The 250,007-nt window shown below is 37.0% G+C and overlaps 3 protein-coding genes and 1 long non-coding RNA gene across 7 annotated transcripts; 2 read left to right on the top strand and 2 right to left on the bottom strand.

The window, feature by feature from the left end:
* Positions 1-21,729: 21,729 nt before the first annotated feature.
* On the bottom strand, positions 21,730-59,355 carry LOC5571101 (protein FAM117B). The gene is made up of 5 exons (XM_001659489.2): positions 58,771-59,355; positions 34,604-34,948; positions 34,390-34,541; positions 24,887-25,129; positions 21,730-24,813 (listed from the first exon to the last, which is right to left on the bottom strand). The coding sequence occupies exons 1-5, from the start codon at positions 58,991-58,993 to the stop codon at positions 24,607-24,609; spliced, it is 1,170 nt and encodes a 389-aa protein (XP_001659539.2). The 5' UTR covers positions 58,994-59,355; the 3' UTR covers positions 21,730-24,606.
* A 9,271-nt stretch (positions 59,356-68,626) lies between these two features.
* Positions 68,627-82,358, top strand: LOC5571095. Of its 3 annotated transcripts, XM_021854295.1 has the most exons (5): positions 68,627-68,779; positions 68,845-69,367; positions 69,534-69,924; positions 79,171-79,727; positions 79,998-81,209. In XM_021854295.1, exons 2-5 carry the CDS (start codon positions 68,857-68,859, stop codon positions 80,003-80,005), a joined length of 1,467 nt encoding a protein of 488 aa, XP_021709987.1. In that variant the 5' UTR covers positions 68,627-68,779; positions 68,845-68,856; the 3' UTR covers positions 80,006-81,209. The 3 variants fall into 3 exon arrangements, with proteins under 3 accessions (XP_021709987.1, XP_021709986.1, XP_021709984.1); XM_021854294.1 differs by having other exon boundaries at positions 68,628-68,779; positions 68,848-69,367; positions 79,171-82,358; XM_021854292.1 differs by having other exon boundaries at positions 68,628-68,779; positions 79,171-82,358.
* Positions 82,359-90,548: 8,190 nt separating this feature from the next.
* On the bottom strand, positions 90,549-129,269 carry LOC5571102 (venom carboxylesterase-6). 2 transcript variants are annotated; one of them, XM_021854290.1, is made up of 4 exons: positions 128,675-129,269; positions 105,553-105,804; positions 101,943-102,937; positions 90,549-90,791 (listed from the first exon to the last, which is right to left on the bottom strand). In XM_021854290.1, exons 1-4 carry the CDS (start codon positions 128,876-128,878, stop codon positions 90,575-90,577), a joined length of 1,668 nt encoding a protein of 555 aa, XP_021709982.1. In that variant the 5' UTR covers positions 128,879-129,269; the 3' UTR covers positions 90,549-90,574. The 2 variants fall into 2 exon arrangements, with proteins under 2 accessions (XP_021709982.1, XP_021709983.1); XM_021854291.1 differs by lacking the exon at positions 105,553-105,804.
* Positions 111,917-112,988, top strand: LOC110679500. Its single transcript, XR_002502532.1, has 2 exons — positions 111,917-112,683; positions 112,745-112,988. It is a non-coding gene; the product is annotated as an uncharacterized LOC110679500 (long non-coding RNA).
* Positions 129,270-250,007: the final 120,738 nt, after the last annotated feature.

Genomic DNA, 250,007 nt, shown 5'->3' with positions numbered 1-250,007 from the left:
ACATGGATTCTTGAACTAGAAGAGTTTTTTGAGATCATGTGCAAAAATGGTGCAAAAATACCAAGAAACAAAAAAGTAATGGCGATTTGAATAATTTTTTTACGGTAAAAAATGAAGCTACCGGTTAAACCAGCAACTGTTTTTCGTGCCCAACAACATCGTAAAATTTTATCAAATGTATTTTTTTTAATTATTTTTTTTTTGATAGTTTGACGTTAACTACGTCTTACGGCAATATACTGGGCTGCCCATAACTGCATATTTGTAACATTCGACAAAAATAGGCATTGAGTAAATGGAATACCAAGTGTGCATTTTATGGCAGTATGGGAGGAAACTAAAATTCATGCCAGGAACTCAAAAGTGCTTATTTGAGGCTGATATTCTGTACAACTCATATCGCATACTAGGTGAATTGTCAGAAAATAATTCTGATAGAAATTTCATTGCTATCACATTACGAGGCTCATTTATAATCTCAATGTGACTGTTATGCGGTTATAATTACCGATGTGACAAAACAACTTGGTATTTTTTTCGAATTTTCTAGAACAATCTCATAGATTTCAGTAAGTTGATCGAAAGTATTTAATATTTGATGACTCTCCATGGTATTAACTCCATTTTGGCAAAAATGTCGAATGTGACATTTCAATTGAAAATCCAAAATGCTGCGACCGTCATGATATGATGTTAGTTCGAACTATAGGAAGGCTGCAATTATGACAATCGACTAAAATTCAAATACAGAAAATCACTTGGCGTAGTTAACGTCATGCGGTCGTGTCTTGTACACATTTCCCTCTGATTTTTTTCATATTATCGAAACATCTCACAGAAGTACAAATGAGTTTGATCGCTGAAATTATGGATTATGACGTCAACATCTGCCTAAAATGTATTGATCGTGGAATTGCGCACCGAAATTAAACTATTTGCGAAGATTTGAAATAATCACTGTTTTAGTAAACCTTTGGAGAAATTGAATAGGCTTTATGGCAATAGAAATGAGACTTTAAAGACAATTTGAGAAAATAAATGTAAACCTGACAATAAATGCTGGGTTTACATATTTTTTTCTCATATATCTTCAATTTTTCGCTATAATCGTTCTTTTAAGTGGGTTTATCATACTTGTGCAATATCTTAGATGTCTTTTCGTCTTGTTTGCATCGTATTTCATTAATATTTCTCAGTTGTGAATGGTTTTGCGATCATATTCTCAAAAACAAGTTATTTCAATTACAGTGACCCAATGTCACCCCCTCTATGGGGTGAGATTGGGTCATTTTCCATTCACTTGTAGTGCCGCAGATAATAAATATTTCTCTTTAATTTTTTTGGACAGTTGTTAATGAACCATCAAAGTACATAAACACCAAATTTTAAGTTTATTGGAGTTAAATTGCGATTGTTATTCAAAAAATAAATCGTACATATCCTTTTTTGACCCATTCTCACCCCCAATGACGGTATTATGTTTGATCTCTAACTTTCGAGGATTGAAACGGTTTAGTATACATCAAATCTATTGCCAGTTCTTCAGGACATTAAGTCCGAGTGGCCTCATACGGTATATTCTTAGCAGTCTAAAACTCTTCATATATAATGTTGATCAAGGATTTATACAAATTAAAATGATTTTCTTTGCAAATAAATACAGATAATAATTTGGCATGCCCCAAAAAATAGATCATATACCCGACCTGACCCTGTGACCCACCGGAATAACTCCGGCCGCATTGATATCTCCGAGGTCCAATGGCCACTTTTAAAAACTATCTCGGAGCCGGATCCCTTTCTTGGCACTTCTGATTCACTTCGGCAGTGGTTTTTTTTTAAAGCTATAAAGCTAATATTTGGCCACAACATGCGTCGTACTAACGTGCTTCTTATTGAAAAGTTCCAGACAATTCGTCCGAGAAAAACCCCCCATGCCAAAGTGTATTATGGAAGTGCCCAAGTGGTTCTGCACCCTATGTGTACGAGTATACTGACAAACAATTATTTGAATCCATTAAGTATTCGCTGAGATGGTGAGGGTTTTAGTATTTTTGCTTTCTCTCAGGCCTATACGGGTTAATTGAAGTACACGTAAAACATTTAGCTAACAAAGAAGTGCGGTTTTTTCATTTATCCCATCCTTTTTCTGAACAGCAAGGGTTCAAAATTCTTGGAGATTTAATGTTGTAGACAACAAAAAAGTAAACCAAAATATTCTTTTATTATTATAAATAAAACACAGTCGAAGCTCCCTTACTTGCAATTGAAATTCAATTTTCACTATATGCTTTAGTTTACACTACAGTGAAATTTCAATATTTTTATCTGTGTAGTTTTACCTAATAAGTGGTGTTCTGCAAACATTACAGCAATAACGGGTTATTTTTTTTTAATTTCAACATTAATTAAAAGTTTTTAAAATGTAATTCATAATAAGCATATTTTTATTTTATTTTTATCTTACCCATTTTATACATTTTTGAACGCTTTTCATACAGAATTTTTCATAATATCTTAAGTAGGGAGCCGGATCCTATTCTTGGCACTTCTGATTCACTTCGGTTTTTTGAAAGCTACTGGGATCATATTTGGCCACAATATGCGTCAAAGTTGAAGTGCTTCTTATTGCAAAGTTTCAGATAATTTGGCTGAGAAAATCCGTTCATGTTAAAATTAATTAAGGAAATGCCCAAATAGCTCTGCGGCATATAAGGTAATATTGCATCGAATTTAGATTTTTATCTTAAAGCGTTATTATTTTATGGTTGATACAATCGATATTTTTTACAATGGATTAACAAATGGTTTTGGATGTGTCCCACTTGCCCAGCCGAGCGGGTAACTGCATTGTACAGCCTATTTTTTCAAACTTCATTCTTAAGTTTTCAATATTTCACTACTAACACTTCCCATACGTGGAAACAGCAAGAAATATACCGTTTTGATTCATATTACGGAGACCTCAGTGAAGTATAACCCAGCTTGAAACATACAAAATAAATCATTCTGTATGATTTTTTAGCGTTATCGAGCATAGGAAGCCCTTAACTTTCGGATGGTGGGTAAAGAATACGCGTCCGCAACTTGAATAATTTTAAATAAATTAAAACGTGTGGCCTTTTCATGATTCTTATTCCGGACGCTCCATCACTTTTGCCTCATATTCCGGACGCATTGATTCGAATTACGGACAGCTCATGATAATCATTAATGGAACAGTCAAATCATCAATTGAAATCGTTTAACCACTTAAGAGACGTCTAAGGTAGTTGGGCATTATAAATTTGCAATGATATTTATGGAAAAAACCTAATAAAACAAGTCTCGAAAATGAGAACTTTTAGACGGCGAATATTGAAACATTTCGTGTGAAACGTTTCCCATACAAACGAGAGTGTCCGGAATATGCAGCTGTCCGTAATATGAATCAAAACGGTACTGCCGTAAGGTGACTGAAAAATGTTTGTGTTTGGAACTTATGTAGAACAGTATGTTGAACTGCCATATTTTTAGGTCCCAGTTAATTACTTTTGAAAATGTACGATTACTTAACCTTATGATAATCCGGCACACTATACTGTGTGTTATAGAATGTTCTGCCTAATTGAGAAACTTATAAATTTCCTTACCAAAATAATGTTTATGCTTAAAATTAATGCATTTTAACTAACAGGAGTTTGTGAGCAAGAAAAAAATCATTTATTGCTGAAGCTTTCAGTTAAAGCTTCAAAATTAACTAGCAGAATGTTCACAAGAGTCACTTACCCTTTTGGATTGCCGAAAATACAATTAGATTTACAGTTCCGAAAAAAAAAACTGTAATGAAAATGTTGACGATAAATGCAAAACAGAGCCTAATCCGGCTTGGCTGGCGGTGTACTAACTATCGGTTTCACACAGTGTACGAACTCAATGTTTCGAGCGCCGCTGCAAGCGCCGCTGTGAACGCCGCTTCGAGCCCCGCTGTGAACATGAACAAACAGCGTACGCTCGGGTTCATGTTCATTTTGTTGAGCGCATGTGTGAACTCAAAAACGAATGTTCATTTTCGGTTTTGCGCTTTGCTGCGCATTCGCGCCGGGCTACACTTTGAAGACTGCCTCCAGCCAGTCTTACCATGAACAGAACCGATGTGCAACTTTGGTTTGAACCTTGCAACTTGTGTTGAACCGCAAATACGCTTCGTCTCTGTACCAGTGTATCGAACCGAACCCGGTACATGTGTACTTCGGTTCAAAATTAGATTCAAATAATGGCACAAAGCAGGCAGACTCCGTCTTCGCTACATTGCACGGGAAAACATTCTGTGGTAAAAATTACTATTGTAGCTGACTACGCCCATTCTTGAAACTACCATGGAATTTCAGACCAATTTACTATGTTTACGGTACATCCCACCACATTCCTGGTACATTTGACAGAAAAAAATTTCCAACAATCACATTTCGACAACAGTCATGGTAAAATCAAGCGCATTTCTGGTCTGCTGAAAATTGCCGGTGCGAGCGCTTAAGTTAACCCCCTAAAATAGTAGCTTTTACCGCACAATTTTTTTGTGTGTGATGTTTAGTCCGTTGCACCTACTTCCAACACAGTTATACACAAAAACGCCAACAGCATACTTGCCTTTTTTGAAAAGAAAAGCACTGTCTGCAGGATGCGAAGTGCGCGAAGATTGAGCAGCTGTGACAGTCTCAAGAAACGCGGAATATACCTTAAGCTCAACGCATCCCGCGGCTTCGTATCGCGAGCCAAGACGTGTAGGGATAAGAATAAAAGCATCTTGACGGACGAACGAAAGATGGAAGCAGCAATTCGATAAACACGCAGGCGAGAGCGCAGGCAATGAGGGTCAAGACAACGGATGAAATGTCTACGTCAATACTGTGGACGGTGGTAATCAAAAACTCAATTCAAAGCCTCCACTTTGAAGGAGGTTAAGGATGCCAAGATAATGACCTGGGAGTCTTTGGCTTGTCATGTGACCATGACCATGCTTAACCAAGTACGTACGTTCATTTACAAAGAATAATCGATTTACCTCCAAAAACAAAAAAATCACTTGAAACGTTGCCTACTTTTAGCTAATTGTTGTTTGCTTTTCGCTATAACTGCTCCAATTAGCTAACAGCCGCGTGAACAGAAGACGACTCTCTGTCTCCCTAGCTGTTCCGTCGCAGGGTGACGATGTGATGCATCGTACGATACCAAGCGTGTACGACAATCTAACCAAGATTCAATTTGTCATACGTTCTAGTTAGAGAATTGTCCGAATACACGATCTGCGATATGCAGGTCAAACCGGACAAGTTCGTGGGAGAGCCCAGATCGGTTGATGTTTGCCTAATTGGCGTGTGCATGGAAGCGCTGCAGTTGACTTAATTTGCAGTTAAGATCATTTCGATGCTCATTTCGCAACCAGCAGGTTTGTAGATAGTAATCAATCAATGATGTAATCATTTGACCGACGAAATTGGCTGTGATATTAGGGTTGATAGAATTGTACTGTGAGTTCACCTTTAATGCTTTATTAGTCCATCAAAATGGATTCGCGTTTCAGAATCTCTACAAGATTTTAGCATACTTTCAGTCATATTTTCGGTCGTTTCGCTTCAGTTCTGGCTCGCTTTAATATTGTGCCTTACTTGACAAGTGAACCTTGTTACCTGTCCTAATATTTGTATTATGTTTTTTTTTTTGTATTAGTTGCGACTCTCATTGACACTCTATTTTGTGCATTCTCACCTGTTCAGTTCCATGAATCGCTACAGTATAGATATGTCAGTACCATAAGTACAGTCTATTTTCAAATTACTAAAAATATATACTTGCGTGTTTTCAGGATCTGATCGATCCTTATTTGTATCATATCGCTTAATCTTTAAATGGTTGCAGAAACAATTGGAAAGCTGGAATTTTAGTACATAATGTATTTGTCGATTTGGTTTTTCAGTTTCCACCGTAGTTACATGGTATGAAATGAATTCGGGAAACACAATACATAAATTATAATCTATTATCATGATCTGGGATAAATCTTTTTACGATAAAAATTAAATTATTTTTCAGGCAAAGCAACTTTTTCCTCATTCCAGGTTCTACCAACGTTCGAAAATGTAGTGTATTAAACTAAGTTGAGAGATATCCGATATTTAGTTACCCCCACTCGCTCATCAGTTTGACCGTTTGTGCACTTCTGTTCTTTTCATAATAATAATTTTAAGTCATTAAAGCTCCAAAAATGTTTCCGTTTTTATGGATTTTAAATATTTCTTTTTTCTAACATGACGTTAAAACTAATTTTACTTTTTTTACAAAATAGCCAAAGGCGAGGCACATATTTTTCTCAGTTTCATATCTCTATATTTTTCTTAAGTATCCAAAAAATATATCGTTTTAATTTGTTTCCTCTCTAAATATAAATTTTGAGACTTAATAATTGTTATCTTTCATTTCACGTTGGAATAAGTTCAGCTCAGACATTTCAACTGTGATGACACGGGGTAAGTGTCGTTCGGTTTCGTTCGCACACGTTTTCTGATGAGCGAGTAGGATTTTGCGGTAAGTGCCCTAAAGTGGAGCTTGCGCCTTTTGATAGTCTATTCTCGCGACACACACACTGCAATGCTGAGCGACACTAAACGTGCATCGATAAGCGGAGGGGAGGTTTGTGTATTTTGACTAAGGTAGTACGAACTAAAAAAAATAACTCCTTGGTCGTTATCTTGGGTTATTACGTGTCCGTGTTTTTTTTTTCAAATCCTGTCCAGCATTCATAGGTATTTATCGAAAATTGCGTCCTATTAAAAATCAGGCAACTGCCAAACATTCACCCTTATTCTCATTTACGGCGGATCCAACTTTCGATCAAGACCTATTCATTCGAATCCATGGCCCACTTGATTTTACTGGTGTAAACGGGAATGCAAAACGGTTTTCGATCGAAAGAGCATTCGAACGCAAACAAGAATAGGTGTGATTATTCTTATGAAATTCAACAGAAATCTGCCAAAGATCGTGACGTCAGAACCAATACTTATTTCTATATAAATCAATTCAGGAAAAAGGAACGACGAAAGTATCAAGGAATCTCTTAATGAGTACCTTTTTACAGTTTTTTTACAATTTTTTTCTAATTTTTATTTCGAATTCCTTCACGGCGATTCCTCCTAGTTTTTATAGGAAGGTCCAGAATCTCCTTCCTGAATTTCCCAGATTTTTTTGTGAAATTTATCTTCAAGAAAGAAATTCCAGAGTATGTTTATTTTTCAATACAGAAAATTATTTCATGAATCTTGCAAAGATTCCTGTAGAACACATCAATATTTCTAAGTACCTATTTTCGCACAGTGGAATTGGCATCTCTAGATTAGATCTCTAGATGTTTCTCAAGGGATTAATAAATTTGGTTTCAACAATCCCCTCAAGAAAAATTTCACTAATTCGTGAATAGGGTGGCTGATTCAGTGGTAGTGTGTGGCAATTTTTATTTTATGTGTATTTTTCTTACATGGTCCTTGTTCAAATGATATGAGTGTATTTAAAAAATCTTGGTCATCAGTCAGGAAATAGTAAAACCTAAAAATCTTAACGATTTTGCTCCTTTGCACCAGTAATAGTGGGGCGTTCCTATTATAGTGAGTCTCAATGGGAAATCAATGTAAACCAGTATCATTAGAACAGAAGTTAACAAATACCACTCTAGAACATGTTCCAGTAATGGTGAAAATGATTTTTTGAAATATTCAATGATTTTATCATTCTAAGATTTTTTTTACGTGAAATAGAATAAAAAAAGCTTTTGAATGACGTATGGAATTCGAGCTTCCGTTATTTTTTTGACGTTTATTCCTCAACCCGTTACTATTGCCTCTATCACTGGTACAGACGCCCTAATACATTTTTTTATTCTTTCTACAGTTGATTCGATTTTGAAGTTTTTATTTTTTTGGGTTTCTGATTTGAATGACTTCATATTTTTCCCTTAGAATCTTTCCAAAGATTCCACAAACCATCTAAAAATCGTTTCATTTTTTATTTTTACTCTATCAGCGAGATTTTTAGCCCTTGGCTATTCCATCTCGGGACCGATGGCTTTACTTCCCTTCCGAATGAAATCATCATTACAACGCTAATGTCATAAATGACTATCTCTGGAATGGAATTCGATCCCCCCAGGTCCTCGGCGTGAGTTCTAATCACTACACCAGGTCTGCCCTCCCCACAATCTTTTCTCGCAGGACATCTATTGGATTTTTAATAAGCCATTTTGCAAGAAAATCCTATGGAAATTCCGGCAATTGGAAACCAGGAATCTCACGAAGATTTTTCACAAGAATCTTCGAAGAACTGAACCAGGAATTTTACCTAAGACAACTCCAAGCGTTTCTCTAGGCATTAGCCGTATGACGTTTAGCCGAAAGTACGTTTGGTCGAACGGACATTTCGTCGAATGGACTTTTGTCATAATAAGCTTTTATTGGCTTTTATCGGTGAAAGCGATTCAACTATTTCTTGCTGCTCGCATAGTAACCATTTAAAGCTTCCATTGCAAACTTTGTTATTCACCTGAAAACATGAACACCGTCAGCAAACCAATATAATTTACTTAAGAAATGATATTATGCTGAATGTCTGAATAAGCCAATTGGTCATAAATGGAGAAACGTATCCTGTTACCGATACTTAAGATTCACTTCGGCAAACGTTTTTTTGTTTGTTTTTCAACATTTCAAAATCGTACCCACGTGCGTAAGCTTCAAGACACTCTTCGAATGCTATCATCAGATGATCAGCAGTTCATTAGAAAAAACGATGACATTTCTAAAAATTAAAAAAAAATCAAAATAAATCAATTATTGAAAGAATTATGATATTTTGAATGAATAATAAATTTACATGAAGTTCGTAGACACAAAAGTCAATTTGGACAAAATGAGATGTAAAATTGTGAAAAATAATGGAATCGTTCTGGTGTTATTTTTCACAATTTTACATCTCAATTTGTCCAAATTGACTTTTGTGTCTATGAATTTGAGGCCTTTTTCAAAACACCGTCGACTGGTTTAAGTCGTAATAGACATGGCAACCCTAGTTAAATAAATTCACACTAAGACATATTGAAGGTAATGTGCAAAATAATATTTTTAAGATGTTCTTTTAAATAATCATCTAAACCCTAGGTATTTGTATATGTTTAGAGGTACGTTCTTCGCCAATTGGGAAATCTTTGCCAGTTCACATAACTTTTGATCATATATTATAACGTTCAATCCGAGATGAGCCAGCCTCGGGCTGCAAAGCTCGTTAATAAATAATAAAGAGAATAATAATAATATAAAGTTCAAACCATGAATTCTATTGTACAGAAGTTGCATTTCAACATCAAATGATCTAAAAAAAAAGTATCAATAAAAGCTCTCGACCAAATTTCCTTCCGGTCAAACGTCATTCGACCAAATGTCATCCGATGAAATGTTCGATGATATTCGACCAAATGTCTCTTCGACTAGATGTACTTTCGACCAAATGTCCTAAAGCCCTTTTGAAGATGTTTTGTGAATCCCACTTTGTATTTTGCTTCCGGCGTACGTTCAAATTTTTATCAGCAATATTATTAGAACGATTTCTGATCGTAATCAAAGAGCAAAGCTAATAACAATCTAACAATCGTTTTTCGCAGAACAGCTCTTGTTTTTTTTTTCAAATCCATTTTGCAAGAAAATCTTAGAAATTCCGGCAATTAAAAACCAAGAATCTCTCGAAGATTTTTCTACAAGAATTTTTGAAGAATTGAACCAGGAATTTCACCAAGGACCAGGAAATTTGTCTAGAACATGTTTAGATATTTCTGTAGAAATTTCTAAAGCATTCTTTTTGGTATTCTCTTGTGGAAGTTTATAGGAATTCCTAAAGAAGAGTGTCACGAACTCCTAATTTTTTATTTTTTTTTTTTAATGTACTGTTGATAGAATTGATTTAAGTTTGTTCAAAGGAATTAAAAACAGCTTCTGAGTAAATTACTGTAAGTACTATTTTGGAAGAGTTTCTATCCTTGAAAAAATGATTGAATTAATATTTGACAGAATTATAGTGAACAGTATCTAGTTTACTACAATAATTGCCGATGTTGATTCTGAGAGAACTCTTGAATGTGTTCTCATAGGGAACTCTGTACTATTCTTTGGACAAATCATTGGATGCATTTCATTGAGAATCTCTTGAAAAGAATACCAAAATAAATATTGAAACTAAGTAGCTAAAGAAATATTCTGAGAATATTTTGAATTGAAATGATACTTAGAAGACTTCCAGGTGTAATTCCCTAATGAATTCAAGGAAAAGTTGAAAATTTATGTAGGGGTCATTTGTGGGATTCTTAGACAAATATCTCGATAAATCTAAAATAAATAAATTCCCGGAGTTCAAGCATTTTATAAGAGAAATTTGCTGAAATTAGCATAACATATCATAGAGTTACTGTACATGTCAATGGTTGCTGCACCGTGATTGATCGGTACTGGTAAGAATTGCACTTGATAATTTGCACATCCAAATGATTTAGGGATGGTACTTTTTCTTATACTCACAGTACACATTTTAGCACAGGGTTTCCACAGAGGCCAACCGGTGGTCCGTGGATCCCTAGGAGCCATGACGACTTCCCAAGAGGTTCGCGAAGCCATTTATAATTATGTTTCCTTTTATTGATTGATGAATAAAAGTAAGGAATCTTTTGCTTCGCTTGTTTTACAAGAATGCATTAGTAACAAGGCTCAAATTTTTGATATAGCAAATAGCTTAAATACATAATTTATTTTGTCAATAATAGATTGCAAGTTTTATTCTACCTCACAGGCTTTGCTTGAAATTTTCTCATCTCGAATTTGTAAATAAAGCAAATTTTGTTTCTAGAATTTTAGGAAATTCCTGACATATTTTGAGCTTGATTTCACCTTCTTTCCCTTAAAAAACCTTAGAAATTCCTTGATGCGATTAAAGCAGTTCGAACTTTGCTAAAACTCACTTCTGGAAGAATCTTATCAGACCTTATCGGAATTTTAGAGAGATGTTTTAGTCGATTATGGGGCTACATAGGATAATAGCATAATTCTTGCATTATGTGCGGTGGATTACATACAGTTGTGTGCAGAATGATAGTAGTGAAAGTCGATTTTCATACCAAATGCTCAACTTTGGCACTTTGTGGGCTTCGTGGCCGAGCGGTTAGCGCCGGCAGTCGTTTAGGCGTATTGTGTCACGAACTATTACTTTGAGCAATTTCACCTGGTGCTTAACTTTTCAACCAGTACTGTTAAAAGTTTCAAGTTTTGGGATAATAAAATTGAAGATATTTGTATTTTTCTGCCAAAATTGAGCGAATGGCATCATAGTTACACACACAGAGTTACAGCATGCCAAAGTTGATCATTTTGTATGAAAATCGACTTTCACTACTATTATTATGAACACAACTTTATGTAAATTTTGGGTGTTTCTGCAAGAATCTGTTGATTCAAAATGAGATCATTTCATAAACTTCGATTCTGGGAATTGGGGGTCCGCGGGATGTTTGTTAATCTCTAAGATAGTCGCAACTTCAAAAAGGTTCGGAATCACTGTTTTAGCATATCTCATATTATTGATCAATTAAGGCGCCGGCCAGATTTTTACAGTTGAAATGTGAAAGGAAAACCGAGAATACCTCTGCATCTACACAATCACCACGAAGAGGGTTTTATTAGTGAGGGAGGAAACAGATCTGGGAGACACCTTTGGTCGTACCTCGCAGTGAAAAAATATTGGTTGAAGATTAAAACCGAAGCTGAAACTCTAATCAATCTTCTTGATTTACGTCGACATTCGTAATGGTTTTAGTAATAAGCATGAGCATGAGCATTGATTACCGTACAATTCGTAGTTGCTGCTGCAAGAATAACCGAAATTGAACAAGGAACCAACAGAAGGAATTTGGGAGTAGCTTACCGTTTTCAGTGTATAATTTTGAGAATTCAAAATATTATTAAGTCAATAACGGCGCCGGCCACGTCCTTACGGTCATCGGGGAAGGAAGGAATGTTAGTGTTACATCCATTGTTACTAAAGACCGAGTATACCTCTGCATCTTCATGGTTGGCACGGGAAGGAGTTTTTGTTAGTGGGAAGGCTTCAGAAGCTATACAATTTGGATGCACCTTGATTAGTGATGCGATTCGTGTAACCTCAATTGAAAAAAATATCTATTTACATAGTCTTCAAAAGTATGTCGACATCTCTAGTGACAAACCATTCAAAGAGTTTGTTGCGTTTGATAAGTGATTCGATTTATGAAACATGAACCGATATAATCTTCTATCAGTGTATGAAAAAAAAGTCGTCACTTCTTGTGTTGAAACATTCAAAGTGACATGTATTACTTACTTTACTTTTGCTGGCGCTACGTCCTTCAAGACATGACCTGCGCCACAATGTTACGCCAACTAACTCGGTCCATGGCTGCTAACCTCCAATTCCTCGATCGCCCCACACTTCCAAGATCCTGCTCCACTTGGTCAAACCACCTAGCTCGTTGCGCTCCCCTTCGTCTTGTACCGGCCGGATTTGAGTTGAACACCATTTTTGCGGGATTGTTGTCCGGCATTCTCACAACGTGTCCCGCCCATCGTACCCTTCCAGCTTTGGCGACTTTCGTGATACTGGGTTCACCGTAGAGTTGCGCAAGCTCGTGGTTCATTCTTCTCCTCCATACGCCGTTCTCACATACTCCGCCGAAGATCGTCCTAAGCACACGTCGTTCAAAAACTCCTAGCGCTTGCAGGTCCTCTTCGAGCATTGTCCACGTCTCATGCCCGTAGAGGACTACCGGTCTTATTAGCGTCTTGTACATGGTACACTTAGTACGGAAGTGAAGTTTACCAGACCGCAAGGTCTTGTGGAGTCCATAGTAAGCACGACTTCCGGCGATGATACGTCTTCGAATTTCTCTGCTGCAGTTGTTATCCGACGTTATCAATGATCCGAGGTAGACGAATTCGTCCACCACCTCGAACTCATCCCCGTCGATCGTCACGCGTCTGCCTATGCGAGCTCTATCGCGCTCGGTTCCTCCAGCCAGCAGATATTTCGTCTTCGACGTATTTACCTTCAATCCAACCCGATCTGCTTCACGTTTCAGCCTGGTATACTGTTCAGCAACCACCTGGAACGTTCTTCCGACAATGTCCACGTCGTCAGCGAAACAAATGAACTGGCTGGATTTATTGAAGATCGTGCCCCGCATGTTGAAGCCCGCCCGTTTCATAACACCTTCTAGCGCAATATTGAACAGGAGGCAGGAAAGACCATCGCCTTGTCGAAGTCCTTTGCGTGTTTCAAACGGGTCCGATAAAGCACCCGATATCTTCACACAGCACTGTACACTATCCATCGTAGCTTTGATCAGTCTAGTCAGTTTCCCGGGAAAACCGTTCTCGTCCATAATCTTCCATAGCTCTTCGCGGTCGATGGTATCATAGGCCGCTTTGAAATCGATGAATAGGTGGTGCGTAGGGACTTGATATTCGCGACACTTTTGGAGGATCTGCCGCAACATAAAGATTTGGTCTGTCGTCGATCGACCGTCCACAAATCCGGCTTGATAACTTCCAACAAATCTGCTTGCCAGTGGCGATAGACGGCGGAAGATGATCTGGGAAAGCACTTTATAGGCTGCATTAAGAATGGTGATCGCTCGATAGTTCTCACATTCTAACTTGTCACCCTTCTTGTATATTGGGTATATTATTCCCTCCTTCCACTCCTCCGGTAGCTGTTCTGTATCCCAGATCCTGGCTATCAATCGGTGCAGACAAGTGGCCAACCTGTCCGGGCCCATTTTAATAAGTTCCGCTCCAATACCATCCTTTCCAGCTGCTTTGTTGTTCTTGAGCTGTTTGATAGCATCCTTAACTTCACCTATTGTGGGAGTTGGCACGTCTCCCTCATCCGCCGTACTGATGAAGCCATTCCTCCTGCTGTCTTGATCTTCCTCCTCTGCGCCGTTTAGGTGTTCATCGTAGTGCTGCTTCCACCTTTCAATCACCTCACGTTCGTCCGTCAAGACAGTGACATGTATATGTCCTTCAATATCTATTATGTCAAATATGACTTAAAGTATGCCGACAATTGGAGTGTCGTACCAATCATCCCAACTAACAATTTTAGCGCTATAAGCCAAGATTATTTGCTTTGTGCTGTATAACAGTTGAATTGAAGCAGCGAATGCAGCAAAAAATGAAAGCTGTCAAAAATAGAACGATTAGCGTTAATACAGCTTTAACGCAAACGTTTTGCAGCTACAAATCTTAGCTGAATAAGGGGTCTATTGTATAAGTCGAGTCGACCAAAGTGGCTCGACTGGAGTCACTGTCGACCAAAAATTTCACTCGATACGGCCTTGTCACTCGAGTTTTTCGACAGTTGTCACTTTAAGTGACTGGATTACTGTGGGAGTCGACGGGTGACATCTGAAATATGCATGCTTACTTTGATCGACAGTGACCACAGATGAGTCACTTGGATCTGCTCGATTTACAAAATAGACCCCTAAATTTCGTCAGTTATCGCTTTTACTGCTTTCACTAAGCTGTAACTCAACGCCGTAAAAGTTAGCAACCTACTGATGTGGAATAAAACTCGCCATCATCAATCCGCCTGCTTCTATACAGTATGATTTGTTATGCTGCTCAATATATATTTGAGAAGCGCTTTGTCGTTAGTTATACAGCGAGCATACAGCAGTATGCTGTAAAACAACAACTTGTGGCGCATATACTCAGCTTGTTGGATGTAAACATTGCGTTTGACGTTTCGCACCCTTTTACAGCCTGATGAAGTGGTGTAAGCGCGGCTATGGCATCTTTTACGATCATTATAAAATATTGTGTGAACCGTTTTCGATGTAGAACAAAACGGTGTGTTTTCTTTGCCTTTCGATATAGACTGTAGTGGCAACAAGGACAGCGTCGAGACTTGTGGATGCAGAGATCGTGAGTTCGATTCCAAGCGGTGGCAGGTAACGTTGGGAACATGAAATTCAGATACTTATGATATCAATTCCGGAAGCTGTGAAACAGCTTGAAAATAATATTTAATCGATAATACAGCGAAGCTGTATAATAATTATTCAACAGTTGCGAAATGGTTGAGAAAGCGCCTTCCGAAGATGTTACACAGCTACTTGTCGTATAACTGTCGAGATAGAACAATGATCGGTATGAATAAGAGCTGCCAACACAGCTTAAAAGTAGCTGAGTAGATTCGCCAGATTTGTTGGTAAAAGGATCACATAGAAGCTTTCGTTCGTATGTACTCAGCATAAAGTCGTATAAAGAGGACCTAGAGAATGTTTACATTTGCACTAAATGTTAGTTGGGATTTTTTTTTAATAAATGCATGAATGCAACATTCAAACAATTTTCGCGATAAAGATGTGTCTACACATATTTTTATTAGGATAGAAGTATGAAACGAGCTCACCAATAGATGATCCATCGTTGACAAGGGAGCTCCGAATCACTTCATTTGCGGCACCAGTACGCCTGGATCATACGTGTTAAATGAATAACGAAAAATAACTTCTCCGGCGACGCAAACACGAACCGTCCTGCTGGGGCTTTACGAAGCTCTGCCCAGAAGACGCGCGAAAACCGAAAAAAATACTCCGACGACGCTAACACGAATCGAATTCCTTGGGCTTTACGTAGCACTGACCAGAAGACACGCGAAAACTGAAAAAAACACCGGCGGTGCAAAAACGAACCGTTCTGCATGGGATCTACAAAGCACTACTGCCAGAAAACGCGCGAAAAACGAAAAAAAAAGCTCCGGCGACGCTAACACGAAACGTCTTGCTTGGGCTTTACGAAGCACTCACTAATCAATGGTTTTAGTAATGACGATAAAAAAGAAAGGTATCGAAATCCGGAGTTAAATTGATCACCTAGGCGAATTTAGCCAATTCGGTACCAATTCCTTACAAGTATGCTGAATGTTTCGTTTGCATCACAGACATTCTATGTTTTCTAGTTAATAGATGTCAAATGCTGAAAAACAATATAATTTTTTTAAAAACCTAATTTTGTACATACATATTTATAGTATTTTTTTAATCTTCGGGCTGTCGCGCTGTTGTACTTTGTACAACAGTTGTGATTTATATGCAATCTTTTTGCAACAAATATATCTATCGACACAACCAAAATGTATTCCTCAAGAATCTACTTAAGAACAATAATCGACAGTTTTTGTTTACAATATGGCCCTTTCTAATGCGGTAAAATCAACAAAAATACATGGAAGTCGCATAATTATGAGCGCACTATATACGGTACGAGTTAACCACAGTTTGAAATTGGTATATCTCAAAATTCAGATAATTTAGAAACTTGGAGTCTTTGGTAAAGTTGTTCTGGAAGTGAAGCGCTACCTGATGGTACCTTATTTATTTCGCAATTTGACCGCTAGGTGGCACTAGTGGACATGGAAATTTTACTTTTGTTTTGCAGATATTTCAGGATCCTGACCATTTAGAAGGATGACGTCTTCGGCAAAGTTGTTTAGTAAGTTAAGAACTATCATTGTTTGAGCTAGTTGATTTAAAATTTTGCCACTAGGTGAAGCTAGTGAGCATGAAGCTTTTGTTTGCAGATATCTCAGGAGCCTGACCACTTAGAAATATGACGTCCTTGGCAAAATTGTTCAGTAGCTCAAGTGCTATCATTATTTGAGCCAAGAAATAGGATATTTTGTCACCAGGCGGCGCAATTGAGCATGAAATTATTGTTTTGTGGATACTGCACGATCTTGTCTTTTTAGACAGGCATCTTCGGCTAAGTTGTTCAGAAGCTCAGGGACTATCATTATTTTACAAAATCTCGAACTTTGAGGATTAAACAACGAAAGAATTTGAGCTACTGAACAAGTCTGTCAAAAACGCCATCTTTCTAAGTGGTCAGATTCCTGAGCTATTTGCGAAACAAATGTTTTATGCTCACTAGCGCTACTGGTGGCAAAATTTTGAATCAACTAGCTCGAACAATGATAGGGGAAGGCGGGGCAGTATGGTCATACGGGGTGAAATGGGTCACCTTCCATTTGAGCTTAAAAAACAGTTTTTCACCTCGATAACCTTAGGACCTCATAAAGTATGCTTCAATTAGCCACCAACGTGAAAACCACGCGAAAATATGATTTTGTACTTCATATATCGATAAAAATCTGAAACGTTGATGCTACTACGAAAATCTTATAAGATTTTGGATGTAAAAATAAGCTTTGCATAAAGTTTTGTTTATTGTTTTCAATTTTTTTCACAGCAGTTCGTTCTTTCATTATTTAATGGCATTATGTGCACGAAATTGTATAGATTCTAAAATAAATTTTCAATAAAACATAATTTATATGAAACATCTGGGAACGGGGCAATATGGTCATAGCCGGTCAAAGCTATCTTATCACAAAAATAAATAATCAAAAATGGCATGTAATTTTTGCAGTTTCATTGCAATATTGTCGTTGCACGTGATTTTAATTAAAACTAGAATTTTTAATTGGTTCAACTTATTTGAATGATAATGTTTGAAAACTGAAGCTCTTAAAACCATGATTTTTTGAACGGTCAGCAAAACATACCTTTTCATGATTCAAAACAGACTTCAACCCAGTTTTGTACTTAACTCTATCATGTATACTGCCTTTCTTCTAAATTAAGCCTTACGAACGGTTTTCCATTTAAAATAATAGGACTTAGTATGGTGGCTCATATTGCCCCGTAGGGGGGACCATTTCGCCCCGTATAGTGTAGAGTCACACACAAAATAGTGTTTTTCAAAAATGTTCCCAACAAAATTCTAAGTAATTTTTTTTACCAAAATACAATTGTGGTATGAAAGGAAATACTTCAAACTACAAATTAAGCTTATGAATCGATTAAATTGTATTTTGTTTCTATGCATTTCAAGAACTTTTGCTTAGGTGGACCATACTGCCCCTATTGACCCTAGTCCTTGAGTTACTGAAAATCTTTGCCGAAGACGCCATCAGGATCCTGAGATCAGCAAAACAAAAGTTTCATGGTCACTAGCGCCGCTAGTGGCAAAATCCCGAATTTCTTGGCTAACATAATGATAGCCCTTGCGCTACTGAACAATTTTGCCGAAGACGTCATATTTCTAAGTGGTCAGACTCCTGGGATATTCACATAACCAAGGGTGTTGTACAAAATACAACGTGCGACTACTCGCGTTACAAAAATTCGTGCGACGACCGAAAGGTTAACGTGTAAGCAATACTGTTGGAAAAGTCAGTACCTGGGAGGGAGAAACCAATACAAAATTTCTGTACGTCATAGTGAGCCGAGATTCCGCTGTCACGAACTGTCACTGTGAGCCCAGATCTCAAACATTGGACTAACATGAAAAAAGCGCGTAACTGATTAAAACACATTTTCGTATTCCTTCAAAAGTGATAAAAATCGAATGAAAATCAATTCATGCACATAACGCAAGTAATATCACGTGAGCACCATTTAATCTGATTGAACATAAAGCATTGAAAAACGCATCGTTCTACTTTTTCCAATGAAAATTAATATTTAGTGCATAGAAAACTGTGGCCCTTTTTTCATGTTTGTCAGGAAAGATCGAAGGTGCACAACAAAAGGAAACTACCGATTTTCTCGAAGCCTGCCTTGATTGTTGTTGGCAAGCTGGAGTTATCTTGCAGTTCAAAATAACGTTGTCTTATATTTCGTGTGTAGTATCGGTGCCTCCCTCCCAGGTCAGTACTAATCAATCCGCTGCTGATAATTGAATTATCTTGTGAGTTTAAGTGTGAACTACTGTAGCCGATTTTAAAATTACATAGCATAACAAACATAATTTTTCAATCATAAAACCGTTTATTTTTGGAAAACGTGCTTATTTCAAGGAAAATGGTCCACATTTAGGCGTATTATTTAACAGATAAGCATTTTTGTTATTCTCAAACTTTCTTTTTGATATTTGGTTTCGCCCAGTGGGTCATTGTCAATTTTTATTATTCAAACTTGTTTTATGCGATTTTGTTATTTCATAAAAATAATGTTTTGGTAGGTATACTGAAAGAGATCAACAAAGTACTGGTTTTGCCGAAATTAAGTGGACAATGTTGAGAATGATGGAGCATGCTGAAGTATTACAATAGTCTGAACATAGAAGGCCTTGCTTATTCATTAACGTCAAGACAAAGTGAAAGAAAATCAGTCTTTCAACGAAAGTTAAAGAGTGAAGACGCAAAATTCAGATAATAATGGCTCACCAGGAGAAGCTCCGGTCACAACAGACAATATCTCAATTCCTAATGACAGTAGTAAAATAGTGGTCAATTTGCCCACGAATTACGGTATGTGTATATTAATATTGAATAAAACATGAATAAGGGCTCATGACTACACTTTTAGTGAAGCCACATCCATAGCTTGTTTGGAAATTACATAAACGAAACGTTGCCACGATAAAAATGTATTATCATAAGCATGACACGAGCTCACCAGTTGGTAATAAATCCTCCACTGCATACGAATACTCGCACAACGAGATCTGGACACGATTGATCTTGATTCCTTCGCTTGCCCTAAAAAAGCATGCTACATAATCAAACGACATACAGTACCTACTTTTTATAAAGGAACTTTGCTGAAATTGTAAAAAAAAACTCATGAAATAATTCTATATTCTGCTTCCTTGCGGTTCCTCACCGAATTGGCTTCAGCACCTCCTCAAGGGCGTCCCTAGACCCGTAGCACAGCATAACAAAAATGTCATTTTCACGTGTCTCAAGGATCAAAATATGTGTCTCTATTATTGCGGTTGCTGAATCTGATGCAGTTCTCAGAAATATTTCAGCACGTCACATTTTTTAGTAACAGCTCCCCAATGTTGTAAAAACCTCTAGTTTTATAAATGTTTACATGAAATTTATAGTATTTTTTATAAAACTTTTTTCGTAATCCAATGTACCAAGCATATCCTATTTTGTATGCTTAACTTTCATTTCAGGTATAATTTGATTAAAATTGCACGATTAAATTTAAATTTAATCGTTTTTTTTTCAACATGCTTGCACTGCCCATAACTGCATATTTGTAACATTCGACAAAAGTAGGCATTGAGTAAATGGGGTACCAAGTTTGTATTTTACTGCAGTATGGGAGGAAACTAAAATTTCAAAAAATCATTAAGAATTCAAAAGAGCTTAATTGAGGCTGAAATTTTGCACAACTCATACCGCATATTGGGTGAATAGACAGAAAATTATTCTGATATAAATTTCGTTGCTACTACATTATGAGGCTCATGTATAATCTCAATGTGACTGTTATGCGGTTACATTTGCCAATGTGACAAAACAACTTGGTATTTTTTTCGAATTTTCTACAACAAACTCACAGATTTTAGTAAGTTGATCGAAAGTATTTATCATTTGATGACTCTCCCCGGTATTAACTCCAATTTGTCAAAAATGTCGAATGTGACTGTTATGCAGTTATGGGCAGTGCAGTCTCAATACAAAATTTCTCGTTTCTCTTATATGACAAAATACAATACTTTTCTAAACCAAAAAAATAACCTTTGGGTCTCACAATTATTATGAAATTGTTGATCAGTATTGTTATACCTACACATAAAGTTTGAATCCTTGACAAAATAAGCAATAAATTGTCATACAAGCTGTCATGCAACTTGCATGCTAGTTCGTTGGTATTTTTGAATTTCAACAGTCAAAAGCTAGACGAGCTATGATAATTAAAACGGCAATGGATTCAGCAACCCATAATTAAATATATAGCGGTATTTTGATGCTTGAGACAAAAACAAATAGGAAAAAGAGGACTGCCGTGAGCTGGAGTCCGCTGAGAAGGATGATTTCGGAACTTAACTTCACAAGATCATGGAAGGATTGTCGCTTGTGTGCAACGACTGGTAGTTGAAATCCGGACTCCGGAGCTACCTAAAGCTAGAGATGGCTGAATATACTTTTCGATGATAATTTACATACACACTCAATTTGTGTTAAGTCAAAAAATTCTGTTGAAGGATAGTTTTTACCAAAATCATCTAACATATAGTATCTTAAATTTGAAAAAAAACAACGGAAAGTAACATTAAAACAGCACTAAAACAATAAAAAACAACAGATTTTACGAAAAACAATTTAATTGAAATATTTATTTCGAATACATAACAAAATGCATATGAAAAGAATATAAATGAATGAACATAAAATGCTTAAAAGGATATGACTTACTCAAACGAATCATCATCTCAATTGTAACAATCGTACTAAGTAATAATAGATACACAAGCTGGTCAATTATAGCACAGTTGCATTGTACTTCTCAGAAAATAAACTATCAAGTAAAAAAGGCGCATCGAAATACAGGCTCGGCAATTCACATTGGAATCGTTGACGCAGATTGCTACACATATGGCGTTGAATGGTGTACCATGTTTTTTGTTCGTTTTTTTCTTCACTAAAAGATCGAGCGTTGGTAACGTAAAGTTGGCTGTCCTAATTCGTTTGAATATTGTACCGAACAGATCTTTCCACAAGCCTTTCGTCGCAAAGCGTCTCGTTTTGCTGACTGTGCCTTTTGTTTGTTATACATTATTCGTTTTTAATTGATTTGTTGGATTATTTGCTGTTGGCAAACAACATACTTATCGTTTACTATGTGATTATTATTACTAATAACTAATTGATTTACATATAAAGAAAGTTATTATCAACATTTTTTCGTCAATGTTTTACGTTTTTTGAGAACCAAAATCTTAAAGTAATAAATTTGTACATTTAGTATTTGGGAATAATTATCGGCGAATTATTGGGTAGGTATTATTTCTCAGCTGCATTTAATTTTAGTCAAAATAAAACATTACTAGAGTAATATTTTCGAATATTTGATGTTACACTGATTCAGGAATTATAGAACTTTTTTTAATCTATTTTGTTTAGCAATTTTGAACCATTTCGACCCAAACAATTTTTGACTTTTATTACGCATAACAATATTTTTTTCAACATGCTTTGAGCATAAAATGCATCCCATTTTTAATACTGGGTTGTATATTGGAATAATTCAACGGTTTTATTTAATTTCCCATCCTACATTCAGTAGTTGCTTTCAAAATTATCACGAATATCTCTCATGTTATTCTGGGAGATCTAGTTTGTAATCAGGGGAATGTTACATCCGGGGCAAAACGAATAAAAAATAGAGAAAGAATATTCAGTGGAAACTCATCGAATCCAAAAGCTCCTTGGTCCTGTCATTGGCTGCTTCGAGAAATTGGCTACGCTCGTTAACCCTAACCAACAAAAAAGATTGCCAAGTTGTATTCATATGCTTTTGGTACCGACATCACATAACTTCCAAGCCTCAGCAGCCTATTAGTCCCTACTCTCTGGACAAAAGCTAAAACCGTTTCACTTCTAGAACAAGTTACTCATCTTACTGGTATCATTCATCGTGTGCAGATCTTATCCCGCCATCTTGTACATTGCCTTCTATAGTGAGATTTGTGTTGTTTTGTCAAATGGTATTCCTGTCACGCTGTATTTTATATGAAAATGTAATGTATGCAGTTTTGATTCTATTATTATTTTCCGTTCGATATTTTTGCTTACTATTGATGGAAATGCTTGATGAGTTATTTTGTGGTTGATTGGACTATGATTTGGTTTTGTGCGCTGCCAGTGGAATCATCATTGCGTCATGATATAAAACAAAAAAATGTTAAAATAGCTTCTGATGCCTTATTAGCAGAAAGTCGTAAATTATTTATTTTATTTTGAGATTAATGGTTCAATATAAAAGTAATAAAAAGTCGTACAACTGCAGAATAATGATTTTGTCACGAACGTTTTATACGAAAACAACGATATTAAAGCCTCATATTTTGGGGAGAAAAAAAAACGCTGTATGGAAGAGGCGGAGTCAAGAAACGTGAAAGTTCTATCAGTAGCGTAACGCATCCCGCGTTCCGAGATGTGCAATGATAAGAATGGGAGCATCTTGACGCATCTTTAACGTTAGGTAATTGGGGGCAGCACTTCTGTGAACAATTGAATAGTGCTGAAACTGAGAGCACAGGAACTTCTTGAGGAATTCCTGGAAGATTTGTTAATAGATTGTCTGGAATAAGCCCTGGAAGAATTTTTGGGGCAATTTCTGGATAATAGGTGGAAGAATAGGTGGAAAGTCTGCGTAGGAACTCCTGAAGGAATTAGTGTAGGGTTTCATGGAAAAATGCCTAAACGAATCTCCTAATAAATCTGGAATATACCTTTGGCGATTTTTTTGGAAGAACTCCTGTAGGAATCTTTGGAAGATCTGCTGGAGTAACTGGCAAAATCTGGGGAAGAATTATGGAAAAAAAACTCTGCAGGAAATCCGGGATAAACTCTGAGAAAATGTTTAAAGTAACTGAAGATATCAGCGTTGGAGTGCTGAAGAATTCCCTAGATCAAGACTTGCTGCCAGCCCTGCGTAACATGTATGGAATCGGCCAAGGTCTCGCTAAGAATAAGCCAAACTACTGTCCAAGAATTGACTAGCTATAAGGACATAGCTGGAAATTCGCCAATGATTACTCTACGGTAAGAAGTCATCACGGTAGGCAATCATCATGGCATCCTAGTATCGATATTATCTTCATAGTTTATCACTGGTGGATGTAACGCTTAAGCTGCCAGCACTACCAAAAAGTTAAGCCCCATATTACTTAATGTAACTTATAGAGATGAATGAATACTTGAAGGAACAAAAATAATTAATGGTGTATCTGTTTTTAGAAATACTATCTATATGAAATAAAAATTATAGTGTAATTGATTGATGTCATGATTCCTACTAGCTTTTGATGAAACATGCATAAGCTGAATGTTATTTCTCAGTTCTTCATTGATATCTGTCATTTATTGTTATCTTGTCGTCAGTACAAAACCGGCCATCAAGAACATGGCATTCAAAAGTATGCCTTTCACTTCGGTTCACTCGTGTCTATTCTCTCTCTCTCTTTTTCTGTAATATGAAATATTTACACACATTAACGCTCCACAATTACCAGCCGATGACAAAAACACTTTCAAATCAAATTAAACAAACTTTCATATCATTTCACTAGAAATGAATAATTCTGTTTACGATGCAAATCAAAATAATTGTACAACTCAAGCCCCTATTCAAAGCACATTTTTGTATTGTTCTAGTGTTACGTAGCGCTCTACTATGGTTAATCCAGAAAAATGTCAAAAACCTTTAGGTCTTCATTACCTATCCATTTCTTAATCACTGTTAATCGACAGATTAATAATTCTCTCATTGGTTTGACCGTACAAAATGATATTGAATCGACATTTTACTTGTACCTACCGATTTGATTGGGCAAAATGCGTGCCAACAGTTCGCGAACGAATGCGTGTATATTTTTTGTGGGAGAAATACACACTAGGTCTAAGGGGATAAAAGAGAAGCGGCTAGCTAGGCCTACAAAAGGGCCACAAGCCTGCAGCAGCAGTTTAGTTTTAACCGCCGGTTCCCGACGACGACGGTTCCTGAATGTCGGCTTCCCCTTCATTGTTACCGTCGTCTTCTGGGGTGGTTTTCAACGTCGGAATCGGCTGCAACGGTTGAAATGCAGACCCGAGAGAAGGTCTAAGCTGGAAAGCAACGCACGGTTTGAAGTGCGTCGTATTTGTACTGGTATCGGCTTCGGTTAGTTTGAGGTTCACCTGAAGAGATAAAGGCATAGTGTTATAGAGACGATTGTTAATTTATCCGATCGAAAAACCAAAATGCACTTACCTTTTCACAACCATCGGGCGGCTCCCGAGCCAAGAACTTGTTGATCCTTGGTGATGCACTTGAAACAGCAGCTCCCTCGTCGGGGGAAGTGCTTTGACTGCCGTCGTCCGATGACAACGTGTCTCCAAGCGGCGTTTGAGTGTTGACCGATCGAGTATCGCTCGGTATAATCACTCCTCCACCTGCAGCATGAAACAGCTCTGCCAGCGGTGCACGATGTCCTTCCGGAGTTCCGCGGGAATACTGCAATGACACGATATCAGATGAACATTATATTGATCATAGGAAATGGGGCAAAACTACTTGGAATTATATGATACGGTTCATGTCTATATAGGTACATACTTCCTGAGACACTGTTTCTAAAACTTATTGAAATAGAATAACTATCTTCTCAGATAACGCCAAGAATTTCAAAGGATCCAATCACGAGCTGCTAGAGTTCTATCACCTAACACCTAAATTTCTAAAAAATGATCTCGATTATTATCTGCAGAAATTTCTTTAAGAATTTTTGGACAAAATCTTCGAGAACTTTTTTGAAAAATTCTGGGAAAATCTTTTGAGGAATTCCTGGAGGAAACTTTGGAGTAATTCCTGAAGGTATGCTGAGATATATTTCTAGTCGAAATCTTAAAATAACCTGAACAACATTTTTTGAGGAAGTGCTAAAGAGAACGCGTAGGAACTTCCGAATATAAAAGATATCATCAAAAAAAATACTAGTAGAAGTACTAAACGAAAACCTTAGAGGAAATCCAGGATAAATTCCAAGTTGGATTGCTTGAGAAATTTATGGAAAAATCATTATTTCTATTCCTGAAGAATTTCTTTTCCTACCAGAGGCGTCTGGTCAGTCTGTTCAACCTGCTCATTGAACAGGTAGACTATTTGAATAAAAATTGTACAACTAATTTAAAAAACCAAATCAAATTCAACAAATCTTAAAATAGTAGGGGCAATGGGAGCAATATGAACATACGGGGCAATATGAGCCACCCCGGTTTTGACCTCAAAAACAGTGTTTTAATGTCTAGTGTCCAGTGCTGGGAATGGTAATAGTAGTAGGCTTGAATTTTCGCGAAAATCACGTGGCTCTCCTAGTACAGTAGTTCAAAAACGTGAATCTCATCAAGTAGCCTATGTTGGGTGCACGAATTTTCTGAACCATGAGTGTCATTGAAGGCTCTAAATGCGGGAAATGCAGCGGGAAACAGAACATTTTTCTACAGTAACTCTGGGTTGCCCTTAGCAACGGGTGTTTTGCTATTTTCAAGGCTTTTGCCTACAGCAGCGATGGGCGTGAGTTTCACTGGCTTCGCTGACTGTGATTGGCTTTGCTTGGCTACTGTAGAGCGAATTTCAAGATTTTTCCCAACCCTGCTAGTGTCATTATGATCTGCTAAAGGACGCCGCAAATAGCCACCACAATAAAAACCGTAAGAATATTCGTTTGAACACTAAAGATATTTACGAAAATGTACAAATTTGTCCTTCGTCATGAAAAGCTTATAATTTTAGCCGTTTTTAATTAAGCCTATAAGACAATTATATATATAATTCTGATAAATTTTACCATTCCATTGAAACTTCAGATCATTATGAACAGTTCGTGAGCAAAATTAGATTTGTTCGTAAACAAAATTATTGATAAACAATACATTATTTTCTAGATGGAGGGGCGGGGCAAAACGAACCTCCTAGATTTAAGCAAAACAAACGATATTTTAAGCATAAAAATGCATTGCCTAAATATACCAGATTATTTTTTTACTGCATAGTCATCTTTAGGCACCACTACAAGTGGAACACCTTGCTAGAAAATACGTTGAACCAAGTATCGCAATATAGTACTAGTATAACATGGTCTGTTTACTATGTATTATGTATCTTTAAAAAATAAGCCGCTAGAATCAATCATTTCAAGCAAAGCTAATACAATTTCCTTTCCAATAATGTACTCTTCACCACTAACTCTTTTCTATACTGTTTTAAATAAAAATCATTCGATTGAATGAGGTGGCTCATACTGCCCCGTAGGGGGGCTCATAATGCCCCATTTGGTTAGTGACCACGTAGAAAAACATGGTTTTCCAAAAAGTTCCTGAAATAATTTGCAAGTTGATGTTAACATTAATTATCTACGTAACATGGAAGATAACATTTTATAGTACAAGTCACTTGCATTTAAATCATAATTTTTACTGTTTTTCTATGCATTCCATGACGTTTTCCTTAGGCGGCCCATATTGCCCCGATCACCCCTATGAAGGTTTTCAATATAGTGTGGTTTCATAAGCACTATATAGAAAGTAGTATAGCAATTGTCCCAATGTGCCAAGAACGATCGCGTAGTGTGCTGAGTTCTCGCACCATGTAAAAAGCTCGCTTGGTGCGTTCAACCTGTTCAACTGCCACTGTAGAACCAAATCTCATATAATCAAGGTCCCACATACATTCACAGTTCAGTAATCTGTTCGCGCTCAAAAGTGGACAAGCGGCTTGGCTTTGATTCGTGCTGTCGTGTATTCGACAGTTCTTTGTTTACCATTGATTTATTCCACAAACTCGTCGTTAAAATTAGTTGTTGTATGTTACTTCAATTTCAAGTTCAGTGTGGAATCAATTGCACTAATGAAAATCAGTTTGAAACTCCAATATAATTGGAATAAAACGAAAAACTAATCCTGAATAGCTATCCTGTAAAGTTTGCGCCACACCGACCTCAACAAAATGTCTTGTCGAAAATGTTTGCTTTCTGTGGACTGTAAAACCGATTTGTTTGTTGTGTGTGAAGGAAAGTGTTATAGAACATTTCACGCTGATTGTGCTGGCCTTACAGAGGCTAGTGTTTGTTGCTTGAGTAAGAACATTGTATGGTTGTGCGACGATAGCCAACGCCATGAACAGCCCAACAGTAATGACTCAACCGAAAACGCATTACGATCAATCGCTGTAAAATTGATGGACATCTCGACCAAAATCGCCAACATGATGAAATCGATTTCCGATGATACTCATGCCGAAACATCGATTGGGTGCGGAAATGAGCAACCGCCAATTCATTCAACTCCGACTGGATCTCTAACGCTGCTTTCTGGATCCCGCAACAATATAATCAATACATCTGAGCACTCATCCCAAGCACATTCGTCGAGAACAAATTCTTCTCATCACCGTGGGGGAACGTTTTCTTTATTCCTGACAAATATCGATGGACAAGTGACCGAAAAGGAGATAGCTGTATCAAAATCGCTAGGAACGGATGCAAGTTGTTTGATTGAAATTCGTAAGCTAGTACCGAAATGGACAGTTAATGAGATGAACCAGCCTAGGGCTGAAAGTCTCAATAATAAAGAAAGAAAAAATAAGTTAATAATTTTGTCGATTACGCGTCTTTCAAAGTCGTGTTGCATGAAAAATACAAGGAACCCGCCTTGTAAGGTTATACATGGCCTGTTGAAGTAATTTATCGCGAATTTTTTGAACGACCCAGGATAACATGGAGGCCAGTGTAAAGTTATAAACTATGTGTGATGATTGTTGAATGTAACTTTTAATTTGAATGTAATAATGATACTTGTATTCACATCTAGTTGCCGTCACGATGATGTACCTCTTATAAATTATGTTATTCTTACGTCGACATGTTTTGTACCTGTTCTGTTGTATTGTAATTGTAATTGATTTGAAAATAGTGTGCTGTTTTGTTATACAGTCAACTTTCGTTCGTTGCACTAAACCTGTAGCTAGGTGGGCCAAAGACTAATTGGGCTGAGTTTTACGCTGTCAAAATATTGAATACAGTTGAAATTCAGGGCCACCAACATTAATAAATCGAGCTTGAAAAGTGAGGTTTGTCTTCGTTTTAAGTATAGCCCACTTAAAACGAAGACAAACGTCACTTTTCAAGCCCACCTAACGGGAGCCCAATTAAAACGAAGCCCACCTAAAGATAGTGCAATGAACGAAATTCGACTGTAGTATATTAGCTTGTAAGTATCAGTCTGTACAGTTTCTAAATTTAAGATGAAGAATAAATAAATAAAAGCGTGTGGAAACAACCCGTTCAACGAAATGAATCAAACATTGAACAGGTTTTACTGTTCCTCTCCGAATGATTCGTGCACGTTAAGAAGTTTCCTAATAGAATGTATTTTGTTCGGATTAGATCGAATGTCCATCTAGACCTATTTACATCAACTTAGAAGTATATCCACATTATCAAAAATCAAATTGATAACAATCAAATGCATACCAAGCATATGTAAATTTGATTCATCCATTGTTAAACTAACAAATTCTGGTCTTTGGTGAAGTTAGCGCAGTCAATATCGAAATGGAGTGTTCTTAGAGTGTAAAGCATGCAAGTATGATGCTAAATTTCATGCAATACGAAGTCGGTTTCTCTAGACACGTTAAACCAGCCGATTGAACAGGATGAGCAAGATGAAAAAACTCAGGAAGAATGTATACCTATATTCCCAACAAACATTTTTGTTGAATAAGAGCCTAATAAATCACTCTTAAGCTCATTTCAATTTAATAAACTATTGTTCAGCTACTAATGTTACTTGGGTTATCAATGAAATCATCGCATTTTTTCTTCGTAGATTGCTCCAATTTACATGTATTAATAAATGATTATTACTTATCTGTTTTCTTTATAGTCTATTGTGGGATTTATGTTGTTTTTTTTTAAGAATAATTAACCTTTCTAACGGAATTGTCGGATCGCCACCGATGCGGACGGCGTATCCGTATTGGTATTTACGCTGCATTCATACAATTTTCAAGCATTGTGACACTTATTTTAGATCCACATCCAGCCTCGGTGTTAAATTCTAGTAGGTTTAACTTCCTTTTCCCGATCAGCCTAGATAGCCGCGTAGTGTCGGTAGTGGTTGTTTCAATTAGCTAAGAATTGACACTACGGACTGCCTGTTGCAGTGGTAAAAGTCCACCTCACAGGTGACCTCTAATGCATACGGCTTTAAGCTTACCGTGCCTAAGAATAAATGGTTAGGGGTGTCTAAATAAAACCTAACCGCCAACAGATCCGGTGGAATTACAGGGCGCCATCTACAGTATTGTGCCCTTCTTGTGCTACCCGGAGCAATGGTGCAGGTGGCCTTGTGTTTCTCCGAGATAATCAGCTGCCCTTCTTCAGTCTCAAGCTAAATAAGGTTGGGATTATTAATACGTTGTAATTTAGATTAAATATTCACTTTTATGGTTTCGCATTATGCGTTTTACACAGTGTATTCTGGGGATTGGGGGCCATGGGCTTATGGGATGGTGCGGGAAGAGTACAGCGAGTACAGCGCCGTATGCATGGCAGAAGTCGTGAAATCATACGCGTCAAACAAGGCACCGGGACCCGATGGTATCCCGAATGTTGCCTTAAAAGCGGATCCGGACATGTTCAGAACCACGATGCAACGCTGGATTAATCAAGGAATCATCCCGGATGTATGGAAGCGACAGAAATTGGAGCTAGTACCAAAGGCGAGGAAACCACCAGGTAACACGTCGGCGTATAGACCTATCTGTCTACTAGATACGACGGGCAAGTTATTGGAGAGGTTGATTCTCAACAGGCTAGTACCGTATAAGGAGAGTGTGGACGGCCTGTCCAGCAACCAGTTTGGATTCAGAAAAGGTAAATCTACTCTGGACGCCATCCAGTCGGTCGTTCAGACAGCTGAGATGGCAATCGAGGATGAAAGGAGCGGCATCAGTTACTGCGCGGTTGTCACTCTGCATGTGAAGAATGCGTCCAACAGCGCAAGCTGGGAAGCAATAGCACACGCGCTTCATCGCCTCAAGGTACCGGTGTAGTTGCTTAAGCTTCTAGAAAGCTATTTTGATGGTAGGATTCTACTGTATGACACAGAGGAGGGGCATTAAAGCGTTCGAACTACCGCGGGAGTACCTCAAGGTTCAATACTGGGCCCGCTGTTATGGAATGTGATGTACGATGACGTACTGAGGCTGCCCCTTCCGACGGGTGTTAAGATTGTTGGCTTCGCCGACGATATCACCCTAGTGGTCTAAGGTGAATCGATGGAGGAAGTAGAATTGACAGCAGCGCACTCTATTTCCATAGTTGAGGAATGGATGAAGTCTAGGAAACTACCCGTCACAAGACTAAGGGTGGTGGTGGTCAACAACCGCAAGCCTGAGCAACGGGCGCCTATCTCGGTAGGTGATTGCACCATAGAGTCCAAGCGATTAGGCATCTTGGGGTAATGATCAATGACAATCTCAGCTTCGCTAGTCACGTTGAATATGCCTGTAAAAGGGCATCTACGGCTATAGCGGCGCTTTCGAGGATGATGTCTAACAGCTCTGCTGTAATTGCAAGCAAACGCAAGCTACTGGCAAGCGGGGCGCTATCCATACTAAGGGATGGTACACAAATTATGTCACGCTAAATTTCAACTTTTTCGACCCCCCCCCCCTTTGTCACACTTTTTGTATGAGTCTTCCGAAAATTTTGTAAGACTTGTCACGCTTGGCTCGACCCCCTTCCCCCCCTTGGAGCGTGACGTAATTTGTGCATGACCCCTAAGGTATGGAAGACCATGATCAAAAGCGCTTAGGACGCAGAAACCTAAAGCGGTTGGAAAGCTCGTACAGGATAATGTGCTTAGGTATCTAAAGAGGCCGTGTGCATCATAGCCGGGATGACGCCTATCGGGCTCATCATCAAGGAAGATGTTCAATGCTTCAACCAAAGGGATACCAGAGGAGCCCACGACACGTGTAAAGAGGAAACGCTCAGAAGCTGGCAGCAGGAATAGGATAACTCCACTAAGGGTAGATGGACCTATCGGCTAATACCAAATGTGTCAGATTGGTATAGTAGGAACCATGGGGAAGTGAACTTCCACCTGACGCAGATTTTGTCAGGACATGGTTGCTTTAGACATTACTTGCATAGGTTCGGGCACTTAGAATCTCCTGCGTGCCCCAATTGTGGTGTGGAGGAAACAGCGGAGCATGTCGTGTTCGATTGCCCCCGTTTCATTGTTGTGAGAGGTCGCATGCTCACTACATTCGGAGGGGAAACGTCCCCCGACAATATAATAGAGAGAATGTGTGCGGATGCCGAGTGCTGGAATGCAGTAACTACGGCTGTCACTCACATTATGTTAGATTTGCAGCGCCTATGGCGCGCCGACCAAGAATTGGCTGCAGACGATTAGCCCTGCCGAGGCTGGTCCCTTGTAACATTGTTTAAGTCGGCTAGGATAAGCAGTTTGCCTAGGTTACTTCTGCTTCACGTGTTGGGCTGCACAGGCCCCTCCCCGAAGAAATACCGTAAGGTGGTTCCGGGGAGATAAGGGTCTGAGGCCAAGGGTAATGTCGATGCACTGTTCACCACTTTTTTTAGAATTGCTCAAGCACAGTACTTAGGCTGGTTTTAGCGGGTCGTCGTTGGTGCGTCATCCTTGCATTCCCTGAGTTACCTTCTCAGGGATCTGTTGGTAGATTTCCCCTTTGTAAAAAACAAAAAAAAAAAAAAACAAAAAACAGTGTATTCTGTGCTTTCTGTCATTGGCGACTTTTAAGAGATACCGATCTGTTTTTTCGCTGCTGGTCTTTTTCGTGCTGAGATAGCGAAAGGCTTAATTTTACGTAGTTTGGGTAGTGGCTACGGTTAGGATAGCTTAGATCAATCTTCAGCATAAAATATCAGCAGCGTTCCATCTTTGTAGACTCATGCAAAATGTTACTGCTCAAGTGGCGCTAGTTCTAAAACCTTACTTTCGTAAGGGGAACTTTTATCTAGGTAACCTTGTGGACCAAGTTTTTGCTACTTTCATAAACATGAAATGGCAAACTCGCGTGCCAGGCCTCGTGCATGCGTGCTCATAAATAGCGCTATCGTTGCTACACTCGAGTTGACAATCAGAGATGTAAGGGCTGTCACATTTGATATTTCTGTTGCTGACCTCCATAGGACGTTTTTACGTTTTGTGGTGTATTTACCAGGGGGGGGGGGGGGTATACGCAACGAGGGGCGCCTACCGTTCATGTTTTGAGGGTGTATTCGTTTGACTCACAACGCTGTTAGGCATCCCGCTACTTGAGTTTTGAAATGCATCAGCATTTGCTGCCTGGCATGGCCCGCGTTTCGACCTGTGCTGTTTGGGTCGGCCCGCGTGAGAGATGATGCTGTTTGGGCCAGCCCGCCCGAGAGATGATTGTTAGGCGAGCTTTGTTTGTAGTTGACAGCCGTACACCCACTATGGTATTTACCACATGATTAACCATCCCCTACTTTACATTTTTATACTCCAAAAACTGGGAATTGGTTGTGATCAAATTCCTTTGATTCTATCCGTCCATTGGAAATCCTATTGATTAGGTTGTTCCCACTTCTGGTGAATTGGGACACAATTGTCCTCCAAGTGATCTCACAATTGTTTGTCCCATTACACTCTGCACGGGAAGAGTGGGCGTCTGGCTATTTGTAAAGGAATGTGTCAGATAATCTGGCTGATTTAAAATCTCATGCTTCGGCCAACTCAGAGTTTAAGCTGGTTATCGCATGTCGAACTCAATTTAATTCAGTGAACCTTGTATGGGTCCTGGCTATTCTTCCATTGCTGGAAATGAATTGGATAATTAATTAGCTCGCTATGGATGACTTCATTAGCCCTCGGGCAGCTATTCCAATTTCGAAGTGTTGGGTGAAGCTTCAGGAATTCTTTGGCGGCCACCCAGCACAAGCAATATTGGAATAATTTAGAATCATGTTGTCAAACAAAATTGTACATTACTGAGCCATCCAAAAAGGTGGCTAAGTATTTAACAAATCTGTCAAAGCAGAATTGCAGTCTCTTGGTTACAACCTTGACCGGCCACTACCGACTCAACTATCACATGGCACATATTCAGCGTGCTGATTCATTTATGTGTAATAGTTGTGATTCCGATTATGGAACTTCTTATCATCTGATAGTTTCGCGTAATTGCGATTCCAATTTCTTGATAAACACTTATTGTATACTGATTTCAGAAACCTGAATCTTCAGGACCTTCTGTTATTCTTAGCCCGCTGTGGTAATGAGCTATAGGCTCTATTTACGCTCATGCGTTTTGCAGTGCCCTTTTCAATGGCGCTGTTGTGGTATGGAACTATATGCTCTCATTTCGCTTATGCGATCTCCCCTCTTCAAGGGACCCCACTCCTATTTCCTCCCATCTTTCCCTTCCCTTTCTTCTCCCATCGGGTAGATGATGAAATAGGCTCAAATATGGTGACGGCACAAATCTCCCAAATGGCGGGAAACGTGCCTCTGGAGCCGGCCTTCTGATACCTGATACCCTTAATGTTCAAAACATCAAACCCAGCAAATGCAATCTGAATTTCTAAAGAAAGCAACGCAGGAATACATGTTATTCGATTCAACTCATTTTTATCCAGTCGAAAGATATTTATCTCCTCTAGCATGATAACATCTCAATTGAACGGTAAGCTGTATACTCACCATTTCCAGATCCGATCGACAGGTGTGCGCCTGACCGGTGTACAAAACCAACTTTTCTATTTCCTGATTTAAACCTTCTACCGAGTTACGCATCGGTCGCATGTGAACAGGTGGACAGGTACGTGGAGGTATCGAAACTGGGCTTGCCTTAGCTAGTGTTGAAACATGAAAAGAATTAGTATGGTTATTTGTAAAGTAAGCCACTTTTACGCACCATGGTTAGGACTAAGTGTCTGGGAACTAACTGAGTGTTCACCGCGATGTGTGCGTTGCAGTCTTTGTCTTATCACCTTCTCCATTTTCAAATCAGTCGGGGTGGTTACCTCGGTGCGTGTTATGACGGGCGAGGAATCCGCTGAAGGCCCGGAACCCGCACCGGCACTAGGTGTCCATGTACTACCTCGTGTGCGTTCCAGGTATGACTCCTCTGTTTGAGTGGCTTTATCGAGCTGGAGCAGGGTGGAGGTTAGTAGACTCCAAGCCGGAGCCGGACGCAAATACAGTGCATCGAGAGATGCTGTTCTCCGCATTGAGCCTTCATTCAACGTTAGCACTTTTCCTGTAAATGAAAAATAATTCAAAATCAGTCTTTTGCATATGATATTGTACAGATAACTAAGAATATTGAGATCTTTAACAATATTGATTGAACGGTTGGCATCGTACTGACATGGTGAGAAATTGCATTAACATCCTATCAAAAATATTTATTAGTATGCAGTCATGTGGATAGCACAGCTTTAAACGAGGAAATAGCTGACGAACGTAACACAGTTGGAAAACCGTAGCAGTCCAGAGGGTAGGCGCATAGTACAGTAGAGGGGTGTGCCTTTCAATCGATTACCGCTATGATTTTCTCGCCTGTCCTTCGAATGTCAGCGCAACAGTGATGGGTGGTGGGAGAGATTGGTTTTATATACACCATGGTAGAGCTACTACAAGAGTTCAAAAGCTGCTGAGAGGTTGGGCTGATGCATATTTCAGTGGGGTTGAGTGGTCACAAAAACGTAAAGGGCACCGCGGGGGACGCTGCGGAGAGAAGCCGCCGTACACACAGAAAGAGAAGAGTATAGCAAGCGAGTAAGAGTTTGCGCGCATTCCGCTTCATACCTAACCAGCTGAGGAGCATAGAACAAGTGGTTAAAAATAGAGAACCGGAGCGCCGATGTCATGATTGCATTCATTTGAAGATCAAGGACACTATTCACGGGAAAAGTTGAATGGATGTGTGTATTTCGAAGCCACTCAAGGGCTTTGTTCGTATCTTCTTACACACGATAATCATGCTAAGCATTCTGGATAGCACTTACATGCTTAGAAGCGTACATTGTCAATAATTTAGAGAAATTCAGTATATTATCCGCTTTCATATTGAAATGGGAGGTGTAAGAAGATCGATGAGAGTGTTATTTTCCCCAGGTTCTAAGGTCCAGATACTCCCACGCAATGTATCCTCGTATGTATATATGCATATTCGCTTGCATCGACACATACAACTGCAAATAGTAAGACTGGACAAAACTACGTTCATTGATAAACAACGCTACGGCGGGTAGAATTTCGGTAAGTATGTACACGGCACAGACTCCGGTAATATATATAAATTGAATTGCATCTGCGCCACCAGGTTGAAGCAAGGGTTGAAGCAAGAATTATTCGTTAAATAATATGTTGTGTATTGGGGATACGATTGAAAATCAAGTTTCTTGTCCAAAAACCATTGGTGTTGAAAAACGTGATATAGAGTGTAACACGAGGATAATTGTCGACTAAATTTTTCAACTTCCTATTGATGCACAAAATTGAAACCGGTTCCGATAATAGTCAATATCCGGTTAGACATTAATATATCATCGATAAGCAGTCACTTTTGGTAGATCCTTTCCTTATCCCACTAACCCAATATACATTCTATTGCAAGAGATGTACAGGTATACTCGGTCTTAGCAACAAACTCGAATTATGCACATTAGGAATGGATTAGCTTTCCATAGCCCTATCCTTTGAGTTTCTATGTAATTTCAATTGTTCAGGCCAGAGGCGCGTCCACATTTAAAACCATGGGTAGAACAAACGTTGACAAGGTCTTATGTCCACCGAAGTCCAGAAAATTTTCAAATTTATGGAATTCTAAAGAGCTATTGACTGTTTTCGTGCTGGTCATAAACACAAGATTAGATCATGGCTGTCCAACGTACGGCCCACGGCTTCTTTTTTTTACCTTTTTTTGTATAAGTTTGGCTGAAAAACTCAAAACTTTTGAATTGCTTGACTCTTAGCACACTTTTTTGGAGTCAATAATCCATTCGTATTGTAATATACATATTAATCATGAGATATAGGTAAATATTTCAATAACACCATGAATTTATAGATATACAACTATAATTTATTGCCTATGACTATTTTGAATATTTTAGAGAAATCTGAGTTTCTATCGAACTTGAAGAAAAGTTTTTGCAGAAAGGCTAAGTTGATAAAACTCAAATTCACTGAATCCTAATACCAGATTTTTGGTTATGAAATTCACACAATCTAGTGCAGCAAAGTAGAATATTTCTACAAGAAATTAAATTATTAATGTTTGAATGTTATTTGTTTACGAATACAGATGCTTTAATGGCAATATCATCAACCACAACACTAATTTTTGATGGTTTGTAGATTTAGAGCTTGAAGATGTTCGTTCAAAATGATTTTCCCAGTGATCATTTCAAATTCCGGGTTTTCCCGTCTTTTTCCCGCTTTTCCCGTTTTTTCCGGATCGGTGGCCACCTGTAATAATTTCTGGACTGTCATGAATCGCAAGTTCGTGTTGAATCTTGGGTTGTACAATCCTTTTCACGAGATCCGGACAATTTGTTTGCTTCGCGGACGACATGGATATTATTGGGAGAAAATTTGAAACGGTGGTAGATTTGTTCACCCGCGTAAAACGTGAAGCAACAAGAGTCGGGCTAATGGTGAATGCGTCGAAAACAAAGTACCTTCGAGGTGGCTGACGAGTTCGTCTACCTCGGATCCTTGTTGACGGCTGACAACAATGTTAGTCGGGAAATACGAAGGCGCATCATCAGCGAAAGTCGTGCCTACGATGGGCTCCAGAAGAAACTGCGGTTAAGAAAGATTCACCCTCGCACCATATGCACGATGTACAAAACGCTCATAAGACCGGTAGTCATTTATGGGCATGAGACGTGGACTATGCTCGAGGAGAACTTGCAAGCTCTTGGGGTTTTCGAACGCCGAGTGCTAAGGACGAACTTCGGCGGCGTGCAGGAGAACGGCGTGTGGCGGCGAAGGATGAATCACGAGCTCGCTCAACTCTACGGCGAACCCAGTATCGTGAAGGTAGCTAAAGCTGGAAGGATACGCTGGGCAGGGCATGTTGCAAGAATGCCGGACATCAACCCTGTAAAGATGGTGTTCGCTACAAATCCGGTCGGAACAAGAAGGCGTGGGGCGCAGCCAGCTAGGTGGATTGACCAGGTGCACCAGGACCTGGAGAGCGTGGGTCACAGTCGAGGATGGAGAGAAGCGGCCATGAACCGAGTGAATTGGCGAAATATTGTTGGCGAGGCTTTATCAAGATAATTGATGTAAAGCCAAATAAGTATAAGTACTATGCTCAGTCATTTTCATTGCTTTCTACCTCTCACTAAAGTTATTTTAACTCATTTATATGTGTTGATGAACCAAGGTTTTTCGATATACACATGTAAAAACCTTGGTTCACTTAGAACAGATAAAAAACTGTGAGCTTGATCTTGAGCTTGACTGGCAGCCCGTGGTTGCTACTCCAGTATCGCCAGATCAGCTGCACTTACACAAGGAACCAACCGAATGACTGTTTGGGACTAACAGATACCCTCAGTGTATAAGTGCTGGTGATCTTCTATTTTTAGGCAACAATGGCGCCTGCCACGTCAGAATGCAGACCAATGAGGGAAAGGAGGATGAATTGATGATGCATTAAACTGGTTCCCACGTAAACCGTATATACCACTGCGTTCACGCCAGTTCATTCGTGGGTGTATGGGTTAAGGGGAAAAGCATGGCAGATAGATTTGCTCTTTGGTTAGCAGACTGCCTATGTGTCAGGCGTAGGAAAACGGTTTCTTGTCTGACTCTGGTTCTATGAACCAGTAGGGCGTGAGTGTGCTAGATAGAGAGTGGAAGATAGAAGCAAAAGAAAGATACAAGTACAAAGTACGAGGAAAGAGACGGGCCTGGGATTGAACCCATGACCTGCTGCATATGAAGCAGAAGCGGTAGCCATTAGACCACCGTCATAGATAAATAAGATCAAAAACTAAATATATAAGTATAAAGTATATAAATAAGATCAAAAACTGTGATAGAAAAACTAATGGAAATGTTATCATCATGATTCAATCTTATTCCTAAGCAATGAAGATATAAAAGTGAATTTGCAGACATCACGAAAATTGTGGTCTTTTGTGTTTTTTTTTTCGTTTCAAGAGACGAAGCTATTCTTAAGAGACAAAGCACAGCTGGCTAGCTAGTATCTTTTGCAGAAGGAGTCTAACAAGTACAGCTGTTTTCAGTGATATAAGATTCATTGAAACTATGCTTGAATATTTAAATTTTATGTGAGCGAGATAATAGAAGACTTCGTATAAAATTTCGCAGGTATCACTAAAGATGTTCTGTGGGTTCCCTCCCCATCATGGCGTACCATTATTACTAAGAAGAGGAATAACTTGACGGATGAACGTGAGGTAGTCCAAAAGGTGGAATACGCACTTCGATGAACACCTGAATTGTACTAAGAGCGTAAGCAATGAGAATCAAGACAACAGAAGGAATGTCTATGTCAACACTGCGGACGATGGAAACCAACCAACTCATCTAGCCCTGAGAAGCTGGCCATTTGTCGACTGATAGGCATAATCTGGGAAAAAACAGCTACCGGAGGAAATAAATGAAGGTGTTCGTGGGAAGTTATCAAGCCAGCCGTGTAAGACTGATCGAAAACGGACCATATCTCTACTCTACAGCAATTTCTTCAAAAATGCATTATACACAACAATAGCTTTCTCGGGAAGCTCATACGACTGATAAGAGTGATAGATGATGTGCAAAATTCTCGCAAAAAAATGTAACTCAATATTGATTGCAAAGTATATGTAATGTTAATTTTTTTAGTAGGTAGTTGTAAAATTTTCACTCGGGCTGATGGTTAGCCGCAAACGCATAAATTAAAATTGAAAAGTAATAAAATTGATCATTCTGTGCAACAATTTGAATGATTTATTAAAAAAAAATACTACTTTTTGCTGGTTGTTTGGGACATGAGTCATGTTCGAAATTTGCAACAAAACAGTAATTTGAAGGGAAATTTCAGACATTCAATAATACAGACCATTTACATTTCCAGCCCCGGCATTTTTGCAAACGAAAACATTTCCTCCCGAATAACTGCTATAAAATGTGCACGATATACAGAAACGGGAAGCACAGTAGCTACATAGATTTTTATGGGGTGGCTTCTGCATGGCCCAGCGTGGTGGTATTTGTGGACCGTTTTCATCATCCATGTATCCTGCAATTCTGCTGGCTTCCAGCTCAATACGACCAGGGCTTCGCACGTAAAATTTGTAAATTACGGACGACTACAATTTACGGTCGCAGTCACTACTCACAGGTACTGCTATTTATGAAAAGTCGCAATTATTCATTGAGAGCTGCTCTCTTTGTTAAGGATATCTTTTTTTAACGATATTTAGTGAAATTTCCAGAAAAATTAAAAAAAAATGATCTCATTAAACTTGTTTTATTTAATTATAACACCATGGCCACATAGTTCCGGATTACACTTTGGTGTTCACTCGTTACCATTAAGCATATAGTTGCCTAAACTCACTATTCGTCTTCTATCATTCATATCAGTTTACTGATTAGTAAACTGAAAAAAAAAGAAAAGTTTGACAAATGCTGAGTTGTCCGTACATACCTAGATATTTAAATATCCCGGAAACAAACAAAATGACTCTTTTCTACAACTATGCATCACTTCCACTTTCACCCAAACACAAAGAATAAAAACCCGGTTTTTTTTTTCAAACCAGTTTTCATTGGAACACAAAAATGGTATAATTATAAGAAAAAAAATCGAAAAAAAACTTCCTATTATCCATTTGTTTGTACCTTTCAATGATAAAAAATTAAGACCCTCACGGCTATAAATCAGAATCACAAAATCATGATTATGACACATAAGGACTGTTAATTTTATAAAGTGGACACTTTGTTTATGCTATATCTTTTTTATTAATTGATAAAATCGAAAACGGTTTTCTGTGTATCGTTCAACTATTATTCTACAATACTATGGAAATATAAGATATATAAGATCTTAGAAAATGCTCTTGGTTGAAGAGCTAAATAGTTTTTCCAAAAACTTCTAAGAAAAGCTGTTCGTCAAAGTTTAACATTATTTTTCGCAAAACAAAAATCCTAATTTTTATGAAAAAAAATGTATGTTTGTATCCTTTACTATTCTACTAAAGGTAAAGCTAAAATCAATTATATTCCACCATTCTCTGACATTAGGTAACTTTAGTGATTACTGTTTATGGTAGTATTACTAAAAAGTATCTTAATTTTAAAATCATGTACGCATATTTATCGATCTACAGCTAATTGTAATCGGTTTGCTCCAAATTTCTCAGAATAACATGTTATGAAAATAATATGTGGAAAAGAAAATCGATTTTATTACAGCAGTGTTGCCAATTTTGAAGATTGACAATGTACTTTGATAGGTCTTCTAAGAATAAAGCAATTCTGTTTCTATTTTGCTTTAAATGTGACATGGGGACCTAATAAGTAACTCTTTGAAGGCATAAGTTATTTTTCATATTAATAGCATATGTACGGTGTATGTGTTAGCATGAAAAATGTTGACACTTGAGTTGCTTTGCAAACGTAAGGTGTATGTAGCCAAATTAAAAACACTGAGTAAATTGCACATAGGGCAGAATTCAAATTTATGGTTTTAGGAATACTTTTGTAGACTCAATATGTAGATTATGTGTTTGTCAAGCCCATGCAAAGTAAATCTCGATTTGTTTATTTTTGCAGATACATCGAATTGAAGAATTATGCTTGAAATATGTAATTTGAAATGAAAATGTGAGCATATATGCGGACGAGCGATACCGATAGTGCGGTTGCTAAGCGAACAAGACACGATCCGGATTCCGTCGTTCGCCCACAAAGGAGCATGCAACAGATTCAACGGATCAAACAAAACTTAAAGTGACTTTTTGTTGGAAATAGTGCTTTTTAAGTGATCAGGTCGGAAAAAGTAACCAAGCCACTAAAAAGTGACTTGCTACCAGTCCTGTGGTACCCATTCTGAGCCCGACCACTATGTTTTTATACCGTCTTTGATGTGACTGTTATGCGAATATTTTCAAGATGGGACAACGCAAGTGAACAAAAAAAGTTAGGAACAAAGGCTATTTTTTAGGCAGTTTTTATTAAGCTTCTGGCGATGTTAATTTGATCTATGCAAAAAAAAAACGCAAATCAGTCATAAATAGACATGGGACTGTTATGCGAATATGAGCAGTATATTAAGGATCCGTCACAGTGCGCATCGTACCTTCGTGCAGTGCGAACACAAATTCATTCTGCTCTTGAAAGTTTTCAAAACTACCGAAAGCAATGAAACATTAGGGTGAAGTCCTCTATGCCCGGACACTTTTTGGTTTTTGGTAATATTTCAAAGTGTACATTAGTTTTACAGTTAATTTTTGTACAGTACAAAAAAAATCACATTATTTTAAGTAAAAACTCACATGAGAACAAAAATAAACCTTTACAATTCATTTTTATGATGGATTACATTATGTACCAAAAATGGTGTGCACTGAAATGTGTCCTCTATGGCCGGACACTATGTCCTCTATGATCGGACACTATTATTTTCACCATCAAAGTTTACACCAAACCCACAGAAAGGCCAAGGTGTGCTACGTATGTCGGCACATGCGTTGTGGGTTCAATTTTTGCATGATGTATTAGCGAGATCTTAGGCCAGCCCCATAAACTCCTCCTCGATCAGCGCCATAGATCGATTCGCCATATGTCGCCGTCTACAGGGTGTCCGTAAATTATCCGAACAGCAAAATATTGGAACGATGATCTCGCATTGAAAACAATGAAACATCAATGTCCATGTACCGTTTATAATACATCTATATGTTAACACAAAATACAACTTTACAAAATTTCGAAATGATTTCTTGTTACAGAGATAGGCAAATTTAAAATTTTCTGAGACGTTTTTCCTGAGGGCCGCTAGTCATACTGGAGATGTGTTATCCTCAAAACCTAAAAATGGTGAATCCAAATGTCCTATTATTATGTTAAGTAATGTACAGGTTAGTAGCGTCAAGTTAGACTGGAAATAGAAAATTGTACGGTTCAAATCCAGTGTGTTCTATGGACATTTCTCTTCCGTAATAAACCTCGGAAAACAGCACCCTTTAAGACACCTCAAAACATTTTGGTTTGTTTTGCAATTATTTGAAATCAGAAATGTGTCAAACTTACTTCTTAAGAATAAAATAAGCCAATGTTTAAAACCATGCAAGAATATTGAATTTATTATGCTTGATTGTATAGAGCCATGTCTTCAAAGTTTGTACGGATAATTTGCGGACACCCTGTATGTTGCATAAGCGTTTGATCGTATTCAGATGAAAATGTCTTCGGGAATTCAACGCGTTTATAGTTCTTCACAATTTCTTTGTCAGCTCGAAGGTTGAAGTGTGCTCTTAGGTACAGTCAACTCTCCCTTACTCGACCTCCGTATCTCAATATCTAGTCGGAGAACCATAGCAAAATTTGGTGTTCATGACTACCTCGATGATCCCTTGAATCGCATATTTGCACTGTTTTAGTATTCTGTAACACGATATCTCCCTAACTCGATGGTCCCTTCATTATCGAGTTATGGAAAGATGACTGTACATCATATCTTCAAATTCCTACAGAATATTCATACAATTTTCACAAATTATTCTTTTGTCAGCAAAATAAGATAAAACTGATGCAACGAAGTAGTTCTTGTCACAAAGCATTTTGAAAAACCTAGTTTATGTAGTCAAAATCATGTGAATTCTGTTTGATAATGAGATTTTTCAACACTCTTAGTACAAACGCCAAAAATTCACATTTTTCATTTTAACGATAGAGTATGAAATTTTTCAAAATTTCAGCTAGTTTCCATTGTTGATACTTTTAGTAAGATGTATTTCATCGTATGAGCAATGACATTTTATGCATATTAGAATTTTTTATTGTTTTTCAGTCGAAACCCAATTGCACGGTGAATGGATCCCTTTCAATATATATGGTTCCTATTACCGTGCATTAGTGTTAAATGAATGAAATCATTCGGTAATATTAAATTTTCTGTTATGTGGTCATTCAACTACTTCATATTTAGTTTTTGAGTGAACATGGAATGGTTTGGACAACACAGTCAAACCTCTTATAACGATTTTAATGAAAAAATAATTATTTAGCCAATTTTAAACTTTTTATGGTTTTTATTGTAAATGAAGATTTGAATACTCTTAAAAATTAGTTCGCACATTACTAGCAACATAGTTGCTCCATCAACAACGTTTCTTGAAGATACAAAATTAAATCATGACGAAAACTATACGCACGGTGAATGGTGCACCAGCGTGCACGGTAAATGGTGACATAGAACGGTACGAGGCGACCTTAACATGACATTTTCAATCATAATCTTTGAGTAATTTTTTGTTATGCATCACTACTTTTAGATTTTTTCCTGAATTATTATATAATTGCATGCTAGGTAATGGTATTTTAGTTTGCTTCAAATTAGGGGTACCGGGGGCAGTATGAACACCCGGGGCAGAATGGACACCCCCTGTATCTTTGCATATGCGAATAATTTTACACTTTAGATGCAAACAATATTTCAGTTGCCTATCGAAAGAGTGAATCATCCACTAAAAATTCAGAATAAATGTATAAAACATGGATTTTAAACCGAAAAATTGAGCTTAATTTTATTGGGTTCGAAAATTATAACATTCACACCTCCCCAAATAAGTTTTCAGAGGCAAATGACTGCAAGTTGACCGATAATGTAGCTCTCAATTGAATCTTCAATTATTTATGCTATAAGGTACCGTGGGGTAAGTGGATACAGAAAAATCAATAGTCAACTTAATTGTAATGTACAGGTAACGTGAATAATGTAATTCAAACTGTTTTCTGTGGATAACAAATGAGGGACTAATATACTTCCAATCGTCATTTATTTCGATTTTTCTGATTATTATGTATTGAGTATGAGGGACTTAAAAATTTGCACCAAATGATGCACTTGCCCCACCATGGTGGGGTAAGTGGATCACCAATAAAAAAATATCTGTACTCAAAACAAATGTGGCGTAAATATGTATAGAACGTACGATATAACTCTCGTTCTTGTTATTAGTGCTAGTGATGTTACATTTTAATACTTTAAATTTAAATAGTATCTTTATTTATTCAAAATATAATGAAAAAAATGTATACATTAGTTCACACTAATTCGAACAGAAATAAACATTGTAGCTAGAATAATTTGGAGAAAATTCATCCTTTTATACACAGAAATTATACAGAAGTATTGTAGGATTATGCCTAACGATGTTTTATGAAAACACTCGTAGTTTATAAATATTAGTTACATTTATTTTTAATAACAAACTGAAATCCTTTTATTTTATTTATGAATGTATTTGTATCATCTGTCTAGAACATTGTATATGGTCAAATAAGGTACGATTATATGCTTTCAATTGGAAAATTAGTATTTTTTGCTCTTATACAACGCAGCTTAGACAAACCACGGAAAGTTTCGTGTGAATTTTAAAATTATTGTTCTATTATTTTTTTTTATGCCAGAAAGGTTAAAAAAACTTTTAGGTGGATTAATTCAAATTTTCTTTGGTCAATTTGACAAATTTAAACTGGGAATGAATAAAGTAAAAGGAAAACAAGATTTGCGGATATTAAAACTTATCAAAATTACCGTAAGCTGTCTGCAAATAGATAATAATAATACTTGATCCACTTACCCCACCCCATCAAAAAGTAGGGGTAAGTGTACCATGTACAATAAATCTGTATTTATTTATAAAAATCACATGTTTTTCATTGTGATTCATTAAATTAGAACTGGAATGTTCACCATGTGTCGAAAAAACTAATAGTATTCGATTTTAGACAGAGATACACTGGATTTTTGATTGATGGAGAACAATTTTCAAATTAATTAATTTTTACAGCAAATAAGTTTGCTTGTGTTAGTGTACGTGTAGTACCAGTTTTGCAATAGTATCAGTGTGGGCGTAAGAATATAACCTAAAACGAAGCAATGGTGTGAAAAGATTCAACATATTCAAGTATTTATGCTTAATATTGATGAATGATCCACTTACCCCACTGATACACTTCCCCCACTGTACCTTATTCAAAAATAAATTAGATTTTTTTCTGCTATTTTAAGACATAAAAAAAACTTATATGAAAATTTCTTGTACTGTTGGGGCATTATGGACACCGGGTGACAAAGTAGAGCTGACACTTTAAAGAGAAAGAAATATAACTTCAAACACAAAATTATCAAAAATATTTAGCATTTAATGCAATGATTATGATGTGGAATCATAAATCGGTTGAAAATTGTAAATTTTCTGGATTAAAACTAATCTGGAGGCAATATTGAAAGCATCTCTACGAAAAATGTCGTAAATTGGTTTAATTCATGTTTTCAGTGACAAAGTGACCTGTCACTACACACTTAGATTTGATTACCGAAGTCGGTAAAATTTTACTGGGTTTTTGAACAGCAGAGTTAACTCAGTAAAAAAATAATGCTACCGAAAACTCCGTAAAGCTATAGATTCATGCGTTGTCAAAAAATGCTGACTTTATCAGTAGTTTTTGCTGCACATGCAATGCTGTCTTTTTCGGTGAAATTTGTTTATTTACAATTATTTGCTGAGTTTCTCAGCTTATAAAATGAAACCCAGTATTTTTAAATATTCCCGTTTTTCCTATTAGATTTATTTAATTGTGCATTTCATCAACCAGAATTTCCGTCCTAGCACATTCTTGGCAGCGCTTTTCAACAACAAATACCTATGCCAGCTCCTCATGGTAGGATTCAACAAAAGGCACTAAAAATGTTGTTTGCGTAGCAGAACAGGATTACTGACAATCGCGGAATCTTAACGAGATTTGTTCACTCGATTATTTCTAGGAATGTGTTGAATCGCGATGGAATTTGAGAAGGAATTACAGGAAAATGTAAAAATTGGTAACTGTAAGACCTGCTCCTGCTTTTCGCCACCAACGAGATAAATTTGCAACGATTTGATCGATTGAGTGAAATCTAATTATTTGTTCGATCGCCAAACGATTCTCCTTTTCTGCAATATCCGATAGTTGGGAGCCAAATAATTAATAAATGTACCTACCATGAGTAATCCAAGCACAGCATATAACATCAAAACCGATTTCCTTCGAGAAGCGAAAGATAGAATCCGTTGAAATTTGTGATAGAGTCACCGAATCGTTTTTGACATTTCTATGCATGCGCTCGATAATGTTTTTGTTTCGTTTTGAGGACTCTGTTCAGTAAAAGCATATCCTGAACCGATAATTCAGTAATTATTTTTACTGACTTTTTCTTTTTACTGATGAGTTCCAGTAAATTCAAACATTTACGATATACACAGCAATTTCAATTACTGTGTTCAGTAAAAGTTTAAAATGTATACTGAATAACAGTAAACTTCAATAAAAGAAGCTGATAAGTCGGTAAACTTTACATTTTACAGTCGAGAACCGTAAAATAAATTACCGAACTGAGAAACGAAAGTTGAGTGTGTATGGTTTCCTGAATATGTACTTCATTTTTCGAGGTTCTGGGAATGATCGCGGAAGAATTTTCCTATAAACGTTAAGGTGTCCATACTGCCCCATAGGGGTGTCCACTTTGCCCCGCTAGCTTGATGGTGACTACCAAATGTAAGCTTTTTTTAAACCTTTTTTTGGAAACAAAATATTTTTTTCCAAATTATGCAACAATGTTTAACAAATGCTTAAGAACTCTAAGAAGCATACTGCACATAAAAAAACAGTATAATATTCATGTCTTTACAGCCAAAATAGGTAAATTTCTTAGGGTGTCCATACTGCCCCGTGTTCCCCTATTTGGAAAAGTTATATAATTTTTTGAAGTGCAAATTTTTCTTAAATGCACGGTGAATGGTAGCTTGACGGTACCCTATTTTTGTGAAAAAGCGAATTATAAATTAGTTCACAGTTATTAGGATAACATTTTCACTGTCACTGTCATAGAGGACAAGATGTGTCCGGCCATAGAGGACTTGCAATGGTTTACAAAAAAGGCTACTTTTCTTAGAAATTCTACATTTTCTAATAAATTTTGCATCGTGATTGATGCAAAGCCCACTGAAGTCAAACTACGGAGACAATTCAGCTTAAATCAAAAGAAACATTTGTGGCTAAACTTGTATGAAATTTTATCGTTTCACATTTTTTGGGTAGATTGTATCAGAGTGAAACTTTTATCAGCTACTGTTTGTTTACGTTTGGACATGAAAACGTCATAGTTTGTATACACTGCAGAAATGTGTTTTGGTATAATTCTGGAATACAAAAATCTTAATATCATTATTCGTTTTTTGGAAAATTCAAACTGTTCGGGCATACAGGACTTCTCCCTAATCCTTTTTTGATTCTTATTTGGACCCGTGCCTTCGAATTTTCGTTGGGCCCTTTAGCGAAAGCTAGCGGTGGTAATCCTTCTTGGACATCGGCTTGTTTATGTTTATTTGTTTATTTGTTTGTACTACATCAACAGGCAAGTAGTAGCCCCAATGATGTCTTAAAATATAAGTATATGCAAACATTAACAACAAAGTACAGTGACGTCAAAAACAATAAAAATGAATTTAAAAACAAATATTAAATAGTCAGGCAATAAAACTTAAACTAAACACTTAGACTAATTATCTCGTTCAGCGAAAAACAATGAAAATCTTCGACGGAGCGTCTCTCGGGTAATGTTGAAATCAAACAATGAAGATACTCTGTTGAAAACTCGCTGTAGTCCACTAAGAGCACCGTGAAGTCCATAATTTGTACGAAATAGAGGCAGTCTTAGCATGATGTTGTTGCGAAGCGAGCGTGGTCGGACGTTCAAATTAATTTGTTCCAGAATAGTTCCACATTCGATGCATCCCTGCAACACATCCGCAATAGTCAAAGCTCTTATGACATCCCTTCTACAGCGAAGAAGGTCCAAGTCCAGGGATTGAATCCTGAGAAAATTGAGAGAATCTCTCACGTATCGCTCTCTGTAACTATCATAACATGCTGCACATTATGAGAGACTGTTTATCGTACACTGCTACAAGTTTGATCAGATTGGGGGGATAGTAGTGCATGATAAAACCCCTCTAAACATGCTCCAAGCCTGGGGGACACTGTTGTTATTGGAAGTTCGTGGATTGTTTATCGTGCCAGTAAAGAAAAACACCTATCCCCAACGGTAAACAAGCGAGAAAAATGGATTTTATCATCGCTCTCTCGTTGGGGCTCTCGCTCGCTGCTTCCATTTATCAGACTTGTTACACCTTGCGATACAATGACGATCGTGGACCGCAACAGATGGGATGTTTTTCTTTGCTTGCTTTGATCGTGCTTCATTCTCAAATGAGAGCGAATTCTGCAACGCCTGTCCAAGTCTATTAGCTGACAACGACTTTCGTAGCTCGGCAGGCGAAACGGATCTCTCCACGGTAACTTGCGAAGTGCGAATCGAAGAAATCTTCATTGGACAAATTCGATCCTTTCCGCTCCATTGTTGTAAGCGGGGCTCCAAACCGCAGCGCCGTATTCCAGCGTGGAGCGCACAAGAGAGCAATAAAGCGATTTCAGGCTGTAAACATCTGAGAAATTCTTGGCGATTCTGAAGATGAAACCGAGAGTTGTCGAAGCTTTACTGACCGTGTACGAAATATGTTGTTTGAATGATAACTGTGAATCAAGGAAAACACCTAGGTCCTTGATGTGATCCGTTCGAGACTAGTCCCGAGCAAACTATAAGGGAACGCTATTGATCGCTTTTTCCTGGAAAACGTTATGATGGAGCACTTTGTTGGATTCAACACCATACCATTTAGAGAGCACCAGCTGGCAAACAAGTCAAGATGTTGTTACAGGTACAAACAATCAGCAGTTGAGCGTATTCGTAAGAACAATTTCAGATCATGATACCGAGGATCTTTTAATACGTAATTTATTTATTTATTTATTTATTTATTTGATTACTTCCATCGGACATCATGGTTTTAATGAAATACTAATACTAACACAAAAAATGTAAACATAGTCAATTTATAAAACGTGTTCTGCTTAAGCGTTGTCTAAAAGTATTTGTCGTCAGGTTAAAATCAAATACACCATAAGCTTGTCGGAATTCATTGCAAATGGAATTTAACGGATCATTTGCTCCATAACCAGTATTCCTGGAAGCTATCTGGATCGGTTGCCTAGTCCGTAATACGCGCTCTGGAGCATACAATTGCACATGTTGAAGCAAAGCAGGACAATCAACCTCCGTACGAACAATTTTCGATCCATAAACAGCTCGGCTATTTTTGCGCCGGACGTGCCAGTCCCAGCAATCTGCAACGATGATCGTAAGGAGGCAAGTTCAACGGATCACGCCACGGTAGATCCAGTCCCAGCAATCTGCAACGATGATCGTAAGGAGGCAAGTTCAACGGATCACGACACGGTAGATCCCTCAAAGCATGTCTCACAAACTTACGCTGAACTGCTTCTATTCTGGTTATTCACACTGCCTCATAAGGTGACCATACTATCGAAGCAAATTCTAAAATGGATCTAACCAGAGAACAGTACAAGGAACGCAGACACATCGGGTCGTTGAATTCTTTTGTAATTTTTAAGATGAAGCCCAGTTGACGATTCGCCTTGTCAATGATAGTGGCATAATGCAGTTTAAATGTCAATCTGTAATCCAACAAAACGCCCAGATCTTTGACCTTGTCCACACGTTCGAGTTCCTGACCATTTATATTGTAATCGTACAAAATTGGTGATTTACAGCGACGGTATGAAATCACACAGCATTTGGAAACGCTAACAGCCAGGAAATTCATGGTACACTAGCGTGCGAACTGGTTCAATAGCTCCTGGAGGTCTCTGCAGTCCGCTTCAGTTCTCACGGCGAGGAAAATGTTTAGATCGTCTGCGTAGATTAACAAACCGCCATTTGCAAGAACGATAGTCACGTCATTGAACACGCTCAAAAAAGCGTTCTGGAAAACGTGAACTGTCAAAAATACACCGTGAACTACCATGATTGGTCTCGTATACATGATCTAGTTCACGGTGTATTTTTGTTGTTGACGAGCTCACGCCTGCTGTTCACGGATACGAGAACGGATTTTTTTCTGTGAAGAACAGCGAAAACAGTAAGGGTCCCAGGTTGCTGCCCTGCGGTACGCCAGATGCAGGGTGAAAAGGATGCGATACAGTAGATCCAACCTTCACACAGAGACTCCTGTTTCTAAGGTACGATTGCAGCCAATTACACATTCGTGTTGAAACACCGAGTCGGAGTAATTTCGCCAACAGAATCTCGTGGTTCACAGTGTCAAAGGCAGCCTTGATATCCGTGTAAACAGCGTCTATTTGCACTCCATTATCCATTGACCTAATGCAGGTCGAAGTAAAATCAACCAAGTTACTATCTACCGACCGCCTAGGGAAGAAGCCGTGTTGAGCCTCACTAATATAGCAACAGAACGAGCTGAACATTACTTTATTAACAATGGTTTCCAAGCATTTCGCACCTGCTGAAAGGGATGTTATTCCACGGTAGTTGGCAAAATCGGTCTTGTCGCCCTTCTTGAATACCGGCCGCATGTAGGATGTTTTCCAAGCAGTTGGAAACAGTTGCGATTGCAGCGATTTGTTAAAAATGCTTACCAGTGGGGCCACCAAAGAAGCACCGCATTTTCTAAAGATGCAGGACGGAGTACCATCAGGTCCAGGGCAATTCGAAAATTTAAGCTTCTGTAATGCAGCATAAACCATTGATTCATTGACATGAAAGATATCAAGGTTAACAACGTCACGTGGCACTATACAAGTGGCAGCTTCAGTATCCTGAACAGTAGGAATGCGGCCAACGAAAACGCTTGAAAACTGCTGTGCAAAAAGCGAACACTTTTCATATTGAATGCTTGTGAAAACATCTCCTCGGTGCATTGTTGTTGGAAGGCCGTGCTCTTTCCGTTTTGAGTTGACAAAGTTCCAAAAACTCTTCGGATTCCGACGAAGATCATTCTGCTACCTGGAGACATAATATTTGTACAGAGAGCGATTGTATCCACGGTATATACGACTAGTAATGAACGTCATTGAAATAAAGCAAGCAGTCTTCAAAAAATCCCACTCTAAGAGCTACTGAGATTCAAAACCATCGGAGCGAGATTAATTTCACGCGCATCTTTTGTTTAGATCCAGGCATGCAATGAATCCTGCCACGTGTATGAGAGGATTGGATCCTAGGATTCAATCCTTGATCGATTGTTTGCTAGTAGAAATAAATCGAGTTAGCATTGATATTTCTCGAGCGTATATTGAAAATTCCTGTCTGACAGGACACTTGGGATACGTCTGAATGATGTCAGCATGTACAGTTGGTTCCTGAATTGAAGGACTTGCGACAATTTTTGATAGCTTTCTTTCATGTCGTTGACAATCCGAGTGAAACTTGGGAGCTCAGCATCACTATTTTAATTTAGTGTCTTGGTTTAGCAAAAATAGAGCTGTGATTCGCTTCTCCTCGAATGACCGACGTTTGAACTAACTTGCAGTAGTTTGATATAATTTTTTGATATTTCTTACGATGTATATGTTATTGCCTTTCATACCACTTTCCCTTCGGTAATCCCGTTTGTTCTTATCCTCTACAAAACGTCAAACAATCATGCTTTAGATGAGGAGCATTTAGAGTGTCCATCCCGGGACATCCCAGGACAAAAAATCCCGGGATTCGACAAATTTCGGGATATCCCGTTTCCCGGGATTATATTTCTGACATCCCGGGAATCCCGGGATTCCCGAAATGTACATAGAATTTGATGAAAACCAACAAGAACAACGCCATTTTTCCTCACTATCAACCTTATTTGATATAGTAGAAAAACATAATGAAAAAGAGAATAGACGAGTGATTATTTTCATGAAAAGATCAATTTATCAAGTACACATTTTTATGTCACATGTTTCGATCTCAATGAAACTTTCATAATTTGCATTTCACTGCGTTACCTTTCCAAGAAAAATATAAAGATGACCAAATAACGATTCATTTTTTGTAACGTGATGCGAAAAACTGCAGTAGGAGTGGCATGCGTTTACTTTCCATTATGGGACAATTCGACTTGGTGTTTTCTCTAATTTTACTAAACCAAAAGTGATTTCTCGTTAATGCAGCTGAAGGATCATGAGAAGATATAATAAAAACTGACCAACTCTGACTTGCGATTCACGACATTTTAGTCAATAATTTTCAGTAATTAACTTTTGATCTACATGATCTACAATACCTTTAATGATCTTTAATCGTTTCTATTGTTCTCAAGTTTTTATGACTTTTCAAATGATTGAAGCAAATTGCTTTAAAATTATGACTTAAGTTTTTATCATACTTCCATTCATAAGTGTTATTGAGAATTTGAAAAAATCCATAGCAAACCCATAGTAAGTCCAGCTAAGTTTTGATTTTTGTTAGGATACTTCATCAGAATAAGAAAGTCTTATCTGAAATGTGATTTGCTATAATTAACATATTATTTTAAAAAGTTACATTATCTGTTTATTTCATTGAAAAAAATAAATGTATTGTTGAATTTGTACTTCCATTTCAACCGAAATGCTAGTGATCGCGCACGGGAGGGACATTTCTTCCTACGTTGTGTTTTGGTAATTAAGACATTTATTGTTTGACCGTCCAGCCATCGCGGAGGTATGGAGTCGACTCACTTTTATTGAAGCAGATTCAACACATTAGCAGATGAATGTAGTGGGGCAACACATTTGCTCAAACAGCTAGTTTTATTGGAAATTTGATAAATCCCGGGATCCCGGGATCCCGGGATTTCCCAGGACAAGCATAGATTTTTGTCCCGAATCCCGGGACGAGCAATATGGCCGGGAAATGGACACTCTAGGAGCATTCTATATCATTCGTTTGCTTGGCTACATATGCTCAATGACAGGGGTTCAATTCTAGGATTGAATCCTTGCACGAATCACGCACGCTGGGATTGAAAAATCATTCAAAGGGATCCCGATCATTGAGATGAGTTCAAAGCATGCTTGTTTAAATCTTGGAGCAGAAGGATGATCTTAGAAGACTGAAGAAGACTGAAAGCAAGAAAATCACTGGACCCAGGTGACTTCCTTGTGGTATGTCGGAGCTGCAGTCCCCTATCACGACTTTTAACTGACGATCGGTGAGATACGATCTGAACCAGCGCAGGAAGTTACCGCAGAAGCCGAACCTGTCGAGCTTTGCAATGGCGATGTTGTGGTCCAACTTGTCGAAAGCAGCGGACAGATCGGTATAGATTGCATCAGTTTGAATTCTATCGACCATACTATCAGTTATGTACGATGTGAAGCATAGTAGATTAGTAGTGGTCGAGCGACCGGTGGTGAAGCCGTGTTGATCATTGTCAAGTTGATATTTGCAGTGTGATAGCAATGGTTCAATAACAACGAGTTCGAAAAGCTTCGAAACTGAGCTCAGAGATGTGATGCCACGATAATTATCTACGTCACGTTTTCTCCCTTTCTTATGCACTGGAAACATGTTTGCTTACTTTCCAGCATGACGGAAAGATTACGGTGGAAAGTGATAGACGAAATAAATTGAGCAGCGGAGTAAGCAGACTGTCGATATGCTTCTTGAGGACTACTAACGGAATTCCATCTGGGCCAGGGTTATACGACGACTTGAGTTGCAATGCGGCCTTGGCATTATCGTCAACATCGAAATTGTCCAGCGTTTGTCCGTTTAGAGGAGCATTGTTGGCTGCTAGGATGACTTGTTCATTACTTATTTGAACGTCGCTGAATACGCTGGCAAATTTGGAATAAAACAACTGACATATCTCCTGGAGGCACGTTGCGGTTCTACCATTCCATTCCATCGAGGATGGAAGACCAGACTCTTTACGCTGCTCATTCACGTATTTCCAGAAAGACTTAGGATGGCGTTTAAGTTTCTGCTCAATGCTTTGCTGATACTGCTGGAAACAGTGACGACTGACTCTCTGATATTCGTAGTTCGACCTTAGATAGTAACAGCGCGATGAAGGTGTTCGGTACTTAGTGAACTTCCTTAGAGCCGCTCGCTTGACCGACTTCAACTTCCGCAGTTCACTGGTTTGCCAAGGAGGTCGGGAGGCATTGTGGTGTGCTCTTTTCGGAACGTGCCTATCAATGGTGTATGACAATACATGTGCAAAAGTTTGCGCAGCTACTTCGATGTCGTTGTGATCAAGAATGCTCTCCCAGTGGATGGTGGCTAACACATCTGCGATGCTACGATGATCAGCTTTCGCGTAATCGTACGACACGGTAGTGGGGCGGTAGTTAAAATCGTGAACGTGGTTATTGTCAACGGTGATGATCAACGGAAAAAACCTCTAGGAAGGTTACTTTTTATTCGTTTATTTCGTTCATTCACATGGTTGCAATCAAAACTTCTTATGTTTCTCCGGAATGCGCGCTTTTTTCTAAGGGTAAAATGGTTAATGTTGATAATTGCCTCGAAATGAGAAATTAATTCGATGCTTTAGACAAATTTTCCCAACATCCAACCGAAGCATGCAGGCTCTTCGATTCAATTGAGGAAACAAAGAGTGCCGCCTATCGTGGTCAGTTGTTTTGAATTTGGGGGATTTATGCAGGAGAATCTGAAGCGATTTAGGGGCAATGGGGGCAATATGAACATACGGGGCAATATGAGCCACCCCGGTTTTGACCTCAAAAACAGTGTTTTAATGTCTAGTGTCATTATGATCTGCTAAAGGATGCCTCAAATAGCCACCACAATGAAAACCGTAAGAATATTCGTTTGAACACTTAAGATATTTACTAAAATGTACAAATTAGTCCTTCGTCATGAAAAGCTTATAATTTTGGCAGTTTTTAATTAAGCCTATAAGACAATTATATTTATAATTCTGGTAAATCTTACCAATCCATTGAAACTTCTGATCATAATGAACAGTTCGTGAGCGAAATTAGATTTCTTTTTTTTTTTTTTTTGTTGGTAGCGATAGGGGTAGTACTGGCACTCTTAATCTGCCCTAAGCTCCTTCCCAGCATTTGCTTTTATAAGCCTCTATTGCGTTCATCACACAGACGTTCCTAAGCAATGTTGCTCAAATGGTCACTGTGTACGCTAGCAGCAATCAGCCCTTGCCGTAGTTTTGCAGTCTAGTAGTTCAGACTACTATCAAACTATGATAAGGCCAGAAATGCTACTAGAGTGGTTAAAGTGAAGAACGAAATAGTTTTATTAAAAGGTCCTCATTCCCCATTTCATTTCATCACTCACTATCGTCACTTTTGTTTCGACACTATCACGTATATCACCGATTATCACTCATCAACTTTCGTAATATACTTCAGATATACTTTCTATTATATCACTTTTCACATCACACCATTTTCATATAAATCTGTTAGCATTACCATCTGTTAGCATTACTAAGTAATTAAAAGATATTTAATTTAAATGTATCAATATTTTTGTTGCTGTAGAATCATTACTATTCAAACTACGATTTAGCACTATGGCCAAGAAAGTTACATTTAAAAAAATCACTTCGATCCATTCTTCTGCACTCGCTGTCATTATGTGTTAATACTTTTATCATGCATGTTTGAAGAACTAGGCAATTAAGTTTATATTCAGAAAAATGATTGCACAATGTTTTATGGCCATTATTAAATTAGTAGAGTTCACATCATTATTATTATATTTTTAACAAAACTATCAGAATCACTTCCACCTCAATTTTCAAATTTTCATCACTATAGATTTAATTATAAAATCACTATTAGCACCTTCACAATCACTAAATTTAATAACGACGAGTGTAACGCACAGTTCCACCAAACACCGATTCTTATGTTGCATTATAAAACGATTGATCACACGTTGGCTTCGAAACTTAACCACCATTGCTGATTAGTACAAAGGATGCTACAGCTCGTGTAAACGAATTGAAACATCAAACAACCAGCACTGGTTCATAAGTAACTAATGAGCCCTGGCGGTCCCTCCGTTCGAAGAGGACCTGATAATATGCCGAAACATATTAACAGATCCTCCGCCTGAATGCAGCCGTTTCATGATAAATCATGAACCGTTGGAGGTGTGCCAAAGTATTGGGAAGGTGATATGTTTCACAGACGGGTATTATTATGGTGCACCTTCTACTTTGGCACCGTCAAACCCTGTGATCGTGGCCAGGGTGTTCGTGAGCGAAATTAGATTTGTTCGTAAACAAAATTATTGAAAAACAATATATTATTTTCAAGATGAAGCGGCGGGGCAAAATGAGCCACCTAGATTTAAGCAAAACAAACGATGTTTTGAACATAAAAATGCATTGCCTAAATATATCAGATTATTCTTTTACTGCATACTCATCTTTATGCACCATTACAAGTGGAACACTTTGCTAGAAAATACGTTGAACCAAGTATCGCAATTTAGTACTAGTATAACATGGTCAATTTACTATATATTATGTATCTTTAAAAAATAAGCCGCTAGAATCAATAGTTTCAAGCATAGCTAATACAATTTCCTTTCCAATAATGTACTCTTCACCACTAACTCTTCTCTATACTGTTTTGAATAAAAAATCATTCGATTGAATGAGGTGGCTTATATTACCCCGTAGGGTGGCTCATAATGCCCCATATGGTTGGTGACCACGTAGAAAAACATGGTTTTCCAAAAAGTTCCTGCAAGTTGATGTTAACATTAATTATCGACGTAACATGGAAGATAACATTTTATAGTACAAGTCACTTGCATTTAAACCATAATTTCTGCTGTTTTTCTATGCATTCCATGACGTTTTTCTTAGGCGGCCCATATTGCCCCAATCACCCTTACACGGCGAAAAAAATGTTAAAAAGGTGATTCATTTAAAAAAAAATAATAATTTTTCCACTTTAGTTCAAGATACCTTCAAGAATTCAACGTGGAATTCTTCAAGGAAATTATGACACCATAAATTTCTTCAGGAATTCCTCCAAAGATTTTTTCATAAATTTCTTAAGATAATCTTGGAGTTCATCCAGAGATGTTTCAACCGATTTGCTAGGAATTCGCCAAGGAGTTCCACCTAGGACGATTTTAAGAATTCGAGCATTGAGATGTCTCCACTGATGTCTTAGGACTTTCTCCTTAGGGTTAGAACACAGGCCTCTCACGTCGAGGACCTGGAATCGAATCCCATCCCCGAGATAGTCACTAAAAATTTCAGTAGTGACGACTTCCTTCGGAAGGGAAGTAAAGCCGTTGGTCCCGAGATGAACTAGCCCCGGGTTTAAAATCTCGTCTTTCTCCAGAATTGTCGAAAAGTTTTTCAAAGGATTTTCTCTAACAATATTTTTATAAATACTCCAAAGATGCATCGTATGATTTCTTCAGAAATTTCAGCAGAAATTCTTTGAGAAATTTGCCAAGGAAGTTCTCAAATAAATTACCCAGGATTTTTTCCCTAAAAATAACTAAAACCTTCTAAATCTTTGTATTCCATTCAAGCTGTCTGAATGAATCAAAACGTCTTCATGGCAAAAACACACATAAAAATAGATTTTAAATTATGTTTTTTTTTTATTTCTATGAAAGTGACAGAGCATCAAATAAACTTGAACAATCGATTTGATGCTCTTTTTTGTGATTTTAATTATATTGATAACGAGATCTACATGATAACTTCAATGTTGAATACCTTTAAAATTAATTCTATAAACCATTGAGAGGCAATTTATAGAGATCAGTAATCGTACACTTTTTCCAAAATATTCTTTCTTAACAAATTACCTTAGGGTATAATCGCACCGAGCCCAAAATTTTGAGTTTCAGCCATAGCTGTCTAAGCGTAAATTAAATTCAGCATTTAATGATGCTTCCACTTCACTTACCTTTGTACGTAAGCGCTCCGGGACTTCGGTGGCCGGAGATGGCATGCTCAGGTGAAATATGTCTGATGGGAGGCGAAAGGGTCGCCGAAAGGGATTTACCTCCTCCCCCAGGACCAGCGCCGGGAGTCGTACAGTGAAGCGATCCCGAGCCCCTCACCACTAGAGAGCTCACCGGAACAAACGCCTTCATGGGCTCGTTCTGTTTGCGTACTCGGCTGGACATTTTGTTCCTCCTTCGTTGCCACTGCCACTTAAGGTTCCACTTCCACTTCTCTACTTCTGCTGCTGACGACAGATTTCACTTGCTCTTCTTGCACAATATTCATCCACTTTGCACCGACCGATGAAAAAAATCTCAACACTTTTGTACACTTTGCTGCTTCGAGACAAACACCGTCCAATTGCTGGTTATTTGGAACACATTTTCAACAATTTAACACGCGCGAAACACGGCACTAATAAGCCCGAAAAACCGCAGACATTACATTTTTTCCGACGATTATTCTGATTTTCTTCCTGATGAGCAAACTTGCCTTTGTTCGTCTTTCCACAAGCTGGAAGTCGAGGGGAAAAGATGGAAGAAAAAAATAAGCGATTTCGAAAGTTTGACAGCTGCTTCGTGAGTAGCGAGATGCGAGCAACCATTTTTAGGGCATCTTCGACGGGGTCTTGGCAATTTTTTTTACTGTGCATTGGGCGATCATTTAGCGAGACGGCGATCTTGAAAACCAAGATTTCTATAGATACCTTGTTGAAAACTTTTTATTGGGCTCATTCACAAATTTCTTAACGCTGAAGGAGGTGGGTGGGTGTCCTTGCGATGTTACGGTTTGTACAAAAATATAAAAATATCAATACAAAAAGCGTCACAAGGGGGTAGGTGGGTGTCTAAAATGGCCAATTTTAGCGTTATGAAATATATGAACAAGTCCTATTGTGCTCTGCAAGATAAATTCACGTAATGTGATTATCTGAAAATGTCGATATACCATCGCAGTGATAATGAAAATCACCAAATGTTTCAGATTTAGCAAATTTGAAACATTTGCGTCCTTAAAGAATTGACCAAGATTGATTGAAGGGAGGTTCAGTGATCTAAGCAGTCAGTGGGTGTGAAGTGAGGTCAGCTACAGGGGAGGTGAACGTGATAGCTGGCGAGCTGGCTAGCTGGCGAGTATGTTTTCATATATCGTTTCTATGGGAATGTTAGGGATTGTTTAACACAGAAAACAAATTCTACCGGAAGGTGAAAATTTTCTCCCGCATTTTTGAGTAACGTTTACCTTCTTCGTGTGTTTTAGAGGATGTAAAATGCAAATGTTTTATTGATTAAAGTAAGGAAAAGCTACTAAGATGCTACATTTCTTCTATGACTAGTGAAATTAAAAGCCGAACGGAACGAGATGGAGTGTGGCTGTGAAAAATGTTTGGAGGTAGGGTAACGGTCGTATTTTGGACCCCCTAAGGAAGTGATTTTAGTTTTTTGTTCCAATTAATTAATTGCACAGTGTAACCAAATCAAAGAACATGCCAAAATGTAGAGAAAAATTTCCTCTACGAGATAAAAATGCACATACGGTCATGTCCAACCCAAAAAACGTCGAAAATAGTTGAATTGTGAAGCACTGTTTTCCATTATTTTGGACACACCAATACATTTTGGACCCTCAAAGTATATATTTTGGACCTCCGGCATTTTTTATCGTTTGGCGACAAAGTCCATGACACTGTATGTATAATATGCTAGCCCGTAGTCTAATCAATCGATTGACAATGAAAACCAAAGAAATTCTACGCTTTTGGTTCAGAATTTTGAAAAAAAAAATTTGTTTACATTTGAAAAATTTCTGACGGCTTCAATTTCTGTGTGTAACGTGTTGTAACGGTTGCATGGATGACCCGATTAAATTAAATTAATTTAAGATAAAATAAACACATTTTGGATGTACAAACGGTTGATGCAAGTGCGGTATAGTCCTCTCTTTCCAAATGGCATGCGCATTGAGTTGGTCTTCCGATTTAAACTGGGAAATTTGCAGGAAATTGGCTCAGGGGGTCCAAAATATATAGGGGTCCAAAATATATTGGTTACCCTACGTCTTGAGTTATCACCTTCAAACCAAAACAACTCGCCAGCTGTCACCTGGTATTTTAAAATGGTAAATTCAACATTCTGATACATTGAAGTACCTCCCTTCTAGATACCTTGGAATTGACTGCCTACTTGAATTTTGACGTTGCGTTTGAATTGCGCGTTACCGCCGCCGCTGGATGTGGATTTAAAATGAGCGCCGCAATAAATTGCTTGTAGATCGTCGCAGCTATATCGAATCGTGTCTTCTGCGCGATTATTCCTGATTGTCCAAGCCCAAGTAACCATAAGCACTAATAATAAACCCTTAATCAGCATCATAAGAGCATCTTTAACGGGAGCGACTATTTGGGTGATTAAAATGATCACCCCCAGAGTTGTCATTTTAGTTTAGTCACTCATTCTCACACCGGTGGCTACCATATTTAATAACTCGTTTCCGTACCGGTCGTTGCTTTTTGGGATAACATATGAGTTGTGAAAATAATGGTGATCAATTCAGGTTGGGAATTTTTGTAACTCTGCTGGAATATCTATTATATTCTGGTGCGGAATTTTTAGAATGCCATCGAAATCCCAAGGATTCAGACTGGAATCCTTGGGATTCCGACTAGAATGCTTAGGATTCCGACTGGAATCCTTGGGATTCCGACTGGAATCCTCGGGATTCCGACTGCAATCCTTGGGATTCCGACTGGAATCCTTGGGATTCCGACTGGAATCCTTGGGATTCCGACTGGAATCCTTGGGATTCCGACTGGAATCCTTGGGATTCCGACTGGAATCCTTAGGATTCCGACTGGAATCCTTGGGATTCCGACTGGAATCCTTGGGATACCAGCTGGAATCCTTGGGATTCCGACTGGAATCCTTGGGATACCAGCTGGAATTCCAGTCAGAATCCCGAGGACTCTAGTCTGAATCCCGAGGATTCCAGTCAGAATCCCGAGGACTCTAGTCTGAATCCCGAGGATTCCAGCCGGAATCCCGAGGACTCTAGTCTGAATCCCGAGGATTCCAGGCGGAATCCCGTGGATTCCAGTTGGAATTCTAAGGATTCCAGTCGGAATCCCAAAATCCCATAATTCTCCGAAATCGAGGATTTTCGAGTATTTCATAAACTTCTATCGGATTTCCAATAATTGCATCAGATTCCTAGTATTCTTATCAAAATCTTGAAGGTTTACCCGAATTCTCAAAATTATGAAATTTCTACTTCATGCGCATCAGATTACTAAAACTCCAACCAGAATTTCATACCCCACACCGTATATGCTTGAATTCAAATCGAATAGCAGCGCAACTATCGCGCTGCTAAATTTGCTCACCCGATGCTTTCCGAAAGCAGCGCTGTCATTTTGCTACCCCGGTTAGCAGCGCCCGGTACGGATCAGCGTAATGATACTGCGCTATGTAATTTAGTTTAGTCGCGCACCGTTACGACTGCTCTAAATGCGTACATGCATTATAATAGCACCACAAATGCTTACACACCCTATAACAGCACTTCCGCTGCATAGAAACCCTATTACAGCATCATTAATGCTTCTAAGCCTGATGCATACGGGCATTAAATAAGCACTGTATTGGCTCTATATTCGCATACAGGGCCTGTTTAAATGCCATCCAGTGTTTTGACAGATATACCACGTGCTTTGTGTTTACATATAGTGGTGAGAGGGAGTCAAACATAAGTCTTCTCACTACTACAATATTTTTCTTTTTTAAATTTTTGTCAATGCGATTTTCAGTTGTTGATTTTTTTGGCTGTTTATCAGTTTGGATATGTAGCTCAAAGATCTATAACGAAACAAAATACACTTTTTAGCAATGAGGAAGTCATGTCCGTGTTACAATATTATTCTCGACGCCGAACAAAATCAGCACTGCTGGTCTGTTGCCAAATCATTCCACTTTACTTCCGCTTATCTCTATATAAAGGATAACTAGTTGAAGGCCGCCCGGATAAAAAATACAATACAAAAATCAAATAACGTATTGCAACAGTACCATTCAAATCATTAGAAATACAATACAGTGAGCAAATCTCGCTGAAAGCAGGCCGCCATCGGGACCCATCGTTAGAACAGGGTCCTAAAGCCCTGTCCCAATTTAAGTGCCAAACGCTTAAGTTTTGGCCAAAAACATATGTTTACTCAACTTTTTAATGTTTTTCGTTTGTTTAAGTCCAAAAAACATTTTTTTTTATGTTTTTTAAGATTTTGTCACACCCCTTGGCATTAACTCAAATTTTGGGTGTATTTTGTTTTGCGTGTCCCTTCCGAAATGTCAGGTAGGAACAACCCCAGTGTTAAAACTAAAAGCCCTGTGGTGTTTTTGTCGACTAAGCAAACGTCAAACATGATCAAAAGGGTCAAGGTTTATTCATGGACCCATTTTTCAAATTAAAGTTTAAATATGATATAGCTGTTATTTGAGCGGGAAAAATTGCTGAAGTAGTTGCAGTAACATGCTCTTTCGTATTATTAAATAAAAACAAGATTTCATTAAACATTTTAGGACCCTATTCCAATTTTATGTCACTGATCACTAGATTTCAATAAAATCAAAGATGGTTAGAAGCAAAGATGGTTAGAAGCAAAGATGGTTAGAAGGAAATTCCTTCTAACCATCTTTGATGTATTACAATATTAGAGTGATAACTTTCTGTTCTGCGGTTGAACAGAAAGCTACCGCAGCTGTCACATTACAGATTTTTACAAATAATCATCGATCGACTGCGATACCTTGATGACTGTTGTTTTCTGCTATTTTTCAAAGCTTTGGACTCTAGCATACTTTGACAGCTGCGGTAGACCGCAGCTTTCGTTCCGTATTGCGGAACCGCAATACACTGAACTAGTGGTCCACTGATTGGAATGTGCAAACCGACGTATGTGCCACTTCAAAACAAATACCAGTATAGCTGACGTGACGTAAGTGCAAAAAAAACTGTCAAACTGACGCATCAAGCAAAGGGTGAGTAAAAATCAAGGCATGATATCGATGAATCATCATGATGCAAAACAAATCGGCATTGCTTAATAGTGATTAGAACAATGTTCTTTGTTTCAACTTATTGTTGATACAGCAATAGATATTCTAAACTTCATTGCTAACTGAACGCTCCCATAAGAGCATCTTTAATGTGTGCGACTATTCGGGTAAGTAAAATGATCACCCCCAGAGCTGTTATTTTAGTTTAGTCACTCATTTTCACACCGGTCGCCACCATAACTCGTTTCCGTACTGGCAGGTTGGGAATTTTTGGAACTCTGCTGGAATATCTGTTTTATTGTAATCTCGCACCTTATCACGATTTGTAATCGTCGCCAGCGAACCAGCTACTGCGAATTTAACGTTGGTCCCAATCACAAATGTCATAACGCTGAAGGGGGTGGGTGGGTGTCCTTTAGATCACAGACAAACAGACGTAACACTTAGAACAAATCGCGATCAAAATCATAGTCACGAGGACATGTACGCCCAATGCTAAAATCGGTGTGTTTGGCCGACGAGCCAACAGATGGCGTTAGTGTGTAAACGTCAAACGCGAACAAAAACGATGCGAGCGCTGCGGGTGGCAGATTGGCCACCTACCATATTTTTGAATCAACCGTTAAAAAGGTGGTCGATGGACAATGATGAGAGTGTGACGTCTGTTTGTCTGTGTTTAGATGTTACAGCTCATACAAAATTAAAAAAATATTCATACAAAATGCGTTACGAGGGGTTGGGTGCGTGTCAAAAATGGACTTTTTGGCGTTATGAAATTTGTGAACAAACCCGTTTCACCAGTCTTACCAACACAATGGCAAAGCGCCTCCTTTGATTCGTTTGCTGGCGACGATTTTGACGGTCGGTTTGAAAGTTGGTGGCGCGTTTTGTTGCCCATGAAACAGGCAATATTTTGATGCGGAATTATTGGAATTCCATCGGAATTGTTTTAGATTCTTTATGAATCCGATTGGAATCCTTACAAATTCGGCTGGAATCCTTGCAAATCTTACAAGAAATATGGCGAGTTTGACCGTAATTCTTGTGAATTCGACTGGGATCCTTAGGATTCCGACCTTAAGATTTCGACTGGAATCCATAAGATTCCGACTGGAATCCTTAAGATTCCGGCTGGAATCTTTGGGATTCCGACTGAAATCCTTGGAATTCCACCCGTGGAATCAATGGGATTCCACCCGTGGAATCCTTGGAATTCCACCCGTGGAATCAATGGAATTCCACCCGTAGAATCCTTGGGATTCCAATCGTGGAATCCTTGGGATTCCATCCGTGGAATCCTTGGGATTCCACCCGTGTATGTATATGTGCGTTTCGTGACGATTTGCTTTCCAGATGCGTTAGTCTGGAGCTGGGAGGGAGAAACCGATACGAAATTTCTGTACGTCATAGTGAGCCGAGATTCTGCTGTCACGGACTGTCACTGTGAGCCCGGATCTTAAACAACGGACAAACATGGAAAAAGCGCGTAATTGATCAAAACATATTTTTGCATTTCATCAAATGTGACAAAAAATCGATTGATAAGCTATTCATGCCCATTCAAAAATAATGTCACGATAGCATTTTTTATTCTGATTGAATATTAAGTATTCAAATACGCATAATTTTACTTTTTCTAATAATGTTTGTCCAAAAAGTTCGAAAGTACACAACAAAAGAAAACTAGCGATTTTCATCAAGTCTGCCTTGATTGTCGTTGGCAAGCTGGAGTTTTCTCAAGGGGGTGGTCACTCTACACACTTCGTTGGCGCATATTTTTTCCATGCTGTGCCTTCAGAGAGCCAAGGTGCGCCTAGCGTGCCATGCTTGCTATTATTCCAAATGCTATAAAAATCCAATGAACTGAAATTACAGGAAAACATTCTCAGCAACCAATGACATCTGTAATTTTCTTTTCATTTGTATCTTGTTCCACAAATTTTAGATGTCTTAGGTAGGGTCAAGATCCCTTAGGTAGCATCGTACTGTATTACGCTTACTTCGAAGGTAACGGCTGGTTTCGCTTCACCAGAGATTGACTTTTTATTAAATGACGGTATTCCGGGATACGTTCCACATAATCGAAAGAGAAAAGTACGGGAAGGCTAAATCACTTGTGTGACACATACTTCAATGGGAAGGTTTGGGAAACGGCTCTGTTGTCTTGGGCCGGTAATGAAATATGGCGCATCAACTGTTATATACGGGATAAGATATACATGTACGGGAGGCATGGTGGTAGAAAAATGAGTGTATGGGGAGCTGTGAGTAAAAAATTGAAAAATATTACATTTGACTGAGGGACCCAATCAGACGTAAGTCATGTTAGACCACTGAAAACCGATGGGCACATGACGATGTTGATATAAAACTTTCAGGAAGACAAGAGAGGACATTCCCATAGAATTGTGATCATATTTGGGTGTTTGCCATAGTATTTTGTATGTTTTACTTGGTCTTAGGTTTCCCAATATGTTTTACTCATTCTTCTCGACTTTGGGATTCGATATGAGTTTTATCAATAAAGATAGATAAAAGATGAGATAAAAGACTATAAGGAACAAGTGCAACTAGTGTGTCTTCAGTTCTCGTCCTAAAACAACTTTTTCACGTTACAGTTCGCTTATCTCTATGAGCAAAAGTTGTTTTAATTGCGTCACCTGTGGCATTTTCTTCTATAGTTTATTATTTCTATTATCCTATAGCGTCGAAATGAAATAAAAATAAATTGATAAATGGCAAATATATCACAATAATCATAATGAATAACTGAGATTTTCCTGCTGAAATCAAATTAATTTTCCCATTATTTGACAGGAAGCAAACAACAAATAAATCAATGGTTGCTAAGAACGTAATTTCAGTTCACTGTGATTTTTATAGAGACCTTTTATGGAAAACTGCAATATTTTATGGAAGTGCGCCAAGATGTGCCCAACCAGCGCCCGGCACATTGTGTAGAGTGACCACCCCCTTGAGTTTTCTTGCAGTTTGAAAAAAAATGTCATATTTCGTGTGTAGTATCGGTGCCTCCCTCCCAGGTCTGGAGCATTTTCACCAGCTGTCAGTCGTTCCAACTAACGAGTCCGATTCGCCAGATGGAAGGCAGTCGTGTTCCAACGAGCAAATCCCCGCTGTACCCGAATTCAAAAAAAATAAAATAATAATTTCCACTTCATGCGCATGAGATTTTCAAAACTCCCACCATAATCTCAGATCTTCCACCGTATGTTTGATTTCAAATCGAATAGCAGCGCAACTATCGCGCATCTAAATTTGCTCACCCGATGCTTTCCGAAACCAGCGCTGTCTTTTTGCTACCCCGGTTAGCATGCGCTATATTTAATTTAGTTGAGTCGCGCACCGTTAATGTTGCTCTAAGTGCGGAATCATAAATAGAAGTGCGGGATTACGTCGGATCGGCCTGGTGTCTTCACTGAACTTATTCGTCATGCCGAATCAGTGCAGTGAAGACACCAAATTGATCCGACGTAACCCCGCACTTGTATTCGCAATTGGGTTGTTTAGTGAAGAATAATTCACAGTTTTTCTGTAGCCTGATCGAAAGAACAAATTTTACTAAGTATAACTATGTATAGTTTCTTTGACTTGATAAAAAGTGTAAACTAACAAGTTATCGTAAGAATAAATAAACAAATTACAAATTATTACACCATTTTATTGTACTTTAATATTTTAATGGTGATGTCGATATTATAAATGATTAAAAAATATTTCAATCCGTCAACTTAATGACATTTCAATTCACATAATGACAGCTCGTCCCGAAATAAAATTTGCCGAGGGGTGATTCAAAAGTGATTTCCATACTAATTTAAAACGTGTTTTAAAAATAGTTCCAGGCCACAGAAAATGTTAAACTTTGAATTCTTGTTCAATTTTTAACGTAGATTCAGAATGTGTAAAAAACTGAATACCCCTAAAAAAAGCCAATTCCACAGTTCTAAACGCACTTGCTATGTGCGCAATTTCATAACGCTAAAATTGGACATTTTAGACACCCACCCAAGATTGATTTAAGGAAGGTTCAGTGATCTAAGCAGTCAGTGGGTGCGAAGTGAGGTCAGCTACAGGGGAGGTGAAAGTGACAGTTGGCGAGCTGGCTAGCTGGCGAGTATGTTTTCATGTATCGTTTCTATGGGAATGTTAGAAATTGTTCACCAGCGAAAACAAATCCTACCGGTAAGTGAAAATTTTCTCCCGCATTTCTAAGTAACGTTTACCTTCTTCGTGTGTTTTAGAGGATGTAAAATGCAAGTGTTTTATTGATTGAAGTGAGGAAAAGCTACTAGGATGCTACATTTCTTCTATGACTAGTGAAATTAAAAGCTGAACGAAACGAGATGGAGTGTGGCTGTGAAAAATTTTTGGAGGTCCGTCTTGAGTTAGCACCTTCAAGCCAAAACAAACTCGCCAGCTGTCACCTGGTATTTCAAAATGGCGAATTCAACATTCTGACACATTGAAGTACCTCCCTTCTAGATACCTTGCACCCACCTACCCCCTTGTGACGCTTTTTGTATTGATATTTTTATATTTTTGTACAAACTGTAACATCGCAAGGACACCCACCCACCCCCTTCAGCGTTATGAAATTTGTGAATGAGCCCATATTGCATCCTAGATTGCATCGCATTTTTCTCAAATCCTTCCAAGCGTCGTTTTGAAAATTTATGATTGATTTTATCTCTCAAAGAAAGATGTGAACAGTTGAATGGATACCCCCTTTTGGAAATCAGAGCACCACTTTGACGTTTTTCATTTTCAGACGCCGAACGGAGTGTTTTGATTTTGTTCATTTTCTCGGCTGTTTTCTCAGAAACTTCTAAAAAATAACGTAAAAGTAGCTGAGTTTGTTGAAAATTACGTCACAAATCATTCTGATAACATCTATAAAAGGTAAGTCATAATAGCACGGATTAACGTAGGCTATTACGTTCCAAAATGTTCGATTTCATTTTCAGCAGTTCGCAACGATGGATCCGCCTAAGGAACCTACCAAACCCGGATTGGAAGTGGATACGGATGCTGCACTGGCCGCTTCTGCTGCTAATGCCGTGGAACAATGGCGCACCTATCAAAATGCATATGCATTATATCAACAGCAGCAAGCGGCTTACGAACAATATGTGCAAAAGCAGGCCACCATTACTAGCTATGAAGAGCAACAGGCAGCTTACAATCAATATCTGGAAGCCCATAACAGCTACCAGAAGCAATTGGAACAATACGAGCAGCAGAAGGCGTACCAGGAATTCTACACTGCAGCAGCAACTAATCCTGCTGCTGCTGCTTCATATTACCCAACAACTACGGCATTTCCACAAGTTGCACCGGTTACAATGCCTCCGGTTTTTACGACCCCTTTGGCTCACGTTGATCCGTTCTACAATAAGGGGAACGACCACCGGCGTGATCCGTCCACGTTAAGAGATCGGTCATTTGTTTCCAAGCGTGCCAAGGTGTATACATCTACAAATTATTACGGTAAGTCGTAGATTCCTATGGCAAGGAAAGGTTGGTAGACCGAGGATTAGGGTGTCCCAAACATTCACTTTGTCTGGGAAGAATAGTGAAGAATCCTTAGCTCCCAAGTTTTCTGACAAAGTGAACCTTACTCAGGATTTCACAATGAATGTTTATTTCCTTTTAGCAAATCCGGACGATGAGCAACTTTTCCCTCCGGAACTCAAAGCGTTGTTCAAGGATTTGGACTGTGGCTTGTGTAAGAGCAAAATGAATTCCCATATATCTGCCAATGTACACTATCAGTCGAAGGTGCACGAAAAGAAGGTCATTCAGTGGCTTACGGACTGGTGTGAACGCACGGGAACTCCTATGCCGTACCGTGCACCGAGGAAGACCGTCCCAGTGGAGCCCGTTGGGCCCAATTCACTTCGCTGCGAGGCATGCGACTTGCCCCTCACTTCGATTCAGCATGCCAATCAGCATTATACTGGTAAACGGCACCGTTTGGTGGTTAGTGGCAAGAAGACCCCCGCTGGGAGGGGCTACTTCAACAAAGATGGCACGTGGACTAGACGGTGAGTTTCAAGAGCTAAAGATGAATTTTAGTGTATGAATAGTTTAGGTAAAACGCGTATCTGCAAGATCTGAAAAACAAAATCAATGTTTATTTCAGCGGCCTTAGCAACTGCTCCGCGGTTACTTTACGAAATATCTGCCGAAGCTCTGAAATACCTGTTATTTGTTAATACTACATATTTATTTTGTCAAAAGCGATTGATTTCCATATCTTCCCATTTTTAAAACTGAATTTAAATCGTATCCTGTTGGCTACTGAATTTCAAAAGCATGATAATATTGAAAGAATATTTAGCTTGGACCCAATTTTAATAAACTGATTTGTTGTTCAATAATGAGTTGAAATCTAAAAGACAATCAAACAGATTTTAAAAGTATTTCTCTAGAAGCAAATACATGTATTTATGTTTTTCAGTTCAATGACTATAATATCTTACCTTAGACTGACTACACAGATCAATGGGAGCGGGCCATTTGGCATAAAGCTATTTGGCATAACGCCATTTGGTATAAAGGACATTTGGAATAATTTTTAACTAAGTGAAAGATGAGGGTAATTTGGCATAACGGACATTTGGCATAATTTCAATATATTTTCTGTATACTGAAAATGAGGATTTTAGCATTTTATTACCGTTCCGTTTTAGTAATCTGAATCTGTTTTATAACAACTCATTTATTCTCTTCTCCGGCAAGCCGCCGAAGAAGCACAATAAGTGCGGTATGAATCCATCAAAAGATTCCGGTTAAATTATGCCACCGAATTCAATCGGACTGTAAACTTTGTAGATGTATTTTATACGACTTATGTTGACTTCCAGTCCGGTGATCTCGCTTACGAATAGATGAAATACCGGTAAAGGAAAAGATGGTAAATTCTTTCTGAAGCTTCCAAGTTAATCGAAAACAACTGAAAAACGATGTACTTTTTCTATTTGATTTTATGTGCTCAGGTAGCCATGACTTTTGTGAGTTGAGCATGTATGAATCTATCTTCTTCTTCTATCTTCGATTCTATAACATTCCCCAGAAAACCATTCCCCTGAAACCCATTCCCCAGAATTCCATTCCCCAGAATCTCATTCCCCAGAATGTACCATTCCCCAGAATCTCATTCCCCAGAATGTACCATTCCCCAGAATTTCACTCCCCAGAATGAACCATTCCCCAGAAAACCAATCCTCAGAATGGACCATTCCCCAGAAAATTATATACCTACTTTAAAGTTATGAAATAATCTATTTAAAAAAACTTGAAAAATAAACTGCATACAAAGTTGTTTGCAAGTACATGAGAAGATTAGCATTGGTGCTGCTAATTATGAACACTTTACGAATAATTCAAATTTCATTTGCAAATGAACTATCACAGTAGTTTCACTTTTATTGGCACTTATGAAGACTGATAGATCAGTCTATGGGGAAACACAATATCCAATATTTATTTAAAAGAACATACAACTCATCACTACTCTGCACTAAATGGAGCTACACCCTTCTTTCGGTATAGTAGTTTCCAAATGTATAATTTCACATGTATGTCCAATTTTTATCAAATGTAGTGATGTATGCAGCTTTTCATCAATGTTTTAAGAAGGTGCATCATCTCTTACCTTTTAGGGCTACACCGATTACACGTAGTATCATATTATACGTTTCCGATATAATGATTACGTAAACTCGGCAGAATAAAAACTTACTATTCTGCACATTAAAATGATACGCCCTTCTTTGCGTCAAGTCTAAATTACAAATGACTTGTTAAATTTTGCACAAAATAGTGATACACTCTTCTTTCAGTCTTATCCTGTTGACGATATAGACAAAATTTTCCATAAAGATACCAAATGGCAAGAAGGCATTTGGCATGATTGATTAAATGATCAAGGACCATTTGATATAATGGTCATTTGGCCAATGAGCATTTGGCATGACATGAAGAACATCCTTTTTGAAAAGAGGGTGCATAAGTATGGCTGGATGGCAAATGGTTTTATACCAAATCATTTTATGCCAAGTGACCTTATGCTATATGGACTCTCCATCGATATATTTTGCCTATATCAATTATGAGATAATACTGAAAGAAGGGTGCATCACTATATATGCAAAAATAAACATATAGTCTGTAAATTTTATGAGAATGTATTGAAAGAAGGGTGTATTATTATAATATGCAAAATACTCATGAATAGGGGGATTAGGGGCATATTGGACACATTAGGTAAATGCTTATTTTACATAGAATGGAAATATGTTTCTTTGCTCTAAAAGACGGATTTCACGCCAACTCGACAAAGGGATTGGCAGCACCCCTTCAGAATTCAATGAAACTTTCTGGGTGTGAAGACTATGTGAAACTAAGATACTTTACATACTTTATTTTTTTCAAAATCGTTCTAGACTAACATTTAGAAAGGGTCAAAGTTTATTTTTACTTTTTTTTTATAAACCCGTATAACTCGGAAACGGTAAGACCTACAAAAAAGTGTTGTATGGGGGACTATCGTGAAATTCCCTGAAGTTTTAGAAAAAAATATTGAAAAAATAAAAACACATTTTCTACACTGAAAAAAAAAAATGATTCAAAACTTTAAAGTCGATTTAAAAAAAAACGGCCTTTTCAGATTTTGATCATCCTTAAGCAAAAAGTTTCGTAATTAAATTTACTAAAAGTCGTCCATACATTGCAAATTGGGCATTTTTTAGGGAAAAAAGTTTTTCTAACTTCGATTTTTTTAAGTCCAAAATGAATTTTTTATTTTATTTTTATTTCGCTTTAAATAGTCTAGTATGATCATATTTTCAAATGATAAATGAGTTTTAATCACAAAATAGTTTTTTTTAATTAAATTCAATTGATTTTAAATCGACTTTAAAGTTTTGAATATTTTTTTTCAGTGTAGAAAATGTGTTATTATTTTTTCAAGATTTTTTTTCTAAAACTTCAGGAAATTTCACGACAGTCCCCCATACAACACATTTTTGTAGGTCTTACCGTTTTCGAGTTATACGGGTTTATGAAAAAGAGTAAAAAAAATCTTTGGTACTTAAAAAATTCGATGTTAGAAAACCTTTTTTCTCTAAAATATGCCCAATTTGCAATGTATGGCCGTTTTTTTTAAATCGACTTTTAAGTTTTGAATCATTTTTTTTTCAGTGTAGAAAATGTGTTTTTATTTTTTCAATATTTTTCTCTAAAACGTCAGGAAATTGCACGACAGTCCCCCATACAACACTTTTTTGTAGGTCTTACCGTTTTCGAGTTATACGGGTTTATAAAAAAAAGTAAAAAAAAACTTTGACTCTTTCCAAATGTTAGTCTAGATCGATTATGAAAAAAACAAAATATGCAAAGTATCTTAGTTTTACATACTTTTGACATCCAGAAAGTTTCATTGAATTCTGAAGGGGTGCTGCCAATCGCGTGTCGAGTTGGCGTGAAATCCGTCAAAATTAAATCCACCGCTTCCTCCGCTTTGCTTATAAACTAATTTGAAGCTGAGAAAAAAATATAGTAGAATTTCAGAGGACAAATGAAGCAAAGCGTAAACTTTTATACCGTCAAAACGTTCATATACAATACAGATTTCTCACAGTTTATAAATTTTCGCTGAAATATGCATATTCCCAGAGAGTAAGGGGGTGTCCATTTCGCACCGTGTGTTCATTATGTCCCTAACCCTCCTACCTACATATTTGTTTTGTCACATCAGACCTTAGCCTGTCACATAAGTGACTCTTCTTCCTCTTTTCTGGCGTTACGTCCCTACTGGGACAGAGCCTGCTTCTCAGCTTAGTGTTCTTATGAGCACTTCCACAGTTATTCACTGAGAGCTTACTATGCCAATGACCATTTTTGCATGCGTATATCGTGTGGCAGGTACGATGATACTTTATGCAGGTTGCAATGTCGAATATGTCCGGGTATTCGACCTCCCGCTAGAGATCACGGACGACGACTTGTTGGTATCATTCAAACAATACGGAAAAGTAGATCGAATAGTAAGAGAAAAGTTCCCTGGAAATTTAGGCTTGGACCATGTATATAATGGTGTGCGAGGTGTATATATAGACATGGAGAAGGAAATTCCGTCATCGTTTATAGTCAAAAATCTGAAGGCAAAGCTGTTCTACGACGGTCTGACGGATAAGTGCTTCCTTTGCCAGTCTATAGGACATCTAATGAACACTTGTCCAACAAGGAAACACGGTAGCAAGCCCAACACGTACGCTGCAGTCACCAGAGCAGAAGAAACCGTCACTTTGACACAGGAACCGATAGCCACGGAAGACGATATTGTAGAAGTAATAGAGGAAGAAATCCTTGAAGAAACTTTGGAACTCGATGAGGCACAAGCAGAGAAGAAACAGCAAGCAGGAAAACAGAAACCGGAGATCGATGATGACTACATCCATAGGACATATGGTATTCCGAATGCATAACAACTCGTAAATAACTTCAACGCTGTAATGGAAGAACAGAAGAAGAAGCTAGTAGCAAGACACCGTAGTGCCCAATTTGCCTCTTCAGGATCTGTCGAACGCGCCCCTCCAGTTCTCGCAAGGGCGATAGATAGTGTAGTAAGAATCTATTTAGAATAACTCATGTGTTATTTTATTTGGTAATCGGCTTCGTAAAGGTTTGAAAAATCGCATAAGCCTAATAAATAAATGATTGGTTTGAAATAAGAGATGAAAAACTCAAATAACATGAAAACCATAAGAAATACAACTATGATACGTTCAGCAAAGTTGTCCGTTCGCACCTTTCAGAGATATCGGAATTTGAAAACAACATTTTTTTCGAAGAAGATCTCTGAAAACTCTGCACCCATTAGAGATAGAAAAGTAGTTTCTTCGGTAAAAAGTTGTGCAATCAGAAGTTTTAAAAGTGTTCGGAACAAAGTCTTTCGCGAGAAATTATCGTATAAAAATTTATCAAGAGATTTTTCCGTACCACCCTAACTTATTTGTTTCAAAAATCATAACTCGCGAACCATAAGAGATAGAAATTTGACTTCATCGGCAAAGTTGCTCCAAATCGCTTGTTCTTAGACATTGTAGAAAATTGGGTAGGCCTAAATGCGCCAGCAAAAAAAGTTTATATGCTGATGTCGTAAACCATGTGGGCCACCTTAATATCACATCACTGAAAAATGTGTCTGAAAACATGGAGAAACTTTGCTGAAGACACCATATACCGTGTAGGCACTAAACTTTGCGCAGTTAAGAAATTATCATCGTATTTTCGCTTCAAATAAGGCTAAAATATGTATTTTAGGGGCCCAGATAGCCGTAGCGGTAAACGCGCAGCTATTCAGCATGACCATACTGAGGGTCGTGGGTTCGAATCCCACTGGTCGAGGATCTTTTCGTAAAGGAAATTTTCTCGATTCCCAGGGCATAGAGTATCTTCGTACCTGCCACACGATATACACATGCAAAAATGGTCAATCGGCAAAGAAAGCTCTCAGTTAATAACTGTGGAAGTGCTCATAAGAACACTAATCTGAGAAGCAGGCTCTGTCCCAGTTGGGACGTAACGCCAGAAAGAAGATGTATCTTTTTATTCAAACTTCTGCCAATCATAGGCTTTTGACCCTTCAGTAGAACACGCGATTTAAAAAAAAAATAAAAATAATTCATCTATCTAAAATATCTATCTAAAAAGTATCTAAAATTGACGGTTTAGGCGCAATCATTTTTGTCTTCCTAGATATGGCTTTGGGACCAATGTGCGTTGTATTCTCAATAACATTATTAAAGCGTGTGATGGGTACTATTAAAAGTGTTTAAGCAGTTTGTCTGTTGTATGAGTGTGTATGTTGATTACGATGGCCCATATTGAGCAAACTACAAATGTTGTTAGTTAGCTACTAGGGTATAAGTACCAATTATGGCTATAGTACCAATTATGGCAATAGTGGGAACAATAAGAGATTTTTCTTATTGTTTCACTAGACTATAATGGCTTATATTCACAGGAATGATGAAACTATTTGTTTTTGATGGTAACTAAACCTTGAAAAGAACATTCGCGCAATAGGCTTCGAAAAATGAACATTTGAAAATATTGCCTCACATATATGTCACCTTCTTAGCAGTTGGCTAAGGGACCTCCGTTACAAAATGTATGTTTTCATCCGGATAAACTGTTTCAACCGATGAATGTATGTTGCCTACTGTTTACTGTTTTAAGTTGGAAATCGTGTTATTTCCACTATGTCGATAACTGGTACAAGGAGTGTATGAGAGCCCAATTATGGCAATACTCTGGAGGCGGATTGTTTACATTTTTTGATCAGTGAAATAAAAAAGTAAAGCTATTTTACGGGTGACTTCCACGACGGGACGGTTCTGTAAGGCATTATCTTTATGTTTTGTTCTCAATTACTAAGATTTTTCAATCACACGTTCGAAAACGTTCGCGAGCGGAAGATGCTAATTTCATGGTAGAGAGGGGTTATCAGCGACACTCAATTTTTGAATTTTCCCTCTTTTTTCGTTAAAAATTGGCACTGGAAAGGTAATGTGAGATCATTAATGCTGTTTTGTATCATAATTTTCATTTATACTACATTTTGACTTCTTTTTCGAAAATTAATTTTCTCCCATGAACCCATTGCAAAAAAAATGATTTAACATCTATTTAACCCAAAATTTTTGGAAAATTTTATGAGCGATATCTTCATTACATATTAGCGTTGCATTATCATTCGCTCTTCATGGCGTTTGAGTTCATTTCGTGCAAATATTCGATAGTCCATAATTGGTACACTTTTATGTCGAATGCTAGGAACGCTATTGCCATAATTGGTACAAAGACAACGCTTTTTAAAATCCAGTTTTAGAAGCTTAAAGTCAATTTAGTACTAAAACTGTTTAAATCAACAGATTCGCAAGGCTTTAAACTAGTAATTGACACCAACAAGTCATGCTTGCGTTTTAGAAACGCGGTTACAACTTGATTTTTATCACTACTGTTTACATATTGCATCCATAATTGGTACACATACCCTATTAAAATTTGAGTGTCAACTACAAGAGGGGGCTAAAAGAGCTCCAAGCTTGTATGTGAAAAAATGGCATAACAGGTAAATGGGAGAAACCCCAGTAAACACAAACTCGTATACAATAGCGCATAAGAGTACAAATGTGGAGGCGATATACGTACATGCGCCATAAGGCTGAATGCAAGATGTACGTATATCGCCTCCACATTTGTACTCTTACATCTCATTATATACGATGGTGTGTTTACTGAGACGGTTCCAACTAGAAAAATAGAAAGTATTTTCTGTGTAGATGTTGGCCGCAGGAAATAATCAAAGTGTTCTTTACGAGATCCTGGTGATTCCTATCTAGCTATAGCAGTTTTCTGAATGAAATCTGGAGATTCTTCTTCTCAGAACTGACTCTTGAGGATACTGAAATGCGCGGAATTAAGCAATGAGCTGAATTTGGTAACTTTACGGTAGTACTGTGAAACTCAAATCAAAATCATATTTATACTAAGTTAAATATTTGAATAATCAACACAATTCAACACTTTGCATAGAATTCCGAAAAAATCTCTAGAGATGTTATAGAAATCGCTCTTTGAGCTATGTCATTATTTTGGCGTAGGTACTTTGAGAATTGTGTTCAGGATTTCAGTATATAAATCAGGGTTCTTAGAAAAAACCGGCAACAAACTTTGTAAGAATGATCTTTAGATTAAGACTCATATCCCATCATTCGATCATCAGCAATAATTGTAAATTTATAGGACAAATGCACCATTTGTGCATTTCTAGGATAAATGCACCAAACATACCTCCACAGTGTTTCTATTATTGGTGCAAGGATTTTTGCAGCGAAATTTGGATGAATCGTCATTTTCATACATTTTAATGATAGAAGGATTTGAAAAATATGGACTGATATGTTAAAATCACCTACTTCATGATTTTAACATATTTTTTAGCTGTTTTCTCTTAGGTGCACCATTAATGGTACATTGCACTACAGCAAGTTTAAGCTTGATGATTGAAATTGATTTAGTTGATCGAACAGATAGAGGGGCAGATATGAGAAATGTCTTCAAATTCTTCGCAGTTAGCCTTGTTTTAACCGCTATGTACTTGTTCACAAACATATGACATTTTTATGTTACTAAGAATATTTAAAAGTATTTTGAATTTCAAAATCAGTTATGCATAAAGTTTAATCTATTGCATTTCTGATTTTTACAACAGTTCGTTCTGCTGCATAGATTCTATAACAATTTACATAATAAATAGATTTTGCATAAAACTCATATAAACGGGGCAATATTGTCATTTTTGTTTTATGTTCTGTTTTTCAAAGCATTATTTTCAATAAAAATTATCATATTGAGTATGGTAGCTCGTAACGTATTCCAATGTATTATTTAGAATATGGGATTTACCAACCAAGGGTAACGTGAGATTATCAACTACCTAACATTCGAAGAAAATATGTCCCATAATTTTCTTGAATCATGCTCAGATGCCAATTTTCTTGAATCTGCTCAGATAAATCGATGGGTTCACTCCTGGGTTTAGCGATACATTTTATTGGAAATTCAGATTTTGATGATTTACTGCAGTGGTAAGTACAGCAACTGGTCGTTTCCTAGTTAGATAATTTATCAAAGTGAATACAGAATAAAATGTATCATCAATCCAGGGGTACCGACTGTGCTGAAGCCAAACACGAGGTTCCCGTTAATTTTTGTTTAAGAGATAGCATTTCGATCGGATCTCATCTGATGCACCACGATCGAAGCTAGGAAACAAAAATACGACCTGCGCGGCCAATATGAATGTGGCCCGCTTCGGTAATGGCTTCATGCTCTGCATTCACTGGAAGGTGTTTTTCTTACACTATTTCCTGTCCTGATTTTCAGCGCGGTTGCACAAATTGCTTTCTCCTCCGCGATGGCGATTGGTTGAAGATGGAACGCCTGCGAAATTGGTAATGTTAAACTAATGCGGTGGATTGACTTCAAAGGAAACCAATTGCTGCTGTTTCTTTGGAAATCAATTGCTGTATTGGAATATTGATATGCAACTTGCAACAGTTATTGATTTGTCGTTTATCTCGATCCTTGTAACTAATGAGGTAGGATTATTTATAATGTATTTTTTAGCTTTTTATACAAGTCAATATAGCTGTTGAGATGTATATCAATCTCATCGATTTTTTTTTCTAATGCAATTCGTTTTTCTTTAAAAACAGCTATGCAGTCGCTGAAGGTGATCCGGATCGGTTTGGAATTGGTCAATCGTTTGCCAATAAAGCACACTTCAGTGTCAATGAAGCAAAACGAATGCGTTTAGAACCTCCACCAGCTCCTCCACAGGGACTTCTTGAGGGTACTAACGTTGATATGACAACGAACTTTGTGACTTCAGTTACATCGGTAACTCCATCGGCACCAACAGTACAACAACCAGCAATTCCAGTTTATGCAAATCCTGTTGTTATCGCACCGGCAGTACAACCCACCCAAAGTTTGGATGCCGAAGTGCGCAAAAAGGAAAGTGCTGATTGTGTCGATGAAAGTGGTGTTTTTTGTAAGGTTTGTCAGATAGCGGTCACTTCAGCAGCCATTATGGAAACTCATTTGAAGGGCGTCAAACATTTGAAAAAATTGAAATCCGTTGGCCGTATGCCACCCCCAAAAGGTTCATCATCCGGTGCTAAGGGCGGATGCTCGACCGAGAGTATTCTGTCTATCTTATCGAACCCTCAACCGCAGCAAAATGATTGGTCATTGTATCGCATGCCAACTGGTAAGTACTATTGTAAGACCTGTAACTGTATTATGGCAGACGAAAAACTGTTTTCGCAACATTGGTATGGTAAGAAGCACAAGCTAAAGGCTAAGCAAGAAATGGAAGAGTTGTCTGGAAATGACAAAAAGACGAAAGGATTTGCCTACCGTAGGATAAAAAAGCCGTACCACGTTTAATATGAGAAAGACATATTTTAAAACATACGACGTTTACTCGAACTAATGGTTAGATTCATATTTAACTGATACTTAACCCTTTTTTTCCCAGGACTTTGATCGACTGTTTCTATTTATGGAGTGATAATAGTGAGTGCAAATAGACTACATTTTTTGAAATCAGTTTGAAAAAAACTGACTTGTTCATCAATAGTAATTTGGATACAGTACAATCCCCATGAGTTGATCATATATATATATTTGAAAGAGAGTTTCATGATTGCTATAATGATACTTTGAACCAGCTTTTCTATTTTTGTTTCAAAGCTCGATATTTTCATGAATCAATGAATGTTGACAGTCAATGAGTCAGTCCCTTCAATATTGACTCAATGAGGTTTGACAATATTTATCAATACCTACTTAATTTTTGGAACAATTTATCAAAGATGCTCGCGGCCACACAAGAAACCCAAAATATTAGTAATGCAGTTTTCTCCAAATAATCGAGTATTCGATTAATCTATTGAGCAATAATCATAATTCAATAACTATTGCATAATAATTATGTAATACGGTTTGTCAGGTCAGTTTGGTTTTCGACAAACACCAATGGAGCTCTGGAGCTACCATAAGAAAAAACAGATTAAGTATCAGCAACAGCTGACAAGTTCATGTGCATGTTAAAAACAATTATCGATTTTAACGATTAGATAACCAGTTTTGTTTTACCAAAAAAATAAGGCATTGTTATTAAAAATATATGGCTGTATACTGTAATTCGTAAACTTTCTCTCCAGACATTTCTATCGATTTTCTCATAATAACATAGGTATTATAGAAAGAATACATGAAGCCAATTTTGAAGTTTTCATTGTGTTTTGAAAGGATGTTTGAAAATTGCACGTTTTTTACTAATATACTTTTAATGTAACGTGGAGATTACATAATCAACACTATGAAGGTAAAGATTGTTTTTCATATAAAGGCTATAAGAATTAGAAAAAATCTGTTCTTTCCATTATTTTTTTTTTCAAAAATGAATTCTAATGGTTTTTATGATCATCTTAAAACTATTGCTCCAACAATTTCGAGTTTTGTTTTCGTTGATAAATTAAAAAGATGTAGCATGCACAAGGTGTCCACTTTATGAAGTTGTCCTTACCTTAGGTTGTAGGTCTAGTCGAGTATCTTTGTTTACCCTTTCTTTCCCACGACTTTGACCGATTATTTCTTTATGAAAAAAGCGTTTTGTATGAAGTTCTTTTAAACAAAAATTCTCGATTATTTTTTCAAATCAACGTAAGTAACTTTTATATGGTTTTGAGAAAATTAATTAAGAAGAATCACAACCCGTCTTCTAAAACTATTTTGAAATGAATCACCTTTTTAACTTTTTTTCGCCGTGTACATCACTTAAATTTAGCATACATTCAGCTCGCGTTCAAAAACTATGTAATTTCTATTATTTTCCACAAAAATAATTATAACAAAATGATAAGCCGTTTCATTCAGTTACTTTCGACGTTTTTCTACCAGTGTAAAATCGGCTCAAGTAGTGTTTTGTTTTGATTCGTGGTTAAGTCACTTTGTCTCCCATACAACAGAGCGGCGAAAGTAGCGGTTAGGTTGCGAAAGTGGACAATCTTATTTCGTCGTTTTGTAAATCCGGAAATTAAACGTTTCAAAAGTGAATAATCGATTTGGTTTAGAGAATTTCGTCTGCGAAACACGTAGGATTGATAAAGTAAGTTTGTAAACTTTTCTGACTTGAGTCTGTTTGAATAAGTCTTCGAGAATTGTTGTTGATTGGATTTTTTTCGAAATCAGTATAAACAAATTTGGTTATTTTTCAATATAAAATTTATTGTTTATCAAAAGTTTTACTATTGAAACAGTTAGTTGACGCTTAAATTGATCTAATGGCTATGGAATCATACTCTAACAACTACTGCATAATATTCATCTGATTCGATTTGTCTCAAGTTCGTCGAAAGCCAATAGAGCTCTGAAACTAACATGGGAAAGAGAGGGTTAAACAAAAACCTTAAAATTTAGTCGGTTGAGAAAAACTTTCAAACGTTGGCAAATTTTCTATGAAATTAAATATTAAACGTTTATAAAATCATTTAAAATGTGTTCGAAGAAAAAATCACATACCATGCATCTTTGCAGAAAACTGTTTGTTATGATATTAATGTTTTTTGTAATAACTCCAACCGATTTGCATTTTCTGAGATTAATTTATGTTGTGTTATGGAGGACCATTGACATTTTTTTAAATTTTTCATCAACGAATATTGACGGTTGATGCATAACGCAATGAATGATGGCTTAAGTACAAACTTATTAATTGTGGAAAACTCATCGAGTAAACGTCGCATCTTTCATCGATAAAGTAAAAAAGTGAAGCTTGATATATGATTCGAATCAATTTAGTATAGTATTTATTCAAATAAATGTGTGCAAATAAGTTTACTGTTATAACTTGAAAGAAATTTCCTTGGTCAGACCAAAATCTAGTAATGAGATTTACGGTTCCCTATTTTTATGACCTTCCATAGGGTAAGAAGGGGCAAGATAGGTCAGTGTCAGTTTGAAGCGGAATTTGTTTGTTTAGCTGTTTGAAGGATACGTCTTGGTTTAATTGTTTCCTGGGTTTTTTCACAGTCAACTAGATATTTCGTAGTTAGAGCTTGAGCGAAACAGCAATTTTAGCTTTATTCGATATTTTGTTGTTAGAGAACCAGAGTAAAAATAAATAATAGAGCAATAAAAGTTGGTTTCCGTGGCTAAGATCGCAGTTGCACTGGTTTTGTGTAATGTAACTCGATGTTATCTTCAATATCGAGTTATGGAGAGTTGACTTTAATCTAAAATCTTTAAGTTCCCTAAACCATATATAACATGCAATCGACGTATACTTGGAAAAGAGGCAAGGTGGTACACACCATGATTATTGCGCTGAAATCATATTTTTTGCTGAATTTTGCCTATCTGGATTTTTCTACAATTTTAGCTGTTTTTCAACGATCATTGACACACGAGCCATAATTTCATCCCATTTATCCGCCTGCATTCATACAACACGCATGACATTTATCGTTCGTGGAAGATAACGAGCCATGAACGAAACCAAGACAAACACACACCACCCACTGTTTTGTGCCGATTACAGCTGACACCAGTACACAGTCGTCCGAATCAACAATTTAGCAGGAAAAAGTGTTTTCCCTGTTCTTGTCGATTTCAGACGTTCGATGTCTTCAGAGAAGTTATTCGTAATTGAGTTTTGCAACTTGTAAGAAAAAAAAAATGAATAGAGTAGCCCTTATTTAAGTTTAAATTTTGACTCAAACTTTTATTGTTTGATGAAATTTGTGGCTGCGTTCTTTTAGAAAATGTTATTTCAAACAAATTTGTCGAAGACACTTCTGATCTAACTCTTTATTTGAGATAAGTAAATTGATTTTGGAAATCTCTTTGGTCTAACTCTTTATTTTCTGTTTTAACGTGAATGTGGTCTTTAGAACAGTTGCAGAGTAAGTAATGATTCACATTTTTGCTGAACATCGGTAGTATTTTTGAATTTATAAGCAAATTTAAGTGTAAAACTATGCAATTTTTAAATGCCCATTACTCATGGAGTTGGTTCGATAAAATTTGTATTTAAACGGCATTTGAAAGGCTATACAATAGCCATCTTTTGCTGCAAAAACTGTGAAAATGTAATTTTTGTAAATTGAGAAAATTCACTTAAAAATTACGCTCAAAATACTCAAAATTTGCCTGTAACTCACAAGATTTTAAAGCTAACGGTGTGCTGCCTTCAGCAAAGTTGTAGGTTTTAGCTAGATCTATGGAACATTATGCAGAAATGTAAAACAAATAATTTAGAACTTATAATACATTTAACTATTAGTTGAGACAAAATTATTCAGGTAGTAGCAATATAATTGTTATTCTATCAATAATTTTTCCAAACCTGCACACTTTTTGATATCTTTGGCTTCTTCAATGATGTTAGATTAAGTTGCATTGGCACCATTTTACATTTTGAATTATATGTGAATTATACCACTGAGTAAAATAATAGTAAAATCGTAATACTATACAAAGTTTACAACAACAAGTATATGAAAACGACTATTGGTTTACTAACTCAATGTTTCTAAGGTTACCTACATTTGAATCGTATCATCATTTTTACATATTTTGTTTCACATTTCTCCAAGGTGTATGGGTAAGTTGTAGATCTAGTTTAATTCTACAACTTTGCTGAAGGCAGAACACCGTTAACTTCAAAATCTTATGAGTTACAAACGAATTTTGAATTTTTAAAGTGTATTTTTCAAATGAATTTTCTCAATTAAAAAAAAATACGTTCTCACAGTTTTTGCAGCAGAAGATGCCTTTTGTATGGTCTTTCGAATGGCGCTAAAGGAAAAAAACGAACCAACTCCATGAGTAATGGGCATCTAAAGATTTCATAGTTTTTCACTTAAATTTGCTTATAACTTCAAAAATACAAGAATTACAAACTTGCGATGTTCAACAAAAATATGTATTATTACTTCCTCTGCAACTTTTCTGATGCCACATTCACGTAAAACTGGAAATAAAAGAGTTAGACCAAAATGATTGATTTTTCGGGTCCACCCTAAGTTAAAATTTAAAGAGTTAGATCAAAAGTGTCTTTTTTCTTAGAAGATGCAAAACTCAATTACGAATAACTTCTCTGAAGACATTGAACGTCTAAAGTCGACGAGAACAGAGAAAACACTTTTTCCAGCTAAAATGTTGATTCGGACCCTTGTGCAGTGTTATAAACAATTACGGTAGTCAACACGTTTTCGCTGATATTCGGCAGCGCTTCCCTTAAACATTCATAAAACGAGCGATCAAATGAATGTCGGAAAGAAAAATGTCAATTGAATGCCCCTGACCACGATAGCTTCTCTAGGAAACGTTATGGTTTCGTTTGTTTCTGTCATTTTTTTCGCAAAGAGCGCTGCTTTCACTGTAAGTGAGTCATGATCAAACTATTCATGTTGTTATTGGTCTGATATGTCTGAATTCTATGCAAAACTCATGATTTATGCAAATGTCATCGTGTTAGACGACATTCAATTGACAGTTTTTGTGATTCTCGATGTGCATTCTACCGTTCGTGCTGTGGTGGTGACGGTACCCAGCAAACCAGAGATCATATAAAGATGTTAATTTCAAATTGTTAAAGTGTGCAGTTTACGTTAGAATTGGATACGATGCAAAATGTAATTGTTTGAGATTGTTAATGGAGTCAACAATATGATCTGATCTGAATTTGCATCTTATCAAACTCAAATTTCATTTGGCAAAATATGTAACTTCAAATTGTCATCTCCTTAAGATTTCGATTTTACATTGTTTGATTCTATTATGATCTTCAATATAAAATTAGATATGAGTTCATCTGATGCAAAAATTAAATCATACGGGGGAAGATCACTCATCGCCGGATGCATCTCAAAACCAGGCATAAACCGAAAAAGAGATATTCATGCAAAAATTAACTAACATCAAAGTTTTACAGCAACAAAATGGTATCCCTTTGTACAAGCATTTCTGTACATTTCTGTTTAATGCCTTCAATAATTACATCACACTGAGGTGGATACACTGAGGGCGGCTACGGTCACTAATCGCACCGTATTTGTTCGCCAGTCTTACAGTTCTGTTACAGTTGCATACGTTTAATCTATGAGAATACAAAACACACAGGAAAATACCGTAACCATTTCACTAACTAATTATAAGAACGCTAATTGTTTTAATTTTAAAACTGTAGGTCAGAAATTGTCGCCTCGTATCACAATTTTTTATTCGTGTTTGTTTGTAAAAATTAAGTCATATAAACTGCAATGCACAGTCATACACAAAGTTATAGTAAGCGCCACATCATCTTGTCTCAAGTTGTATTGTCCATGATGAGTATGTATGTATGCATATGGCCTCCATATTTGTGCGAATAGAGGGAATTCATGGATTTTAATATTAAAATGTTTGATAATTGTTAATGTATCATTATCAAACATGTAACAAATAAATCACTTCAAAACATTTATTGTTGGATTTATGTTTGACAAATTTCCGTGTCATTCAACAGAGACTGTATGGCATAATGGTAGCCTATATGATTAGCGATCCGAAGATCATTGCATGGAGGCTTGCACCTACTTGTTTTACCTTTTTTTGTTTGTTAAAACTAAGTTATATAAAATGCAAAATACTATTATTTACGAAATTGTAGAAAGCTCAAAACGAACTCCTCTGAAGTTGTATTCACCAGACTGCATTTTCTGGAATGTACGTATATGGCCTCCACATTTGTTCACATAGAGCGAATCTATGCATTTTAAACAATCTTTTATTTCTAAATAAGCGTTCACTTAAGTGAGTTGAATCTCAGTTATGTAAACAATTTTGTTGGCTGGGTAGCGGATGAATGCAGAAAAATGAAATGACTGCTGACCATGGCAACGAAACAAACACGTCGCAAAAAGTGTCGTATGTTTATAGCACTGGACTCTCATTTTGATCAAGAAACAGAGACGAATATTTTCCATTTACTGTCCTCTGTTTACAACCAAAGGGGTGTTTGATGCTCCAATAGATTATAATTAGGTTGTTAAAGGGTGCATTACCATAAAATATGAAAGTTATTACCAATTTTATGCAAAACATAAATCACCCGAATGGCTCGATACCGTTGTAGTCTGTAAGAGTTGCTGCTCTTGAACGCTTTCTCGCCGCATTCCAAACGAGAGAGCGAATAGCAACATTCATAGGGCTCTCCGATTGCGATGTGCCACGAACTGTTACATTCTCTGAATATGGTTCGATCGGCTTATTCGGATCAAAATCCAAACACTGCGATGAACACGTGTCAAATGTACAAATTGAAGTTGAAATTGCCATGGGTTAATCGAGTTCAGTTCGCCTCCGAGAATCGTGGTGTCTCAAGGGGCTCCGCAGCTTGTAGGTTGAAACGTTCATCTAGTGAATAGGGAGTCGTGCGTTCGATCCCCACCGGAGCACGTGGTTTCTTTTCGCAGTTTCAATTTTAAATTGAACATTTGACACACGTTCGTCGTGTACATCTTCAAAGCCTTACAACAGTAAAATTCCTCAGGCTGGAATAGCCAACAAACTTGACAACTTTGTCTGTGATTTAAATGTGCAATAGACACATTCCAGCGTAACGTGACACCACGAGAAACCGACTTTCATTATTGAATGAGACCTTTTCTCGGAAATGTGCCTTCTTTGTTTGTTCTAGACAATCCTTCTGTGTATTTAAGATACTTTAAAATCATCATACTTGCCTGGTAGTCTGTGCTCCCGACTGCTGCGCCTCAACACCTGTGACACAAGTGGATTTCAAGATTGTCGCGGTGGGAGCACGGAAGTCTCTGAAATCACTGAATCTGTGGATGCTTCACTCTCACTGCTGCTATCTTCATTTGCATCGGTTCTCTCACAGTCGGTGAAAAACTCATCTTCGCCTTCGATGTCTTCCGCCGGCTCGTCGTGATGCAGTTGTAACGGGGCTTCTTCGGAGGATAGCGAAACTACTTCTTCGATGTCTAGCTGTACCAGCGTGCGACGTCGTGGTTCTTCCTACTTCGCTTCATTTTGGTTGGCTTAGTTGATGAACTTCACTTCTCGAGTTCTTGATGATGGTTCTTGCTTTCGGATCGTACAGCCTTTACCCCTTGGTCTCTTCGTAAAAACCAGTCAGAATACATTCGCGGGATTTCGGATCCCACTTCTTCCGCTTTGACTTCGGAACGAACGTCATTGTCTTTGTTCCGAAAACTCTTAGGTGGGACAGGTTCGGTTTCTTACCGGTCCATGCCTCCTCGGGTGTGACATCGTGACCACAGGTTAAGGATCGATTCATCAAGTATACAACCGTCGAGACAGCTTCCGCTCAGAAAGCCTTCGAAAGTCCTGCTTCGAACAGCATCGAGCTCGTTCCACAATGGTATGCTCGTTCCGCCATGCCATTCTGCTCGGGAGTTTAGTCGTTCGTTTCTGGTGCCCTCGGTTTTAACCAGCTTGTGGAGAAGCCCAAATCGTCTGGTCAGACACGAGTCCTCGAAAGCTTTCTCCAGCTTGGACCACGTTTTCCGAGCTGTTTCAGCTTCCCGGACGTGGGCGTAGTTTACCGGGTCCAGCAGCAAAATTATCGTCGCACGCGCCTTTCGATCCTTACCAGCATCCATCGCTTCGTAGGTACCATCCTCGTTCCGGTTTCACCTGCTTGAAATTTTCTTCGGGTGAAAAAATCTTACCTCGTGAACTTCTAGAAGATTCCAGAACCGATTGGGTGTGTGCAATAAGAACATCTGGTTCGGTTGAAGGAAGAATGAAAGAGAAAGTTTATTTCGTAAAATTGAATCTGGCCTACTATGATTGGATTCAAACAAGCACAGCTTACTGATCTTCAACACATTTGAAGGCCCTGCTTCGGATGGCAGAGCGAATAATCTTGAATTATGACACATAGTCTGTCCATAAAAGCATAACTGTCCCATATGGAATTAGTAGGCATTGAGAAAATAGCGGTCAAAGTTTGAAGTTTGTCTTCCCATACAAATATTTATAATACAGTCGACTCTCCATAACTCGATATCCAAGGGACCATCGACTTATAGAATTATCGAGTTATAGAACACACCGACAAAAAAAAAAAAACCAAAAATCAAAGGATCAAATTTCTGCACTTCCAAATCTTTTATGATCACATTTGTAAGAAAGCAATATTATTTTGTTGATAGCATTTTAAAAAATCATATTTAAAAAACTTTTCTTAAAATTTTCGAGAAATCACTTATTTTTACTGAAAATCAATAATGTTATTTTCGGGTTTTTTTCAACATTCATTACAACTTGAAAGTCTTTCTTCACTTCCAAACAAGAAGTGATCCATGTTTCCCTTTATAAAAAGGATTTTTAGAGAGATATCGAGTTATGGAGGGAAATTTAGCTCACACGTGACATCGACTAGTGGAGACATCGAGTTATAGAAATATCGACTTATGGAGAGCAAGATGTATGGGAATTTCAAGGGACCGAAAAATCCATCGAGTTATAGAATATATCGAGTTATAGAACATCGAGTTGTGGAGAGTCGACTGTATTCTAGTACATTCCTGTAGGTGGATTCCGACGAACAATTTCTTCGAAGAGAAGAAATTTTCTTCCACTACTCACCAACAAGAAAATTTTCTTTTTTTCGAAGAAAATACGCGCCGGAATTCGCCTACTGAAAGCCATATTCATTTGACATCATGGCACAGATTACTTATTTTGCTTCTATTGATCAACAAAAATTATAAACTTGATCAAAATTCACGATTTTCAATTGCTATTTATATTGAAAGTTCATATAGAAACTGTTATGCCTTTATTTTTTAATATGGTACTGCTTAGCACCACCTTCATATTTTTCCTTAACATTTTCGAACAAAGTTTATACATTTTTATGTGCATGGTAAAGTATATGTTTAAACATGTATGTTGCGATGAAAAAAGGTGTTGATTCGAAAATACATCTGGGACAGTCATGCTTTTATGGGCAGTAGTAGAGTTGTTGAATTTGATTGTTAAATAAAATTATGTAAACCTTGCAACGATGTACTTTGAAAAGTATGCTTTCGGCGAAGTCGACAAGCAGACGTTTATGGTTGTCAGAATTAGCTGATACTCAATAACACAGTAGAGCTGAATTTGACGAATCTGATAATTACGATTCATTAATTACGGAATTTAGCCGCACAGTGGTGCAATTTCCATATAGTATTTTTGGGTTCATGTTCTTAGCAAAGTTGTTGAGGACGTTTAGGGTTTCAAAATAGTGATCAAATATAACGAAATTCTGTCACACAGAAGAGCTCAAATTATCAAATTATTAGGCGAAACTATGAATGTTAACTCGTGAACATGTTAATTCGTGAACATTTCAGGACGAACCTACACATTTTTGAAATGCTCGTTCCCAGCAATGATCCTACCGATTTTGTAAATTTGTAGCTTTTATTTAAGGGAAATAGTTGTACTAGCTTTAATCGTTGGCCCCATTCCGCTGATTCCCTCCTCGTTAAAAATCATAATTATAGAACATACCTAACGTATAATTTGATTTGTTCATGGGCATAGCATAGCTGTCTATGAAACCTTGATTGCAGCAAAAAATTGAACAAACCATTGTCTAGCGTTACTTTAATCAGAAATTAAACTAGTCTTTGTGAACAAGGAGCTGCACTATCGGACAACTAACAACTTAGAGAATTAACAATATATGTCTTCCCCAAGGCTCAAGTCTTAGCTATAGCTCAATATCGGGAACATTAAAGTTATAAAGAAAGTATACTTTCTTTATAGCTTTAATGTTCCCGATATTGACGAAAGTTCTGAAGAACTATGCACCCTTAGACAACTTGCATCTGTCTATGTAAATAGCCGTCGAGCGAAAATCTTGCAAAGACCATAACAAAACTATTTCGTTACACTATCCACTTGGGCTAGTAATTTAGCATTCGAGGAAAATATAATTCTATAAAAATTTTGTAGAACTGATGGACCTGATATGCACCACATTATAAACTTTTTCGTGTTTTTCATAATCAATTTTTCTTCTTGTTAATATTTATTGTATGCTTTATTCAAAAATTCACATTTGTAATAGTACAAGCAGTTAAATACAGTTTTCCACATTTGATAATAGTATTTATTGGATATATCCTTCCTTTGCACCCTAAGCTGCCGGTCGATATTAAGATACTGTCTGGGTTGGTTTAGATCATTATATGGTGGCCACGTTGTCTGATGTATTTTGCTATTGGCTGGCGTTGGATTTCTGCAATATAAAAATAATAACAAGTAGTAGGTGCATTTGCTCTTAAAAGTAGAGGAAAATTTTGGTTCAAAACTAAAAATAAAAAAAAAAACACTTGGGCACTTTATAGATTTGTGTCTAGCATACCGATATTTTGTTCTATTCGTCGCACGTTCACATTCTGTTTACACTACACGCCAAAAGTATGGGATCGAATAACCGAAAATTTCAGAATCACTGCTGACAACAATTTATGCTTACAGATGAACTCTTTTGACCGTTGCAATATTCAAAACGAGTGTTACCATACTTTTAGCGGTTAGTGCATATCTACATGAAGATATGGAAGCTATGATGGTGCGGAAGCCCAAAACGGCGCAAACGTTTGTCATTTTGGAGATGTGTGTGAATAAAATACTATCTAGTCGGAATCGAAAAATGAATGGCGAATTTGTGTAATGGTTTGTAATCGAAGTGCCTTTCGTGGCGCAAAATCTGGGAAAAGAAGATATCGTATGCTGCTTTGTCAAGCTTTTTTTTTGAATATTCATGAAATTGACTGTAAAGGCATGGCAATTGTCGGAATGGCTTCTATTGTTGAACGTCGGTCGTGGGGTTGAATATTTTCCCTTTTTTCAATTTACGAGAGCGGTGATTGAATAAAACCGATCGTTTCTATAAAATGGAAATAAAGGCTATTAGTCGCTGACTTGGCGCTCCTTTTGCAGGTTGCATAAGTGCCTTCATATTTGTTTCAGTACGATATGAAATAAATCAGAGATAGGGGAAATGTTAAAAAAGAAGGTAACAAAGTACCTTAATTAGAGGTGTATCCATGATCCTCCATCCAAAGCCTAGATTTTGAGATATATGAATTCCAACATGGACTAATAGGACGAGACAAATCAAATGGATTGAACTGATATGAATCACCCAGGGTCCGAGGTTAGTAATTAGCAAGGATTCAAATTGTTGATAATCAAATCTTTGGACTGGTAAGCTGACAATACTACAAAAACGTCTTGAAAACAGGGTGGCCCAACTTTCCCCTCAGCGATTTTCCATTATCATTATTTTACCAGAAAGATTTGCATAATAAATAAGATCCTAATTGAGAATCACTGTATTATTCTTCAGTGCTGAACACGTGGTTATACTATGCAAAACGGCGAATTCGGAAAACCATCTCAATCTCCATGTCAGATCATTAAGGAATAGTTCAGAACGCATGATTTCGAGAAAAAAAAACTATCACCAAAGTTTCTTAAAATACACTTTAAGATATGCTTATTCAAGTAACGGGAAAAGTTTTTGATTTTACTTGCGCCATTTTGAATTGTTACACTTGGAAAAGTGGATGAAAAAACTACAAAAACGCATATATCTTTTCAAATGAAAATCTCAGAGGTCTTCAGAGAAAATGTGTATTTTGCTCATATCTAAAACTCTTCAGAACATAGTAGGCCTGAAAAATAGATATTTTCGTTAGTATTGAGAAAAAAAAACGATTTTTTACCATAAAGTTCTAAAGTGAACTATAGTAGGATTCTGTTTTTGGCAACAATGTCGAAATTTTCAGTTTCCAAAAACGGAACCGTGCCAAAATCGAAACCCATATTCAAAATTTTAGTTTTCGACTATAGGTTTTGAAAACACCATTAGAATGTTATTACATGATCCTTGTGGGATCATATGGCATCGAGACTTCGGAACGGTTCACTTCGAAGCAGTTTTCCGTAGGGTTGAACTATGCTATGAATCTATAGCCTCGTAATGTTAATTGTGACAAACGTTTTACATACTTTTTACGCCTAAAAATCTTCAATGATTTTTTGAAAGCTTTATGTACACTATTAGTATAAGTGGGCCTCGTAAACTCAATAATCGCAAAAGTGACCTTTATTCAAAAACTCGATATTTTCTTAAAACTGTGTAAGAATACGAAAAAATAAAAATAAAATGTATTACTGCGTTCTTACAAAGACGTATTTACAAAACAAAAGCGCTGAGTATTGCAAAACGGCATATATTTTTCAATTTGATGAACATTCAAAATCAGTGTTGCTTTAAGACTTTAGCGGAAAATTCTACAAAATTCAGTAAGTTTAGAATTGTTCCTTTGATCTATGTATTTTGATAAAGTAAAGCATTTCATAATAAATGATTGACTGTAGTCAAATGGGCAAAGTTATACAAACTTAAACAAGAGGTGATCCATAAATGCGGCTTGTAATTTTGTTGAATATATTTTTTTACTTGAAATGAGTTATAATTGAGCTTGATATATGTTTAACATTTGCCTCATGGGGACGGACCTGGTGTAGTGGTTAGAACACACGCCTCTCACGCCGAGGACCTGGGATCGATTCGTAGCCCCGATATAGTCACTAAAAATTTCAGTGACGACTTCCTTCGGAAGGGAAGTAAAGCCGTTGGTCCCGAGATGAACTAACCCAGGGCTAAAAATCTCGTTAATAAAGATAAAAAAAAATTGCCTTATGAGATCAACAGAAATTTACAGGATCCCGTTATGAACCATCAAGAGCCTGATAGGAATCTTCAGGTGCACGTAAGGAATTTACAGGAAAACGCTAGGGTTGTGAAGCATCTTGCTAGGAATTCGTAGGATAACTCTAAGGAATAAGCATTTTTGGATTCCGCTGCGATATTGCTGAAAATTTTCAAGTCTCCGATGAAAATTTTCAAAAGTTTATTATTATTGGGCTACCACTAGCACTCCTCGAATTCCTCTACAAACCTATTCAAAATCACCAATATTTCACCAGAAATACTTAAAATATCACTAGGAATATCCCGCTAGAAAATTAGACGACGCCCTAGCAACCTTAAGAGTTCATTAGGAATCTTCAGATTCTGGACACAATCCTCAATTACCAATTATACATTCTCAGGATCCCGCCAGAAACCCTCAGTGTCCACCATAAATCTGCAGATATTCTCAATAATCCGTTAAAATTTCTAAGAAGTCCAAAGAATTCTCATAGATTTAGCTCGTAAGGAACATTTTGATTATATTTAAACCCGTATCCTTTATTAAAAATCTTGTATAACATTCTAGATCGACTCGTAACAAATCTAGCGTCTTACAAATAGCAGAGATATCAATATACCTACCAATACCACAAACAAAGAGTTAAAACACTGTTAATCGTTTTTATCGCACGCTTCAATGATATTATTGAGAATAAAATGTAGTTTGGACTGTGTACGTATTTGTCATGGCGCCGGTGGGTTTCTTGGAAAAATAATAAAAATGTAGTAAAATATGCATTCTTTTCATGGATTGTATATTGACACTTCTGCAATTCTCTTGAATAACGCAATTTATTTGATGAATTTCCTTTAAAGTTATGATATACGACATTTTGCTGTACTTATATCTATTATTGCGGTTATAATAATAAAAAACAATGTTTAGCCTCATTTGAGACGAAATTTATGATTGTAACTCTGTGTGAGTCATAGAATTTTTGTTCCTCTTATGTCGGTGCTTGTGCTCAAATAAGCTGTTCCAAATGTGAAGAATAGTGTTTATTAGAGTATCACCTACTGGCAAACCCAAGTGGGCTGGTCACTCAGTATTAATCCCTAAGAAAAAATATTGCTATCCAGTTGCGATACTAGTGGAGATTATTGCTCTCATGAAACGTTGCGAACGCATGACCATCCCGAAGTAAATAAGCGCGTACGAGAGCCCTTAGTAGTTGGTGACATTTGGGGAAAATCGACGGAAATGGAGCTCTGGAATGTAATCGGTGTAGAGATGACCTGTTATTCAAATGACAGGTCTCAACAGACTCAAAAATATTTACAAAAATTTACAAATTTTAATGGTATTCAAAAGTGTTGCCAAAAATGGATCCATTTTGTTGTCAAAATGGGGGGGGGGGGGGGGGGGGGGGGGTTTGGGGCCAAAAATGGAGCATGCCAGAAACGGAGCATGCCAAAAACGGAATCCCACTGTATAATTCTAAAACTATCAGATATAGAAAAAATGATGTTCTACAAAGTTTTCATATTTTCTATAATCTTCAATATTGTAGAACATTTTGTAGCGTTATCTTTTGAAATAAACAAGTTTGAGAGCGAATTTCAAAAACTATGAACTTTGGCGCTTAGGACGCTTTTGCATATAACGCGTCTTGACCAGACAAACAAATGTTCAGAAGACACTAAAACTATATCTCTTATATTTGAGCAATTCTTGCTGAAACCAGGCCGCCATCAGCACCCATCGTTAGAATTCCAATTTTATGTCACTGATCGCTAGTTTTCGATAAAACTATGGGTGGTCCTTTCGGTTTTCTCAAATTGGTGGACCCCTCGTACGCCAGCTAGCTAAACAGTTTGCGAAAAAGCCCATTTTTTGATAAATCTTGGGTATTTGGCGGCAATTTTGAATTTGGTCGCCATCTTGAATTTTGTTAGAAAAATCGTTTTTTCGTTATTAGCGCGCCCCTAGTTTCTGAGATCACCATCAGAAAGCTGAAGAAAAATTACGTAAGATAGGCTACAGAAACTAGATGAGCTATGGTATTTACCCTACCAAATGAACGATTTTCTAAATCATGTTATACGATTTTGACGCATATGGCGAGTGCAATCAATTCCAACCATTATTTTTTTAACAACAAAGAAACAAGTTTTAAATTGTTGGTGTTTTATTCGAGTCGAGTGAACAATATGAGTATTATTTTGAGTTGAAAAATTTGGCGGCCATCTTGGATTTTGACGTCATCTTGGTTTTAAGTAGTAGAATGAGTTTTCACCTTGTTAGCACTCAACATGTTGAATTTCAATGCTACCGTTACACTTACTCTTCTTCTTGTTCTTCTTTTTCCTCATAATTTAACATCATGAGCGCTGAGATGGTACAAAATCATTCAACTGCTAAAAACCAAGATGGCCGCCAGATTTTCCAACCTCGAAATGATACACCTGCGTTTCGGCATTACGTCCACATTAGAACAAAACCTGCTTCTCATCTTTCAATTTCGCTATTTTTCACATGCATGTTGGGCGGTATTAAAAACGATACTTTATGGCTCAGAAAATCAAGGATGTTTTTTTCTTCAAAATTTAAGATTTAAAAAAAAATGTTTGTTTGATACAACCAATGTTTTTCATTTATATAATTTATTTATTCATTATTACTGAATTCAAACATATGTCGAAGAATTATTCTGTTGTCAAATATCGCATTATAAAAGAAAATCCCTGTTTAATAACCTGTATTTATAACTTATAAAGCTGAGTATCAGGCTCGGTGCCGGGAGGGAAGTAACGTGAGGAAAATGAAGAATAATTAAAAGAAAAGTATTCGTAACCTTTTTTTTATTGGTAGCCTCTGAATTCGACATGCTGAGTGCTATCAAGGTGAAAAATTCATTCTTATACCTAAAAGCAGAATGGCGTCAACATTTAAGATAACCGCCAGATTTTATCACTCAAAATAATATTCTTATTCTTTATTTGACTCTTCGACTCAAATAAAACACTAACGGTTGAAAACTTGTTTCTTTGTTGCACGAAAAATGATGTTTGTATTGATTGCACGTCAAAATCGTATAACATGATTTAGAAAATCGTTCATTTGATAGGGTAAATACCATTGCTCACATAGTTTCTGTAGCCTATCTTACGCAATTTTTCCTCAGCTTTCTGATGGTGATCTCAGAATTCAAAACTAGCGGTGCGCTAAAGGTTAAAAAAAATTTTCTAACAAAATTCAAGATGGCGACCAATTTTAAAATGGCCGCCAAAATTTGTTCAAGTTTAAATGAAAGCTATATCCTTTCTTTATACGATGCGATTAAGTTTGCTATGTGTTCCAAGCGAAATATGAGACATATCACGTGAAGAAATACCCAAGATTTATCAAAAAATGGGCTTTTTCGCAAACTGTTCAGCTAGCTGGCGTACTAGGGGTCCACCAATTTGAGAAAACCGAAAGGACCACCCTTAAGTTTTATCGAAAACTAGCGATCAGTGACATATAATTGGAATACTAACGATGGGTGCCGATGGCGGCCTGGTTTCAGCGAGGATTGCTCATTTTCAAGTTATTAATTATTTCCACTTAATTTCGTTCAGTGGACCAATGTGCAATGGTAACTGAATAATAGTTTATTCAGCTGAAAAAAGGTCATATAAAAAAAAATTTAGCTGAAAAAGCTGTTATTCAGCTACCCATGTTCCTTGGTCGTTACTGGCCTCGTGATTAGGGATGGTACACAACTTATGTCACGCTAAATTTCATCTGTTTTGATCCCCTCTACCCCCTTTGTCACACTTTTTGTATGAGGCCTCCGAAAATGTTGTAAGGCTTGTCACGCTTGGATAGATCCCCTCCCCCTCCTTGGAGCGTGACATAATTTGTGCATGACCCCTTATTACATAAAACTACTCTTGAATCATTGTAATAAAATGATTGAAACGATGTAAATCGACTAGTCACATCGTTTCGTACATGTTCGGGTGTAATTTTACGCAACAATTACGATGTGAGTGATATGCACAGAAAACGACGTGATATTACTATTTACAGGGTTATCGGAGCGCACCGAGAAATGGCTCTACCCCATTTGGCATAATGCCGTTTGGCATAAGTCCATTTGGCATAATGGTCATTTGGCATAACTTGAAGAACATATTTCACGAATCACGTCCGAGTAACACGTGCTTTCCAAGTCATGCTTGTAGGAATGGGTATTTTGTTTCCTTTATGGGGACATGATGCCACTGCGACCAAGTAAATAATTTCATATGCTTCTTGATAAGTTATACTTCACTAAGGGCTTAACTGTCCATATTATGAATCAATAGCCTCAATAGACCTCATAATTTAACATCAATGAAAATTGATGTTAAATTATGAGGCCTCCGTTAAAAAGTTATGTTTTGCTAAACTGCAAGCTGTTCTTTGTAGCAGCTAATGTCAGAAAGAAGGTGAAGTTAGCTAATCAGAATTAATCACTGTGCACCAATATTACGCATTTTGAACAAATTTTACTTCCCGAAAAATAAAAAACTCCTTGTTGAAGTGCAAAGACAGGAGACTAACATCTGCCACTTCAACTTCTTTTACAAAAATATAATGTATACCGTCAAGCTATCATTCACCGTGCATTTAAGAAAAGATTGCACTTCAAATAATTATAAAACTGTTCCAAATAATTTAAAGCTTACTAGAATACCACTATGTAGCGTGCAATTGTATCATAATTCAGGGAAACATCTAAAACTAGTGATGCATAACAACAAATTATTCAAAAATTATGTTTGAAAATGTCATGTTAAGGTGAAACAGTTTGGAATCAACTTCTAAGATTGTACTCAAACTTCAAAGGCACAAATCTTGCGAAGAAAGCATCCAACAACAGTGCACTTTTTATTTTGGCTTTATGCATTAGCAGAAAGCTTAAAATAAGAAGATCAGAAACATTTGCTTACTATTTCTCCAGTTTTGTGCCTTTGGAAACGTGAGTAGGGGTATATGTCGGCCATTGTGCCGGCCATCTTTGAACTCCGAGATGTTTCACCTTAAGGTCGCCTCGTACCGTTCTATGTCACCATTTACCGTGCACACTAGTGCACCATTCATCGTGCGTATAGTTCTCGTCATAATTCAATTTTGTATCTTGAAGAAACGTTGTTGATGGAGCAACTATGTTGCTAGTAGTGTGTGCACTCATTTTTAAGAGTATTCAAATCTTCATTTACAATAAAAACCATAAAAAGTTTTAAAATCGGCTAAATAATTATTTTTCCATCAAAACCTCCTATAAGGTTTACTGTATTTTCCAAACCATTCCATATTCACATAACAATAAATCTAATATTACCGAATAATTTCATGACTTTTACACTAATGCACGGTTATAGGAACCATACATATTAAAAAGGGTCCATTCACCATGCATTTGTGTTTCGACTAAAACACAATAACAAAATCTTATTTGCATAAAATCCCATGGTTCATACAATGAAATACATCTTACTAGAAGTATCTACAGCGAAAAGTCAAAAAAAAAAAAATGAAAAATGTCATACTCTAACGTTTAAATGAAAAATTTTTGGCGTTTCTACTAAGAGTGTTGAAAAATCTCATTATCAAACAGAATTCACATGATTTTGACTACATAAACTAGGTTTTTCAAAATGCTTTGTAACAAAAACTACTTTATTTCATCAGTTTTATCTTTATATTTTTCTGAGAAAACAATAATATGTGAAAATTGTATGAATATTCCGTAGAAATTTGTATATGTGCACGGTGAATGGAGGCCGCACGGTGACTGGTAACTTAACGTTACATTAGTCTTAAAAGTTTCTAATTAGGTAGAAAACTGATCGACGCACATGGGGTTGAAGACAATTCTTTCTTTGAGTCAAAATGTTCACAACTATTTGCTTCAGAGTTTGTAACTCACCATTCTTGAACAGAAAAGCTTGCTTACGATGCTGTATTAGAATCAGTTATCTTACAGCCAACGGATCTCTATCTACGCGATTAATAAACCTCCCACTTAAAGGGACAGCTGTAAAACACCAATCGTTGAAAGTCTCTGATGGTAAATCCCCAACGATATTCTCAAAGTAAGATGTGATCCGTAATATACTTTGAAAAAGACACATGTATCTCTTAAAGTTTTGCCTTGGGCCTTACATCATTTTATTTTGTACTGAAAAATCATGATCAATATTTGTCCCTTTCTTCAGTAAACTTTACTTGTCTTAGACAAACAAGATTTTAATTTCAAGCACTAACATATGGCTCAATATTTTTAAGCGTCAGAAAAAAAATAATAAATTTTCTTACTCTTATAAATTATGCCAAATGGTCATTATGCCAAATGGCTATTATGCCAAATGTCCCTTATGCCAAATGGGGTAGAGCCCCGGGAAATCTGGAAAAAGCTGGGAATTTCAATTACGGTGGGAAAATATTACATACCAAATAATGTTCCAACCAACAAAATCTCTATATTTTTGTAGATTAGGACTATAGCTTCTGGACTCAAATATTAAGTTAGTCAAGTCAGGGAATAGTATATTGAAACACACCAGTAAATAAAAAACTTTTAATGAAGAAACATCTTGCGAAAAGTGTTTTTTTATATAGTTTGATGAAGCATTTCATGTCATCAATGTTTGGATGTTATCAATTAAATTTCTCGAAGCAAGCTTGCAATTCGCTAGGGTAATTAATTGCAATTTCAACTTTCTATTAAGTTTACCTTTTTTTCAAAAGCATATATTGTATGAATACAACATATAAATATAGACATAGCAAAGTCTCTTTCGGGAATAAAAAAAAATATATATATCTTCCCGGATATATTTGAACCATTTAGTAAATTTTAAACCCAGAATAGTATAAAACTCTCTAATTCATTCCAAAAATATAACTGTTATATTTTACCAGAAATAATTTCCCTGAAATCAACGAGTAGTGTTTGATCCTATGTCCTTTTCGCTTTCTCCTGCGGGAGCATTTATCGAGTAATATCGCGTATCCGGTTAGGCGCATTCATTTTGAATTATATATTTATCGTGTACCAAAACGAATCATTTACCCAATACTTTCCCATATCCAAACACCCACTGTTTACTTGTGGAAGTGCAGAGGACTCTTCGGCTTTCATAAAGCAAGTAATGTGTCAACTTTCCCTTCCCATCCTCAAATTGACCTGCATTCGGACGCAGCCGGCGCCGTCATTGTTTGTTATAATAATGAGAGAACCAGTTCTTACACATTGATGATGCTACTGATCCTGAGTAGCGTCTGTTGGTTCCCTGTTTAAGGCCGCACGGGACGTCATCATAATCACCCTATCCATTTCAAGAAGCAAATCCCAAGAACCACTCCATATATCGATGCGAAAATGTATCACTATGATTCTATATATGTAGTGCACAACCCGATAAATTTTTAGCTTCATCGGTTCATTAAAACTCGAGATTTGCTTCCACAAAGTTTTGATGATGATTGTTAGAGTGAGACGAAAGATAGGGAAAATAACACGGTCTCCCGTGTCCCCTTAAGTACAACTGTTCTTGCAATAACGGTGTAGCAACTGCGGGCGATCAATCATGCTCATGCTCAATAATAGCCCGGAGAAAAACTTCTAGCTTTGTGGGGGTAAACACAAAAAAAAAATCTATGCGGCTGAATATGGAACGATGTTTTGAACAAGTTTGTGCTGCCGTTCAAAATTAAAACTGTGATTCATGCTAAGATTGCCTCGGTGACAATGTTCAATCTTTATTAAGACTAAACCTTTTCATAACGAATTCCACGATTATTTAAAATGACCGACGTACAAACAAAGTTTAATAGATCAAACTGAGATTTACCAGGTTCAATATAAGCCCAAAAATGTTTAATGCGCTTTCCGTCTTCCCCTAAATAGGAATGCTTTGGTGTATGGCCAAAAAACTCGTACTGAAAGTCGTTTGAATTGGTAAAAAAAATCGTAACAGTATGCGTTTCTTACCATATAATTGAACCGGGAATATTTTCGAAATACCAGGAAAAAAACAAGAATTTGAAAATTAACATTTCACTGGCCATCATGAATTTAATTTTTATTGTGTATTCAAAAATAAAAATAATATGTTGAAAACATAGATGCTTACAAAGAAACCTTAAATGTTTCAATTCTTAGACATATTGTCTGGTGCATTCGCCTCTATGACTATTATCAGACATATTCACAGTTCCAAGAAATGCAATTCATGTTATTTCAAATTAATTCTGCCAACAATGAAAAATTCAATTGCATTCACCTTTTTTTTATCCACACCGTCGAACGAAGTGTGGTTAGATTTATTCATGCAGGAAGCCCGCACTATTCACTGGTTTGTTTGTTCAATGAGGCGCAAAGCGCATGAAATCGAATCCATTTGCGTACACGGGAGGTGTAGAATTTCCCCGCCTTGGCGTAGGTGTTGAGTTAGAAAGCTAATTGAATGAAATTTGTGTGATTGATTGCCATGCTATTTGCGTTGCAGATTGGAAAAAAGCCCTTGAACAAATACCTCTTGTATGCAGATGAATGATCCCTATTGGGCGAAGGTGTGAAAAGCAACTTTGTGAAACGTGGTGTGAAATATGAATGATTGATTAATGGGTTGGATCAGGCTTACCCGTATTTGGCAAAGTTTGTCCATAGGCGAACCATGCGGCGCAGGACTTTAAGTGATTGTTTTACGAGTGGCTCGTTCACTTTGCCTGATGTTACTACATTCCGATAGTTGTATGGTGTGAAGAGATATCCGAGATCGTCACCGTGCATGGCACCAGACATTGGATGGATTTCGTTTCGGTAATACTCGTTTTTGGCATAGGCAAATGGCCCGTCAAATGAGAATCGATAACGATAGATGGGCGACTTAAATCGCTGTGACGCCTTCTCAATAAAATATTGCAGTCCAAACTGGAAGTCAGCATAAGAGCCCAGCTTTCGATAGAAGATTCTCGCGGAACGATTCGCACGTCGGTACTCCAAATAATCTCTGATGCGCTCGTAGATGGTGACATTGTTATTTGGATAATTGAATTGATCCATGCTGAAATTTCGGCTGTCGTATAAGTTATCGTGCTCTACCGCCGTGCTTCCAATCATAAGGGGTACATCGTTGATGGGTCTCATCATTCGAACGGCGTCGTAAGGATTTCTTCTCGCATAGTCGTTGTCTGCGCTGGGCATGTAACATGAATGAGTTAGTGTAAAATAGTGGAATTTAGGACCATCATTGGATACTATAAGGCCTGCTGGCTTCATTTTCAGTTCATCTTTGTTAGTAACATCGATGTATTTTAGAAATTCGTTACTACACCATTGAGTGAGGAAACTGTATGCCCATGGTTGAGTCATCGTTCCACTCATAGCAATCACATGGCTGAATAGTTTCTTCGATGAGTGGGCGTACATATGGTATGTGGCAGCAGCAGACCCGGAACTCCATCCCACTATAGTAACTCGCTTGGGATCTCCACCGAAGCTTCTGATGTTTCGTTTAACCCACCGGAAAACTTCACTTTGATCCTTGAGTCCTAAATTGGATGCTATGTTTAAATCTTCTATCCCGAGAAATCCCAATGCTGATAAACGGTAATTGAATGTAACCATTATGACTTCCTGTAATGAAGAAAAAAAAAAAACAAATAATTTAAAAAAAGTTTAAACAAAAATGTATATGTAATCGAATGTTTCATATTCTTCTTCTTCTTTTTCTTCTTGGCATTAACGTCTTCAGTGGGACAAAGCCTGCTTCTCAGCTTAGTGTTCTTATCACTTATTCTGCCCCACGCTCGCCAAATCGATACGCACTTGATCCACCCACCTAGCTCCACACTCCCCACCCCCCACCCACCTGGCTCGACTTCCACTGATGATGAGCCTCCGTATTTCACGGCTAACGTTATTGTCAGCCGTCAGCAAGGATCCACGGTAAACGAACTCGTCGACTACCTCGGACGTATCCCCGTCTATCGTAACCTACCTAGGCGAGCCCTGTCGCGCTCGGCCCCACCAGCTAACATGTACTTTTTCTTGGCTGCATTCACCACCAGTCCAACCTTTGCTGCCTTGCGTTTCAGGCGGGTGTATAGGTCTGCCACCTTTTCAAATGTTCGGCCGAAAATGTCTATATCATTCGCGAAGCAAACAAATTGACTGGATCTCGTAAAAATCGTACCCGGTTGTTAAGCCCGGCTCTCCACATAACACCTTCTAGTGCAATATTGAACGAAAGTCCAATAGACAGGCACGAAAGTCCATCACCTTGTCGTAGTCCCCGGTGGGATCCAAACGAACTGGAGTGTTTTCCTGGCGCCTTCGCACAATTTTGCACACCTTTCATCGTCGCTCTTATCAGTCTCGTGAGCTACCCGGGAAAGCTGTTCTCGTCCATGATTTTCCATAGCTCTACGCGGTCGATACTATCGTATGCCGCCTTGAAATCTATGAAAAGGTGATGCGTTGGGACCTGGTATTCACGACATTTTTGGAGGATTTGCCGTACAGTGAAGATCTGGTCCGTTGTCGATCGGCCGTCAACGAAGCCGGCTTGATAACTTCCCACGTACTCGTTTACTACAGGTGACAAACGACGGAAGATGATCTGGGATCATATTTTGTAGGCCGCATCTAGAATGGTGATTGCTTGAAAATTCTCACAATCTAACTTATCGCCTTTCTTGTAGATGGGGCATATTACCCCTTCCTTCCACTCCTCCGGTAGCTGTTCTGTTTCCCAGATTGTGCCTATCAGCTGGTGTAGACAAATGGCCAGCCTCTCCAGCCCCATCGTTATGAGTTCAGCTCCGATACCATCCTTACCAGCAGCTTTATTGTTCTTGAGCTGGTGAATGGCATCCTTAACCTCCCTCAAAGTGGGGGCTGGTTGGTTTCCATCATATTATGGCACGGTAAATGGCTGGGCATGGCGTACCATTAGTATCTCGCGTACCTGCAGGAATAAAATAGACCCCTTCGTGTGGTCCTTAGCCTCATGCCCAGCAACTCCTATCCCTACCTCCACGTGGAACTGGCCGGGGTACGAGTAACCTTAGGGAAAATCAAGTAATTAACCCCGGTGGGCATTTTAGTCGTATGCTGACAGGGAAGGGGGGTTTGCTTTTGCAAACCTGGAGCGTCTGTACTCCATGTTAGGAGCGGCTCATAACAGCGTCTGTTCCCCATGTCAGGGGCGACTGATCATCGTCCGAGTGCCAGAGAAGGACTCTAAACTAAACTGCGCACTATGGTCCTCCGAACATTTAGGGGAAATGGTACTCCGGAAATCTAGGGAGTAGATGTAAGGCCCTGCAAGCCAGCCGTTAAAAAAAATCAAGCAACGAATAATCAACGAGAGAATATTGAATTAAAGAAACCTATAAAAATTCTGAACTGCTACGACAAATAAAATACAATATGTTATCGACAAAATGTTAACAATAGCTTAAAATAGTTTTACCAAATTTGAATGACAGTGTTGCCTAACACAAAACACCCAGTCAACATTTTGGTTGGTATAACTTTTGTTATACATCATTCTATATGAATCAATTCAATCGTATAGAATGCATGAAAAGGCTATATACCTACCAAAGTGGAGGCTATATACGTACTAGGCACGAGTTTTTCAGACTTTCTGCGACCAGATATACGATGCCATAAAATTTGGATGAAAATAAAAAAAAAGTTCTCAACAAGCCTCAAACACGGGATCTTTGTATTTGGAATCGGACACCTTACGTATAGTGGTATCAGGGGTTTTATATCTGAAGAGTGATTATATGCCAATATTAATGCATGTTTCATGCACAGCGACATTTGCTTTGTTGTTCTTTGGGGCCCATCGTCAGCAGATACCAAGTTTGGGTGGCAATCTTTGCTAACTTATTGCGATTTCCTATGATGCTTTCTAGATTGATTTATGATCTGTCAGTTTATACAACTTCACGCGATTCTAAGTTGCACTATATACGACATGTTTTGCTGTCAACATAGATTGTCGTTTATGAATCGCATTGGAGATTTATATACAACTTGTGTTGACATTGATAACGCCTTATTTGGCATGTTGTGCGATTTTGATTTTTGACGCACGAATATGTGATTTTGGATGCACATTCTTGTACGATACGTGGTTCACTGGGCAACCTAGATATAAGAAATGGATGTAATTTTTAAAATGCTATAAACAAATTATAAATAAACTACTTTCCAAGTTAGGCGGCAATACTCACCTCGTCTAATATAAACTCGCTTCCGAAGATGTCAGTTTCCGACGAGCCCTCGGTAAAGCTGCCGCCATGGATCCACACCAATACCGGCATCGAAGGGCGTGGCCTTTTGCTCACTCTAACATACGGAGTATACACATTCAGATACAGGCAATCCTCATTGCCGAGTTTTTTCCATGCAATAGTATGTTGTACGCATGGATGAGACACGTTATCGAAGGTTACCGAAGCGTCGAAATACAGTGGAACTGGATCCTGTACATCGAATAAGAATTGTTTTATTGATTTTGTACTGAATCAGGAAATTGAAGTATGTACTACATTGATCATAAAAATGAGTTATAACTTAATAGATGTTTTCTATTATCTTTTTTTATAATATATCTTATATGTGAGGATTGTGGGTTCGAATCCCACCGGTCGAGGATCTTTTCTGGTTGGAAATTTTCGTTATTTGAAGGGCATAAAGTATCTTCGTACCTGCCACACAATATGCACATTCGTGTCAAATAAGGCAACGGGACCCGATGGTATTCCGATTGTTGGCTCCAAAGCGGCAGTGAATGCGGACCCGGACCATATGCAGAAATACGATACAACGCTGCATAGATCAAGGAATCTTTTCGGAAGAATGGAAGCGACAGAAATTGGTGCTACTACCAAAGGCGGGGAAACCACCAAGTGACCTGTCTACTAGGTTGTTGAAGAGGCTAGTATCGTAAACGGAAGGTGCGAACGGCCTGTCTAACAATCAGTTTGGATTCAGAAAAGACTCTGGGCGCTATCCAGCCGGTCGTTCAGACAGCTGAGGTAGCAATCGAGCATAAAAGGAACGGTATCCGTTACTGCGCGGTTGTGATTCTGGATGTGAAAAAAGCGTTCAACAGCTGGGAAGCGATAGCCCACGCCGTTCATCACCTCAAGGTACAGATGCAGTTGTGTAAGCTTCTAGAAAGCTGTTTCTATGGTAGGATTCTACTGTACGACACAGGGGAGGGACAGAAAAGTGTTCGAAGTACCGCGGGAGTACCTCATGGTTCAATCCTGGGCCCGATGTTATGGAATGTGATGTACGATGACGTCATCGTACTGAGCTGCTCCGTCCTACGGGCGTTACTGTTAAAAGATTGTTCGATTCGCCGATGACATCACCCTAGTGCAGTGGTTCCCAACCTTTTTGGAGCTGTGACCCCCTTTCAAGTTCTACAAACATCCCGCGGACCCCTGAAAATAAAGGTTCACGCAATCAAAATTTATGTAAACAAAGGATTTCTCTGATTAGAATCTGATGATTGGAATGCAACTTAATATAAGGTTCTAAATAAAACGATTATATACTGCATCATAAACAAAGGTTACACTAGCATTCCAAAAATCTCTAAGGATTTGTCATTGATTTTATCATTCGTGGAAATGTATGAAGAAGCCTGTTTAAAAGTTTAGCAAAAATCTACCAAAAACCACGAATGAATCAACATACTTCCTTGGCTGGGAAGAGATCCTCTGAAGAAATTCACTGAAAACCAAGCCAGGTGTCTACTAACAAGGGAAGGTTACGATGGTGTTACACGGGGTTTTAAACCGGACTATTTTTGTTAGATTCTACTTGACGAAATATGAAAAACCCCAAAGCCTTTCGGGTGATGGACAAGTGGTGTAGCCAGAAGGGGCTCAAAAAGGGGCAAATTTGTACCTATATTATATTATTAGGCTAATTGGTAATTTGACAAAAATATTTTTTTAACATTCATTGTGATGGTAGAGAACGGAATTGACATTGATTTGGTTTAAAAATGTATTTTTTCCATGCTATAGGCGCTACCGAGATGGGTTTCTAGTTGGTATACTATTCTAATAAAACCAAATTTGTCTTGGTGTCCGTATTCCATGTTAGTTACGCCAATGGCATAAAAATACATTATAAATAAACATTAATATCAATTCTGTTCATTACTATCGTAATAAATGCTGAGAAGAATCTTTTTGACAAATTTTCAATTGACTCAATAATATTATATTCGTACAAAATCGACCTTTCCAGAGCCCCTCCTGGCCACACCACTGGTCCATCACCCGGAAGGCTTTGGGGTTTTTCATATTTCAACATGTAGAATCTAACAAAAATAGTCCGGTTGAAAACCCCGTGTAACACCATCGTGACCTTCCCTTGTAAGTATCTTTCAAAGGAAAAAGATCTAGCCCAAATTTTACAAAAGTTTTTCTTGGGGAGACCCTTCAACTCCACTAGCAATTCGTGATAGCTTTTCTTATCATCCATTTTAAAAATTTCCTCGAAAAGAAAATATGAAAATTTTTCAAAAATTTGGAAAATTTCTTGAGGTGTTTCTATAGGATTTCACCATAAATTGTGAAGATCTTATCGCCAAGGATTTTTTGCGAAGATGTTGTGAGGAATCTAGCAAGCGAGTTTTTAAGAGGCTGCTGGAAATATATTGAAAGTTTTTTTTTATAATCAGCTTCATAGTCCAATTAGATCCGTGGAAAAATTTATGAATTGTCCTCCAAAAATCTTCTCAGTAAACAACGAAGAATCACTACTTTGGGCATCATCATCTCACATGAATCAAACATACATCTTGTTGACTTTGAGAGGTTCACGTCTATGTTTTGAGTGCAGTAAGTGAAGACTTTCCTCGTTTCTGCCGATTTTTCGCCAAGGAACTCCCAGAAGTTTTTTCCACAGATCTCGCTACAAATCTAAAAAAAAATATTCCAAGAATTCTCAATGCATAGGGTGCCGGTACCAATAATTGCAATGACCAGTAGATTAAACTATAAAATGAAACGTATGTTTTTTTTATAAAAACGGCATGCGTTACTCTTTGGTGGATAGATCGTCTCTAATTAAGTCGATTTGCTAAATATCAGCTTTTTATTTTATCAAAACGTCATATGAATAATAAAGTTTTAGCAAAAAAAAGTTCTCTTGCACCAGTAGTTACCGTCGTGTTTCAGTTGTGGATCATCTGATGGAAGCAGTTTTTTAAATAGATGTATAAAACAGAAGAAATGTCACCGAAATGATCTTGATGCTTCATTCGAAAGATTTAAATTGCTGCTCCAAGAAAAAAAAAATGAAACCTGTGTAAAAATCAACTACAGTCGCCTCTCCACATCTTGATATCGAAGGGACCATCGAGATAGGGAGAGATCGAGACAAAGAACAAATTTTTGATACAGTGCGCATCGTACCTTCGTGCTGTGCGTACACGAATTCTCTCTGCTCTTGGAAGTTTTCTTAAAAACTACCTAAAGCAATAAAACAGTACTTTTCAGTGCTACAAAAACAGTACTTTTCAGTGCTAAAATTAAAAACGGTACTTTTCAGTGCTACTAAAACAGTACTTTTCAGTACTATTTTTTCTACTATTGATCCCTTTACGATCCTTGTTTGGACCCGTGCCTTCGATTTTTCGTTGGACCCGTTGGCGAAAGCTAGCGATGGTAATCCTTCTTGGACACCGTCTTGGGAAAAAACCTTTCGAAGGTCACGTCTTCTTTCGTTTATTAATTAAACATGGTATCAACAACAAACAAAAGGAAGGGTGAATCTCTGAATTCACTACTTCCTTCCAAAAAAGTGGGTTTTAAAACTTTCACTACACGTGGCAAGAATGGAAGAAAGGACGCTTCCCCGGAATGCGAACTTTCTTCCAAGGGTGAAATGAATAATTGTATCGAAATGAGCAATCAGTTCGATGCTCTAGACAAATTTTCCGAACACCAAATCGAAGCAGCCTCTAGCCCAGGCTCTTTGATTCAAGTGAGGAAGCAAAGAGTGCCGCCTATCGTGGTCAGTTGTTCCGAATTTGGTGGATTTAGGCAGGAGATCTTGAACTCCATTAGGGGAATCAAGGTGTCCTTCCAAATCGCAAAGAAAGGAGACTGTCGCGTTTTGCCGGAAACTCTTAAAGATCGTGAACTTCTTCTCAGACATCTTGAAGAGAAGAAGCACAAATTTTTTACTTATGACGACAAAACTGAACGTTTGTTCAAAGTTGTCTTGAAAGGTCTCTCAAGTGACTATAAATCACCTGAAGAGATCAAAAATGGAATAAATGATATACTTGGATTTTCCCCAGTCCAAGTAATCATTATGAAAAAGAGAACCCAATCTGGCATTGTTCGGAAAGGGCTTTCTCAAGAATTTTATTTAGTTCACTTTAACAAAAAAGAACTAAATAATATTAAAGCTTTAGAAAAAGCAAAACTTTTGTTTGATGTCCGTGTGACATGGGAACATTTCCAGAAACCTGGAGGAAATGACCAGAACCCCACTCAGTGCCGTCGGTGCCAAAAGTGGGGTCATGGTACAAAAAATTGTCGCATGGATGCTAAATGCATGATTTGCGGAGGTTCTTCTCACGCCAAAGACGTCTGTCCAGTGAAGGAAGATACCACCAAACTCATATGTTGTAATTGCGGGGCTAACCATAAGTCCAATTTTTGGAATTGTCCTTCACGCAAAAAGGTCATTGAGGCTCGTGCCAGGCAGATGAAAGATAATATCCGTTACGATAACGGTCGTTTCCGGAATTTGCCTGGTAGAGTATCGAACAATGCTCATTTTTCAGTTAACGATCGCTTGATCATGAATCATACCCATCAGGAAGAACATAATCATGCTCATTCACAAACAAATTTTAGTCCGTCGGGTAGCCGTTCGAATCTTTCTATTTCGAATGTATCTACCCACGGTAAATCCTTTGCCGATATCGTAGCAGGAAATTCGAACTCCTCCCCTGTTCGATCCATGGGTACCCATTCTACTTGTTTCAAATCAAATGGAAAAAACCCTACCGCCACAGGTAACTCCGCTTCTTCGTCTACCGGAAATTCCAATGGGAAATCACATGACATGTCTGCCTCTGATTTTAATTTTCTAACTGAACAATTGAATCTAATGATTGATGCAATGTTCAAAGCCACCACTATGACTGAAGCAGTCCAAGTAGGTGTAAAATTTACAAATCAAATTGTTATTGGATTACGTTTTTCTAATGGATCCAAATAATAATTTAAATATTTTAAATTGGAATGCTCGTTCTCTGAATGGTAAAGAGGATGAGCTGTTTAATTTTCTTACGGTTAATAACGTGCATATAGCAGTTATTACCGAAACGTATTTAAAACCTGGATCTAAACTCAAAAGAGATCCTAACTTTTTTGTTTATCGTAATGATCGACTTTATGGGGCATGTGGGGGAGTTGCAATCATCATTCATAGGCGTATAAAACATCAACTGTTTTCATCATTTGAAACTAAAGTTTTTGAAACTTTAGGTGTTTCTGTTGAAACACAGTTTGGTAAATATACTTTCATAGCTGCCTATTTGCCTTTTCAATGCTCTGGGCAGCAAGTTAATTTGCTCCAAACTGACTTGCGTAAATTGACTCGCAATAAGTCAAAATTTTTTGTCATTGGTGACTTTAATGCCAAACATCGGTCATGGAATAATTCTCAAAGTAATTCCAACGGCAGAATTTTATTTGATGAGTGCTCTTCAGGATATTTCTCAATTCAATACCCTGATAGCCCCACATGTTTTTTCCTTTTCTAGAAATCCATCTACGATTGATTTGGTCTTAACCGACTCTAGTCATCTTTGTAGCCAACTGATTACTCATGCTGATTTTGATTCTGATCATGTCCCTGTTACATTTCAAATATCCCAAGAAGCGATTCTCAATCCTATCAGCTCCACTTTCAATTATTTACGAGCCGACTGGAATATATATAAAACGTATGTTGACTCCAATCTTGATGTTAACATTTCCAGTGATGGAAAGTGGCGAACGCTTCATCTGAACTGGAACAAAAACAAAACCAAACGCTCCCGAGCGTCAGAGCGCTGGCTTACTCGCATCTGTCGACTCCCGAGTAACTGAAGCAAAAAGTGATTCGCGAACGTGTTCGGAGCTGCTCAGAGTCATATTGTGCTTTTGGGAAAAAAGCTGCTTACCCTCCGAGATTTATGGTTTTCAAGGGCTTTTGACTACAAACTAGTAGTTTACTATCGATATGATGGTTATACAATCAATTTGTCTGTCAAAACCATAATAAATCACACCTTGCTCGGTTACTCGCGAGTAAAGGCTCGCGAGCTTGTTGCTACTTCTTTTGACATGTTCTCCCGAGCAGACGGGTGCGGGCTTACTCACACCTAGCCAGATTCCGAGTCTGTGATGTTTGTTATGCGTTGGTATACACTCGTGAGCTGCTTCGTGATGCGAACTTTTCCAGCACTGAACATTTCTTTAGAAACTAAACTTGATATTGACAATGCTCTTGAAACTATAACAAATTCCATTGTTGAAGCCCGGAGCATTCACGCAGAGAAAACAGACCTTTTTGTTTCAAAAATAAATATGATTGAAATATTTTTTAAAAACTACAATTGTTTTTGTTGAATACAAATATTGAATTTTATTGTTCCAAAAAATTTAATTGTTGTTTTTACACCAAACTGATTGGAACACAAGTACCTTAGATTCAATAAAATATTTTATTGGCTATTGACATAATCTGTTTTGCTTTCAAAAAAAGTTTTTTTGTTTCAAAAAATCCTAATATTGATACACATACATATGCATTATATGAGAGTGTATTTTTATATCCTGCAAATAAAAAATAAAATAATATGTTAATCAGTCCACAGTCCGGGAAGTCCCTCTTCTGCGCCAACTGCAGCCAGTACTTATAGCTCAGAAATGCCGTAGGTACGAACAGATAAAAGGTACCAAGCCAAAAGGCAGAATAATTAATATCACTTGAGATAGGTAGACATGACATGTATGAGTATGTTTTTTTGCTAGTATGTACGCACGGCCAGACGCCATTTCCATGATTTGAAACAAAGCTAAAATGGATTCAACAGAAGAAGTACTGGCTATGAATGTTGAGGAAATTATTGACGCGCTGGTGGATTTATTGCTGAGTTTTGGACTCTCTGAAGAATTTATCAATCGTACCCTGGGTAAGTAATTGTCTTGTTTCCATGTAATTATCTGATAATGAACTTAGGCGCATTTTTTTGATCTTTAGAAAATCAATATACCCTTGCAAATCCTGGAACGGAAGGAAATTCAAGAATTGATGCATGGATTGTCCAGGTATAAATTAACAGAGGAAGTGTTAAAAAATAAATAAATTGTATTTTTCTATGTATCATAGGTATCTCCACCATTATCCACAGATTGCCTTTCGACCGCATCACCGGTGGTAAGAGAAAGTAATTCCGAAGCCATCACTCGTGAACGGTGCATTGTTATTTACGTGCTGACCGCGTCAACAAAATGCCGAGTTATTTGCAGAAATGGCAAATGCAATTTTTTAACCAGGAGCTTATAAGAAGGCAATAACTCATCTAATGATTATTTGTAAATGAGATGTAAATAAAATCTAAATTGAGAGAAAATAGTCTGTTTATTTGTGATTATTTCAAATGAAATATCGGGCTACCAGAAAAAAATATAAATAAAAAAGTTGGATCAAAAAAGTACATATTTGAAAACAAAAATTATTATTTTTGTTTTTAAAAATCCTTTTTTTGGTTCAAAAAATATAAATTTTAAAAACAACACAGTTATTTTTTGGTTCAACATAAGGTTTAGCATTATCAAATATATTTATTATGAATTCAAAGAAACTAATTTTTGTTTGTGCTCACGACTGATTTTAGATACAAAAAAATATTTTTTTAAAACAACAAAATTTTGTTGTTGAATTCAAAAAAATATATTATTAGCCGAGAAATGATAATTTTTTTTGTTGATTTCAATACAGAATATTATTGATTTTAAAAATCATTTCTCTGCGTGTTGCAATTCCAAAATGTGAAGTAAAATTTGAATCCGTGATTATAGACGATGATCTTAAACTCTTGATCCGTCTTAAAAACGTGAGGAGAAGGCAATTTCAACGCACTCGCGATCCTGCTATGAAAATTATATGGCAGGATTTGCAGAAAGAAATCAAGAAACGTTTTGCTCAATTAAGAAACAAAAATTTTGAAAATAAAATTTCTCAATTGGACCCTGGCTCTAAGCCCTTTTGGAAATTATCGAAAATCTTGAAAAAACCTCAGAAGCCAATACCGGCATTGAAAGAGGAAAACAAATTATTACTAACTAATTGCGAAAAAGCTCAAAAACTTGCTATGCAGTTTGAAAGTGCGCACAATTTTAATTTAGGACTTACTAGTCCAATTGAAAATGAAGTTACTCAGGAGTTCGAAAATATTCTCAATCAAGAGAACGTTTTCGAAAATGCCTGGGAGACTGATTTGGAAGAAGTGAGAACTATTATTAAAAAATTCAAAAACATGAAAGCTCCTGGCGATGATGGAATTTTCTACATCCTCATCAAGAAACTTCCAGAAAGTAGCTTATCATTTTTAGTTGATATATTTAACAAATGTTTTCAATTAGCATATTTTCCTGACAAATGGAAAAATGCTAAGGTTGTTCCAATTTTAAAACCAGACAAAAATCCTGCAGAAGCTTCTAGCTATCGTCCAATCAGTTTGCTTTCCTCCATCAGTAAACTTTTTGAAAAGGTTATTTTGAACAGAATGATGGTCCACATCAACGAAAATTCGATTTTTGCCAATGAACAGTTCGGATTCCGCCATGGACATTCGACTACTCATCAACTTTTACGTGTAACAAATTTGATCCGTTCCAACAAATCTGAAGGCTATTCTACTGGTCTTGCTCTTCTAGACATAGAAAAAGCATTCGACAGTGTTTGGCATGAAGGTTTGATTGTAAAATTAAAAAACTTCAATTTTCCAACATACATTGTTAGAATAATTCAAAGTTATCTGTCAAATCGTACACTTCAGGTTAATTATCAGAACTCCAGATCTGAAAGACTTCCTGTAAGAGCTGGTGTTCCTCAAGGCAGCATCTTGGGACCAATATTATACAATATTTTCACATCTGACTTACCTGAGCTACCTCAGGGATGTCAAAAATCATTGTTTGCGGATGACACAGGCCTCTCCGCCAAAGGACGAAGCCTGCGTGTCATCTGTAGTCGATTGCAAAAAAGTTTGGATATTTTTTCTTCATACTTGCAAAAATGGAAGATTTCTCCTAATGCTTCCAAAACTCAACTAATAATATTCCCACATAAACCAAAAGCTCTTTATTTGAAACCTTCAAGTAGACATGTTGTCACGATGAGAGGGGTTCCAATAAATTGGTCAGATGAAGTTAAGTATCTAGGGCTCATGCTAGATAAGAATTTAACTTTCAAAAATCACATTGAGGGCATTCAAGCCAAATGTAATAAATATGTAAAATGTCTCTATCCCCTTATTAATAGAAAATCAAAACTTTGTCTTAAGAACAAGCTGTTGATATTCAAACAAATTTTCAGGCCAGCCATGTTGTATGCTGTACCAATATGGACTAGCTGTTGTAATACCAGGAAGAAAGCTCTGCAGAGAATTCAAAATAAAATTTTGAAAATGATTCTGAGGCTTCCTCCCTGGTATAGTACCAATGAGTTACATAGAATATCCAATGTTGAAACATTGGAACAAATGTCAAATACAATCATTAATAATTTCAGGCAAAAATCGTTACAATCTTCTATTGCCACGATTAATGCGTTATATGTTTAGGTTAAGTATATTCAAACCGTTTTTTTTTCTCTTATAAGCAGGTGAAATCAACTCACCTGTAAAAAAAACTGAACTGCTACGGCAAATGAAATGTAATACCGTAATCCGGGGTAACATTGATCAGCGGGGTAAGATTGATCGGTATGATCCTTCTCGTAAAGGGTTCGAATCATCATTTAGTGATGAAATATTTTCAAAGTATGAACGGCGCCTCTCTTTCTTACATCCATAAGCTAACGAATGTTGAGGTGTTTGCGAAAATTGGTTTTCGTTCATGCGTGAATTTGTCAACTTTTTGAATCAATGATTTTTATCATTATGGATGACACTGGCGAAGATTCATGTCTCACATAAGTTCTGCAAATGGTATGAGCAAGGAAAATGCGATGGTAACTAAAAATGGCATCGCTGAAAACGATTCCGTTGTCAAATTTTTCATAAGTTTATTCAATTAAACAACAATAACGAACTACTATTAAGAATGCAGAATTTCCTTAGAAAATTGCCTACCTTTAGGCGTAATCCATGGTTCAACGCGATTTTATTTTTGAAATAACTCAAAAAGTAAATGACTTGTAAGAATTTGGTCTTTATATTCGGCTTCAGGGGCCATGATTTAAGTAAGCAACGACATTTCCAATATTACCGAACCTTTTTTTACAAGGGTGATCAATGTTACCCCATATCAGCTTAATAAAAAAATCACTTAAAACATTTATTTAAACATACTTATATCTGTTTAAAACGAAAGTACAGTATATAGTCACTAGCGGTAGGTGCCAGTACTTGTTTTAAAAATATAAAACCAGCGACATTTGCATTTTTAAATGAAAAATTTGAGAAATATCCCAAAAACTGATCAATGTTACCCCGGATTACGGTATGTTGTTAACAAAATGTTAATTAAATCTTAAATTTGTTTTACCAAATAAGGATGATAGTGTTGTCAAATAACACAGAACACCTAGATATAAGAAATGAATGTAATGTTTGGAATGATACTAATAAAAAAAAAAAAAAAAAAAAAGGATGCCATTCAACAGCTCAAGAACAACAACAAATTTTTGATGCATACTAGATTGAAAAACACTCCGTTGCCAAGAAAGTAATACACAAACAAACGTCATTTTGCGCTCTAAATTTGTTTTGAATCCCAAAACTTTGGTCTAGTTACCTTCGATATTGGTCATATCGACATATGGAGAGTAAATTGAGAACGGAAAATCAACAGAAACATATCGAGATATGGAGATATCGAGATAAGGAGGATATCGAGATATGGAGAGTGAAAATGTATGCAGACTGAAGGGACTTATAAAATCATCGACATAGGGAGAGATATCGAGATGTAGAACATCGAGATGTGGAGAGTCGACTGTATTTTGTTTAAAATTCCTGGTACCGTTCCCGAACGGCTACTACCGCAACTGCTGGAACACGTGTACCAATAGCGATTTTTTTACCACCCTTTTTTATATTTTCCTCATATAACATTGGTTGAAATATTTCTGTTGGCGCTTTTCTCTGGCGGATCTCTGTTAAGGCTTCTTGTTATTAATATGTTATGATTTTTTTATGGCGTAGATAATCTACCATTGGCACCGGAAACTATCTTAGCATGAATTTTAAATAAATGAATACTGTTAGTTTCCCTTATGAATTTCGCGTGTTTCTTAAAAAAAATAGAACATTGTCATAAACATATCTTTTAACTTTAACTTTTAACCCCTAGGGGTCCACGGACCACTGGTTGAGAAACCCTGCCCTACCCAGACAACCATAATGTACGTACCGTAAAACGGGGTATCTTTGATAATGCGGGTAACTTTGATAGTGCGTAGCCCACCACATACACACTAAGGAAAAATTACCGACTTCGGTGATTCGTTTACCGAAATCTCAACAGCTGAACTGTCGGTAATCGTTTCGGTAAACGAAAAAATTACCGACAAGTCTGTAAACTAGGACAGGAGCAGCCACTGTCAAATTTACCGACTGATCGGTAACATTTAGTGAAAAAATGTGTGGGGTTTGTAATTTATTTTACAGAATAACTGTTTTTTTATTGTGAATTATTTCCACGGATTCCTCTTTAAAAGAAACGACAAAAATCATGTTTTCTATTTCAGTTGATATATTTGATTGTTAAAAATCATTTGTTCGGCCTAATCTTGCTCTCGTTGATGCTCACGGTATTCCAAAAATCTGGATCCCGTGCCCAATAATCCTTCTGCTCGTGCTTCAGCTGGGGTCAAATTTACGTTCTACAGTTGCCTGTAGAATGATTCCGTTTCTGGAGCACGATATGATTTAACGATAGTTGAGTAGGAATCGAGCACTTGAATACGTAATTATGTATTAAGCCAGCGCCTGTCGAGTGCAAGTACCCAACTACTTGTCATCTGAAAAAAAAAACATGTTTTACTTCGTGAGGACACCGAATAATTTCTCTCCAAGAAATCTTACCTTATAGCGTAGCTGCTCATATTTAGCATGTATTCTCATTACCATTTTTATTAAAGTCGCCCCTAACACCTGGTTTTACCACTCAAAAACGTCGAATCTGAACCCAAAAGCTGAATGGAAACATAACATGGCGGAGTTGACGTTTTCGCTGCCCATGTTACCGATCTCGGTAATGACGGGCATGATTTACCGAAACTCAGCTAATAGTTTTACGGATTTCGATAATATAGCTGATTTACGGATTAACCAGTAAAGTATTTCACCGTGTTCGTTAAATTTGCGAGAATTCAGATCGTTCGTCTTTTTATTTACGGATGACGGTAATTAGGCTTTAAAATACCGAATTATCAGTAAATTTCTTGATCACCGATTTATTCCGGTATTTTTTTTTACCGAACTACGAGTGTCTGTTTAAGTGTGTACTAAACGAAAAATCATAATTTCTGTTAATCGGTTAAGCAAAACGAATGCAAAACTAAAGAATATTAGTATGACACTCCATATAAAAGCTGTTTTCATTTGAATCGAGACCATTTGAGGCTTTTTACACGAATATTAAAAATTGACGCAATTTTAGCATTTTTGAAACGCTTACAAACAATCTGTTCTACGATCACTATTTGATGTACTTTTGAATAGTTGGCCACTTATATTTGGCAGCCTAGTTATCATAGAACTTGAATACGGTCTCAAATCTTTTAGCGAAAAGCATTTTCACAAACTGGGACCATTTTTGTAATCTAAGTCAGAAATTTCCATATAACGTTAAACGCCTATAGGTATGCAATGTCATACTATGTTCGTAATTCATTAAATTTTGTTCGATGCATACTCCATAATCAAAGTTACCCCAAAACAGAAAACTGACTTTCGATTATATGAAAAATTATATATCCATTCAAAATAAATCTTTTGGCAATCTATCAACAGCAATTGATAGGTAGGATGCCAGTACTTGTTTTAAAAATATAAATTATAATTCTTTGAAACAGCATGCATAGATATTCAAGTTTTCTTCGAAAAAACTATCAAAGTTACCCCGTTTTACGGTATAACGAAATCACCTGGAGGCTTTGTATGTGCAACATTTTACTTATAAGATGTCGCGAAAAGGCCTAGTACGTACAAAAGTGGAGGCCATATGCATGCATATATTATGTGATGAATAATAACAAACAATGCGAGTGTATAAATATTCCACCGAACTAACCTGTGATCTCATGCGACCTAACTTATGATAACAAATGTCGATTTGACAGCTGCTACGGATTGATTCGACTTACTTTGTACGAGTGTACGGTACGAAACAAAATGTACAAATGAACTCAGAAGAGAAGTGTTTTATGCGAGGAAGCTCATCAATCTGACGAGTTTATCAACGGTGTTTTGCGAGTTTGATGTAATTAGTACGAATAAACGAGTTGTAACATGAACTTTCATGCGATTTCTGGTTGTCTGGGTAGTGGTTTATGGCGAATCGATGGAGGAAGTAGAGTTGACAGCAGCGCGCTCTATTTGCATGGTTGAAGTCTAGGGAACTAGGACTGGCCCGACACAAGACTGAGGTGGTGGTGGTGTACAATAATCGCAAGTCCGAGCAATAGGCGCTTATCTCGGTGATTGCACCATAGAGTCCAAGCGATTCCTTAGGAATCTGGGGGTACAGATCGATGATAAGCTCAGCTTCGCTAGCCACGTTGAATATGCCTTTAAATGGACATCTATGACAATAGCTGCGCTTTCGAAGATGATGTCTAACAGCTCTGCTGTAATTGCAAGCAAACGCATGCTCCTGGCAGGCGTGGCGCTATCCATATTAAGGTATGGAGGACCAATCTTGTCAAAAGCACTTAAAACGGGCAGAAACCTAAAGCACGTATAGGATCATGTTCTTAAGAGTAGCAAGTGCATACCGAGCGGTTTCTAAAGAGGTCGTGTGCATCATAGCCGGGATGACGCCCGTCGGGCTCTTCAGCAAGGAAGATGTTCAATACTTTAACCAAAGAGGTACCAGAGGAGTCCGCAACGCGTGTAAACAGACAACGCTTAGAGGTTAACAGCAAGAATGGGATAACTCCACTAAAGGTAGATGCACCCATCGGCTAATACCAAATGTGTCAGCTTGGTATAAAAGAAGCCATGGGGAAGTGAACTTCCACCTGACGCAGTTTCTGTCAGGACATGGGTGCTATAGGCAGTACAGGTCGGACTCGATTATCCGGAGACTCGTTTATCCGGGGACTCAATTATCCGGGATTCGATTATCCGGAATTTTAGACTCGATTATCCGGAATTTGTTTTTTGATGTTCTTGTTTTTCAATTTTTATGCATAAATCTGAGATAATTTGGTATTGCAATATACAATATGAATTGTTTTGCAGTTTTGAACGTATTTGAGAAAAGGAGGGTTTGAAAAAGTGTTTTTTTGTGTATGCTGATAAAAATTTGTTTTTTCTTGTAAAGACCTCTACTGTTCCTAGAAATAATTTCTGGCTACGCCACCGCATCGTATAGATAGAATTAAGAAAAAAGATAATATTAATGTTCTTTTATCGAAGATTTCAATTTTTTCTTAGTGATTCGATTATCCGGAGGATTCGATTATCCGGAGTGAAAAAAAAATCGATACTCCGGATAATCGAGTCCGACCTGTACCTGCATAGGTTCGGGCACTCAGAATCTCCGTCCTTACAAAGGAATTGTAGGGCCTTCCGTCCTAACAAAGGAAAAATAGGACCGTATCGGTGGACAATTCACTCCGGAAAATTTGAATTTACAGTATATTCACTGCGCTTAAAACATCAGTGGGACATTATCTTGATATAACTCGGAAATCTAACGACCCTTTTCATGAAAAAGCTTTCATCCTGGAATCAAAAACGTCACTTCTTGATTTATTTCTAATTTTCGATTACATAATTCAATAAACATCCGACTAGTCTAGGCTTCAACAATATTTGGATGTAAGGCAATTTAATGATTGCAGTTTCGAATAGCGACGATCCGAAAAAGATTGAGATCATTCCATATCAGCAGTATTTAGCAGATACTACCCAATGCTGCCTATAGAATCCCACTAATGGCGTATAAGCAAGGAAAATGATTTTTTTTGTTTTGAAAAACAACGTTCAATAAAAGAAGGATTCAAAAAACTTGGGCTGAGAATAAGCGAACCCTAGCCATCCGGATTTGATACCAGTCCTTTTATTAGCTATGATATTCAAAATGCTTATTTTCTCTAAAGGTAATTAGAATGATGACATAATACGGCCCGACGATTTTTTGGCGGACCCAGAAGCCACTGCGAGAGTAACGGGATTCGATTTGGATATTATCCATAGGTTTGCAACAATCCCTGGTGCGCTTTCCTCAAAGCAAGAGATCAATGTTGGAGCAGTCGAAAAGTATGGAGGAGTAACTAGGCAGCTCGGTAAATGGCTTCATGATTCCTACTCTCTTACACATTCGGTGCATGGGATCTTGATGCACGGATCCGCTATAATAAGCTACTGTGCAGTTTTGATTGGGCTGATGCCGAAACAGGCACAAGAGTGTCACAATAAGTTTTATATAAAAATTGATATGAAAAATTAGACCTCTGGCCCCTATAATGACCATGACGAAACAGTTTCCTTTAATTGATGATTTACGAAGGAGCGCAATAATTACTTGCAGTATACTTAAACGTCTTGTCTATATTTATGGAAAGTTATTTGTTCAGTGTTAGATTAAAATCAGTATTTCTTATTACGCGAAAATAATTATACTTATGTAAGCTACATATTTATATAGCTTTGCAATCTTTTTTTTCTGTCCCTGAGAAATAAAACCTCAACCATATTCCGTTTAATCAGACGTTGAAAATCATACCTATGCCTTCATTTATCTCGCAGATAAATTGCTGTTATAGTGTTTCATTCCATAATATGGGGCAGTTTCACATCTGTGGGATGGACAAAGTTTTAAATTTCTATTCAAATGAACACTTTTTCATACTCTTCTGCGTAATCGAAACATCAGAGAAGATTTTCAATGAAGAGAATCAAACAAGCAGTTCAAGTACCGTAATCCGGGGGAGAATTTGATCAGGTCGGTTCCAAAATTTCCTCCCAAGGATGCTGAAGGTTTCGCTGGCACCACAGGCATTCCAAGTTTTCTAGTTTATGGATGTCTAATGATGACTTTGAACTATTTCGTTTTAGTAGGGTCAGTTTTGTATAGAAATATTCACACTTTTTGAAGGTGTAAGAAACACAGTTGGAAATGTTGGTGCTAAACAATCCACTGGTTCTATGCCTACATGTTATCTTTGAGTGTTTAACCCTCTAATACCCAACCCCGCCTTTAGACGGGGTACACTTTGGAATTATGTGTATTTTTTCGTAGCTCGCAAATCAAAATGATTTTATTTTTGGCTTATACCTTGACTCATAACACGCATATAAGAAAAGTTTTTTATGACTTTTGAAACTTTTTTGTATTTTTAGAAATTGTTTGAAAAATTGCATTCTTATATAACCTACAAATGCCTGGGCTTCATTTAAAGTGTAATATAAAAAATCGTACCTTTTATATTTTTCTACGATTAACCTACCACAAACGAAGAGCCTGGTGGTATTAAAATCATTTCAAACCTGTTTTTCCGTTAGTTACATGGAAAATAAAATACGCTCCGAAAAAAAAATAAAAATTTAATATTTTTAAAAATACCGTAACAATTTAAATTTTTATTGTTGCCAAAAATCAACAACTAGAAAAGGCTTCAAGAAAAAATGAAAAAAGCTAGGGATGTTCAAAAATAAAAATTATAAAAATCAAAAACCAAAATTTAAAACTTTGCGAATAAAAATAAATAAATGCCCAAAACGTGTTTAGAACGATTTTAGATAACGAAAAATAATACTTAAATCGAAAATAAAAATTTGGGTATTAGAGGGTTAAAGTGTTGTGTAAGCTTAAGTATGAACTACTGAACTCATTTTTGATATTATACAGCACATCAAGTATAGTCTTTTGTTCATAAAACCATTTATTCTCAAATAATGTGCTTCTTTCAAGGAAAATTGCCTACATTTGGGCGTTTTAGGCAGATTTCCTAAACATATTTTTGCTATAAAATGATGAAATACTCGAGTTGTAAGAAATTTGACATCATTTTCAGATTCAGGAGACCCAAATTTAGTGGAGAGGGAAACTTTTTATTCTCAAACCTGCTTTTTGCATGGTGATCAATTTCGCCCCAGCGTGTCATTTTACTGATATAGTTCAATGGAGTATTGATTTTGTCGAAATTTATTTGACTATATTTGCATGCGGAAGGACAACACAACAAAAAGTTGTAAAGTAGTGATCAATTTGCTCCCGGATTACGGTACTGTACCTATTAATCCCGCCCAAATTGCCAATCTTCTGACAGATACGCGTATTTCCCCTATCACTTGCAGTATTCTTAAACGTCGGTTACTCGTATCCACTTTGTCAAAATATAAGCAATCAGGCAGGAATTAGAGGGTATAATACTCAAACCTCCTTTTATGATCCACTTTATGGTGAATAACCGCAAATTTCGAGTTATAATTCTTTAAATTTGTGTTTGTGAAAATGCTTTTCGCTAAGAGATTTGAGACCATATTCAAGTTCTATTATAACTAATCTGTCAAATATAAATGACGTACTATTCAAAACTACAACAAATAGTGATTGCAGAACAGATTGTTCGTATACGTTTCGAAATTGCTAAAGTTGCATCATTTTTCAATATTCGTATATTAAGTCTCAAATGTTCTCAACTCAAATAGCTTTGACATGAAGTGTTATACCAATATTCTTTACTTTTGCATCAGTTATGCTCAACTGATTAATCCGTTAACGCCCAAGGTATCCCACAATTGTGCTTCAGTCCCGAAATTGTTATTTATAGTTTGGTTCCCATAAAATTAACAAAGTTTCAGCAAACAAATTGAAGTCTATGTTGAGGATCCAAAAAAAATCTTTAAAGTGTGTTATCGATATCTGATAGCTTTATAGAATTAATTTTGCATTTTATCAAGGCAAAATTTAACTTTCTTGATCCTTTAGAAGCAGTAAGCGTTGTTAAAAATATTTTCGATCGGAAACGTTCAACTCGTTTACTACCACGGGGGAGAAAACTTACGCTTACAACGAAGGGCCCAGAAAAAGTTAAAAGTCCAACTTTGACTATGCATATCTCTTTCGTTTGCTAAACAATTTTTATTTTATTTTCAGCAATCAAATTAGACATATTTAAATTTAGAAGAATAGTATACCCAATTTTTTTTTTAGCAAAATTTTCTTCTTAGAGATATCTGGTACGGATTTGTGGCACAAATTAAGCAATGTAACAATATTTAAGGTGATAAATTATTGTTTCCTTGGTGAACATAAGTTCCGGAACCACAATTCACTTGTTTGGGCTGAAATATAATTTTTTGATTACCCTCAAAATTTGTTTTAGTAAAAAAAACGGAAAACCCTGTTTTTATTTTTTTTACCTGTAAATCAAAATTTGACCCTGTGACATAGTTTTTTCTACATGAATTTGATTGTAGAAGCCCAGCATTATTTTTGAGCAGAAATAGAACTTATTGATTACATTCAAAATATCTTTAAGTTAAAAAACTATGAAAAAAATAATTTTTTAACACTGTTTGCCTGTAAAGCAAAATCCAAGGCAATAACTGGTGAATTTCGCGACTGAAACATTACTGCTGAAGAAATATAATTTTTGATAACACTCTAAATTGATTTCAATTTTGAGAATTACGTAGACTCTATTTTTTTACTATTTTCCAATTAATCAAAATTTAATGCGATGATATCTTGTTTTGTCGCAATAAATTTTATTATAGAAGTCTGGTGAACACGTTAGTTCAGAAAATAAAATTTTTGAGTGCATTCTAGATTTATTTTATTTCAAAAACTACGAAAAGCCCTTTTTAAACTTTTTGCCTGCAATCAAAAATTGAAAACTATTTATTCGACTTTAACGTTCCCTGACAAACGCGCTAACCAGCCGAGTGGAAGTTTAACAACTACCGAAAAGCTAAACATTACATATACTTTGCAATTGGATTAAATGGACAAATTGATGTGAAGTTTTGCGAAAAAGTTACACGTCTTCTCAGTGAGAATCGAACTCACGACTCCCTGATCTCTAGTTAGGGCGCGCTACCACTACGCTATGAGAGGACTCATGAACGCAGAAGTTAACCTGAATTCGATTTCAGCTCAATAATCACGTGGTCCTTTTTCGCAAAGTGCACCTCTTTCGGAAGAATTAGATGACCATCCAAACACAACGCTTTCTATTCATATCCAATGCCTAGCCCGAGAGCGCATTATTTTTAGGTATGAAAATAGCACACTACACTAGCCAGCAACTGTGCTGGCTGAGGTTTCTATTGTGTGGGCTTCCAATGGCTCGTATGTATATGTACAAAGAATTGCCGATGATTTAAAGAAGGTAAAATTCCCAATTAAAAATAACCTTAATTATTGCCAATATTTATGGAACCAGAACAAATCGAAAGAATAGCCTATGTTCAAAAAAGGAAAAATTTCTGATGAAAATGATTTTAAATCCTAGCAGCATAAGCATAGCAAAGATAAGCAATTAGAGCGGAATTAAAATGTACAAGGTACTCCAATCTACTTTTTTTTGTTCCCCGTTGGTAACCCAGAAACGAACGTCTTGACGCGAGTTCACAACTTCGTCCTGAATTAACGGATCGTTTGATTTATTCTCTTGGAGCACTAATAAAGCGACAAAAAAATCAAAAAAAAAAAAAAAAAATTAGCTGATCAGTTATTGAGCCACACCTATGAACCCTACTCATCAGCGTTGAAGCAATTTGATTATTTTTTTTGATCGTAATTCGGCCACACGACCCGTTCGGCCAAATGGCATTCGGCCAAATGGCGTTCGGCCAAACGGCGGCCGGACACCAAAGGCAAATCATTCTAATAAAAACACATTGCTTTGCATTTTGATTTACAGACTAACGGGCTAAAACCTTGAGTTTTTAATAGCTCTTTAGGTTAAAAATAAGTCCTAACAAGAAGCTTTATTTCTGCACTGACGTGTTAAGTAGACTTCTACAATCAACGCATTTTCGAAAAGAAATACATGTACGGGCCAACAGTTTGACAGAACTTAAAATGATTTTAAGAAGTTTTTAGGTAAAATAAATTTTGAGTGTTTTTCAATACTTATATTTCTGCTCAAACATATGTTCTAGTCTTCTAGAATGAAATTTATGTCGTAAAAATTGAATGTATCGCTTTGAGTTTGGCTTAACTAGCAAATAATTCAAAACAATGAGGGTTTCTTCTATTCTTAAGCAAAATAAGTGTTGATTGTTATCTGAAATTTTCATTTTACCCCAAACATGTTAACCAAACCTACACTCCCGTGCATAAGTTTGGGTTCACCCCCTCGTACAAAAGTGTTCTGTCCATATCTCTGTGTACACGTCTAATTGAAATACTTTAAGTCGCACTCGAAAGGCAATGAGTTATTCTTACTTCGTATGTATTTTTCCAAAAACATTTTTTGAGTTTTGTATACTTAATTTTTACTTAAAGTTGTTACATTTTTCAAAAAACACTGAAAAATCATATCAAATTTCCTCAGCATTGGATCGACCAAAATTTTAAATCAAAGTGTCATTAGAATCGTAATCTTATATTCTTTGAAGAGACCCCACGCATTTTTGGTGGAAAAATCTGGAAAGTATTCAAAATCAATGAAACAGTCAGTCAAGTCATCGTGCTAAAGTTAGGGTTCACCCCTCAGTATGATGCAAATCGTGAAAAAGTTTGGGTTCGCCTGAGCCGCATCATTTTTGTCAATATCTCTGCCATTTTACAACCGATTTTATTAGTTTAAAGCTTTTTTGAGCGCAAATGATAGCGCGTACATGATTGGTTTGAGATTTCACAGATTTAAGTAGGTTCAGGTGAACCCAAACTTTTGCACGATACACCATACTGAGGGGTGAACCCAAACTTTTGCACGATGACTTGACTAACTGTTATATTGGTTTTGAATGCTTTTCAGATTTTTTCGAAAAATTTCGTGAGTGCTCTTCAAAGAATATAAGATTACGATTCTAATGACACCTTGTTTTAACATTTTGGTCGATCCAATGCTGAGGAAATCGGCTTTGATTTTTCAGTGTGTTTTTTGAAAAATGTCACAACTTTAAGTAAAAATTTAGTATACAAAGTTCAATGTATGTTTTTGGAAAAATACATACAAAGTAAGAGTAACTCTTTGCCTTTCGAATGTGGCTTAAAGAGTTTCCATTGGACGTGTAATCACAGAGATATGGACTGAACACTTTTGCATGTGTTTTGGGGAGTGAACCCAAACTTATGCACGGGAGTGTATATAAGCAAATACATATATACCAAAAAATATATGTAATCGCTTTGAATTTCGATTTATAAGCTAATGAGTTCAAAGCTTCGGTTTCTTGTTGTTTTTTAAGCAACAAAAATGTGAGAGTATTTAAAAATTATAATCACTGTTCTTATACAATTAAATATGTTATAAACATAAGATCTACATGCCATTGATTTACAACTCGATTCATGGTCATACAGTTAAACAAAATTAGTTTCCAATGTTTGTTTTTGGTAAAATAAATTTTGAGTGTTTTCAAAATTTACTATTTTTTCCCAAAGATGGTCACTGAATTTCTACAAGTAAGTTCATGCCAAAATAATATGACATTGCTATCTATATATTGTTTTTAAGGCAAAGAGGTTGAAAATCTAGGTTTTCTCGTAAGTTTTTAGTAAAAAATGTTTTATGTGTACCGTCGATGGGGTTGACAATGGGTCTAGGGGGTGAGATTGGGTTAAAACGTAAAAATATGATTTATGAAATATTTCAACTAATAACGCTGATATTACTAAAGTTAATAATTAATATGTTAGGGAATATATTATTACACATAATTCATTATACTATACATTTTTAGAAATAGTAGTTTTTTTTACTATATCAATAAACTTGTTTGTTGAAACTATATAAAATTTACAACATTTAATTTCTCCTGTACAAAGTATCACGCATGTACTTTAACCTCTATCGTTGTATTAGTAGAAGGTTAAAAGTCTTTTCATTACACTTCACACGTATTTTCCGGAATTTCTTTGATTTTTCCACAAAAAATTCATTTTTTTCGGTACAGTGTCTAAAACATCAAAAATGGGGGTGAGATTGGTTCAAGCAAGAACGATAGTAAATGGAATTTCAAGTCCACTTTTTTCACATTTTACGGTGCCGATTGTTCTCTTTTTTCATTAAAATATGTTTATTCTTTCTAAATACAGCATCTCTTAAACATCAAACAAGTCTATTTGAGGATTCCGTGCATTGAATAAAAATGCAACGCATTTTGACAACTTCTCAAACCAGCAACTGTGTTTCGTGCGCAGCAACATCGCAAAATTGTATCAAATATATTTTTTTTGGTTAGAATTCCATTGATATCTTGTCCCGTGGACAGATATAAAAACTACAGGGGAACCGTCGAAATATGAGAAGTGATATAGAACAATGAATTTTAACCGAAAATGCACAGACTTCCAGTATCATAAAACAACATCGACATTATTATGTAACGAGATTGTGGATCATGTGTGAGCTGCTTTTCGATATTTTCGATAACCACGGAATTAAGTTCCTCAAAACGGCTAAGGAACATTGGTGTCGATTTCACGACATGATCTGACAGAGGTTGTCCCTTTAAACTAATTGTATTAGTCTAGTTGAATCATGCTGCTACAATACGAGAATATATTATTAAACGTTATCAACGGTTGTTTTTGTAATTGTTTTTGAAAATTGCCGATCCCGAAAAATTTAGTTTGGAGGGAATTGTAAAAATGTTACAGTTGATAAAATACGATTCACATGAAATAATACGTCAATGCTTCACTAATGCTTCTGTGACCACGATAACTATTCACCAACCTCAAAGCGTAGTTCTCCTATTGGCGGTTGAGCATACGGAATCCCCAGATATGCACAGTATAACTTTTTTGTGAACGTTTCTCTCAGAACACCTGCACCAATTCCATTATCAAACTTAGCAATACATTTCGGGCTTCTTGCAGCAACGCTATGGATGAATGCTGCCATTAGCAGTGTAACGCAAAAACTGAGGTACGTTTTCATATCCTTATTTTCACCAATCTGATATTGGATGCACTTTGTTTCCCATTGAGATTGCAACTGCACTGCACAGCATTATTTCCACGTGCCTCGAACAGGATTGTTCCGATTCGTTTTACTGCTGTTATATGTGCGGTTAAAGTTGTTTTATTTTCACATGGGCTGTAAGCTTTCGAGTGTGTATCCGTCCCTTAAGCCGTAAATGTTGAATACGACACACTTGTACTGTTTAATTGCAACGTTGAGCTCTGCCCCATAGCGTACATTTGAATTAGCAAAAAGCTAATGAGCAGCTACGATTCAATTTGTCTGATTGGCAATTTAACGATGCATAAATTTCTCCGGGTGTATTGGCGAGAATGTTCCTCGAACTGCTACCGACTACTATTGACGCATGCAATGAAAGTGCGCTGCTTTTTATAAATTCACACCCAATTAGAGTAGCGTGGTAACAGAATACTGGAGAAGCGACAATGTCTCTTTTGGGATTTATCGTAGGGTTGCTCATCCAGTTTTACCAGTCACAACGTTTCTTGATACGGAAAATACCAGATTTTTCCTGATCGATAATTCACAGTAGATACTGTGAACTTACAAGGTTGCAGGGCTGGTATCAGGTCGGTTTTTGAAGACTAGCTCACTATTTCAGTGCGAGTCTTTGCAAAGTATTTAATTTTAATGGGCAGACAGTAATGTCCGTTTTTTAACTACAATGGTCTTTGAAGTTACGTTTTTCCTCTATGTACTTGCAGTAAATCCAAAGTTTTAGAAGCCTCAGTGAAACTCACGGGCCTATCCCACTCCTGCAGAAATTCATCTAGAGATTCTTAAACCAATTCCGTCAGAAATTCCTACAGTGATTTTTCTCTGAAATTTCCAAGAGAAATTTTTCCAATGTGCTGCGTTTTTTATTTAAATTCTATATTAGTATCATTCCACACATTGCATCCATTTCTTATATCTAGGTGTTCGGTGTTAGAAAACACTATCATCCTAATTTGGTAAAACTAAATTAAGCATTTATTAACACTTTGTTAACAACATATTACATTTCATTTGCCGTAGCAGTTCAGAATTTTTACAGATGAGTTGTGTTCACCTGCTTATAAGAGAAGCAATAGCTTCCAATTAACCTAACCTAACTTAACCTAGATATATGTATAACGCATTTATCGTGCCGAGAGAAGATTTCAACGATTTTTGTCTAATATTTTATTCGACATTTGTTCCAGTGTTTCAACATTCGACATTCTTTTTTTTTAATTTCTTTATTATTATCATTCCAAACATTAAATTCATTTCTTATATCTAGGTGTTCTGTGTTATTAGACAACACTATCATCTTTATTTTGTAAAACAAATTTAAGATTGTTTTTACATTTTGTTAACAACATATTACATTTCATTTGCCGTAGCAGTTCAGATTTTTTACAGGTGAGTTGATTTCACCTGCTTATAAGAGAAAAAAAACGCTTTGAATTTACTTAATCTAACTTAAGGTGATTGTAGAACGAAGCCACACCACAAATTTTCAAGGGCATAAGACTTGAGAACCAAACAGAGCTCCGCGTTGACAATCTATCCCATTGGTCACCACCAGCAAGCAAGCAATTTGATTGGTTTTCAACGCGAACTGTTGTCAGATTCTCTCGTCTTGTGCACTTGAAAATTAAAAGTTTGGCTTCGTTTTATAATAACCTTAACCTAAACATATAACGCATTAATCGTGGCAATAGAAGATTGTAACAATTTTTGTCTGAAATTAATAATGATTTTATCTTACATTTGTTCCAATATTTCAACATTGGATATTCTATATAACTAATTGGTAGTATACCAGGGAGGAATCTTCAGAATCATTTTCTAAATTTTATTTTGAATTCTCTGCAGAGCTTTCTTCCTGGTATTACAACAGCTAGTCCATATTGGTACAGCATACAGCATGGCTGGCCTGAAAATTTGTTTGAATAACAAAAGCTTGTTCTTAAGACAAAGTTATGATTTTTTTTAATAATGGGATAGAGACATATTACATATTTATTACATTTGGCTTGAATGCCCTCAATGCGATTTTTGAAAGTTAAATTCTTATCTAGCATGAGCCCTAGATACTTAACTTCATCTGACCAATTTATTGGAGCTCCTCTCATCATGACAACATGTCTACTTGAAGGTTTCAAATAAAGAGCTTTTGGTTTATGTGGAAATATTATTAGTTGAGTTTTGGAAGCATTAGGAGAAATCTTCCATTTTTGGAAGTATGAAGAAAAAATATCCAAACTTTTTTGCAATCGACTACAGATGACACGCAGGCTTCGTCCTTTGGCGGAGAGGCCTGTGTCATCCGCAAACAAGGAGTTTTGATATCCCTGAGGTAACTCAGATGTGAAAATATTGTAAGTCAGATGTGAAAATATTGTATAATATTGGTCCCAAAATGCTATCTTGAGGAACACCAGCTCTTACAGGAAGTCTTTCAAATCTGGAGTTCTGATAATTAACCTGAAGTGTACGATTTGACAGATAACTTTGAATTATTCGAACAATGTATGTTGGAAAATTAAAGTTATTTAATTTTACAATTAAACCTTCATGCACTATCGAATGCTTTTTCTATGTCTAGAAGAGCAAGACCAGTAGAATAGCCTTTAGATTTGTTGGAACGGATAAAATTTGTTACAAGTAAAAGTTGATGAGTGGTCGAATGTCCATGGCGGAATCCGAACTGTTCATTGGCAAAAATTGAATTTTCGTTGATGTGGGCCATCATTCTGTTCAAAATGTCCTTTTCAACAAGTTTACTTATGGAGGAAAGCAAACTGATTGGACGATAGCTAGGTTTTTGTCTGGTTTTAAAATTGGAACAACCTTAGCATTTTTTCATTTGTCAGGAAAATAGGCTAAATGAAAACATTTGTTAAATATATCAACTAAAATGATAAGCTGCTTTCTGGAAGTTTCTTGATGAGGATGTAGAAAATTCCATCATCGCCAGGAGCTTTCAAATTTTTTAATTTTTCAAAGATAGTTCTCACTTCTTGCAAATCAGTCTCCCAGACATTTTCGAAAATGTTCTCTTGATTGAGAATATTTTCGAAGTCCTGAGTAACTTGATTTTCAATTGGACTAATAAGTCCTAAATCAAAATGGTGCGCGCTTTCAAACTGCATAGCAAGTTTATGAGCTTTTTCGCAATTAGTTTTCCTCTTTCAATGCCGGTATTGGCGTCTGAGGTTTTTTCAAAATTTTAGATTATTTCCAAAAGGGCTTAGAGCCAGGGTTCAATTGAGAAATCTTATTTTCAAAATTTTTGTTTCTTAATTGTGCAAAACGTATCTTGATTTCTTTCTGCAAATCCTGCCATATAATTTTCATATCAGGATCGCGAATGCGTTGAAATTGCCTTCTCCTCACGTTTTTAAGGCGGATCAAGAGTTTAAGATAATTATCTATAATCACAGATTCAAATTTTACTTCACATTTTGGAATTGCAATGCTCCTGGCTCCAACAATGGAATTTGTTGAAGTTTTAAGAGCATTGTCAATACCAAGTTTTGTTTGTAAAGAAATGTTAACATCAAGATTAGAGTCAATATACGTTTCATATATATTCCAGTCGGCTCGAAAATAATTGAAAGTAGAGCTGATAAGATTGAAAATCGCTTCATGGGATATTTGAAATGTAACAGGGACATGATCAGAATCAAAATCAGCATGAGTAACTAATTGGCTACAAAGATGACTAGAGTCGGTTAAGACCAAGCCAATCGTAGATGGATTTCTAGAAGAAGAAAAACACGTAGGGCTATCAGGATATTGAATTGAAAAGTATCCTGAAGAGCCGTTGGAATTACTTTGAGAATTATTCCATGACCGATGTTTGGCATTAAAGTCACCAATGACAAAACATTTTGACTTATTGCGAGTCAATTTTCGCAAGTCAGTTTGGAGCAAGTTAATTTGCTTTCCAGAGCATTGAAACTGCAAATAGGCAGTTATGAAAGTATATTTACCAAGTTGTGTTTCAACAGAAACACCTTAAGTTTCAAATGACGAAAACAGTTGATGTTTTATACGATGATGATTGCATCTCCCCCACATGCCCCATCAAGTCGATCATTACGATGAATAAAAAAGTTAGTATCTCTTTTGAGTTTAGATTCAGGTTTTAAATAAGTTTCGGTAATAACTGCTATATGCACGTTATTAACTGTAAGAAAATTAAACAGAAAATTAAAATTAAAAATATTTAAATTATTTTTTGGATCTATTAGAAAAACTTAATCCAATAACAATTTGATTAGTAAATTTTACACCAACTTGAACTGCTTCAGTCATAGTGGTGGCTTTGAACACTGCATCAATCATTAGATTCAATTGTTCAGTTGGAAAATTCAAATCAGAGGCAGACATATCACTTGAAGTGGGTACATTATCTGATGATTTCCCATTAGAATTTTCGGTGAACGAGGAAGCGGAGTAGGAGTTACCTGTGGCGGTAGGGTTTTTTTTCCATTTGATTTGAAACAAGTAGAATGGGTACTCATAGTACGAATAGGGGAGGAGTTCAAATTACCTGCTACGATATCGGTAAAGGATTTTCCTTGGGTAGATACATTCGAAATTGAAAGATTCGAACGGCTACCCGACGGATTAACATTAGTTTGTAAATGAGCATGATTATGATCTTCCTGATGGGTATGGTTATTGATCAAGCGATCGTTAACTGACTCGTCTATGCGAAGGGCAAGCCCAAAAATTGGACTTATGATTACCCCCGCAATTCGAGCATATGAACTTTTCGGTATCTTCCTTCACTGGACAGATGTCCTTGGCGTGAGAAGAATCTCCGCAAATCATGCATTTAGCATCCATGCGACAATGTTTTGTACCATGACCCCACTTTTGGCACCGACGGCACTGAGTGGGGTTCTGGTAATTTCCTCCAGGTTTTTAGAAATGTTCTAGCTTTTCTGAAGCTTTGATATTATTTAGTTCTTTTTTGTTAAAGTGAACTAAATTATATTCTTGAGAAAGCCCTTTCCGAACAATGCCAGATTGGGTAGTAAATCATATGTTCCTTTTTTGATCTCTTCAGGTGACTTATAGTCACTTGAGAGACCTTTCAAGATGACTTTGAACAAACGTTCAGTTTTGTCGTCATAAGTTAAAAATGTGTGCTTCTTCTATGCAAGATGTTTGAGAAAACGTTCACGATCTTTAAGAGTTTCCGGCAAAACGCGACAGTCTCATTTCTTTGCGATTTGGAAGGAAACCTTGATTCCCCTAATGGAGTTCAAAATTTCCTGCCTAAATCCTCCAAATTCAGAACAACTGACCACGATAGGCGGCACTCTTTGCTTCCTCACTTGAATCAAAGAGCCTGGGCTAGAGGCTGCTTCGATTTGGTGTTCGGAAAATTTGTCTAGAGCATCGAACTGATTGCTCATTTCAATACAATTATCAACATTATCCATTTCATCCTTGGAAGAAAGTTCGCATTCCGGAGAAACGTCCTTTCTTTTGCCACGTGTAGTGACAGTTTTAAATCCCACTTTTTTGGGAGGAAGTTGTGAATTCAGAGATTCACCCTTCCTTTTGTTTGTAGTTGCATGCATAATGAATAAACGATAGAAGACGTGACCTCCTAAGAGGTTTTTTTTCCGGTGTCCAAGAAGGATTACCACCGCTAGCTCTCACCAAAGGGTCCAACGAAAAATCGAAGGCACAGGTTTAAACAAGGATCGTAAAGGGATCAATAGTGGAAAAATAGTACTGAAAAGTACTGTTTAAGTAGCACCGAAAAGTACCGTTTTTAATTTTAGCACTGAAAAACACTGTTTTTGTAGCACTGAAAAGTAGGGTTTTGTTCTTCTTCGTCGTAAGCGCTACTATTCGTCGTATCAAACTTTAAATGTTCCACTACGGCGGATTTTCAAACTTACCTGCAACATAGATTCATTATCCAAGTGTAATTTTGTGAAATCTGTTATGGTTTGTACACTTGTACACCAAAAATGCAATAAAACTACTGTATTTCGGTAAATAACTTCAGTTCAATTATCCACTTTGCACTTTTTCACCGAAATCGCATGGACGAACACGATTTGAGAGAAATGCTTAGCGATCCACTGAGCCACACCACTTTCCAACACAAGTTTCTTCCCGCCCCCGTGGGTGACTTACTTCGCCGGGCACTTATTTTCACTATGGAAAACCTTCGTACTTCTTCACTGAAGGATTTCATTCCAATCACACACCGTAAAACTTCAATAAATCACCAAATTTTACGAAATTTCCTCAACCGCCGCGTATATTTGAGAATGTAAACAAAGTTTAATCCGTCGTACTGAGAAAAAAAGCTTGTGTGCATCAATGTGTGCGCGACGCTCGATGTAAAAATACGGTTTCTTTGATTGTGTTGTTTTCGCTGAACTGTGAGCAAATGCCATAATTGTACGGTCAAAAGAAATTGTGTTCATATGTTTGGGCTGAATTTTGATAACGAACAATTAATTTTAAAGGAAATTAGTATATTCCATCATGCTGAAGGAATGGAGGGAGATGCCAGTAGATCTATATATTCTAGTAGAACTTTTTATTATAGCGTTGATATGTTGTGTTTTAACCATTCAATACACACAGTGAGCCGTAAGTTGTGAGACGAATCTGGAAACTGATTGCGACGGAGTTGAAAACGATACGACGGACTGAGAATACGGTAAGATGCATTTTCTTTGCATTATTTCCAAAAAGAGATCAAGATTTATCAAAATCTTATTGTACAATTCTAAAGCCGTTTTGAGAAAGAATTTTTTGGCATCGGTTTGTGTCAGCATCATTCACTGCAATACTGGGAAAATTGCAGTTCTCACTGATCAATGCTTAATACGATGGATACTAGCACATCACCCTACTGTTTTATTGCTTTCGGTAGTTTTTAAGAAAACTTCCAAGAGCAGGAGAATTCGTGTAAGCACAGCACAAAGGTACGATGCGCACTAGCGAAGCTGAGCTTGTCATCATTACCCCAAGATGGCTAAGGGATCGTTTAGACTCTATGGTGAAATCACCTGCCGAGATAAGCGTCCGTTGCTCGGACTTGCGGTTGTTGATCACCACCACCTCAGTCTTGTGATGGGCCAGTCCTAGTTTCCTAGACTTCATCCATTCCTCAACTATGGAAATATCGTGATATCGTCGGCGAAACCAACAATCTTAACACCCGTCGGAAGGAGCAGCCTCAGTACGTCATCGTATATCGCATTCCATAACAGCGGGCCCAGGATTGAACCTTGAGGTACTTCCGCAGTAATTCGAACGCTTTTCTACCCCTCCTCTGGGTCATACAGTAGAATCCAAACATCAAAATAGCTTTCTAGAACTGCATCGGTACCTTGAGGCGGTGGAGTGCGTGGGCTATCACTTCCCAACTTGCGCTGTTGAACGCATTCTTCATTACTTGACTACCGCGCAGTAACGGATGCCGCTCCTCTTATGCTTGATTGCAATCTCAGCTGTCTGAACGATCGACTGGATAGTGTCCAGAGTAGATTTACCTCTCCTGAATCCAAACTGGCTGTTGGACAGGCCGTCCGCACCTTCCGTACGCGGTACTAGCTTGTTGAAGATCAACCTCTCCAACAACTTACCCGTCGTATCTAGTAGATAAATAGGTCTATACGCCGACGCGTCACCTGGTGGTTTACCCATCTTTGGTAGTAGCACCAATTTCTGTCGCTTAAATACATCCGTGAAGATTCCTTGATCTATGCAGCATTGCATCGTGGTTCTGAACATGTCCGGATCCGCATTCACTGCCGCTTTTAAGGCAAAATTTGGGATACCATCGGGTCCCGGTGCCTTGTTTGACGCAAATGATCTCACGACTTCTGCCAGTTCTTCGTTCGTCACTCTCGCCACTTTTTCTCCTACGTTTGCCGCATACGGCATGGGCTTGTGGGATGATGTGGGAAAAGTACATCGATCATCGATCGCAGCAACTTGGGCGACTTCTCTTGGGGTGCCATGGCACTTTTGCTCTTAGCCTGGGAGAGAGGCACAGATCTACACACGAAATATTGAACAACACTTTTCCAAATTACAAGATAATTCTCGAAATGGTGCTGTTTTTCTCACCTATCATTTTGGAACCATCGTGAGCAGTCAACAAATTCAAAATGTGACTTGCTTATCTTGGATGAGGTGGAAGCGCAGCATCATTTTCGAACACCTCCAGGTCTGACAGTAAATTGCCAACATCTAGAACTGACAAGTCTTCATGCAAGCTTCCATCTTCATCATATTCTGGTACATCCATCGTTAAAATGGAATGCAAAAATTGTAAGTTGAGATCTGCAGTCAATTCAGAAAAAAAGTTCATAACGGTGATGCAAGCTTAGTTCATTGGGTTCAAAGTCCTTGAAAGCTTTCTTCAAATTTGCAGCAAATGGAAATGTCTGTTGTAATGTCTGTGGTACATCGTCTTACTTTCTCGGTTATGTTGAAGTCTCGATGCACTTTATCGATGGCCTCCGCTAGGGCTTCGGCAGTGTGCCTTCCGAAAATCCTTCTGAGTGCTTTAGCGGCTGAGTTTCTTTGCATCGTTGATTCATCGATCCAGTGCACTGTCATCTCAAGGTAGCTTCGTTTGAATTTTGTCCAGCAATCGGCCGTCGTAGCCACGTTGGTAACAGATGTGAGCATAGGTTTTAGAGCATCTAAAATAGTTTCAAACCGGGCATCCAGACGTTTCACAAAAGATTGGCGGCAGCCAACGGGGATTTTTTTCGGCGAACCCAGTAAGGCAACTTTTCGGAAGAACGGTGACTCTATAATGCGGAAAGCCAGTCGCTCATTGAAGATGAACTCATCTCTGGCCTTATTGAGATCATCTAGAATAACAGGCGGTTCAAATTCCTCTTGCGTATAACGCGACTTATTTTTTCCGCTTTATGTGTTCTTCCTAAAACTTGTGTTTACGCTATTAAAATAGTCAAAGTTGAAACTGTCATTTAAAATACCTACAACAGCTAACTTACCTTTAAATGGCTTTTCAAGTTTGAAGACGATGTTAGAGCATACTTAACCACACATACTTCCGGAAGACAAATTCTGCAACGAGCTTCAAAGTTCTTCAAATCCTGCTGTTGAACGTACCGTAAAACGGGGTATCTTTGATAATGCGGGTAACTTTGATAGTGCGAGACCCACCACATACTAAACGAAATATCATAATTTCTGTAAATCGGTTAAGCAAAACAAATGCAAAACTGAAGAATATAAGTATGATACTCCATATCAGAGCTGTTTTCATTTGAATCGAGACCATTTGAGGCTTTTTACACGAATATTAAAAATTGACACAATTTTAGCATTTTTGAAACGCTTACAAACAATCTGTTGTACCATCACTATTTGATGTACCGTAAAACGGGGTAACTTTATAGTTTTTTCGAAGAAAACTTGAATATTTTTGCATGTTGTTTCAATAATTTACAATTTATATTTTTAAAACAAGTACTGGCATCCTAGCTATCGATTACAGTCGATAAATTGGCATAAGATTCATTTTGAATGGATATATAATTTTTCATATAATCGAAAGTTGGTTTTCTGTTTTGGGGTAACTTTGATAATGGAGTATGATTCGAACAAAATTGAATGAATAACGAACATTTGTAGGGCATTGCATACCTCTAGGCGTTTAACGTTATATGGAAATTTCTGACTTAGATTACAAAAATGGTCCCAGTTTGTGAATATACTTTTCGCTAAGAGATTTGAGACCGTATTCAAGTTCTATGATAACTAGGCTATCAAAGATAAGTGGCCAACTATTCAAAACTACACCAAAAAGTGATCGTAGAACAGATTGTTTGTAAGCGTTTTGAAAATGCTAAAATTGTGTAATTTTTTTAAATTCGTATAAAAAGCCTAAAATGTTCTTGATTTAAATGAAAACCGCTCTTACATGAAGTGTGATACTAATATTCTTTAGTTTTGCATTCGTTTTGCTTAACTGATTAACAGAAATTATGATATTTCATTTAGTATGCGGTGGGTTACGCACTATCAAAGTTACCCGCATTAATAAAGTTACCCCGTTTTACGGTACTTTTGAATAGTTGGCCACTTATATTTGGCAGCCTAGTTATCATAGAACTTGAATACGGTCTCAAATCTCTTAGCGAAAAGCATTTTCACAAACTGGAACCATTTTTGTAATCTAAGTCAGAAATTTCCATATAACGTTAAACGCCTATAGGTTTGCAATGCCCTACAAATGTTCGTAATTCATTCAATTTTGTTCGATGCATACTCCATTATCAAAGTTACCCCAAAATAGAAAACCGACTTTCGATCATATGAAAAATTATATATCCATTCAAATTAAATATTTTGGCAATTTATCAACAGCAATCGATAGGTAGGATGCCAGTACCGTCAAGCTACCATTCACCGTGCATTTAAGAAAAATTTGCACTTCAAAAAATTATACAACTTTTCCAAATAATTTAAAGCGTACTAGAATACCACTACGTAGCGTGCAATTATATCATAATTCAGGGAAAAATCTAAAACTAGTGATGCATGACAAAAAAAATACTTAAAAATTGTGTTTGAATATGTCATGTTAAGCTCGCCTCGTACCGTTCTATGTCACCATTTACCGTGCACACTAGTGCACCATTCACCGTGCGTATAGTTTTCGTCATAATTTAATTTCGTATCTTGAAGAAACGTTGTTGATGGAGCAACTATGTTGCTAGTAGTGTGCGCACTCATTTTTAAGATCATTCAAATCTTCATCTATATAAATAAAAATGGAATGGTGTTTGTATGTCACGAAATGGCTTACGAACAGGTCAGCGGATTTGGATGATTCTTACTCCATTTTGTTTGTCAAGGATTCCGACGTGTTTGTGTGTATAAAAGTTCCAGGATATTCACCGGGAAAGTCAAAAAAACGAGAGTGAACGGAATTGTCATTTTGTATGGGACGATTTCAACAGCCTACTTGATGGCAAGACGAAGTTTGCCGGGACCACTAGTTTACAATAAAAACCATAAAAAGTTTAAAAATTGGCTAAATCATTATTTTTTCATTAAAATCGTTATAGGAGGTTTGACTGTATTGTCCAAACCATTCTTTTTTCACTCCAAAACTAAATATGAAGTTATTTAATCACGACATAACAATAAATCTAATATTACCGAATAATTACATGGCTTTTAAACTAATGCACGGTAATAGGAACCATATATATTGAAAAGGGTCCATTCACCGTGCATTTGGGTTTCGACTGAGACACAATAAAATATTCCAATTTGCATAAAATCTCATTGCTCATACGATGAAATACATCTTACTAATAGTATCCGCGGTGAAAACTTGTTGAAATTTTGAAAAATTTCATACTCTAACGTTAAAATGAATAATGTGATTTTTTGGCGTTTCTACTAAGAGTGGTGTAAAATTTCATTTTCGAACAGAATTCACATAATTTTGACTACATAACCTAGGTTTTTCAGAATGCTTTGTGACAGAAATTACTTCATTTTATCAGTTTTATCTTACTTTGCTGACAAAAGAATAATTTGTGAAAATTGTATGAATTTTCTGTAGGAATTTGTATATGTGCACGGTGAATGGAGGCCGCACGGTGACTGGTGACTTAACGGTACTTGTTTTAAAAATATAAATTAAAATTCTTTGAAACAGCATGTATAAATATTCAAGTTTTCTTCTAAAAAACTATCAAAGTTACCCCGTTTTACGGTACTCGGAATATTTATTGAAGCCGTTCCACGGCATTTTGGCTGCTCCATCCGTGTTCATTCTTCTTCTTCAATAGAACCGCTTCATGAAAACTGATTGTGAATTGTGACAAGTTCCCTTTTATATCCTAGTACTGAGTTTTTCGTTATCCATGGATACGGCATCTGCATGGAAACACACTGTACCGAGGTGAATCAAAATCCGGACGGTACCAATATCCGGACACTCTGATTATATTAGTAAATTAGAGTTAGAATTAAGTGACAATATGTCTAGTTTTAGTACCCTCCTTTTATTATTAACCATACTAATCATTTCACATCTATTTTTAATCTAGTTAGCATCGTCAAATAATTAATAAAAATAAAAACAAATAATCTGTTCAAGTTGGATGTCTTTTCGTCGCGGCCCAACTATAACTTAAGTTTGACGATCGATGAACGCGCGAACATCGTTTGATTGGAGAAAAAGTTCGTGAAGTGCATTTTCAGAGCAAGTTTCAATCATAAGTGTTTGAGAAAATATATTTTAAAAGTTTGGTGAGTGCACTGTTGTTGAATAATCTGGAAATAAACATATATTTGAGTGTAAAGAGACTGTCCGGGATTACGAGCCAGTGTTTCAAGATCCGGACATTGTCTAAAAGAGCCACATTTAACTAGTGTAAGTGAGTCTAAGGAATAAAAAATAAGAGAAAACTTGAAAAATAACTTTAGGGAGCGTAGTGAGTTATCAAAATCTAATTGTTTGTCAAATAAATAGTGTATAACTTTCATAATAACAGCTCGAGTCGCATTCACTGCAGTTCCAGCCACATGCACTTCGGCTCAGGTAATCAAACCACTTATATTTCAGACGTGCTACTATATTTGGCATTGTAGGGCAAACGCGAACATCAAGCATATATATTATTTTATTTACGAATTTTACATGCTACAATACAGATGTCCGGATTTCGATTCAAAGTGTCCGGATTTAAAGACAGCGATTGCATCAGGTGTCCGGAGACATGCACTAATATTTGAATGATTTTCAAGTTAAAATCATGGTTTTTACCAAAAAGTACATTACTTTTGTGAAGATCTTATTTGAAATAATATTTCAAACAATATTACATTAGGGCTTTTCTAAAACAACATACTCATATTCGAATTTGAACATTTATGTCCACTTAAGCGTCCGGGTATTGATGCATCACGGTATATAAAAAAAACGAAAAATTACGTGCAGTTGCTGTTGCTCCCACAAATTACTTATTGATCAACGATTAGATTACCGGTGTTCGTTGACGTTGATTTAACGCAACTCGTTGACGTTGATTATCAAAAATATTAACGCGAACGGTTGATTAACGTTAACAACCCTGCTCGTAACGCACCACGTAAAGGTGATCTACCTGCGTTACGGGAAAACAATGGATCTCTTAAGATCGATGGAAATACTATGCTCCGACCGCTCTTCGAACCTTCGAATCCTGCTTCTCAGCTTAGTGTTCAATAAGCACTTCCACAGACATTAACTGAGAGCTTTCTTTGCCAAAATTTCCATTTTCGCATTCGTATATCATGTGGCAGGTACGATGATACTGTTATTTCCAGGGAGTTTGAGGAAATTTTCATTACGAAAAGACCCTGGACCGACCGGGAATCGAATCCAGACACCTTCAGCATGGCTTTGATTTGTAGCCGTGGACTCCACTTGGCTAAGGAAGATCGTCTTCAGTGTCGCCATTATTAATTGATTTTATGTTCACATCGCATGAGATGCCGTGTAATCACCATTATGTTTAACTGTGTTGTGTTGTCCGTACCATAGTCCATATTGTTTGTAGAATGTTATCCTGCATTCAACAATAGTGACGGAGGACTTATAATTCGTAACCAGCTTTTTGTTACAACAAAGACGTTTCTTTCGAGAAAGTTTTATCAATTAGAAAGAAAATGTTGTTTTCCGCTCTCGTTTCTGGAACCAAAAAAGCGGTTGGACAGATGTGGGATGGGTGCCAGAAGTTACGAAGCCAGCGACTTGAAGCTGTTTGCAAAGTTTCTGCCCAAAGATTGCACCACTGAAGCACTTCACCACCAAACCGATGGGGAACGCGAAGAAGGAAACGACATTACGAAAGCAAAGTAGAGATTTTACTTTTCGCGCGCCGACCGTGTTGATGCGATGTTCACCTTGTCTTGACGCTTTTCTCTCAACTTTAAAATTCTGCTGCAGTCGGAAAAACTTTCCTTCCTCGATAATGTAGCTCGCTTTTGTTACATAATTTCAGTGACTGTTCTTTGAATGTTGCAGATTTAATTGCGTTTCGCGAATTAAGCGTTTGAGTTGGCTGCCGCTTTGAACATAGTGAAAAAGGAAGGTGTTGTAATTTTGGAAAACTTTCTTTTAAGAATTTGTCGTACAAGGCTCCCATTGTGTTTCATTTCCATGTGTCTCTTGCATGCTTAACTCAATTTTCGTCATCGTGTTTTAAATTTTGTTCTTTGCTGAGAAAGTTTTATCTTTTAGAAATGTTTCCAACTACATAGATATATTACAGATTTTAATATTCACGAGCTGGCTTTATTACACTACTAATAAATTTCAAAGGATAATAAGAACTGCAGCTAATTATTTACTGCGGATAGTTATCATAATTTTACTAAATTATATATGTGTGTCGTGTGATTCTTGATATTTTACAGTAATGAATTAGTCGATCGGTTTTCCCAACATAATCTTAATATCATTCCATGAAACCTTAATTCGTTGAATCTAACTGACAATCCTAACGACTTGCCATAAATCACTTTTTAGCAAGCCATTCTCAGCTCTGGAACGATAGACACGTACGATATACAACTATAGATAACGGTGGTGAAAAGCCGGAGGTGAAATAGGATATTTACTGCTTTGCGATATACTGTGGGATTTATGAGTCTCCTACACGACGAAATCCAGAGCTGAAATGGTCTCCTGCTTCTGGCTACCCTACAAACTGAAGTTGATGTAATATATGAAGTTTGGATTACATGGGTGCTCGTTTTCCAACTGCCACGTCCATACGATGATGCCATATATAGTGCTGATGCTGAACTTTTGCTGCATTTGCAAGTACCGTGAAACGGGGTATATTTGATAATGCATGTCACTTTAATATTTAGTGTAGATAGAGTTAGGTAGGACAATAGTTCGACTTAGCTGGATAATAAATATTTCGAGGAAAACTTGGTGTTTCAAAATTTTTCCCAACTATGGGCCAAAAATGGTTTCCAAACATTTATGCAAAAACTAATATACCTCGAAGCATCCTTTCGATATGCCTAACTACGTCCTCATATAAAATATCGAATAATATTTTATTTTCATTTTTTTCCATACAATGATAGTTCGATCGAAAATTGAAATTTTAGTATTATCAATATTCTTCTCTTTATCTATCTCATCTGTTTTTGCTATCTACTTTCACTCTTCACCCACTTCCTTAAAACTGTTCTGACTTTCATTGTTTTCGTTGATAGGAGCCCCTTTCTTCTGCTGGCGTCATCTACTGGTCCTTTTGCAGTAAGCTTCGCGACGTTTGCCGCCTAACTGGACCACACGATGATCGGATTGAAGAATGGGCCTGGGATGACCTCACCCGTTTGTATTCTGTTCTTCGGTATGATGCACAGTGCGTTGAATATATGGGGATGTGGGATAAAAATCAAAACTGGAAGATCAAGCCATTTGAGCACCTTGGAATGGAAGGGAAAGTTGTTTCTGGTCAAAAGAGCTACAATTTGCATAAATGACATATAATATACGCATAATCGCATAACTGTCCCAAGCGCCAATTTCATTGTTTTCCGATAAAGCCTTGTAATTTGTACTTGTATTGCCCATACTGATGTAAGAAGTCATTTGCAAATATGTCTCGTCTACGCCTTGATTTTCAAAAAAAGGGTTGGTTTTTAGTTTTTGATATAAAACTTAAATAAAATCTTGAAAACTACAATTTAAATATATTATTTTATGCTTAAATTTGCTCTGGTGTAATGTTTGGTTGAGCTGAGATAACATAGCGTTGCAAGATTTTCTGATTTTTTTTCATCACAAACCACTCATTTTCGTATTTGTGCTGGTTAAGGAGTATACCTAAAAATAGTCAAAAATCTCGAAGAGTTGCAGGTAGTTGCAGCTGTATCTATCAGATCTCTTAGAGGATACTCTAAGGAACATGTCTGTGCGTGATTTAGGGCGGAACTCGGTGAAACTTTTTTTGAATCGATAATCAAAGTTACATGTTAGTATTTCATAAGTCTGATTCCATAGCCATCTCAACGTGACAATTTATCATATCTACAGTTAAAATTGGTGTTGTTATCCCATCAAAAATACTTTATCAACCTCCAGCCATGTTCTCTTTTAGGTTTTGATTGAATAGATTTGTTTTAACACTCGTACGAATTGAAGGGAATTGAAAACATGCGATAAAATTTAATTTTTTTGCTACTCCGACAAATGTCACTTTCGACGCTTGGTATAGTAGAGTTTGTGCTTTGTATAGCTTATCAATGCTTGTTTTGATAACGGGTACTATCTATAAACACTTGTGGATACTTATTATCGTTGGATAAAATAACTTGAAATTTGATTTTTGTCTATGAAGCGACGCACTGTGTGATGTAGCGATAGCCGGATCTGTTGCCCGATTTTGAGGTAATCACGTGTCTGTGGTACAACCCCTGGATACTGTGTCCTCACTCTTCCACCTCTATCACTGGTGGAAATGCTTGGGAAAATGGTCGATCTTATCTCCAGAATATTCATCATGGGCTTGCTACCACCAGTCCTATGTTGGTCTACCAGAGTCCTATGTTGGTCGATAGCTTATGGTGCCTAAGTTATGGTAGCATTCAGGCATGGGAAAAAATCGATCGAAATTCTTTCATTGACGTTCACTTCCTGATACAATTCACCTTCTCATATTTTGTTTATATCTCACCCAGTGAGATACAAGCACTTTCGCTTTACCGTGTAGAAAAGTTCATTCATGAAATCAAATTTGGTGAGCCGGGTCTGGTTCATTCATTCACGTTCGGAAAGCATATTTTTCAGTCATGAATTCATTCGTAGTGACGTTTTGTAGTGAGAGAATCATAAAAGAATATCATTTCATGTGCAAGCGATACATTCGGTGATTCCATATTTGATACGTTCATATGATTCAATCTTGATTCATTCAATTTGCATTCACATCAAATTCAACCGCTCTTATTAACATATAAACAGGTAAGCAGAGATAAACTAGTCCGCACGAGCTGCATAATACTGATTCCCAAATAAATGTTTGTTTCTAGCATGAAGCGCTCCAAGCCAACCCAGAGATCAATTTTGTTGCAAGTAATCCGCGAACAAGATGGCAAGTTCAAATGTATTGCCGATAACAAATGCAACTACGAGCAGGCATCGCTGAACTACGGAAATTTTAAACGACACGTCCATGGCCTCCATCCAGTAGTGTTTGATAGGCTAGGGCTGTCGTCTTCCTCAAATGAAGTTGGTGAACCAATGACAGTTAAAAAGAAGCCCAAAAAGTTAATTGTTGAAACAGACAAACAGCAACTGATCTTGGGAACCCTCTTGCTGCTGACGAAGAACAATTTGCCATACAGTTTCTTCGAAATGCCGGCCTATCGGATTCTACTCGGAGCTCAATATAACGCAGCTGGTTTGACTGTGAACAGAAAAACTGTTTCCGACATGGTGGACAAAGGATCAATGCTGGCACGTAACTGGATAAAGGAGGAGACCTCTAAAAAACTCATATGCCTGAAAATCGACAGTGCGACGCGTAAAAACCGACAAGTATTTGGCATAAACGCACAGTACTACTCTGCCGGGAAAGTTGTGATCCGTAATCTTGGTGAGTTAACTTTTTTACAGGGCTGGTAGCAGGTCTCTTTTTAGTGACTTGGCCTCTTTTTCAATGCATGTCTCCAAAAAGCTATTTTTTTTCAACGGAAGGTCTCTGAAATCTCTATTTAACCAAAATGGTCTCTAAAGCCACTTTTTTCTTTATTCTGTTTGCATTTAATCAAAAATTGCAAAATTATGGAGGTAGATACCTTTAGAGACTATTACGCGACTATTTTACAGTTTTTCTTTATAATAATTTCGTCTCAGGTTCCTCAAGGAAAAACTTCAGTAATTCTACAAGTAATTTATTTAGATTTCTTCTGGTACACTTTCAAGAACTCCTCCAGAAACTAATCTATTGATTCCATTGCCTATTCTCCCATAAATTCCTGAAGCGGTGTTCCAAAATTTACTCTAGGAAATCCAGGAGCACCCACAACACTTCTACCTCCAGTAATTTCCCAGCAATCTGAGGATATCCTTTGAAGAAATTTATTTTGGAATTTTCGCAGGAAGATCTACAACAATTACAAAACCAATAATAATTTATTATTTGCTCTCAGGAATTTCTCCAAAAATAAGTCGCTACCAGCCCTGTTTCATAATTAATTGTACCTTACTATCTACTATTCAATTTTTCACAGCCATTGTTGAAATGCACTGCCGTCAAACCAAAGAGAACCTCAAAGATGTTATTATGGATATTCTCGGCAGTTATGGTATAGAGTTGAAGCAGGTATATACCGTAAATTCGGGTGAAATTGATCAGTAGGGTGAAATTGATCACTGTGTCAAACGATTTTATTTCCCTCTTAAAGAGCACAGAAATCAATGCAACCTATTTAAATGAACGTTGTTTGTCTTAACTATTGTCAAATTGCATGTTGTGAAGTTTTTTGTGTTAAGGAATGTTTATTTCTATGAAAATAATAGAAAATTGCATAACCTTGTTCTGTGTGGTATTGGCAAACACCAATAAACTTATAGTTTTAAACAAGGATTTGAACATGGTGTCAACCTGAAAATATGTAAGGATGCTTGAAATATATCCCCAAAACGAATTCTATCATCAAAATTCGTACCAATTTGTTCATTTTGTTGTAATAATTGATTTTTTTTTATAGATATCAGAAGATTCCTTCGGAAATTGCCTACATTTAGGCGTTTTCTACGGTATTGTTGAAAATTAATTGTTTATTATTTCCATATATGTTGCATTGTTAAGAATTTGATAACCATATTTGGATTCAGGAGGCCCAAATTTAATAAGTTAAGTTGTTTTCAAAACTAACAATAATTGTTTTGACAGGTGATCAATTTCACCCCGAATCGGAGTTCCTTGATTTTTTATTTTAGAGACGATTTTTAGCACTAAAATCACAACTGTATGAAAATTTGGGTATATAAGCCAAGGAGGCTCACCGTCGTACTTGTTTTCCTGCATTAAGTTGTATGGAATTGGCAACATCATAAAAAACAGACATGGAAAACGGTGAAAAGTGATCAATTTCACCCGAAATTACGGTACCATTGCTCACGATAATGGCAGTAATATGGTGGCAACTGTGAAACTGATGAAACAAATGTTGGAAAAAAGCAATTTGAAGGGGTCGTCTATCAATTTGATTCTAGACAATGAAGAAGTGCGTCGAATCTTCGAAGAATCTGATGATTCAATCGACGTTGGTAATGACGACAACGATGAGTTGGTTTGCACGGACGAGTCTGATACCGTATCCGATGGCCCTCTGGAAGATGACGATTTTTCTGATGGCAAACAAGGGGACGAAAATATTGTAATCCCAGATGATTCAGATGAAATCGATGATGAAATACTCGACAGTACACGATGCGCAGCACATACTGCGCAGTTGGCTGTGTGGGATGTAATAAAACCCTATAAAGATCGTATCGCAAAGCTCCAGAAATTAGTGGTCAAACTGCGTCATCGTGAATATCAAAAATCATTCAAAAATCACGATGCCCATCTACCACCTATTGGTAATGACACAAGATGGAATGGCAAATTTTTAATGCTGAAATCTTTGCTGATTCAACGCCAATTTTTCAATTTATTGAAGACTACTTTTCCAGAAACAGGTAACTTAAATGTTTTATTAATGTTAGTTATTAATTGACAATTTATTTCCATTACAGACCTCACGCAGAACTGGCCATTCATTGAAAAATTTTGTGAAGCATTTGAGCCAGCATTCTTGTTGACGCTTAAGCTGCAGAAATCCCATTGCCCTTTGTCCGAGTTTTACATATGTTCGCTGCAATGCCAGGCACAGTTAGATAAACTGAAGTCTAACGTACTTGCAAAGCGATTACTGGAAGCGTTTAAATCAAGGGCGCAGAAATTGGTTAGCACGCTGCAATTCAAAGCGTGCTTATACTTCGATCCCAGATTTAATTTCCTGGGTTCCAAGCGCTTGTCAACGGAAGACAAAGAAAAAGTGCAGGTAAAGTTCATTTTGAATATGTCAGGGCCCATTAAGGGGACACGGGAGACCGTGTTGTTTTCCCTATCTTTCGTCTCACTCTAACAATAATCATCAAAACTTCGCGGAAGCAAATCTCGAGTTTTATTGAACCGATGAAGCTGAAAATTTATCGGGTTGTGCCCTACATATATAGAATCATAGTGATACATTTTCGCATCGATATATGGAGTGGTTCTTGGGATTTGCTTCTTGAAATGGATAGGGTGATTATGATGACGTCCCGTGCGGCCTTAAAATATTCTGCTACGTAGTTGTTTTTTACTTAATGAAGTCTACACATATTCTACACACTATCTCTTCTTATTTCCTTAGATCTATTCAACAGAAATTTTTATAATGCGTCCATAAACTACGTCACACAGAAATGTTGTCCTTAATCAATTTTTTCATTACTTCTTTGTCTTACTTTGAGTAGGGAACTTTAGGAAAATTGTATAAACTGTCACCGTTTTATAACCCTCCATACTTTTAGTAATTAGGATGTTTATGGATTTCCTCTGACTCGCTGTAGATTTTTTTTTTTGAAAATGTGGTTGTAAACAATTGAGAAGGACAAGATAAATCAAAGCATACCTAAAACTTTTAAGTGTTCAAATCGAAAGAATTTAACAGCACTTAATGGACCCATATAAGACTCAGATTATTCTTCTAATATGATATTAATTTGATTGTATTTTTAATTTTTCAGAAGTTCCTACTCCAGCTTTATCACCGGCTCAATGACGTTGAAGGTGTGGCTACCGAACCAAATCCGACCACTTCTTCGAGCGAGCCGCAAGATGATCTGGATTTGTACATTTCCGCATTTTTCGAGGAAGACGAAATTCCAACTGGAGCATCGCATTCCATTGACGAATCAGTACTGTCTCAGATAAAGGAATTGGAAATAAGGGAGAAAGTGCCAATTGGGTCCTAAAATGTTTAATGAATTCTCGTTTTTATTCAATAATACGAAAGAGCATGTTCTTGCAACTACTTTAGCAAGTTTTCCCGCTCAAATAACGGCTAAATCATTTTTTAACTTCAATTTCAAAAATGGTTCCAAATATCAACCTTGACACTTGTGATCTTGTTTGACATTCACTTTTTCGACAAAAATGCCACAGGGCATATAGTTTTAACACTGGGGTTGTTCCTATCTGACATTTCGGAAGGGACACGGAAAACAAAATATACCCAAAATTCGAGTTTAAACCAAGGGGTGTGACAAAATCTTAAAAATCATAAAAAAAATGTTTTTTGTACTTAAACCAATGAAAATCATTTAAAAATTGAGTAAACATGTGTTTCTGCCCTAAACTTAAGCGTTTGGTAATAAAATTGAGACAGGGCTTTAGGACCCTATTGTTCAATCTACGGATGGTTCAAATCAGATCGCTCAATTTGACATTCTGAAATACTGGGAGTCTCAAAAAATCACCTGCCCAATACTTCATCGATTGGCTATGGTTGTTTTAACGGCTCCATCAACACAGGTATCTGTTGAGAGAGCTTTCAGTGGCCTCAAACTGATTCTCACAGATCATCGAATGCGTTTGAGCGAGAAGTCAGTGGAAAATTTACTCGTTCTCAAGCTTAACCAGGATTTATTGGATAGGGTAGCAGATGTTTTGAGTAGTGAAATTGATTTTTAACCAAGAGCGAAACAATTTGAAACTGAGGAGACATGTTAAATTTCATCTTCATTAATAAGTCTGCAATTAAACTGTTTGATTATTTCCACTGATAAATAACGAGAGAAAATATAAAGCTATTGGATATTTCAGAACAGTTGTTTTAATAATGTTAGTTTTTGAAGGGCCTTTCTTAGTCTAGTGAAATCGTCCGCGGCTACAAAGCAAAGCCTTGCACAATGGTTCAATTTGTTGTACGAAGCCGTCAAAACATTTGAAATGCCCCAGTGGGGGTTAACGCCTAGAAGAAGTAAAAGTGTGTTATTTGCAATAACTATGTTTAGAGGCTGTATATTATTTACGTAAGACAATTCTGGCGGTTTTCAGAAAATTCTAGTTGATGTTAACTTCAATTATCGACATAACATGGAAAAAACATTTAATAGTACAAGTCACATGTATTTGAACTATAGTTTGTGCTGTTTTTCTATTCAATCCATGATGTTTTCCTTAGGTGGCCCATATTGCCCCGATCACCCCTAATATAAGTTTGATGTTAGTAACTAAAATTGAACTTTTTCAAAAACTGAACGACGAAACCTTTAAACGTCGTTTCTCAAAATTTCCCCCATACAATAGTATGCTATATGCAGACTAAAATAAAAGCATAATTGAACGGCCAACTTGCAGTCAATCTCCTCTCAAACCTTATTTGGTGAAGCTTGATAGTTATATATTTTGAGTCCAATATAATCTTGTTCAATTTTTCGGATAAAAATCAATCACAATTAGAATTTTTCAGAAACTTTTGTGGAAACTTACTGTTTCGCCTGGTAACTGATATCAGTTGTCCCATGTGTTTGTTATGGCCCAGGTACCCCTAATACACAACCTACTCAACTATGCTCAATTCATTCACTTAGAGTTAATCCACAAAGAGAAATGCCTTTTGCTCAGTTTCCATGAATTTCGGTCTGTTAATCATCTAACGAAAATGTAGTTTTTCACCAGCTGTTTTATTGGTATTTTTACCTATTATTTTTATTTTACCTTTTAAATATTCTTGATAAAGCATTTCAAATCCATTTAAACTGATCACCAAGCGCTTAATTGTTGACGGCAGACACATCACTTGCTTAATCAGGTACAAAAATACAGGATTCCAGGTTGGAGCCTTCCTTAGCCGAGTGGTTAGACTCCGCTGCTACAAAGCAAAGCCATGCTGAAGGTGTCTGGGTTCGATTTTCGGTCGGTCCAAGATTTTTTCGTAATGGAATTATATCCTTGGCTTCCCTGGGCATTGAGTATAATCGTACCTTCCACCAGGGGGGGTATACGCAACGAGGTACTCCTACCGTTCATGTTTTGTGGGTGTATTCGTTTAGCTCACAACGCAGCTAGGTATTCCGCTGTTTGAGTGTTGAAATGCATCTGCATTTGCTGCCTGGCATGGCCCGCGTTTCGACCTGTGCTGTTTGGATCGGCCCGCGTGAGAGATGATTGTTAGGCGAGCTTTGTTTGTAGTTGACAGCCGTACACCCACCCTGCCTTCCACACGATATACGACTGCGAAAATGGCGACTCTGGCAAATATAGCTCTCAGTTAATAACTGTGGAAGTGCTCATTAGAACACTAAGCTGAGAAGCATGCCCTGTTCTACTGAGGACGTAATACCAAGAAGAATAAGGAGAAGGTTGTCGTGCAAAATACTTTTTGTTCCAGTTCCATTTCGCGCAATCTTATCGTGGGATTCCGGATTGCTGAATCTTACTTCGTGTGGCCTTCTGGAGATTTAGCACTATAGATTTTATTACTATGATGGCCAATATAATCTAAAACCAAAAACCAGCATTTTTCGGGATTCATTTTAAAAAGTTGTGAATTCTTATATTACTTACAATTGAAAGAATAACTCTGAAAATTGTGGCTGTCGTACAGGGAAGTTTGAGATGATCGCTCACAACTTGCAGCGGCCAGCGGGATGATTGAGGCGAGAGCTGATAAGATAAATCCTGTTTTACTACGGTGTGTTCGTATATGAACTTCCTGCTCAGGCATTAACATCCTAATAAATTCAGCGCTAAGTATTTTAACAAAAGTTTTTACGATCGAACCGACTGATCTATATGAAATTGTTTTGTTCTCAGTTTTCTAATAACTGCTGCACACAATGTTGACAGATGACGCATAAAACAAAAAGACCAAAACAAAGCAAACATGATGGTAGGGGAAGTGGCGGTAAAATGAACAGGGGTGGTAAAATGAACGCCTTGCTTTTTGAGAAAAAAACAAATTTCGATAATTTTTTATCACACAAGGACGATTTATAGCGTAAATCAGAGTGTTCGAGTTAATACGAAGGTCAATTGAAGTGAAAATATTAACGAAAACTAAGACTTGAGGTTTTTCAGTGATTTGATGATTCGTTATGATATGAGATCTGATTCGTGTTGCTACTATAGATAATATCCCTGTTTTTGATGTTGTGGGATAGAACTATACAAATTCCTCGTTTTTCTATCACAAACAAGATGATTTCCTTAAGGTGTTCATTTTACCATCCATTCCCCTATTGCAGATTGCGTAAATGTGTGGACCGATGCACGAGTTCACTATCTGACGTTTGAGCGGTGCCGTGTTATTTACGTGACCATGGCAACGAGTGAATTCGGCACCGCTCAAATGTCAAATTAGTGAACTCGTGCATTGGTCCATTGCGGAAATCATATCTGCAAATTTTAGCGAACTTGTACAAATACTGGTTACTGGTGTTAAATCTAAGTCTCTAAATTGCAGTAGAGCGTTCAATAATCATCCAGTTTCTTTATTGTTACATTGGCCCACTCACAAATATGAAAGTGGGTCACGCTGAAGGGAGTGGGTGGGTGTCCACGCAATGTTACAAACTCATACAAAATTTGAAGAACATTCCATACAAAACACTTTACGAGGGGGAGGGTGGGTATAAAAAAACGCCAATTTCAGTGTTATTAGATTTGTGAACAAACCCATTATAGCAATTAATCGTCATATGATCATATGGTTAATGCGTTGATGCACAAAAAATGGGCGCAGCTTACGTACGGAGGATTCACAAAAGAGTCTCCGCAAAATGTTTAAAGGAATGAATCAGCGAATGCATTCAAAGAGTGATTGCTTTTTGACTCATTCAGGATTTCGTTTCATGCCCTTTCAGCAGATGCCTAATTCATTTCTAGATGAAATATTGTTGCTCACCATAACAGTGCGTTCACTCACTGTTCGGATTGACAGTGAGAGGGAATGCTGAGATGATTCATCTTATTCTCTCATGATTCTTGTATCTACGTTCACTGTTATGATTGTTTCAAGTTGGAACAAGGATGATTCAATATCAGGTACATTTACATGAATGAACGAATTTTCCCATGCTTGGTAGCATTTGGGCTCTTTGGCTATGCGGACGATATCGACCTTGACCTGGGATCGATCGCACATCAGTGGATGAGGCCTTCGTGCTTCTGAAGAGGGAGACAGCGAGGATAGGCCTGACCATTAATTATACCGTAAGGAATTACATGGTTGCAGGTAGATATAGAGATATTGGTGCTGAGGTAGTGTTTGATGGGGAAGAACTTGAGGTTGTTGAAGAGTTTGTTTATCTTGGTACATGTGACATGTCACAATGACGTTTCCCACGAAGTGAAAAGACATGTTGCAGCTGCCAATAGGCCTTTTTTCGGATTAAGTAATCAGCTTAGGCCCAGCAACTTACAAACAGTAACAAAATTCACCGTATATAAAAGATTGATTCTCCCGGTGGCCCTTTCCGGGCACGAAGCGTGAACGTTAAGAGTCCGACTGGAAAGCGGTGTTTTCAAGCGTAAAGTGCTGCGGAAAATACTCGGTGGGGAACAAGAAAAGGGTGCGTGGCGCAGACTTATGAATCACGGGTTATATCAAGTGCATAATTATGCAAATATTATTAAGCGTGTGAAATACGGCAGACTCCAGTGGGCTGGTCACTTAGTATGAATGTCGGAAGAAAGAATTGAAAAAATAATATTCAGTTGGAAGCCAAGTTGGCTGTATGTAGAGGACCTGGTGACCCTAAACGTTTGGGGCAACTGGAGAAGTATCGTCCAAGACCGAGTCCAAGTCCAAGACGGAGTTATACAATACACCCGGCAATGGCGTGACGCTACGCTGTAATCAACAAGGTACAAAGTAAGTAGGTTTTGTACTTTCGATGTTCTTTGTATAATCCGTAGCTGAGAGAGTGGAGAGGAACGGTGGTTCTTGCGAGATGCACATCTCTCATTTGACAGCTCTTGCTTACTGCGAAGTTCTACAAACACATCATCATCGCTTTTGGGATGACCTGAGGTTGGTTGCTCCGTCAACGCAAGAGCTTGATTTCGCTTTCCTCTTTGCCCTTTTGGGCAATGAGCTGCAAAGAGACAACGAAGAGCTAACTGGAAATGCTCTTCCCCGAACTGAGAAATGGAGAAAAATCCATCAAACTGAGAAAGGGGAAAACAATCTCTTTCTCTTTGGAGCATTGAGGTTGTCAAAACAAAATTGGTGGTTTTCATCCTTTTGAGGACTTGCAATTGCCACATTTTGAACCTCGTTTTATGATGATGAAATTCCTCATTTTGCGCCTCGAACCTGCGACACCCGTATTGTTGAGCTGTTGAAGTCCTGCTCCTTTGCTCCTTCGGCCACATAAATTTAATAGTATTGGAAGAAAAGTGACCAACTTAAACCATAACTTTTCCCCGTCATTAAACCTGCAATTGTAGTAGTGAGAAGATTTATGTTTCTCTTCCTCTTACCACTATATGCAAATACAAATCACGTGGTATATCCGTCAAAACACTGGAAGGCATTTGAACATGCTCTGTGTGGGAATATATAGCCAATATAGTACTTATTTAATGCCTGTATGCATCAGGCTTAGAAGCATTATTGATGCAGTAATAGGGTTTCTACACTGAGAACAGCGTTGCGGTTGAAAATACTATATCAGAGGGTTAAATTAAATACATAACGTCACTTGATTTGTGCAGACTAAATTCGCATTTATTTAGAATATTGTGTGCATTCAATTTTACCATGGCACCATTTGTATAGTAAAAATTACTATATCATGGTTAAAAACTTGCAGCTGACCAGAATCGAACCAAGGATCTGGCGATTGCCAAGCGCGAACGCTAGCCGCTCGGCTATCGACGCGGTTGGATGGAGAGGGAACAAAACGCAAATAAAAAGCGTTCATGATAGCTCAATCGTGGTTGGAATAGTAAATTTAAAAACATGTTCATGGTTCGCATTACTGCAATGCTTGTTTCAGTGTATGCAGTGGAAGTGCTGTTATAAGGTGTGTAAGCATTTGTAGTGCTATTATAATGCATGTACGCATCTATGATGCTGATTAAGGGGTTATTGTTAGTGCTTATGGCAGGGTGTCCATCCATCCGTAAAATTCGGGAAAACCGGGAAAAACCCGGGAATTACAAAAGACCGGGAAAAACACGGGAAATACCCGGGAATCTGAGCCGGGAATCATACCGGGAAAATATGCATTTCAAACATAAGAATACCGATTTGTTTCAATTTCAAGCCTAAGGGCGAAACAAGAAAACTGTCTGTCAACTCATAAGTTATTTGTTTTATCAAAATCCTGTTAAAAAAAACCGTTGGTTTTTTATTTTTCACCGAGATGAGCCAGCCTCGGGCTGCAAATCTCGTTAATAAAGATAATAATAATAATAATAACTGTTGGTTTCCTAGGGAATTGTTTGGTAGATTGTTCTAACAATTTCTACCGATTTCTTGTGAAATCTTGTTGCTTAAATAACTATTGTCAAGTTTGTTGAAATTCAAATCACTTTTGTAGGCCATTTTACCTATAAATTCTGTAGTTTGACGCATACAATTTAATCCAAATTCTTTATCAACATCTTCCAATTAAGTAACAGTAGTTAATTTAGGGATTTTCATTTGTTTATATACCCATTTTCAAGATTTCCCCTAAAACCAAAAATCTGCTTCTTATTATCTGAAAAATTACATGTTAATTCAATATGAATCGTTCTGCAATTTTTCAAATGCAATCAATAACTAAAGCATCAGTACAAACATAATAACATTAAATCATTTATTTTTCAAAACAGAATGCAGAAATAACCAGGATTTCTTCCAAAACCAATCAATGTTACCCAGTTTTACGGTACGGGGAACATAAATGTTCAAGATACGATCGGGCTAATGTACTCTTTCGTTCGGATGCAAATACGTGCAAATCTGCAGCGAAGGATGTCGAACTAGTCGAAAATTTTGTGATGAAAAACAAATTTGATAGCCCTTTGGGATAGGAAAAGACACCGTCTGCTAACGACATGCAAATCGGTTTGAGATGCGTTATTACAGTCAAGAAACCAACAAATGATGTTGATATATTGAAGATCAAAAACGATTAAGACATGATTCGAAGAAAACTAAAGTGTTAGAACTATATGCTCATCAGTACTGACATGCTATATACAAAGTATATTATACATGAATGAGTTCATCATCATGCCTGTTCTAAGTTATTATCTCTAAACAGGATACCACCGAACAGCTCGGAAAATTCTAAGCTGCAACATTCATCCGGATTAGCCATATGTTAGACGCGCTCATATAATGCCCGTTCAAGCGGAAAATCCTTCACAAACGAACACTAACAGTTGATGGGTGTCTGTGGCTAGATGAAATGGTACAAAGCACGCAAACAACCGGAATTAATACATTCTATCAAATTAATACAATGCATGCATATTTCTGTTCTCGTTCAACGCCACTGAAGCCAATTTGGCGTGCAAATGAACATTTGTTCTTGGCCAATTGTAATTAATGCTGTCCAAGAGGAAAATATTCACAAACATCCCCGCTCATACTTTGTGCAAATGCGTTGGTATATACAGGCAATCCAAGTTCCCGAAGGGGATTCCAACAATGAAGCACCGGAATGAGTAGTAGGCAACTGGCCCGAACCTTGCCTGTGGCAGTGAGACAATTACCAAAGTGGCAATGCATAATTTAGGAACGGCCCCTGGAACTGATTTCATGAAACACGTGTTGCCATTTTGCATGTGCACATTGCATAGCGTAAAATTGGATTTGTATTGACTTGAATGATATCGACTTCATTAGTATGGTTAGGCAACATAATGGCTTGTAATATTTGTGTTGATATACGTCATATGGGTATGGTTTGATGTTCCAGGAATCAATTGACTTTAACATTTTCGCATTCCAGTCAAATTAAAGAGGACGAACGAAATGCATATTTTCAAACATTAAGATGTTTCCGTACATTGTGAAGCGTTGTTACGAACTCAAGACAACCAAAGATGCGCAAGTGTAGCCTTCCTTAGTCTACTGGTTAAGTCCGTGGCTACAAAGCAAATCCATACTAAAGGTGGAGTTCGATTCCCGGTCGGTCTAGGATCTTTTAGAAATGAAAATTGTCTTGACTTTCCTGGGCACGGAATACTATCGTGCATGCCACACGATAAACGAATGCAAAAATGGCAGATTTGGAAAAGAAAGCTCTCAGGTAATAACCGAGGAAGTGCTTATAGAACAGTAAGTTAATGAACAGGTTCCTCTTCATCTTTCTGGCATTACGTCCCAACTTGGATAAAGCTTGCTTATCAGCTCAGTGCTTTTATGAGAATTTCCACAGTTATTAACTGAAAGCTTTCTTTCCCAATTGACCTTTTTTACATTCGTATATCGTGGAGCAGACTTGCAAAGAAAGGGGGAAGTTTACTTTCACCTGAAGCACTTTTTGACAGGTCAAGGCTGCTATACATATACGGACATGTTTCCTGAGCGCCCAAATTGTGGTGATGTGGACGAAACAGTGTTTCGTATTCGGCAAAACAATTTATTTTTGTGCTCTGTTGGTTTAATATAGAATATATGGAATAAGTCCAAAATCATGTTTGAAACTCCTATGTCTGCTTAATTGGCTTCCATTTCCAGAAAAGCGAACTCGAAAAATATGCTCCTACTTGGCTCGTTTTATTATTTAAACAAGCATTGCAGCAGCGTTCGTCGAAAATTTGTTTATTAAATCATCAACCATAATTAAATTCCTTTGCCGTGTGCAGCAGTGAAAGCAGAACCCCGGTCAGATGGTCGTTCGTTAGACACCACGCTTGACGGATGTGTGGAAATTTGCTACTAGCATAAAGCACGCTGTTCGTGCCCTCGACCGTTGCTAACGGACAGTTGGTGCATGATTAAATTGGAATTTTTGGGTCCGTGTGTGAACCCGGTGCATCTCCGTTTTCATCATTGTAAGCTTTCTTTACTCGTCATGTATGTAAAATGTGTGTATTTGTGCGCTGAAACACAATTGATGTGTTGGTTTAACCGCAGTGGTGCTCAGGTGTCAGCATTTTGCGGGCCAAATTATGTTTTTCTATCAATGCTGCGGGCCGCAATACTTTTTTTATAATTTCGACGAATTTTAGTATACAATTTAAAATGCATGTTTCTCAATATTCAATATAGTATCCCCAGCAACACGCATGTTATAATGGTGTATTATCAACTGATATATGACCAAAACTAGTCATATATAAGTTGATAATACACAATTACAACATGTGTGTTACTCGGGATAGAATGATTCAACCTGTCCTTGTTTATTGAAAACATAACCAATGTTGTTTACTTCGATTTATTTTAGAATTTAAATTGGGTTACAAAACATATTCTTACTGATTTAGTTTTATTTGCTCTTTTCTTGAGCCAGTTTATCCAGATCAGCTTTGATAGCGGAGGTCGAAATACGAAGGGCATTTTCCAAATGATCGTCTGTAATCTTATTCCTTGACTTTGATTTAACTTGCTTCATTGTGGAAAACAGTTGCTCACAGATGTAAGTAGATCCAAACAAAGATGCGACAAAAAGAGCATGCCTTCTTAATACCGGGAACCGGGTGTTCGAAATGAATTTGGAATAGAAGTCCAGTAAAGTATGATTATTGAACTTCTCTCGCAACTCTGAATCACACTGCAGTTCAATAATTTCCATTTGCATGTTCTCAGGAGCTCGCTCAGCATCAAAACTGAAAGGGGCAGAAAAAATTTGAAGCTCTGCTTCCTGCGCTTTGAAATCTCCGAATCTGTGTGAAAAATCAGTAATCATTGCGTGGAGTGCGTCAACGTATTTTTTAGTTGACGCCACTTTGTTATTTGCCAGTGTGGGAAAATGAGCAAAATTGAAATTTTCAATCTGTTTTTTCCACAGAACAAGCTTATTTTCGAACGCTTTAATTTGGTTCAGCATGTTGTGAACCAATTTATCTTTACCTTGAAGGCTCAAATTTAAATCGTTCAAATGACCTGTGATGTCAGTCAGAAAAGCCAAATCTGACATCCACTCCGCGTTTTCGAACTGCTTCACTGGTTTTCCTTTTTTGGCCATAAATTCCACAATTTCCGCACGGAGATCAAAAACTCGTCGCAATACCTTTCCTCTACTAAGCCAATGTACTTCAGTAAAATATGGTATGTCCCCATATTCTGCATCCACGTCTGCAAGAAGTTGTTGGAATTCACGGTGATTCAACGCGTGCGATCTGATGAAATTAACCACTTTGATAACATCCTTCATGACGTCCTTGAACCCAACATTTTTTGCGCAAAGATTCTCCTGATGCACGATACAATGATACTGAGTGAATTGCTCTGAAACTCCTGGTAGTTTCCGAAGATGAGCAATAGCGCCCTCATTTTTTCCTGAATAGTAAAATTTATAAGTATATTTTAGTGAAAGCAAAAGAGAATAGGGACACCGTTGTCTATCCTACCACACATAGCAGGAGCACCGTCAGTAACCGCACCGGACATTTTCTTCAATGGTAGATCAAATTCGTTTAAAACTGCATTTAGTGCGTCGTGCCTTTCATAGGAAAAAGGCGTGCTAATTCTTCTGTCACCTCAAAATTGGCAGAAACGCCCCGAATAAATACAGCCAACTGGGCCGTATCTGTTATATCCGTGCTTTCATCCAATGCCACCGAGAAAAACACGAAATCTCCAGCTGTTTTCTTCAAACTCATGGCCAAATTTTCCGCAATGTCCTCAACTCTTCTAGTAATTGTTGACCGGGACAAACTAACTTGCGTAAAAATACGACTTTTTTCCGGACAAATGGTTTGCACAACAACTTCCATACACTCCTTAATGAACTCACCATCCGAAAATGCCTTTGATTGAGAAGCAATCTTTTCTGCGACAATATAACTCGCTTTTGTGCACAACTCATTTTCTTTCTGTCGCTTCACAAAGAAAAGTTGCTGATTGGCCAAATGTCCCTTCAACTCAGCACATTTCTCAGCTCTCGCCTCTCCAACATATTTGTCCATTTTCGAGTGTTTTGATTCATAATGCCGCTTCACATTGAACTCTTTCATAACTGCAACGGCTTCGTTACAAATCAAACAAACTGGTTTCTGATTTACACATGTGAAAAAATACATTTCACACCACTTTTCCTGAAAAACACGGCCTTCTTCAACCACTCTTCTCTTTTTGCTGCTGCTGGCCTCCATTTTCTCGAATCAATACAACACACACGACTGCTTTCCTAACGAAGCGTTTGACAACAGACATCGAAAAGGTGAATGTGATCAGCAGTTTGAGAGCGTAAACATGAACGAACGCTCTCTCAACTCTCATTGCGTCCCCTTGATGCTACAACTAGATAACTCGAAATTTGAAATTTTTGACTTCAATATGTCAAAACATTTTTCTTAATTAGATCTGCAAAATATCCACAGGGCTTAAGCGTGTGATTCAAAATACACAAGTTAAGGATTATTTTTAAATCATAATCGCTGCGATTAACCATCACCTTGTTAAACAATCATACTTTCAAAGTTGCACATCTCAAAATTTTGATTTTCGAGTTATCTAGTTGTAGCATTAAGGGGACGATTGAGCCGCTCTTGGCTCTCTTAAACGAGGTTACACAGTGGTTGAAAATTCTACATATTCTTTACATATTTTCTTTTAAGCGTATCGAAACGTTTTTTTTTTTTTTTATTTTACAATTTTTGAAATCACCCCGCGGGCCGCATTGCAGCGCAGATCGGGCCGCATGCGGCCCGCGGGCCGCAGGATGAGCACCACTGGTTAACCTTAGGCTGACCATAAGCCAACCAGATAAAAACGGGAAAAATAAAAAACAAAAATGGGACAATTTTGAAAGACATAGATTATGCGATTGTGCTACTTTTCCCCGAATGGCCCGTTTCTCCCAAGCCATTTCCCCGAATGACCCGTTCCATTGTAAAGCAATGCAGCTCAAAAAGTGCAATAATAGTTTTTAATATTATGAAAATTTATTGGCTTTTATCGGTGAATGCAATACTGTACTCAGAGTGAAAGGGAGTAACGAAAGTAATGAAATGACAAGATGGATAGAATCGCAAGCGAGCGACGAGAGAAATGAATAGAAGTTGAAAATTTGTTTTTAACAGAGGGCCATATGTATGAACAACACAATCGAAACGACAAATCGTTGCCTAACGTCCTGGTCTTGAACGGCTAAATGTTGTAGTGTTGGTCACTACTAACACTAGACAGGCAAAAAATTTGTCGCCTCGACCTGTTAACTATATTGTTCGGCGTATATAACAGTTCTATCGATCGTTGGCATATTTTCGGAGATTGATACGAAATGACGTTACTTATTGGATTTTTCGCGTCTAATCTCGCATACCCCTAATTTGCCCAAGTGATCCTATTCGAACTGACGTTAAATTTCTTTGCCAAATTGATTCTACATTTATAAGGTTTAATCACCGCATGACTTTAATATTATGAAAATTTATTGGCTTTTATCGGTGAATGCAATACTGTACTCAGAGTGAAAGGGAGTAACGAAAGTAATGAAATGACAAGATGGATAGAATCGCAAGCGAGCGACGAGAGAAATGAATAGAAGTTGAAAATTTGTTTTTAACAGAGGGCCATAACAATATAGTTAACAGGTCGAGGGACAAATTTTTTGCCTGTCTAGTGTTAGTAGTGACCAACACTACAACATCTAGCCGTTCAAGACCAGGACGTTAGGCAACGATTTGTCGTTTCGATTGTGTTGTTCATACATATGGCCCTCTGTTAAAAACAAATTTTCAACTTCTATTCATTTCTCTCGTCGTTCGCTTGCGATTCTATCTATCTTGTCATTTCATTACTTTCGTTACTCCCTTTCACTCTGAGTACAGTTTTGCATTCACCGATAAAAGCCAATAAATTTTCATAATATTAAAGTCATGCGGTGATTAAACCTTATAAATGTAGAATCAATTTGGCAAAGAAATTTAACGTCAGTTCGAATAGGATCACTTGGGCAAATTAGGGGTATGCGAGATTAGACGCGAAAAATCCAATAAGTAACTCATTTCGTATCAATCTCCGAAAATATGCCAACGATCGATAGAACTGTTATATACGCCGAACAATATAGTTAACAGGTCGAGGCGACAAATTTTTTGCCTGTCTAGTGTTAGTAGTGACCAACACTACAACATTTAGCCGTTCAAGACCAGGACGTTAGGCAAGGGATTGTTCAAATATTACGTAACGCAACAGGGGGAGGGAGGGTGTCTGATATAGTGTTACGGTTCATACAAAAATTTAAAAATTTCCATACAAAAGCTGTTACGTGGGGGAGGGAGGGGGTCCAAAATTGGCAAGTTTTGCGTTACGTAATATTTGAATGAACCCCAACGATTTGTCGTTTCGATTGTGTTGTTCATACATATGGCCCTCTGTTAAAAACAAATTTTCAACTTCTATTCATTTCTCTCGTCGCTCGCTTGCGATTCTATCCATCTTGTCATTTCATTACTTTCGTTACTCCCTTTCACTCTGAGTACAGTATTGCATTCACCGATAAAAGCCAATAAATTTTCATAATATTAAAGTCATGCGGTGATTAAACCTTATAAATAAATAATAGTTTTTATCCGAGCAGGCGGAAAAAGCTATGTAATACCATATTTTGATATGGACATACAAAAGTGATATTAACTTGATATAAGATAATAAGATATAAGAGATAAAAGATCCGAAAATAATATCTAAAATTTACTCCTGGAATACTATTAGCATATCATATTTAGCTTTTATAAGATCTCACCAATATCAGTGAGCTATTCCTTAGATCTTCCATCATCAAATTTAGTTGTGGCTCAGAAGTTCCAGAAATAAAATTTTGATATAATCTTCAGATCTTTTATCTCTTATGTCAATCAAATCAATATCTCGATTTAATGGTCAGAACTTTGCTTCTGCTCGGGTAGTGAGATAGTGTTGAGTTAGAAAGATCGATAAGCTACCAAAGAAGGAGATATTTGATCATTCTCGACTAAATACATATGTTTCACCACCTTGAAATGCGAAAGGTTATGACAATTATGAGTGGTAGAACTTTCCGGAGAACTGAGCTATTCGGGGAAACGGGGTTTTCGGGAACTAGTGTTCTGAGAACTGGCGTTGGGAGAACGATATTCGGAAAACCGCCATTCGAATGAAAGTAGCAGAACCAGATTATGCAATCCCAAGCTACATGTCTGTATGATTCAATAAAAATCACTTAAGAACCTTGAAGCGCATTCTTTGATTTCCAATAAGCAGCGTTTTTGAAAAATTTCCTAAAAAAATCGTTACACTTTTCAATTTTTCCAATTCAAACGTAAATTTTTCTAATATTTTATTACTTTATTAAAATATCCAATTTTTAAACAGTTAATCCAATCAATTGCGTATCAGAAGTAAACACATAAGGGGACGGACCTGGTGTAGTGGTTAGAACACACGCCTCTCACGCCGAGGACCTGGGATCGAATCCCATCCCGAGATAGTCACTAAAAATTTTCAGTGACGACTTCCTTCGGAAGAGAAGTAATGCCGTTGGTCCCGAGATGAACTAGCCCAGGGCTAAAAATCTCGTTAATAAAGATAGAAAAAAAAAGTAAACACATAGTTGTTCTTTTTCATTTAAGGTATTATAGAATCTTATGAAGATCCGTATTTTGGAAATCCACCAAAATTTGGCATAAATATGAGTAAAGAAACGCAACAAGTTAAGCAGAAGCATGTAAGGATCAAGTTTCACTCTGAGAAACTAATAATTCCTTGGAAAATAGATAAGTAAGAAAATTAGCTCTGAAATATTTTTAAAAGCTGTTTATTACTTTGATATTTTTATTGTTTTACTGGTGTTGAAAATGATGTGCCAATTCTCCATTTCCTAAAATACGAGACAATTCAAGCATTTTCCATAAAACGACGGGACAGCCCGTTGAGGGGATGAAAACGGTACTGTCCCGTTAAATACGGTACGTATGGTCAGCCTATTTAACCTATTTCATCTTATTTTTCTTCTTGGCATTACGTTATCACTGGGAAAAGTCTACTTCTCAGCTCAGTGAGCACTTCCACGCTTATTATTTATTATTTAGCGTCGAACCATTTAAAGGTTATTTTTTAAAATGATAAAAATTAGGTAAAAGGAAAGGTATGGGGTTTTTAATGTTAATGTACAAAAGTCTATGTCGACAATTACATTCACTACAAGTGTCGGCATTATTCCTGTTTCATATAATTTAAAATATATACATGTAATTTTTAGTTTTCGTCACTAATAAAAACGTCTTTTGAATTGTTCGACATTATAGATGTTGACGTATTTTTTCCAAAAACTTCTTGAGACAAAAATACAAAACTAGCTTTAAATATAAGTCGTATATTTCCCCCTTGTCCATGGATCACATCACCGACCAGAGGTAACTCCCAGATCTTTTCCTCCCTCACTAATAAAAACCCTTCCCGTGGTGATTGTGGAGATGCAGGGGTATTCTCGGTCTCTAGAAGCAACAATTATTACACCCTAACATTCCCTCCCCATCCCAACTGACTGTAAGGACTTGGCCGGCGCCGTTATTGATCAATAATATTAGATCTGCTAAAATTGCACTTCGAGAGTAAGCGGAAACTCCCATCCCTTATTCATTTGGATCGTAGTGCAATTCTTACCAGTTCCAACCAATCACGGAGTAGCAACCATTGACATGTAGGGTAAATGTACCAATAGTGGAGGTACTAAGCACGATTGAACTTCATTTAACTGCCTAAATTCAAGAAACGCAATTAATGTACATGTTATTGTTGTAACGGGAAGTAACGACCATTGACTTAATGAGGAAAATGATTTCATCACAGTAATCCACGGCATGTCAGTGAAAAAAAGTACCTCCACTATTGGTACACTGTTCCTTTAGTTGCGGTATATTTTTAATTTGTGTTCCTATAGTTGTGGTATCCGTTGTTTTCTTATGGGATCCTCCACTATAGGAACACTTTACCGCAACTATTGGTACAAGTAAGAAAAGTTTTAGCAAATTTAGTGATATTTCATCAGTTTTAAAGCAATTTGAACGCTCTTTTCAGCTATTCCATATATCAACAAGCCAATACGTCGATTGGCAGTGTCGGTGCTGTAGCTAAAGTGATAAGTGATAAGTGATAAGTGATAGCTCAGTGAAAACGGCACTACCGCAACTATAGGAACACCCACAACTAAGGGAACACTTACCCTACAGTCAGTCTATGCTATGCTATGCTATGCTAAAAGTCTATGTCGACAATTACAGTGACGAACTGTTCATATTTTGATAAATCAATTAATTTAAGTAACACCTCCACCGTTATCATGATAAAAGTACGTTTCATAATATATTGTACATTTAAAATAAAATCATGAAACGAGCTCACCAATTTGATCATGCTCATTTCACAAAAGTAAAATATCACCCCGGCGACGTGAAACCCTAAACTCGATTGCACTCAGATCCTCAGCATCGGTTCGCGCCTGCTGCGATCTATCAATGAGATTCAGGCAAATGAATGTTATAAAATACCATCACTCCACAGTTAAATACGAGTTGTCCCTTTTCGCATTTCGCACATCGGTTAGTAATAGTTATTTAGGCAACAAGTTGCAAAATGATGATTTTTTCAGCACGAGTTGTACAACGAGTTTTGCAACGAGTTGCCTACAACATTTTTTGCTATTTCGAAAAATGCTATTTCAGCTGGATGAACTCTAAAAGCACAAACAAACATTTCAAGAGAACCCACGTGGGCACACATCCATGCGTTGTATCAATTCAGTATTTTTCAATCACGTAGGCTGTGATACAGTAGTACCTACCCATGAATGTCACAAGTTTTCACGCTTCTATCGATATCAAGACAGCACAGCACAAATGTTGGACTATTCGATTCCAAATCAGAATCGCCAGCCTGTGTGGGGTCATCCATAAATCACATGGTCATTTATGGGGAGAGGGAGGGTCTGGCCAATGATCACGGTCCATACGAATTTTATAAATTTGTGTATGGACAAATGACCATGAGGGGGGAGGGGGGTGGCCTGGAATCCCAAAAAACTGATCACGTGGTTAATGGACAGCACCTGTCGGAATCAGATCGCACTACGGATCTAGAATCAGATGCAATTATGCTTATTATGCGCGGCATGTGAGGCGAGACGAGTCGAATGAGGGACAATTCTCGCATAATTTATGATCTTGCCCTAAACGCCATTGGTAACTAAGTGTGTAGCTAGTTGTTACTGAGCAAACGAATGGATTTGCACGTTTTCCAACAATGCATTGCAATGCTACGATGAAAAGAAGATCCTGCGCTATCTCCCAGTGATGATAGTTTTCTTCTTTGGCCATTAATTTGCTTGAAAACAACGAGCTACAAACTCGGTTACCAATGGCTTTTAGGACGAGATCATAAGTTGTGCGAGAATTGTCGACTCGCTCCCATTGGATTAACATTAGTCGCCTCACATCACCCGAGGTGAGAACGACTCGTCTCGACCCACACGCCGCGCAAATAAGCACAAATGGCATGAAGAGACTAGGTTGTTCGGTTGATGCTTACCAAAACATTACTGAAAAGTGCTACTTTTCAGCACCGAAAAGAGTGCTGAAAAGTAGCACTTTTCAGCACTGTTTTTTCAGTAGGAAAAGTAGGCCGTTATGTTGATCAACTTCTCAATGAAAAGTTGATTGATTTGCAACGGAATTGCAAAAACTGTTTTGCGTGTGTAATATTTACTTAGAATTGCACAAAAAATTAAAATTCTATCTGTTACTGAAAACACTATTATGGATCACTTTGTACATTATGGATCAAATTGAGCCATATTATGGATAAGTTTGCCAAGTCATGAGTTCCCAACGCTAGTCATTTATACTATGGTGATTTTGCATAAGTTGATGATGCTTCATAGCACAGCTTGGCAGAATTGACGCTGGAAACAAGAGTGAAATATCCTATTATAAATATGTACACACTTAGAAAATATCACCGACTCCGGTAATTTTTTTTACCGAAATATAAACCGCTGAGCGCTCGGTAATGCTTTCGGTAAAGTTAAGAATTACCGAATAATCTGTAACTTTATTCGACACACAGCTGTCAAAAATTTACAGTTTGTTCGTGAAATATTACTGAACGAAATGCTACCTTCGGGCTGTCGCGCTGTTGTACTTTGTACAACAGTTGTGATTTATATGCTATCATTTTGCAACAAAGATATTTATCGACACCAAACCAAAATGTATTCCTCAAGAATCTTCTTAAGAACAATTCTCGACGGTTTTTATTTACAGTACTAGTGGTCCCGGCAAACTTTGTCTTGCCATCAAGTAGGCTGTTGGAAAGCGATTTGAATCACCCCATACAAAATGACAGTGCCGTTCATTCTAGTTTTTTCAACTTGCCTGGTGAATATCCTTGGATTTTTATACACACAAACACGTCGGAACCCTTGTCGAACGAAGCGGAGAAAGAATCATCCAAATTCGTAGACCCGTTCGTAAGTTATTTCGTGACATACAAACACCATTGCATTTTTATTTATATAGATGACCCTTGATAATGCGGTAAAATCAACAAATATACATGAAAGTCACATAAAAATGAACGCACTACATACGGTTCGAGTATACCACAGTTTTAAATCGGTATATCTCAAAATCCAGAAAATATAGAAACTTGGGATCTTTAGCAAAGTTGTTCTGGAGGTGAAGCGCTATCTGATGGTAATTCGGAATTTGACTGCTGGGTGGCACTAGTGGGCATGGAAGATTTACTTTTGTTTTGCAGATATTTCAGGATCCTGATCATTTAGAAGGATGGCGTCTTCGGCAAAGTTGTTTAGTAAGTTAAGGTGAAGATGAATCGAAGCCAAAGTTCAAATTTTCAAGAGCACGGATCTGGAGAACCAAACATCCGTTTGAGCTGAAAACCTAATCGATTGGTCACCACCAGCTAGTGGCCAATCGATTAAGTTTTCAGCTCAAACGGATGTTTGGTTCTCCAAATCCGTGCTCCTGAAAATTACAAGTTTGGCTTCGATTCATCTTCACCTTAAGGGCTATCATTGGTCGAGCTAGTTGATTCAAAATTTTACCACAAGGCGGCGCTAGTGTGCACGAAACTTTTGTTTGCAGATATCTCAGGAGCATGACCACTTAGAGAGATAGTGTCTTCGACAAAGTAGTTCAATAGCTCAAGGGCTATCATTATTTAAGGCAAGAAATAGGATATTTTGCCACCAGGCGGCGCTAGTGAGCATAAAATTTTTGTTTTGCGGATACTGCAGGATCTTGACTTTTTAGACAGGCACCTTCAGCAAAGTTGTTCAGAATCTCAGGAACTATCATTATTTTACAAAATCTCGAACTTTAAGGATTAAACAAAGAAATAATTTGAACTACTGAACAACTCTGCCGAAAACGCCATCTTTCTAAGTGATCAGGCTCCTGAGATATTTGCAAATCAAATGTTTTATGCTCACTAGCATCACCTGGTGGCAAAATTTTGAATCAACTAGATCCAACAATGATAGTCCATATGCTACCGAGCAACTTTGCCGAAGACGCCATCTTTCTAAGTGGTCAGGATCCTGAGATCCACGATACAAAAGTTTCATGCTCACTAGCGCCGCCTAGTGGCAAAATCCCGAATTTCTTGGCTAAAATAATGATAGCCCTTGAGCTACTGAAGACCGTCATCTTTCTAAGTGGTCAGACTCCTGGGATATTCGCAAAACCAAGGGTGTTGTACAAAGTACAACGCGCGACTACTCGCGTTACAAAAATCCGCGCGACGACCGAAAGGTTAAATAAATTATCGAACGATTTGTTCGTAACAGCAGACAGTCGGAATAGAACAGAATCGTTGAAAAAAATAACACAATGAAGTTTATATTGGAATCAAATGTAATGAATCGATTTATTTCGCGAACTCTGCTGTTTTCTTTAGATGAAGGTAGGCCATTGAACACTGTCATCGGGCACAGGTGGGACATTGAACAACAATCCAGGCTGTTTACCCCTAATGAAGATCAACCGGTGCCACCAATTCCGTCATGGGTAGTTGTGCTCGTACCACTTATTTCCATCTTAAAAATAAGCTTTTTCATGGAAACTCAGGTCATACTTACGGAAAAGACGTACCAGACGCTCATCGCGCTGGTGTAGTTAAAAACAAAAACAGATGCAGTACGGTCTTCCCCTATAAGACGGCAATAAATTAAACTGTTTGTGTTCTCGTCATAATAAGGTGTAGTTCAGTTCTTTCGTTTTATTAAACGTTTAAGTATTTTAAATGTAAATGCGGATTTATTAGTACAGTGTCCGAAAGACCGAAAAGTGCGCGCGAACAGTTGGTTTGGCACTAACCGAGCTGAGTGAAAATTTGCAATTTATAACCCTCCCGATTGTGAATTCGGTTCCAAAAGTTTCCTAGAGATTTTTTAACATTTTTCAAATTTGGCACTGCCGTGACTCCATGGCTCCGAATTCTGCGTAGTTGATTTTTGACCTGTTTCGTTCTTCACGAGACTGTGTGGACATGGTTCTTTTACTGTGGCAATCATTTTTCAAAAATACAGTGTTCCAAAAGTCTTTAAACACTTCCATGACTTGCGTGTTGCGGTTCTAGCTTTTAACCAAAAAAAAAGACCCATTTTGATTACTGTTCCGCGGAAAAAATATAAAAACCGTTTAGAATACCTTCATTAAACATGCTTCTCAGAGGATTCGAAAACAAGCGTGGAAGAATTAACATCATCTTCTTCTTCTTCATGGCATTAACGTCCTCACTGGGACAGAGCCTGCTTCTCAGCTTAGTGTTCTTACGAGCACTTCCACAGTTATTAACTGAGAGCTTTCTTTGCCAAAGTTGCCATTTTCGTATTCGTATATCGTGTGACAGGTACAATGATACTCTATGTCCAGGGAAGTCTAGAAAATTTCCATTGCGAAAAGATCCTGGACCGACCGGGAATGGAACCCAGACACCTTCAGCATGGCTTTGCTTTGTAGCCGCGGACTCTAACCACTCGGCTAAGGAAGGACCTGAATAAACATCATACTCAGAATAAATATTGCTTTCATAAAAGGCTAATAAGATGATTTTTCTAGTATGGAGGTACAACTGCATTCAGATAAGGGGATCAATTCACCTCAGCCTCCACTACAATACGAATAAAATCGGTTAAACTGAATGACTTTTAATCTGTTGAACAGGAGTGTTTAGTTTTCCCATAGCCTTTCATTTGATTCTACATTCAGATAATCTTGTGTCCAGTTTACGATGTACACTGTATACCTTCAAGTGACAGTCATTGGCTGGCTTGGCGGTCCGGAAATTGCTTTTGAAGATGCTGGATAAACTATAGCTCGAGTACTGTGGGCAGTTCTTGGGAGGAAAAAAAATGAAAACACCACCAACCAGGAAAATGAAACTCGATCCCAACGACACCGTCATCGTTGCATAGTGCTAAACAAACAGCAGCAACGAATACAATCTTGCTGAGAGGCACACAAATTGAGAAAAGTGGAAACAAAACTAACTCGAGTGTCTGACTTTCCATCGTCCGCTTTTTCCCGGGGAGACTGTGTATACTTTAATCAAAGTTTCCCCTGATATCGGAGTTGAAGATCTTTGTAATTAAAATCCTAATTGAATACGGGTGTCACATGCCGTTCACTGTGGCGAATTTCTTGATAACACTTATCTACAATGTTTTGTTTACATTTGCGAGATGAATTGAAATATCAAACACTTGCAAATAATATTTATCGCTTCAAGTTAGAAGAAATGTTTTCGAAAGGTTTTTTTGCCTGCTTCTTAAATGAAGCAGTTATATTTTTCCATTATTTACTAATTGTGTTGGGTATCAAAAAGTATTGAGGATTTTCAAAAATATTTTGTCTTTAGAGGTGTTTCCTTTGTTTTAACGAATTTGTAAATATTTTCCATTCTTTACAAATGGATACTACACTAATGTTTATACCATTGGGAATTTATCCATTGACGTTGCTGTTTGCCTGGTTATTATCCATGGCACAAAAGTGTTCCCCCATAACCATTAATTCGTCCTACTTGGGATATGGGCAATGGCACCGGCTTCGGTCAAGTGGCTGGTCATTTTCTAAAACGGCTTCGTGCAGTTGTGTATCGGATTTGCACTCATAAATATGCTTATGCAGACCGGAACACACGTTGCATGGTACACTTGTTTTCCTATTTATGCGCATTCGGTATTGTGTTGCTGCTGCTGGTCGGAGAATCATATTGACCTCGCTTCCACAACAGCCAGCATGTATGTAGGTGTGTCGATATGTAAGGACTGCGATGAACTAAACTTGGAATATTCAAGATCCTGTTTCTTTTTAAACAGCTTCGTTTCCATCCTTCAAATGGTATTGTAGTTTGAGAACATGCTTCAGAATTATGTAACACGAGTAAAAGTTATTTGCATCTACTAACATCGTACAAACTTCTTCCATGGGGATAATTACCAGAATAATTTTCAGACTATTTGCAAGATTAAAGATGTTCTTTGAAACTTTCTCTAGCTTTACGCTCTTTCTGATCTAAGTTACAAATATACAAAACTGAAAAGAGTTTTATTCACATTTTCACTTAAAAATATGTATGACTATTTATTATTAATTGAAACAAATCTGAAGAGAATTATTGGTATCGGTTTTGAAGTTATCCTTGTTCATAATGTCCACGTTTAGTTCGTCACAGTCCTAATGTCGTACAAAGTAGCTCGACTTTGGTTCCTGTTTGGGGATAGAGCGTTTTCATGCTACCACCAGGCTATGGACAGTGCGCTGTGCAGATGCGACTGAAAACAGGATGTGGTGCAACAATTGGCGAAGACCATGGCGACAGTCATTGTAATCCTAGGTCACGGGAAAAATCACCTTTCAGCAAGTAGGTATGCTGAGCTCGTACTTTTCCTTTCTTCTCTAGCGGAAATGACAAACTTGTTTTGGTCCTAAAATGTTTCACAATAAACTAGGATGGAAAAACATTCTATTTTTTTCAGTGCAGCTATATTAGCATGTTATTGAAGCTCCTGAACAGAAGTAGGGAAGCCTTTAACTATTTTAAATAAAAAAATGAAAAAAATATGTTTCATAGAAACATTCGCTATTTTTGGTCTTCTAACAATATTTATGCAAAAATTTGTAAATTTGCAAACCGAGGTAAATTTGGCAGGAAAGGGTACTCTGTAAGCCTATTTTGTTACTGTACACTCTACGGTGATTACATCCCACTGGTAGTATTAGGTTATCCTTACACAGAGAACATCCGGCTTTCTTGAGCATTGTGTCTCAAACTGTACAAGATTATTTGATTTGGAATGTAGGCGTCATGCATACATGCTAGACTGACAATATTGGGTATAATGTTGCTTGTAAAGTTTGCGGCATGCATCCCAAGTGCAAAATAATAGTAGTAAGTAGTCAGTACATGGTGGTGCACTTACGATGCAGGATGGCTCCTTGCTAATATTGTTGTTTCGAGTTTCCGCAAGTTTCGTATGGGTTTATGATAGATATTAGAATGACAACAATGAATGTTGAACATTCATACAGTTTGTTGAAGTATGATTAACCCTTATAGGCCTGAGTGAAAGCAAAAATACTAAATCACTCACCGCTCAGCGAATACTCAACGGATTTTTTGTTTCTTGTTTTGGATCTAGTTTCTATAAGTGGCCTAAGGAACTCGGGAATGTTCGTGTAGCCGGAGTTATTCCGGTGGGTCACTGGATCACGTCGGGTAAAAAAGCAATTTTTTGGACATGCCAAGTTACCTTTATTTATATTTAATGGTAATCATTTTTATTTGTATACATCATTAAGATCTGATATTCAACGGATGTGGCCTCTCGGAATTGATGCCCTGAAGAACCCGTTCTTGATGTGTTGGATACTAAACCGTTCCAATTTTCTAAAAATAGAGATCAAGCATAGTAGTTCACTAAAATGGGTTCCCATGAGCTTGACACAGATGTTTAGATACAAATTCTCCACTTTATCATTAATTTGAGGCGTCCCACAGTGCGTTGAATGTATGGAGATGCGGGACAAAAATCAAATCTGGAAGATCAAGCCATTTGAGCACCTTTTTGTAGAAGGGAAAGTTGTTTCTGGTCAAAAGAGCTACAATTTGCATAAATGAAATATAATATTTTCATTATTTTCATTATTTTCCGAGAAAAACCTTGCAATTCGTTCTCTTCTTGCTCATAATGATGTAAGAAGTTATTCTCACTCGTAGCTGCAAAAGTGACATATACGCCTTTATGCAAAAAAATCACATTTTTTTAATTTTCCAGTTTTTCAGTTTTCTAGAGTTTCAGGGACCAGGGCTGGAAAACGTCAATGTAAATAGAGTGTCGTGTAACTTTTACACAGATGTTTCCCTCACTATCATTGGACGGTGGGACAATGACAGAGATTTTTTTCAAATTCTCTTTCATTTTTTCATCGTTACGGCTCGTAACGCAGTTGTAAACATGAAAAAATACACAGTTTTCTTCTACATCGAAAACGGTTCATATAATATTGCATAATGGTGTTATAAGATGTTATAGGCACGCATACACTACTTCATCAGGCTGTAAAAGGGTGTGCTACATCAAACGCAATGTTAACATCCAACAGGCTGTGTTGTTGTTTTATAGATTATTGCTATATGTTCGCTGTATAACAAACGACAAAGCGCTTCTTAATTGTATTTTGAGCAGTATAACAAATCATGTTGTAAAGAAGCAGCCGGAATAATGATGAGGACTTTTCTTTCAGAATATTTGGTTGTTACTTTTATGGTGTTGAGTTACAGCTTAGTGAATGCAGCAAAAGCGATAAACTGACAAAATTTAATCAGGTAAGATTTATAGCTGTAAAACGTTTGCGTTACAGCTGTATTACCGCTAATCGTTTTATTTTTAACAGCTTTCTATTTTTACTGCATTCGCTGCTTCAATTCAACTGTTACACAGCAGAAAGCAAGTACCTAATCTTGGCTTATAGCGTTAAAATTGTTAGTTGGGACATGTGACAAAATTTAGTTTTTTCTGCTACTCCGACAACTGTTCCTTTCGACGCTTGTTGTAATAGTTTTAGTGCTTTGTATAGCATATAAATACTTGTTTCAATAATGGATGCTATCTATAAACACTTGTGGATACTTATTATCGCCGAATAAAATAACATGAAATTTGATTTGTGTCTTTGGAGCAAAGCACTGTGCGTCCCGGGGATCCAAAATTGGTCATTTGTAAAATCAATCAAAGGCAGTACACGTGGTTATTCAATTCAATCGTTTATCAAAAGGTTTACGCTGATCCATTTTCACGCTGCGGGTTAGTCTCCGTCGTGGGTGTTTACGTTTCGCGAAAGTGAAATTCAAGGCGGTTGTTTTACTGCAGTTAATCTCGTTTTTCGAGGTTTTTCCGTGATTCCCACCAGTGTGAAGGAAAATTTGAGGTAAACTAATTACCGTGAAAACCTTTTCAAGGATGTTTTCTGTGCCAAAGTGCTCTAAAATGTAGTGTTAAATATGTTGCCAAAATGTGATGAAGAATATTGGAAGAAGAAATGGGAAGATATGGCAATTCAAGTGGAAAATAAAAGTGCACTAATTGAGTGATTGAAACAAAATTCGACGATTTATTGTGTTTTGGCAGATAGTTTTGAGATCTAAGAGCAACAAGTAGCAGTTTCACATCACAACTCGAAGGTAAATGTGGCTAAAATTCATATAATATGCTTGCACAATTTCCTTCACAACAAACGCAGGGTAAGGGGGGTGGAAGTGAGAAGAGGTGTAGTAAACGCCATACCGGTAGCCATATTTGGCTTCCATTTATAATGTCCTTAAAACTTCTTGATATAGTGGCCACATTATTGCCGATTCCGGAAATTATCTTTGACTTGAAATTTGCCTACCTCCAGGGGTACAGAAGCACAGAAACCTTGTCACCTGGCGTAACCCAGTAACCCACCGCAAAAACTCCGGCCACAAAAACATTCCCGAGATCCTTTGCACACTTTTAGGAACTAGATATGTGTACGAGTATATTGACGAAAAATAATTTAATTCCGTTATGTACTTGCTGAGCGGTGAGAGTTTTAGATTTTTTTTCTTTCACTCAGGCCTATACAGGTTAAGTGGTGGTTTAACCCGTAGGCTACGGGACTAACATAGAAAATCCAAATTGCTCATATTTGAGCATAACTCAATTTTTTTATAATGAAATTATGAGGATTGCTTTACTATTAGTTGTCGTTTCATGAGTAATGGGAAAGTATACATTCGAAATATTGTTGACTCTGGGTCAGGTAGGGTAAAAATCACATAAACTTCTTTCCAAATTTTGACAAGATATTGGATATTATAGTAATCCAAATCGTCCTGGAATTCAGTTCCTTATGATCTACAACAGTGGTGCTCATCCTGCGGCCCGCGGGCCGCATGCGGCCCGATCTGCGCTGCAATGCGGCCCGCGGGGTGATTTCAAAAATTGTAAAATAAAAAAAAAAAACGTTTCGATACGCTTAAAAGAAAATATGTAAAGAATATGTAGAATTTTCAATCACTGTGTAACCTTGTTTAAGAGAGCCAAGAGCGGCTCAATGAGAGTTGAGAGAGCGTTCGTTCATGTTTACGCTCTCAAACTTGAATGACTGCTGATCACATTCACCTTTTCGATGTCTGTTGTCAAACGCTTCGTTAGGAAAGCAGTCGTGTGTGTTGTATTGATTCGAGAAAATGGAGGCCAGCAGCTGCAAAAAGAGAAGAGTGGTTGAAGAAGGCCGTGTTTTTCAGGAAAAGTGGTGTGAAATGTATTTTTTCACATGTGTAAATCAGAAACCAGTTTGTTTGATTTGTAACGAAGCCGTTGCAGTTATGAAAGAGTTCAATGTGAAGCGGCATTATGAATCAAAACACTCGAAAATGGACAAATATGTTGGAGAGGCGAGAGCTGAGAAATGTGCTGAGTTGAAGGGACATTTGGCCAATCAGCAACTTTTCTTTGTGAAGCGACAGAAAGAAAATGAGTTGTGCACAAAAGCGAGTTATATTGTCGCAGAAAAGATTGCTTCTCAATCAAAGGCATTTTCGGATGGTGAGTTCATTAAGGAGTGTATGGAAGCTGTTGTGCAAACCATTTGTCCGGAAAAAAGTCGTATTTTTACGCAAGTTAGTTTGTCCCGGTCAACAATTACTAGAAGAGTTGAGGACATTGCGGAAAATTTGGCCATGAGTTTGAAGAAAACAGCTGGAGATTTCGTGTTTTTCTCGGTGGCATTGGATGAAAGCACGGATATAACAGATACGGCCCAGTTGGCTGTATTTATTCGGGGCGTTTCTGCCAATTTTGAGGTGACAGAAGAATTAGCACGCCTTTTTCCTATGAAAGGCACGACGAAGGGTGTGGATATATTCAACGCACTAAATGCAGTTTTAAACGAATTTGATCTACCATTGAAGAAAATGTCCGGTGCGGTTACTGACGATGCTCCTGCTATGTGTGGTAGGTTAGACAACGGTGTCCCTATTCTCTTTTGCTTTCACTAAAATATACTTATAAATTTTACCATTCAGGAAAAAATGAGGGCGCTATTGCTCATCTTCGGAAACTACCAGGAGTTTCAGAGCAATTCACTCAGTATCATTGTATCGTGCATCAGGAGAATCTTTGCGCAAAAAATGTTGGGTTCAAGGACGTCATGAAGGATGTTATCAAAGTGGTTAATTTCATCAGATCGCACGCGTTGAATCACCGTGAATTCCAACAACTTCTTGCAGACGTGGATGCAGAATATGGGGACATACCATATTTTACTGAAGTACGTTGGCTTAGTAGAGGAAAGGTATTGCGACGAGTTTTTGATCTCCGTGCGGAAATTGTGGAATTTATGGCCAAAAAAGGAAAACCAGTGAAGCAGTTCGAAAACGCGGAGTGGATGTCAGATTTGGCTTTTCTGACTGACATCACAGGTCATTTGAACGATTTAAATTTGAGCCTTCAAGGTAAAGATAAATTGGTTCACAACATGCTGAACCAAATTAAAGCGTTCGAAAATAAGCTTGTTCTGTGGAAAAAACAGATTGAAAATTTCAATTTTGCTCATTTTCCCACACTGGCAAATAACAAAGTGGCGTCAACTAAAAAATACGTTGACGCACTCCACGCAATGATTACTGATTTTTCACACAGATTCGGAGATTTCAAAGCGCAGGAAGCAGAGCTTCAAATTTTTTCTGCCGCTTTCAGTTTTGATGCTGAGCGAGCTCCTGAGAACATGCAAATGGAAATTATTGAACTGCAGTGTGATTCAGAGTTGCGAGAGAAGTTCAATAATCATACTTTACTGGACTTCTATTCCAAATTCATTTCGAACACCCGGTTCCCGGTATTAAGAAGGCATGCTCTTTTTGTCGCATCTTTGTTTGGATCTACTTACATCTGTGAGCAACTGTTTTCCACAATGAAGCAAGTTAAATCAAAGTCAAGGAATAAGATTACAGACGATCATTTGGAAAATGCCCTTCGTATTTCGACCTCCGCTATCAAAGCTGATCTGGATAAACTGGCTCAAGAAAAGAGCAAATAAAACTAAATCAGTAAGAATATGTTTTGTAACCCAATTTAAATTCTAAAATAAATCGAAGTAAACAACATTGGTTATGTTTTCAATAAACAAGGACAGGTTGAATCATTCTATCCCGAGTAACACACATGTTATAATTGTGTATTATCAACTTATATATGACTAGTTTTGGTCATATATCAGTTGATAATACACCATTATAACATGCGTGTTGCTGGGGATACTATATTGAATATTGAGAAACATGCATTTTAAATTGTATACTAAGATTCGTCGAAATTATAAAAAAAAGTATTGCGGCCCGCAGCATTGATAGAAAAACATAATTTGGCCCGCAACATGCTGACACCTGAGCACCACTGATCTGCAAAATCTGCTATGTACAGTCTATACTCAGCCAATTCACGCCAAACATTCTCATTCCTACCCATAAAGCTTTATATGGTTCGGAAAGTGTTAATCTTAAGGTCTTCAGAAACAATGAAGAGTGGGCATCGATTTCGGTATATATCTTGACTTATTATTCAAACAAGATGTTTTTAATATATCCATACTTGATCATAAAATTCCGTTGTAGGCCAGTTAATTGTTAATGAGCTTATTGGTTGTACTATGAATTTCTAATTACTCTGATGACAAAATTTACAATATCTACTGAATCTAATGGTGCTGTTTCTCACTTGTTTTCGACATTTATTTTTACCAAGTCTCTAAAGACATCTGCAAACCCGACTAAGGGTACATAACAAAATTATATCAGCATATGTTATTATGTTATAACTTTTTTTCGAACATAGGTTGTTACAAACTTGAGGCAGAATGTTGTTAAAATAACTAAAATTTTAACAAAAAGTGTATGAATAGTAATATAAACATAACACAATGTGTTTTAATTCTATCAATAACATATTAAACCAAGTTATAATGTTTGATACAAGGTATCAAAATTATAATACTGTGCGATATGCGATAATATTGTATATTATTGAAATGCATCTATTTATTTTGATATAAAGTTGTTAAAAATGAACAAAAAATATCTTAAAGGGAAATAAACAAATTATGTTCTATGGATAACGGAGCCTAACAAAATTATATCATAATATGATATGCATATCATATTCTGATAAAATTTTATTATATTTTTGTTACAAGCCTCTAGTCGGGTAGTCTTCATACTTTTAAGGTCAATTCAATGACTGGGGGTAAAGGCTGTTTGAAAAATCTCCTTCTATCATTAACATGCTGTTCTTTGGATTCCTGCTGTTCCAATAGTTATTGGAATTATAAATGTCAATGTTTCCATAAAAAAATATCGAATCGATTAGCTCTTTAATGATTACAGGGAACCATTGGCAAAAAACAGAGTTGTAGAATCTCTTTGCAATAAAATCTGGAATATATATTATTTGAACCTGAATGCACACCATTCTAAAGGCTGAATACTGTGCTATGTTTAATTTGAACTTGACTTTTGTATCTTATTCCTACTTTTTTTTTTTCAAACTAAACCAATTATTTTAAAATTTATTTCGGTAAAAATAATATGTTAAAATGCGGCTGACAAATTGATTAACAATAATCATAAATCGAATACAGAAATGGTAAAGGAACCGTTCTCCCTATACTTAATTGATTAGCAGGCTCGGAGTGGGAATGTAAGTCCAAGAAGATGGTTGTTATACTACCAGAAAATTATTGTTAAAGATGGTGTCACCAATCATAACATAAATTCTAGACATGACTTTTGATTGTTGTCTTCGAGTTAATCATTTGCATCATAAGTACAAATATTATATGAAAGACTTGCCTTCTCTATAACTATCGCAATTATTTTAAAGTAAAAAATAATATCGTAATCTGGGGTATTATTGATCAGCGGGGTAACATTGATCGGAATGACTCACCTCGTAATAAGTTGGTATCATAATTTATTGATGAAACATTTCCAAAGCATGAATGTTGCTTCTCTTTCTTATATTTATGTGCTATTAAAAACTAAGATTTTTGCAAAAATTGCGTTAACTTTATGCGTAAATTTATCAAGTTTGCGAAACAATGGTTTCAATGGATAAGGATGACACTACCAAAGATTTATGTCTCACATAAGTTCTGCGAGCGATATGAGCAAGGAAAATGCGGTTCTCGCTGAAAATGGCATCGCTAAAAACGATTCCGCCGTCAAAACTGTTATAAGTATGTTCAATTAGGCAACATTAACGAATTACTGTTAAGAATGTAGAATTCGCTTAGGAAATTGCCTACCTTTAGGCGTATTCCGCTGTGCGAGGTGTTTTTAATTTTAAAATTATTCAAAAAGTAAATGAGATGTAAGCGTTTGGACACCATATTCGGCTTCAGGAGCCACTATTTATGTAAGTAACTATAATTTCAATATTACCGATCGTTGTTTACATGGATGATCAATGTTACCCCATATCAGCTAAATGAAAAAATCACATAAAACATTTATGTAAACATGCTTAAATCTTTCAAAAACAAAATACAGTATATAGTCACGAGCTATGAATGGCAGTACTTGTTTTAAAAATATAAAATTCACAACTTTTACATTTTTGGATGAAATATTTAAGAAATATACTAAAAACTAATCAATGTTACCCCGGATTACGGTAATTAAAATCGCTAAAATTAATTTATAACAATAATTAAAATTTTGATTGCGCATCAGAAATAAAAATTAATACCGTTTTGATTCGAATCCCGGACAGCTTCAAATTCCGGACACTCTACTTTGTATGGGAAAGATTTCACTCGAAATGTTTCAAGATGGGCCGTCAAAAAGTGCCCAATTTGAAAGATGATTTTTATAAACATTTTACATAGCAATCCATGAAAATTTACAATGTTCAACTAGTTTTGATCTAAGACAAGACGTGACAGGTCACAGTACAAAAATGAAACCAATTGCCTGTCAAAAAAGACCACTTCTCATTGGTCGTTTTGGCAAAGGCCTACTTTCACATCGTTGAGTTGGATTTCAACAGGGCACTTTGTTGCTAGCCCAGCCGTGTTGCTAGATCATAAATTAAAGTTTCATTTAAAGTTTGAAAATTTTTCATGAAGTCTTTTTGTTTCGAATCCATTTATATTCCATTTTAACTTTTCCGCATGTGCTCCTACAATACTAAAATCAATTAAATATACTTAATCGAGAGCAATATAATGGAAATTGTGTCAATTTTCTCTACAAGTATTGCCGGTTTCTAATATAAACCTGAATTTTTAAAAATAAAACATCCTCTATTGCACTATATGAATGAAGCGTGCAAGAAACAACCAAATTATGGGCATTGATATTTGAATTTGTTCACAAGATTTGCTTAAAATGAATACTGGTAGCACTGGCTTTTGTATCGTCAAGGATATCGGCCGAAAAACAACTGGGCAGTCTTAGTTGAGCTGTCACGTCCTGTCCTAGGTTTTGATGTCGTTCTAACGGATTAGTGCATTTAGTTAATGATTCGACTATTCTAATTGAGTTTTTCATGAGCTGTCCGGAACTCGAATCAATGTGTCCGGAATATGAAGCAAAAGTGTGGTTGTGTCCGGAATAAAAATCATGAAGAGGCCGAACATTTTTGTTGATTAAAGTGAATTAAAGCTGTGGAATCGAAATTTTCACCCAGCATTCGAAATTTAAGTGTATGCAAGGCCTGATTACGCTAAAGTTGTATAGGAAACACGCAGAATAATATTGTAGGGTTGAATCTAAGAACGCGCCTATTAGAACCAACAATTCTTGTTTGCATTGAATCAATCCATCTGGTGGTTTGTTTCTAATCCGGCATATTTTTGAAACTACAAAATTCTGTGTCGAATGAAATATTGATGCTCGATTTTCATTTCAACAAATAACAATTGTTATTTCAACAATATCATTTTGTTGAATCAACTTTTTTTTTCGTGTCGCCATTTTGTATTTAAGAAATAAACAGAAAAGTTGAAGGCAAAAATTAAATTTAGTTTAAAGCTGAAAAAGAAGTGTCCATGGCATATTCGGTAGCTGTCAATTTTAATATCTTTGGTGAGTATATATTTTCTGTCGTAGTTAAATACAATATTCTTTTAGTAATCATATGAAAAAGATGATTTTACTATTCATGATGATTATGACGGTGTAAATTCGAAAGGAAGGAAAGCTATAGGTAATTAAAAACAATTGATTAAATTGCAAGACAAGTTGATTATTTCAATTTTGTTTATTTCAGAATTTACTAAATTTGTTCCGACCGGTCGGTTTAGCAGCGGTGATTGTACCGGACTATATCATCTTACATCTATTAATTCGAAACACAAATTCAATGATCAAATATAATCTGTAAAGCTTACGCATTGAATTAGTAGGAATGTTAATAAAAAAATATTCTTAAATCAATGATATGCTTTGTTAATATCAATGAACAGAATTGTAGAAACGACAATAGTTGGTTTTTCTTTCAACACACATTCTGTGTTACTTCAATATGGGGTGTTTTTAAATTCAACAAATTATATTTTTGTTTCAATTGCATTTCTTTTTGTTTTTGACAGTTGGCTATTTTGAGACATTTTTAGAAACAACAATTTATTTTGTAGGAATAAATGGAAGTTATCATTGAGTCAACAAAAATTGCCGATAAGCCGTGAGTCAATAATAAAATTTGTTGAATCTATACAGATTTCGTTTGCATTTACAATATATTTCTCTGCGTGAACGATTCAATTTATATATGTTTCGATTTGTTGAAGTTCACTAAAGTGTCCGTAATATGAATCAAAATGGTATTCACGCAAATGGAAAGAGCTGGATTATAGAATGATGACAATGACCAAGATAACAATCTCTTTTTATACCTTGTAATAATAGGTTCGTTCTCAAATTTCATAACACCGAAAATAATAATTTATGATAAACCAACCCACCCACCCGCTCGTAATGCTTTTTGTATTAACTATTTTTTTTTATGAGCTGTTACATCTCAAGGACACCCACCTACCCCATCAGTGTTGTGGATTTTGTAAATGGGTCCGAAGAATTTCCGATCTAAGACAATTTTCGACATACACGCAAGTAATTTTATGCCAAACATCCATTATGCCTAATATACTTTATGCCTAACGTAAGTTATGCCTAATGTCTTTATGCCTAACGTCCATTATGCCTAACGTCCTTACACCTGAAGTCCTTATGCCTAATGGGGTATACTCGAATTTTGTATGTCAGCCTCGTAGGCTACGGGTTGGCCGCTTTTATGTATCGGATAATAGTCAGAATCTGGGATACGGAACCAGAGCTACCGGAGCAGAGGAAGCAAAGCGTTATTACAAAAAGGGCGACAAACTGGAGTTTGAAAACTATCGTGCAATCACTTTTTTGAACACCGCCTACAAAGTGCTTTCCAAGATCATCTTCCGTAGTCTATCGTGGGAATTTATCAAGCAGGTTTCATTGACGACCGCTCGACAATGGGCCAGATCTTTTCCGTGCAGCAAATCCTCCATAAATGCCGTGAGTACCAGATCCCTACACACCACTCGTTCATCGATTTCAAAGCGGCATACGACAGTATTGACTGTGTAGAGCTATGGAAGATCATGACAAGAATAACTTTCCCAGGAAGCTCACAAGATTAATTAGAGCAACGATAGACGGTGTGCAAAACTGCGTGAAGATCTCGGGCGAACACTTCAGTTCGTTCGAATCCTGCCGGGAACTACAACAAGGTGATGGACGCTTGAAGCTGTCATGCGGAGAGAAGGAATGTACAGTTAAGGAATGATTTTCACGAGATCCGGATAATTTGTCTGATTTGCGGATGAAAATTTGAAACAGAGGTAGATTTGTTCACCAGCCTCAAACGCGAAGCGACAAAAGCCGGGCTGGTGGTGGATGCGTCGAAAACAAAGCTCATGCTGGTAGACAAAACTAAGCGCGACAGGACCTGCCTAAGAAGCGGATCCTTGCTGACGTCCGACAACAACGTGATATACAAAGGCGCATCATCAGTGGAAGTCATGCCTACTGAGTATGGGCTCCAGAAGAAACTGCGGTCAAGAAAGCTTCACCATGCTCGAGGAGGAAGCTCATGGGGTTTTTGAACGCCGGGTGCTTATGACGATCTTCGGGGACGTTCAGGAGATTGGTTCGTGTCGGCGAAAGATGAACTACGAGCTCAACCTCAGTATCCAGAACGTGGCCAAAGCTGAGAAGATACGCTGGGCAGGGCATATTGCAATAATTCCAGACAACTGCCTTGTAGAGATAATGTTAGCTTCGAATCCGGTCAGAACAAGACGGCATGAAGCGCAGCAAGCCAAGTGGATTGACCAAGTGCACCAAAACCTGGAGAGGCGGCCATGAACCGAGTGAATAGGCGATATATTGTTGGCAAGGGTTTATCAAGTTGATCAAATAAACAAATAAATAATACAGCTGAGTATAGTTTTAAGCGAAGATGACGAATCTAACGTTAACGGAGCATTAAATTAGCTTCAAAGTAAATCATAAGATTGCAGCTTTGGGACAGAGATAAAATATTTAAGAAAAGGGAAAAGGACAAAGACAATAAAATGATCCATTCGGTCGGTTTGTTATTCTTCTAAAAAAATGAGAAACTAGACAACATCTACTGCTCATCATCACAACGCTGACATACAACGAGTTTTTGTGTTTTATTTCTCCAATCTTAGATGGTTAGTCATTCATGTATTTGACCACATTTCATCGATAGGTAGAGGTTACCGTCTTTTGAGCACACTGTGTGTGTTGATAGAAGGAAAGGAAAACCTTTGCAATTTGAACTCATTCACTTAATCACAGTACAATTTGCATAACTGATTGTACGTTTGATCATCCGTATACCACCCAGTCGTCAGTCAGTTCCGAACGGGAGCGATAACAATATGAACAACAAATGGAATCAAACGATTGCGTCCCTAGTTCAATAAAAGAGAAAACTTTTCCCTTGTTAGGTAAGATTAGCATTCCTGGTCGGTACCCGTTGTCAGCAGTTATGCAATCGATGTCAGATGAATTTTATAGGAGATTGTGGAATACTATCCTTGAGTATGTAAGTACTCTTCTTCTGTCTGCATATTCTTTGGTTCCAAGTATGCATATAAAAACAATATGCCGAACAGAAGCATACAAATCAGTGCAGTTCACAGATTTCGCTCAAGTTTCTTACCAATGTGCTATACCTACAGCGTTTGCAGTAGGATTCACCCTACTCACTCGAATCGACAAACAGAAAGTTCGTACCTTACGTTACGTTGTCTTCCGGGGATGGTGTTGGGAGTACAAGTGGGTATCACAGTTTCTTTCGTGTAAGAAAAAGCATAAGGAAATGGAATCTGTTGATGCAGGAGATACTCTCGAGACAGAAAACAATCTAAACGGTAGTGGATGCTTCGCACAGCTTCTTCAGAAAACAGTCCAGATACTTCAAACTCATCAAAGACTCTGGTTCCCCCCCAAATTCGTCTTTGAAATGCTTATGGTCGTGGCTCTGAGTGGTTTGCATTCTGGATTTTCTTTTATCATTATTCAAATTTGAGTGGACAATTACTTGAGAGAACTGGCTAGGGTTGACAAGGTTTGTTATTTTTTTCTCATATTTCCAGCCGCGGAAATATCGTCATATAAATGGCATCTCTTATTTATTTATAGCAGACATCGTTCAGTAAAGTCTTTATGGTTAGGCACAAATAGTTTTTCGAAAAAAATATTTAACTGACATTGGTCCGAATGAGAAAGACAAGCATCTGTTAACAAAGATGACATTCTACTCTTTCACAAGGCAGGTTCAGCTCCTCCTAAGGTGATACATTATGCTCACTTTGTGGAGAAAACCAGGAAGGGTAGGTGAAGAAGGGCTGGCCGTTTTGTTTACAAACAGAGGGATTCCACGGAGGCATGCAAGTGGATTCTGATCGACCATTTCAAAAATATCTGAAACTTTGCACAGTTTTTCAGTTCCATCAAAATCGTCATTTTCCGATATCAAATCTTCAAGTTGAGTCACGACTAACTTTTCAAAAGGGTGTATGTGGAAATGGTTCAAAAATATTCAAAAAGCTGCACAGCAAAAACGGTTCGTTCGATTGTTAGATAACTAAAGAAACAAAGTTAGACAACTAAATACAGATTCCAAAAAAAATACACACAGTAAAAAAAATTTTTTTTGCATTAAAAAACATCATTTTTGTTACAAAAACTCAAATATCTCAAAACCCTATCGGAATACCAACGTAATTTTTTGAGGGAAAACGGTCCATTATATTAGCTATCTACCATAAAAACAAAAAAGTTATGACATTTCAAATATTTCACAAATTTGACACTTAGTGAAATTTTTTTTTTCATTGTTAATTTTTTTAGGACCGCAGTTTGTTGCTGAATTTTTTGTTAAGGGTACCACATGAGGTTAACAAGTTGTTTTCATGATATTTTATTTAATTATTCATAACTATTATAGCATCTATTAGAAAAAAGACGCGATCCAGTGTTGTGATCTAAAGTCTTGATAGTGTCATATTTTTTATTGTACGTAACTGAAGAAAAATTCTCTCAATAGTGTTGAGACCTTTTGATAAAAGAAACCTATAAGAAATCTAATATTGAAGACAAAAGCTACAAAAAAAAGTTTTCTATACAGGTATACGACTAGTTTACCTGCAAAAAGTTTACCTCGTAGAGAACAAGGCGGGTATATACCCAGGTGATCTAGTATACGTAAAGCAGGTCGGTTTTCTCGGTGCTGGTTTTCTCCACAAAGTTAAAATCTGATTACACCTGGGTATAGACCCGCCTTGGTAGAGAAAAGACTTTGTTAATCATATTTGGGAGAAAGCGAGTAACTTCAACAACATCAAAAACATGATAGGTACATACCATCAACAAATTCACGAAAAAGCTAAAAATATACTACCACTATGGTTATAAAAGATTTAATTGTAAAATTTTTCTTCAGTCAAGCAAACGACACCAAACTAGTCAGTAAAAACTTAAAAGTGATTTTGTTTATTAAAATCTAACGAGCAACATGAGTAGTCGCTTTCTCAACTGTTGCAGGCCGTTTGCAGAAAAAAAGTGTTCGAAAGAGCTACGAAATCTCACCGAAAGCACCATAGATAAACTGAAAGCGGCTGGTTATGCTCCAATGTCTACATTGAATACAAATTTACGCATTTGTACGTCCTGCCGTTTAAACGTTGACAAACGGGCAATCTGTACATCATCGGTGGATCAGGTTGCAGGAAGTTCGAAAACAACAACAACTGAGGAATTACTAGATGCACCGACAACAACTGAGGAGTTACCAGAAGTACCAAGTGCAGATAGTCTTGCCACGGTACCATCAGCGACATCTGTTTCAACAAATCAATCAGAAGATGAGTGCATCCAGAAGGTCAACATCGAACGCTTCAACGAAGGGATAGCTGGAATAAAAGTGACTCCGATTAAATGGACGAAGATGGGTTACGTCAATTATTCCGAGAAAAAATACAGTGAAATCAACGAAGCTGTACGAAGAAACCTCTTCAAATTAGGACCTGAGGATGTGGAAAATACAGAGTACGATGAGGTAATTATGAATATGAAGGAAAGATTCTCGAATCTAGCCACGACAAGGAAAGAAAAATTATTGATTTTGTCGATGCTGCCAAGCTCGTGGTCTATTCAAGACGCCATTGATGAGTTCAAAACCAATAGAAATACAGCAAAAGAGGCAAAACAATTCAAAAATAACTGTCTTGCAACCAAAAATGCTAGGTCGAGTACTTCATTAACAGATGAGACAAAAGAAAAAATAATTCAATATTTTGAAGACGATGAAGTAAGTAGAGCTATGCCTGGCCAAAAAGATTATGTATCTGTTAAAAAAGATGGAAAGCGTCAAGCAATCCAAAAACGATTAATGATGACTACAGTAGAAGCTCGTTATTACGACAACTGTTATAGCGACAAAAGCTCTCTATAGCGACATTTTTCGGTCCCTTGAAACATATTTTGATATTATATCTATTCTCTATAACGACTTTTCTCTATTACGACGGTCCCTTGCGATGTCGTTATAACAAGCTTCGACTGTACTTTGAAAGAAGCGTATACACGCTTCAAGGAAATTAACGAAAATATTAAGGTAGGTTTTTCCTCATTTGCAAGCCTTCGTCCAAGGCAATGCAAGCTTCTATCCAATTCAGGAACACATAATGTTTGTGTGTGCACAACACACGAAAATATTAACCTAATCTTACATAGTTTGAAAAGAATCAATTTATCAAAGGATATTAAAATGTTAACTGGTAGTCTTTTGTGTGAAAATACAACATCAAATTGCTATCTACGATCTTGTTCGGATTGTCCAGATTCTTCATCATTGGAAAATAGCAATGGGTGACCACGGATATCGAGATAGGGAGAGATCGAGACAATGAACAAATTTTTGTTGGATATTGAGGATTTTGCCCTCTAATAGACTCACACCTAAATAATTTTGTCACACCAAAATATTCTCCCACCATGTTTGCCATATATTGGATGGTGTCGTAGCTAACAAAACCAACAAGTAACGCACATGTAACGCTTTATGTTGGATTGTACATTGAATGCAAGGTGCGTGCTTCTATGAAAGTGCCATATAAACTGACGTGTGAGTATTTATTTTTCCACGTTGAAAAAGTGCACGAGAATCTATTCCTTAACTAAATGAACAATACTAGATTGAAAAACACCCCGTTGCCAAGAAAGTAATAAACAAACAGATGCCAGTTTGCGCTCCTAATTTGTTTTTAATCTTTTTAATTTAATATATCATATTATCCTTGACAGCCTTGTTGTAGTAGAACATGAATTCGGTCTCAAATCTCTTAGCAAAAACCATTTTTACAAACTGGGATCATTTTTGAAATCTAAGTCAGAAATTTCCATATAGCGTTAAACCAGGCTATCGACATGATGGAGACACCATCTTCTATGGTGACAGAGGGCTCAATTGGCTTGTCAGATAGATCGGGCCCGGGACATCCTGTCTACAGCAAATCGCTGCAGTTGATATATGGCATGTCCATTGCCTGCGTTAAACGCCTAGACGTATGCAACGCCCTATAAATGTTACGAATTCTTTCAATTTTGTTCAATTTATACTCCATTAGGGATGGTACACAAATTATGTCACGCTAAATTTCAACTTTGTTGACCCCCTCCCCCCCTTTGTCACACTTTTTGTATGAGTCCTCGGAAAATTTTGTACGGCTTGTCACGCTTGGCTACCCCCCTCCCCCCCTTGGAGCGTGACGTAATTTGTGCATGACCCCTTATCAAGGTTACCCCACAACAGAAAACAGACTTTCGATTAAATGAAAAAATATATATGCTTTCAGAATAAATCTTTTGGCAATCTAACAAGTGCGATAGATAGTTAGGATACCAGTACCTGTTGTGAAAATTTAAATTAGAAATCTATGAAACAGCATGCATAAATATTGAAGTTTTCTTCGAAATAACTATTAAAGTTACCCCGTTTTACTGTACCGTAAAACAGAGAATCTTTGATAATGCGGACAACTTTAATAGTGCGGGACCCTCCACATACTAAACGATATATCACAATTTCTGTTAATCAGTTAAGCAAAACGAATGCAAAAGTGAAGAATATTAGTATGACACTTGATGTCAAAGCTGTTTCCATTTGAATCGGTGACATTTGAGATTTAAAGCCGCACGGAACGGTGATTTAATCACCCTCTCCATTTGAAGAAGCAAATTTCAAGTACCCCTCAATATATCGATGCGAAAAATAAATCACTATAATTATATATATGTAGTGGCACAACCCATTAAATTGTCAGTTTAATCGGTTCCATAAAACTAGAGATTTGCTTCTGCAAAGTTTTGATGATAATCACACGGTCTCCCGTGTCACCATAATATTTGAATATTAAAAAATAATGCAACTTTGGCAATTTCGAAACGTTTACGAACAATCTGTTCTACAATCACTATTTGATGTAATTTTGAATAGTTGGTCACTTATATTTGATAGCTTAGTTATAATAGAACTTGAATATGGTCTCAAATCTCTTAGCGTAAATCATTTTTAGAGACTGGGACTATTTTTGTAATCTAAGTTAGAAATTTCCACTTCAACGCCTAGAGGTATGCAACACCCTATAAATTTTACGTAATTAACTCAATTTAGTTCTATTTATACTCTATTATCATAATAACCCCAAAAGAGAAAACCGACTTTCGATTATATGAAAAATAATACATCTTTCCAAAATAAATCTATTTGCAATCCCTCAAGTGTAACTGATAGCTAGGATGTCAGTACTTGTTTTGAAAATATAATTTGTAATTCATGGAAACAGCATGCATAAATATTCAAGTTTTCTTCGAAAAAACTATAAAAGTTACCCCGTTTTACTGTATATGGTTTTCGGGTATTCGTTAAAGAACCCTTCAAAATATCGTTTTCGCTCCGCACCGCTTGTTCGATTCGAGGTCATGTTCTGAGTGTCCCCCAAAATATGAACTTATTTGAATGAAAACTGGGACATCACATGCCGTTAAAAGTGTGGCGTAACACAGCTATGCTTCTTTAATCATTCAATCATTTCACTCATACTCCAAATCATTCTACTCATTCTCACAATATCACTCAATCATGGAACACACTGTAGTTCCATCACTTGTCATGGCTAACTGTAAAGCTGTAAATTAGATTTTAGTACATAGTAAAAAAGTACAAAAAAGTTTGTTTGGGAATTACTATGAGAGAACTAAATAAATGTGGGGCCTACCTTAGCCGAGTGGATAGAGTCCGCGGCTACAAGGCGCAGCCATGCTGAAGGTGTCTGGGTTCGATTCCCGGTCGGTCCAGGATCTTCTCGTAATGGAAATTTCCTTGACTTCCCTGAGTATAGAGTATAATCGTACCTGCTACACGATATACGAATGCGAAAATGGTAACATTGACAAAGAAGGCTCTCTGTTAATAACTGTGGAAGTGCTCATAAGAACACTAAGCTGATGAGCAGGCTCTGTCCCAGTGAGGACGTAATGGCAAGAAGAAGGAGAAGAAGAACTAAATAAATGGCTCAATCGGATAGTGTGAGGGTTAGGCTTTACTAATAGTGTTAGATATAGTGATCAGCTACAACTTTGTCAAAGACTGTTTTCAAATCGGACGTCTCAAAAATTAATTATCGATTTTTATTATTTCTTCTATAATAATTAAGGCTCAAAACATCATTCAATCATTACCTATAACCAAAAATGGAAAACCTTTGTTTTTCGTTCACAACTAAAGAAATTCTCATGAAAATCTATCATTGCATTACAGATAGCAAGTGTACAAAGTTTCAGATCATATATCTTTCAGCGTTAAATCATCCGTTTGTGATACATTTACATTAGCAGAAAGAAGAGTCATATTGCGGGAGTGAAGCATTTAACAATATAGGCAAAATAAACGAAATAAGTCAGACGGTCGCGACTCACAGTTTGGGAAACTATCATCTAATTTATTACGCATAAAACAGTTATACTGTAATCTAGCGTAGCGTATGAACAATTGACAAATCACATTTATTTACAATTTTGGAATAAACTGCACTGTACCATTCCATTCCTACTAAGAAGTTTGTTAATTTTGAAATATTCGCGTATATTGATCCTTACGCCTCTATCTATAGCTTCCTTTGCGGACATGACTTGCTGCTGTCAGACAAAGCACAACGGTGGTTTATTCATAAAACAGCGAACCGTTAATTAAGTGATGGTGGCCCAAAGCATGCTACATACCACCCGCGTCGTAAAATATTTCAATTAAAACATCATAAGATGCCTCGCCTGACCGTACGAAAAAAAGGTAGGAAGATCATTACGCGCGACGAACGATGATAAACATTAATTGCCGCTTCCAGATGCCTCATTACTGATACCATAGGAGACTGTACTTGACAGTGAGAGACTTTAGGTGATATCGCTACAAGGCATTCTTATATTTTTTTCTTGAAATAGAATTTTCTTTCCTTGAAATAGAATTTTAAATTACTGAAATGTAGATGGACGTATCATGAAAAATCAGAATATGTTTGTAATATTTAGCAATTTTCTTATGATGCTTGTATTATTCCGAAATTGTTTTGGACTAAGAACAGGACAATTACTTGGAAATATTGTTTTCGCTATTATTTTACAGTTATCCTATATTATTTTAATCTAGGGTAAAATTGATCAGTCTTTTCGATATTTCTTAAAATATAATCTGAAAATGCGATTACCGCAAGTTTTATATTTTTAAAACAAGTACTGTCACCCAATGCTTGTGGCTATATAGTGTATTTTGTTTTCAGAAAGTTTCAAGCATGTTTAAACAAGTTTTTTATTTGAGCTGAATTGGGGTAACATGTAAAAGAGTGTGGATAGTGTGGTAATCTCATATTCCGGAATTCTGCGTATTACAACTAACACGGATGTTACTAAATACTATTCGCCACGCTCCACAATCTTCATGGCTCTTCGCAGCCTTTTTGCTTCCGCACACAGCAACAATAACACTCCAAATCTGTAGCACCTATTCTGCGTTACTCTTAATCCAGTAACGAGATATCTTTACCTTGTCGACCAAGGTTTATTTATGCAAGGTATCACATCTCCTTTTTTCTATAAAATGGAAATGTCGTTTACATTCAAGTGGTTTCTTGTTTTCCACTTTCAAAACAAAATCGCGATCAGAGTTAGCCAGCTTTTCCTGTAAATCTCCTAAATAAACTTGTCGATTAATTTTTATTAATGCTTGATTGATATTTGTTCATCAGTCATCTGCACTGAATCATTTGTCAGTAAAAATATAACTTGCTCTTCAAAATTAATATCATTCTTCGAAACTATCAATATTCTTGAAAATCTTCTGATTAATCTGCGTATGCTGTTACTGGTTAATTAGTGCTTGCTTTTGAATTCTATAACAGATGTGCTATTGTATCTCTATCGTCAATCAACTTTATATGCTCGGAGAAAAGTCTTGTAAGATAGACATAACTGATCCAGTTGCTTTGAAATGCCTGGATCGGATTGTTTATTATGATTTCTTATTAACTGTCGAAATGAGTCACCCATTCACTCTTCCTGTTGTTTCTATTTAAATTGTTTAATCGCACATTTTTTTTCCAATCGAATTTCTTATTTTAGAGGAGCTTATCCTCGAGAATTCATCTGATTGATCGGCCAGCAAATTTTTCATGATTGACTGGAATTTTCTTTTTTTTTTCGCGGCCTTCATGTAACCTGAGGATAAATTCATCATCGCAATCATTTTCATTTTTTTTTATTTCTCACAATTTAGAAATCTCTTTGCAGCAATTTTTGTTTTTCGTCAGCCGGAATTAAGTCTATTCCTATTAAGAGAATTTGCTTGGTATTAACTGCATGATTCACGTTTGGTGCCCTCCACTGCATTACTACTATCGATAAACAAATGGATGTTCTATTTAGTTTGTTTTGACATAGGGGATCACTTTCTTGTATTCTGTAAATGTACCATCACCTTCTTCTTCTTTTATTTTTTTGAAGACAGCTCAAATTAGGAGAGTACCGTGCTTTCATTATTTCCTTCCCTTTTTATTGAGACCTTACATTTGAAGAAAGCTACGACTTTTCCCTTCATTAGTCTTCAGGGTTTCATTAAAAAACATTTTTTTTTACCTATTTTTTTCGTGCTTGAGTAAATTTCTTTCCCATGCTTCCATATCATTACCATTTTATTCAAATTTCAATCAACCAGGAACGTGACTCCTCTAAATTGTCACTTCTATGTTGTGGTACTCCAGTTCATGGTTTACGTTTATTCTGATAGACATCGCGATTCCTGAAATCTCGGACACTCGAATGCTATTTTCTACACACCATATTGGTATCACTCATACTTATTTAACAATAACACACTAATATATAACTACTCATTTAGTGTTATTTATAACTTCATTGTCAACGTGTAAACATTTCTATAATGCAGTGCATTACATCTCATCTTCGTCGCCACTGTGGTAATCTCATATTCCGGAATTCTGCGTATTACAACTGACACGGATGTTACTAAATACTATTCGCCACGCTCCACAATCTTCATGGCTCTTCGCAGCCTTTTTGCTTCCGCACACAGCAACAATAACACTCGAAATCTGTAGCACCTATTCTGCGTTACTCTTTACCCAGTAACGAGATATCTTTACCTTGTCGACCAAGGTTTATTTATGCAAGGTATCACAGATAGTATTCATAATATCTTGTATGCTAAAATTATGGTTCTTTAAGCCAAATATGAAGGATCTTACAAGTAATTTACTTTTTGGGATATTATAAAATTGAAAACTCTCAAAACCAACACGACTAAAGGAATTATAGGAATTCGTTATTTTTTCCAAATTCAACATACGCATAAACATTTTGACAACGAGATCGTTTTTGGTGATGCAATATTTAGTAAAAACAACATTTTCTTTGCCTATATTATTTGCAGAATCATGTATCAAGTATGTGTCATAAAGAAATTATTGTTCCAAAAAGTAGAAAAAAAAACCCATGAACAAAACTCAAATTTTGCAAAAAAAAAACAATATTTTTTAAAAACTTATAGTTTGAAAATATTCCATACCGATCGATGTTACCCCGTTTCACGGTAACAATAAGCTTTTTTAAAGCAACCAAGAAGTTAACATCAAAATCATCCTAAATCCGAGGAAAACCATAAACAACATTACGAAAATGCCAATCTTTCGTCAAGTTTTTCCGACTTTGGATATGCTCAACCACTAATTTGGGTCCAACCATATAGTAGATATGCTGCCAAGTGTAAAATTAGAAGCTTGTTGACATAGCACCGCTAATTTCAGCAATGGCTTTTGGCAGCCACCGTTTCGCATTAATTACGCCAGCAATAGGAATTTTCCTGTGCATACAATGCAGTTCATTCCGTGCGACCAATATATAGAAAATTTTCGCGGCTTTTGCCACGGTGGTGGCTACATTTTGTTGTACGTAATTTGAACTAATGGGCATTCGAGTCGGTAGCGTTTGGTATAATAATTGTTTGGTATAAAATAACCAGAAGTCCCGCATTTCGCGGAACAGTCCCGTATTTTGGCAATTTTTCCCGCGTTGAAAAGTGTCCCGTAAATAATTTAAATTCCCTCATTCCTAGATTTTTTTTTGTATTAATGCTGATTTGCAGCTACCGTTTCGAAAATTCTTCTTCTTGGCATTTACGAAAGATTATAATGTGTGTGAGCTTGACAGTTGACTTGGTTGAACGAATAGAGTTTATGATTTTAGTACTTGGTTGAACCAACCAAAACCAAAATTTTGGTTAAATCTATGGGCTGCTATGGGTAAATCTTATTCTAGAGAAAAGTTACCAAAACTGTAGATTTCTGATATTTTGAATATAAGTTATAAATTTAAAAAAAATGGAATATGTCTCATTAGTCAATACGTTTAGCCAAACTTTACAAAAAAGTACTCATGGATTGGTCAAAATCCACATCCAACCATAAAAATTAAAAGTGACTTGCCCAAAGTTTCAATATTTTAAAATCACCGATATATTGTGACAACCATGAGTTTGTAGCTTAATATAAAATATTAGATTTTTAAACAAGTTATGTACAATAGTTTTTGTATTGTGATTCTGTTGTATGATTTACTACATAGAACAGTTGTATGTGTGTATACTATCGGAGATCGTTGTTATTATATCGATATAGGAAATTATGTCCCGTTTTGAAGCAAAACACATATGGTCACTTTAGTTTGATACATCCTCTTTTATCAAAAAATCATTTCAAAAATAAACAATTCAACAGAGTTTATAATTAGATTAGTTGAAAAGTTTTTTTTATGATATTCCAGCGCTTTTCTCTGCATGTATTTGTGCACCCTTAGCCTTCTGTTTTTTTCTCTGTTCGGAGGCGCCACTGCGACTAGTATTTAGATCAATTGTGGCATTACCCGTATCCTTAGTGTATAGTGCATGTCGCATTACTCCATTTCCATTGATAGGTAATGAAGCATCGATTTCTGTACAGTTCTTGTTTTGATTCCTCAGATATTGATAAAAATCGACTATGATGAAAAGGTCCCGCTATTTACACCCTCCATAGAAATTTACATCTCAACGAAGGCGCGCCCCTTAGCAAACATAATAGATTTAATTTCTGAGGAACCAAATCAGTACTACTGATATTCGACCATGCAACGGAACTCTAGTCACATCCTTGTTTCGCTTTTAGTTTTGTCCCAGAAAAATACTAGAAAAATTGGGCTTTATGCTAGCAGCAAAACCGAATCAAGAAGGAAAATTTGTTTAGTACTCAGAATTCATGTGAGTCCTTGAATTACCAGTACTTAACAGTCCTTGTTGAGTTAATACTCATGATTGATATCCTGGCTTCAAGTGTAGTCTCGGGACTGACCAATTCCGAGTCTTTAACCATCTGCTATTTAAAATAGATTATTTTCAGAAACTGTTGCCAGTAACAAGGACTTTGTACCGTGAATCCTTGAACTACCAGAACATATTACCCTAGCCCGACAAACAAGATGAGAATAGGGTTCAATTTGGTAGATCTTACCCCGTAACGCACCATGAAAAGGTGATCTACCCGCGTTACGGGTCAAGCCTTCTGGTTCCTTAACCTTCCTGATAAATTAAGAAAAAGTAACACATTATGCATTAAAGGTAAAAAATTACCCATGACTTTGAAACGCTCTCAAAAATCCATTTTTGAAGCGATTTTCGTTCTTTAAGCTTCATATGAAAGATATGGGGGCTGTGAAATGGTGAGCCGACAACTAGGAAGGAGCGTCCAACATAGCTCTGGTCCTCACAAGTCCCTACCTCATGCTTCCACGGGTCAAACGATGACAAAGACCGCCAGCTAAGGGTTGCGTACTGAAACAGCATGCTTAAATATTGCAGTTTTCTTCGAAAAAACTATCAAAGTTACCCCGTTTTATGGTATTTGTTAACACTAAAATTACATTTGTTGCAAAATTTCGGTACATGAGTCAATGAGGCTCCCCTTCGTACTTGTTTTCCTGCATTCAGTTGTTTGGCATTGTCAACATTATAGAAAACAGACAAGAAAAACCGTAAAAAATGATCAATTTCACCCGAAATTACGGTATCTAGTGATTTTTTTTTCAGAATTTCCTCCGAGGATTTCTCAACAGAAACATATGAAGATATCCCCAAGTAGTTCTCTCAAGATTCTTCCAGGATTTTTTATAGAAATCAAATTGCTCCAGGGATTCTACTAGGAATTCTTGCAGGTGTTCCACAACTCACAAATTCCTCAAGAATTTCTTGCAGGAAAGTCACCACAGTGTTACAACAAGGAAAATCGCGACATGAATTATTTTTATGATTTCTCCAGATAATTCTCCAGGGATTCCCCAGGAATTTCTACAGCCTCCAACGAATCCTTCTGGGATTCCTCTAAGAGGTCTTCTTTAAATACCTTCAATGATTCTCATATAAATTCCTGCAGGAATTTATTCAGATATTATCCTAAAAACTATTTCAGGGATTATTTTAGGAAAATCTTTTCAAAGAATCCTCCAGTAAATGCTCTACATTAATTCTTTTTGGACAATCTTTTCATGGAATCCTCCAGAGATTTCTCCTGGGATTTATACAAGAATTATTCCAAGGATTTCTCCAGAAAAATCTCTACAGGAGTTTTTCCAGGGATTTCTCTACAAATTCACCCGCAAATTCTCTACAGTTATTCTTCGTGGGATAGGGCAAACGCTCCCTAATTGGAGGTAGCTCCAATAGTGGAGATAGTGTGTTTTGGCATGTTTCGCACTAATAAATGATTATGTGATATTTTTCTATGATGTACGATGTGAAAATGATGCAAGTAATCGAAAAATATTTATGAATTTTACCCGGAAAACTTTTTAAAACAATTATTTTGCTTAAAAATTTTGCTCCTCTGCACCTATAGTGGTGTATCAGTACCCATAGTGGAGGGTCCCATAAGAAATTAATGGATGGCACCACTAAAGGAACCATTCTTAAAACATACCTCCACTAAAGGAACAGTGTTCCTATTATTGGTGCAAGGCATTTTGCAGGGAAATTTAAAATGAATCGTGATTTTTATACATTTGAATGACAGAAGGATTTGAAATCTATCGACTGATACGTTAAAATCATATATTTCAAGATTTTTTTACCATGTTTTAGTAGTTTTCCCTTAGGTGCACCACTAATGGTACATTTGCCCTACTTCCAAGGATACTCCAGAAATTCTTCCAGAAGCCCTTCAGAAATTCCTACAGGAGTTTCTCCAGAGGTTCATCCACGGATGTCTCTAGTAAAATCTCTCCGGCGATACCTGCAGAGATTTCTTCAGCTTTTTCATGAGGAATTTTACTAAGGATTGCTTTTGAAAAATCTCCATGTGATTTCCTCTAGAAATTTTTCAGGGATCATCTGGTAGACAATCAACTGCATATATAAATGAAATATGCTTTTCGTCTACGCGGTACGCATTCCTTATTACAAAAAAGCCTTAAAAAAACAGCGCAGCCAAAAATCATAGTTTGTGTTCCAGGGATTTTTTCATGAATTCCTCTAAAGATTTCCTCGATAGGCTTCTACAAAAATTACTTCAGAGATTTTTCCAGGAGTTAAACCGGGGATTCCTCAAGGAGTTACTCTATTTTTTTTCTGGAATTTCAAAGCATTTATCCGTATCGACCAAGGAACGCGGGTTCAATTGGGTCCTAAAATGTTTAATGAATTCTCGTTTTTATACAATAATACGAAAGAGCATGTTCTTGCAACTACTTTAGCAAGTTTTCCCGCTCAAATAACGGCTATATCATTTTTAACCTTAAATTTTAAAAATGGTTCCAAATATCATCCATGACACTTGTGATCTTGTTTGACATTCACTTTTTCGACAAAAATGCCACAGGGCATATAGTTTTAACACTGGGGTTGTTCCTATCTGACATTTCGGAAGGGACACGGAAAACAAAATATACCCAAAATTCGAGTTTAAACCAAGGGGTGTGACAAAATCTCAAAAATCATAAAAAAAATGTTTTTTGTACTTAAACCAATGAAAATCATTTAAAAATTGAGTAAACATGTGTTTCTGCCCTAAACTTAAGCGTTTGGTAATAAAATTGAGACAGGGCTTTAGGACCCTATTTCCGCTTCAGTTCGGAAACCTTTCGTCAGGAACGTTGTTCAATTATGAAAATAGGCGTTGCATGCTAGTCCGTTGTCTGGTGCTTCTTTCAAAGGACAAATCATCCACTGGAAGCATTTACGTGTAGGTGTTTAAAAAAATATCGAAGGATGGCTCCAGGAATCTCTTTAAGAGCTTATCAAGGTTTCTTTTTTTCGAAAAAGTTTTTTAGGAAAGAAGTTTAAAGGGGAATCTCTAAAAAAATTGCAGATGAAATTTGGGATGAATTGCTATTTATTTTGATGAAATCTTTGGAGGAATTCATGGGTAAATCTATGTAGGAATTTATAGGAATTCTCGAAGAATTCCCGGGTTGAGTTTTTGGAGGCACAGAACGAGTCTCTGGAGAAATTTTAGGGGTTTCACTGGAAGATTACCTGAAACTACCCTTAGAAGAATTCATGTTGCGATTTACTGGATGCATGCCTAAGGGAATTCCTAAAGTAAACTTTTGAGGAGTCTCTAAAGGAATTCATGAACATATTTCTTGTAGAATCCCTAGTTGAATTTCTGGAGCGATCTCGGTGGACATCTCAGGAATAATTCGTAGAATATTCTCGAAAAGAATACCAGAGAAAATTCTTGAGCAATAACTGGAGAAATATCTGAAAGCTTAAAAAACATCTCTGCATAAGGGGTCATGCACAAATTACGTCACGCTCCGAGGGGGGGAGGGGGTCGAAAAAATCGAAATTTTGTGTGACATAATTTGTGTACCATCCCTAAATCCCTGTAGAAATATTCCTGGAGGAATGCTTAGAAGAGTTTCCGATCAGATAGATAGAAGATTATAACAGAAAGTTTTGCTCTGATATGCTTTTATCATATCACCAGTTGTTATAAAACATATACCGTTTAAAATAACAAAAAATCTTACAAAATTTACACCGAGTAAATATAGAATATAACAAATCCTATTCAAATTATAACAAAATGATTACAAAACATTCTGGTCGGGTGCTTGAAATAAATTTTGGAGGAATATCAGGAGGAGTCGCAGAAGTAATCTAATCTAATCAGAGGAATCCTTGGATAAATTCTAGTAAATATTTTTCTGAAGGAATCTGTGGAGGAATCACTTAAGAGACATTCCGGCAGAAACTCCGTCAGAAACTCTTGGCGAAATATCTGAAGAAATATCCCTGCAAAAATCCCTGGAAAATTCCTGATTGAATTGCTGAAAGTATTTCTGGAGCCCTATCGGAACCGGTCTGGTAGCGAACCAAATTAGTTTCTTGGAGGAAAATCAGGGAAACCACTTGTGGAATCCAAGCTGTAAGGATTACAGTAAAAATTATCTTGGATCTAGTGACTCCTGCACATAAGGCTACAGCACGTGAACAGTACCCAGTGGATTACAAAAAAAAATGTATCACAATTATATATGGATATATAATAACAAAGGCTGTTTCGAATTTGTTTAACTTCGAAACATAATTATAACACAATACGTGATAAAAAAAATCGGAGGGAAGTAGCTTATACATGTGCGCTTTTATTCATGTATAGAACATATCAAATTTTGTTATAATTCTGTTATTAACCTTCCAGTCGTCGCGCGGTTTGCCACTGTCAGAACCACTGCGCTGATGTTGTGAACGAATAGCGAGGTTTTTTTTCAGGAGTGTTGTACAAAATACAACAGCGCGACGGCTGAAGTGTTAATAATGACAAAATGAGTAATATTTGAATTTGATTAAGTTACATTATTTTTGTTTAAATTATAACATATTTTGTCTCAATTTTGTTTAGTGCAAAGGAAATTGTGTTATATTTTTTGTTATTTTATCCACTAACCAGCCAAAATTATAACATACTTCGTAAGAAAAAAATGCGCTAACTGAGTAACAAAATCTGTTACAACTCTGTTGTAATCCACTGGCCAGGTAACTCTTTATTTTATCATATATCTCCCTTTTGTTCTGTTCGGAACATAAACCACTGCGACCAATATTTGATCTAGTGTAGTTTATCCCGTGTCCTTTGTTTAGTGCATGTCGTGTAACATTATCACTATTGAGAAGTGATAATGTATTCGGTTTCCTTACAGTTGTAATTCCTAACTTGATCGCAGGAAAGGATTCTAATTGAAAGGTTTCGCTATTTATACCCTTTGAAGAATGTGGTGGGTACACTCTACACAGGCGCGCCCCTTTATTCGTCAAAATCGGATCCCTTGATATAGCCAAGAAATTACACCGATATTGTCCATGCATCAGAATCCTAGTCCTTACTTCTTCAAACTAGAGAACTAACAAATAAAAGATAAGAAAACAAATTGTTGTATTCGACTAATTTTTTTTTACTTTGTCACAAGATCATTCTCGGCAACCGGGAAAACCGAGACTTGTTACTTCCAACAAGGTTTAAAAATGTAACAAGGACTAAAAAAATGTTCCTTTGGTTATTGAGGATTTTGCCCTCTAATAGACTCACACCTAAATAATTTTGTCACACCAAAATATTCTCCCACCATGTTTGCCATATATTGGATGGTGTCGTAGCTAACAAAACCAACAAGTAACGCACATGTAACGCTTTATGTTGGATTGTACATTGAATGCAAGGTGCGTGCTTCTATGAAAGTGCCATATAAACTGACGTGTGAGTATTTATTTTTCCACGTTGAAAAAGTGCACGAGAATCTATTCCTTAACTAAATGAACAATACTATAATATCCTGTTCTCTTCGTTTGAAGCAGTCAGGACTAGGGTTCACTGGTAGATCTTTATCCCATAACGCACTACGAAAAGGTGATCTAACCGCGTTATGGGTCGTATATCTCCCTTACTCTATGATCTCTTCAATATCGAGTTAGCTAGTATATTTTTTTTTTCTAATTTGGCCGTAACGGAAATTATATTGCAGCGGTAAACACACAGCTTTTTAGATAGACCAAACTGGGGACATGTGTTCGAATTCCACCGGCCAAGATCCTCGACCTTGACCGACCGGGTTGGAAATTTTTGAGAGCGTTGCAAAGTCATTGCCCTTAATGCATAGGGTAGAAGTACCAATTATGGCTATAGTACCAATTATGGCAATAGTGGGAACAAAAAGAGATTTTTCTTATTGTTTCACTAGACTATAAGGCTGATACAAATATTAATTTTCTTTTATGTCCGAGACCACTTGGAAGGTACGAGGGGGGGGATAAAAATATATAAGGAACAAAAAAATAAAAATGAAAAAAAAAGTTATTTTTTCGAATTTTTATTTTTAACGATTGTTGTTAAACTTTTCCCAATAGTCAACTGGATCATTATTTTACCTGGTTTTTACTCTAAAAATTCAAAAAACCTTACTGATGTCAAAAAAATGATGAATCTTTTTTTTTTCTCCCCTCAAAATTTTCGGATTTTTGAAGGGGGGGTGACATAAAAGAAAATTAATATTTGTATCAGCCTAATGGCTTATATTCACAGGAATGATTAAACTATTTGTTTTTGATGGTAACTAAACCTTGAAAAGAACATTCGTGCAATAAACTTCGAAAAATGAACATTTGAAAATTTTGCCTCACATATATGTCACCTTCTTAGCAGTTGGCTAAGGGACCTCCGTTACGAAATGTATGTTTTCATCCTGATAAACTGTTTCAACAGATGAATGTATGTTGCCTAGTGAGAACAACTGAATAAATTTAGCTGGTATGCAATCAATTCTACTGTTTAAAGTTGGAAATCGTGTTATTTCCACTATGTCGATAACTGGTACAAAGAGTGTATGAGAGCCCAATTATGGCAATACTCTGAAGGTGGTTTGTTTACATTTTTTGATCAGTGAAATAAAAGAAGTAAAGCTATTTTACGGGTGACTTCCACGACGGGACGGTTCGGTAAGGCATTATCTTCATGTTTTGTACTCAATTACTAAGATTTTTCAATCACACCTTCGAAAACGTTCGCGAGCGGAAGATGCTAATTTCATGGTAGAGAGGGGTTTTCAGCGACACTCGATTTTTGAATTTTCCCTCTTTTTTCGTTAAAAATTGGCACTAAAAACGTAATGTGAGATCATTAATGCTGTTTTGTATCATAATTTGCATTTACACTACATTTTGACTTCTTTTTCGAAAATTAATTTTCTCCCATGAACCCATTGCAAAAAATTGATTTAACATCTATTTAACCCAAAATTTTTGGAAAATTTTATGAGCGATATCTTTATTACATATTAGCGTTGCATTATCATTCGGTCTTCATTATGTTTGAGTTCATTTCGTGCAAATATTCGATAGTTCATAATTGGTACACTTTTATGTCGAATGCTAGGAACGCTATTGCCATAATTGGTACAAAGACAACGCTTTTTAAAATCCATTTTTAGAAGCTTAAAGTCAATTTAGTACTAAAACTGTTTAAATCAACAGATTCGCAAGGCTTTAAACTAGTAATTGACACCAACAAGTCATGCTTGCGTTTTAGAAACGTGGTTACAACTTGATTTTTATCACTACTGTTGACATATTGCATCCATAATTGGTACACCTACCCTAATGTGTAACTTTTTTGGTATCGTCACTCCTAGAGGTCGCTGAAAGTTCACTTTGGCACGAAAATGTTCATTTTCAGAATTTAGGAAAAGTCAGAACATTTCATATCTGTGTCTCTTTTCTTTACAAACTTACAGCTCATTTACCGTGCCAATTGGCCAAAAATGACCTCAATGCATAAGGAAGGTTAATTTAGTAGCGCCAACACAGGTCTTTATATTAGTGATTCAAGTTTATCATTTTGGGTGTGAAAGTTTTGCCATAGTACCATAGTTATGTCATCTAATGTAACATCACATCTGTTAAATCTTTTCTTTTCGTTCTAAACAAGTTTCTAGTGCAACTCGTTTATGGCAATCAATGTTAATGTATTGATTGATAATCTCCTATGAAACGCATTTCTATAACGTGCGCTCCCATAAGAAACATGTGGGCTTCGTGGCTGTGCGGTTAGCGGCGTCAGTCGTTTAGGCGTATTGTGTCACGAAGCGTGGGTTCGATTCCCGCTCCTGTCGGTGGAAACTTTTCGTCAAACGAAAAATTCACACTAGGCTACTGGGTGTTCCGTGTTGTCCGTTGCCTAATGTTCGTGATTGTTCAGTCTGTGCAGCCTTTGGCTGGAGACGGTGTAAATTGTCTTTATAAGAAACAGTGGAGCGTTAGAGGAGACCCAGGGAATTTGGAATTTTATCAATTTGAGGGTATTGTAGAATATCTCGTATGCGTTAAAAATACAAAGTACTGTCTTCGGCGAAGTTTAAGTAAAACTACCATTAGGAGTTTCGGATTATCCTTTATGTTAGGAACTTGACTGATAGAGGTGCCTTTTCTATCTATATGAATCTTGAGGGATAAGAGTGCAACCTTTGTTTGTACATTTGATATCTCTAAATTATGAGGATCTGGAAGATTGGTGTCTTCAGAAGCATTGTTCAGTAGTAGCTCAAGGGGTGACATGTGGTGATCATTCAGATATGGAATTACGCCACCAGGTGCTAGTGATAATGAAACTTTTACTCGTGGCAATCGGGTTTTCGCAGTAACCATAGTGTAGTGAACGAACCGTATCAAAAACAACCGCGTGCAAAACTAAGAATTAAGCACTGCAAACCTCTCTTCGCAAAACTACTTTTTAGACTGAAAAATATTTCTTCTACAACTCGTCTCGTCCCGACCGAAAACTCACAGCCAATCTCTTCTCACCTTCTCCCTTTCCTTCTTCTCTTCCAACGACGATTACCCGCTCGCCGAGCCATTCATCTGCATCGCAAGATCCACTCACACAGCTATAGTCATTCGTCATCATAATCATCGATTCCATTCAAATTTCAAATGGTTCTAACACTCTAACAAATTTTGAGCTAGCTATAAACTGTTCGAATGCATGCTTAATGCATTTCTGTACATTTACAGGCTTTATTCTCTACATCCTTTTCCTTGTCTACTCTTTTGGTCTACATAGTGTATCATGTTTTGTCATAAAAAATAACTTAATAACTTAAGTTGAATTAATCCAAATTTTTCAATAAATTTCAAACCATGCAGTATCTAATTCGATACAAATCAAAACATAAGCGAATATGAATCTAAAACCAAAAGAGCAAGGTTTTAGATTTTAGATGTAAAATCCCAATCCAATCCTATTCCCATTTTAAAACCATATCCAATCCAAATCCGTTCCAATCCAAATCGAATTTCGAATTCATATCTTAATCCAATAAAAACATTCCAATTCAAATCGAATCAAAATTCGAAACAAGTCCAATTCAAATTCAATCCAATTTAAATCAAAATTTAATCCAAATCCAATCCAATCTAAACTCAACACAAATACGGTTAAAATCCAATCGAAATTTATATCCAATAAAATCAAATCCAACTTTAATCTAATCCAAATCCAGCTCGAATCCAATCCAAATTTATATCCAATCCAATCCAAATCGATTTTTTTTTAAATTCGTTCCAATCAGAATCTGATCTAAATCGGATTCATTTCTATATCCAATAAAACAATCCAATCAAAATTGGATTTAAATTCATTTTGTCTTTCTTCTTCTTTTCTGGCGTTACGTCCCCACTGGGACAGACCCTGCTTCTCAGCTTAGTGTTCTTATGAGCACTTCCACAGTTATTAACTGAGAGCTTACTATGCCAATGACCATTTTTGCATGCGTATATCGTGTGGCAGGTACGAAGATACTCTATGCCCTGGGAAGTCGAGAAAACCTGAAGAGATCCTCGACCGGTGGGATTCGAACCCACGACCCTCAGCTTGGTCTTGCTGAATAGCTGCGCGTTTACCGCTACGGCTATCTGGGCCCCATACAATCCATTTCATAACGAAATCGAATCCAAATCCAATCCAATCTAAACTCAACACCAACATCCAACAAAATCAAATCCAACCTAAATCCAATCCAAATCCTGCTTGAATCCAATCCAAGTTTATATCCAATCCAATCCAAATCGATTTTTTCAAATTCGTTCCAATCCGAATCCAATCCAAATCGGATTCATATCTAAATCCAATAAAACTATCCAATCCAAATCAAATTAAATTTCGAAACAAGCCTAATTCCAATTCAATCCATTTTGTATCGAAATCGAATCCAAATCCAATCCAATCTAGACTCAACACCAACATCCAACAAAATCCAATCCAAATTTATATCCAATCTAATCCAAATCGATTTTTTTTTTCAAATTCGTTCCAATCAGAATCCAATACAAATCGGATTCATATCTATATCCAATAAAACAAGCCAATCCAAATCGAATTAAAATTAAAAACAACCCTAATTCCAGTTCAATCCATTTTATATCGAAATCGAATCCAAATCCAATCCAATTCAAACTCAACACAAATACAGTTCAAATCCAATCAAAATTTATATCCAATAAAATCAAATCCAACTTTAATCCAATCCAAATCCAGCTCGAATCCAATCCAAATCGATTTTTTTTTCAAATTCGTTCCAATCAAAATCCAATCTAAATCGGATTCATATCTATATCCAATAAAACAATCCAATACAAATTGAACTAAAATTCGAAACAAGTCTAATTTCAATTCAATCCAATTTAAATCGAAATCAAATCTAAATCCAATCCAATCTAAACTCAAAACCAACATCAAACAAAATCAAATCCAACCTAAATCCAATCCAAATCGATTTTTTTTTCCAAATTCGTTCCAATCAGAATCCAATCTAAATCGAATTCATATCTATATCCAATAAAACAATCCAAACAAAATTGGATTTAAATTCGAAACAAGTCTAATTCCAATTCAATCCAATTCAAATCGAAATCAAATCCAAATCCAATCCAATCTAAACTCAACACTAACATCCAACAAAATCAAATCCAACTTATATCCAATCCAAATCCTGCTTGAATCCAATCCAAATTTATATCCAATCCAATCCAAATCGAATTAAAATTAAAAACAAGCCTAATTCCAATTCAATCCAATTTATATCGAAATCGAATCCAAATCCAATCCAATCTAAACTCAACACCAACATCCAACCAAATCAAATCCAACTTAAATCCAATCCAAATCCTGCTTGAATCCAATCCAAATTTATATTCAATCCAATCCAAATCGATTTTTTCAAATTCGTTCCAATCAGAATCCAATCCAAATCGGATTCATATCTATATCCAATAAAACAATCCAATCCTAATCGAATTAAAATTAAAAACAAGCCTAATTGCAATTCAATCCAATCTAAACTCAACACAAATACAGTTCAAATCCAATCGAAATTTATATCCAAAAAAATTAATCCAATCCAAATCGCAATCATATCTAAACTCAATCAAAATCCTCAACCAATTTCAATGGAAATCAAATTCAAATTCAATCCAAATTCAAAACTAATACAAATTAAATCTAGCTCCGATACTTTTTTCCACCCACGAATGGGAATTACGAAATCCTCCTCCACCCACGAATGGGAATTATGAGTTTCTTTTCCACCCACAAATGGGAATTACGGAATCCTTCACCACCCACGAATGGGAATTATGAGCTTCTTTTCCACCCACGAATGGGAATTACGAAATCCTTCTCCACCCACGAATGGGAATTATGAGTTTCTTTTCCACCCACGAATGGGAATTATGAGTTTCTTTTCCACCCACGAATGGGAATTACGAAATCCTTCTCCACCCACGAATGGGAATTACGAGTTGCTTATCCACCCACGAATGGGAATTACGATAATCTTTAACGACATACCTACCAACTCCGCCATGTAGTGAACGAACCGTATCAAAAACAACCGCGTGCAAAACTAAGAATTAAGCACTGCAAATCTCTCTTCGCAAAACTACTTTTTAGACTGAAAAATATTTCTTCTACATCTCGTCTCGTCGCGACCGAAAACTCACAGCCAATCTCTTCTCACCTTCTCCCTTTCCTTCTTCTCTTCCAACGACGATTACCCGTTCGCCGAGCCATTCATCTGCATCGCAAGATCCACTCACACAGCTATAGTCATTCGTCATCATAATCATCGATTCCATTCAAATTTCAAATGGTTCTAACACTCTAACAAATTTTGAGCTAGCTATAAACTGTTCGAATGCACGCTTAATGCATTTCTGTACATTTACAGGCTTTATTCTCTACACATAGCACTACTACAACTCTACTATCTGTTCATGATGACATACATCAAGGAATCGAAAAAAATGGAACTGGGTTTTTGTTGATTCTAGACTTCTCGAAAGCGTTTGAGAGAGTATCCCATTCTAAGTTGCTGCAGAAATTATCAAACCATTTTTGTTTTTCTCGACAAGCATTTTTGCTTATTCGTTCTTATATCCATAATCGTAAACAAGCAATTGCTGTTGACGATAAATATTCTAAATTAGTCAATAGCAGGGTAGACATTCGTCACCGTCAAATGGAAAACGTCAGCGACGAAACTTAAAGAAGCATCGTTATCGTCACTCAACCAGCGTCGGATGACGATTTGCCGCAGAGATCCGATCACATAGGCTCGGCGTCATGACGAACAAATACGATTCCTTCGTTATGGGCGAATCTTCGCTCGGGAGCACTGAGCCGACTAAAAATATGAATCGTGTCTCGACAGATTAAGAGCATTTTTTGAAAAAATAAAACGAAAACAAAACAGAAAAATACGTCTAGATTCGAACAAACGATCTCTGAATTGTCAACTCCACGCGGTAAGCGCGCTATTGTAGAATCATTAGGAGAGTGGGTTCATTTGCCAATACAAGCAATTATGTGATGACATTCGTTGGTTGGTGCGAAGCAAGTGAATATACAGTAAACACCTTCTTTTTGTCAGTAAGAGTAGCAAGCGGAATGAAGAAAAAATTTCTCGTTGACGATTTTGGATTGAAGTTAGTCGTGCATTCTTTCGTCGATGACGAGACGACGACCTGCCAGAGTTGTTATACTGGATGACGATATCGTTTTTTTATTATTTCGTCACCGCACGGTGACGAATCTGACGATTGTCTGGCCTGGTTAATATTGTCTCAGGAGTCCGGCAAGGGGTCCGTTTTAGGTCCAATTCTATTTGTCCTTTTTATAAATGACCTTCCAAATGTTACAAAATTTGTAAAATTCACTTTTTTGCAGATGACTTCGTAAGAGTAATTTCCGTATATCGCGCGTTAGAACTTCATAATACAGAAATATTTTATTCGGAACTAGATTCCAACTCGAATAAAAATTTCACGATCTATCAACGAGTTTCGCAGGGGGTGCATCTCATGGTTGAACACAAGTAATCAGCAGTTTAAATTGTATCTAGATCTAATCACTTGTTTTCGAAGTAGTTGTAAATTTAGAAATGAATTCGTCACATATATATTGTTTTTTTTTTCTCTGAATGTAGAATTTAAAAATGTAATAACCTTCTCTACATGTATTGATATCAGATTTCTCTACATTCAGTGAAAAATTAACGAATCTCGAATGTTTTTTTTCAACATTTTCAGATCCATTAGCCATGAACATATTCCCACACTGGAAATTCCAAGTCAAATTACGAGAGCTATGCGTTTTTGACCCATTCTCACCCTCGAATACGGTAGTGGTGAGACGTGTTTCGAAAAATGTGAAATTTCACAATGTCGAACACATACTTTCTTACCATTTCATTCGATAGTATGCAATAAATAAATATCGTACAAAAACATACGATGAAAATATACATCAATATTGCTGCTTTTCTTGACCAAATGCTTTGTACGTTCACTGTGCCCCGCCTAACTCTGTTAAAGATTGACTAGAACTATCTTATATTTAGCTAGGTTTCATATTATTTTATCAAACAATTTGTTTTTGAGCTTACTTTTGAAGATGTTTTATCTTAATTCAGATACTATTTTGCAATGAGTTCTAATTATTAATTTCGCCAAATGCCATTTTTAGAGACAACAAATAAAAAATCATATAAAGTTCGTTAAGTTAACTTGGGAAAAATAATTTTAAACGGTTCTTGTTTCTGTTTTAGTTGCAGGTATTAGGTGGGTCCAAATGTACTCCAAAGAATCATTCCTACTAGTAGTTTCACACCTCGTACCTTCTGCCCCTAACAAATAAGAATAAGTTTTTGCGGTAATTTGCACGAAACTTCCAGCCATCGATATTATATGCCAAACAATTCTCGCTCAAATGGCCAACCACCAATCGTCACTCATGATTCACCTGTTAAAGCACGGAGATGACCAAAAATGTCCCAACCGGTATTAATTACCACTGACCAATGGCAAATGATTCCCGCTCTCAATTGTCGATCTAATTGCGTTGGGTTTATGGCTGCACTTGCATTTATTCAAATTAGAATCATTAATTTTGGCGTTCGACACCCGCGGCTGAAAAAGACTAGGCTTGGGGGCAAGGAAATGTTTATTTGAAGGCCAAAGCGTAGCTTTTTGTTTACCAGTCTGTGCGCTGCATTAGAAGAAAGATATTTTTTTTATTTTTTGGAGACATTGGATTTCATTAACCTTATTACCGACAGCATCAATGTTTTACCAGAAACAATTATTATGATCGGGATATCTTTTTTGCAAGATATCATCTAAGTTATACCAGAAACATAAATGAACATTACATAAGATGGGTTGAAAAAAAAATTGCTTAATTTTTTCACAATAGACGTCGTCAAAGTAATGTTTTGAAAAGCAAATAACTTTACATTAGAAAACTTCTGTAGTGCGAAACATTTCCGTATGCTATAACTGGGAAAGTGCTCATTGAATACTAAGCTGAGAAGCAGGCTCTGTCTCAGTGAGGACGTAATGCTGAGAACAAAATGTTTTTTGATTACTTCGACATGGATTCTAAATATAGAGGAGTTTTTTGAGAACTTAAAAAGAAATATTATAAACAATCAACCATCACTGTTCGGAATCTGAGTTTCGACTACCAGACCGAGAAAGCCATCTGAAAAAAATCATTCAATGTTCCATTCGAAAAAGCCATTACCAAAAAGTATTGCTATGTATACTCTCTATGAATCGATATAGAAGGGGGAGGTATCGAGTTACAGAACAAAAAATCAATGCACCTGCGATTCTAGCGACCATCGAGGCAGCCATGCAAACCAATTTTTACCATGGATCTCTTACTCGATATCAAGTTACGGAATATCGAGTAAGGGAGAGTTGACTGTATTTTTTTCACCAAATACATGGTTTCGTCAAATTCTCAGTAAAATATTTTTGGGACGTGAATCGATACACCACTGTACTGCCCATAACTGCATATTTATCACATTCAACTTTTTTTTTCAATTTCGGGTTAATACCGTGGAGAATCATCAAATTATAAACACTTTAGCTTGAGCTTGATTGGCCGTCCATGGTTGCTACTGTAGTATCGCCAGATCAGCTGCACTTACACAAGGAACCAACCGAATGACTGCTTGGGACCAGCCCTGTCGTCCTGCTTAGTCGCGCTTAGTCGACGACTAAGAAGCTTTTCTCAGATTTTTTTTACAATTTTCGCCCTGATTCATGGAAAATGTAGGAAGAGTGATTAATTATTGCGAGATCATGTGCATCCTAACGCCCTGTAAGACATCAATAGACATTTTCAAGCTATACCAACGCCCTGGAGTAAATTGACTTTATTATACGTAGACCAGATGCATCTGAACGCCCTGTAAAGTATGAGCCCTACAATAAGCAGACTATATACTTAGATAAGATGCACCTCAACGCCCAGAGGACATGAAAATTTCAAGATGTATGAACGCCCTGCAGTTATCTGACCTTATCCTTCGTAGATCAGGTGAATCTTGACGCCCTGTAGGATATAAGTTCAATATTATAAGCTGTATCAACGCCCGAGAATAATTCAACTTTACCCTACGTAGAACAGGTGCATCTTGACGCCTTTTAAGATATCAATGAAATTATAAGCCGTATCAACGCCCTAAATTTATTCGACCTTATCCCAAGAAGACCAAATGTACTTAACGCTTTAAAAGACATCAATCGAAATCAACGCTCTGTAGTGATTTGACTTTGTCACACGTAGATCAGGTGCATCTTAATCCCCTGAGAACATTAATTGAAAATTGCAAGCTGTATTAACGAACAGGGGTCATTAATCCTGAAAATAGATCAGGTGCATCTTAACGCCCTGTAAGACATCAATAAAAATTCTTAGCTGTTTCAACGCTCTAGAGTAATTGGACATTATCCCACCAAGATCAGATGCATCTTGACGCCCTGTAGGGTATCAGTTGCAAATTAGTGCCGGAATACAATTAAGCAAATTCAGCAAAGAAGTCAAATTATGTCCTAAAAACTTTTTTAATTATGTAAACACAATATTAAAAAGTAGCAATTTCCCTTCGCGAATGCATTTTGACGGAAACGTAGGTGAAAACTCTTCCGATATCTGCAACCTCTTTGCAGATTTCTTCCAAGAAGTGTATACCACCTACTCTGAAGAAGACCGCGACCGCAATTTCTTTTCTTTTTTCCCAGAAATTTCTAATAGTATATCTATTGAAAAACTATCACAACAAGAAATCTTATCGGCACTAAAAAACCTGGACGCAACTAAGGGAGCAGGACCGGATGGCATTGCACCCGTGTTCTTCAAAAATCTCTCAGAAGAACTTACCCTTCCCTTAGAACGCCTTTTCAACATGTCTCTAAATAATGGAAAATTCCCAGTTGCTTGGAAATCCTCATATTTGGTGCCTGTTTTCAAATCAGGTACAAAATCTGACATACGGAACTATCGCGGAATTGCCATTATCTCATGTATTCCCAAACTCTTCGAATCTCTCGTAAACGACAAAATTTTCCCACAAGTAAAAAACCAAATTACTTGTAGGCAGCATGGCTTTTTTAAAGGCCGCTCAACATCTTCCAATCTGCTAGAATTTGTATCTTTTATTCTCAACGCAATGGACAATGGCAAGCACGTAGCAGCTCTCTACACTGACTTCAGTAAGGCATTTGACCGAATCGACATACCATTATTAATCTTCAAATTGCAAAAAATATTAAAAAAAATTATCAGCAAAAAAAATAAAAATAAAAATAAAATAAATAAATTTTTAATAATAAAAAATTATCAGCACCCATTTCTGTAACCTAAATAATATCAGCATATAAATAAATTATCAAAAAAAAAATTATCAGCACCCATATCTGTAACCTCTGGAGTACCCCAAGGTTCTCATTTAGGCCCACTTCTTTTTATTTTGTATGTAAACGACATAAAAAATTTCTTATATATGCAGACGACATGAAGCTCTTCATGGAAGTAAGTAATTCTAGCGAAGCAGAAGAATTCCAGAATGACATTAACCTATTCTTCACTTGGTGCCAAAAAAGTTTACTTCAGCTCAATATCAAAAAATGTAATTCAATAGCATTTAGTCGAAAATATGTAACACCACCAATTGAAGTATTTTTAGGAAATCAAGTAGTGCAGAAGTGTAAAATTGTAAGGGATTTGGGCGTAATCCTAGACTCTAAACTCACTTTTGTAGAACATTATAATTCCATAATAAACAAAGCAAACAGCATGCTTCGCTTCATTAAGAGGTTCAGCAACAATGTTCAAGACCCATATACTATTAAACTATTGTATACTACATATGTAAGACCAATTCTGGAATACTGTCACCTAGTTTGGAACCCGTATCATGTCGTACACGAAGAACGCATAGAATCAGTACAGAAGCAATTCCTTTTATACGCCCTTCGGAAATTGAATTGGACTGTACTGCCACTTCCGTCGTATGAAGCACGCTGCATGCTCATCAACTTGGAAACACTTAAGCAACGCCGGGAATTCGCAATGATTCTCTTTATAAACAACATTATTTCGAACCGTGTAGACTCTGCTGCACTTCTTTCTCAACTAAATTTCTACACACCCTCTCGGCATTTAAGAACAAGAAAATTATTTTCAGAAAAATCATGCAGAACGCATTATGCTCAAAACGGACCAATAAACCGTATGATGCGTCAGTATAATGTACATTGCAAATTCATTGGCATTACTATGTCCAAAGAATTTGCACACAACTAAAGAACAATAGAAGTAATCCATAGCATGTAAGAAAGTATTGTAATTATTGTATGTAGTCTACCTATGCTTGACGAAATAAATAAATAAATAAATAAATAAATTATAAGCTGAATCAATGTCCTGCAGTAATTTAACCTTATTCTACGAAATTCAGCTGCATCTCAACCCCCCGAAGACATTAACTGAATGTCCAAGTTGGATCAACACCCTGTAGTAATTTGATCTTATTTCAAGTAGACCAGGTACATATTGACGCCCTGTTCGACATCAGATCGAAATCATAAGCTGCATGAACGCCCTAGAGTTTGCCAACCTTATCCCACGTAAACCAGATGTAAATAACACCCTGTATGACATCAATGGAAATTTCCTAGTTGTGTCCACGCCCTGGAGTAATTTGACCTTTTCTCACGTAGATCAGATGCATCTCTACCCCTGAAGACAATGATAGCAAATTTCAAACTGTATCAACAATTTGTCCTAAGTAGATTAGGTGCATCTTAATGTCCTGTTAGCTATCAATTTAGATTTCGAAGCTGTATTAACGCTCTGGAGTAATTTAATCTTATGCTGCATGGATTAGATGCATCTTGACGCCCTGTAGGACGTCAAATTGAAATTATGTGATATCTCGACGTCCTGGAGTAATTAAAATTCATTAAAAGCCCTTCAAGACATCAGCTTTGGAATAATTTGACCAGATATCACGTAGATCAGATACACCTCAACGCCCTGAAGACATTACTTGAAAATTCCTACTTGTATCAACGCCCTTGAGTCATTTGATTTCATCCTTTGTAGATCACGAGTAACTTGACGCCCAGTAGAACATAAGTTGAACATTATAAGTTGTATCAACGTCTTGGAGTAATTTGAGACCAAGTATACTTAACGCTCTGTATGACATCAATCGAAATTTCAGAGCTGTATTAACGCCCTGGAGAAATTTTACTTCGACTCATGTACTGTTCATAACTGCATGTTTGTCACATTCGTAATTTTTGACAATTTTGAGTTAATACCGTGGAGAGTCATCAAACACTCGATCAACTTCCTGAAATCTGTGAGTTTGTTCTAAAAAGTTAGAAAAAATTATCAAGTTGTTTTGTCACATTAGTAATTGTTAATGGATAACAGTCACATTGAGATTATACATGAAATTAGCAATTAAATTTCGATCAGAATTATTTTATTACTATTCACCCAGTATAACATATGAGTTGTACAAAATTTCGGCCTCAAATAAGTACTTTTGAGTTCTCTGTGATTTTTAGAAAATTTAGTTTCCTCCCATACTACTGTAAAATGCACACTTAGTATTCAATTTGATCAATGCCTACTTTTGTCGAATGTTACAAATATGTAGTTATTGGCAGTGTAGATCAGATGCATGTCAACCCCCTGAGGACATTAATTGAAAATTGTAAACTGTATCAACGCCTTGGAGTATTTTATCCTAAACAGATCAAGTTGTATCAAGAATGGAGTAATACAGAAATCAGGAGTAATTTGACCTTATCCTACGAAGATCTGACGCCTCTTGACGCCCTATAGGGGAAGTGGTGGCAAAATGAACACTGTGCCTTTTACCGAGAAAAAAAACAAATTTGATTGAATTTTTATCACGTACGGAAGATTGAGAGCATAAATTGAAATGTTCGGGTTGATACGGAGGTCAATTGAAGTGAAAATATCATCGAAAACTAAGATTTTAGATAACCACGTTGGAAAATTAGAACTGACGTAACTTTTAGCTTAGGAGTCTTGAGGTTTTTCAGTGAGGTGAATATGGTTGTGATATGATGTCAAATCTGATATCCTTAGATATTTTTATGAATGGGTTACAATCATTAATAGATATGTTTTTGGGAATGTTATGAAAATTTTCAAAAATATTTGTTTTGCTCACGTTTTTTGCATGATGTTCATTTTACCTCCAACAGCTGTTCATTTTACCCACATAGTGCAGGAAAAAAGATCATTTTCATCGTTTTTTGCTAACGATAAAAAATGTGAAAATATAGATATTTCAATATGAATTCGTGTCGCTGGTGAGGATTTTCGATGTTGTGCGATAGAACTGTACAAATTCCTCTTTTTTCTATCAGAAACAAGATGATATCCTTAAGATGTTCATTTTACTACCCTTTCCCCTAGGACATCAGATGAAAATTATAAGCTATATTAAACGCCCTGAAATAATTTGAGCTTATCCCACTTAGCTGAACTGCATCTCAACCCCCTGTAGAAATTGATTAACTGTCCAAGTTGTATCAACACCCTGCAATAGATAGCCCTTATTCCAACTACATCAGGTACATCATTATGTCCTAAGGATAACTATTGAAAATTCTAAGCTGTATCAACGCCCTGGAGTTATTCGACCTTATTCCATGCGAACAACGTCTACTTGGCGCCATGTATGACATCATTTGAAATTTCAGAGTATTCAGGCTCTGTAATTATTTGACCTTGTCCTTAGTAGACCAGGTGCATCCTAGCGCCCAGAAAGCCATCAGTCGAAATTTCTAAGCTTTATCTAGGCCCCGAAGTAATTTGGCCGTATCTGACGTAGATCATGTAGATGCTGTTAAACTGTAGCAATGTCCCTGAGCAATTAAATATTACTTCACATCAGGGTTCTGAAAATTCGTATCAATGATGCGAAATCTGCGATTTTTCGCACGTAAGGAGAATGCTTTTTTTCGCTCACACCAATTTTCCTTGGAGTCACGATGGAGGATAACCGGATTTTCATTTTTGTTCCACTTTGATTTTATTCCACTCTGTGGATAATTTATTTTTCACTCCATCATATTTTCGCTCACCAGCTGCTCCCGAGAATAATCACTATGTGGATAGACAAAAACTAGTGCCGGCGACTGGATTCAAACCTACACGGGTAGAAATCAGAATCCAAAAACAAGATTATGACTCATGATATCATGATTCCAGCGTGTTTTTGTCTTATGAAAATACACCATGATTTGGACTCATGATATCATGAGTCAGATTGCCGTAACGCAACACACGCGTTAGGTTTTTGTAGCTGATTGCTCAGAATCATGATTCAAATGCCAAAAATGCTGAGTCGCGCATCCGTTTATGATCGACAAAATAAAAAAAAAGTTAAAAATAGCATACTTTGAGATTCGAGCCAAGAACCTTCCGATTGTAAGCCACGTACTCTACCACTTAGCCGCTTCGTCATCTTGAATTAAGAGTGATCGATACGAATGAGATGAAGCAAAGTGCGCCGCTTAGTGTTTTCACACTGGATGTTACGCTTATGAGGAATCATGATTATGACTCCAGGAACCATGATTTGTGATCCTGATATTATGACCTAATCAATTTATGAATTTCATGATTTATAAATCATGGTGTGGGGATCAGATTTTTATCCGTGTAGAACATTACTAAAAACAACTCCGATGCGTGCATGCTAACCGTGTGGGACAACATTTAGATTCTCGTTCCAGTCCACTTTTTGGATTGCATTTAGGTCCCATGCCAACTGTGCAAAATTTCAGCTCGATTGGAGAAACTATATTTTAGCGCCAGCCGTTCAAAGTTTGTATGGGATTTACTATGGGAAAACTTACTTTTGCAAAGAAAAATCGCCAGAGGTCGCCCATTGACATCTATACAAATTCTGAACACAGTCCTCGATAGGTTTTTTTTTTACGATGAAGAATATTGCCGAAGATCGTGAAACAATCCGACACTTGTGAAAAAAGTTATTCAATGAAAACCGATTGGCAAGCCGACGTTGATTAACACGTAAAGGAATAACAATAATAACAAAATCGGGCAAAATTTCCGAATAGTCTATGCTTAATAACTTTTTTTACAAGCATCGGATTGCTTTGCAGTGTTGTTCATCGTAGAAATACCTATCGAAATCTGTGTTCAGAATTTTTATAGAGGTCAATGGGCGACCTCTGTCGATTTTTCTTTGCGAAAGTAAGTTTTCCTATAGTAAATCCCATACAAACTTTGAACGGCTGGCGCTAAAATATAGTTTCTCCGATCGAGCTGAAATTTTGCACAGTTGTTATTAGACCTAAATGCAATCCAAAAAGTGGACTGGAGCAAGAATCTAAATTTTTCATATAACCGTGTCCCAGGCTTTGTCGCTTTGTTTTGTGGACGGATAAAATCGCAAGGCAGTTTATCGCTGAAAATTGCTGTGAGGGATAAATCCATTATCGTGAGAGTGAGTGAGAATTCGGAAGCCTGCTTCACATAGATCTTCTCGAGGTCATGAGCATGCTAACGCCTTAATATATTCCGGAAATTGTATTGTTTCACCTGATTCTGCACAAGTCGTAAGATAAGATAAGGAAAAGATAAGGAAAAATTATTCCAGTGCGCTGATATAGCTGAATATATGATTGTTTGTTGGACAACAGAATGCACTTGATCCCTTGAATTTATTTTAATCATTTAATAAATTTACGGTTCAATTTTCTGGATAGATGTTTAGAATAAAAATCACGTTGTCCTTAAGACTACGGTTGAAAAATGTGTGGACAAGAACCAAAAAACGTGGTTTATGCACAGAATTGCATCAAGGAGAATTTCTGGGTTAATCCAGATAAGCCCGCGTCGGCGACAATGAAATTTATACAATTGAAGACGACCCAAATTCGTACAAGAACGCAGTAGACATCTTTGATCAAATTGTGGCATGCATTTCAATATTGTTTTAACGAAAATTTAATAGAATTAATTTACAGAATGTGTCAGGATATTTGGAGCCTTCTTGAAGTAGATTTTATTAACAAATTTTTGTATGGCACCAACTTAAATAAAGGCGTCCAGAAATTACAACGGTATGACCTTTAAAAAGGGGTTTGGGGATTAGTATTACGAAAATAAACGATCTATAAAAAAATCACTAAACAACAAACTGGAATGATTAATGATAGTGATTTACTCAAATCTGTGAGATTGTTCTAGAAAATTCGAAAAAAAATACTAAGTTGTTCTGTCACATTGGCAATTGTAACCGCATAACAGTCACACTGAGATTATACATGAGGCTCGTAATATAGAAGCAATTAAATTCCTATCAGAATTATTTTCTGACTATTCACCTAGTATGTTATATTAGCTGTACAAAATTTCAGCCTCATATAAGCACTTTTGAGTTCTTGGCAATTTAAAGAAATTTTAGTTTCTTCCCAAACTGCCATAAAGTGCACACATGGTTTTCCATTTACTCAATGTCTACTTTTGTCGAATGCTACAAATATGCAGTTATGGGCAGTACATGAGTCTTGTAGTGTAGTAGAGATGAAATTTTAATCAGAATTTTTTTCCTGACTATTCATCCAATGTGCTATATTAGCTGTACAAACTTTCAGCCTCAAATAAGCACTTTTGAGTTCTTGGTAGTTTTTAGAAATTTAAGGTTATTCTCATTCACTAATAAAATGCACACTTGGTATTTCATTTACTCAATGCCTACTTTTGTCGATTGTTACAAATATGCAATTATAGGCAGTGTACTCCGGATCAAATTGACTAAACTTACTGGTAAACAGAAGTTTAATCCTAACAATGTTGGGCGCCGGATGCATAAATTGACGGATATTGCAAATGCCATTTCGTGGAACTAAAAATGCTCTTTTGCCATTCACCTGATAACTTACACCGCACAATAATCCGCTGGCATAAAATATTTAAATTTAAACGGTCTCTTCCTGGCAGTTTGCATTATTTGTTTATTTCACATCTACGACTACGAGTGGTAAAAGTGTAAATTGAATTTGAAAACTATTTTCTCCGCGCAAACCTCTTTCGCCTGGTCACTTTTTCTTCCCTTTCAGTATAGTAGTGAAGTCGGGGATCATTTGCATTTCATTATGCATGGGAATGAGTGTCAGTAATGTCTGGAGCGAATGATGTTTCACCGAAAACATGGTTTTCTACTCGCCGACGTCATTCATCCGTGATCTGTGGAAATGGACTATCCCATAAAAGCCATCAGAAGCAATTTGAGTTTTTCTAGGTACTCCTGATGTCATATTAGACGACGACGGCATTGTGGGAAAGTATTAGACACTTAGCATCAGGCGCGCGTCCATCTGATCCCCTGACGAGAGGCTCACCCCGAAGGGATGAAACCTACATATATTGCGAACATTCGAAAAACTTTTCCAACTAACGAGATCCGATTATGATTCCAGTTCAGGGTTTTTCGTTGTTCAGCACTATGGGCCAGAAACAAAAATAAGCAGGCGATTGTTAACATAAAAATGAGAATTGTTGGACATTATGCCTGAGGAATTTCGACTACGAAAAACCTTGCCGTGCATCTGCCTGGTACGATTGGTTTGGTTCAACGATTGGTACGATTGGTTTGAGCGAAGTACTATCCCAAAAAGTTAGACTTATGGTTGCCCCAACAATTCGCGCATTTAAACTTTTTAATATTTTCCTTCACAGGACAGATGTCCTAAGCGAGAGAAGAAGTAAAAAATGTGTGCTTCTTCTCTTCAAGATGTTTGAGTAGAGGTTCGCGATCTTTAAGGGTCTCCGGCAATACGCGACAGTCTCCTTTCTTTGTGATTTGTAAAGAAACCTTGATGCCCGTAATGGAGTTCAAGATCTCATGTCTAAATCCTCCGAATTCGGAACAACTGACCACGATTGGCGACTCAATTTGTTTACTCACTTGAATAAAAAAGCTTGGGCAAGAGGCTGATTCGATTTGATGTTCCGAAAATTTGTCTGTAGCATCGAACTGATTGCTTTCGATGCAATTATCATCATTACCATTTCACCCTTGGAAGAAAGTGTGCATTCCGGAAAAACGTCGTTCATTCAATTTTTGCCAAGTTTAATTACATGTCCTACGTTGTGTCTTTAAGGCGAAACTGGATTGCATTTCCATGTTTGGCTTTCACGAATTTTGTATTTCCTTTTTTTCTAAAGTTAGAGGAAGATTTATGTTTTTTTTGTGGAAATTGTTTCCGTTTCAGAGATTACCATATAGGGTAGGTGTACCAGTTATGGACACAGTGGTTCCCTATTTCACCATATGTAATAACTTAAATGTCTTCTAATTTTGAACATTTTTGTCTGTCGTAGTAGTTAGATTTAAGATATACAGTGAAACCTCCATGAGTCGATATTGAAGGGACCATCGACTCATGGAAATATCGAGTCATGGAACAGCAATCCTTTGGAAAGCTGCTTCTAGGGAACATCATAGTAACCATGAAATTTTGTTTTTAGTATGGTTCCATGAGTTGATATCGAGTCATGGAACATCGACTCATGGAGGTATCACTGTATCTTGATGTTAAAACATTCAAGAAGATTTAAAATGTGAACGTTACCAAAATTTCACGTATGTCCAAATAGGGAACCACTTTGGCCATAACTGGTACACTTTCCCTATTTGTGAAATTTTTGCTGATGTTTTCTGGGCCAACTTTTGGCTTTGCATGTCGATATCTGCCAAAGTTGATATTAAAATTCAACATTTTAAACCCGAAAGATAGGGAATTTTACAAGAAACATATTCGCCGAAGACACCATATGTGGAAAATGCGTTTTCCGCGAGATTACCATTTTTCTAGCGACCGTTCAACAGAAATTTTAGGTTTTTGTTGCGAATTTTTCATTTCTGCTCCATAGTGCTCCGTCATGAACCGTCGGGTCTGAAATTCGACTCCTTGCGGATCCTTAACGCCCACCGACCGCTGCTGGACGAATGGGAGTTTGTTTTACCACATCATCATCAGCACCATCATCAAGACGGTCATCCTCCCGGACGATCCGCCCCACTCATAAATACAAATTGCCTTATTTAGCATTTGCAATTCGGTGCATTTCCATAATCCCTTATGAAATATAAATTAAATAAAGTACGGAGTTAGTCTTTACAGCGTGGCGCTTTCTCCGTCGTGTGCTGTTCGGGTACCCTTAAGCTTGGTCAAGTGAAAAACCGGATGTGGAATATGGTGGGTACCATTCTGTTGTAGGTGCGGTGGAAGTTGTTCAATTGAAATTGGTCGTTTCAGGATGAATGGTTGTACACGGCTAAAATTCTAAAATTCTCTTGACCCTATTCAAAAAATCAATCACCATGATTTGAAGAGTTCTGAGTTTAGGTCAGCTCTACGCTCTGAAGTGAAAAGTCGTTGATTTTGAACATCATGTCTTTTGTATGAAAGCAATCATTGATAGTTAGTTGAAGATACTGAGATTAATTCAACCCCTTCTAACAGATGCGAGTTAGGGCTCGTCTCCGCACTCCGATGATTTAAAGATTCAAGTATTTTTTTTTTTTTTACAAGGGGGAAATCTGCAAACAGATCCCCTGAGAAGGTAACTCAGGGAATGCGGGGATGACACGCCAACGACGACCCGCTAAAACCAGCCTATGCACTGTGCTTGAGCAATTCCTCTAGAATTGCTCAAGGGGTGAACAGTGCATCAACATGACACTTGGGCTCAGACCCGTATCTCCCCGGAACCACCTTACGGTATTCATTCGAGGAGGGACCAGTGCATATGGCACAACACGTGTAGCAGAAGCAGCCTAGACAAACTGCTTCTCCTGGCCGACTTAAACAATGTTACAAGGGACCATGGCCGAGATTTGGTTGCCAATTGTTTAGATGAAAATAACGTTGATGAAGTTAAGAATTGTTTTTGGATTATTTCTCCTCGTTGTGAAATTATCAACAAAGAGGAAAATGTAATTGATTTTATTGAAAACTTGCAAAATCTGGCCGAGAAGTTTCTTGTGCATCAATTTAAAGTAGAAAAACAAAATAAATTTATTAGATCTAAAAAGGAATCACTTGTAGAAACAAAAGAAATAATGTGCCAGGTGGATTTCGCGGAAAATTATTCGTGCGTGATACAAGATTCCATTCAAAGCCATTACTTCGTACGACCTCAAGTAACAATACATCCATTTGTAATTTATTACAAAGACAAATCTTCGATCAAAGTCTTAAATTTTGTTGTAATTGCTGACATTAAAAAGCATAACACGACATCAGTTTATGCTTTTCAAAAAAAAAAAAAAACTAATTTCAAGATTAAAAACAAATTTCCGGAGCTTGAAAAAATCATTTTTGCTATTTCGTTGCTTATTAGCCTACTTGAACTTGAACGATGAACCAAAAAAATCCGATGCGTGCAGACAACTTAGCACATGAATAGTGAGTGTACAATTCGGTATAAAATTGCAAATAGCATCTTACCTGGGTTGTCCTCGAACATCTTGACCACCTCCACGCTTCTAACCATGCTTCTAACTATAAAGCGTGAAAATGTGTGACAGTCATGTAGTACGTATATGTATCGCAGCCTACCTGATTGAAAAATATTAAGCTTGTACGACGCATGGATGGCCACGTGGGTTATTCTGAAATATGATTGTGATCCTAGATACGACTCGATTAAACGGTTTTTCGTAATAGCAAAAAATGTTGTATGCAACTCGTTGAAAACCTTGATTTTTTCAGCACTCGTCGTATTTATCCAACTCGGCAAGTCTCGTTGGATAAATGTACGACTCGTGCTGAAAAAATCATCATTTTGCAACTTGTTGCATAAATAACTATTATCTTTCTGATGGTTGCGGAGAGCAATACAAAAATAAATCAAATTTCAAAAATGTATGCAACCATGAAAATGATTTTTAAATTAAAGCAGAATGGCACTTTTCCCAACTTCACATGCAAAAGGTCCTTGTGATGGTTTCGGTGGCAACATTAAGCGAATGGCTAGAGATGCTAGTATTAGAAAGTCAGCAGAAATTAATAACGCCAAACAATTTTTCTACTGGGCTGTGTCGCAAAAGGTGAAAGACCAATTTAAAAAAGATTGTGAATTTATCTATGCAACTGAAAATGACTATTCAGAGGCTGAAAAATTTCTTCAGGAAAGATTTTCTAACCTTGTTCCAATTCCTGGAACAAAAAATATCATTCATTTATACCAAAAGACGAACGAAGCATTTTTGCTAGTGAATTCTCAGATGCACATGAAAACCAAGAAAATACAGCATGCTTTGTTCTTAATAATACAAAGAAACAAAAATCTTCTGGTATTAGCAATCAAAGACAATCTTCCCGGTTGAAAAAATTGATAGTACATATTAAGATGAAAATGTAAGTTATATACTGAATACAGTCGAAGCTCGTTATAGCGACATCGCAAAGGACCGTCGGTATACGGAGATGTCGCTATAACATCGTCGTTATAGAGAGGTTGGATGTCGTTATGGAGCATAGAGGAATTAAACGATCATAATATGTACTAAAATAGCTAAACGAATGTCGTTATATTGAGTGACTATTGAATATAACACTAATGTCGCAATAGAGAATGGTCGAAATAGAGAAATGTCGCTATAAAAGTTGAAATTAGTATGGGAATTTGAAGGGACCATTGGAAATGATGTTATAGAGAGATTTGTCGCAATAAAAGTTGTCGTTATAACGAGCTTCGACTGTAATTGAATAAATAAAATAAAAAAAAAATAATAATTATTATCTTATTTGTTCCATAGAAAAGAAAGAATCCCTTTTCAGTGTAATGAAAAATTGAGGCAGAAACAGTTTTTTTTCAGTTTTTCTTAGCGGTGTAATTTTTCATGAAGAATATCATCCATTCCGACTTATACTTCATTAAAACCAAGCCCATATCTTTATTTCAGATGTTTTAGAAAATTTGCAATTGCTGTGATAAAAAATCTTTGTTTCTCCGATGCTTCGATTGAAATATGGGTTTTCAAAGAAAAGGCTTATATGGTCATTTTCCACAAAATTGGCCATAACTCAAAAACGAAAAATAAGTACATTTCAAAAATTTCAGCCATTAAAGCTTATGAAATTACCTTCTAAAAAAAATATTTTTGAAAGTTTTCCACTAATTGGAACATAGTTTTTCCGGCTTTTCTTTACGAATTTTCTCAACGGTGGAAAATTTTGTGGAAAACTGTTTCCAGTTTATTTTATTTTTATTCCTGAGAAAATTTGCTTTCATTTTCATAAACAAAACTTTGTTTCTACGATGCTTCTTTCTTGAGTTATGATTTTCAAAGAAAAGGCTCAAAATGGCACATTTGTACATTTTTTACAAAATTAGCCACGAAAAAAAATACCATTTAAAAAAATTTCAGCGAATAAAGCTTATGAGATTATCTTCTCAAAAATGATAATAAATCTTCGAGCTGTTTAGTAGAATACCTATAAGTAGATGAAAAAACCGAATTTAGTACTATACCATTTAATTCCACTAGAGTTTGTATCCTTTGACAGATACGCGTATTTCGACCTCAACTGTAAGGCCGTCTTCAGTGTCGTGTACTAGACTCGACTTGCTGTACACGACACTGAAGACGGCCTTACAGTTGAGGTCGAAATACGCGTATCTGTCAAAGGATACAAACTCTAGTGGAATTAAATGGTATAGTACTAAATTCGGGTTTTTCATCTACTTCTCAAAAATATTTTTTTGAAAATTTTCACCAATTTCAACATTTGCAACTATTTCGATTTTCCATACAAAATGACCAACTTTGGTAAGCTAGATCTCAGTTATTTGTGGACCGATTTGAATGAAATTTTCACAGAACATCAATCATAACTTGAATTTTAACATATATTTTTGAGTGATTTTTCCAATCACGAGTTCAAAAGCAGTAACGGTTTGACTAAAGTGATTTTTTTACGATTTTTTATAACTGACATAACTAAACACTTTAAAGGAATAGCTTGGTGATATTTTCAGCAAAATTGTAGGTTTTGACGAGATGAACAAGTTTGCTGAAGACAGTTTTTGTCAGGGTTGCGAAAAATCTTGAAATTCACTCTACAGTAGCCAAGCAAAGCCAATCACAGTCAGCGAAGCCAGTGAAACTCACGCGCATAGCTGCTGTAGGCAAAAGCCTTGAAAATAGCAAAACACCCGTTGCTAAGGGCAACCTAGAATTACTGTAGAAAAATGTTCTATTTCCCGCTGCATTTCCCGCATTTAGAGCCTTCAATGACACTCATGGTTTAGAAAATTCGTGCACCCAACATAGGCTACTTGATGAGATTCACGTTTTTGAACTACTGTACTGGGAGAGCCACGTGATTTTCGCGAAAATTCAAGCCTACTACTATTACCATTCCCAGCACTGGTTTTTGTATAGGGCTATCAGATATTGAGATAAATAGTTTTATTTTTTTCGTAGACAATTTCACTTAAGTTAAATCGTTATTACATTTCAAAACGTAATTGGAAAAATTATTCAAAAATATATGATAAAATTCAAGTTATGTTTGATGTTCTGTGAAAATTTCATTCAAATCGGTCCATAAATAACTGAGATCTAGCATACCAAAGTTGGTCATGTTGTATGGAAAATCGAAATAGTTGCAAATGTTTTGTCCAATACTGTATATTCCGAAAACTGACAGTTGCTTGACGGCAACATTCCAGCTCCCTCGAACAAATGTGTGAAAAAATACGATACGATAGGAATGACGTTACATGTATACATTTGAATTTGATGCTTATTCTGTCTTGTTAATTTTATAGGCCGTGCATTAGCGTGTAAACCAAGTTGCTATGACAGTGACCAGGTGTTTAAGTCAATTCATGCATAAAATCGTAATTTAACTGAATTTTTGGTCGCCCGCCCCCACAGGAGCAAGCGTACAGGTCGAAGGATCAAACAGAACTAATCGATCGCGGCACTTTCTCACTTTACTCGACCGACGCGCAGTAGCGTAGTAAGGGGGGATGGTGTGTAATAGGAATAGGTGCGGTCCGCACCGGGGCCGAGCTCTAAGTGGCCTCAAAATCACAGAGCAGGTTTCTCATAGCAATAAAAGTTCAACATAGTTTTTAGGAGACTCACAATGTGTAACCCATAACGCGGGTAGATCACCTTTTCGTGGTGCGTTATGGGGTAAAGATCTACCAATGAACCCTAGTCCTGACTGCTTCAAACGAAGAGAACAGGATGCTATAGTAATCAAAGGAACACTATTAGTCCTTGTTACATTTTAAACCTTGTTAAAAGTAACAAGTCTCGGTTTTCCAGTAGCCGAGAATGACCTTGAGACAAGGATAAAAATGAGTCGAAATCAACAAGTTGTTTTCTAATCTTTTATTTATTGTTCTCTAGTTTGAAGAAGTAAGGACTAGGATTCTGATGCATGGACAATATCGGTGTCACTTCCCGACTTTATCAAGGGATCCGATTTTGACTGATAAAGGGGCGCGCCTGCGGAGAGTGTACCCACCACACCCTTCGAAGGGTTTAAAAAGCGGAACCTTTCAATTAGAATCCTTTCCTGTGATCAAGTTAGGAATGATAACTGTAAAAAAACCGAATACTTTATCACTTCTCGATAGTGACAAAGTAACACGACATGCACTAAACAAAGGACACGGGATATACTACAATAGATCAAATATTGGTCGCAGTGGTTTATGTTCCGAACAGAAAAAAAAAATGTGTAAGATCTCAAAACGAGCATGGCAAGCATAAGTTTTGGAGGAGAGTTGGATCAGTGATGTATAGGGGCCCCCTGATTACCCATTATTTTTAATATTTTAAGGCTAGATTTGTGCCTAGGGACCCAGTGGGACCATAACTTTGGGCCCCCACATTTAAGGTGCCTTATTTGTTTAGTAAGTTATTTTCCTTGTTGTTGATCAATCGATTGCACGCATGAGAAAACTGAGCCTTCTTATAGCTAAACGTGGCCGTGATGTAGATGCTTAAGTAGGCCTAGATACCTATTTTGAAGATTTTGAGTCTGTTTTGAGCAGTGGTAAGCTTTGAGCTGGTACATACTTTCAACGATCTGAACCATTCCCATAGTCATTCATTTTAGAAACTATGCAAAATCCTTCCCAATAGTATATACATAAATTGAAGGTTTTGTTTTATATTTCTACGTTTAAGATTATTTCAAAATAATGAATTTTATAGAAGAGTAAGCCAAAGATTTCGTTTTTATATTTACTATTTAGGGCGATGCAAATATTAATTTTCAAATTAGCTTTCAATAAATTCGATTTATGGAGCACTGATGGTTGGGTAAGTGAAGTGTGCTTAACCATAACCAGAACATGCCTTTTAATTTATGGTTCGGTTCCAGTATGTCGTTATTTTATTCTTGGCAATGTGTTTCATGAGATAGTAAAAAAAAACTTTCTCTTATGACAAAATTTCATAATTTAATCTTATCTCAACTGGCCTCAAGAACACCCATTTCTTATGTCGTGACGCACAAATATCTAGAGAAATCACTTAAAATACATATTACATTTTTTTTTGAATGTGTTAATATCCACATCGTGAAAATTAATGCACGAATCATTGAAAAAAAAAACTGTACCTCTAGAAGAACTCATAGAAAAGCTCATAATGAAATTCTAAGGGGAGCTTCTAGAGCTGTCAAAAAAAAAAAATCTGAAGAATGATGCATTACCGTTGGAGTAATTTCTTGAGGTATGGTTGCTGGACGTATCTGTCAAAGGATACAAACTCTTGTGGAATTTAATTTAACTAAATTCGGGTTTTCATCTACTTATAGGTATTCTACTAAAAAGCTCGAAGACGTATTATCAACCTAACCGTTGAAATGTAATCGTTTTTTTTTACACTATCACGAACTTAATGTTAGAACTCCTAGTTGTGATGGCACTCATAAATCCTCCGAAAACTATTTTTCCCATTGTAAATAAATGTCATGTAAAATTCGAGCATTTTCAAACCCCTTTTTTCTAAAGAGGCAGTTTGCAAAATGGTAGATAATGATAATTGTAAATGAACGAGCCGGGGACTCAGTAATTGCCGGAATCGAAGGGGTTGCTTCCCGTTCGAACTTCGAACGGCGCACAGGAACCACTTGTTCACAAATTAACACCACTGACGGCCTCAAGATGATCTTCTCCTTCTTCACCGAAGGCAGAACGATTTCACTAATCACTCTTCTAGTGAATTTCACTCACGCACGAGTTATGTGGCCTTAACCGTCAACACGACTTGATTGGATAATTGCCCTTTGGCCACCTTCAGGATTGAATAATTGCCCTTTGGCCACCACCGCATACAATATTCGGATCGATAACGAATTTCGATTTTGCTGTTCTCGCCACACTAATTTATTGCACCAACCGATCAATGGACAAGATATAACGTAGGCACACAAAAGACCGAACGACCGTACTTGTGTTGTACACGCTACCGAGATGTAATTCTAACTAACTTTGCTCCTCGATATACGATAGATGGTCAGCAGCAACTTGACCGTTTGAGAGTATTTTTACTCTCAGCTCTCGTGAGCACTTATAATTTCAATTTAGGCTGGTTCATTATCGATCGTATGTAGTCCGAATTCAGTTCAATTATCTTAATACTATGGTTAGTTGTATATACACTATTTACAATATTCAAGGTATTAATTTATGGTCGGTGGATACCGATCAGTAAATATGAAAAAACGACTAGATACTTCATTATTTCTCAATAGCAGTGAATAAATTGTCAACCAACACGCAGCTTTAAATATATTGTCTTTGGTTGTTCTTGTTGCAACAATATTATTCCGTAACAACAGTTTTTCACCAAGGATGGAGGGCGGCTGTCAACTGGGAGTAAAATTTAAAAGCCGCCAACCTAAGTCCAGAACCAGTTTTAAGGCTTAACTCGGAAAAGTAAAAATCATTATTCGTAAAATTACAGGTAATTAATGCGCTAGAAAGAAATTGCTTGCAAGCAGTTATTTGCTACTTGCTACTGCAGTGCGCTGTTGACAATTTAATCAGAAAATTCCGCTAAATTCACAAAATAGATGTTTTCGGGAATATTGATTACGCCTTCATCATTGTTTGGTCGTTATTTTGTATGGTTGTTTACATTTTAGAACCACACGGAGAAAATTGGCCTTAGTTTGAAACAACCATTTCGTTGGTTGAAATTCAATGTAGAATTTTGGTTGTTTTCAACTGTAGTTTTGTTGATGCAAATTCTTATTTTTTATTGAAACAAAATAGATTCATAGTTGGTGTCAACCTAAGAAATTAGGTTGTTCTCAACAAAATGTTGTTTGGTTTAAACTGTCATTTTATTTGTTTTTAACAAATGTTGGTTTTGTTTTTAACAGAATGTGGGTTGTTATATTTCACTGTCACCAACATTATGTATTTGTTTGTATGCTACATATTAACGGAGTTTGTTTCAATATGTAATTGCCGATTAAGTTATTTTTAGTTTGGAAGTGAAACCAGGTAATGTTGATTTGTAATATAATACTGTTTGTTTCATAGATATATAATATTTTGATTTGATTCCAGAATCAACCAGAAATACGAGCTTATATCTTTTGAAATGTTTCCTGTACTTCACCAAAGATGGAGAAAGGTATTTATCCATTAGGTATTCAAATGTTAATACCAAAACATTCAAACTCTTGTTTTATCCACAGAAACGTTTTGATATCGCGTCACCATCGCAAAAAAAAAAATCCAGCGATCCTGGCGAGAAAGCCAAGAAATCTGGGCATATTACATAAAAGGAAAAATCAACGCAGGATGCATTCGAAAAATGTGGATCAACTTTAAAATCTAATTAAGAAATACATAGTTTTTTTTCCAAATGCAACATTAATTAATTTAATTATTATTGAAAATTATAAATCAACCTGAAGCGAGAAACAGTAAACCTAATAACAAGCAATGATTTGTTTATTTCAAACAAGAAATTTGTTTGCAACAAACTCAAGATTGGTAACTTCAAACTAATTTGCGTTGTTTGAAACAACCTAAAGCGCTGGTTGTTTCTACAAATGTCAAAATGAACAACCAATATTTTGTTTGTTTTGAACAAATTTTTGTTGAATCTAAATGTAAAGCTGCGAAAAAAACAACCAAAATGTTAGTTTGTTTTAACCACCATGCAAGGTTGAATCAAACTAAAATTTTGTTTGTGCATAATTCAACCTAAACTTTAGTTTGAAAATAGCTAAAATTTGGTTGTGTTTACCATATTTTTTTCTCCGTGCAGCGACAAGTAGGGGTAGCAATAAAGAGCCGCCAGTACCTCCCTTGTTTTTCACAGCTTGAACAGAATATGACAATGATCGCTATCGGCGCGTTGTATGTTTTATGTTTTACGTATGTTTCAATGAAATTTAGATTCAGAGTCAATAGTTATGGAGAAGTATGACATGTTCAAACACGGGTATACCATAATAGATCGAAGAAATATAGTCGCAGAGGTTCATGCCTAACAGAAAAAAAAACTCGGATCTTGCTAGAGCTTTGTTGTATATTTAATTAATTCTTGTAACAAAAACGATATACATGTAATTCTTAAAATATATACAAATTCCCACCCTTGCTATCATAAGAATAAGAAGTGCAAGAATATTCAGTCGAAGCCAGTTTTCATGTTCATCTTCTGTTTGTTTACCCGTTCGGATACCAATCAACTCTTCAATATCCTCATCATTCAAATTGATTTCAGTTTCATTGCTTCCTGTTGAGCGCACAAACAATTTAATACCCGGTCCTAATGCCAACAACTTCTGCAATCAACCTTTTCGCCGTTCAGCAAGTTTCCTCTCCCCTACTTCTGCGACATGCAACCAGAGTAGGAATTACCTTTTTATGCGTCTGTTCAAAAATTTCCCCTTGCAAATATCATTTGCTAAGAATATCACAAAGAAATTGAAAGTTTGTCACTGTTTACATGTTTGCGCTTTTAACGCAACCTTTTCCGCGCCCCCACGAAAGGTTGGCAGAAATCGACCCCCATGGTGATGTTTTCTTATTCCCTACCTCATGCCAACGGGAAAAGTACGCCGGCAGGAAGTTTGTCATTTTGCTAAAATTGTCATCGCCGTTTCACAACTCGTTTCCGGTTCTGGGAGAGCTCCTGTGGCTCTGATTGGTCTCGGTATAAACTTGTTGTCGAATATGTACGATCTCCGCTGATTGCAGCTGTGAGGGTAACATTTCTTTTTTGTTGACTGGGGATGGCATGTTTTCTTGATTTTTGAAACACTCGTGAATTAAAATAAGTGATGAATTGAATAAGGTTTGGAATTTTGGTTACCGATAATAGTCGAATGGTGCCGAAGTCGTAAATTAGCCTAAATAAAAATGAAACGGTATTTGTTTGTCACAAGTTGGATTGAGTACGTGACAGTGGATTTGTATGATTCTTTCACTGTTCTTCTTCTTCCTGGCATTAATGTCCCCACTGGGACAGAGGCTGCTTCTCAGCTTAGTGTTCTTATGGGCACTTCCACAGTTATTAACTGAGAGCTTTCTTTGTCAAAGTTGCCATTTTCACATTCGTGTATTGTATGGCAGGTACGATGATACTCTATCCCAGGGAAGTCAAGGAAATTTCCATTACTTAGCTTAGCTTAGCTTAGATTAGACTGACTACACATATCAATGGTTGCCATTCCGTGATTGACCGAAGTCAGTGAAAATGCACAAAGAATCAACTAGAAGTTCGGCTGGGATTGGCCATAATCTTCTTCAGTGTGCATAATTCAGTGCCTCTATTTATACAAGGTCAATAACGGCGCCGGCCACGTCCTTGCAGTCAGGTGGGATTGAGGGAAGGAATGCTAGTGTGTAACCTTTGCTATTTGGAGACCGTGTTTGCCTCTGCATCTCCACAAAGGTTACTGGGAGGGATGTTTGTTAATGGGGAGGATCGTTGGGTCAAAGGATTCACTTTGATAAGTGATTAGACCATGATAAATAGTTATTTGTCAAATAATGCTTTTATGATATAGTTATTTGTCAAATAATGCTTTTATGAAAATATAACATTTTCATTTGATATTAACAATTTCTATGTAGAGGAAAATTATGCCGACACTTGAGGTGACGAACCATTCAAAGTTTGTTGAACAAATACCCAAATGTAACATTCCTACAGCTGTCAGGACGAAAGCATGTGTTATTATATTTTACTTATTTGAAAAGAAACAAAAACTCGATTGTCTGGAACATCATAGAACACTCCCATTCTTATGCCGACACTTACAGTGGCGGACCATCCAAAGTTTGTTGAATAAAGTGAACCTTTCGCCAGTCTACACTTGTAGTGTCGAACCATTCAAAGTTTTTTTTTAATTACAAAAATAAAAATAAAAAAAATGAGTGTTTTGAAAACAAAAAAATGTTAAACATAAATACTTCATGAATCAGAGTTTATGTCGGCACTCACAGTGACGAACCATTCATAGTTTGTTGAAAAATCATATTTACGTCCCACCGTTGTATCGGTTAAATGTGCATTCATACATATCTTATAGATTAGAAATAGTAGCATGAAACGAGCTCACCAATTGATCCGTCATCCTTGACTGAGCAGCAACAATCCACTTTCAGCTCAACTCGTTTGCTCGGCTATATAAAAGCACTCAGAGAAAATAGGCGCACGACTCGAGAGGGAAAACAGCTGACGACTGCTCGGGCCCTCCTGACGCACTGCCAAGGTCGAAGATCAAACAGAACCAACCGATCGCGGAACCCTTTCACTTCACTCGACCGACGCGCGACATGTTTGATCCTGCCCTCGTCACCCGCTCCCACAGGAGCAAGCGTCAAGGTCAAAATATCAAACAGAACTCGCAAAACCGAACAGTCCTGCCTGGGCTTCACAAAGCACTACCCAGCAAGGCGCTCCAAAACAGGGGAAAAAAATTCTCCGGCAACGAAAATACGCGCGAATCCGTCAGCAAAGTCAATCGGACGACGCAAAACCGAACCATCCTGCTTGGGCTTCACAAAGCTCTCGGAAGTCAAGGAAATTTCCATTACATAGAAAAAAAAGCCGTTCTCGTATCCGTGAACAGCAGACGTGAACTCGTCAACAAGCAAAAATACACCGTGAACATGATCAATGTATATGTGAACGTTGGTGGTAGTTCATGGTGTATTTTTGACAGTTCACGTTTTCCAGAACTCTTTTTTGAGCGTGTAGGAAAAGACCGTCCGGGAATGTGAAAATTTGGCGAGCAAGGAAAGGATTACATGTTTTTAATTATGAATCGTGGTTTACGGCTAACCAGCCGAGTGGAAGTTTAACAACTACCGAAAAGCTAAACATTACATATAATTTGCAATTGGATTAGATGGACAAATTGATGTGAAGATTTGCGAAAAAGTTCATGAGTCCTCTCAAGGCGTAGTGGTAACGCGCCCCAACTAGAGATCGGTGAGTCGTGAGTTCGATTCTCACTGAGAAGACGTGTAACTTTTTCGCAAATCCTCACATCAATTTGTCCATCTAATCCAATTGCAAATTATATGTAATGTTTAGCTTTTCGGTAGTTGTTAAGGAAAGGATTCCTTATTTCGCATTCGAGACTAAATTACGGGACGTAAATTACAGAAAGGTGACCTGTCCTTGATCAAGTGGGACGCTTGACGGTTATTTTATTTTTTGGCTAGTTTGTAGGACGCATATACGCAAATTAGAAGATAAGCGTAGTGGGGTTAGAAATTAGAAGATAAGCTAGCGCACAATTATCATGTACGTCATTGAGCGGAACGCATAACGATCAACGCTCCATCATCGTCATCATCGAAACTTCAAAAGCAGTTTTTCTGTTTAAAACTAAGAATTATTCGATGAAAATGTGTTCACTGTGTTTCGGTTGGAGAATAGAATACAGTGAACACATTTTCCTGAAAATTGTCTTGATTTTGAAGGAAAAAACTGCTTTTGAAAGTTCCGAAATCAATGGATGCTGCCCCCTTAATGAGGGAATTCCGTATGGTCCGTTGATTCCTTGGTTTGTGAGACGCAAATCGGAATACGGAAGGCGTTGTAGAGTTTTCAGGAAAACTAACGTGAGAGGGACGCTTGATGATGAAATATACTCGAAATAGTTTGCACACTTACGTACAGATAGTACTAAATGTAGAGCGTAATGGTAATAATTGATTGCACTTGTTTCATCCGTAGGAAATAGAAAACGAGAACTTTTCGAGAATGTCGTGGGAAAGCGATTTTGAGAACGATGACGAATACGACACCATGAGCCGCCCACCGACTCCTGGATCGAACATCCTAACCGATGATGATATGGAAGCAGGACGATACGAAAGGGTGCCGTTCAACCATAGAATGGATTGGTTTGATGGAAACGGACCTTCGTTGGCAGAAGGAGACGTAGCCGATGGACGTTCGGAAGCGTGCGTGCCTGCACAATGTTCGGAGGAACTTGTTGCCGCAACGTCTTGCAATGGTTCAATTGGGGCTGCAAAAGCGGAAGCTAATGACAGATCAGCCTCATTGGAGAAGAGGCTTGTTGAAATGTCGCACCTTTTGGTCGAAAAACACTTAAGCGAAAAGCCCACTACAGCAGACCAATCTTGGGAGGCACTATCTCGAAAGGCAGAGGCTGCTGGACCATCATCCAGTATTCGTATGGATCATATCTCGACGTTTCCGAAGGATGTGCCATCCAATGGTATGTGGGATGCCTTCAACAGGTACCTAGAGAAGTTTGAAATAGACCTGGCCATATACAACATTAGTAACCCAGTCAAACGAGCTCAGAATTTGTACCTCGCTATCAAAGACGACCTCCAAAGTATAATTCGCGGTGCAGGCTTAAGACCAAGCCTAGAAGATCCTGATTGCTACAACAAGATGGTTGCAAATATTTCCGAGTGTTTTCGTGCCGATCCAACGGCTGAGCTACAGGCTTTTGCTAAACTGAAGCAGGAACGAGGTGAGTCTACAGTCACACTTTACGCTCGGCTGGTATTAAAAGCGCAACAGTGTGTTCGCAGCCCAAAATAACAAGAGCACTCTGTCAGAATCCAACTTTTGAGAGGTATGGCGAACCAAGAACCCGCCCGCACCGCAAGAACATTCGACTACGATACGTCTTTCGTCGTTCAATCGGCCGCCCGAAGTGAAGCTTTTGAAGCTGAAGCTAAGCCAGGATCATCCAATGACCAACTATTTGCCGTCAAGGAATTCGCACCAAGGGACCGTAAGCGAAAGCATCATGGACAACAGAATGGTGTTGCTGACAAGAGAAGACACTTTGCTGCACCACTGCATAAAAGAGATCGTTGCTCCCGGTGCGATCGTGCACAGCATAAAGGAAAGTTATGCTCTGCCCTTGCAGGTCCAGAAAGGACTAGTGGATATAAGTATGAACAACCCTAGCAAAACTACCAATCTGTGAGTTTACGCTGCAGAGAGCCCCATGTACGTCGAATGCCCATTTTCTTCCAGCATAATCGCCTTAGGAACAGGGAATCCACCCACAACTGCGCAATTCCTAGTTGTTCCTAGTGGACATCGCTCATTATTAGGCAGAGTAACTTCCAGTGATATGAGGTTGTTGAAAGTAGGAGCATCTATTAACAGCTGCGGGCAAGATATAGCTGTTGATGTATTTCCCAAAATGCCTGGCGTCCTACTTAAATTCAGCATTGATAAATCGGTCGCGCCGGTCCGTAACGCATACTACAATGTCCGTGCTGCATACCGAGAAAGGGGAAAACCAGCGATTGCGCCATATGGAACAGAGAAAGCCTATGAATCTACAGTAAAACAAATAAATAAATTGAAACATGTACTACATATCACACTCTTTCGTCAAATTTCATAAAATGAGAAAAATAAAAGCTAACTAAAATTCAAACCAACAGCTTTACTTTTTTTAAATCTGAAGTGGGACGTGTGGCACACCCAATGTTATGAATTTATTCAGGTGGCGCAGATAGTTCTCTCTTGTATTATCCCGCTGTTCTTATGCAGTGCAAATAGTTTCGTCACTATTTGCGCTGCATAAGAACTGCAGGAGAATGAAAGACAGAACTAGTGGCACGCAGCAATGATCTGCGCCACCTGAGTAAAATCCATCACATTGTGGCACATCCTATTACGCAACAGCATTGATGATGATAATGATGACGAATATATGACATATACACGTAGAACGCTTGCACCGATGTACCGCTCATGTTATCTGAGTGTGAGTGTGCGCTTATTCTAGAGCGAGACTTCACAGTACATTCGGGACCAGGGTTGCCACATATACAGATTTATCTGTATTTTGCAGATTTTTACGAATATGTTATGACCAAGAATCTGTATATACAGATTACAGATTTTTTGCAAAAATACAGATATACAGATTCTGTGTACAGATTTTTGCTAAAATTATACAGATTTATACCGATTTTTGAGCAAATATGAAAATTAATTTTTTTGAGAGCCTTATAATTCAAGCTGAGTTGTGACCTGTTGTGACTGTTGTGCATTTAAGTTAAAGATGATTAGTATTTTCTTGAATTTCTTGTTAAATCTCAGGATTAAATCAATTTGTAAGTGTACAGATTTAAAATACAGGTTTTTTTCCCCGGGATGCAGAAATACAGATTTCCCAAGGAAGAAATACAGATTTTAATGTGGCAACCCTGTTCGGGACTTGGTTCGGCCTCTTTCTGCATCCAGCACCAGTGCTGGAAAAGTTCGCATCACGAAGCAGCTCACGAGTGTATACCAACGCATAACAAACATCACAGACTCGGGATCTGGCTAGGTGTGAGTAAGCCCGCTCGGGAGAACATGTCAAAAGAAGTAGCAACAAGCTCGCGAGCGTTTACTCGCGAGTAACCGAGCAAGGTGTGATTTATTATGGTTTTGACAGACAAATTAATTGTATAACCATCATATCGACAGTAAACTACTGGTTTGTAGTCAAAAGCCCTTGAAAACCATAAATCTCGGAGGGTAAGCAGCTTTTTTCCCAAAAGCACAATATGACTCTGAGCAGCTCCGAACACGTTCGCGAATCACTTTTAGCTTCAGTTACTCGGGAGTCGACAGATGCGAGTAAGCCAGCGCTCTGACGCTCGGGAGCGTTTGGTTTTGTTCGAGTTCAGATGAAGCGTTCGCCACTTTCCATCACTGTCCAGCACTCGTCAATGTAAGACGTGTTTTCTGGCACAGCCGGTTGGATGATTCTGCTGCTTGATTTTGCACAGTTTTTTTTTTAATATTGAAACATGATTTTTTAAAGATTTTACCGATAGAACATTTAGAGCCAATGATGTTCTGGAAGTCTACACAATTAATACCGATAATAATGTAATTCCAGGTATACGTGAAAGGTAAAGTGCTAGAATCTATTGACACTCCGTTTCACAGTTAAAAAGAGCTCACTCAATTTTTTGAACTCTTTGGCATGCCTTATGATATGTAAGGCTTAGCATCATGTTGTAAAAAATATTCCAACGGGAGGGTTTTTGTATTGGCGGTTTTCTTGCACCTGATAGTTTGGAAAAAGTGTTGTATCTTGTGTTTCGCATTGTATTCACGATTTTGTAACTGTCTTAAACTTGTCCTGATATCCTTTACAGGCACGGAAACGCCAAGTTACATAGTGTAGGACCCACAAAAAATTGCAGTCAATTGGTAAACAACGACATTCTGCAAATCATCTACCAACCTCTCTGTATCGTCTTCAAAATCATCGACTTCTTCGACGCTTCCGTCTTCGAGTGATTCTTTTTCAACACATTGAGACATTTTTAACCATATTTCGTCCATTGTGGATGAAAATACTGTAGATCTAACTCAAATCTATTCCATGTTCTGTAAGTACACCGTAAGGATCATCTCTCAGATTTATTACGGTGTGCCGAGTATTCAGCTCAACCATAGCTGAAATTAAATCGAAAATCGAAATTGAATATTTCGAATATTTTGAGCACAGCATTAATGTTATATAAATGGATTGCTACACTTACTAAGAGTACCGTAATCCGGGGTAACATTGATCAGTTTTTAGGATATTTCTTAAATATTTCATCCAAAAATGTAAATGTTGTGAGTTTTATATTTTTAAAACAAGTACTGCCACCCATAGCTCGTGACTATATACTGTATTTTGTTTTTTGAAAGATTTAAACATGTTTACAAAAATGTTTTATGTGATTTTTTCATTTAGCTGATATGGGGTAACATTGATCATCCATGTAAACAACGTTCGGTAATATTGAAAATGTCGTTACTTACATAATTCATGGCCCCTGAAGCTGAATATGATGTCCAAACGCTTACATCTCATTTGCTTTTTAAGTTATTTTAAAATTAAAAACACCTCGAACAGCGGAATACGCCTAAAGGTAGGCAATTTCCTAAGGGAATTCTACATTCTTAACAATATTTCGTTAGTGTTGCCTAATTGAACATACTTATAGAAGTTTTGACAGCGGAATCGTTTTAAGCGATGCCATTTTTAATGAGAACCGCATTTTCCTTGCTCATATCGCTTGCAGAACTTATGTGAGACATGAATCTTTGGTAGTGTCATCCTTGACCATTGAAATCATTGTTTCACAAACTTGACAAATTTACGCATGAATTTAACCCAATTTTTGCAAAAATCCTAATTTTTAATAGCTCATAAATATAAGAAAGAGAAGCAACAATCATGCTTTGGAAATGTTTCATCTATAAATGATGATACCAACATATTACGAGATGAGTCATTCCGATCAATGTTACCCTGCTGATCAATGATACCCCGAATTACGGTACCGTAAAATCGGGTGTAATTGATCAGAAGGGTGAAATTGATTATCGTATCACACGATTTTATTTATTCGTAATGGAGCATAAATATCAATGTAAACTGCAGTAAGTGAACGTTGTTTGTCGTAACTATTGTCGAATTGTGTGTTGTGAAATTTTTTGCGTTAGAGAATGTTTATTACTATGAAAAAAATGTATAATTTCAAAATCATGCACGGTGAAGTATTGACAAACACATATGAACATCTATTTCTAAGCAAGGATTTGAATATGGTATACACCTGAAAGTTTGTGAGGATGCTTGAGATATATCCCCAAACTAGATTTCATCACCAAAACTCGTACCAATTAGCTCAAATGGTTGAAATAATTGAATTTATGTTAGATATCATTGAATTCCTTAGTAAATTGCATACATTTAGGCGTTTTCCGCGTAATTCTTGAAATTTAACTATTCGTTATTTATATAAATATTGCATTGTTAAGAATTTGACAAGCATATTCGGATTCAGGGAGCTCAAATTTATCATGTAGAGTTGTTTTGAAAACTAACAATAATGGCATTGACAAGTGATCAATTTCACCCCGAAATGAGATCCCCTGATTTTTTATTTCAGATATATTTTTTAACACTAAAATGACGTTTGTAAGAAAATTTCGGTACATAACTCGATGAGGCTCACCTTCGTACTTGTTTTCCTGCATTTAGTTGATTGGCATTGATAACATTATAGAAAACAGACTAGAAAAACCGTGAAAAATGATCAACTTCACCCGAAATTACGGTACGTTGATGAAAGTTTCATCTGCCATTATCCTTTGATAATAGATTTCCATCAGGCTACGATGAATTTTGGTTGCAATCTCTGTTTTGATGGATAAGCTCGTTTATCGAAAAAGGAATTTTACCCTTATATACATGATTTGAGCTCTCAGTTAATAACTGTGGAAGTGCTCATAAGAACACTAAGCTGAGAAGCAGGCTCTGTCCCAGTAGGGATGTAGCGCCAGAAAGAAGAAGGACATACCGTAATTTCGGGTGAAATTGATCATTTTTCTTGGTTTTTCTAGTCTGTTTTCTATAATGTTAACAATGCCAAACAACTAAATGCAGGAAAACAAGTACGAAGGTGAACCTCATCGACTCATATACCGGAATTTTCTAACAAATGTCATTTTAGTGTTAACAAATATGTCTAAAATAAAAAATCAGGGGATCTCATTTCGGGGTGAAATTGATCACTTGTGAATGCCATTATTGTTAGTTTTCAAAACAACTCTACATGATAAATTTGAGCTCCCTGAATCCGAATATGCTTGTCAAATTCTTAACAAAGCAATATTTATATAAATAACGAATAGTTAAATTCCAAGAATTACGCGGAAAACGCCTAAATGTATGCAATTTCCTAAGGAATTCAATGATATCTAACAGAAATTCAATTATTTCAACCATATGAGCTAATTGGTACGAGTTTTGGTGATGAAATCTGGTTTGGGGATATATCTCAAGCATCCTCACAAACTTTCAGGTTTATACCATGTTCAAATCCTTGTTTAGAAATAGAAGTTCATAGGTGTTTGTCAATACTGCAACGTGCATGATTTTGAAATTTTACATTATTTTCATAGTTATAAACATTCTTTAACGCAAAAAACTTCACAACACACAATGCGACAATAGTTACGACAAACAACGTTCATTTACTGCAGCTTACATTGATATTTGTGCTCCATTACGCATAAATAAAATCGTGTGATACGATGATCAATTTCACCCTTCTGATCAATTACACCCGATTTTACGGTACCGTAAAACGGGGTAACTTTGATAATGCGGGTAACTTTGATAGTGCGAGACCCACAACATATCAAACGAAATAACGAAGTTTCTGTTAATCAGTTAAGCAAAACAAATGCAAAAGTAAAGAGTATTAGTATGACACTTCATGTCAAAGCTGTTTTCATTGGAATCAAGTGCATTTGAGGCTTTTTATACGAATATTGAAAATTGACACAATTTTAGCATTTTCGAAACGCTTACAAACAATCAGTTCTACGAACACTAAATGATGTAGTTTTGAATAGTTGGCCACTTATCTTTGACAGCCTAGTTATCATAGAACTTGAACATGGTCTCAAATCTCTTAGCGAATAGCATTTTCACAAACTGGGATCATTTTTGTAATCTAAGTCAGAAATTTCCATATAACGTTAAACGCCTAGAGGTATGCAATGCCCTACAAATGTTAGTTATTCATTCAATTTTGTTCGATTCATACTCCATTATCAAAGTTACCCCAAAACAGAAAACCAACTTTCGATTATATGAAAAATTATATATCCATTCATAATGAATCTTTTGGAAATCTATCGACTGCAATCGATAGCTAGGATGCCAGTACTTGTTTTAAAAATATAAATTATTATTCTTTGAAACAGCATGCATAAATATTCAAATTTTCTTCGAAAAAACTATCAAAGTTACCCCGTTTTACGGTACTTGACTATGTACTTAGTGTGATACCTATCTGTTGCTCGGTATTGAGAAGTAATGAAGTCGATCCATTATTTTCGATATTGGAACTTGGACTGCGTTGTTATGCTTTGGGTCCTGCTCTTGTTGTGCTTTTGTTTCAGTTTTGTTAACAGTGTTTGGATTTTGGTTCGAATAAGCCGAATCATAACAGACCGTGGCACATCGCAATCGGAGAGCCCTATGAATGTAAACATTCACTCTCTCGTCTGGTACGTACGTGACACGAGAGCGTTCAAGAGCAGCAACTCTCACAGACTACAACAGTATCGAGCCATTCGGGTAAATTATGTTGGGCATAAAATTGGTAATAGCTTTCATATTAACGCAGCCTTCAACAACCTAATTATAATCTATTGGATCATTGAACACCCTTTTGGTTGATAGCATAGCAATAAAAAATGGAAAATATTCGCCTTTGTTCTTGATCAGAATTAGAGTGGGTCAGCGAAAGGGTAGGGGAAGTGGTGGTAAAATTAACAGGGGTGGTAAAATGAACACCGTGCCTTTTACCGAGAAAAAAAACAAATTTCAATGTTTTTTTATCATGCACGGACGATTTAGAGCATAAATCGGTGTGTTCGGGTTGATACGGAGGTCAATTGAAGTGAAAATATTAACGAAAACTAAGAATTCAAAAAATCACGTTTGAAAATTAGATCTGACGTAACTTTTCACGCTGAGGTTTTTCAGTGAGGTGAATATCGTTATGATATGATGTCAATTTTTTTTGAATGGGTTACAATCCTTGAGGGATATATTTTCGGATACACAATAACATTTTTCAAAAGTATTTGTTTTGCTCATGTTTTTCACATGATGTTCATTTTACCAACAGCTGTTCATTTTACCCACATAGTGCAGGTAAAATGAACATTTGCATCGTTTTTTGCTGGCGATAAAAATATGTTAAAAATAAGCTATTTCAGTCTGAATTCGTGTCGCTGCTATGGATAACATTCCTACCTTTGATGTTGTGCGATAGAACTATAGAAACTCCTCGTTTTCCTATTAGAAACAAGATGATATCCTTAAGGTGTTCATTTTACTACCCCTTCCCCTGCGTGAATACGCCAAACAGGGAGTGGTGCGTGTCTGTCTTGTTTTCGTTCATGGCACGTTATCTTCCACGAACTATAAATGTCACGCGCGTTGTATGAATGCAGGCGGATAAATGGGATGAAATTATGGCTCGTGGCTGACATTTCTGTGGGAGACTTTTCCAGATTCCCTCGACTTCAGTGTGACGTCTGGTCCTGATCTACCAACCACATTAAAGTCTTACGGGTTGAAACTTATCGACAACTTGTTTTCCTTACACATTATCTTTGGGATCATGCACAAATTACGTCACGCTCCAAGGGGGGGGAGGGGGTCGAGCCAAGCGTGACAAGCCTTACAAAATTTCCGGAGCACTCATACAAAAAGTGTGACATAGGGGGGGGGAGGGGGTCGAAAAAGTTGAAATATAGCGTGACATAATGTGTGTACCATCCCTTTGTCACTACTACCTTCCTTCCATGCGATGTGATTTTTTACAGCCATTACCTTTGTCATTTTACTCTGAGGAAGCAGGAGTGTCGTCACATCGCCGGCACAAAATGAATAGGTTGTATACTTCAAGAAAAGTAAGTCCTGGGGAAAATCTAGAGGATATATATGTTGCTGCATTGTCATGGAGTGATCCTTTTGTAGCGGACTGTGTTGCAAAACAAAACTTGAAGAGAAAAGTGTTCAGAAAAGATCCAGAGTATGTAGGAAGTGATTTAGAAGAATCCGATTTTGATATTTAGTGAAGATGAGTGTATCATGTAGGGTTTGGAAGTCAACGCAATATTTGTATTGAATTTTTTATCAACAATTAAAACTAAGTAATATTATAGAAAAGCTTCATTTTCGTTTCGAATCTAGTCATTTTTTTACTGCTCTTTTGTTGATTGAGTGAGATGACTTACAATTCGGGACAAACATTTGAAAAGGGCCAAAGTGGTCTTGAGCTTTTTTTTCAGAAACATTGCTGTTGAGCCCTTTTTGACCATTCCACGCAAACTAACACCACTATCTGAAAGATTGGTGTTAGCTCTTCCTGATAGTGGTATTGGTGAGCGTAATCGAGTTGAATGGGGCTCAACAGCGTCTGGCAAAGCCAATGTTTACCAATGGTGATGTACCCTTTTGAAATGTGTGTCCAGAATTAGTCGATCAGAACTGTATGAAACGAGATACCGGAAAACGGGGTACCGTAAAATCGGGTGTAATTGATCATCGTATCACACGATTTTATTTATTCGTAATGGAGCACATATATCAATGTAAGTTGCAGTAAATGAACGTTGCTTGCCGTAACTATTGTCGAATTGTGTGTTGTGAAGTTTTTTGCGTTAAAAAATGTTTATTACTATGAAAATAGCGTAAAATTTCAAAATCATGCACGGTGCAGTATTGACAAACACCTATGAACTTCTATGGGATGGTACACAAATTATGTCACGCTAAATTTCAACTTTTTTTACCCCCTCCCCCCCCTTTGTCACACTTTTTGTATGAGTCCTCCGAAAATATAGTAAGGCTTGTCACGCTTGGCTCGACACCTCCCTCCCCCCCCTTGGAGCGTGACGTAATATGTGCATGACCCCTATTTATAAGCAAGGATTTGAACATGGTATAAACCTGAAAGTTTGTGAGGATGCTTGAGATATATCCCCAAACCAGATTTCATCACCAAAACTCGTACCAATTCGCTCATATGGTTGAAATAATTGAATTCCTTAGGAAATTGCATACATTTAGGCGTTTTCCGCGTAATTCTTGAAATTAAACTATTCGTTATTGATATAAATATTGTATTGTTAAGAATTTGACAAGCATATTCGGATTCAAGGAGCTCAAATTTATCATATAGAGTTGTTTTGGAAACTAACAATAATGGCATTGACAAGTGATCAATTTCACCCCTAAATGAGATCCACTGATTTTTTATTTTAGAGGTATTTGTTAACACTAAAATGACATTTGTTAGAAAATTTCGGTACCGTAATTTCGGGTGAAATTGATCATTTTTCACGGTTTTTCTAGTCTGTTTTCTATAATGTTATCAATGCCAATCAACTAAATGCAGGAAAACAAGTACGAAGGTGAGCCTCATCGAGTTATGTACCGAAATTTTCTAACAAATGTCATTTTAGTGTTAACAAATATCTCTAAAATAAAAAATCAGAGGATCTCATTTCGGGGTGAAATTGATCACTTGTCAATGCCATTACTGTTAGTTTTCAAAACAACTGTACATGATAAATTTGAGCCCCCTGCATCCGAATATGCTTGTCAAATTCTTAACAATGCAATATTTATATAAATAACGAATAGTTTAATTTCAAGAATTACGCTGAAAACGCCTAAATCTATGCAATTTCCTGAGGAATTCAATGATATCCAACAGAAATTCAATTATTTCAGCCATATGAGCTAATTGGTACGAGTTTTGGTGATGAAATCTGGTTTGGGGATATATCTCAAGCATCCTCACAAACTTTCAGGTTTATACCATGTTCAAATCCTTGCTTTATAAATAGAAGTTCATAGGTGTTTGTCAATACTGCACCGTGCATGATTTTGAAATTTTACATTATTTTCATAGTAATAAACATGTTTTAACGCAAACAAATTCACAACACAATAGTAACAACAAACAACGTTCATTTACTGCAGCTTACATTGATATTTGTGCTCCACTACGATTAAATAAAATCGTGTGATACGATGATCAATTTCACCCTTCTGATCAATTACACTCGATTTTACGGTACATAAGTCGATGAGGCTCACCTTCGTACTTGTTGTTGTTGATGCTATACAGATTTATGGTTCACGTATGTAAAATGTGTTCTGCGTAATTGAAACTCTGATGAGATATTCCCTTCTAAATCCAACTCTGATCCACATCTGTGTGCTATCCATAACTGTGGGGTGACTGTACTAAATGAAATATCATAATTTCTGTTAATCGGTTAAGCAAAACAAATGCAAAACTAAAGACTATTAGCATGACATTTCATGTTGCAGCTGTTTTCATTTGAATCGAGAACATTTGAGGCTTTATATACGAATATCAAAAATTGATACAATTTTAGCATTTTCGAAACGCTTACAAATAATCTGTTCTACGATCACTATTTGTTGTAGTTTTGAATAGTTGGTCACTTATCTTTGACACCCTAGTTATCAGAGAAGATGAACATGGTCTCAAATCTCTTAGCGAAAATGATTTTCACAAACTGGAACTATTTTTGTAATCAAGTCAGAAATTTCCTTATAACGTTAAACGCCTAGAAGTATGCAATGCCCTATACATGTTACGAAATTCATTCAATTTTTTTCGATTCATACTCCATTATCAAAGTAACCCCAAAATAGAAAACCGACTTTCGATTATATGAATAATTATACATCCATTCAAAATCAATCTTTTGGCAATCTATCAACTGCAATCGATAGCAAGGATGCTTGCACTTGTTTTAAAAATATAATTTATAATTCTTTGAAACACCATGCATAAATATTCAAGCTTTCTTCGAAAAACTGTCAAAGTTACCCCGTTTTACGGTAGTCTAAAATAAAACATGAAAATATATATAATTCACGACATCCCTAGAAGCGGAAACGGCAAAAAAGTGGTGTGCAAATCTAACGTCTGCTACCGCAATCACGCGCCATCGCCAACAGAGTCGCTAAGAATCACTACCGGGAAGACTTGTCGTTTCCTTTCAGCGCACCTGTCAATGTTTGCGATCCGGATTAAACGAGTATTTTAACACATTTTTCCCGCGCCTCAGTTACTCTACCGTCGAAACAACTCTTGAAATCGAACGCACTTCATCCTCCACGACGACAGATGCTGATTGGGTACGACAGGATGGAATTAAATTTCCTCAAGGCGTAGTTTTTACCTAACAGAACAGGAGAGATAAGTTGGCGCGCAATCGAAAAGATATTACTCCCCCATTCCTTCGATTGAGCGACACTGATTATTTTCGGGGAAGTGACAGCCAAATCAAATTGTTGTTTTGAAAGAGGGACAAATTGAAAGAAAAGAGTTCGTTAATGTGTGACTAAGCGGTTTTTTCTTCTGGAAGTACGATGAACGGAAATATTTTGACGTACACGTTACATTTAAAGTACAGTCAACCCTCCAAGGGGTCTGTTACGGCAGAAATGGGGTTCTGTGAGGGTCAAAGCCGAATTCCTCTAAGCAGATCGCAAACTCCAATTGATGGGTGCGAGACAGCTAAAAGCTGAAATTTATTGTCTTTATAAATTCATTCAATAATCGTATAATTGTATCGTACTCACATAAATCGGTCTGAGGATATTTTTAGTTCCGATTCCATTGATTAGCCGTAACAAATATCTTACGAAATCTGTGATAATAGTAATTAAGGTTAGGATTATGATCTACTAGTTGTTTAAGTAACTTACTGTGATTCTTCTGTGATCAATAGCATAATATAACTTTCACTTGATTAAGAGCATTTTAACTGTTAGCTACAAATAGAAATATAAGTATTGATCAATTATTTAAGTAATTCAACTTTAAATCCACACTATTACATTGCATGACTTTTCATATCACTCTACACGCTCCTTTTGACAGATCTCTCTCATAATCAATTCTATTGCATGACATTTTGGCTTGTTTGACATTGTCATTCTGTTGCTGTGATATAACACAGCAGTGCTGGCAGCAACATACTCCCCCCCGTAACACTGGCCAGAGGCAGTTTTACCAATTTTAAATGAAATCCAAATCTTTTACCTAACAGCTACATCTATATTCATTAAGACATGCTTTACACTACAGTGTCGCCAACAACCTGACTAACTCAATAATTCTTCCTCACTTATATTATTTCTCTAGATAGGTTATCCACAGTAATCGTAATCTGGTAACAGTAATTACTTAATGAACTTAATTTGCAATTGTTTCCACGGTCGAAGGAAATGACATGTATCGGAATACAGCTTTCCAACATTCTAGCAATAAAGTTTGTATCTCTTATCCGACCTTCACGCCAACCGCTATCACGTCCTTCCATTTCCAATAACCAACCATGCATTCTGAAGGGGTTTTTTTTGCAACGCATACACCCAGAGCGATGAAAGATTTTGTATTCCATCTGTTAAAATCATATACGCTGAATAAACCTCGGGTGTCATGATGATTTGTGAATCGCAAGCAATCAGAGAAACATTTAAACGCCTTCGTGTTGGGATATCAACGAACTCCATCTGACATATATCCCCAAATCCATCCACTAATACAACTGTCGAATGCAGTTGACGCAGATAGTCCAAATAGTTGCAAATTTGTTGAACTTACCGGAGCATCATTCTTATTTCTTCGTATTACAAAAGTTTTACCGCTTCGTCCCAATTCCCAATTCTTCAAAATGTTCAGGTGTTTGTTCGGTGTACCATTGCTGTATGCTAAACCGACGGACCAGTTGTGTTTTCTTGCTCATCGCTCCACGCTGATCCAATGTATACGACAGTTCTTTCTGGCAAAACTCCTAATTACCTTCTACATTCTTTTGGGTAACGTAATATGCTGTGTTGTCCAAATAGTGTGCCGATCCTCGCCATTCACCCTCGCGTCTTCGACATTGCAGTCGGTTCTGGCATCCTAATCGTTCCTCAGCGCACCGTTCAAAATGGTCAGCAGCAATATCGCGCAAATTTTGTTGGATTTGAGTAGTATAAAACAATCGGTATGTTCTGTGTTTACTACCCTGTACATAGTGGCTGTTAAAACTGGGGCTACCTCTACCG

Source organism: Aedes aegypti, chromosome 3 (assembly GCF_002204515.2).
Source record: "Aedes aegypti strain LVP_AGWG chromosome 3, AaegL5.0 Primary Assembly, whole genome shotgun sequence".
NCBI classification, from domain to species: Eukaryota; Metazoa; Arthropoda; class Insecta; order Diptera; family Culicidae; genus Aedes; species Aedes aegypti.
Note: the sequence above shows the minus strand (reverse complement) of the source record. Positions and strands in the feature narration are given on the sequence as shown.

Coding starts and splice junctions, on each gene's coding strand:
- LOC5571101 (XM_001659489.2), bottom strand. CDS start 58,993: ATGTCCAGCCGAGTACGCAAACAGAACGAGCCCATGAAGGCGTTTGTT. Junction 34,949..58,770: donor CGGAGCGCTTACGTACAAAG/GTAAGTGAAGTG, acceptor TTTCATTTACAG/GAAAAGTGCTAACGTTGAAT. Junction 24,814..24,886: donor CGCCCGATGGTTGTGAAAAG/GTAAGTGCATTT, acceptor TTATCTCTTCAG/GTGAACCTCAAACTAACCGA.
- LOC5571095 (XM_021854294.1), top strand. CDS start 68,857: ATGGATCCGCCTAAGGAACCTACCAAACCCGGATTGGAAGTGGATACG. Junction 69,368..69,533: donor TACATCTACAAATTATTACG/GTAAGTCGTAGA, acceptor ATTTCCTTTTAG/CAAATCCGGACGATGAGCAA. Junction 69,925..79,170: donor GATGGCACGTGGACTAGACG/GTGAGTTTCAAG, acceptor CTTTAAAAACAG/CTATGCAGTCGCTGAAGGTG.
- LOC5571102 (XM_021854290.1), bottom strand. CDS start 128,878: ATGAAAACGTACCTCAGTTTTTGCGTTACACTGCTAATGGCAGCATTC. Junction 102,938..105,552: donor GCGAGTTTATATTAGACGAG/GTGAGTATTGCC, acceptor TCTTCATTACAG/GAAGTCATAATGGTTACATT. Junction 90,792..101,942: donor ACAAACTTTGCCAAATACGG/GTAAGCCTGATC, acceptor TTTATATTGCAG/AAATCCAACGCCAGCCAATA.